Genomic DNA, 256,251 nt, shown 5'->3' with positions numbered 1-256,251 from the left:
TTGAAACACGAGTAAGAGGTTTCTGGGAAAAGGCACGGTGTAAACGTTGCTGCCACCGTAAGTGTCTCCTGGTTTCTCGGAGGCATAATGAATGCTTGAGACAATAACCTGAAACTTTTTTAAAGCAAGCGTTTCCTCGCGAAACTTGAGTTTCTAAAATTTTGGCTACTTATTTTCTTCCTTTGCCTTTGATCACGCTCTTCACTTGACTGCCCTGGGTCAGGTGTAATACTATTCAATCTCGTTACTTAAGGAAGGGATTTGCATCAGTCCTTTTCTTCACCCCTTTAGCAGAGATTACAGGTAGAGATTTGAAAAGTTTTTTCTTACCCCCTGCCTCCAGTTCGCCACTTCTACCTGCGGCACCTGACCCGTCGGGAGGCAGCCAGCTCTGACGCTCACACCGCCCCCCGCGGCGGCACCGTGGGTCGGGCCCGCTGGCACCCGGCCGGCAGCGGACACCGCGGCGGGTCACCCACGGCACCGGCGTGCAAGGGTGGGCTGCGAAGAGGGGGGTGTGTGTTCCCTCCAGTAGTAAAGCTTTTTCGACCTATTTGTTTATTTAGCCAGTAAAAGCCGGACTAATCATTTTAACGCTGACACCTCCCATACCATCCTCCCTAACCGGGCTCTGGTAGGTGCCTACGTTGGGCAGGGTTTCTTCCAACTCTAGCGGCAGCGGAGAAGCTCAGGCTGCCGTGTTTCTCGCTCAAATGTACAGCCTGCCCGCTGTAACGCAGAGCGTTCGGAGGATAGATACGAATTGTTGCATTGTTCATTGATTGCTACTACTGAACCGGCCTAAGTCAACACTGGTGCTAAGTAGCTCGACTCGAAGCGTTTGGCTGGTTCTTTCCCTGTTCCCCTACGAGCCGCATCGCGGCCAGTAACAAAACTTGACCGTAACGATTTGGACAGAAAAGCGTAGGATTTTTTGTGTCTCCCTTGTTTTTGTGCTAGGCTCCGCACAGCTTTTTCAACTTAATGAAAGGGATGTTAGGAAATTACTCTGAAGGGCCGGCATTTCCCGGTTGCTGGTTCCCGGGTTTAGCTTGACGCCCATTTCATGCTTGGGACGACTCGCCCCTGGGACGAGGAAAGACCTCGCCCGTTCTCCACCGCCCGGTGGTGCGGTACCTTCGGAGGCCCTTGGCGCCTGCTGCTCGGAGCCGGGCTGTGCGGGAGCGAGGGGCCAAGGGGGAGGAAAGCGGCTGCGAAAGGGCTTTGGGAGGGGGAGAGGGGGAGGAGGGAGCTTTCCTGCTCGGGCTGCCGTTCCGTGCCCTGTGTTTTGAAAGCGGATCTCGCTCTCACATGGCTCCACCTCGCCATGCTGAGGAGGTGTGAGCGAGAGGGGAGCCGGGGAGCCGCTCCTCGCTCCTTTTCCACGAGACGCCAAGTCCCCGAGCCGCTGTCATGTGATAGCAAGAGAGCAGGAGCTGCGGGGGTCTCCCGACTCGGGCATCATTACAAAACGGCGCCGGAGAGCGCAGCGCCGGCACAGCCCCGCCGGCCGGCGCCCCGCTCGCCTCCTGCCCCCGCGGGTTCCCGGCGCTCGCCTCCGCCGACCGCCGCCAACTTTTAAGGGGACGCCGGACTGAGCGGTGAGAGGGGCGCTTTTACCACCCCCCTACCCCCGCCTCTGCCGAGGTTCGGGGTGATTTCGTGCTCCCGAGCCCTCGGTGCGTGCGGAGCCCTAACTCCGGCAGAGCGTGCCAGGCGGCTGCGGGGAAGCCCGGGAGACTCGGCGGCCTCCGGGAGGAAAGCGGGGGCACCACCGGGGGCCGGGAGCTGCCTCTGTCTGCTCCGCGTCGCCCGCGGCCCCCCGGCCTGGGTGGGAGCTGCCTCTCCGGCAAGGGGCGGGGCGGTGAGGCGAGCGCAGCCCGGGGCGAGGCTGCCCGAGGGGCCGCGGGGAGGTCGCGGTCGCGCGTGGGCCGGGCGGCTGGCGCCCAGGATGTAGAGGCGGCGGCGGGTCAGGGCAGCGCCGACCGCGGCACCCCGGGCCCGCCGTGTGCGGGGCAGAGCGGCGCCCGGCGCGGCGGGATCGTGCGGCCGCGGGAGGGCTGCGGCGGGGCGGCGATGCCCAGGCCAGGGAAGAGCTCGTACAGCGACCAGAAGCCGCCCTACTCCTACATCTCCCTGACGGCCATGGCCATCCAGCACTCGGCCGAGAAGATGCTGCCCCTGAGCGACATCTACAAGTTCATCATGGAGAGGTTCCCCTACTACCGGGAGCACACTCAGCGCTGGCAGAACTCCCTCCGCCACAACCTCTCCTTCAACGACTGCTTCATCAAGATCCCGCGCCGCCCCGACCAGCCGGGCAAGGGCAGCTTCTGGGCGCTGCACCCCGACTGCGGGGACATGTTTGAAAACGGCAGCTTCCTCCGCCGCCGCAAGCGCTTCAAGGTCCTGCGCCCCGAGCACCACCTGCCCGGCGGCGGCGGGCCGGGCGGAGGGGCGGGCGGCGGCGGCCCCGGCAAGCCCCCGGCGCCAACCCCGCATATGGTGCACTACTTCCATCCGCACCCGCCGCCGCCGCCGCCGCCTCCCCCGGGCAAGGTGCCGGGGCTGGCGGGCTCCGAGGCAGCCGTGGCCGCCGCCGCGGCCGCCGCCGCGGTGGGGAGGCTGCCGCCGTTCTCGCCCTACGGGAGCAGCCAGCCCTCGGGCTTCAAGCATCCCTTCGCCATCGAGAACATCATCGGCAGAGATTACAAGGGTGTGCTGCAGGCCGGCGGGCTGCCGCTGGCCTCGGTGATGCACCACCTGGGTTACCCGGTGCCCAGCCAGCTCAGCAGCGTGGTGAGCTCCATGTGGCCGCACGTGGGGGTGATGGACTCCGTGGCCGGCGTGCCCGTTTCCCCCGACTACGGACCCTTCGGGGTGCCCGTGAAGGCGCTCTGCCACCCGCCGTCCCAGACCATGCCCGCCGTCCCGGTGCCCATCAAGCCGGCGCCGGCGATGCCCGCTGCCCCGGCCATCCCCGCTCTGACGGTCGCCGCCTCGCAGATCTGCCCCGCCGCTTCCCCGGCCGCCGCCTCGCTGCTGGAGCAGGCAGCGAGCAGCGCCCCCGAGGGCAAGGGCTCCCTCCACTCCGTCCTGGTGCACTCCTAAAGGGCAGGGGGGCGGGGGGCGGGGGGGGGGGGGAAGACAGGCCCCCAGGCTCCCAGGGGAGAGGATGCGGGGTCCAGGTCATGCGTGCGGCGCTAAAACCCGATCGATCTCGTGACTATAATAACCCTGCTGGTGTCTGTGTTTATATTGTGTACAATCAGATTACTTGAGAGCCAGGTCGCAGGTAAGAGCTTTTATCGTCTTTAAATATCGCTCGTGGCGGAGCGGTGATGTGAAAAGTCGCAGCCGGGGCCAAAGGGGCTGGCTCGGAGGAAGGGGCCGGGAGGGAAGGTCTCCCAGCCACCTCAGCCTGCGGCACTGGGCGGCCGTGCAGCCCGGGCTCCCCGCCGAGCCCCGCTCCCAGGGCCGCCGGACCGGGGGTCCCGCGAAACTCGGGGACCGGTGGGGGAGGGGCTGCAGCCTGCCGGCGTCTGGGGGCAACAGAAGGGTAAACCCCCCACTGAACTCTGCTTTTCCCCCTCCCCCGAGGAACGGGAAGCCTCTGCCCCGCCGTAGATCTTGCTCCGAAAGAGATGGGCAATTGGCTGCCTTAGACGCTGGCGAACTGCGGGGCCTCAGGACGTGTCATGCTCGCTATTTGAAGAGTAAGCTTTAAATAACTCGATTAATTCGTGGGAATTTGAATGACAACGGTACTGACGACGAAGGGCTCCTTTAACTATCGCTTGGCTCCTTCCCCCTCACACTTCTATGGTCCATCCCAGTTTTTCACATCGGAGGGCAATACCTAAAGCAGGGACTAAAGTGTGACCCAGCCTCTCAAGCTGAGTGGGTGTCCGAATTCCTTAGTTTCTCCCTAAAATAAAACCAGCCCGGCGATTCGCAGATCCTGCTTTTCACATCACCTTTCATCGCTCACAGATACCGCTGTTTTGTATGTGTTGTTTGGCGTTTTTTCCACGTGAGTGTGAATACTAAAACCTGCTGGGGGTGGAGAGTAGGGGGGATATGCCAACCGAAAAACGGTTAAAAAAATATTCGGAAAAAGCACTTTACTGAAAACAACCTTCCAACAGACGAGAGGTCTGTGTAAAGCAGAGGGATCACAAGTCAGAGTGCGACGCACTGGCTGATGAGTCCCGGCTGGTTTGTGAGGGATTGCTGCCGTACACTGTCTGCCCTGCTGTACACCGACATCATTAAAGCCCATCTATTCATTTGCTTCTGCTGGTGCTGCTGTTTAAAATACTCGACTTTCACACCGGTTAAGAAACGCGTGCTCGTAGTCTAAGTCCGCACTCCTCAACCCCCCACCCCCACCGCCCAAAGTACCCAAAAGTTTTACTGTCGGCAAAGCAAAGGGAGGAAAGAGAAAGAAAACTCTTACAGGTAAACCGCCTGCCGCAGGGCCACTTTGTCTCGCCGCTGCCCGCAGCTCAAGGGCAAAGCGTCGGCGGTCGGGTGTAAGGAGAGGGCACCGGCTCGGATCCCGGTCCCGCTGAAGGCAACGGGAGTTTTGCCACTGGTTTCAGCGGGTGCTGGATCTCAGCCACTGTCTGGGATGTACCCGCCTCATGCCGGCGCACCGGCCGTGCCCCGACACGCCAGGTCGCAGTCCCAGCCCCTGGAGAAGGGTACCCTGTGTCAGGATGGTCCCTCCCGCTGGACCTGCAGCCAGAAAAACTATTGCTAGGAAAAGCAAATCTTTTTGGCTTCGAGTGCCGGCTGTCCAAAGTTCTCCCCACGCACGGTTCTGGGGTCTGTTCGACCACTTGGAATACAACTGGAACTGTAGAATTTCCAGTTGTTCCTTCTGCTCTGGGGTGGGTGGGGTGTGTTACACCCTAATTTAAAAAATGATAACATTCCTAGCGCTGAAAAACTACTACTAATAATGTTATGCTAATGAGGCATGGCTTGGTATCACGGTTTGGAAATCGGGCTGGAAGGGGAATTGCCTCAAAAGTTTTGCAGCCAGATACACGGAGCAGTAATCAGATACCCGGAAGAAATGATTAAAAAAAAGAAAAAAAAAAAGGTCGATGTTTCTGCTGCTAAAAACTAGTTGCTTGTAAAGAAAGCAGCCCCCCAAATAAATCGCGAATAGCAGTAGCTCTATATAGCTCGATGTAGCTGAATATATTCCACCGTCCCTGATGTGGCTGCTGCCTAGGGCTCCAAAGCGTCGTTGGGAAGCCCAGCTTCCCCCCTCACATCGATCTAAGGGGCAAGAGGAATGGGGAGTGCGGAGCAGGAGGAGAGGTAATCCTCCTGGGAATTATTCAGAGGATTCTGGACAGCTTTAAGATTATGGATAACCTTCTAAATTCCACCGCGGGAAAACTTCATCCCGTGTCAGGAGGCCGTTCGGGGAGGCACGGCGCCCGGCGGAGCAGAGGCCCCGCCGCCATTCGCCGCGGGCAGGCAGCAGGCGGCCGGGCAGCGGGGCAGGTGTCGCGACAGAGCCCGGCTGCCGGGGCAGGGTGCCCGGACCTGCGGGGCAGGTGTCGCGACAGGCGAAGGTGTCTAGGTGCAGCCGAGGTGGGGCTGAGGGTCCGACCCTCACCCAGCGCCTGGGAGGATTCGCCGCGGGACGATGGCGCAGGCAGCGGTGCGCGGGGTGAACAGGCGCTGCTCGCAGCAGGGTGTCCCCATCGGCGGCAGCTGAGGCGGGGGCGGGGTGGGTGTTAGGCCAGGGGTCACTCGCCCGGCGGATTTGGTGTCACTCCCGAGGCAGCTGCCTGCACTTTGTACGACCAAAAGACGGTGCTCTTTTCCGTAGCTCGTACAATGAAAATTATAGAGGGTTAGAACCTGGTGATTTCAGACCGTCAGGGGGAAAGGGAAAAATAACTAATTGAGAAGTATTTTCTTGTTCGTTTTGCGTTTTTTCCCTATGTTTCAGGACTCAGTCTCCAACCATAGCCTTTGCAATGTTACAAAAAATTTTTATCAACAACCAATAATCCCCCATATACAAATCAAACCAAACCAATCCTGATGCTCCTTAGAAAGAGATGATGGCATAAGATTTACAGAAATGAACTAGTACCCTTTCCTCCACACAGAAAAGCAGGTCTAAATGGGTGAAGGGTAAGACTGTCATTTGACAAATGAAATAGGACAAGTCTTGTGCTAACTATGAAATTTTGTTTGTCTGCTGCACCAGTACACCTCATGCAGAAACTGCTTGCCTTCAGATTAAAGCACATACATGTTGAGCACAGACAAGGCAGCTGAGCCTTTACTGTACGGGCGCAGGCAAGATGGTTGTAAACAGAAGAAACAGATGCAAGCAGGACAAGCAACTTAATCTTCCTATCATTAGACTACCAGGGGTAGCGAAGTAAAAGTTAGCATTGGAAGGATGGCGGCCTAAGAAAAGGCATTGATCCCACCCCCCAGTATGCTTCTGATTTATTGTGGCTAGCTAATGCAGTGATTATTATTTCTGCCTATGGGAAGCTATTCTTAACCAAGGTATCGCTTTGTGTATTATGAGTCCATCCATACGACATGCAAGTCAAGAAAGAAAAACAAATGCAATAAGATGTCCAGAATTAATGTGTTTTATGGTCTGAAATGTGATGGCAGTGTTTTAGTGGATATATTCTGATCTCAGTGATACCTGCTGCAACATAACTACCAGTATTACAATTGAAACTTTGGGCTCCATTGATTCAATCCTGCAGTCTCTCCAGCCAGAAATTGATCTGGCATATCTGCTTTGAATTTTGCTGCTGCTTGTTGGATCAGATTTTCCCTTTTATTGTAAGAATTTATTTTAAATCATTATCCATTAAGCCTATATTAAGATACAGTCATCCCCATAAGCACTTGAAATCTCTAATACTTTCAAAAAAGTAAAGTTCCACCTCTGCTTCTGGAATTTTGCTGAACATATGGTGAGATAAACCGGCTTTAGTTAGATAAACCAGGTATAATTTTAGACATCTAGATGCTAAATACCAAAACTTACTGCCTGCAGGCCCCTCTCCTGGACATACTTCTGTATGTTACTCATTTGTTTAAAGAATCAGTGGTCCTCCCTCTTTGCCTGTGGTCACTGGCACTGCCCATGTAGGAAAGCCTAATGGCTGGAGCACTCTTCTCTGAACCTCTGAAGGAAATCTAAGTTCAAGATTTTTTCAGCTCAGAAAGATTCAAATTCATACCCACGTACCAAAACATGTCAACTGTAACATGGCCCACGGAGAAGACTTAAGCTTTTAGGTGAAGTTATGCCATTACATAGCAACAACAAATACTAGCTTCATGAAGTGTCAGATAAGTCACAGGGCCTCGGTGCTCTTCTACAAAGGCAGAGCCCAACAGCCATTGAAGAAAACATAATGGATGAAGAGAGGGAAAGAAGGATAGGCATAAATGGTAAATTTTCACAGCAGAGTACCACATGGACTGGTGCTGTGTGCCCCAGAAGTTCATAATTGTGGTATGTAAAAGGGGAGTTATGGACAGGGAAGTGACAATTGTTGACAAGTATTAAGTCATTCAGACTAATGAAAAAGGATAGCTGATAAACTGGGACTTGTTGAAAGACATCCACACTGAGTTACAGGATAATAAAATGGAAAGTGAAATCCATTGTTGCTATATGTAAACTCATATGCATGGGGAACATAATCCTGATTTTGTATGAATAACAATATGTCCTGAACTTAGGATTCTCATGAAGTTATGGTAGATAGCTCTATGGAAATGTTGGCTTAATAGTCATTAGCTGTGGAAAAAAAAGCAAAATTACTAGGAAAGGAACAGAGAACAAGACAGAAAATATCACGTCCTTGATTAAATCCTAAGTAAACTGGAATGCACCAGGAAGTTCTGCGAGTTCCTCACACCTGAAAACAGATATATAAACCTGGCAGAGTACAGACAGAATCAGATGGGATAATCAAAGCTACATCTTCTGTACAAGTGGCAATTCAATAGTCTAAGACCCTTCAGCATAGAAAGCAAGGATATACAGAGATGTATGACAGAAGCTTACAAAATCATGACAGACCTGGAGAAGGGAACTAAAGTACACTTTCTCTTTCTTTCTCTTAATACCTGAACTGGGAGTCATCAAAAGTGTTCAAAGCAAAGAGAAAGACAGGATACTTCACACAACATATAATTAAATACTGCAATTAATTGTTGCAGGATGTTGCTAGTGTTACAATTTTACATGGGTTTGAAGAACAGGTAGAAAACCCATGTAAGACAAATCCACTGAGAGTCGTTTCTTGTTGCTCACTCTTGCTCAGATTTGCTGTGCTAATAATACATTTCTGAAAGTATCATTACATGCTTTTCCTGTCCTACTCTTTCTAGAACACCTGTTGGTTGTCTATGGTCAGAGACTGGACACTGGGCTAGATGAACGTTTGGGCTGACCTATGACTATTGTTCTTAATTAGAGAGGGGACCAGGGTCTGTGACTTCCATTCCTAGCCAAGTGTCCTAAATCAACGCAATTCTTTAAAGTTATTTCCGTGTATGATGTATGAGAGTAGACACCATGGATGCATGCCGAGATGCAGATGCACACTCTAAAGCCTAAATGCGTATGTTTCAGATGAAAAATTAGATGGTCCAGAAATGTACAAGTTCCTCTTTCCAAGGAGAGTGCCCCACCAACTGGATTAATTTGCTTAATTTCTGGTAAAACCAATTTTAACAATTTGAAAGTTTTGGCATGAGGGATGGAGATCTCTTTTTATATTACACCAGCATAACTGATGGAGTAGACTGAGTATAGGTATGGATTTGAATCCCCTCTAAGATGGAGAAGCAACTCTGAATATCTGTGTCCTGGTACTACAATACCAGCCATGTCTATGCCATGCATGTCTGAAGCATTCATACTGCTCTAGGCATTGGCAGAGGTGTCAGTGTATTACTTCTGTCTGTATTTCCTTCTCTGGTTACAGGACCAATGAAAAGAAACTGCTTTTTAAAGAAGAAAATCATCAAATTCTGACACATAAAAAAACCAACTCTAATGCTGAGCTTCACAGAGCTTTAAAATATAACTTTTAATGCATGTGACATCCACAATATACCACAGAATCTTGTAATACTTCTTTATTCACATGGATGCTTAATCTACACTGGGAGAAGTACTCATTTTCAATGAGATACAAAAATCTGTTTTTAAGGCAAAAGACCTGGGAGAAAGGTGTAAGTCCATACTGCATGGACTGCTTTTACTATATATCACTCATTAAAATAATCATTGGACAACAGACATTACCAATTTGATCAACAACAGGGACCAAGGATGCCTCACTTTATAAGGCAGAGAGTCATCTTAAAGCAGTAATTTGAAAAAGTAAAACCAGCTTGATAGTCTTCACTGCCCATTACTGTCAAAACATAGGTTTTTTGCTGAACATTAAGTGTTACCCAGTCAATAAATTATTAGGCAAAGGGTTATTTTAACGGTAAGGGCTGCTAGTTTTTATTTAGTTTTTCTTCAATCTGACAAAAAAGGCTTTTAACTCTGCATACTACACAACAAACTCCCAGTGTGGATCTGTTCTTTCTTTCATGATGATCTGAATAATGTGAAGCTCAGTCAATGATTAATTCTGGATAAAAATGCAGAAAGAAAGGAGAAAACTGTATTTTCATGTACTGCTTGCACCACTAAACTGCTACTGGAAAAATAATCATTTGCTGGTAAAAGTGTAAGAGAACTTAGTAATGTGATTGTAGTAGCCATTTGTGTTTTATTAACCTATTGTTTTATGTGAAGTGTGTGATTTTGATTTATCCTCTCCTAAGGCTTGAAATTAGTTTCCTTAATCCCCGTGTGGTCTTTTAACTGTGGTTGGTATGAATTTGATCCATAACAGATTAGTACATATGCAAAGTATTGTGATACTTCATATGCTTAATAAACTGTATGGCTGTAACTGGTAAGTGCTTACATCTTGTTTAACTGATTGTTACTGACTGCTTATGAAAACATTTCCTGGTACATGTGAGCTTGGAAGAAAATGCAAAGTAATGTGGTACAGTGCTGGCTGATTATTACAATATGCCATTTTTAAAGCTGAATAGGACTGTCAGAATGAGACCTAAAAAAAGAACCAATTTATTGCTGCTCCTTCAAACATTTGCAACAGAGGTAAAGACAAAACCATGAAAGGATGAATATGATACATCTCCAAAATTAAGTTACACCAGTTACACCAGTGAAACAGATATCAGGTGAACTGAGATCCTTACTGGGCCTCTGGTACCTTTACATTAGATCTGCTTATGAGCTTTTTAAAAAAACTGCAAATGCCCCAATCTGCTCACCAATTCCAACAAACAGGTTGAAAACATGGGCTTACACTGGGAGTCAAAACGCATGTTGCTCCAGATTTTGCATTTTAATATATTCTCTGCTTTGAAAATGCATCTCTGTGTCATCAGCATATTTAACCTGCAGACAGAAATGATGGGAAAATACATGGGAAAACCTCAGCCTATTAAGCTGACTTTATTTTGAAGGACTAGGAATTGTGAAGGAAAGAGTATCAAATATAAGCATATGATGGGGTAGCTACAACTTGCATGTATCAGATGCAAGCTGTGACAGATTAACTTGATGCTTTTCTCTGGCAACTGAGTTTTAGTGAAAATAAAAGTAGTGCAATAGACTGAATATTGAACAGAGCTTCAGTAAGGAGTTTGGTGTCATGATGCCTAGCAAATCATCAGTGTAAGTAGAGGAGGACTAGAACCTCAAACAACAGCTGACTGTACACTGAAATAATGTGAAATTAAGTAACATGACATGTAAATTTATGCATTTTATGTCTTGTAACAAAGGTATCTGAGGAGGCTTGCCAAATACAAGCAACTCAGAGGATTCCCTTTTCTAACAAATGAGTAGAAAACTCATTGAATATGCAGGAATATGAATGAAGGCCAAGAAAGAAATGGAAAGTTCTCATGGATTCCTGTTACCTTTAGCATACATATGGTACTCTTATTGTCACACCCATTTCTTCCCTCCTTGCATAGTACTTTCTAATTTAATACACTGAGTTTTATTGATTTCTGATTGTGTCTTCAGCTCCATGGTACCAAACTGAAAAGCGTCTACCCTACAAACCATGTTCTCCTAGTTTGAGAGTGGATTCCTCCCAAGTTTTCCTGGAGTACGAGATTTTGTAAACAATTCTCTATTAATTGTGAAGAAATACTAGCTAATCAGATGTTATGATGTTATACCCTTTTTTTCAGCTACTGACACTCTACAATTTTTTCAAGGTGAAGAATTTTTATAGGAAGTTAAGCCTACTATCAACTGATTTAGTTTTCCTAATCGTGCCTGAGAAGCATCACAAACACACATTTCTCCCAGCCAGGAATCAGAAAAATGCTGAACTCAACCACATTCCTTGCTGAAAATTATCACCTAGAATAGCTCCCTATTTTGATAGCCATGAAGAAGAGTGGAACCACATTAGCAGCAGTGATTTTTTGCCATTAGAGAGACATCTTGTGACTACCAGCAGTTTGCTGGAAGTCCCAGAAGTGGGGAGTGGGGATTTTTTTGAATTCATGGCAGGAGAAGGCAGGAAGGGATTGGTCACTACTGGCTGCTAAGGGCCTGTCTTTCTAGCATAAAATTTTGGTGTAGAGGGTAGCTGCAAGACCTCTACCAAGGTTTCACTCTCTTCTCCTGGGAGGGATTTGACTCTCTTGAACAACAGGAAAGATTTCACATACCCTTTCAACCTGAACTTTTTCTTTCATCCTGCTGTCAACAATCCTTGCCTTGGAATTTTCATGTGCCTTTTCTTTAATTCAAAACGTTAGACCATCATTTACTGTCACATGATTCAGTCATGGAAAAATAAATTCTGGCACTTTTTCATCAATTAAGAAGGCAATACTAAAGTCAAAAACCCTGCACCAATGCAACCTGAAACTGATCAGTTTCATTGTACAGAAGGGAACATCCTACTTGCCTATGAGATAAATTTTCTTATTGATAAGTGTTACCAAAAATATTACAAGGTCAGTAAATGGAATTTGCTTTAAATAATTTTATTTCTCCTTCACTTATACTATCTTCCAACAATGCTGTCAACGTTGTTGAGAGAAAACCACCAGAATTAAAACATCAAAAATTGCACTGCAAATCTAATGCAAGAATGTTGGAAATTTATGGAGAAGGTTCCCAAGATTGCCAATGCTTGTGAAATGTAACACTTCATTCTCAAAATTTTTGAAGGTAATTTTGAAAGTTCTACATAATACTTACAGATGACATGTCAAAGGAATTAGAATTAAGCATGCATAATCTTATTAATGGAGAAAGATTCACAAGCTGTACAGACATAAATTTTGGGCTCTAAAATATGAAAGAGATGTTCAATGGCTTTTACAATCAGAATTAACCAGGGCACATTGAAGATGACTCACAAAATTAATCTTTGCTGCTGCTGCTGCTGCTGCTGAAGATGTTTTTGCTTTTGCTTTTTTTTTTTTTTTTCATTTAAAAATTCCTTATTAAATATTTAATGGGGATACTGGCATCCAGGTGATAATTCCCCTAGTAGCCACAAAAGGCTAAGAGAGAGGGTAGATTCACTTAGTTTCTATTAAAATCTTTCTGGTGGATTGGTGGATATAATGAAAGGAAAGGATTCAATTACTTTGACCCAATACAGCCAGGACATTCAGAGATTTCTCTGTGGGTTCCCAAACTTTTCAATAGTGTTGCTATGCTTATAGGAGCACTACTTTCTAGCCCACAGGGCCAAATGATGAAAACACTGCAGGATCTCAGTGACAGGCATCGTTGCAGCAAAGGAATAGGTAAAAAAAGACCCCACAAAAATTAAAGCCATAACATTTTCATTTCTTGGGAAACTGTAAGTCAGATGAGAAGTGAGGTACATTTTTTTTCAGTCTATGCACTCAGGAAATCAGGGGGTTCCGTCAAGATCAAGGTTTTTTTCATGCTAGACATTGTACAGAGATAGATGCAGAAGAAAAAAAGTCTTATTTTACAGGCACAGAACAGAAATAAAACTTAACTTTTCTTAGGTAGCTGGTAGCAGAGTCAGTCTGTATCTAAACCTCACAAATACTGGTTCAAGCCTCACTTGCAAGCTCCTCTCTTTCATGGGAAGAGCCTTTCATTTTGATAGTGCCCTTTTAATTAAATTCCCAGAAATGCATAGATGGAAACAACTGAAAGCTTATGAAATAGCACATTATGCTGATAAAACTCTGAGATAGTTGCTGGTACCTGTCCTACTTGGAAGAAAACAGTAAAATCCATTTGCATTCTCATGAAAATAAGTTTTGGGTCCCAGCACTGCCTCAGAGACAGTCTGAATTCAGACAAATTTCCTGTTTCCTTTGAGCGTTATTTGAGCCAAATATTTTTGTTTTCTTACTGAGCTAAGCTAGCTAATCAGGTTTCCTCATCCTTTTGAGCTTTGTGGTTTCTAATTAGCATTATCCCTGTTCCAAGGGCCATGGAGCTTTGGCTCCTTGGGAGAACTGCATCACTGTGTCCTGAGGTCCTGATGCTGGCAGATGGCAGCCTCCGGTTGCAAGTAGGGGTAGATGGACGTATGTCAGCTTTTTGTTGTTTTCCACCTAACCAATTAGGCAACTGCTTTCACTGTAGCATGGACACTACACAGTTCTTGGCTATGCAACTCTATTTATATTCTCTATTTTGCTTACCAAATGTTTCCTGCTCCTGTACCTGGCAGAGACAAAATACAGGAAGATGGGGGATGAAAGCTGCATAGAAGGAGTAAAGGGTGCTAACAGCTTGTTAAATATTCTAGCAGACCCTCATTCCAAGAATTTCCATGAATTGCATTGTCATCAAAATGCTTAAGGGCACCCTAATGACCACAAAGGATTCAGCTGGACCACCCAGAGCTGCAAATGCTGAAAGAAGCCTCAAGGGCCTCTTGCAGGATTAAAGTTGCTCCCCCTTTAACATCTTGAAAATATTCTGTGAGGGTCTTCTCACCATCATCAAGTAATGAAAACCTTTCTTTGTACTTATCCAATCACTTTAGCATCACTGTGCTGCCTGAAAGGTAGACCAGAAGAAAGTATCCACCTGTAAGACTGACTTGACATAAATGTTAATTCATATCAGTAAGACCATTGGAAAACACATTCTAATGGTTTACATAGCCTGGTGAAATTTAATTAATATGCTACCTGCCTATAGAATCAGCACTGATTTGAGTGTCTTGCACCATGAAGAAACATTCAAAAATATCCTGTCTGTCAGGGACTAACAAAGATGCTTTTGATGTCTCTTCCATTAATCTTGCATTAATAAATCTTTCCATTCAACAGAGTATCCAGTTCTAAACCTTTTACAAATGAAAAGGTCAGGATGCATTTCACAACTTAAACTCAACAGGAGAAAGGAGAAATGACCTCACAAGTAATACATATAGCTAGGCAGGGAGTTTGGGAATTGGCAGTTAGAAATTATGTGTACCTGAATACAACTATAAAAGCATGAAATTACAGTACTTTATAGCCATCAAAATATGTAGCTACACAGATCATACATATAAAACCAGTATTCAATTTGCCATCATAATTCAATTGAGTGAAAGATATTCCTTCCAATACTTCTATGAAAACATAGCTATTTGTCTGGCAGCATGTACCTAAGGTAAACAAGAAGCGGTAATACTTATAAAGAGATACATTATTTTCAAGTTATTGTAAATACACCACTGAAATCTTCTCCTACCACTGGAATAGAATTGAATACAATAAAATTGCTGTGAATTGTCCAATTCTGGAATTGAGACTGTGGGGGATATCAGACATATGGTATATTAATACCCTAGTTTTCATGTGGGTTGTTGCATCTGATTGTCCCTAGTTATGATCTGAAAGACTGCTATCTCTGTATCTCTGCATAGTCAATATGCATCATAGGCTGAAAATGCAGAGCAAAAAGAGGACCATATAGCAGGATCATAGACTGTACAAATGGCAAATATTCTTACTGGTATAGGAAGTTTATAAAATCTTACAGCATTTGGCATGCATTTTATGGACAGAAGCACTTGCTTTGGCCTCTTGAGAGACTGTCCAAGCCTAAGATAGTTTTTTCACCATTTTAAGAGCAAGAACATTTAAGTTTTTGAGATGCTGACATGAAAACAAAAATCTTCTTTATGAAGAAGTGAAGCACCTTCTACATCATTAAAAGGAGAAAATTTGCATTGGTCTCAGTCAATTTTTAGAGACTCAGAGCAGATCATTTCACCACATGGGAGAATATTTGAGTGTGAGAAGACTCCTTCACTGAGAGGAACAAGTTTCAAAGTATAAAAAGCCCATTGGTTTGTCTTATATTCTAAACCCTTTTGTCATCCATTGGCAGTGTATCAGATACATCAGAAATGGAACACAATGTGCACAGAGGCTAATAACATATGATCACAGCGTACACTTAGATGACATTGTTTTTTAGCATTTCCTGTTTCCTCCTCCTATATAATGATGTAAATTCCTGTAAGTAGGTGAAACAGGTTAAACTCTCATTAAAAGCCAATCCAGCCACATGCATAATAGTATTCTTCAATTAAAAGAACAACTTAACAAATTAATAAGCAGGACAAAGCTTCCAAAGCCTAGGTACAATCTTTTAGCACATTTGGGTAGATTATGGCATAATGTACAACTCTTTGGCTTCTCTGAGATATCCACAGTGCCTTGCCAAAACCTTCCCTCCCTGCACCTGGACCCTAGCTCATTGTGTTATAAGGAGGGTTATTTTGGCTTGAAGAGATAAGGACTTTCATGACTTCAAACATGGACACTTGATCAAGTTTTTATCTTCTCACATAATCCTGTCTTTGATGTCACCAGACTGAGGCCTCTCAGAATAGAAAGAAAAAGCTGTGAAAAGAGGCCCATTTAATTTATACATTTAAGTGCTGCTGTTCTAATTCGCCAGAGTAGCATTTTCATTGTTTTCTGCTTTGCATCCTAAAGGCAGGCTTACACGAGGCAATTATGAATGGCTCCTCTGAACAAATAATTGAAATTCACTAGTTGTGGGATATGGTTAAACAATGTCAGGATTGGAGGTGTGAGGTCAAATATATTCCCAGTGGCACCACTGAAGTTACAGGCTACCCTTTTCACTTGTCTCGAAGGATGAGTATTTGTAATACACTTGCTTTAACAGCAACTAATCAGGTAAGCTGCATGAGACAAATAGCAAACATGAACATGTTACTTTGCATTTGTCTTCAAAACTCTTTAAACCTTTAGAAGGTAGTATGGAAGCTTTGCAGTGTGAAGACTCATGAGAATTAAATGGGTAAAGAGACACAATATTTGCAAAATTATCTTCTTGCAACAGCAGCAAGGAGACAGCTATAAAAACAGGGATTGACCCTATGCAAACACCTCTAGGTGGAAAAATTCCACCAGGCTAGCGGTGGAGCAACAGTACTGTAATGAATTATCTTCCCTTTAATGTAGCAATGGAAAAAGAAAAAAAAAAGTTGTTGAAACACCTAACTGAGGGCTTGTGAGACATGATTTCTGTGTAGTTTACCTTGCAAAGCCAGTAATTTATTCTTTCACAAAACAACTTACCCCAACTTATACACAAACAAATTATCCACATTATTTTCTCGTCATTTTGCAATGTAAGGATTTTGTGCCAGAGTCCAGCCAAACATTAGACTCCACATTAACAGCAAAATTCTGTGTTTGTGTGTGCGCATGGAGAATGGAGGTGTGCTGCAGAAACACAAACCATGACATAAAACAGCCTGTCGAGGTGAAAGTAAATAGGTCTTTTTGTTTCATAATGAAAGGGATTCACTAAAAGAAAACAGGAGTATCCAAAAGTAATACATACCTTAGCAATTCAGGGATCTTTATGCTCAGTGATCATTGCCATCAATCAACAACAGAGCTCTTCCACTTTCATCAAAACACAATATACAGGATAAACCTTCCATTTTGTCTGTTGTCTTACCACTGCACGAAATATACTTGGTCTGATGCAAAGTACTGCTAATTTAAGCCATTCAAAATTCCTGAACTCTGCCTTCTACACACCCCACAAATCTTTTTCTTTGCCTTTTGAAAGTATGAACTGCCAAAGTTCAAAGTTCCTCTTCATAACCACAAATCTAAAACTTGTTTCTCTTTAAAATGCAACCTGATACACATCATATTTATAATCTCATAAACCTGAGAGACTTCAAAAAAGTACCCATTACTGGAATTGTTATAATCCTGCTCTTACTACCACTTCTCACCATTCCAGTATCAAAAGTGTTTTTATCATGTGTTTAAATACTATGCAGACTAAGGCTCCACACTGACAGTTAATGAGTTTGAAGCAGAAAACCTCATTTTTTCATACAATTTTTTTCTCTCCAGTGCTTGGCATCTATTTTTTATGACCAGCACAAATAAATGTTATCCATAGGCTCTTTCAATTACACATTATTTCCCCTTTTACAGTCCTTTTTATGACTATTAAAGTTTATTTCAAGAGACAAATTCTCTGTTTCTTTTTCTGCTTTCTAGTGTGAGGTTAACATGAGTTATACCCTAATTTATGTTTATTAGTGGGTTATGGTTCTGACTGCATCCCCATGAGAAACATTACTGCCTTCCACAACTACCTTCCCAATGATCATAAAACAAATATTGCACAATGAAGAAAGCTTAAAAAAACCCCAGAAAACTGTCTAAAATTGAGAAATGGTTGCCTAAATGCAACCTAGATTCTGTGCTGTGTCACTAACTGCAGTCTTTTTACCGCTGTGTCCTTTAGATGTAGAAAAGTTTAGACTGGAGCACTGGCCCATCTGTGCCAGTCTATACCACTGATTCCATGTCTTTTGGAACAGAAGTTTAAAAAAAAATGCAGTAGTCAGAATAAATAAAGCTCTAGGCAAGGAAACGTCATAGCTCTGTTATTGTTCCTACTGACATCAAAAGCAGAAGTCCCACTGACTTCACCATGAGTTGGATCAGTCTCCTGTTTTGGTGAAAAACTTTAGATTTGCCAGTTGTACATGCAGAATTGCTGCTATGTTCTGCATTTCTGGCACAGTCTCAATTGCCTAGGGATCAAGCATATTAAAGTAGATTATTCACTCAGAATAAGGAGTAGAGCTACCCCTTCTTAATAAGTATAGGAAAAGATTAGCATCAGAATTATACTAGTTCATTACACTATCCAACGCCCTGTGAAAATAATATGAATAACATATATAGATATACAGTTTATTTAATTGTAATTTATAATATATGTTATTTCACGAAGGAACTTGATCAAACAACAAAACAAAAAATTCTGTCATACTACAATACCTCTACCGCTAGTGGCTAGGGACCACATCAGAGTGACCCAAAGGCTGGTCTCTGTCACACACAGGGTAGCAGCCCAGGGAAAGGGAATGGGGATGGCAGAAGGCTGCTCAGTTCTTGATTTTTTTCCTCTGAGCAGAGCAGCCTAACTGGGAATCACTAGTGCCTCCATAGGACTGCCTCCTTTCCCACTTAATGGGTAAATCTGTCACTTTTTTTCTTGGCCTCAGCAAGGTCTTCTGTTTCTGTTACATGCCCTGGCTGCTAGGAGATGTTGCTATCAATATGATGGAGTTTGGGAATCTTGCCTAGTGAGGAAAGGGGTTTGGGCTTCAGTCTCTGTGCACATAATAAAAAAGGAGCAGTCCTTAAAGATGGCAAGAGCTAGGACTGAGCACTTTGCCATGTGCTTGCATCTGGCTGGTCTAATTCCTAGCCAACAGAATTACAGCCACCCAGGGAATCTCTTACTGCTCTACGTGGCATGGGATATCTAATTAACAGCATGCTCCAGGAAGACAGTAGATTTCACTCGCCTTACACAGGAACTGAACCAGGTCTCATGCACAGAGTTGCTGGAAACCAGGACACACATCATCTCCAGCCACAGAATAAAGTAATGGAGTTGTAACATTCAGTCATCCATGGCTATGTCAGGCATCTCGTTGAAGGGACTTTAAAGTATCCCATTCTGAAGCAAGTATTTTCTGTGGGGATGCTGGACACCTAAATCCAAGACTCTGGGTTCTGCTACCTGGCCCAGGCATACACATTCTTTTATGAAACTATTCCTACTTATGTGTATTTAAATAATACTGAAATACTTATACCTTGTTACACTGAACTCCCTGGTCCTTTTCTTTCAGTGTACACAGAAATCAATAAAGAGATGCTAAAATCACAGCAATGCAGAGAAAATCATAATGCCAGTGAATACTGAGCAAACAGGGATCCTATCTGAGTGAGGGCTGAAAAGTTAGGCTGCAGTTATCCAGTCATATTTATCATTCTCAGTTCGTACTATTTATTTATGAGATGAAAAATCACCTACATCCAGTATCAGTATACCAGTGAAGCATACAGGAATCGTCACTTCCCATAGTTCTGCCAATACAATAAATCTTGCCTCCGCAGCTGTAGCTGTGGAGCCTCCCTTTAGATTCAGTTATCTCTGTTCTTCTATCCCACAGAAAAGGACTTCCAAATGAAAACACTGTAAACATAAGCAGGTCAGTACTAGGTCGCTGAGGGTAATCTAGACTTTTCAGGGTGTTGATTCATGACCTTTTAAAGCTGTTTATTCCAGGATGAAATACAGTACAAATGGTCGTCAATGAAAGGGAATGCAGAGCTTTACTTAGGTGCTGGCTCATGCTTACCTTGCCCAAATATAAGTGGTTACGGTAAATGTCAGCAAGGGAAAATCTGATCCCAGAAGATTATTTCTTCCTATCTTGTAATAGATGTGTATATTTTTTGAACTGTCCATGACTAACATTAGAGAAGGACTTCTTTTATACAAGCTATTTTAAACCCGAGATCTTACATGAATAAGCAAACAGAAAAAAGGTGTGTGCCCTAATTATTTTTGTTTACCTTTTGAAAATACTTCTTAGCACAATGTTTTTCATATTTCCATGAAAGCAGAGTGGTGATGGTGTGATTAGATAGTTAAGTTACTTTGTCATTAAAATTATTCCAGCAATAGGATGAATAATGCCAACTGGATACCTGAGACAGCCTTGATCTCAAGAGCCTGTTATCCACAGACAGAGATCGGAAGAGGAATAATAATAGACAAATTGCATACCTTTTATATAAATAAAACAGTATTTATACAATTATAAACCTAAAATTTATTAAAAATTGCTATAAATCAAATAGCCAAAGGGCGTTTTAGAGGTAATGTGAATGCAGATAAAGTAGAGTTATGGGTTGTGACAAGGAGCTTGAATCATGCATACAGGGAGGTAGACACTTTTATGACTAGGAAAAATTCTTATATCAAAATGTTATCAAGAGTGGAAGCAAATGGGAATAATATAGGAAAAGAGTAAGCAAAGGGAGGTTTGAGATTTGATATACGGCAGAGCCCAGAGGGCTGTGACCAGCGGCGCAGCCCAGCTGGGGGCCCGCAGCCAGCGCTGTGCCCCGGGGCTCAGCACCGGGTCCCGTCCTGCTCAGCCCACCCCCCAGCGCCCTGGGTGAAGGGGCAGAGCGTGCCCGCAGCGAGTTTGCTGGTGGTACAGCGCTGGGAGGGCGGCTGATACCCCGGGGGCTGCGCTGCCGTTCGGCGGGGCCCGGGCAGGCTGGGCAGTGGGGCAGGGGGGGCGTCATGAAGCTCAGCAAAGGCAGGGGTAGGGTCCTGCGCCGGGGGGGAGCGACCCCACGCACCAGCACGGGCTGGGGCTGACCTGCTGGCAGGCAGCTCTGCGGGGAAGGGCCTGGGAGGCCTGGAGGACACCGAGCGGCCCGTGGGCCAGCAGTGTGCCCTGGTGGGCAAGAAGGCCGCTGCCAGCGCGGGCTGCATCAGGAGGAGCGTGGCCAGCGGGTGCGGGGGGTGTCCTGCCCCTCTGCTCTGCCCTGCTGAGGCCGCACCTGGAGTGCTGTGCCCAGCGCTGGGCTCCCCAGTTCAGGAGAGACAGGGAGCGACTGGAGAGGGGCCAGCGGGGGGCTGCCAAGGGGGTGAGGGGGCTGGAGCATCTCCCTCATGAGGGAAGGCCGAGAGAGATGGGCCGGTGCAGCCTGGAGAAGGCTGAGAGGGGATCTTGTCAAGGCATACAAATATCTTGAGGGTGAGTGCCAGGAGGATGGGGCCAGGCTCTTTTCACTGGTGCCCAGCAACAGGACAAGGGGCAATGGGCACAAACTGCAACACAAAGAGTTCCGTCTGAATATGAGAAGAACTTGTTTACCCTTGAGGTCAACAAGAGCCCTGGGACAGGCTGCCCAGAGAGGCTGTGCAGTCTCCTTCTCTGGAGACATTCAAAACTTGCCTGGACATGGCTCTCTGCAACCCGCTCCAGGTGAACCTGCTTCAGCAGGGGGTTGGACAGGATGATGTCCAGAGGCACTTTCCACCATTCTGTGATTCTGTGAGTGGAAAGTAAGCACAGAGAAATTTAAGATGAAATTTTAAACTTTAAGCAGAGGTTAGCAACAATGTTGTGCAGAAACCAAAGAAAGGTAAAGTAGGAGGATGATCTTCTGATAATCAATATGAATGAGAAGAAAGAGAGACAGCTGTAGAAAGAGCGTACGTCGGAAATACCGAGGGAGAGTGACAAGACTTAGATATGACCCAGAAATTAGTTACAAAGTCACCAATACAGCAAAGAAATTGTTGCTCAACCCATGCTGTCCCCACGGGATTCACTGCCTTGACAGTCACAGGAGTACAGTCAAGCCTCCAGCAGACTTAATTAGTATCCAGTTTAAGTAAGACAACATCATAAATGTGATAGAGGGTGGTTTTCAAAAGGGCAGACTCATGAAGTCAGTAGTGGAGACTGCTGAAAGACATAACTTTTAAGTACCTCACATGCTCTTAAACATATGACCCCAAATACCTATGGGAAATCATAACTAAAATGAGGTCTTTCAAATCTTTCAGTCACACAGGCTATTTATTTTGATTTCACACACTTACACATTGATGAGGTACACTTGTGTCTGGTTATACTAGGGATCTGGAGTGAAATGAGGTGGTCTGCAAATGGTCAGGAAAATTGCAATTCTTCACTTTTATGGAAAAAAAATCACAAGAAAGAATGAATGATCTGCAGAATTTCACAGGATTTTGGGCTTCCCCCCTTACCTGACTCACACAGTTGGTTCAAGTTGAACTGAACTCACAATATTTTGGTGTTGAAGAACGCATCACAGAAACCATGAAGAACAGCATAAACAGTTGTGACTGAAGAAGAGTCTCCTGACGTAGGTAAATTTAGGAAAAGTATTTTTCATTAGATAAGTCAAGTCCCTTATCTTAAATACCAGCATCAAAAGGTCATTCTGGTTAAAGAGAATGATGAGATAGTATCCATTCGTTATTTTCATTTTGGTAACAATTTAAGAGTGATTCGACGTTACAGAAAAATGAAGTTGCCGATTTCACTTCCCCTTAGAGTTATAGCCTGGCTCTTTCAACAGGTTTATTAGACTGTATTTTTATATTTGTATTACTGTTGGCTTACACTAATACATGAGATAATTAGATGGAAATTTTTTATTTCAGTGTTTCCAAATGATCCCATATGTTCTCAGCTGGCTCAAATTTCAACAGAATTTTCCCCAAGTATCTCAGATCTGAGGAACTCTTAGTGAATGGCTATCAATGATGAAGCTGGCTTAGTGGTTTTGTCCAGTGTCATCTGAGAGGCTCCAGAAAAAAGAACAGGATGAAATTCAATCCTCTACCCTGGAAATTGCCTTTCCTCACTTAGCAACCACCTCTTCTCGCCCTGAAGATCTGCCTAACTCCTGCCTAACTTCTGCAGCTACTGAGGATGAGGTTTAACAAGCTCAAGATGTTACAGTACAACCCTGATTAATTTATGGGACATGCTACTAGTGCAGTGGATGAAAATAAATACATTTTTAAAAGTATGCTATCATGTGGCAACATGGCCATTTTTTCAGTAACTTTAATCAAGAATCACCTCTACTTCAACATAGACATAAGCCATCATATTTTGCCCTGGTCGCTTTCTTAGAAATGGCAAAATAATTTCCTTTGAAAATCTGAAAGACAAAACGAAGTTTTGCGTGAGCGCTGAAAATGCTATAGCAGCGGTTCTACAGATTTGTACCCTGTATTCCCTAAAGACCAGCACTTCCCTATCTTCACTTAGTTTTGCATTCAGCCACCAACCTTCATGAATGTCGAAGAAATTTCATACTTTTGAGACCTACTATTCTCTGGAAAGGTGGAGGCTTTGCTGAAATTAGCTAAGGTACTAAAAAAAGGGTGGAGGAATTACAGATGGAGAGGCTGACTACATAAATATTTTAGTTATTTTGTTGAGAAAATAAGAGAATAAAACCATAGTATTAATGCAACCTGTACAACGCAGCCAAAGACAGTCTACAGACTACTTAGGACTGAACTATTAGTGTTGACAAGACTTAACTGATTCAGTATAGGGTCAAATACTGGGAATTATGGGCCATTGAGGACTGGCAGGCCCTCTGAAACACAGACTAATAAAACATACTCCCCATATACCAATTCATGGACATACACACAGGAAGAAACATACAACCAACCAACTAAACCTTGATTACAGCAGAAGTTCAGTTTACACTGATGTTTATGAGAGCTTTGGCTAAATAAAATTTGGGTTAAATTATACAGTCTCGTGAGTCTTACAGTAAATCTTAGAGACTATGACAGTCATTCTCCTTATTCAAATTGCCATACAATAGTGGTAATTACATTTGAAAAAGGGTAATAAAGTTGTTGAGATATTTCATCTTGAACATAGGACCCTACTCCTAAGAACAAAAGGTTTTATAACATCCCATGAATAAAAGTGTTTTTTTAAAAAATATTGTAAGATTGATTTTAGCTCTTGTAAAAACTGATAAATATGAATGTGAAGATGAATAAAATATAAGGTCATCAGCAACTAACCCTATTTTAAGAACTTTGATCATGTAATAGGGTTTGCATTTGTTTCTCAGATATGAATGGAGATGGAATTCAAGATAAGATATTAATCATAATTAAATTGACTATGACAGGTCTATGCTGACAAATTCTTAACAACCACAAAGAATGCTTAGCCATAATGAACTGCTTCATTCATTAATTTCCTCATTAAGAAGGCCTCCACTTAATAAGTTCAGCAAAAAGTTGATATAATATTGTATTTGTATTCTCTTTTTTATCGATTTCCACTTTGGTGGTATATTATTTGGAAAATGAAATAAATCATTTAAAACATATAATTGCTTGTATATATTCATATAGTAATTCCCTAAGCGATTATGTGTTTATAAGTTGGCAGTGTGCATATTAATTTGTCATACCTACCAATCTCATGTTCATTTATTTGCTACTAGCCATTGAGAAGCAGATTAAAAAGGACATGCTGCCCCTTCTTTGAAAGTTTTATTAAGGCCAAGAAGGCCAATCAGTATATTCCGATTGAATCCTGCTGGTTGCCAGGACTTGAAAATTACCAATTACAGTTCTAAGTGACTTAATATGTTTGTATGCATGATTATTTATGACTACATGTTAAGTGCCGCATAAAGTAACACATTCTCATTTCAATATTTAAATGTATTAATTGTTCAGTATGTACAGGTTCATATGAACTTGTTGAATACCATTGATATACGGAAATGTGTGTCATAGTGGTAAAACCTGGTGATGGCTTTGTGCAGAACAAACAAAAAACTAACTGTAAATACTTCTTGCTCCATAGTCTTCTCTTCCTTTCTTCTCACCACCAAACCAGACCTTCACAAACACCTCTATCACCACTGTGCAGAGAGGTTAGTGGCTAAGTTTCCATTTTTCCAAAAAAATAGTACCATATATAAACACACTGCACCTAAGCAAGAAAAAAAGCATATTGTTCCTGCCTATCCCAGAAACACGCAGTATCACAGAATTGTTGGGCCAGGAAAGGACTTCTTGATATCATCTTGTGCAACCCTCTGCTCAAGTAGGTTCACCTAAAGCAGGTTGCACAGGACTACGTTCAGCTGGGTTTTGAGTATCTTCACAGAAGAAAACTCCACAAACTCTCAGGGCAACCTCTGCCAGTGTTTCACCACCACCCCAGCATAAAAATGTTTTCTTGTGTTCAGATGAAATGTCATGTTTTTTAATTTGTGCCCATTGCCTCTTGTCCTGTCAGTGAGAACAGTCTGGCTCCCTCTTCTTCATTCCTTCCTCAACAGGTATTTACACGCATGGATAAGATCTCTCTGAGCTTTCTCCTCTCCAGGCTAGACAGTCCTAGATTTCTCAGCATCTTCTCATATGGAAGATGCTCCAGTCCCTCTATCACCTTTGTGGCCCTACACTGGACTTGCTTCGGTATGTCCATATCTTTCCTTTACTGGGGAGCCCAGCACTGCACCCAGCACTCCAGATGTATCTCACCAGTGCTGAGTAGAGAGGAAGGGTCACCTCACCCAATCTGTTGGCAGCACTCTGCCTGTTGCAGCTCTGGAGGCTGTTGGCTCATGTTCAGCTGAGAGTCCACTAGGACCCTCAGGTCCTTTTTGGCAAAGATGCTTTCCAGCTGAGCAGCTCCCAGCATGCACTGATCCATGGGGTTGTTCCTCCCAAAGGGCAAATTTTTGCTTTACCCCTTTTTGCACTTCCTGAGATTGTTCCCATCCTGTTTCTCCACCATGTCAAGGTCCCTCTGGTGTATCTGCTATTCCTCCCAGTTTTGTGTCTGCAAACTTGCTGAGGGTATGCTCTGCCTCAGTGTCCAGGTTATTGGTGACATGCCAAACAGTACTCGCTGCAGTATGGTCTACTGAGGTAAACAGGCCTGGCTGTTCGCTCAGTTTTCAATCCATCTTATGAGGATGCTACAAGAAAGAGAGTCACATGCCTTACTGAAGGTGAGGTAACCAACATTCATTGCTCTCCCCCTGTCCACCAAGGTGTTTACCTCATTGTAGAAGGCTCTCAGGTTTCACTGGAAGTGATAAGGTATCCAAAAGATTTAGTAACCCTCTGCTGCTTTTTGCACTAGCAGCAGCAAAATACCTGATAGCAGGAAAACAGTGGTATTGTGATCCTTGCATGTCCTTTGTTTACAGTTCCTGTGTCTGGGCCTAGGGAAGAAGAACCCAAGATTAAACTTTAAAACTGTGTAATTTAAATGATGCTGTTAAAAGGTAAGATGTCCTACAACAAATCTCCGTAAATCTAAAATCCTAGAGCTAACCCTGTATATTCATAGGAATGCGATTGTAGCATAAGCGAAGAAAATTTATCTCCTGGACCCACTCAAGACCTTCAAGACCAGCTCTCTTGCTGATGAACCATTAACTAGTAAAAAGCCTAACTCACTGCTGGGAAAGAAGCTTTTCTGGGAAATGAAGAGGAAGGTGGTGTACACCCAGGAGCTGTCCGAGAGTGGAAAATGCTACAAAGCAGTGGATATTAAGTAGTTTATGGAGTTAAAAGAAAAATATAGGGAACTGATGTTTGAATATGAAATGCCTTTCTGAGTATTACTTACACTGTGAAGAGTGAAGTAAAGGACCCTCTGCCCCAGCACAGCCTCTGAGGAATGGACCTTAAGGCAGGCAGTGCCACTAATACCTTACAACATTCAAGCACAGGAACACCTGTTAATTCTGTATGAAAGTCCTTATGAGCTGTATTAAGCAACTCTTTACAACTTCCTGTATTTCTTTATCAGAATAGTAGGTGTAGACATGAAACAAATAACAATAACTGTTTGTAAAGTAATGTTTTTCTATTAAAAGTGGAGCAAGCCTCAAAAAAACACCTTTGCAGAAGTTAGTGGATTTGTTGCCCTGAAGATAAATGGCCAGACTTAATTGCTTGTACAAGAACAGATTTGACTGAGATTCCCACTCAAAATCTGTTTAAATTACTTTTCCATACCTGAAAGAAGAGTTTTGCAAACTCATTCTACACCTTCAACACACAACAGCTCACAGCTGCTCCAGATAAACAAGAACATTGTCCTGCAGTTATAAATAAAAACACACTGATTATAAATGTTTCAGGTATTTTCTCTACATTGGGGGCAACTGCCAAAAAGATGTTAGGATAATAAATCTACTGAATAAACATATTCTCTTGGTACTCAGCAGGGACCCGCTTGGGATCATTTATCTCCAGTTCATTATCTTGTCTGCATTATTCAGCAGCCTGGTTCACGCTCAATGGGGTTCAAACAACTTTTAACAGCCAAAGTCTTCTTCAGTTTTGACTTACTCTCTCACTTTGTAATAAAATATTGAAAGTTGCTCAAATTGCTATGGTGAATTAATGTCATTAACGCAATAGCTCAGTGTTCCTTATTTATATGATACTGTGAATGTTCAACTTGGAGTTAGCCAATATACAAGACAAGCTTCCATTTAAGCATCATTACATTCACTTTCATAGGTGAATAACAGTTGTTAATTCAGAAGGTGTGTGATGCATCCTTGAGATATATATATACTTGTGAAATTATTATTCTTGTCTTAAAATAATAAAATAGATAATATTTTTTACGAAGATATATTTTATGTAGAAAGATGAAAAAAATATCATGTTAAAATAAAACTCTGAACAAGTAAAATTTTATTTGCATATTTTTCTAATATATTGAGATGTAAGAGTACTTACAAATCCACAGAATTATGTGTCAGATCATGTATTCCTGAAACACGGTAAGGACACATTTCAGTCTAAGGGTGTCAAAGCATCTGTAATACCGTGTATTGGGTTTGTGTGGCAAGGTTTTGGTAGGGGTGGGGGGTTGCAAGGGTGCCTTCTGTCAGAAGATGCCAGAAGCTTCCCCCATGTCCAACAGAGCCAGTGACAGCTGGCTCCAAGAGGGACCCACTGCTGGTCAAGACTGAGCCCATCAGTGACAGTGGTATCAGAGTTGTGAGAACATATTTAAGAAGGGGGGCAAAACCTGCACAACAGCAGCAAAAAGAGAGGTGTGAGAACCTGTGAAAGAAGCAACTCTGCAGACACCGAGGTCAGTGAAGAAGGAGGGGGAGGAGGGGCTCCAGGTGCCAGAGCAGATCCCCCTGCAGCCCGTGGTGCAGCCCACGGCGAGGCAGGCTGTGCCCCTGCAGCACGTGGAGGTCCATGGTGGAGCAGATCCCCACCTGCAGCCCATGCAGGTCCCCACGCCAGAGCAGGTGGGTGCCCAAAGGAGGCTGTGACCCTGGGGACGGCCCAGGCTGGAGCAGCTCCTGGCAGGGCCTGTGGCCCCATGTGGAGAGGAGCCCGCGCTGGAGCAGGTTTGCTGGCCGGGCTTGTGACCCCACGGGGGACCCACGCTGGAGCAGGCTGGGCCTGAAGGACAGCACCCATGGAAATGACATATGCTGGAGCATTGCATGAAGAACCGCAGCCCATAGGAAGGACCCATTTGTATTGGGTCTGGCTGAGAAGGAGTTAATATTCCCCCCAGCAGCCCTCACAGTGCTGTGCTTTGTGTCGGTATCTGGAAAGGTGTTTTAGCACACCAGTGCTATGGCTACAGCTGTGCAGTGCTTGCATCAGGGCTGTCTCTCCAATGTTGTCACCCTCTACCCAGTAGCCTGGGGTGGGCAAGATCTTGGGAGGGGACAGCCAGGACAGCTGACCCAAAGCGACCAGAGGGATATTCCATACCATATGATGTCTGCTCAGCAATAAAAGCTAAGAGAAAGGAGGAGGAGAGAGGGAGCATTTATTATTATGAAGTTTGTTTTCTGCAGCAACCGCTATGTCTACTGAAGCTCAACTTCCCAGGAAGGGTCTGGACATCACCTGCTGATGGGAAGTAGAGAGTAAATATTTTGTTTTCTTTTGCTTCTGTGTGCAGCTTTTGCTTTTTGCTTTATTGCTTTATATTGCTTTATATTGATCCACAAGTTTTCTTCTGTCTTATTTTCTCCCCTCCCTGTTCTGCTGAGGGGAGGAGTGAGAGTGGCTTGGTGGGCACCTGGTGTTCAGCCAAGGTCGACCCACCACACCCATGTTGGAGAAATTAATGGAGGACTATGTCCCGTGGCAGGAACTCCACACTGGAGCAGGGGAAGAGAGTGAGGAGGAAGGAGCAGCAGAGACAACATGTGATGAACTGATGGCAATCCCCATTCCCTGTCCCCCTCTGCTGCTGGGCAAGGAGGAGATAAAGAAGTTGGGAACGAAGTTGAGCCTGGGAAGAAGGAATGGTTGGGGGAAGGTCTTTTTAAGATTTGGTTTATTTCTCATTACCCTATTCTGACGTTTGGTTGGCAATAAATTGAATCAAAGTCCCCAAGCTGAGTCTGTTCTGCTCATGGCTGTAATTGGTGAGTGATCTCCCTGTACTTACCTCCACCCATGACCCTTTCATCGTATTTTTCTTCCACTTCTTCCAGCTGAGAAGGGGAAGTGAGAGGGTGGGCACATGGTGGCTAGCCCAGGTCAAGGCTTCTTGAACAATTGTAGGCTCATATTGTCAATTTCAGCATTAATTTACATAATGGATATGCTTGCTAAATGAACTCTTGCCATGGGAAGGAGGTAGGGTATTGTCATTATGTTCAGGCTAGAAGATACAGTATGTGTTTTGAATTTATGAAAAAAAGGTTTTCTAGGGAAAAACGGATTTAATGAAAACTGATTTCCAAATAAATCAATTTAGAAGGCATTTCTCAACATGCAATTCCAGGATTTTCAGAGGTTTTTTTGGCTGGAGATGCAACACAATACATTCTTCAGCTAGAATGAAGACAGAGAAAACTCATACTAAAATAATTTTGAAGTAAATACACAACATTCCATGCATTTAGCAGTGCAAAGTTATGGGATGGGGTGTGTGTGTGTGTGTGTGTGAGTGTCCTGGTTTCAGCTGAGATAGACTTAATTTTCTTCTTAGTAGCTGGTGCAGTGCTGTGTTTTAGATTTGGTGTGAGAACAACGTTGATGGCACACTGACATTTTTAGTTGTTGCTGGGTGATGTTTACACTAAGTCAGGGATTTTTCTGTTTCTTGGGCCCTGCCAGCCAGAGGGCTGGAGGGGCACAGGAAATTGGGAGGGGACACAGCCAGGACAAGTGACCCAAAGTAGCCAGAGAGGTATTCCATACCATGTGATGTCATGCAATGGAGCCCGGCTTCCCTGGGGGTGGCTGAGCACCTGCCTGCCCATGGGAAGTGGTGAATGAATTCCTTGCTTTGCTTTGCTTGTTGCACAGCTTTTGCTTTACCTATTAAATTGTTCTTATCTCAACCCTTGAGTTTTACATTCTTTTCCGATCCTTCTCCCCCTCCCTCTGGGTAAGGGGGAGCGAGCAAGTGGCTGCGTGGGGCTTGGTTGCTGGCTGGGGTTAAAACACGACAGTGAGAAAAGTACAAATTGAAGTTTCTTTTTAATCTGTGTATTTGTCACAGATCTTAAGACAGGCAAGATTTGTGTCAGACAATTATCATATCCAGGTGTTCTATCTATTGCCAGAACAAGCTATAATTTGACTCCTGGTGAAATGATTTCGTAGGTAACTAAAAGCAGTAGAGACTACATAAACCCTGGAAGCCAAATAGCCGTATTTAAATAGATGTCACACAGAAGACCGTATACCGATGCAAAATAAACATCCTTTTTCTCTTCTCTCAGATTAAATTATACAGTAACACAGGAAGCTGAAACTCTGGAGAACTGAAGGGGTAATAAATACCTTTATATATCCATGTTGAATTTAGTACAGGCTTACCATTGCATACTAACTTGTAAAGTTTCACTGCTGGGGAAGAATACATTCTGCAGTCTAAAGGCCATGCCAGTGAATGTATTTCAGCACAAATTGGTGCAAAGTTGGTTAGCTGGAGGTTGTAATTGAGTACAAACAAAACAAAAGTTCTTTTGTAAGCAAAGTGATTGCAGAAGCTGCCAAGAATGCATGCAAACACAGAATGGGGACAAAAAATTACACAGAAGAGCTAATAAAAGTAGCTGGGGGCTTAGCAAATTCCAATTATTTAATCCTATCCATTTTTTACAATTAAAGAACCACCAAACTTCTTGCAAGTGCTGGGATAACAGTACTGACAAGCCTGAAAAAAAAAGTTGGACCTTCCACTTCTGTTTCCTTTCTGAAAATACATGGAAATTAAGAAAATAAAATAGTCAAAAGAATTTTGCTTTGAAAAACAAGAAGAGTCATAACATTGATTTTAACTCTGTCTCACATCTATCTGCAGATCAGTTACTGCCATTTGTAAGCTCTGCACTGGTTGTATCCACCTCCCTGGAAGGAGGCTCTCACACCAAAGCTGCAGATAAATTAATAGACTTATAGAGGAGAACTCCACTCATGCTTTTGAACACTTGAATATTTAATAGCGTACCAAAAGGAAAGAGCCCCAACAAGATAAATGAAGAAAAATACTTGAAGAAGAGACACAGAAAGGAGAGGCAAAAGGCAGAAATCCTGGCAGCCTGTAGCTGAGGTGAGGACATGAATTTTGGTACATTAAGTGTAATTGTCTTCTGGCTTACAGCAGAGCTTTGTTAAATTGTGGGCAACAGAAATGTATTTGAAATTAAAAATGTATGTTATTAAAGAGCTAACAAAAATAAGGCCAGGCTTTAAAACTCATTTGGGCTGCAAACTTGAGATTTTCTCTTGTACTTGGTATGCTGGGAAAAAAAGCAGAAGCTAAATAATGTGAATATATGTATAATAGTACTGTTTCTTAGAGTGTACCGCCTCACTGAGATAAATCTGGTATCCAGAAAATATAGAAGACTTCTAATATTGGCCAAAGGGGCTCTCTAAGCTTTTGGCACTTCTACAGGCTATGTGAAGACAATAATATTTTATACTCTTTTCTAATAGTTCCCCTAGAGATGATAAATATACTTCAGTGTGACTGACATACATTTAAGTGAACACCAGCAACTTAAAACATTTTAAAAAATCGTTTTCAAATGTATTGTTTTCTTAAGCTGTGGTAAAACCAGTTTACTGTGTAGACAGAACAATTCAGAGCTGTGGTGCATTGGTTTATATCATTATACCCCTATCAATTAAGCAATCCAGCAAGAAATTGTGATATTACAACAGTGAATCACTCTCAAGAGACTTTACATTCCACTGTGTACTAAGAAATTTCAATGGGATTAGGAAAGACTATGTAAGAGAGTACTAATGGTCATGATAGATAAGGTAAACCAAAAACAGAAGAGAGAAAAACTATGAAACATGACTAGACATGAGAATTCATCATTCATATAGTCAAGAAACCAATCCAGCTGTTCTCATGCTTCACTGATTTGCCTTTATTATGTGGGGTTATTTTTGTTGTTGTTGTTAGAGGCAATATGCCTTCAAAATCAAGGTCTAATTTTTATTTGTTAATTTATATAATTTTGTGGAGTTGCTCATCCTCAGAAACAAATACCACGGCACTAGTGTAGCTGTGCCAGCAGATGAATAATACATGTTCTTTTGTCAAAGGCTGGTAAAGAGGGAGACTATATCAGCTGTAAAGAGACAAATGCAATCACACAAACGGTTATCAGCTTTATGAACTGAGGATTCTTGCCACTACTTGACATTCATTCTCAATTACCAATCTCTTGTTTCTCCTGTTGATTGAACAGCACTACAAAATACCTCAAGTAAATGAGTGGATTTGGTGAACTGATCATGGTGTAAATAGCACATTTCACTCTTCAAAGAAGTTGAGTTAGCCAACAAAGCACTAAATGTTAATTTATATTTGACCATAACCTCAGACATTTGAAAATGCATCTTTCAGATGTTTAGTTTGGAAGAAAGCACTCACTGTTTTGCTGCAATAATGAATAACATTGTAATTAATCTGGAAAGAGGATATTAACTTATGGCTGTCTGCAGTAGCAGATGACTTAAAATGCTAATTGTCCACTTTCACATTTATTGGAGTAATGACTCCAGGTAGACTTGTTTGGAGAATAAGTTACACCATGTATAAAATGTTGTGGAAGAACAACATGTTCTTGGACCTGCATATTTATTTGGAGTAATGGATTTATTTTAGAATCACTGTTATAGCCTATTTATATTAGGCAACTAGTGAAGTTTCTCATGGAATTCACCAATCACTTGATGAACCAGAGCATCAGTAGATCAAACCAGTAAACTGATCTAGAAGAAAAAAATATGTAATTACTTCCTGTCTAAATTCTGATTTGTATCTAACTTGTGTCTAAACCAGAAAGGTGGTTAGAATCTTGCAGGATTGAATGAAAAAAGCTGTGGGACCCTCCTGAACTTAATATAATTTTGGGAGTCATAGAATCATAGAAAGTTTGGGTTGGAAGGGACCTTAAAGATCATCTAGTTCAAATCCCCTGCCATGGATCCTACACGTGGGTCCCTGCACACCTTCCAGTATACAAGGTCACTCAAAAATCATACCCAGTTTTCAGTAGTATTCAATGATCAGTAGAGAGATAGTTATAAAAATTCATTTTCTTTGCTGTTCAATCTTACAGTATTGATGGGCAATACTTTCATTTAAGACACTTACATATCTGCATTTTTGAAAGCAGTGATTTTGTATTCTGTTCTTCTGCTAGCTGGATCCATTCAGATCCCTGAACGATATTCTTATCAACATTCCCATGACCAGTGCTACACAGATTTCTTCTTACACAAAACGGTCCAACAAATCTAGTCTTTTTTTCTTTTGATTCCTGTAAATTTATTCCAGTCACTTACTTCACTTTGTAGTTCACAAGTTTTGTCTACTTTTTTTCACTAGTCTACTACTGGACAGAGGAAAAAAATAAAAAGCTTCACAGTTGTTCTATTAGAAGGTAGTGAATCTGATTCCTAAACAAGCTGTTGCAATACAAAAAAACCATCAGTTCTTTATCAGTTCAGCTGTTGTATTCTTCTTTCATTTCCTTCCCTCACTGTATGACTGTGGGACTATCAGCAGCTACAGATAAGCAAGTCAAATGTTATGATTTAATAGGAAAAGAATATGAGACAACATCATTATGTCACTTAATAAATGTAAATACAGTACTGTATAAAACCCATGGCTCACCTGTATCTTGAACAGATAAACTGGAAAACCAAAATCAAGACAACAAGGATAATCAAAGTTATGGGATGATTTGTCTGAGGAGAAACTAAATAATTTAAGATCCTTCAGGTTTAAAAATGCCCAGCTGAGGCAAAATATGCAACAGGCTTTTAAAATCATGAGTGAATTCAGGTCACTTTTGATACATCAAAATAGCTACACCACAATTCTTTACATTTGGACTCTTTGAAGGATGCCGATATCACAAAACTATTATTTAATGATGTGTGAGATTTATTATATTTCTCCCAGCTCCTCTCTGACCCACTGTAATCTATATCAACTAGGGAGCACTTTTTCTCTCTTAACTTGAACAAGATCTTCTGAGGTATCTACTTAAAGCTAGCTTTAGTGTGTGGCTCAGTGTGTGATTTCCAGAAAGGATTTTAAATTATTCCAATCTGTTGCTGTGGGCAAGCGTGCTATTCTAATGAAAAAGTGTATAGTCCAGTCTGTTTTTACTCCTGTCTTTCCATAAATTGACATTACATACGATACCCAAATTAAAATCTAGAAGCCTAATATTAAACCTCCTGCACCAATACTTGCTGGTTCATTGCTAAAGTCCCAAGCTGGGTCCCAAAGCACCCTGCAGAACTAGAAGCAGGCTGATACACTGAGAATTAGACCTCAGTTTTAAGTGTTCCCACCAACCCCCACCGAAGCACTACCCTCATTATGAATTACCTTGGAATCAACACATAAGGTAACTTCCATAATTTCAGCTGTTGATAAGCCTATTCAGAAACGGCATCTATCTTCTAAACACATGCTGCAGAAAGCTTCAGAGATGGCAGTATGCAGAAAAAACCATCATTATACAGGTGGTTTTGTATCATCAGGGAATGTATTAGACAGATCGTTGCATTATTTGTTTGGCATATGCACAGTAACAGCCCCTCACAGCATTAGTCTTTTCAAATGGATAAATCTGTTTGAAATGGATTAGCCCTCTTACTTCCCCGTGCAAGAATAATGGTACTGATGCAAATGTAAATCAAGTCTTTTCTGTTACACATCACTTTCAAAGCAAATGCTTGCATTACAAAGGATACTGATTTGCTCTGAAGGTGTGAAGTAGTTTAGTGGTACTAAATTCTAGTCAACACTTGCTGCCATCTTCTGGTTTTATAAAAATCCACAAATGTATTTTAAAAGACTTCTAACAAAAATACTTTGTTGGGACAGATACAAAATGAAATACCACACTTTAAAAAATCTACTATCCAATTTCACAGCAATGTTCGTATCTCACAGGTGTAAGTCTACAAAGAGCACACAAAAAGTATTGTATTTTGACAACATAAAAAAAGAAATTAGGGCAAAATATTAATGATGTAATTATGTTTTATAGAGACTATAAATAAAATTTTTTATTATTGGTAAGTTACCGGTGACAGACATGTTTTACTATATAATGTCTGATACATACGTATAATCTTACTGATGCATTATGTGCTGTATTTTTAGGCTGTATAGAAATTTTACATTTATATAAAACCCAGATGCTTCAACAAAAAAAGGGAAGATTAAAATAGGTTTGGGGCTTAAGCAAGCCCTTTTGATACGGTGAACATATTATGATTATGCTTTTGGACACTGAAAGTCAACCTTAATGTAGTACTAGGAGAAGTGGAATGGGAAATCAGGAGAATTCACAAGGCACAGATCAACCGGAGTACAGCAGAGGTATAAAATGGGAGACAAGGCCCTAAATTCTGAGATTCAGAACACCAAAAGTAAGTACTAAAGAATGGCACAAGGGCTTGCAAGCTAGCTCCAAATAAACTAGTTCTTGAATAGGAGTAGAACATGTGCATAAATCTACAAAATGCCACAGAAATTCACAAAATTATGTTATGCAGTTGTCCAAGTCTTTAAAACTCTATGACTTCCCTGCTGTGATGCAAGAAACTCCCTAAAGTAGAAGTGGTTTAAATGCATTTCACTGTGAAGGCTCTGAAACATGGGAGGCAGCCTGCCTTGCCTGCTGCCTAGAGCAAGCTGCCTACCTTTGGCCAACCAACTTAAATGGTAAAACCCCAATGTGCATTTAATGGCCTAGTACTTCAGTTCAATTGCTAATCACCCCTAGCTTATTGCTACACTTCCCCAAGTAACTTATGTCCAGCTTGTGGCTGTGTCTTGAGAAGGAGGACTTCCAACAGGCATTAGGGCACATAGATGAAGACTTAAAGTTGAGTTGAGCAACTTCAGGTACCTATGATAGACTAAACTTTAGTTTTAAGACTTACTCTTCCAGCTACAGAGGCTTGTCCAGTGGAAGTAAAACAGAAGAAAGAAAATTTCACAAGCAGATGACCATTGTTTGAGTTCTAGTCCTCGTAGCACATTATTCTTTCCTCACTGAAAAAACCTACTTGGGTTCAGGGTTCTGTAGATAAATAAGCTCAATTCAGTACAGGAAAAATAAGTAAAGAAATTGCTAGACAGAATTCTACATCATAGTATCAGGCAGAAACCAACAAGCAGTCTAGAAACATCTGTCATGAATCATTAGCCTGTTCTTTGACCAGTTTAAACAGAACTCTTTGAAAACTTAAACCAGAATAAACAGATAATAGAGTTTTCCACTATTTAAAGTCTGAAAGTTCTTGATAAATTCTCTTGCAAGAGAATATTTAGGTCCCTAGTTGACCATGTCATGAAATACTGTCACAATATTAGAAATGAGGGTTAGACATGTAAAATAATAAAAATAATTGTTGTTCAATACGTGGAAAAGTTAAAGAGGTGATTCAAAGATGTACACACATGTTGATGAATCTACTGTGATTATTGATCAACCAAATGAAACAGTACACTTATATTTGTCACAGAATCATCTGCTGCATTCAGGACTACATGGTATTAGAAAGTATTTAAGAATTATCTAAACAGTCACCAATGTTTTATTCATCATTTCATAAGAAAAAAAATATTTCATCATCCTGAGCTTTCACTTTGATACCTAAAATGTTTAATGGCACAAATAAAGAGGAAAGTCATGCTAATGATACTAAATGACTTGCTATAATAACATAGAAAATGCACTGTACATAAAGCAAAGGACAACCTTAAACTGGCTAACACCAGCTTAGGCATTGCTTTGCAGGGGACAAGTAGTTGTGGCTACAGTATCAAGTAGTAACGGACAAAGCTCAAACAATATGCACATGCAAAATTTATGCTTTGAAGATGGGTGTGTGTCTGCTTTTCCATGTTTATTCACTACATTTCCCACATGGCGCTTCTATTTCTCATTGTTGATGACTTCAGTCATCTGAAGGTATTTAGGTAACTCCTAAATAGCTACCTGCCACAAGTTACCAGCTGCTTTTGCGTAAGTTTGCATTATAGTGCTTTTCTCATATAATTAGAAAAGTAATCACGGACTTATATTAGACTACCTGGGCTAGGTTTTTCAAATTAATTGAGCTCTAGTGCCATATGAATTGTAACTACTGTGGCCCATCACTCCCCTAACTGGAGCATGAGTAACCATACAGCCTCTTCGTATGAAAAAGCTCATACAGGGGAACTATTGGATTCAGATTTGCCATTTGAGCCATGGAGTCCAAATATCTTCATTTACAACTGCAGAGTGAGCAACAGTGCAGAAAGCTCAGGAGGTGAGACATAGCAATGGTGGCTCCAGTCTCTCTGGACTGAGCAGAGATGGGCAAGCTGACACCCCATTGCAGCAGGGGTAGTCACAGCCCACATACAAATGTTACTTTAAAGAACTGTTTTGCCAGGGCCTGTCTACAGGGCCTGTCCACAGATTACCATATCAATAGTTTTTTAAAAGGGTACATGTAGTATTAATCTCGAGTACTTCTATAAATTACTTTTAGCATCTACATTGGCTTCCTTACCCTGTGGACAGAGATAAAACATGCAAGAATGTCTTTGGCAACAAGTTCTACCTTCTCTTCTTGGCCTTTTATGTATAGTACCTAAGGATATTAACAATATGGGAAGATCACAGAGTCTTGCTCTACGTACTTTCATACACAGATGATTGCTGTGGTGCTGAGGGTGCTTTCCAAAGGCCAATTCCACCTGAAATGCAACTACCTTTGTGTTGTAAGAATTTGCGTTTGCCCTGTGTACTTAAAAGAGGCACAAAATAACTTAAAAGTATTGATGTTAATTGTAATTTTTTGTTGAATCTATGTTACCATAAAATGCGTGAGCCCATCAACGCCATACTATGCTGAGAAATCCGGGTATACCCACCAGATGGTGCTGTCTCCATGGTTTATCAAAGACGGTTCTCCAACTTTTAACTGCATGTCCTTACTATTAGTAGCTGAATTGCTTATTCACTCTGACTCCGGCAATCTCATGAGAAAAAACACCAAGCCAAGTTCAGTATGCAGAGGTTCCATTATAGTTAAAGCTTCCCACTAGCATTTGAGCTTTAGCACTCTCTTTTTTAAAATTATTCCATATGGAGTCCTGCCTTTTAAGGTCTTTTTTTTGGTTTTAATACATTCCTACCGGCTGACCCATGACACACTAAAATTTTAAAAGTATGGATACTGCAAAACAGTCCCAGCAATGCACACTTCATGAGAAGGAGTAATATTTCTGGTTTGGTGTGCTGTTTTTTGCTGGGATAGAGCTATGTTTTTCATAGCAGCTGATAGGGAGCTACACTTTGTTCTGAGAACAGTGTTGATAATACAGAGATTTTTTGTTACTGCTGAGCAGGGCTTACACAGCACCTGGGCCCTTTTGCTTCCCACCCCACCCCATCAGCAAGCAAGCTAGGGGTGCATGAGTATCAGGGGGACACAGCTGACCCCAACTGACCAAAGGGATATTCCATACCATATGGTGTCATGCTCAGAATACAAAGCTGGGGAAAGAAGAAGGAAGGTGGGGGACATGTTTGGACTGATGGCGTTTTGTCTTCCCAAGTAACTTTTACATGCATGTTAAAGCCCTGATTTCCTGGAGATGGCTGAACAGCTGCCTGCCGATGGGAAGTGGTGAACAAATTCCTTGCTTCTCTGCTTGTGTGTGCAGCTTTTGCTTCACTTACTACACTGTCTTTATCTCAATCCATGAGTTTTCTCACTTTTACTCTTCTGATTCTCCTCCCATTCCATGGTGGGGCTCAGTTGCTGGCTGGGGTTAAACCACAACACATGAGCAACTGACATAGTTGAAAAAATACTTAGCCACACACTGACCCTCAGATATGACACAACACATTTCATTTTCTCCCTTGTTTCCCTTCCTACTTTTTCCCACACAAAAAACCCTCTAGACATATGTTTAGCAGACTAAAAAATCTTATAGGTTAAAACGAGTGTACAAACTGTCACCTGATTACTATTACTCGTAACATTCAGCATTGCATCAGTACAGCTGCAATAGCACAACCATATTAATCTGACAGGCTCAGCAGAACAACAAAAGTGTGAAGGCAGCATAGAAGTGCAGGCTCTCCTGAAGACTAGTGCTTAGTGTTTAATTAAAACACAAATAGTATGTTCAACAATTACACAGCACATATAAATAGAAGGAAGTGTGCAGGATATGGAGCATACTGTGGGTATTTGTCTCTGCAGCACAGTAGGAATGTATGCTGTGGCTGAACAAATGGAGCTGTGCTCCACCTGCAGCGGCTAGGAGTAAAGAAAAAGATGAAGATGGCTTATGAGTTCTGTGAAGTGATTTCTTAAAATTAAGTAAGTTATATCAAGCTGCCATATGTGTCAAAAAGAAGTCTGGGTTATACAAAATGGCAGGTAAAGTACCCTGAGCAGTTCTGTCAATAGCATCTGTATCCTATGACCAATTTCACTAACATTGGTTTCCTTTGTGTAAATGTGCCATCAAATACAGATTACTGGTATTTCTAGCATTCAGAATTGCCCTACCGGGGCCCTGATGCTATTTCTACTTGAAACAGTGGTAACACTTCTGTTTACTTTGCTGATAGGAGTATCACTTACAACGACACTAAATGCTGCTCTTCCAAAAATAGACAGTGAAAACAAATGCTACTGCAAAACCTGGCTGTTTGAGAACCTAACTGTATGTATGTGAGTGTATGCAATGGTCCAGGAGGTGAAACTTTTGAAGTGAGTTGCTAAAGTTGCTGCCTTTTTATTCATGTTTCTTTTTTTCCATTGGAACTCTGAGTAATCCTTTTCCCATATTTTATCTACACTGGAAAAGTAAGTGTCAGGATAGAGCTCCAAAATCCTGTGAGTTATAGTAGAAACACAGTAGGAATAGGGTTGAAATGGGTCTAAGCACTCAAAGGATGAAAGGTTTCAAGTGCTTTAATAGTAAAGCAATTGTCATACTACCTGTGTTCACGCTGAGTGGTCCATTCACTGTTTTCCTTCCTCTGTCAACTCAAAATTTTTATTTTTCTGGTAGTACTTTATCAGATAAAACTTACTATTAACCATGCATTTCTACAGAATATTTGGCTTCAGTGAAATGCTATATGATTGGCCCCAGCAATCAGACTCAGAAACGTAGCAGAGCAATTACTAACGTGGAAAAATTATCTCCCAAATAGTTTAAAATGAAGAGGGGATCCTTTATCTGGGAACCTTTGGAATGGATTAATGGTCTTTCATGATACATATTTTTAAATGGTAAATCATTTAAACCTATTTGTTTGAAAGAATTACTGCTATTATTAAAAAGGTGTCAAAGGTTTTTGTCCATCTGAAATTGTAATCCATAGGTTTTATTGTTTTGGTTTTTTTTATAAATAGCTCTGTGGCTATAGGACCTCTACATATTGTCTCAGTCTCCTTTCAGATCTTTTTCTCTAGGCTTGCTTTCAGTCCAGTGACTTTCTGTAGATTCTTAATTTACAACAAACTCTACACAATTCCCTCAAATGAAAACATCTCTCTTCTCATCATTTTTTAAACCTGTCTGCTATATGTCTGCTCTGAGAAGCACAGGTAAACTACAAAAGTCATGAATACTGCTTGAGCTAGACATTTTTTTCCAAATAGTAGGGTAGGTATGATATTTGTATGAAAATATTTAAATTCAAGCCATTTCAATATAATATAACTTGTCTCAAGTGAAGAAAGGTTTTTAACTTTTTTGACATAGTAGACATTAAGAATCAGAGAAATAAAAGGCATTTTACTCTCAACAAATCTTTTAAAAACACCACAAGATCCCATAATGCAGGATGTAAGCAAACATTTGCAAACTGGCTAGCATATAACACATCTCCAACTGTGTGTTTATCTACTTCTCATGCCACTATCAATACAAAAGACGTACTACATGTGTATAGCTAATAAACCCCCCTGTAACTGCAAGAAATATATGAGGGTTTAATCTTAAAACCCTGGTCCAAAATAAAGCTGTCCCTGGCCTACTGGAAACATATGTGATCTACTTTACTTCTCATTTTGCTCAAAGGGAAGACGCTGCCCTTTTAATAAAATTAAAATTTTCCATCGACAATAATTACTCAGACCAGTCTACCAGTTTTAATTGAAATCAGGGCTTTATTTGTGATGCCTTATGTTGTCTGACAAGCACTTTCATGAGTCAAGAAAAAGACGAGGACATATAATAAAACATGCCTGGTGTCAGATTTAAATTTATCCTGCCAACAGTGCCACATCAGTATTTCTAGATGGTAAGACATATATGTACTACTTTTTATGTGCAAGCATAGTATTTCCAATTCTATTTTTCTTTTGATGTCATGTTGCTTTTAATTGCTTATGAGTGATTTACCAAATTTAAAATTAAATGCAAATTCTGAAATCTGGTGCAAATTATATGAAGTATAAAGAAAGTACATATAATGTGAAGCATGTACTTCATCAGTTCTTGTAAGCAACTAGAAGATCTGCCAATATGCCAAATATATTGGAAAAACCTGTTTTGTCCTGCTATTTTATATTACAATTCCTTTTAGCATATTTTCTGCTAACCATGCATTATGTGCTGTTTTTTTAAATTCATGCAATCTGCTTCAAATATCCCAACAGCATAACAAATAGAGCTTTTAAATAGTTACTGTTTCTCCTGATTTTCATAACTGTTTTCCTTAGATAATTTCAAAACAGGTTCCTATCAGCCCAGATAACCCTTCAAATATTTCTGTTGATTAAAATAAATCATGAAAACACTGCAATAAGCCCATCTGGTAAAAATCAAAGAATTTCAGCTAACAAAGATGGTAGTTCACAAGAAAGGAACTCCGTATTGCCAAGAAATTTCTTGACACTATAGAAGATTACCAGATCTTTATTCCTCCAAAACTATTCAGACCAATGAAAGCTGTAAGAACCTGGCCAATATATCTAACCTCTACAGAAGTAGCCTGTATTCATTAAAAAAAAGAAAAAAAGTCTAATTTTCAAACTCTCACTTCTTGATTCTGAAACAAAAAGCATTATCAATAATGATGATAACAATACTGTTAAATTATCAAACTATGAAAATAAAACCAGAAATATGGAAAGCATCAGTCTAAATGTCAAAGCTTATACTGAATTGTATCAATGAAGTGCACAGTAATTGTCAAAATATGGTATTTTTAAATTCCTGGCACATCTGCATACAGGAAATAAACCTTTATTTTGCATACATTTTAGAATTGCTGTAAATACACAAAAAGCAGAAACTTCGAAGCAAATCTATGTGAAACCCATTTTAAACAACCATTTGCAGACACTACCACAAAGTTCATGCAAAACCTGTAACAACTTCAATATATGCTTAGAAGAAAGTACTGCCCATTATGACAGAAAAAAGTCACACTGTTCTCCATTTATGAAGAACCTCACTGGTTCAATTTATTAATCACAACACCTTTCTGGGTAGTACTTCCAAAACAACATCCCCAAAGACTTTGCAACACAAATCTATGTCTTCTACAGAAAAATGCTTGCCTTGAGACAGCAATCCTGAGTATCTGATAAAATCTACATGTACATGCCCTATGGTGCTTTCTCCTCCTGCATTATCTCTCAATTTCATCCAGTATAATAAAGTACTGCAAAAAGAGAATACAATGCAGCTTGAAAAATCAGGCCTGCTGAGGCTAGCGACTGAACATAATTCAGGTAATGCAAATGTTAGGATGCATGTCATTGTAGTTGAGGACATTTATGATGAGTCATTTAAAGTAATTAAATGTTAATTGTGGTGTAGTCATGTCCCTAGTCCCAGGGAAATTCCAAGAGCAGTGAAGCGCAGTTATTAAAACCAGCAAAATTCTTGATTTTAATGAGGATTTTTTTTCATGGGATGATGAAAAGGAGCTAAAGTTTTGTTATTTAAAATTAAAGTTCTTAATAACTACCATAAAAATTGACACAGTCTCATGCAAAATAGTTGTGTCCTAGGAATTAAATGAGTCTCAGTGGTTTAACTAATGCATCTAGTACAGCTTCTTTGTCACAGTGACATTACAAGACAAGGATTGCAAGTTAGCTGCAATAGGGTAATATGGTCAGAGATAATAATGCTTAAGGAACTTAAGGACTTCTGATGTTACATTTAAAAATAACATTTGAAATAGGAATAATTACATTCATGTATTATTAGTTCAAATATTGTAGTCATAAATCTGATTTAGAAACATACTTTCATGTTGTATGCAACATAACAACATATATCCACCTGTCAAATGTCTGATAGTACAGGAAATGGCTGTAGGTGAAGCAGAAAGCACAAGGTACTTGGATTTCTAAGTATAGGAGATCTGCCAGTGCAAACAAATATTGTTCCTACTCTTGCAGCTGAGATGCCTATCCACCTAAAATCCTCTGCACAGGTATTCTCCTACTTGTATGCGCTTACAGTAAAACAGAGACAAAGCATGGATGTAATATACTTGGGGTTAATTAGCATCCTTGGTGTCACAGATGAAGTCATTAATTTCTCTGGTTTTGCCATACAGCATTTCTTAAATTAAGGCAGGAACTTTCTACTTTGTGTTCTATTTCTATTAACCATTCACATACTGGGCCAGACTTCTCTAGTTACTTAGTCACCAAAAAATACATATTTGATCCTTCTGTTGTGAGCAACTGATAATTCCTGCCAGCAGACATCAGCAAAAGAGAGCATTTCACAACTAGCAAGGTAAAAGCCACAGCTTACACTACTGGGATCTGCTGAATAAAACTTGGAAGATCAGACTCTTGGTGAAAGTGTTCAGAAGCCATAATTTCTTTGATGATGACAGGAAGAATATAATTACTCTGTAGTTTTTTCCTGGCACTGCAAGAACTGGCTCTAAAATTAAGCTAAAATGTTTTATTGATAAGCAGACCTTGGAGATTTTATTGCATACCATGATCAGATGGAAAATTCAGGAGTGATTTTGCCTCTGATTTTCTAACAGTTTATGCAGTTTAGGTGCAGTACGATGGACTTACTAAGATTACTACAGGTTTCAGCAGTTACTACACTGCTGTGTGTATAATTGTAGTACTTTGGGTCTTACACATATTTCACCTTGTCCTGAGGAAAAGATTGTGAAATAGAGAAAACATCATTTCACCATGATTCAGCTGATTCTGAAGGAGACTCAAAACTATGTGGCTCTGAAAGATTTAGAAATAAGGCATGCTGTAATGTGTGATTATACTGAAGTTATGAATGCATTCTAAAATAGTTCATAAATTATGACATCCCCACCAAATGACAGAATTCTGGTTTACGAGACACACTAAACGAGGTTCATAGTCCATCCCATTTTATTCACTGCCCTTTATGCTTCTTTGAGCCACAGCCATTTTGAAAGCACCATCTATGACATGAAAGAAACAAGGATAGGAATTTTCCTATTTATCAACATGAAAATACATGCAATCATGCCAGTATGCCTAAAGTTATATGACTTCATTAGACTAGACCTTGGAAATCAGAAGTTTCTGAGGAGAATAAAAACAAGCAGAAATATCTTTTATGCTTTTTTCTATGAGCAAATTTACTTCCCTGAACTCCAATATGTAACTGAGAAGGCTGCCTGTGACTGTCCTGTAGCAGAGGACAGTCCCTGTATGTAGGACAAGGCCTCAAGGACAAGAGTCCAAGTACTGGTAGCCTGATGAATAGAGACATGTTAGACTTGTAGGGCACAAGCCCTGGGAGCAAAGGAACAAGCTAACAGCAGACCCCTGAGCCGTCACAGTTGAGGAGGCAACCAGACGGACAGAGAAACAAGTAGCCAGATAAGGGAATGGATGGCGCCAATATGTAATTAAGAAAGCCACGTAGAAAGAAACTCGCTAACCTTGGAAGAAAAATTATTGCTAGGTCAAGATAAACTAGTAAGTACCTATTGTTCTAACAGTGTGCCTTAAATATTAACCAATCAGTGTTTTTTACGCTTAAGATTTAACCAATCAGTGTGTAATATGTAGAAGGTAGAAACATATATAATTGTAAGAAAATCACTAATAGATGGACACTTGCTTGCATCAAGCTGCGTCCCGTCTCTTCATTCGCCGCACCTGTACCCTGAAGATGACCTGCCACCCTCACAGACCTATGAGATGTTGAGTCACTTCAGTAGAAATCTGAGCAGTGTTCACACAGAGGCCAGCAGTAAGCTGACCCGGAATCTTCCTTTGGTGCAGAGAAGACTGTGGCATCCCAAGCTCAGCTTGAAGATCCGCTATGTGCAGGGAGCCCAGAAACCCAGCTGCTAACACTCAGTCAGATGTTAAAGAGTTTTGTTATGGTATACCTTAAAAAAGGTATCAGGACCCTTGATTATAAACTTGGGAAAAGCACAGAGATCACGAGTGGATTTCAATGGGAACTGCAGGAACACACAGATTACTACTAGTTCAAGTGCCAAAATCGACATCAGGGTGGCTGTGACTGTGTCAAGTACGTAGATTGAGTTCTCAAATTTCATGGAAATCCCAGGGAGAAATTTTGGTTCATGTGACTGGACAGATGCTCTGCAGATACTCCATTGTTTGGTGTACCCTGTTCCTTGCTTCTCAGCTACTGCTCCAGCTGGGCTTGAAGTCACACTGCACCTGCTTGTGCTAGTGAGCTGTGTGATAAGAAGAGGGATGAAGGAAAAAGAAGGACTGAACCCCATGCCTGCAGATGTTATGTAAGTCACAAGCAGAAATCATGTCCTTATCCGTGGTCACCTACACTAAGCCTAGCAGTCCATCAACAGTAAGTAGTTCTCAGGTGGAGAGCTTCAAGCCTAGCTAACTGCTGTAGAAGATTCACCTATATTTTGTGCAGTACAAAGATGGAAGAGGACTTTTTTTTTTTTTTTGTGGCAAAATGAAAGTTGTATCCTTCTAATCAATACCTATGCTACTTAACATAGGACACTTCTGTTCTCCTGACTTATAAATGCCTTCTGCAGAATACTTGAATATGAATAAGAAGCTTTACCTATAGCCTAAGCAGCTGCAGACTTACAAAAGAAAGTTAATTTGGAAAACTGATGGGTAGAAGAGAATCCTGAGAATGCCTGCTGACAAGGCCTGACTTTGGAAGAGTAAGCAGACAGAAGTAAATGTAAATGGATTTAACAGCTAGCTTTTCCACAACTAAATAGGAAAATGCCCTTTCTTGAACACCCTGTCACAGAGGTGCCGCAAGTACTGCTGAGGGGCCAGCTGTGCTCTGCGGTGGGTCTGTTGGGGCTGGCTGGACTGGCCGTGCCCAGCACAGGGCACCCCGTGTCTCCTCTTGCAGGGGCAGCCCCTCTCTGCCCCTGAACTCACCACACAAACCCAACACTGCAAGCTGCAAAAACCTCAGGGGTTTGCCTACCCATGAAGTATTTTAACTTAATTTCAAACCTAATTGCTGCAGTTCCAGTAGCAAGCTGGATGATAATTATATTCTTCCTGCCATCATCAAAGAAATGCATTTCAGCTGTTTGGCAAAGCAAGCACCCTGTGAGCGCAGGAGGCCTCGGCACTGCCAGTCACTCAGGGCAAATGTGACCCAGATCTTTCAGCTTGATTCAGCAGCTCCTCGAGCCAGAAAACATGACAGCATGAACGCCAAGCTCTTTGGAGAAGTATCTTAAGTTCAACTTGGCTTAGTCACTAAGCTAATAATACCAGTTCTGCCACTTTCAAATAGCTGAGAGGTGTAGTAATTTCTACACTCGCCGAGCCTGGTGAAAACACTTATTCAAAACATCGTTATGTCTACTACGCTTAAAACTCCTCGGACAAGATAACCGCTATCTTAAAAACAAACAAAAGTCCTCTGCCCGTCTGAAAACCTCGTGTTCGCCTCGGAATTCGTACGAGACGGCCCCGGCAACAGTGGGAGGCACGCAAAGAGCCCGCGCCCCTCCCGCCCCGCGTGCGCAGCCGCACCAGGCAGCCACACGGCGCCTGCGCGCAGGGACGCGGCCCATGGCGCATGCGCACAGCGCGGCGTTGGGGGCGCCGCGTTTGGACAGCCGGCGGGAGGAGGGCGGGGCGGAGGCGGCGGGGTGGCCGGGGCCCGCCCCCTCGGGCCGCGCCGCGGGGCGGGGCGCCGCAGCGTGCGTGTGGGGGGCGGGGCGGGGCCGCGGCCAGGCAGGGTCGGAAGACGGAGCCGGGGGCGCGGCGGCGCTGTTACAGCCGCTGTCCCCGCTGCCGGGGCGGCGACGGGGCAGGATGGTGTTTGAGTCGCTGGTCGTGGACGTCCTGAACCGTTTTCTCGGTGACTACGTGGTGAACCTGGACAGCTCCCAGCTGAAGCTGGGCATCTGGGGAGGTACGGGGCTGCCGCGCCGCGGGGGGCCGCGCCGCCCGGCCCAGCCGGTCTGCCTGCCCGCCCGCACGCCGCCCTCAGCACCCCGCGGCGCTTCCCGCCCTGCCGGGCCCGGGGCCGCCCTGCGGCCCGCGCGAAGGGGGCGGCCGGGGCGCTGTCCCTCCGGCCCGGGTCGGGCCGCGCCCGCCGCCGCGCTGGGCTGCCTGCCCGCAGCTCTGCCGCCGCTCCGCCTGCTGGGCAGCCCGGCAGCTTAAAAATAGTCGTGAGGGCGGGAGGGCTGGGGAGGCGGCGTCCGCGGGGGGCGTGGAGCAGCCGGCTGCGGCAGCGGGGGCGGCGGGGCGGGAGGCGTCCGCGGGGCCGGGAGGAGCCGCAAAGCGAGGGACAGATAAAACCCGGCCAGAGTGCTTCAGGTGCGCGAATGCCTGGTGGGGCTTTACGTTTTCTTCTGGAGCTGATGATGCTGTCTTGCCCTGGCTGGGGGCGCCCCTCGGCTGGGCGCTTGCGGGTGTCGGGACCCGCGCGGTCCGTTTGCGGAGGGCTGGGCGGGCCGCGCCGGCGCCTGGCCCGAGGCGGGCGGGCTGGAACCCTCCCCCGAAATCGGGAGCGGGGTCTCGATAGCGTTGAAGTTGCCGGCAGTGTGCGGAGGAAGTTAGCAGCCTCCCTGCAAACAGCAGTGACATGCCGTTTCTTTTTCGTAGCCTGGAATAACTTGTCATTTTTAAAGTTAAAGGACGAGGAATAGAAACGGTCTTAGGCGTTTGCAAAGGCTGTGACCAACTGTGCTAGGCGGGGTAGGTAATGGTCAGTGTCAGTTCTGAAGTGTGCTGTGTGAACGTGCCCTGTTGAGATCTCTTTAGTAACGTATGCACAAGAAGGTGGTGACGAAGGTCTCTTTCCGGTATGTCTGGGCAAAGCGAGGCAGCAGCAGAAGAGTAAGACACGTGCAATTAACAGATAGGTGTGCAGTGACAACTCCTGGTTCAGTTTTGCGTATGCATTCCGGATTTCTGCAGCATCAGCAAAAGAAAAAAAGAGATGCAGGGTTTTCTGATGTGTGCATTCGTGTGTCTGCAAGTGTGGTGCAGTCTCGAGGTATTCCCTACCTATAATTCCATTCTTGGGTACTCACATTTATGAATCAGATTTTGGAAGCTTCTCCTGGAGTTTTTTGTTTTGCATCTTGGACGTTTTTCTTTCGTGATTCTGTTTTCTGAAATGGCGTCCTTATTTGATTCATCTCTGCAGTAGTTTTCCTTCAGTTAGACAAGGCGTTTGTAGGATCCTTGCAAAGTTCACTCTCTTGTGTGAAGCCCTAACACTGCAACAGCACGTGTAAGTGCTGAAGAGAAAGAGTAGTCCTTGATCTGTAGAAGGCTCAATATAGCATATTTATTACAGATTTTATGTGTGCAGCTTATGTGAAAAGATTGATTTTAGCGTGTCTGTCAGCAGAAGTATGTCAAACTAATTGTTTGTTTTGTGTCCTTAACAAGTTCTTCAGTTATCATAGTTTCTTCTTTCTGTTCAGGGAAGCCAAGGAAAATATTTAAAGTAAAATAGGGAAAATTCTGTAAATGTTTTGGCCAATGTTTATACATTACAGAAAGGTAAAAACTTGTTTTTTCCAGCTCTGTAGATTGCTGAGGGTTACTCTTGGCAGCTTACGCTTCTGTGAGGCAAAACTCTTACCAGGTTAGGTGCACATTAGAGCTCTCACTTTTAAAAAAAAAAACCTGAATTTTTTTTTACTTCTGAATGACTGAGTACTCAAGTGAGTTGGTTTTTTTTTTTGATGCTGTATGGAACAAGTTATGACCTGATCGTTTATAGCTAGCCTATTTAAATTAAGACTGGTAACCTATTAGTAGATTGTGGATATATGTGTAAAAACTTTGTGTAGTTTCAGCTTCTGTAAATTTGGGAGCTTTGTTAATGACTTTTAATGAACATGGCTAACATTCTCATTATGCAAAACCGAAATGAGAATTCAGCATGCCATTGAAGGTCTCCAGATTCAATCTGTAGTAAAGTTTTGATGATTTGGCTCCAAACAACATACATGAACACAGTAGTAACTGCAAAAATGTGTTAAAATGTTGTTGCCCTGCCTGCCGCTTAAGAAAATCCACAGATTGAAGGGTAAAAATGCAGATTGTCTCAACACTAAAGAAAAATGCGATGGCTGAAAAACATACTCATGGCTGAAAGTTGCAAGAACTGAATGACCTGAAATACAAAAGGCAGTGCATAAAGGAGAATGTAGGACAATCTGTACACGTGAGAAAGGTAATTTGAACATGTAAGACTACTATTGAAATGGCCAGGGCTTAGGAAAGAATGTAACTGGGAAGGAAATTTTATTCCTTTAAAACTCTGTAGTGTAAAGCAGAACAGAAAGCTACTGTGTTAGGCAGCCATCAAGGAAAGAGATTGGATGGCTAATGCTAGGAAGAATGGTGTTTTAAATCTCTTCCTGTTCCGGTCTTCACTTTAAAAGATATTTCCAATGAGCTGCGTTAACAAATATGTAAGTACTAGGCTTAGATAAACAGGTAAGAGAAGTATTTAGGTAAGTTAGATGTCTTTGAGTGCTGTAGACCTAACAAAGTTGTATTTCAGTACCTGAAGAAATGCCTGAAGCAATGTGAGGTGTTGACAGTTGTTTCTGAGAAGTGCCACTGAGATTTCCAAACAGTATGAGAGACTGAACAGTTTGACCAGAGTCCATGTGGCAACTATTTTCTTTTGAGTGGGTCTAAATAACTTTTAATTCATTGTCTTGGTCAGACCCTCAGTACAGCCCTTTAAAATACTTAATTCTCTGTTGACTCTGCACATTTACTTGTTAGACAGTCTCAAGCATAACTTATTTAACACAAATTAATTGGCTAGCTGGTGTCTCTTACTGGGGCAGCTACATTTGTAGAGATGATACAGGCAGGTAATTGACAAAAGTTTCTCAGCACACAAGCACTTTTAACTTTTTTTTCCATCTAACCTATTTTATAATAGAAGATGACTACTTTTGCATGCCTTGCCTTGTTTAGGTATAGCAGATGCAGCAGCACCCCCACCCCCCCACCCCCCCCCCTTAACATATTAGTAATTTGAATTGACTGAGGGGTGAAGTTTCTGCTGCCTGTCATGACCTATTTCACAATAGATGTCAATAGAAGAGGTATTTGGCAGCATCGGATCCTCAGAGACTTACAGTTTGCCTCTAGAAAACATGCTTAAACAGGAGTAATTAACAGCACAAACACAAGTGGGAAATGACTGGCAAAAGCAGCAGTTTCTATAAAAGTGATCAAAGGTGGTCACAAGCTGGCAGTGCTGTTGCTAAAAACCATAAATTCTGTTAAAATATGTAAGGAGGAGTATTGGATACTGGTCAGATACCAGCTGAGATATTTTCATTCATCTCAGCTGCCTTCCCGGTGCCCACCTCCCTTCCCTCCATACTTATTTACAGAGATGTGATTAATACACAGGTTAAATCTGCAGGATTTTTATGTGGTTTAATTTTCTTCCCCCTCTTTAGCTTCTGTTGACATCCTTAACACAATTTCATTTAGGCCTCTTTGGTGAAATGACTTACTGAGTGTTTTCTTATTTTCTAGCTCTCTTCTTGCAAGCTTTCTTGGTAGTAGATACTGGTTCATGCATTCAAATTCATGAAGTGATTTTGAGTATCTAAACCTAAAACTATAAACCTTTCTAGAATTTTGACAAATGTTTGATTTTGATGAATCATTTACGATGTCCAGAGATCTATAAAACTAAGAATTTGCTTTGTAATATAGCTGAAATAAAACCTAGACTGTGCTATAAGTATTTATAAATGTTCTGGCTTTTATTGTTGTTTTTTGGCTGTTAGCCTGCAAGTTTCAACGTAGATATTTATACAACTCCAGTTACTTGTATATACTATATATAATCATGGTTGCTTAGTTGGGCAATTCTTAACCCATCAGATGGGGTTTTGTCTGGATGCATTGCTGTTGTCAAAACAAAACATCCAATTGCCTGCAGCAGTGGGGGAAAACAACAACCCCAAAACCCCAACAGAACCAAACAACCAATTTTTGATGTATTTTGAAATTCTTGCAATTAAAAGCCATCGGCAGTGCTCCAAGATGGTACAATTCAGTAGCTGTTATGATCTGTAACAGGCCTTTTGTTCCCTGATTTTTCTGCTTCTGTTTGTAAGGTCTTCCCCCACCCCAGTAGAACAGTCAGGATACAGTGCAATTGCACTTGGAGTGCAAGCGAAGCAGCTGAGTGTGATAGAGACTAAATGTTGGCAATGAAAGAGAATGTTGACATGGTCAGCTACTGCATTTCGAATCTTGAGTGTTAAAATTGGTTGCCAGCTGAGGTGTGGTAACTTTGAACATTCCTGCAAGTAAACAGAACTATTTGCGATCTCTCTCTTGCAGTCTCTCTCAAGTGTAGGAAGAAGAAAGGCTGCATAAATATATAAAACATAAGGGCTTAACATTCACTATGGTCAGACTCTCAGTCAAGGTTTTCGTAAGTAAACTGGTATTTTAGTGAATGTGTTCCAGTAATTTTATGCTAAAATTGAGATAATTGAAGTTTTACTGATTTCTAGCTCTTCTAATGATTTTCACTGAAACCTTTAAACTTACTAATTGTAAAATCATAAGTATAGGAAAAATGTTAAAGAATTTTTTACCCCACTTCCCAATATTTCATGTAGAATTGTCAAAGCCTGCTTGTTTGAAACAGTATCAATCCTGTGTTCATTCTCTGCCACTATGATGTGCTCAGATAAAACGAGCTGTAGGCCTCTATTACAAAATACTGTTTGAAAGTGCTTGAGATAATAATCCTTGCTTACTTCGCAGTACTTTTTCAGAAGCATTACGCTTGCCAAATTATTGCAGTTTAAGTTACTGTGCCTAACCTGAAATGTGGCATGAGCCAAAACCTTGATAAATGAGAGGTAATGTCAATAATGGAAGTAAAGAAACTAAACTCAACTTGAGCTGTTCCATGTGTCATGTAGTCTTAGAGTTTGCCTATGAACGTTTTTACCATTAGTGGTGTCTTGGAGAAGCAAAAGCTTTTTTTTTGTGTGTGTCACATAATGGAGCTTTTTCTAATGAGTGTTAAAATGGTCTGTGCAGGGTCAGCTTTATCAGGGAAAAAAATTAGAGTAGAATCGAACCCAATGATATATAAAAAAATATCACCTGGTTATTACCTACGAAGACTATGTAGACTAGTTGTAGTTACAGACCACTTCTGGGAATGCTTTCTTTGAACCTTTTTTTTTTTTTATTTTCCTTTTCTAATGCTCCTGTCAATATGTGTATATTATAAAGCTTAGAATCAGAACGACCAGCTCTCAAAAGGCATCCTTCTGCATGTACTATTTCTCTGGAGAGTCTGGTGGCACATGTCAGATGTGTAGACTTTTACTGGAAACCGATAATAGATCATTATAATGCATAAATTAAATCTTTAAAGACTGTAAGTATTTTGCAAGTACAAGATGGATGGATTAGTTTACCTGATCACTTCTTCCACAGTGGTTCAATAACTTGAGCCAACTGTTTTAATGAATACATTTTTGAGATCAGGGTTCTGTTTCCCAAAATCAGCAGTACTTTGAACAGTAGTCTAATGCCATTAGCACTATCTAGTTGCAAGAATATTTCTTGCAGTTGAAGCTTCTGTCTCCCCATATGTTTGGCCATTTCTAACTTGTGTCCCCAAAAGGAAGACATTACTGGGTCAATCAAATCTTCATTTGCAGTCTCAAGTTGTATTCTTTTCCAGGCCTGTAATCTCCTTCTGGTTTCCTGAATCTCATTTATGTCCCTAATCAGCTATATCAAGTGTCTGTTCTATGTGCATGTATTAACACTACAAGTAATTCAGAGGTAACTGTTGCAGGTGTTCCATCCTTCTAGAATTTGCAGAAGACATTGCTTCAGACGATGTGCATGTTTTTAAGTTATGAGTTTCCTGGCCCCTTCCAGTGTTCCTTTGTGTCTGATGCAAGTGTCTGATGGCAAGTGTGCTGTAAAAATGGATCTTGCAATTCAAATTTTCTGTGTTTACAGGGTACTGAATTTATTGTTTTAAGACATTTTAAAATTAGATTTACTGAAATCTTCCTGTGAACTTCTATAAGCCTATAAATATAACTTGCAAATCTTAAGATCTTTTGAAGGCTAAAAATTCACTCAAAATTTAATGTTGCTGGATTTCCAACAAGCACAGGAAGCAGATGGTTGAGGAAAAAGAAGCAAACTTCTAATTTCAGAGTGGCTCCTTACAAAACGTGACAGTAATTTCCAACACTTTGAGGAATCTTAGGTTCTTTTCCATGGACACGCAAGCTCCATGAGAAAAATCTAAGATATAATTTTGTAGCATGAATGAACAATGTGCTCTTAATCATATTTCATGGATATTTGGGGTGTAGGTTTTGGGTATCTTTCACAGCAGAGAGTTGAAGAACCACAGGTCAGGGACCACTTACTCAGACTTCAGGATGTTTAGTGTGCATCACAATTACTTTGCTCATTGTAGTTTTACTTACTGACTACTTTGCTTTTAGGAGCTGTAGCACTGAAGAATCTTGAAATAAAAGAAAATGCACTGGTAAGTTACTGAAAATAAAAATAAAATGCTAGCAGAAATGATTCTTGAATGATGTTTTGGGTTGTACGTGATTTTTTTGGTTCTTATTTTAAAATACACTATCATTTAAATGAAAATTTGCTGGTTTTTTCTCTGAACTTGTGTGCTAGTCTAATTAATTTGCGATTAAATTTAAAGGTGAATTTGTATGCTGGTCTTATTTAGTGTTTTCTCCTCAAAACCAAAACTCAGCATTACTGAAAGAATATGTTTAGGTCAAAAGCAATACTGAAAGACCTTTGTTTTTTCTATAGCTCATGAAGCTAGAAACTTGCTCTTGGGAATGTATTTAGCCTAGCATGGCTTAACAGTCTAAATCAGTAACCAGATGCTTGCTTATTCCATTATATTGAACGGGTTTTTTTCAGTGGTTGAAAGCTAGATTTGTTGTTAAGGTTATCATTATCTTTTTCCTATATGGGAATATTTCACGAGTTGCTAAAATGAGCTTAAATCTTCTAAAATACTTTCTTTCAGAGTCAGCTGGATGTGCCATTCAAAGTTAAAGCAGGACATATTGGTAAGTTACATTTTATCAGACACCTGTGCAGGAGTTAAACATACTGCTTTTCCTTGCAGGTGGCTCTAGGCATCCTGAGCAAGTAATCTTCCTAGTTTCCTTGATTTGCATACTTTGTACAGTCTGAAGTTTGTCTCCTAAAAAAAACCTGTTTGAAGCTCCTTTTCTTGAGTTCAGATGGTAAAGTTAAAATATACTAGAGCATTGTCTAATCACTTCAATGTGAGTGAGAAGAGAACCTAACACAACAAAGATGAGCACATGAGCAGGACTGGATCTCATCCCCTGTCTTAGCAAGACTCCATGTTATTTTGCCTTCCACTTCCCTTCCTATCCTGCTTCCCTGTTTTTGTTACTATGAAAAGTTTTTTCATTGCAAGTTGATTGTCTTTTAAGTTAGTGGATTCTTAAAGCAAAGTCTAAAGCCATTATGTTTTGCTTAGATCTACCCTGAAAGTATATATATTTTTCCTGTGAATGACTTAATAGTTTATTAAGACTGGCGCTTCTGTGAAGAATGAGATACACTGTAATCTCAGGATCCTCATGTTCACAAGACATACACACTACTTTTAAGACTGTCTTCCATAGAAGAAGAAAAGTGTGTATTTCAAAAATTCTGGTTTTGTGGGTATTTAGCTGACTGATCACATGTGAGCAGCCCATGCTTTTCTTGTTTATGAGGGTGCTGTAGTGGATTTACAAGGAGGGAGAGGTTGATATTAGGAAGAAGGCATATAATTCAAGGGGGTAAGGAGAAGCCCTGTAGACTTAATAGTTCTGCTTGCCTCATGTTCATTTATGTGCTGTGTGAAACAAACAACCCAAAGAACATGTGCCTCAGATGCACTATTTTTTCTGTTCATTGTAACAATTGTTGAGAGATTTTGTGGTTGATGTTGATTGTATTTCTGATGTTTGGGGTTTTTTTCTCCCAGTCAGCTATTTAACTGTATACCTCAACCTTTTTCTTTTGTGTTTGTAGGTCAACTTAACCTACAGATTCCATGGCAAAACCTTTATACTCAACCTGTTGAGGCAGTTCTTGATGGAGTTTATTTGCTTATTGTGCCCACAGCCAGTAAGTTAATGTGGAGAAAAAAGTGAATATAGACTGGTGGTATTTCAGAAGTACCCAGAATGGGTTGATACTGGTTTTGGGAGCTTTATTTTTAGTAAATACTCCTAGCATGTACATAGTTAGATGATTGGAATGGGGTGTCTTTCAGCAGTTTACATTTAGTCACCTAATTTTTTTCTGTTCCATAACTATTAACAAAATGTGAAAATTACTGCTTTTGAAACAGCATCTTCCAAAAATGTGTAAGGTTTTTTGTATCATACCTTTTTATATTGTTTATTTAGGCATAAAATATGATTCTGAAAAAGAAGCCAGGCAGCTCTTGGAAGCAAGACAAAGGGAATTGCAAAGAATAGAGGAAGCAAAGCAGAAAATAGCTGACCAAGGTAGGAGTCAGAAAAGCTAATGAAAGTGATGTTACTTATTTTAATCAAGAAAGATGTTGCAATTGTCACTTTAAGTGTTTTAGATTCCTGTTTTCCTCTTGATACTTAAACCTAATAGTTACAGATTTAGCATCAATATTGCAGAGCAGGCATCCTGAAAATAAGAAGGTTCAAGCACTGACATGATCTGATATAAACAAGGCTTTTGAAATATTGCTTGTTTGGGTCATGCGTTGGGGGATGTTGTTTCCTCTTCTTTCATAAGAAGCAATTTAACTTTGTTTCCAGTAGCAAACAATTTTTATGGTTAGACTTTTTAAAAGATCCTGTTTAATATGTTCTTTGATACATGTTAAGTCTTAACATGTTAAATTCAACTTCTGGTACTTTCAAGAAATATGTATTGGCTACCGTGAGTATCAGTAGGTGCAAGTCATACTTCTGAACATCTTGATCCTTAATGAAGCAGTCAATAAAGTTGAAGTCACCTAGTCTAAGTATAGAAATGTTATAGATTATACTGAAAGGACATGTTTTTATAAGACTAGAGTACAATGTAATAGAAAGTTTAAATATCTATAGTACAATCTTCATTATGTTACTGTTTTCTCAAGTATAGTTTTAAAAATACTTCAATGCAAACAAAATATTAAATTATTTTCCTTTAACTTAGATAAAGTAAAAGAAGAGAAACAAGACACTTTTGTAGAAAAACTAGTCACTCAGGTCATCAAAAATCTTCAGGTGAAAATTTCCAACATCCATATTCGCTATGAAGATGATGTAAGTACTTCTGTATATCTCAGCATAACAGATAGTGCACTGTAACATGAAATTAGGAACCTGTCTGATTTCTTTTCTCCTAGTTGCTTTCCATGTCAAGAGATTACTAGTAAAGTTTTGGAAGTTTCATAGTCTTAAAAAAAAGTAAAATAAAAAAAAATAGTAATGAAAATGGGTAAAAATCTTGTATCAAAGCATGAAGATGTTTATAAGCATATGATTGGGTACAAAGAAGATACAGTTGTCAGATCTTTGCTATATATAAATATAATGTTGGCTGTTTACTTTGGAATCTAAATTTAGAGCGTAAGATAATCATTTTTTGACATTTCCCCCCTACTCTATCAGATCACAAATCGGAATAACCCCTTGTCATTTGGGATTTCTCTTCAGAATCTAAGTTTGCAGGTAATTTTATTTTTCATTTAAAAAGCAAGTTGATGTATATTGATAGGTTAAGTTATCTTTTTGTGTATTACTGTGCTGTCTGGTAACATGCTGTTTAGTGAGTGTACCTGTAAGTATGAGCAATGCACAATGGTAACTACTTGGTTTATCAAATCCAGCATAAATATTGTGGTGGCATGCCATTGAAGATAAAGTGCTACCATTAAAACAGACCTTCGGAGGAAATTTTTGTTCTTCTGCCTGTTGCACTTCATGGTTGACAGATACTAGGCTATGCTGGATTTGGGCTGTTCAGAATCTATGAATATTTTATGGAAACTGCCATGAGCCCTAAGAAAGGAAGTTTGCACTTGACACTGGGGAGGCAGGAGGAGGACAGGGAAGAGGATGACATCTTGTTTAAAACTAGAGCTCACTTCTTTGATCTGCATGCTCCACTTTAAAGTGCTGATAGTATCATCATAGACTGTATACATCTTTTTTTTTCCTGGAAGAATACCTAGTAGTAGCAATATGCAGATTCTGCTAATTTGCTCTGATTCAGTAGTTTTGTAACTGGTAATTTTATAGACATTTTATAGAAAATATGTATAAGTAAATGTTACTTTTTTCAATGAAATAGCTGTCGTATGAATACTTGTTCCTAGCACACTGAACTGAAAGGTTTTTGCTAGCCCATTCCCCTGAACAATTTTGCTTAGTGAACAGAGGCTTTGGTATTTTTACTGATGCGCTCTTGAAATGGTTATTAGCATTGAAAAAGGTATAATAGCATATGCTGTTTCTGTTGGGCTCAAACTAAAATGCTACTTCCAGAATTATGAAAGAATTCTAGTCTTTTGTTTATCTCTTTCCAAAAAGCCTGCCTAGAAATAATACTGGTGTAAAGGAAAACAGTTTGCAATAGTGAAAACGGAATTTTAAAGAATCTTCTGCTTCTTGTGTGCAGCCTGCCAGTCACTGCGCATGCATGTGTTATTGTTGGGGGGAAGTAGCCTTACTGATTTTCTATGTCATGGCTTAATCATATTAAATCAGAAGGTGGCATCCCAGTATTTTCAGTGGGGTCAATTATGATGCTATTCCTCTCTTTTCCTGTTTTGTTTCAATGATGATAAAATGTTGGTGTATTATAGATACTGGAATGATTTTCTTTATTTCTCATTTCAGACCTCAGATAAGAATTGGAATCCATGTTTACATGATGAAACTGCCAAGTTGTTCTACAAGGTACAGTATACACGATATGCTAAAGAAAGAATTGTTAATAAATTAAGCTGAATTAGAGTTCCTGCCACAAAGTGGGGTCAAGAAAACGTGTAACCATATAGGCTTTAAAATAAAAGGATGTGTAGTCCAAAAAGAACATTCTGAATATTATTCACCCAGACTTTGTGAAATCCAAGTTATTAATCTAAAAGCTGTAGATATAAATATATATGTTCTGTTGCATTTTCAGCTTGTACGACTGGATAACCTTTTTGCTTACTGGAATGTGAAATCAGAGATGTTCTACCATCGTGGTTGTGATGAGTCGTTGGTAAGTTGTAGAAGAATGGCTGCAGAAGCATGGCCTTAGAATCTCTGAAGATCTGCACGGTCCAGGCCTGGTATTAGAATAGGCCTGTAATCAGAATTGCACTGAAGTTGCTGTGCTGAAGATAACAAGAAAGGTAGCCTTGAGCTATTCGTGAATCCTGAGACCAAGTAATTATGTCGTGCCAACAGGCCGTGGCTGTAACAAGCTACAGCTGCTGGGAAAGCAGGTGCAGGGCCAAGAAGGATAGGGACCTGTATGGGAATATAGGGAGTAACAAACTACAAGGCTGAAGCACAGCAACACAACTAGCTACATGGATAGAATGCTTACTTTAGTCATGATAATTAGGGGTGTGAGAACCGCGCGCATTTAGAGACTACTAACCAATTATATTTCTGCTTTACGAATATGCATGTGTATCGGTTCTATATAAGTAGTGTTAGAAACTAATAAAGTTGAGCAAGATGCATAACTCGTATTGAGTGTCTTCTTGACTCTGGCGAACCCTTCTTCCAACAGTAAGTAAAGCATGAGATAATGTACCTAGTATTCCAGTTAATAGATTGAAGCGTAGAGCATGCTTCACATTCAGTTCTGCTTCCATTTATGTCACTGTCCTGGAGAAATGTCTTGTTACTAACAGCTTTTTTAGGAAAAAAATAGTAAATGTTAAGATTTGTATGGGATGAAAGTAAAATACTTATTTGATAAACTTTAAAGTCCTTTACCAGTTACAAAATTACACACAATATAAAGTCATCTTACTATTCAGTGATTTTTATTAGCTAAAAATAGAAGCCTTATTCTGTTTAAAACATAGATGAATATTTTTAATTTTATTGTATGTCAGAGGGATTATCTGAAACCTGTACTAAAATGCTAACTTTTTAAATATTAGAATTTTAGAATGAAATTTAAATGTGACTTATGTTTAACTCCATTGTGTATATAGGTTAACTTAAAACACGGAGTTGCCAGCCACAATGTGATTCCAGAAGGTTATGATTTTGGTAAGTGGTATTGTATTTGGATTTGTAATATGCATGTATACTTCTAAATTTTAATGCTTCTCAGAGGCTGCTGCTTTGGCTGTTATTCAAAAATCTTAACGAGTGCAGTTTAGTTCTTCTGTAGCAATAACTTCTCTCTCTTGACAGTGAATACTGTACCATATCTGTAGCCTTAAAAAGACTTTGATTAAAAAAAGTCTTGAGTCATGTATCATTCTAATGGAATGTCATACGTAAATCTTCATTGTTCACATCAATTGATATAGTTCCTTATTTTAAGAAGTTTAGCAATAGTATGTGCATCCTGTAAGTTTTGTGAATCGGACTGATTTGAGTAATAGCTTGATGTTTTTGATGTCAGCTGCCTTGTGTGAAGTGTATCTTTTTTCATTAGAGGTGGAAACAGTAATCACACAATTTGAAAACACCATTTTGATATTTTTTTTTTTAGCATTGCCATATTGCAGGTTTTATTGCTCTGGGTGGTACTTTAGTTTGAAAGTTATATTGGCTCTACTCAGACATGGCGATGGTTTACTTTTCATTGTACAGAAGATACATGAGTTTTATTTCTCATGTGCATTTACTTGGTTGTTTAGTAAATGTTTATAAGGCAGAATGGCCTTTGAAGTGGCTTGTTTTCTAGGAAGCAAGTCCTCAGCTCACTATAGCCAGGTTTACAAAGGGCATTGTTAATTTTATGGATTTTTCTTGCTGCCTTTGCTTGGAAGAGGAAGCTTTTTGTGTCTCTGACTGCCAGAGGACTATTTGATAATTTTTTCTGCTTTCTTATCTTTTTCAGTTGCTAGCTTTAAACTTACTTTCTTGTAAGAGTCAAACATCGTCAGTTGTCTAAGTCTTTACATAGAAGTTAAAAATACTTGTATGCAAAATTGCAGGATTCTGGATTTATACTCTTAAAAAGCAGTACCTTCAGAGATGCAGTGTTTGAAGAATTAAATCATGCTGATATTCTGTGGTAAATGAAAATTTTGGCTTTTTTAGAGCAACTCTTTTTAGATTGAGACATTGATAGAAAGGTAGTAAGCACAAAGTCTGCTTCTGTCATTTGGTCTAAATGCAAACATAATACTTACACATAGGAAGGACAAAAAATGAAATTTAGGAAACTAAATACAGGGAGAAGATGAATAGAAATGCTGCCACATAAAATGTGTAGATAAAAGTAAAATAAGGTTCAGAAGAAATACAGGGCTTAAAATGAAATGAAGGTAAATTGATGTAAGCATGGTTTCATCTTGCAAAAATACCCGTTTCCCCTTTATATGAACCTTTTGGTGAATTTAGAATATTTGGTATGTAGATAGTCTATCAGTATGGCTGTTGAAATCAAAGGAATTTTATATGATAAAATACAATATACACAAATTCTTATTGTTGGATCAACTGCTGAAACAGAAGGAAAAACATGGCATTGAATGCCTGGTATTGCCAAGTTGTGGAACTATTAAAACATTTCTGCTCTGAATATTTTTCTTGTGATGTGCTTTGCTTTATGTAGGATCCATATTATTTTTTCCATGCTTACTTGGGCTTGGATTTAGAAATGTGGAATGTTTGGTTTTCTCCACTGTTGTGAGTATAATTCATCAAACAGTGTAAAACGTCAGTAACATTAAACAAAAAAATTCTTATGGAATAAGAATTATAGTGAAATAAGCGCTATGTTTGAAACTGACTTGTCCTAGCCAAAAAAAAAAAATAATCCTAAAGCAGATAGATTTAAATTAGATATAAGGAAGAAATCCTTTACTGTGAGGGTGGTGGGGCACTGGCACAGGTTGCCCAGAGAAGTTGGATGCCCCATCCGTGGAAGTGCTCAAGGCCAGGTTGGATGGGGATTTGAACAACCTGGTCTAATGGAAGGTGTCCCTGCTTGTGGCAGGGTGGCTGGAACTAGATGATCTTTAAGGTCCCTTCCAACCCAAACGATTCTGTGATTCTTTAAAACACCTGCCATGTAATACTGCATACAGAAAAATTTGTGAAAAGGTTCCAGAAATATTTGTTCCACAAATGCTGCCAGGATAAAACTGGAAATGGAGTAGAGATTAGATTATATTTTAAGCTATGTTGATGAAGTCTTTGTGTTTTGAATTCTAACATTTTAAAATGAACCATCTGGATAACAAGAGCTGATAAAATAAAATATTATGTATAATTTATGACAGTCTTAAATTATTTAATTGCACTTCTTGTATAATTTCCTGTTTTTTAGTATTCCGCCCAATTTCAGCTAGAGCCAAACTCCTTATGAATCCTCGATCTGATGTGGACTTTTCATCACCGAAAATGGACTTAGATGTAAATTTACAGGATATAACTGTTGAATTCAATAAGCCACAGGTATAAACTTTTTTTATAAAGTTATATGTAATGTGGTAAAAGAGTTAGTTTGCAAGAATAATAAGAAAAGCAGACTGAAATTTTATAATAAACTTACAGGATCAATTAACTTCTTCATTTTGTTTTTCTTTATAAATTTCTTTTTGAAGAGGAGCTTGATTCACATTGTTATTGGACAATAATGCTCGGTTTGATTTATTTTTTTTTTTTTTTTTAGTACTTCAGTGTTATGGAGCTTCTTGAGTCTATTGATATGATGACTCGAAATCTGCCATATAGGAAGTACAGACCTGATGTTCCATTGCATAACAATGCAAAGACATGGTAGGCCACCTCAGACTTGGAAAATAATTTGTTAGTTATTAATTTGAAATAATTACTGAAGGATTGTTTCTTACTTAAGGAGGTTAGAACTAACTTTCTTCTGAAACAGTCTTTTTTTATTTTTTTCCCTTAATCTAGGAGTTTTTAATTTTTTAAGCTTAAAACCCCCCATTAGTAGGGACCTCAAACCAGAGGTGAGGACATAATATTTGAAAGCCTGCATTTTGCTGTCTTGAAGACCATTATCAGAAACTTGTCTGATACTATTTTAATATGCTAACTCTGTTTTAGTGAAGGCTACCCCATTATATTAGATACTATTACAGGAACATAGCTATTATAAAAAAATGGGCAAACCTTTTCAATACAGATAGCAGATTTGATTTCTTATGAATGTGTTTTATTATTCACACATATGTATCCATATATTTGTGGGCACTTTCTGTACAAAATTACTTTCTAGTTTTAAGTAGTAGCAACATGTCAACCTTGTATGCAAAAAAATTAAAATCCTTATGTTCCTCTACTGATCAGAAGTGTAATATTAGACAAGGAATCTAATTTTTTCACAACCTGAAGTTGTATTTAGTGGGAGTCTGCATAGCTGTAGTTGTCTTTTCAATATACCAAATGAGATGTAAGCTATACTTAATTTGTCTTTGTTTTTAGGTGGAAGTATGTTATTTATGGCATTCTTGAGGTAAATGTTCAACCTAAGCTCCGAGTGTGGTCATGGGAACATATTCGGTACCATAGGAAACAAGTGAAGAACTATAAAGAGATGTATAAAACAAAGATAACATCAAAAAAACCTAATGAAGAAATCTTAAAGTTGTTGGAGGTTAGCCATTTTCTGTTTGAAGGCTTAAATATTGTTCATTTTGATATTTGCTTAAAAAATGTTTACATGTTCCTAAGTCAGTACTGAGGTTAAAATAATTGATAATGGCCAGACTTGCAACTTCATTAGTATCTTTCTCTGTGAGTATTATTAACAAAGAGACTAGATAATTTTTTTTAATTAGTAACTGCAGTGAAGAACTTACTGGTGTGCTTTTTCTTTTCCACGTTTATTTTAAGTTTTCAGCTTGAGCAAATTAACTTGGGTTGCAATGAAAGAGTTGTTTACTGTGATTCCCTGTAAAACTGAGCTGTGAAATCTAATCAAAAGAAATTGTCAAAAAATAATTTCTCATCTCCTTTCTAGGAATTTGAAAAGGCCTTGGATATTTTTAACATCACTCTAGCAAGGCAACAAGCAGAAGTTGAGGTAAAATTTCATCATTTAAGTGACTTGAACTGTAACATGAGGTTGTGGAGATTTTAGGCAGATGCATTTGAATTATAGTGATTGAATTGTGCATCACACAGTCTTTCTGTTTTCCTGGTATTTCATGTTTGTTCTTATAAGGCATTGTTAGTTTCAGCCTTTAATTAAGCAAATATTAAATAGCTTCATATACTGCTTCTTCAGAATAACTGATCTGGGATAAATTTCTTTCCACTTTGGGTGAGAAAGATCTATTGTGGAAAATATGATCAAAGGATAATGGGGTAATCAAGTTGGAAGCAATTATACCCAAAGCTTCAAGCCTCCTCCCTGCCCCCCAGCAGCCTAGACTATTTTTTCCTTTCTTTCCTGATACCCTGTTATGTAGGTTGAACACCTGTATATGTAGTATGCTGACCTGTTACTATTCACAAGTGTCATTTGGAATACAGCAAAAGCAGAGTAAATATAAGTAGATGATCACAATTAGGCAAGGTAATGTAGCAGTTCCACTTAATTTGTTAACCTTGTTTTTCCTAGGTTAGTGTACTGCTTAGTTTTCAGTGCAGTGTCTGACCATCAGTCCAGGAGACTGAAGTGAAATCTGTATAGATTTTCTGAAATCTGGGGTCTTTCTCCATTAATAATCAATGTGACTAAAAGTAAGCAGAATGAGAAGCTAAGAATCTGAAATACTGTATTGATAATTAACGAACATTAATAATTTTTTATGGCAGTGCTTGAATTTTTTTTTTTTTTTGTGTGGAGTATATTAAGTATGGTACTAATGCAGTCACTGCAGTGACAGATAGGGTGCTTTGAAACCAAAATTCTGAACAGGAATCCATAAATGGGATTTTTCCCTCTAGTTATCTGTATGTGCGCTCACATTTGGATGCTTGTATGATCATTATTCAGACCTCTACATAACCAGAAGACATATTCATGTCCTTCCCTCTCAGTTGTTTGGCTAGGTTGGAGTGCTTTTCATGAGAGTTTTTTTTGTTTTGTTTTGTTTTAGTTCTCATTTAATTTTGGCATGTTTTTGTCTTGTAGCATATAGTTTCTTCTGGGTTTATCTTCTTCCTCCTCCTCCTTTTTGCAAAGTGACAAAGATCCCAGGGAATTTCCTGATTTCCTGTCTAGTCTTACTCTTCTTTTCTCCAGTGTGATCATGCTGCTTACAAAAGTTTATGTCATACTGCATTCCTGACCACTTTCTGGTCCTGAGTTTTAAGATAAATTTCTGTAGTGCTTAGAATTAGGTTGCAAGCAAATGAATTTTAATTTGTTTGGGCTTTAAGCCTTGTATTTGAAGTATTAGAAAAGCATCTTGGAAGATCACCTAGCTAACTCTGAATTTATTTCCAAGTATTGAAAATCAGGTCGCTATGATGCTAAACTGTGTTGTACCTCCATCTATCTGTCACAACTTATCTGTCTTTATTGTTATCAGGTCATATCTCTGAAATTGGTCTCAAAGGACTTCTAAGAGGCAAAATCTGCTGCTAGCTTAGTGTCTTGACAGTTACGCTTAAGTCTCCTAGGAATTTAAAGTAGCACCCTTTAGATGTGGGCTGAGTAAAACCAGATAAAGGATCCTACTGTTTGTTAAGGTGTTTTGTTTTTTTAAAAAATACCTTAGAGTTGCATTTCAGGGGCTTGCTTTTCTTTAGATAGACTTTGAAATCAAGCGCCCCAGCACTCAACATTTGTGAAAACAGTACAATCTGATTTTCTGGGAACTTTGTAGCAAGAACTTTATATTCAAAACCTCAGGCCACTTTTTCATCTTTATCACTAGTGCCCTAAGTACCAAATACAAGCCTCAGTGAACCATGCATCAAGTCTCTGTATCAGACAGCTTGAGAAATTTTGTGCTCTCCTTCTAGAGAAGACTTCATAGATGATTAACTGAAACTGGAGTACAGGATGATGCTCTTGATTCTCACTTCTAGTCAAAGCAGTTTACCTTGCTGAGTAATCTTTCCACAGACTATGACTGTATTCAGTATTAAACTATTGTAAATGAAGGACAGGAGAAGCTCAGCAGGATTTCTTCAGGAAATTTCTTTAGTACCCATACTGCATAAATGTTTTCTTCATCCGTGCAGAAGTGCAGATCACCTCCCTTCTGTCTGTAGCCTTTCTTACCTTGGATTCTGGTGCCAGCTGCTGCCTAAGATGTTGAGAATCACAGCTTTAAGCATCACTTTTTTATCTCCATGGCAGTTGTCCTTCAACAACTCCTTGGTGTCCTAGAAACCTCTGATTTCAGAGGTTTAACAGACTTTTTTTCTAAGGCTCTGTCCATTCTTGCCTTGGACCATTTTCTCTCTAACACATACTTGATGACTTGGTGTCCTTTGTAAGAGGACTTTGGAAGCCTTTGTTCAAACTTTTTGAGGCCTTGTGTCGGTTAGCTTACATTTGCATAATTTCTCCTGGGTGAATTCATAGTATCAGTTCAGAAGCCTTTGTTTTTGTCCTGCCTTTCATTGGCCTGTAGGTGGATAGAAAGTTCTGATTTATAGGCAGCTGTTTTCCCCAGTTGTGTTGCAGAGAGGTCTTGGGTTTTTTGAATGCTGAGAAGGAAGCCCAGTCTCACTTACTTTGGGTATCAAATTCACTGCAGCATCTCTAAATTCAGGACTTATCTGCATTTCTATCTTTTTTCAGATCACAGTAGTCACAAAGAGAAATAATTAGCACTCCTCTGTCTCTCAGATCACGTGATGTTTGTTTGCCGTTCCTTATGCCAGACTTTCAGTGGTCAAGTCTGGATGTACCTTGCATTTTCTGTGGTTATGCAGTACTGGAATCATCACTGGCATCAGGCAGGACATCCCCTAGTCATTGAAATAATGAATGTGGGAAAAGGAAGGGCTTTTGTACAGTTCTAGCTTGTATGTATTAGATCCAGGAGTAGCTTTCTATATTCCTTAGTGTGAATACTCTATTAAAGAGCAATGATTTTTGTATTATTGCTTTGGACATCTATTTTGAAATGAAAAATACAGGGATCACTTAAAATTTGGCCTGTGCTGGCTATTTAATTGCTTACATGTGTATGTTTAATGATTCTTTAGAAGTGCATTGTTGTAATGCAGAGTACTATGTAATATTATGGATTTTTTTTTTTTTTGTGATAAGAGCTATAGAGAAAATCTGCTATGTAAGAAACATTGATTTAAAATCAGCTACCTTTTACTTGGCCCTTTTGTTCATAAAGGTGGTTGGGATTTGGTCTTACGCACTGTGTACTTGAAAAAATTATTAGAAGAAAAACTAAAAAATACCATATTGCCTTTTCAGTGGTTGACTAGTGTTTTGGGTTTGCATTTTTTCTTAAGAAAATGAAGAAAGATGCATGAAGAAAATGACTTCTTGGAGTATTTTTTAAATTTCAGGCAACTAAGGCTGGATTAAAAATCTACAGACCAGGTGTAAAACAAGATGATGAAAATTCTGGCGGCTGGTTCAGTTGGATATGGAGTTGGTCAGGTGAAAAAAAGGATGAACAAAAACAGGAAGTAAAGGGTTCAAGTATGTTCTTTTATTGGTATTTTTTCTATTATTAAGAATGACTTACTAGAAAAATAGGTCCCTATCAATGGAACTTGGGACTTGTTCAATATTTGGGCTATCAAATTATTGACGTTTACATTTTCTCTTAGGCTTTTTTCCCTGAATAAGTTGTTTGTTGCATGTTACAGAGGTACCTTACAATTCCTTCTGTAGGTCTTTCTGAACTGTCTTTAATTTGTGCCTTCTCCTGCCACAGTTCCTGTGTTTATGTACATAGTGTACTGTGTGTAGGGATTTGAAGAAAGTGCTGGAAAACAATAGCAGTTAATGGAATGTAAACAATTTTACTTCCATTCCCTTTATAATTTGTCTCTTTCATGCAGTGTATTAGAGTTTGATTCACTGAAGTACAGGCACCTAATAAAGGCTGTGGAACATGGAAAGTAACTCAAAAGACTGCTTCTATTGTTAGCAAGCTAGGAAATACAGTACATCAGAATAAAAGTATAACTGCTTTTTAAGGCATGCTTTAGGAGACTCGGGACTTTGCTTTAAACCTCAGGGTTTTTGCTTTTAGGAGTTCAGGACAATGTTGCCAGTATCTACTGTATGTTATAGAGCTACCAAGCACTGGAAAGCATATAACAGGTGTTTACATTTTTGATACCTATATTGAGTTTAACTTCTTTCAATGTGACAGGTCTTGAGGAGCTAATGACACGTGAAGAGAAGGCTAAACTTTATGCAGCAATTGGATATAGTGAAACAGCTGTGGATCCAACCCTTCCAAAATCAGTAAGTTGTAACTGACTACGATAATGAACAATCGGTAGCTTTATCTACTAATAAAAACATAAAGATGATAGGAAATGGTTTTTAAAATTGCTTGAAGCTCTGTCTTTGTACTTGAATACTATTCTGATGCTTTGTAATTAAGTTCCTGCATGCTGGCTTTGTGAAAAACAGCATCCTTAGATGTAGTTTCAGGAGCATGGTTATAAAACGTTGGATATTCTGAAAAAGTTCAGAATGAAATTTTGCTCTCAAGGTACAATAAAATCATGTAAGTAGTGTATTGTTGTTTAAGTTACAAAATGCTTCATATATTCTCATACAAAGTTGTAGCTTTTTTAAGAAAGTTCACAAAGTGATTTACTGGAAGTGATAGATGAGGTAGGGTAGGTAAGGAAAGGGGTGATTGAAGGACTGTAATGGGGAAGAACAGCTTTTCTGAACCCTCAGAAATAGCCTGGTACATCAACTTTACGTGAGATAGGATGCATGGTGCAGTGAACTGTCTTGCAACAATACATCAGAGGGCCTTTATCTCAAAATGTGGTGTGGAGACATCAGACGTACGTTTGTAAGCATTACTCTAACCCTGCCTTTCCATATAACTATTTGGGAATGACTTTTACAGCAGCTATGGGTATAAGCTACTTAGCACTGAAAAAACAATATCAAACTGCTATGTGTGGTTTTCATCTCTTTGTATTAACATATTTTATAATACACTGTTGTTTTTCCTGCATATCTAGTATGAAGCCATGAAGTTCTCTGTGAAGTTGTTAAGCATGTCTATATCAATAAGAGAAAACAAGCAAACTCCTGAGCTGGTAGAATTTGCATTAAGTGGCTTGAGTACAGTATTTACTCAACGACCAGGTGCCCAGGCAATAAGGTGAACTTTCTCTATCAAACTGTTCTTTGCTCCTTAAAATGTTGATGATGTTTAATAGTCCCTTTAAGGCTCTGTCATGATTTTGACTTCTGTTCTTTACTGTCATTTTTTGTGCAGTTTGGAAGCATAATCATTCTGCAGCTGATTGACAAAGTCAATGGATACTGTTTCCATTATAAAATTCCATCTTCAGAATTTTTTGTGCCAATACCTATTTTCTCCTTTTTTGTTGTTTCAGTTTATCATTATGTACAAGCAATCCAGTTTCTAACTCGTTTCTTGCTTTGAGAAGCAACTGTTACTCCCTTTGAAACTTAATCTGACCGAATTGATCTCATAACCACTGGTGTGGTTATTTAGGCATTTAACATGACTGAAGAATTCTAGTTTTCTGTTGAGCTTTTAGATTTGCAGAAGAAAGCTGTAACTGGTGATTTTGGCTTGGTTTTACGCTCTCACAGTACATGAGGAAAAGCAGCAATATGAAATCCTTTGTTTTTGTTTTACATGTAATGGCTTAGAAGTTCTGGGGGAGGGCAGCCTTCCTGTTTCAAACCTTGCCCCCTCTAATTTGAGACATATTAGTAGAATCTATGTATGACATTAAGGTACAATTGACCTTGCTGAGTTCTATGCATAATTTTTTCTTAAGTTATGCTTGCAGCCTGTTTGTTACCCTGTGGATCTGAATGGCCCTAATAATGCTGTCGTACTGAGGAAAAGTGAAGAAAGTGTGTGGTGTTTGTTTGTTTTAATTTAAAAAAAAATAATAGTGAAACACTTCCCTTTGAGTGTTGGGAGATAAAGATCTTCAGATGAAAGCTGTTAAGAGGTGCACAGGGTACTGAAAAAAATAAGTCTACACCTCAGAAATGTTTCCTTGGAGTAATGAGGCTAGAAATCTTGTGCTTCTCCTGTGGTGTATCTTTTATTTCTCTGCGGTGGAACCCTTCCCTCTCTGTTCCTCAGTGTAAGCTGTGCCATCTAATTCCTGAGCTCATACTAGAGAATTCTTATTTGCATGTCTCTTCCCTGTCCTGGCATCTATCCTCATGAAAAGTGTATGAAGTGAACAACTGGGACCCCCTTTCTTATTTACTCAAGGGTGGCTAATAAACACCAATGATAATGAAAAGAAATGCAGTTAACGCATGGATATGTGTGATATATCCCTAGGCTAAGCTATTTATGTTTAAGGTAGTGTGAAGATACGTCGTTGTTGTTGGGTTTTTGTTTGGCTTATGATTCTTTGTATTTTGGCTCATTCCTTATATGTTTACCATCTAATTGTACCTACCCAGGTGGGTATTTCATCTGAATATGCTGTTTACCTTTCTTTACAGATTTGAAACAAAAATTGCCTCACTTGAAGTTACAGGCATGTCCCGAGAAAAGTGTACACCCTGTCTCCTCTCTTCTCGAACTGTCTATTCAGACAACAGTACCTCACTCTTAAGTATAATGTTTGAGACTAATCCTTTGGATGAGAAGGCAGATCAGAGGCTTAGAATAGAATCACAGCCATTGGAAATAGTATATGATGCAGTAAGTGAATACTTGGATAAGGTATAAATCTTGAAATATCTTACTTAATAGTAAATTTTCCATGTATTATTTTTGCTTCGTTTGAACAGATGACAATAAATAGCTTAGTGGATTTCTTCAGGCCTCCAAAAGATGTACATTTAGAGCAATTAACATCAGCAACTCTGATGAAGCTTGAAGAGTTTCGTGAAAAAACATCAACGGGTAAGTGCCGCATTCTCTTCCAGCTGCACACTCAGACAAATTTTTAGATTCCAGGAGTATGAAAATACAATCTTTCCGTATTGAGATGCATGGATCTAACTCATAGCTTTCTAATGCAACACCTAAATAAGCTGAATTCTTCAATCTCATTACAGAGCATTTGTTCTAGGTATTGGATAGTTTTGTCTCTATCTTTTTTAACTTCAGCTTCCTTTGTAAAATATGCTCTGCACCCTGAGGTAGTATTTCCATATTTATTTTCTTGTACTTCATGCAGAGTTAAAAACAGCGTGTTACTTTCATCATTAAATATCTAAATGGCCCCAATTGTTTCATAGTCTTTAAAAACTGATAGTGGTCCTCTAATGAAACCCCTACATCCTTGCTGGAGTTGTTACTTTTCAGGACTCTAGCTGCCTTTTTTTAGGTGCTTTCCACTTTATTCCTTGGTAAATGTTGATTTTGATTTGGAATGACTCGGATCCAGTCATATCAACTGTATTTATCTATCTTCCAGTTACTCAGAATAAAAGCCATTTCTCTATTTTTCATTTTATCTTAGCTTTTTATGTCTAGAGATCTTATATTTTGACACATTAATTAAAATGGTCAATACTTTTAAAACTAGGATTTGTGGAATTAACTTGTTCCAGTAAGGATATCTGAGGGTTTTTAGATCAGAGGCATGTCCAACGCAGTGTCCTGTCTCTGACTGTGGATGGGAGAGGATACTAAGGGGAGATTTCACATAGAAATCCTTTTTGGAAGGAAAAATGAATGATTTTTTTTTTTAACATTTAAATTTGGAACCAATTAATATTGTACACTCAAAAAAATGTGAATACGCAGTAGTAATAAGTGAAAGCAGTTAGAGAAGACTCAAGCATAATAGGTAGTTAATAGATTGCTTTTGGTAAGCTAATATCAGGAATGAAATCAGGCATCAGTTATATTTCTATTCATTAGTTCTTTGACTGAACTGTTAAATTAACGAATAATGTCAGATGAACCAGTAAAAGTTAGGTGGATCAACTTGCATGTCTTTTCTATGAGAAACCTCTCCAGCACTACTAAATGTATGGATACCACAGTTCATTCCTGAGATTAATTGGACAAAAATTTGCTTAGATTTGGTATGCTTGGCTCTCTGCTTACTACCACTGAATACTCTGGTTCTGATCATGATGGATTTTTTTTTCCCCCAGAAATATGAGATTATGCTATGTATCTACTATAATTTAAGCATAGCATTACTTTAGAGGTATATCCAATGATTCTTACCATCACAAGAGTGCTGATTTGGCCATAGTAATCTAAAGGCTTGTTCAACTTGCAAATGAGAAGCTTGGTGAAAATTTCTAAAAAAAAAAAAATAAAAATGCCGTGCATTGCTTGTAAAATCTTGGCTGAGACTTAGAGAATTACCAGGGAAAGATTTGATCTGCAGAATATTGTGTTTGCAGGGGACTATGGCAGTCTCAGAGGTAGAATAAAAAAACCCCAAAACATATCAAAATAATTCATTTAGACTTGAAGTCCTTGGGGAAGAATTCTTAACCTTTTCTTTCAAGCAGCAGAAGGTAGCTGGACAACATTGGGAAACTGTGAACTGCAGAAGGGAAGGAACTTGCTACACCAAAATACTTATGATTTTCAGCACCACTAGAAGACAAGACAAAAGCTTAGTTTCCCAGAGTTTACTTTATGGACTCAGCTGTGTTCCCTTCCCAAATGAAGGGGAAATAAAAGTAGTTTCTTGAATTTTTTACATCACTCAAATACAGTTAGGTATTGGGAACTGAAAAAATGTTAATATGTTTATTAATCCAAGTAATTTTATCTTGCAAATCCTGAAGTGTGATTGCCATCCAGTTCTTCATTGACTAATCTAGCTCTCCTGTGGCAGGACAAGCTTTAGTAAATGTTGGAATGGTTTTAATTGCTTTCTTAGCAACGTTGAGCGTGTTGCAGTGTCATGTTTTCATCTTTGTAACTCACTATCTCTACTTCTGTGATCATCAGCTTGTTGGACCTGGTAAATATTAAATGGATTGTGGTAGTATCCTAAGGGAGTGTTCAGTGCTAACCCAAAGCAAGCTATTCTTTCCTCTTCAGATAAGCAAAAAAACCCCAGAATTTGATCTCAAATGTTCTGACAGTCTGACTTTCCCACCTAATTGCATGATTTCTAAACAGCATTTTTGAAAGACCTTATATTTGCTGATCTTCAGCACCTGAAGATGGAGATGCTTGACAGCAGAATTAGTGTAAACTTCAGTATCTCAGTAGTAACAACACAAGCAGTTTGGCCGGTGCAGTTGAATACTCCCCATAAGAACTTCCAGGACAACTTGATTTCTGAATCTACAGAGCACAATGAGTTAACTCAGCAGTTGCCAAGTTGTGGGACGCATTCCAGTTCTTCTCATTTCATTTCTGCTCAGTATGAAACTTGTTTGGATTTGCATGTGTCATGTTGCTGTCTCTACTTGTCTATTAGCATTTTTTCTGTCATCATTTCATCTACTTGGTGCTTCTTTAAAGACTGCCTGTAATGACTGGTTCAGAAATCTGAAGAGCACCTGTAACTGCAATTAAACTTAGTCATCTAGCATTCACAGCTCATTTAAATAATTTAAAGTTAGACTTGAATTTCTTTTTATACCTTCTTTTAATTCCATAACTTCTGTATGGATTACTTTGTTTATATTTATTAAATGTATTATTTTTCAGGTTTGTTGTACGTTATTGAAACCCAGAAAGTTCTTGACCTCAAAATTAACCTCATGGCTTCATACATCATTGTTCCACAAAAGGGATTCTATGACCATACATCAAATTTACTCCTTCTGGATCTTGGTAGTCTTAAGGTATTCATTTACCTAGTGAAGTAACTTACTGAAAATGATGGTTTAGCTTTTATGTGATTTCCAGTTTCTTAATTTGTATTTTGTGGTATGTGTTAAGTACAAGTTCCCCTTGCAGTTTGTATTAGGTATTTATTTTAAATTGCTTTCCAGTCAAGGCAGAAATTACTAAACTCTTCTTAGTAGATTCTTTCACCCCAAAGATTTGTTAGAAATTACTCCTTGCCTGGTACAAAACCACTGTTGATGCTTTAAACTGTTACATGGAAAATGTCTATACATTTTTTACCTTAAAATACAAAACAGTAAACTCTTTACTTATGTGATTTAATGGTCCTCTGATTTTTAGTGTTACTATTCTTTTTATCAGTTAACCTTTTGGTCATTCAGTTAACTTAAAAATGAGAAAATGACACTGTTTCTACATATTCATTGGCAAACTTATTTTTTTCCAGGACAAATGATCTTACGTGAATACGGACAACTTTTTTTTTTTTTTTTTTTTTTTTTTACTTACAGTCTGAGTAGGAATAATTCTGCCACTTACTCTCTGTTTAGATTGCCTTATCTACTCTTGTCATAAGAATTTGTTTCAAAGCCTAAAATACTGGTAAACAAGTAAATTGTCTATGTGTCTGCCACAGACTGACTTTCTGAGCATATGGGTTTCAGTAAAAATCATGGAATAGTTTGGGTTGGAAGGCACCTTTATGATCACCTAATGCATTGCCCCTGCAACGAACATGAACGTCTTCAGTTAGATCAGGCAGCTCAGACCCCTGTCTAATCTGTCCTTGAACATTTCCAGGGATGGGGCATCTGCCACCCCTCTAGGCAACCTGCTCCACTGTTTCACCACTCTCATTGTAAAAAATTTTTTGCTTATCTGGTTTACATCAGCCCTCTTTTAGTTTAAAACCGTTACCCCTTGTCTATCACAGCAGACCTTGGTAAGAAGTCTCGCTCCATCTTTCTTAGAAGCTGCCTTTATACATTGAAAGGCTGCAGTAAGGTTTCTTCAGGCTGAACAACCCCAACTCCCTCAGCCTTTTTTTTATAGGAGAGGTGTTCCATTCTTCTGATCATTTTTGTGACCCTCCTCTGGACCTGTTGCAACAGGTCCATGTCTTTCCTGGTGAGGGCTCTAGAGGTGGGCGGGGCCTCATGAGGGCAGGGTAGATCTCTCTTGACCTGCTGGCAGCGCTTCTTTTGATGCAGCCCAGGATACGGTTGGCTTTCTGGGCTGCGAGTGCACATCACCAGCTCATGTCCCTCCAGTACCCCCAAGTCCCGCTCTGCAGGACTGCTCTCATCCCCCAGCCTGTATTGGTCATAGAATCATGTAATCATTTGGGTTGAAGAAGACCTTTAAGAGCATCAAGTCTGACTGTTAACCTAGCCCTGCCAAGTCCACCACTAAACCATGTCACTAAGTGCCACATCTACGTGCCTCTTAAATACTTCCAGGGATGGTGACTCAATCACTTCCCTGGGCAGCCTGTACCAATGCTTGCCAAACCTTTCAGTGAAAAAAATTTTCCTCATACTGATCTAAACCTCTTCTGGCACCACTTAAGGCCATTTCCTCTTGTCCTGTTGCTTTTACTTGAGGGAGTGTGGGGGGAGACCAACATCCACCTGGCTACAACCTCCTTTCAGGCAGCTGTAGAGAGCAATAAGGTTTCCCCTTGTCTCCTTCCCTCCAGGCTAAACCGCCCCAGTTCCCTCAGCCGCTCCCCATCAGATTTGTGCTCCAGACCCTGCACCAGCTCCATTGCCCTTCTCTGGCCACGCTGCAGCACCTCAGCGTCCCTCTTGCAGCGAGGGGCCCAAACCTGAACACAGCGTTCGAGGTGCGGCCTCACCAGTGCCCAGGACAGGGGGACCATCGCTGCCCTGGTCCTGCTGGCCACACTGTGTCTGGTACCAGCCAGGGTGCTGCTGGCCGCCTTGGCCACCTGGGCACACTGCTGGCTCACGCTCAGCCGGCTGTGGACCAGCACCCCCAGGCCCTTTCCCACCAGGCCCTTTCCAGCCGCTCTGCCCCAGCCTGTAGCTCTGTGTGGGGCTGCTGTGACCCAAGGGCAGGACCCAGCACTGAGCCCTGTTGAACTCCATACAGTTGGCTGCGGCCCATCAGTCCAGCCTGCCCAGGTCCCTCTGCAGAGCCTGCCTGCCCGCCAGCAGATCAGCTCTCCCCCCCAGATTGGTGTAATCTGCAAATTTACTGAGGGTACTCAGATTAAACAGGACTGGCCCCAGCATGGCCCCTGGAGAACACCACTTGTGACGAGCCACCATCTGGATGACGCTTGCCACCACTTGCCACCACTCATGGGGCCTGGCCAGCCAGCCAGTTTTTTTACCCCGTGAAGACTATCCCATGAGAGCTCAGTGGGCACTTTTGTTGGCTACCTCGGTATCTTTGGGTGGATGCCATCCAGCACCATAGACTTGGTGTGTCTAAGCGGTGTAGGAAGTTGCTGCCTATTTCCCCTTGGATTATGGGGGCTGCATTCTTCTCTCTGTCCCTGTATTCCAGCTCGGGGCTGGGTACCCCGAGAACAACGAGTCTTACTATTAAAGATTGAGATGAAGAAATCATTAAGTACCTCGGCCTTTCCCTCATTCCTTGTCACTGTTTCCCTTGTATCTAATAAATGATGCAGATATTCCTTGGCCCTCCTTTTGTTTCTAATGTATTTATAGAAGCATTTTTTATTGTCTTTTATGGCAGTGACCAGGTAAAGTTCTACTTGGGCTTTGGCCCTTCTAATTTTCTCCCTGCATAATCTGATGACATCTTTGTAGTCCTCCAGAGCTGCTTGTCCCTTCTTCCAAAAGTCATAAACTCTCCATTTTTTTTCCTGAGATCCAGCCAAAGCTCCCTCTTCAGCTGGCCTGGTCTTGTTCCCCAAGGGCTTGTTTTTTGGCACACGGGGACAGCCTGCTCCTGCACCTTTACCTTCTTGAAGAATGTCCAGCCTTCCTGGACCACTTGGACCTTCAGGACTGTGTCCGAGGCTCCTAAGCAGGCCCAAGTCGACGCTCCTGAAGTCAAAGGTAGCAGTTCTGCTGAAGCCCCTTCTTCCCTGAGAAGTGAAAACTTTTTATGATTTCGTGATCACTGTGCCTAAGATGGCCTCCAGCCTCCAGAACAGTCCTCTGTTCACGAACAGCAGGTCCAGTGGGGCACCTTCCTTAGTTAACTTCCTGACACAGTTGGTGAGGGAGCCACCTTATACATAGTCCAGGAGCCTCCTAGATTGTTTCCTCTCTGCTGCTGCTGTGTTTTATTTCCAGCAGACATCTGGCAAGCTGAAGTCCCCCATGAGAGGAAGGGCTAGTGACTGTGAGACTTCTGCCAGCTGCTTACAGAGTTTTTTGTCTTCCTCTTCATCCTTGTTGGGTGGTGTATAACAGATCCCCACCATGATACCTGCCTTGTTGGTCTTTGCTCTGATTCTTACCCAGAAACACCCAACCCTGTTGTCACCATCATTAAGCTCTAGACAGTCAAAACGCTGCCTAATGTACTGGGCTACCCACTGCCTCTCCTTCCTTGCCTACCCCTTCTGAAGAGTTTATAGCCATCCATTGCAGCACTTCAGTTGTGCAAGTCATCCTGCCATGTTTCTGTGATGGCAACTATGTTGTAGTTTCCCTGCTGCACAGTGCTTCCAGTGCCTCCTGTTTGTGGCTCATTCTGTGTGCATTGGTGTAGATGCACTTTAGTTGGGCTGTTGATCCTGCTACCTTTTGGGGAGAGAAGTTCTAATTCCTCCAGTTCTGTGTTTGTAAAACATCAATAACCCTTGTCTTTGCAGCTGTGTGGATCTCCATTCCCTGCTTCTCCCGAGATAGTAGGCTGAAGGACCTCACTAGCACATTGTCAAACAATGGCATGCTGCCCTCAGGCTTATCTCTAGTGAGCCTGATTTTAGCCCTTTCCCTATTTAAATCTAGTTTAAGGCTTTTTCAGTGAGCCTGGCTAACTCCTGTGCAAAGATCTTTTACTCCATTTCAGACAGGTGTACCCTGTCTGTTCCCAGCAGGCCTGGTGTTGTGTAAAACAACCTGTGATCAAAAACCCCAAAATTCTCCTGGTATTGATCTGCTGGGTCTTCCCGTTTCTTTCCTTATCATTCCTTGGAACTGGAATAGAGGAGAAGGCTACTTGGGCTCCTGATCCCTTAACCAGTTGTCCCAAGACCCTGAAGACTGTCTTGATTGCTCTTAGACTTCTTGCAACTTCATTGCTGCTTACCTGAAAAGTCAATAATCAGAGGGCTGTTCCAGGGTAGGAAGCTTTCTCTTCATGTATTTAACCCAGGTCCCAGCAAGGCAACAGGCTTCTGCGTGAGTCTCATCTGCGTATTGGGTCTTCTGCCCTAGGAGACTGCCTTCTGACGGGAACAATAACCTGTGCCTTTTTCTTTATGGTAGCAGTTTTGACACAGGGCACAGGCTGACTTAACCTTGGCAACACCTCCATACTAGATAAACAATCATCCTTGTTATTGTTTGGTTATACTTACAGAGCCTCATACCTGTTATGCAAGGGCACTTGAGAAGGTGGAGTAATCACAGAGGAGATGGACCTGCTGTGCTGGGCAGGAACTTGTCACTGTTGCCTCCTATCCCTTAAGTCACTGTGTTCGGCCAGGCAGAGAGAGGATAGGGAATTCTATGTATCATGCATCCTGTTGGACCTGTCTCAGGGAAGGTAGGGTGCAGTTCCAGTAGTCTTACTTCTGTCTTGCACTCCCTGATACTCCTCAAGCTACTCACCTCCTCCCAGAGCTCTGTTGCTCAGCGGAGGGGTTCCTCTGGCTGGGTGCATCTCCCACAGGTGTGCTCGCTGTTGCTATCCTGTACTGGTGGAAGAGCAAGGCACAGCCTGCGGCCTGGCACGTGGGTGGCAACATGTTCCCGCCGGAGTTCTGTCTGAGCAGAAAATGGAGTTAGTGAGAAACATTGTTGTGTAGATCATAAAAATAATTTGGATTTACAACTGGATCTGTTAACTTCAGTGACTAATTATTTTACCAGCTCTTCTGAATACTGGTCATTTGTAGGCACTTTGTAGAGTTCAGTAATCAATCTGTATGTTGGTTGGGTGCTTGAGACAGCCTTCTAGATCTAATGGAGGAAGGGAAATAGAACAGCCCACTCATCTACTCCACCATTAGTAAATTTTATCTCAGAATAAGACATAGAAGAATGTTTCAGAATTGGACTCCAGTAGATATTTCTGAGATTTTTCTTTCTGCGATGGACAAGTAATTTTCATAGTGAATGGAACTCTTGGATTGGTTCCTGTCTAATAGAAATTAGAAAGCAAGATGAAGAAATGTGGCCATACAAAAAGACAGAAGTTAAATGCTCTCAGGATACAATTAATAATTCTGTATTCACTTTGATTGACGTATGCTTAAGTGAAATGTAGGTCATTCGTTGAATGAGTATGTTCAGTACAAAACAAATAGTCTTTTTCCCTCAGTTATGTACTGGATAAGATCAACTCCCAAGGGGGAAAATGGCATATAAAATTAAACTGTATCTCAATGCAGATACATTAGCAGACTTAATTAAGGTTACACAGGCAACATTAATTTAGTAAATTCTGAGTTTTCAATCTGTACGTTATTTTTGTAATGTGATTGTAGTTCAGTAGCACTGGAAAAAGACATGCTGTGTCTTGGATACTAGTATGTAAAGCTGTTTGTTTCATGGTTATCCAAAATATTATCTGAGCCTGACAAGAACCGATATGGATCCAAAATAGTAGATATTTAAGGATGAGGACAGCCATATTTTATTGGAGACGAACAGCACAGAGGGCACATACCCATACTTCTTTGGTATTTCACACTTGTATTCCACAACTGAGACAAAGGGATAGTGACTGATATTAAAGGAAAGACCTTGAACATAGATCACGAACAATCCAAATGCCGTCTTCCCTTTTACTCTGTTTGACTAACACGTAACAGGGTAAGACCACAACTAAATTCAAGAGGATTCAAAAATAAATTCCATGTTTCTGAGATGACTAATGCAGTAATATTCTTACATATATATAAACCCCTTACAGTTATTCTACTGGTTACAAAGAATTTGAGACTTCATACTTGGGGGTGCAAGTCACTTATTAAAGGAAATTCTATACAATATATAGTACAAAATGTCATGGATTTTTAATTCCTTTTTAATTTTGCTTTTTTCATTGAAAAAGAAATGGAGTTTAATACTTTTTTTTCTCTTTTTTTTTTTTTATACGGGCTACTAATTTTAAGTAATTAATTCTCTGCTGTGATGTTTGTAAGACTGTGCCCTTATGAGGACTTAAAAGTTTACTATTTTGTCACGGTAGGATCACGTATTTGTGGAATTAATGCTTTGGGATTTTTGAAATTGATTTATGCTTTTTTTGTGCCTTTTTTTTAAGATGAAAAGCAAAAGTCGTTCTGATTTATCAGAACTCAAAGTAGGACAAAGCACTATTGAAGATATAATGTCAAGAGCTTACGACAGTTTTGATATCCAGCTCAGCAGTATACAGTTACTGTACAGCAAACATGGTAAGTATTCATGAAAGTAATTCTTCTGTATTGAGTAGGAATATTTTAGTGGTTATACGCCTTTATATTTTTAACAGAGAAGCAGTGGAGAATCTTTGGAACATACTTCAAGAGCATGTTCTAAATTGAGTGCTATGAACGTGTTACAGATTTCTAAAACATATCTTCAGGCCTTAGATTCCAATCTTAGTTTTTGCTATAAACAAAGTTCAGATAGATCCTTTATTTTTGAAGAGGTCTCATTTGATTTGTTGCATAATAAATATAAAGGTGTAATTTATTCACAGTATTTTCCTTCAGTGCCTTTTCCTTGTTTCCCTCCAATTCAGAGCAGAATCCATGAATAATGGTAACTTGATCATTTTTTGAGGGTTAAGATGAGAATCCCTTATTGAAGGGAACTTTCACTGGTAGATTGGGAACTCATAATATTGAAAGAGTCAGAACCAGAGAAGTCTAAAGCATTTGACTATTAACCCTTTGGTTCCAGAGGGGAATCCAGAGCCTAAACTTCTAGTACCATGTATTTTAAGAGTTGGGCCCTTAGTCTGTAGCGTAGATGGGGTAGCTCTTTAGATGTGAACGGTAGAAATTAAGTAGCTCAGATCTTCTATGTTCGCATGTATTGATAGAACTGTAAAAGAGATCACATCACTTGAATTTTTAACAATATATGCTAATTAATATCAGATACTTTAATTCAGTGATATGTGTAATGGGAAGTAATCTCTTTCAGTGTTTAAAACAAAGGTTTTATTTGCTCTTATAGATGAGAACTGGCAAGAGGTTCGGAAGCTGAAATGCTCATCTCAACATATCTTGCAGCCCTTAGACGTGAAAGTGGAATTTAGCAGGGCTATGGTTGTTACAGATGCAAGAATGCCTAAGTATGTGGGTTCTTTCCTATCTTGAAATTTTATGGTAAATGACTTTTTTAGGGGAAGAAAAAAAAATCAGGGATCTAATTATACTTCCGTTATTTTACATTGGCCGTGTGTGTGTCTTGGAAGTAAAATACCTTCACTGAGAAAAATAGAGAATAAACTGCAGTAACTGCCATATGTTGAAGAGGTGTTAAAATGTTATGATGTTCTAAAATAAGTATGTATAATATATTTAAAGATTTTTATTAGATATTATTAGCTGTTTTAATTAGGTCTTTCTAGTAGCTGTTCTCATTTTGCAGTTCAAAAATAGTTTTGAACTATTGCAGTTCTCATTGAAAGTACTGATGAGCAAAAAACATGAACTTACAAAGTCTCTTCTATAAACATCACAAATTTATTCTGAAAAGTAATGTGCTATTATACTCCCTTTCACTTAAGTTATTAATAGTGCCATTTTACCTACTAGAGATGACTTCTCAGGGAAACAGCTGCATTGGTTTGCACTTAGGCTTTATTTAACAAAAAACCTTTTGGTTATGGAAATTATACTCAATCAGAAGCAAATGTATTTTACTATTAATGATGAAATTTTGTTGTTAAAAATCACTGAGTCAAAGTGGCAGATATTACCTTTGCGCTTGATTTGGAAAGGGCATCCTCACTAATGCCTGATAAGGACACTACTACCATAAAGTCCAGTTGGTTCTGAAGTACTTGTAAACTAGTGTATTAATGCATTACAGGGTAATTTGGTTTATTATGTCATTAATAAGAATCATATTTTTATGCTACAACAAGCTAGTGTATATGCTTACTTCATTTTTAATACTGTTGGAAATTTAGATTTCAGCTAGGCACTTCAGAAAATTAATGACATAAAAATAGACCTCGGCTATTGCAGAAAATTGTTTAGTACAATCAGAAAAAATCAAGAGGCAGGTTATGAAGTAAAACAATTATGAAGAACTTAGGATTTACTTAGGAAAAACCTTAATACGCATCAGCAGTGCTGTGTATTAACACAGATCAATGATTGCATGGTATAATGGTGCCACCTTCTGGAAGGCTGGGAGGCTGCAGTCTGAATTTTGATGCTTGGGTTTACAAAACATCTTTCTCTTTTCCTCTGTACTTTTTCTTTGGTGGAGAAAGTGAGATAAGGGAAATACAACTCAAAGGAATCTCTTTTTTTATGTTAGAAGTTCCAAGGAGAGAAAATCAGATTTCATTTCTATGGTCATACAATAAATTGTCTTTTTTTAGGTGGGTTTGCAATCAACATCTGTCCAAGTTATGCTAGTATAACATGGGTTAAGGAGTTTCTGCTCTTAATGAGAACACCTGCTGCAGTATTGTACTACTACCTGTCAAACTGTCTTGGCTACCAGCTGTGCTTCTCCTTTTGGCATTGTATGTGTTTAGACTGATTCTGGGAAGATTTTCCCTAATGGATATTACTTCTGTGTTTCAAATTCTCATACAGTCACTTTGCGGCTTGGAGATCAGCTGCTGCTTCTTTATGAGTACCTGCACTGTCTACAGCTCTTAGGAATGCCATGGACAGCAGTTTAGTACTAGATAAGTTGTATGCCACAGTTAGTTGCTGATCATAACTAATTCTTTAACCTGTAGCAAGAGCAAGTAACCATTTAGAATCTTATCATGTTGATACTGTGACTCAACAGCAGCCGAACTTGTTCATTTTTTACCTCCTTTACTCTCCAAATTCTTCCAGTCTCTATTCTGTTGATGGTATTACGATATGCTAGAGTCATCTGCCAGTCTTGAAATGGCAGGTGCAGCAGCCTTTTATCTGATGGTGCAGATCTGACCTTTTCTTTAAGGGCTTGCTGCTTTTCCTTCTCACTTTGAGTTTTAAGAAGTCTGGAAATCATGAAATTTGGTATAGTATATATCCAGTTAGGATTGTATGACAAATTTTTACATTTGGTTATGTATTTTCCAAATCAAATGTTCTATTTTCTGTTGGTGTCTAGATCTTACTACTCAAACTCATCATTACTGTCAGTATCAGTGTCGCTTCAAATGCCAAATCGCTAATCACTGCATAATTTCTCTTTTTTAAAAAGAATTTTCAGTTAATGAATATTTATGGACAAATATTAAAGCTCATGTGATCTCTAGATGAAATTGTACACAAATGATAAAGATTAAATGATAGCTTTTGTCAGCAAAAATCCTCTAAATTTTAGTAATTACTTGAGTATAGGGTATTATGAATCAGTATTGCTCACCTCAGTTACACATACATGAGTGTATTTTCAGTATACATGTAGCTGCTCCTTTATATTCCCATTTTTATAAGTATACTTGCATATAGAGCCAGCATTATATTTTTCCTGCTCTTTTAATTCATATCTGGAACTGTGCTGTGGAATAGCATAGTTTGATTGAGAAAGGTGAGTGGAAAAACATTTGATCTACAGCAAAAACTAGTACCAAAATTGCTTTCTTTAATGTAGTAGGGTTTTATGAGTTAATTCCTTAGTTCAGAGAGCACCTATTATACTAAGTTATCTAAAAAGCAGCTAATTGTGTGGGTGTCTATTTTTTTTTAATTTATTTTTTGACGTTTGTACATTGAATCCAGTTGAATTCCTTGTGATTTTATTGTTCAAACCCAGTAATGAATTCACCAGGACTTTGTGCTGTCTTTGAGGAAGGCACATTTCTATACTGCTGCCTTGAAGAGAATACAGATTTATCTTTCATTTGTTGAAGAGCACTGTATCAAGGGCCTTTCACTGTTAACCTGTATTTTCATCTGCTCGTTTCCTAACCCTTAAGACAGGCTTTCACTGTGGTTGGATCTGAGTACCTGCCTTTCTTTCATTTCTAAGAATTGGGTGTAGTGCTCCTTACAGTTTTTTTCACTTGACATTTGGAAGCACTAATATGATTCTGTAGTTTTCTAGCCTGTGTAAATTGGTTTTTTTATGTTTGCTTTATCCTGTGGTATGTTTCCCCCACTTCTGAAGGAAGTGGCTGGGAGTCTTCTCATCTGGTTTATGAAGGTGTATGAAGCCAGTAATTAGGATACCAATATTAAGAGAATTCTGCCATATAATTGTGTTCATTTAAGAAAAAAAATATCCAATTTAGAGGAATGTACTTATTTGCAGCTTTTGAGAATGGCATCCTTGACATTTCTTTCTCTTTAATATAACCAGTCTGAACTTCAAAAAAGCTTTTGCGCAGGTTTCCTCATCTATTGAAGTACTTAGCTCCTCCATGACTCAGTCTCTACAGGTTGGGAATAATTTTATTCCACTTCCAGATGTTTTCTGAACCTTTAAAGCTTTTAAGAGTATTTTTGTGAGCCTGTGATTACTTGCAGTTATCTGCCTTGCCTCTGCTAAGCGCTTCCCATGTAACGGCATGGGCTATCTGTTGTACAAACATTCATCAAAAATGTCTTAACAATATACATGAATTTTTTGTAGGGAGGTTTAAGTGCAATGGAAGTGAGAATTGCTGTGTCCTAGATAACTGGAGCACTTAAGCAGAAGATGGACAGGTCCTTTCAGATCCAGAAGCTACACATCTACCCTGACCTTCTCTGTTAAAATAAAAGAACAAGAAAGGAAAAAAAAAGTCTAAATTTATCGCTGACAGAACTGGAATTAAGAAAAGTCAAAAGTAGTTGAGATTTAATTACCTGTGAGAACTTAAGGTTGTGAAGAAGTTCATAAACTGTAGAAAACTAGGTGCTTTAATGTGTACAATTTCATGCTTGACTTGTTCAGGTATGAAGAGCTGTTTTTCCAGTTACTTTTGTAGTTAGTTGAAGGTAATTGAAATTTCAGGGGTTTTGTCCTCATACCTTCTCCATTGTATTATATTCTGTTCCTTTTGATGACTGAGCTGTGAGTTAAGCACAGCAAAACTGGAAGGAAATGGCAGGTCCTGTGCCTTACACCCTATGTGTTTAAGCATCTGCTGTTGCCCACTGTCGGGAGATAGCTGACTTTTTGAACAGACCTCTTAATCTGTTCTAACTAGGTGTTGTAATAAAAGCATAAGCCACTTCTCTCCTTACTTCTGTTCTGCTCAGTTCTGTGAGAAACTGTAATAAGTTTTAGGTCTTTAAAAATCAGTGTCTACATTTGAAGTGATTCTACTTGATACTGGCCATAGCCTATTCAAACAGGCTTAAAATATGTCTTACTGCTTTCATTTTTAAAGACTTCTTTTGTTATGTCCTTTATAGCTATGCTATTTATTTCTCTGTTATATATCTAGACTACTGCTAGAGTCAGCTTAAATATATGTAATTTTTAGAACGTATTGTGTATACTTTGCTTGAAGTTTTGGGCTGTAAACATTCTTATGCAAAAAAACCCAACCAAACCAAACCATCTTTTTGTCTGTAAAATACTTTTAAAGGTTCCGTTATGTGATTTATTACAAGTAATTAAATTAAATGTGCCAAACAAGGGGGAACAATTTCTCATCAGGAGGAAAATATACCTTATGTAGCCAAATTAGAAGTGGTTATTAGTATTATTTGCAGTCCTGATCTGCAAGACATTGTATCAAATGGAAGTATAAATTACAGGAAGTATAAATTACATTAATAACTGGCTGTTCACTAGTTAAGTAACTTCTGCGTGCAACAGACATTAAATACGTATCTCTCAAAACACAATGGTTAGATGAGTAGTTTTCTGACTAGGAAGACTTGTGTGTTTTCAGAAGGAAATTATGTAAAGTTTGAATAAAATAGTTTAAAGATAACTGTGTTTACAAAACAGGTTCAAACTTTCTGGACAGCTGCCTTTACTTTCTATCCAAATATCAGACCAGAAGCTGACAAGTATCTTGGAGCTAATTGATAGCATTCCTAAACCAGAAAGTGCTCCTGCTACCAGTTCTCCTCCAAAACTAACTGAGGTAAGGCCTTTAAAAAATACCAGAAAAACCTCTTTTTGCTTTTAGTGTTGCAGTTTTGAACGGAGCACAAGGAAGTGGAGAACAAGCATGTCCTTAGTACTTCTTGAAAAACTTAACTAATTCTCTAAAGCTATAGAAATTTTGCTCGTTATTTAGTTTATTGTGATCTTTGGCTGAAAATTATGGAATAGTTGTTCAGTGGCTGAATTTAAAATGCTTCCTCCCCTTCCCCCGCCCCAGCCCCGCAACCTTCTGCTAGTCTGGGAATTACTTTGTAGTTCATATTAATTGTGGTTAACAAACTTTTGTTGAGGATTTGTTTAATTGTACCTTCAAATTTACATATATATCAGTGCTGCAGAGTTTGGGTTCAGCTGTTTTTTTTTTAGCAAAGGGAAGGTTGACACTTCGGAATTTTTAGAATTTAAATGGTATGTGGATCTTAGATAGGAGTTTAACTTTCAAAAATGAAACAAAAAATATCCGCTAGCTGTGGCTATGTTGGCTAAACAGCATCTGACTGGAAAAAGTGGAAGCTTCATTTCATCTGACTTAACTGCTCATCACAGCTTCTCTTCAGTCAGTTACACAGCATACCTGAGTGGGCAGCAGTTCTGTCTTGCATGTCTTAAGGTTTATGGGTGTGGAGTGCATTCTCCCCCTACTTGCCCACCCCCTTTCCTTAGTTAAAACTGGTGCAGGTCACTATTTTATGCCATTTTGAGGACTGAGGACTGCCACTTTGTTCTTATTACTACTGAAAAGTGGTCTTTACCTGTTGATATGAGCTGTTCTTAACAAAACTAGGAAATGAACTCTTGAGTTGCAAATGTTAAACACCACTCTAGTCTGCATGATCTGGCTATGTTTTATGTATCTTTAAAGCAGTCCTATCATTTGAACATATGTGAAATCTCAAAGTTAAAGACATAATTGGGCTATCCATTTGTCGTTTGCAAATACTTCTAATTATCTGTTATTTAATCTTTTGTGTACTTGATTCTAAAGGAATAATGGTTCTCTCTGTGTTTTTTTTAAAAAGATTATTTAATTATTATCTTTGCGTATTTGTACAAATTATTCTGCCCTGTTTCTGATGGCTGTTGCTTCAGTTTTGGTGGCATTTTCTGTGGTTTATGTTAGCATAATATTAAATAACAGTAAATGCACACAACTAGACATGCATACCTATTGAAAGTATGTATAGAGTGAAGATAGTTTCCCTTCAACATGTAATTCCTGCTATGTCTTTAGTGGTGACATTAAAATTGTAACTAGTTCTGCCCTGACATGCTCTTTCAGTCTTCCTATACTAACGGTGTCCCTGAGCCAAAAGCCACCCTAGTTTCTGTTTTGTGCAACTAATCACAGACTTCCTTCAAGAATAAGTGATGGGATTTTAGTTTTAAATAAATAAAATGTGTACACATATGATTATCCTGTACTTTATAACATTACTTATATTTGAATTTAATTTTAGACTTCAACTATTTCATTTAAAATATTTCAAGTGCTTTTGTGCTTAGTATTACCTGTATACTACTTGTGATGCTCAAGATGAGGTGAGGGAAGACAGCCAGTGTGAATGTATTTGCATTATATGCAGCATCCGTATTAAAGCCTATGGTTAAACTTGTCTGCTTAAGCTTCCATCTACTATAGAGCTGGACAGACTCAAATTGCTGGTATTAAGTTCAGTTAATTTGAATTAATTTGCTGCTTTGTTGGTGGCAGATACACTCCCATGCTTTTATCCTTGTAGCTGACATTGTTCTGAGCTGTGTTGCCATCACATCACTTCTGAACCTAAAAGGATGTGAATCCCTTTTTCAGAGCTCCCCATGTGAACTTTGTTTTGTGGAGGAATTGTTCTTGAGCTGCAAAAATGGAAGACTGTTCAGAGCAGATCCTTCTAGGTTTTTGCACTCTGTACTTTCTTGTGCTTCTGTAGAAGAAGGCTGGCCACTTCAGTGTGGAAGACTTTGCTTCTTGTGATTTGGTACTGTGAAGTAAATTCTCACAGTTTCTTCTCATTGTAGTCTTAGAATGTGAAAGTGTTATGTATGAGACACTTTCACTGTTAAAAGACTCTTAGAGACTTGTATCTACTAGTCATAGACATGGATATATTCAGTAAGGTTGAATTATGTGGCTGGAGGCAGAAAAGAGACTATTGAAATGTGGAGAGTGAGATAAATCGAGCCTTGGAAGCCATGTTCAGAGGTGCATGTTTCTTTGCTGGAATAATGCTTAGATTTCTGAATGATTGTCTGAGGCTGGGCTTTTAAAGTAGCAATATCGGGGTGGGTAGGGAGAACTACTGTTTGCACAAGTCCAGAGCCAAAGACATTCAAGAAGAAAGACATACAGACAATGCACATCTCTCTCCTTCCTTTAGTACTCTGTGCAAGGCACATGTATACTAAATATGCACATGGAACATGAAAGCGATAGTTCTGTACAAACTCAGACCACTGGGACTACTTTCTAAGGCTTGATGGGAAATCTGGCTTTAGTGAATAAACCATTTGGTTACCTCCACTAGGAGAATTTAATTCTGTCATATGTGATACCACATGGAATGAGGATTCTTTTCCTTTTATCTGCTGTAGTGGCAAAGCAGTGACATTTTATGAATTTTCAGTTACGTCTCTGGGTTGTGCATAACCTCATCTCACAAATGAAGACACTGCTAGCATCTGGTTTTCAACAGGGCTCAGTGCCGGGTCCTGCCCTTGGGTCACAGCAGCCCCACACAGCGCTACAGGCTGGGGCAGAGTGGCTGGAAAGGGCCTGGTGGGAAAGGGCCTGGGGGTGCTGGTCCACAGCCGGCTGAGCGTGAGCCAGCAGTGTGCCCAGGTGGCCAAGGCGGCCAGCAGCACCCTGGCTGGTACCAGACACAGTGTGGCCAGCAGGGCCAGGGCAGCGATGGTCCCCCTGTCCTGGGCACTGGTGAGGCCGCACCTCGAACGCTGTGTTCAGGTTTGGGCCCCTCGCTGCAAGAGGGACGCTGAGGTGCTGCAGCGTGGCCAGAGCGGGCAGCGAGGCTGGTGCAGGGTCTGGAGCACAAGTCTGACGGGGAGCGGCTGAGGGAACGGGGGCTGTTCAGTCTGGAGAGGAGGAGACTCAAGGGGGGTACCTTACTGCTCTCTACAGGTACCTGAAAGGAGGCTGTAGCCAGGTGGATGTTCATCTCTTCCCCACCCCACCCCTCAAGTAAAAAGCAATAGGACAAGAGAAGATGGCCACAAATTGTGCCAGGGGAGGCTTAGATTGGAAATCAGGAAAAATTTCCATCACTGAAAGGGTGGTGAAGCATTGGTACAGGCTGCCCAGGGAAGTGGTTGAGTCACGTTTCCTGGAAGTATTTAAAAAATCCGTAGATGTGGTGCTTACAGGCATGGTTTAAGCGTTAGGCTTGGTAGCGTTAGAATAACAATTGGACTTGATGCTGTTAAAAGTCTTCTCCAGCTTATGATTCCAACAATGATTCTGTGATTCTGTGAAATTTAGGAAGAATTCTGTGTGCTCTTATGTCTTCTCTGATGTCTTTTTTCCTTTTCCCCACCTGTCACTAGTATCATGTGATTTTTATAAAGAACAGTTCAACTTTTACTCTTCTGTGAAGTTGCCATACTGCAGCCCTATGAGGGACTAGGTTTTGTCTTCCCTGAGTTTTCATATGATGTGCTTTTTCTGGCCATCTTTTCATCTGTGAAGTTGGATGTTTGAATGGCTGCGCAGTGTTTCCTAATGTATTTTCTCTGTAGCTAAATGAATGTGTAGTACCTGCTGTTTCTACCTGATTTAGGCCTCATGTCTCTCCATGCTTTTAATTTTAGTAATGCAAGTGTTGAAATGCAATGATTTGTATTTAAAATAATACCAGTTTCCTTAAGTCGTAAAACTTCGTGGAGCACATGGGCTTGCAATAGCATGCATGACCAGTGAATTCTTGTAAAAAAATTTGTTATCTCCTGTTTCAGGCTGCAGTATCCCCTGTACTGTCAGCACCACATTTATCACAAGGTGTGTTTCCTGTGTTGGATCTTCATTCGTTTGCTGAGTCAGGTAATACGATCTATTTTGAAGTCTGATTTGATAAACAGATCAAGTCAAGTTTCTGAGTTTGTTGAATTTGGTTCCTTTGGAGTAAGTCACCATTTTTGGCTTTGTTTCAAGTTCCTGCAGGTTGAGTAGTGTTATGTTCTGCACAACTTATTACAATTCACTTCGTACAAAATATTTGTGTCTTTTCTCACAGCAGTAGAATTCTGTATGCTTGTTCTTGCCCTTCCCTTTCTGAAGGCAAAGCAGTAAAATGTTTATTTGGTAGGATGTCTTTGCATATGTTTCTACAAACCTCTATTCAGAACATCTGAAGTAGTATGTATGTCATCTTTTGCTTCAGTATGTACTTAGTCCTCTGATGGTTTTGGATATTTTTTCTACTGTAAAGGATTTCTCCTCTGCTTAGCTGGATTTATTTAAATTAACAAAATACTGAAATAATGACTGCTAGAAACTACTGTGTTGTTATAAATAAATATTATTTCAACTTCTGCAGGATCAAAGAGAAGAATGTCTGTGAAGAAGCTAGTCATGTTTAATATTGCCTTGCTGTTCAGACAGCTTAGCTAGATTGTAACATTCCATCTAGTAGTTAACGTTTGAAAAATAATCAACTATATAGGTGTTATTTCAGTGTCAGTCACCTTTGTCATGCCAAAACATTAAACTGGAGAAATAGAGAGCAGTACCTCTTCTCTCGCAAGTTAATGATATATGTGGTTTGTAAACACTAGCAAAATTATTAGTGAACTTAATTTTTACATGTACTCTATCACTTTAAATTCAGTGTGTCTGCACTATGTATAGAAATACATATTTGTGCATTTTCATCTATTTTTTGTATTAGTTCCTTTAAGTGCCCCAAGGTAGAGAGAATGTGTCTTTCAGTTCTCAAACATTAGGGTGAGGTGAGAGTGAACAGTGGCAACAATGAATTTGAGAGAGTACTAACTAGACTTTAGATTGAATCAAGTCTGGTTTTTAATTTATACTATACATACAGCTGTGTAATCATTTTAATGGATTCATGTTATTTCTCTGTTTTCATCCCCCAGGCTCAAAGGTGCTTTTAAGCCTTAGAAAATACCTCTTTATATCACTTCAGTTTTGTCAGAAGAAAGATACGTTACCTTTAACTTCACTGTTTATGGTTTTTAGGTGATGGAAAAGAGCTGTGTAAGATGGTGCAATTAGTTTGTCTTTGTCATGCTTCTGTAGTAATGTCAGGTGGTTTAAAAGCTTGATAGTCCTTAGGTGTCTCTCCTGAAATGGGAGATCCTTAACAGGGAGAGATCCACAGTAGTGTTGCTGATAGTAAGGCAAAGGCATCTGTACGGTCATCAACGTTCAGTCCAGCAGAAGAGTTGGTTATTAAGCTATGAGTTCACACTGAATGCAAGATGAGCCACAGTTTGTACTGTCTTTTTCACAGCCAATAGTGAGAGAATGCTGATGGACTTAGTTGATGAGAAATGATGTATGATGATGTGGTGGCAGGAGCTGTAGGTGTGATAAAAAGTTGTGGAGGTAGGAGCAGAGGTAATTATAGGAACAGACATTGTTGGTTGCTAGTTATCAGCTAGGTAATCTTTCCATACTTGCACATTTAAGTTCTTATAGATTAAGGCTAAAAATTCTAGGTCCTAGTACTGCAAAAAATATTGGCTGTCTAAAATGTGTATGTAATATTGTTGTGAACTAATCCTTAGAATCAGAAGAAGAATTTTATGATGCTCTAAGCAGTCCTGTGGAAGACGTGCCATTTTTTGAAGCCCCATCTGGTTCCCTCAAGCGAGCTAGCAGTACAAGGCGAAAAAAGCTATCTAAACAAGAATCACTGAAAAATATGACAGAATTCCAGCTGAGGTTTGAAGTAGCTGAGGTAAATTTACTTTATTTTTATTTCTCTGAAGCACATCTGAACTGTAACCTTTCCTTTTATTGTGCTCATGAATCCATGTCTGCAGGAGTATTGATCCCTGTTTCTTGCTGGAACTGTTCTGTACAGTTTTTTTCAAGTCACAGTTGTGCTTCTGCATCCTTGTTGTCACTGAAACGCTCTGATTTATCCACTTTATTTCCCAGCTTAATTTATCACTGTATTTCCTTTACATAAGAATCACTCAAAGAACAAGTTATGTAGTTGTTGTGTCTTAAGACATAGCATTTGACAACTTTTTTCCACGTACTGCTGTGGTCACTGGAAAAACTTCATTAATGTTTCCTCTTGTACCCTGTTTTTCTGCTCCAGATTTTCCCAGACTGTTAGCCTTACACCTAAATCTATAACTTGTTCACTATGAGGTTTTGTGTGTTACTCTTGCTGTTTCAGAACAGGGGGGAGGGAAAGAGTGTTTTACTAAATACATGACACTGTTTCTAACTGCATTGGTTGGTCTAGTAAAAGACATGTCCTCTTACTGCTATTATTACCTTTAGCATTAGACCATATTGACTGTGACAAGTGTTATTGCTGCTACTCACTGTATAACTTTACACATAAATGATACAAATTCAGTTAACTTGACAAATTCTGTTTTAGGGTAGGGGTTACAGAATAGCTTCAGCATATTATATCTAGCTTGCAACGGATCTTCTTATATACTGCACCTTATGGAACAAATATGAACAAATAAAGCTGAAACGTACTGGTTTTTGTGTGACAAGACTTTAAAAAATGACTACTAGTCTAAAGATAGATGCTGTATTTTGCATTATTCTCTAATGGAAACTTACCTTGCAGTCTATAAGAAAAAACCCACAATTGTGAATCTAGTAAGAATCACCTTCTCTCTGTTTGTTGGCTTTATAGTTTAAAATTGCTTGCTGGGTATAGTTTTTGATTTTTGATATTTTAAAGACCATTATGTGAAAAGGAAGAGTACATATCTTTGTTTTGCTTTAGTTGTGAAAGACAGATACAGCTCAGCTAGCTATTTAGTGAACATCTTTGTCATACATAGGTGAAAAAGTAGGAAATCATCTTGCTTGGAATATTCAGCTTGGGAATCTGACTTTTACCAGGAGAGTTCAAAGATTCCATTGAAAGCACTAAACCCTTCATGCTGACTGCAAACCTAGTTTTCACTGGGTTGAACCATTACCAAAACCTTTACAGAGTTGTTCTTAAAAATAAATTAGTTCATGTAAGTGTACTTTGGTATTACATATGTACATGTTTGAAGTTTTTGTTAAAATAGCAGCAAACGGTATTCTAGCAATTTTGCTTGGGGAACTGCTGGTTTTTTTTCCAGGGTATTTGCTGTATAAACTATGAATAGACATTAACTGGTAAAATAAGTTTTTATACAGGATTATATATTTACAAAGAAGATAATTCCCTATGTTTATTTTCTGGTGTGTGTTTGTTTGGGTTTTTTTAGGTCTTAATTAAATTATGCCGTCTTACTGGTAATACTGAGACACCTGTGCTGCAGCTTGATATTGTAGGGTTAGGCACTGAACTTAAATTAAGAACATTTGACATGACTGCAAATGCTTTCCTTCGTGAAGTTTGTCTGCTGTGCCCAGAGTACATGGGTAAGTATTTATAGTCTGATCAAAAAATAAATCACAAATAACATTGTGAATTTGTCTTCAGAAAGCCTTTAGGGCTTTCTTTTGTCAACTGAGGAAGATTTGCTTCCTAAATTAAATATTAGACGGTTTTAGGGGACGAAGTAATTCAAGAGTTCGTTGTCTTACTAATGCTTTGGTAAAAAAATGTTCTAGTGCCGATAATTTTTAGTAGAGAAATCTGTTTTAAGTCTGCAGGAGAGGCTTTCTGATTAAATAGTAATGACAGCTAGTAGCCTAGTTTGTAGTCTGTAGATGACTAAAAGAGTTGTAGAAAACTTGTAAATTTATTTTCTTTAAAAAAAGTAATTATTTTATTCTTCTGGATTTTTTTTTTTAAAAGATGATAATGACAAGCCAGTTTACATAATTACTACTTTGGATAATGTAGAAGATGATCTTCTAACTCTGGAGTACATAAAGGTGAGAAGCACGTTGCTTTTGAATTGTAAGCCAGTCATAATCAGTGCAGTATTATTGAGCAATTGTTGAGTATTTCTCCTTGCCTGTTCATTTCTTAACATGTTGAGTGTCATGTGCAAAAGTGTTTCTGCTCCCTAAACAGATTAACTTGCACATCTGAAGTTGTAGTGGTTTTAAAAATACATTCTTTCTAATGAAATTTGCAAGCTTCTCCTGATCTGTTTGTTTGTTTTGCATGCACATTCTGGTGGAATAGGCTGATATTAATGGACCGGAACTGAAAACTGCCTATCAGAATGTTCTACAGAAAATAAAGGTATGATATCTTTTTTAACATCATTTTCTCATTGTGGGAAGAGAGGCAAATTAGATAAACATAATTTGTTCCTTTAGGTGAACTTTTCATCTCTAGATGTTCATTTGCATACTGAAGCTTTGCTGAATGCTATGAACTATCTGAATAATCTTCTACCTAAACAAGAAACTAAAGTTGCAGAAGAACTTGTCCATGAAAAAGTAGAGGAGAAGAAGGATGTTCTTAAGAAATTAAGTAAGTTTTAGATTTTTTTTTTACTCTTTTAATTCTTCTCTCTGGAATCTATTTTCTATTTTTTAAGCCTATCAATGACTTCTGAAATGAGAAATTTTGTTCAGGGTATATTGTAATAAGAATGTTAGCAATCAGAGCAGTATGCAGTAGCAAGGGTAGACTTGCTGGCTGGAAGTGTATAGGGAGGAATAACTGTATAATTAATGAGGTAAGGTAGAGGCTGCAGCTGTTGACATTTCCTGAGGTCAAAATACAAAGCTTGTTTTTTGAAGATCTGTGTTCAGACTCACTTGGTTATGATAATCTGTGCTGAATAGTAGCTTACTGGCAGTGATTGTTGCTGACGGTGTTCTCCCATATAATGAGAAAAGTGGTTTTGCCTTAAGCGTTGATGAGGAAAGGGTTTTTATAAAAAGCAAGGAAATAAATAACATTTGTGTTGGAAAATTCAGCATGAAGATGAAAACTTTCTGTGGTAAGTGTATTAAATGTGTTCCAGACATTTTTGTGCTTTCCAAATAATAGCATAATTACTCTTTTTCTCCAACTCTTTGGTGAAATGGCTTTGTATGTTACCTTTCTTTCCATCATAAAAATATTTCTCCTGGTTTAAGTTTGCAACCTGCAGGTAGTACTTGTTTAGCAATTGTTGATTGTGCAGATATTGGCTGTAGATGTTAGTACAAAATACACCCTATTGCATTTCATAAGTTTTAGGATAGTTTCGGTTACTAGTGATCCACTGATTTGCTAAATGGCTAAATTCTGTTTGGCACCAATTTTGTAGGAATAATATGTTGGAATTGCTGATTTGAGTTTATTAACTGGCACAGGAATTTGCATTTCGCTTGAAGTGTAATTAAATAAGTTCTTGCATGGTGGAAGGTGGCTTGAGCATTTTCAATCTTTCCTTATAAAAAGCTGTTAAGAGCATTCATTAATAACAATTACTGTGTTTTTAGGAACATATAAGTAGAATAAGAATTCCTGCAGTTTGAGAGAAATCTGATGAGCTTCCTCATGTTTACCAAAGGTACCTGGTACTCTGTAGGTATCTGCTTTAGATGTATAAATTTAGAATTCCTAGCTTTCCTTGGTCTGAAGAAGCATTGCCACTGTTGCATACTGAAAGGAGTGCCGGCTAGCCAGTTATCCAGTGTTGGTCTGAGGGAATTACTCTGCTCTAATAAGGCTAATCTCATTTCTCCATGTGCAGTTTTCTGATATATTGGTCAAGACATACCTTTGCTATGTATTCAAGGCACGGAGTATATGCACACACACACCCCACCACCCTTCCCCCTCCCTCCCTCCCGCCTCAGCTATCTTTTTGGTTTCTTTCCCACCCCACCCCTCTGGCATGAATCGAAACTCTGGATTTCTGTACTATTTGAGGACGTCAGTCTCTTGTGGATAACTTGCTTGCCATGTAGTTTTGTCATTCTCTGACAGATTTTGGCAGGTCTGGTTTGTTGAAAATGCTGTGCAAGACCAAACAGATCACTTCTGTTTTTTGATCTTGTGTCTGGGAGCTGCTTTGAAATGAGTGCTTCTATTAAATGCTCAACATTACGCCAGTGATTGTTTGTTTCTTCCATAGAGGACTTCTCTGAGACCTTTGCAGTTATTGCTTGATGTTAATTGTAAAACAATGAGGGTCCAGCTAGTTATTAAAACAAAAACCAGAACACACACAAAGAGTACAGCAGAGGATAATTCTTAAGATGATTCTAGTTCAAGTATTGTAATATTCGCTTTGCATTACTGATTTTGGTACTGAGTTCTGTCATATGACCGACCTAGTCAACCTGCTGTTACACTGATGAGATCTTTCTGAGGCTGCATGCATTCACTGATGTTAGTTCTTAAAAGCATTTCAAGTTAAACTGCAGTACTGGTTTGGTATCTCTAAACCCCATGTATCACATTTGCAACATTGGTGAGATTTTTTTCAGAATGTTAATTTGTGCTGCCTTTACAAACATACTGCTGTTTGGCAAAAAAAGGTTTGTAGGTTCTGTTTTGGGGGAAGAGATGGAGGAAAATGAAGGAAAATATTTGTATTAGGAATGATGAGAGATAGCTGGGATAAGATGTGGGAAGAGCGTTAATATGTCACACAGCCATTGTCTTTCAGCTGATGATTTTTTATTTTTCCATCAGATTAAGAAGTTTTAGTTCCTTAGCTCTTTCTTTGAAGGTGTTTTGTAGGTCTCAGTTGCATAATGGAACTGAGAAGTAAAAGGTGGAATAATTGCTATGTAAAAAAAAAAAGATTCTTCCATTTAACTGTATTTCTTAAGTTATTTTTTTTCTGTGTGAGATTGTTCTCATTCATGATGGTTGTTTGATTTCAGTTACACAGGAACATGTTTGGACACTAGAAGAAGTACTATTTATGTACCTGTGATAGTTTGTGAACTTAATTCTGTTCTGTGGCTTACTGAGAGCTGGAGGTAGAAGATTCAGCACTTCTTTATCTTCGAACCTTTTTGCTGTGCAGGCAAACATTGAAGTGTTTGGTACCATAGAATTTTTGGAGGCAGAGGGTTGCAGTAGTTTGTTATGTGTTAACATGCGACAATTTAGGCTTTACACAGCTGAAAAGCTTTCATAGGTGATTCTTCTCCCTCCTTCTCCCCTACTCCTGTACAACTGTGCAAACTAAACTTTGAATGAGGGTAGTTATTGGTTAATTTACTGTGGCTTCTCTTTTGTTAGCAACATGAAATAAAATCATATGACTGAAGCTGGTGTATTTATGGAACTAGAGCTTGATTGTGCAGGTTGAGAAGCCTTAACATACTCAAACACAATACTTACAGGTAATATCTCACGTGAAAAGCTAGGCTGAGGAAAAAAGTGGGTTGAATGTTTATTACCTTTAATTTTTCTGCTTTGAGCTTTGTTTATAGATTACCTCTAAGAGTTTACCACTTAGGACTCAAAGTCCCCGCATACAATATATGATATTTCCCTTTGTCGTTTGAAGTGGCATTAATGTTACTTCATATTTAACTTTCAGAAAAAAGTAGAGCAAGTTTTTGTTTGAGTCCCTTATCTGTTGTATTTAACATTACCTGCAGATAGTGTTGTGTGGCATCAGTCACGTCTACTCAAAATGAATAGAGATTATTTCTCTTAATGTGGAGTGAAATACTTACATTTTTATTCAGTTATGGAAAAAGAAAATAATGACTAAATATTTAGATGCCTCTGTTCTGGAAGGCACTATATTTGTCCTTTTGTACCTTTTGTAGGTTGTAAGGTTGCCTATACTCATTTTGAAGGATTCCCATTGTCCCTTCTCTTTAGTGTCTAGTTGTATTAATGGCATTTTCATATTTCAAAATTTAGGTTTAGAAAATACAGGTTGTGGAGATTACATATGGCAGATGACTTTTTAGTAAAACCAAGACCATTAATTGCAGATAACTAACCAACAGACCAGACAGAGTTGTGTATTAATGTAGCTATAATATTACCACTACTTGAGGTAAACTGCTTAGTCCTGAATAACGTATCTCTTAATTTTGAATTGTGCTGTGTAGATGTATATTAATGTATTTCTTGCACTTAATGAAATACTGATGTTGATTACCACGGTTAGTGAAGCACATGAGGACTTGTGTGTAGACAATCCTGTGTATACAATTCCTTCGTGTTGTACTTCTATTATGAGTGCAGTGCATTTTGCCAGTGCAGCCTTGATACAAACTAGACTTTGGGGAAGGGGTGCTACAACATTAAATCTTCTCCTTAGAACATAAGGTTTATTGTTTTGTATTTCCCACAGCATCAAAAAAATCCAAATACGAAGATGTTATCGATCTCAATATCTGTGCTGATTTATCTGGTTTACGTATCTTTATCAGAGAGAAAAAACACAGAATAGCTGAAATTCACATTGAAGGTAGGAACAGAACTTTAATCACAAAGGCACAAAACATAATCAGAACAGTCTCTAGATTCTGTATGCCTTTATTATTTTTAAGGTCTGGATAGCCAAGTGATCATGAAGAAAGCAGCAACAGAAGTGACTGCAAAATTGAAGAACATTATTATTGTGGATTCTGATGAGATGGCATTGTATAAAAAGGTATGCATTTGAATTTCTGAATGGAATAGACTAAATCAAACTTACTTTGTGGGCTCTACTTTTTAACTGGGGGTTTTGGTTTTTTTTTAATAATGTTTTATTTATTTTCTGGGACTGTTATTCTCAATAGGCAGACTGATGTCACCTCCACAACCAGTGATTGTTAGTTTGACATCAACTTTGTGCAATTGTGATGACCTGCTGCTCGTTACGCACCTTACTTTGTTGACTTTAATGAACAGAATTATTCAAGCTGAGATTCCATCTGAATACTTCCAGCTGTTTCAAGGATTTGTTTTATCTATTGTTAGAGCTATTTGAAGTGAAAATGTCTTACAAGTGTGAGGTACTACATCTCATTTTGGAATTAATTTTCTGCAGCACAAGTTTTTACAGTAGAGATGTTCTTTTGTTTTTTCTTCCTAAGGCTCTTTACATCACAGGAAAAGAAGTCTTCAACTTCAGAATGATATCATATGTGAATGCTACAGATGGCATTGCGTATACGAATATGGATGTTGTTGACAATCGTATTTACCTAACTGTTGGGTGTATTCAAGTAGTTTTTGTCAATAAGTTTGTTTCTTCTATTTTGGTAAGTTAAATTTTCCAGATACTGTTTCTTAGCATTCAGATAACGTTGTCAGAACTGTGAAAGGGTAAAGCATCCCATGTGGGGTTGTGACCATTTATGTAACAGCTCTTACATATTGTTGTAAAAACTTCACTGGGATACTGGCGGTCCAGCTATTTTCTTTTCTTCTCCATGTGTTTGTTGAGTGGGCGGCTAAGCAACAATATTTGCTATTATTTTTAGCAGTTTTTCTTTAAAAGACTTGTGGGAGCTTGTAGATACAGAAACTGTTACTTGTTTATTATGCTGAAATACAAGTAATAAGCCATGGTAATTAATGGCTTTTTCATAAATTCTGCTAAGTAAATCTATCTTTTTGCTCACCATATGAGTAAATAAAACATAAATCATACAAGCCGCGTTACAAGGTCACAGCTGTTATCTGATTTGCCAAATACTTAGTATGTATGTTTATATATAATGCATACTTTATCATATTTTTTGGAGGAGATTATCCTATTAAAGGACTAAGAAAAAGTGTGTAGCAAAAATAATACCTTGATGACGGTTTACTATTTAAAAAAGTTAGGATTCTTAGTGTTTTTGAAGTAGTGTTATTCTTAATGACATTCCCAACATCGGTATTCTTTTCCTAGGCTTTTATAAATAACTTCCAAGCCGCCAAGGAAGCTCTTACTGAGGCAACTGTTCAAGCGGCAGAGAAAGCAGCAACAGGTGTAAAAGAGCTAGCGGAGCGTAGTTCGCGTTTGGCACTAGATATCAATATTAAAGCACCTGTTGTGATAGTTCCACAGTCAGCAATGTCTGCGAATGTTCTGGTGGCTGATCTTGGGCTAATCACGGTGAAGAACCAATTCTTTATTGCTAAAACAAAAACACGGTATAATCTCCCGCCTGTTGTTGACTCTATGACAGTGAAATTGAGTGAACTAAAGTTATACAGGTAATGTAGTGTCAAGGTTTTTTTTTAATTCATATAATCCTTTTGGGATACTTCAGTTGGAGAGCTTTAAGAAATTGTTATCAAAATAATTAATGGTTGGTCGTTGATGAATACACTGTTACCTTGAAATAAAACAGTGAATTAATAAAAATTTTGTAAAAGCAATTAAAATACATGGTTTAGGGGAAATAGCAATCTATAAGTCTTTAAATAGATGCAAATGTTTGTTTAGAGAACTTTGTGTAAAATAGTAGACTTAAACATTATTCACTACTTTGGGACAGGTTATACCCATTTGTAGAGGGCTATTTTGACAGGGATTTCAAGCTATATGTAGTGGGAAAGGGATCAAGTCAGCAGTAAAGTGTTCGAAAATGGGCTTTGGTGTAGGGTATTGGGAGGGGGAAAGGAAGGTAATTTCAAACACAGTTGAAGAATACTGAAGAAAGAAGAGATTGCTCTCCAGTAAAGAGCAGGTAAGAGGTCCTAACTTACAAGAAGTTAGTATGTTGCATGCTTGGTATGCACCTGATGTGTCTCTGCCTTTTCAAGAAGAAATGTCTAGTTTGTGAAGGCTTTAATTAGAAATACTAGTAGTATGAGGACTGTTTTAAAGTACTGTTCAAAAAGATGAGGGAAGGATAGTAATGTGCAAGTGAAGTATGTCAAGCTAGGAGTATTTTGTTTCTGTTCACAGATCATGCTATGAGAAGGGTTCATTGCAAACTGAAGTACAGTTGCTGCAGCCACTCAATCTGGAAGTAGCTGTTGAACGAAATTTAGCTGCTGCATGGTATAATGAAGTTCCTGATATTGAAATATCTGGCCGACTCAAGCCTATGAATGTAAGCACTCATTTCTGAAAGTAGCTGTTAAAATTTCTGTCCATAAAACTCTGAGTATTTTGGGGATCCAGTGTAAACATAAGGACTTTGATCACTTGTGGCCCTTAAGGAAATTCTGGGACATTGGCTTTGGACTGAGTAGTGGTAAGATCAACAACTGAGCTGAAAATGAGTAGTTGTGTTGCTAAACCCTTACCACCTTTAGTTTCAAAGAAATGCAATAAATTTTGCTTCCTGTCCTCAACTAGTTTGCTATATGTTGCTAGACACTGCCAATACCTTAGGTATGGTTTGATTTCAAGACATATAGGAAGAGAAGATTTTGTTGTTTTGTAGGGAAAAAGGAAGTGAATCCCTTTTTGTTCTTATCTAAGTTCTGTATTTCATCTGTGATACTGCAGGCAGGTTTTGTACTGTATATTACTATTGCTAGTTAGAAATGGGTATGCTGCTACAGCCTTCCTTTACCTGTCAATACGTTTGAAAGAACGATTGGAAGAAGTTGGGAGTTATTGGTCTGTTCATTAGCAGTGCAATCACTTTTTGAATTCGTGCCCGTGACAAGCCTGAGTATGAGTTAATGCACATGCTCATTTAAAAAAAATATAAATCAAGCTTGTCAGTTGGCTGAGGAAGACCAGTTTTCTGAATTTTGAAATACTAAGTATCTTGTGACTAAATGCAGATAATAATTTTGTGCAACTACAAGCCAAACTGTAAGTTCGTAACTTCTAACATGCAGTTTCTAAGTTGTGGCTTGGTAAAGAAAGTTTGTGGATGAAACCAAAACATGCAAACAACTTCTGATTTCTAGAAATTATTGTAAGGGGTTGTGTGGATTTGAGAAAAACACTTTACTTGGTTCTTTAGTCTCTTAAACAGAGATTCAGATAGGATTAATTTGGATTATCTGTTTATTTGTAAACTTAGATTCTAGTTACCAAAAGTTTCATGAACTAAGTTGTTCTGAGTTTAGTAACAATCTTTTTATTTATTTATTTTTATTTATTATTAAAGCTAATTCTCAGTCAGGAAGATGTTACCACAATACTGAGGACATTAAATGAAAACATAGGTGGAAGCTCTGATGCATCAGTGTCTGTACCAGAACCAAAAGATACGACTAGCCATTGTAGTGATATGCATAGTACTTCACAGCAGTCTGCAGGTAATATTACTAATTTTCTAATATTACATGTGGCCTGGCATTTTTAGTTATTACTGTCAACTTCTAGTTTCTGTTGGAATTGCCTTTATGAAAGGATGCCACATTCAGTTGGTTTAAGCAGTATGCCTCTATTTAACATTGTGGTTTGAGCTATACCCAGCAAGAATAATGATACAAATAAAGAGCAACTGGGCCATTGTAGTCAGTTGTGTAGCATGATGTGCTTTACTGTAAGGCAATAATGCAGTAAGCACCTACAAGTCTGTTGGATTTGGTAACATCACCAGTTTAGAAAGTTGCTATGTTACTCTTTCCTTTGTAGGCTTGTTCTGTTGCTGTTCAGTTCAAGATCTATTTGTCTTGTCATAGTGATGGCGTTCCTAGCAGTTCATGTTCAGTAGGCATCATTGTCTGTAAGCTGTTGAGCACACACTAGAAGAAGCAAGTAAGGTGAAGAACAGAATATTTTGTTGAACTCTTCTATGAAATGTGAAAAAACATCAAAAATGTGGCAAGGTTGAAAATAAACTTGTATTCTTGGTAACATTCTTGCACACGGTACCATACAACGTTAAAGGAATTTGTACATTTATGTCTTTAAGATGGTAAAAATTGCATGTAGAATGTATAAGTTAGTATTTTATTTTCTCAAACATTGTGATTTTGCCAAAAGCAAATACAGAGAGAGAAACATATTCGAAGTGTGGATGGATTTACAAGTGAAGGAAAAGGGAAGGTGGTGTTGTTTTGTAGTCATTAGTGAGGATGTTAGTTTTTGCTTTCGCTTGTTTTTTTCCTTATTTGCAGTCCAGTAATTTTCTTTTTTTCTGGTTTCTGAAAGGTGTAACTGTGGTGACATCAGCTGTGGTAGAATTGCATTCACCTATGAAAATAAAAACAACACTAAAACTGGATTTCAGATTCGACTCTCTGACTTTAGTATTGTATAGTCCGAATTCAAAACAGGTAAATATAATTTGTTTACTCAGAGAAAGAAACAGTTTTAAGGTTGTCTACGAGTTCTGAAAATTCTGAACAGGAATAGCTTAATTTATGAGCAGAGAAAGTGATTTCTGACAAACACTAGAAATAGTAACAGACATGATGGACATGATAAACAGCTATTTTAATTAAATCACATGACAGATATTACAGGAAAGAAATGAACCAGTGGTGGCACATAAGTGGCATCTTCTGTGATCTGACTAAAAACTTGTTGAAAATTTACCTTAGTTCAAAATACAGTTTGGAAAGAAAAAAAATGCAGAGGGATACAAACTATTCTTTAGTTAAACGCAGACCTGTGTGGACACGCACACATATATAAATAAAATTGTGGAGTGAGATAATAAATTTGTATTACAGTATGAATGCATTTTTATTCTTCTTGAGTTAAATTTACAAAACTTGTCAGCAAATTACTGACTGAAAGTTTGGTAATACTTTATTGTAAACTTATAGTCTGTTATTTTAGATTTTGAGCAATTTTCCAGTATCTGGCTAAACACTACATAGTCATAACAGAATTTAATTTCTTATTTGGTGTCTTTGCATATACTATTTATTTTTAGACAGCAAACAAACCAAATTTGTGTATGACACACTTTCTTTTAAATATTGTCTCCTTCACTAATATAAACCTGCTTTAGCAAGCAGGGGTAAACCTTTGTTTTTTTCAGTTTTCTGTCTTGCTGATTTTTGTTGTCTTCTGAATTTCTAGTGGGTTTATTTAATACATTATTATTAGAAATCTCACCTAAAGCTGTGATCACACCCATGTATTATTTCCATTACATGTAAGCAAATGTACAAACGTATTCTCATTTTATTTAAATAGATGACAAATTTGGATCAGAGAGATGAACTTTTGAAGCTTGCAGAGTTCAAGTTAGTTTTGATGTCAGCTGCTGTCAAAATGTTATCAGATGGTTCAATGAATGCATCAGTCAAGCTGGCAAATTGTACATTAGATGATAAAAGACAGTCAATCCAGAAGGCAACACCAAGGTCTGTATTTTGACATAATTTTCTGTTTGTTGGAGTCTGACAAAGAGTTCCAAATGTTTCTATTTTAGTATTCTGTTAAAACTGCAATTGTTTCAGTGTAGATTGTTCTTTACATGTTATTGTAGACTTCTGTGTCTTTCTTGCTGTCTGTTCCACATTTTGAGACACATACAATGTTAGAAACAACCTTTAAACATGAAATGAAACAAACTTTAAATACTAATTTAATATACATGTAGAAACAAATTTCACTTTCAGCTTTAATAAGCCACTTGATAAGTAAAGACTAAGTTGTTTTTTTAATGAAGAGTAACCAATTTCAGTATAGTAAGACTTTTGATACATAAATAAGGAATTGTGATGGTTAGACTTGTTAAAATGTTGAATACCTTCAGTTGCCAGTGTATGAGAGTCCAGTTAGTTTTGAAGTTTTGTAGAATTTATGTTAATGTTTTTATTGGTCATGTTTTAAAACTTTTGGTGTTACTTTAAAAATGCTTTCTTGTTAATGGATTGTAGCTGGAGTGAGAATCTTGAGTGTTTTTTCAGTATCTGTGGCTGGCTTTTTATTGTCTTATTAAATGCCACCTTAATGGTTTTTCAGGATGGTGGAAATGAAGCATGGATTTGAAAAGAAAGTTATGGTAGATATCAGCTATAAGCAGGGGAGAGATGGCACTGTTCTTGATGTGATTGTTCAAGAGATATATCTTTGCGCAAGCATGGAGTTCCTACTTACTGTTGCAGATATATTCCTAAAGGCTAATGCAGAAAGTGCTGCTGCACAGAGAAATTTCAAACAGTCATTACCTTCAAAGGAGCAAGGTACACCCTGGAAATATATAAAAAAATGTATTTAAATAACCATTTAATTTTGGTGTTATAATACTATTAAAAAAATTATCCTTTTATGCTATTTCCTGTGTTTGTGTGTATAGAATGGTGTCTTTTAACCAATGACGTTTCTTTCTTTGGATCATGGAAATCGGTTCATGTCCCTTGGTCTTTACTTCCAAATGAAGCTTTGTCTTACCAGACACAGGAAATACGTAAAAACATATGTCTAAAATAAAATGGGAAAGGACAATTACAGCTGGCAGTCTCTAGGTTTGTTTGGCTCTCTGCAGTCTCAACAAAACTTATAGTGATGATTACTGCTGTCATTTTGATCCTTCCTGAGAATGAGGTAGCATATTATATTATGCTTAAATATGAATTCAGCCTGCCAGATAGTGCTGCCTAGAAATGCTGTCATACCACTTGTCTACTGATGCACATTTTTCCCTACATCAGGAAACAGGCTTTTAGCTTGAGTGTCCGATTTGGCCTTTTTAGTGCAGGATCCCTATACCTGACATCAGAAATCAGTCGATTAGAGCATCAGAGCAGAAAATGGCTGTGTTTCCAGGCCTCAGGTAGTTCACATGAGGTCTGCAGAGCAAGTCCTTTGTGTTTGTTTTCCTGTAAATTTTGCTGAAGATCTTAAATGTGTCTATCTCAGCTAGGCCTGCTGTGATTATTAATTAGATCAAAACCTAAACAAATTAGGGAGTCTTACATAAAAGTGTATTGGTACTGCAAATGGTTACATCAAACACTATTAAATGCTGCATTATTGTCCTACAGAACAATGTGTGTTTTGCTGCACCAGAGAGGAGAAAATGTGTCTGGCATTTTCATAAGACCCTGTCATAGCTGGCTGATGTAGATGCTTAGTGAAGGTGATACATTTGCTAGTGTCAGAGGTAATAGCAGTGATGATACTGTTGTCCTTTTTGTTTTGACAAAGAAGCTTTGTGGAATCTTTTGTGGTATCTAAATGGCCCTGTATTTCCAGTGAAGATCCTAGAAATAAGTCAGTTGCAGGGATCTACAGGTTTTCTGACTCCAGCTGTGCTAGATCTTGCCTCTAAATATTTAAAACTTCTCTTTAAATTACAAGAGATCTAAATGGTGACAATTTAATCTTTGAACTAATTATCTAACTTAATTTTTATTTTTGAAGCACCTGTGCAGCCTGTATCTGCAGTGGAAATGAACATTGTTGTTAAAAATCCAGAGATTGTGTTTGTGGCTGATTTAACAAGAAGTGATGCCCCTGCATTGGTGGTTACAACACAGTGTGAGGTCTTCATTAAAAATAGCCCTGAAAGGTATAGCATGACAGCTGCTGTTAAAGAGATACAAATGAAAGCATGCCCATTTCTTCCAGAAAAAAGGAAAGGGAACATTACTACGGTGAGTCTGCAAACATCCAGTTTGTATTGAAAAGGTGGTCTGTAACTTACGCTATTAGAATGCAAATTATTTCTGAAGCTTTCATCATTAGAATGTATATTATGAACATATGAGTAAAATTTTGTGGCTGCCATTTGTTGATTTCATGCTGTTTTGTCTGTATGCCAAAAGCATCATCTTGATTTGTGGCATTGAGGTTTGCTTTGTATGACAAGCTACTATTGAGAGCTCAGAGAAGTAAACTGTTAATCTCTATGTCCTGTGTAAGTCAAATAGATTTTTATGTGTACACTATTTCAAACACAATGGGGTAAATTTAGAATACTTGCAGTCTGAAACTTTGGATCAAATAGCTACATAAATGCGTGACAAAGGGTCATAGACATAATGGGAAGTATGTATTGTGAAATAGATCACTTATGGTATGCTGTTCATAAATTCCTTCTTGTTAAGGTCCATAGATCCATTATATTGGAACTGGTTGTTTATATTTTGGCAACAGAATCAGACTTGCAAATTACTGGCCAGGTGGGAATGCATTGACTCCTGGAGCTTCTTACAGCTTTTTTACCTCTACAGCAGATTATATTCCTCAGTTAACTCTGCAACAATATTGTTACATCAGTGAAAAAGTTCAGTTTGACAAAATATCCAACTGTTACCTGTGTCCACAGACCACAGATGAATTTTTTCAGCTCTGTGTTAATGCCCGCTTGCTTTATGGAGCTACGTAGGAAAGACTAAATCTGTAAGCAGAAAGGATTGGGACTTCCACTTATCTCCTTATGAGATACTTTCATAGCAGCTCAGTTTACTCCTCTAAAAAGGAGTTGCTTGACTTCTATTTCTGCAGCACGTGAATGTGGCACAGATGTGAAGGAAAAAAACCCAATTTGAGCAGCAGAGGATAAAATAATAGCACGGACAAAAAATTCTGTTAGATCATGTTCACTTGGAAAAGTGTGGTAAAACTGATGCAGAGTTGTCTACACCTTCAGTATCTGATTCCAATATGGGCAGAGATATCGAGAAAGATGGTAAAATTAGTATGTTTTAAAATTACTGTTTTTTGAGGACTTAATATTCTCATAAGAGCAAATTATTCTGTCTGTGCAGTAGAGTCTTAACTACATCTGAGGGTATGTAGTGATAGGACAAGGGGTAATGACTTGAAGGTGAAAGAGGGTAGATTGAGATCAGATATTAGGAAAAATTATTTACCATGAGGGTGGTGAGACAATGCCCCATCCCTGGAAGTGTTCAAGGCCAGGTTGGATGGGGTTTTGAATAATCTGGTCAAGTGGAAGGTGTCCCTGCCCATGGCAGGGGGGTTGTAACTAGGTGATCTTTCTAGTCTTTTCCAACATAAACCATTCTATGATTTTGTCTATAGTGTACTTCAGATTTAGTTTTGGTAGACCTTGGCAAGTGAGAGTATGTATGCAAAGACTGATTGTAAAATAAAGGTGGAACTGAGTGATGGTGATTCAAAAAGTGATATTTTTATTCAGAGAAACCGTAAACTGTTGTTGCTGTGTTGTTTCCTCGAAAGTCACAGGTATGATGATGCAGTGTTATTTTAAAACATCTGTAGACTTTACCTAAAGAATGGAGTTAGAGAAGTGTAATGCCCTTTACTGCAGTTGATATTTGAATCTTTCATGATTGAAAATGGCTGAGGTGATGCTTCTGATACTTTTTTTTCTTTGTTTGAACACATTACAGTGTTCAGATTATTCTTAATTTTGAAGAACTAAATAATGGTAACTTTTTCTTTTGGTACTTTTGATGTGTAGTGTTTGAGAGTACATGATTTTTTGAAGTGTTTTTCTCTAATGTGTTTTTACTCTTTTGTATAGGTTTTACAGCCTTGTGATTTCTTCTTTGAAATGAAACAGTCAGGTACTAATCCACAGACAGCTGATCTAATGATTAAATCTCTAACAATAAAAGTAGGTAGACCTTTATTGTGTTCTCTACTACTTCCTTCTCGGAAAGCTTTGCTTGTGGGATATATTTCTTAAAAAAATTAAAATCAGGAATGACTGAATCGGGGAATTGTTTCTGTTCTTCCTCAGGTCGCCTACCTATTTAGCATGTGAAAACAAAACAAATTAAAATGAACAATTGTGTGTCAATGCTTTTGGTTTTGGAAACTGTGTTTTATATAATGGCCTGATGTACAGAGATACATTTTTCAAGTGTTCAGATGTTGGGCAGTTCAGAAAACTCCCATCTGGAAGAAAGCAGGGGCTGAAAATCTGAATAGGTTGAACTGTAGTTTGTAGACAGGAATGAGTTTTCAAATGTGGAGTCCTGTAGAGAACAGAAAATGGTTGTAGATTAACATATTAATTACAATTTTGTGTCTGAGAGTACCAGTTTCCTCTACTAGCTTCTGATTTCCAATTATTCCAATTTCTTATTTGTAGGTTTCACCAATAATCATAAACACAGTAATTACTATTACATCAGCCCTTTATCAAACTGCAGAAACAACAGAAGAGGAGATTAGTCAAATTCCTCCGGACTTGTGGAATAAGAAGGATATAAAAAACCTAAAAATGTGGTTTCTTGAAGAGTCAAATGAGAATGAAGATACGAATCCAACTGCTGAACTGGTTCCCACAGGAGAGTCACTGAAAATGAGTATAGAATCTGTTTTTTTAACACTTGAAGCTGGGGTTGGGCACCGAACTGTACCAATGCTTTTAGCCAAGTCCTCCTTTCTTGGAGAAGTCAAAAACTGGAGTACTCTAATCAACCTACGGTCTCGTCTTGAGCTAGAGGTGAGGAATCCTACATAAGAAAGAAAAGTTTTCTTAAGATCTTAACTGTTATTATGTATATATACATGTATTATGCATATATATACATAAGTGTGTAAATATTTATACATACATATATAGATACACATATATAAAAACCCATTATGTATATAGACAGTTAAAGAAAAATAATGCATGTGTTTGATGACTAAACTCCTGCAGACAGATGTTGGGGGAGCAGGACAGGAATGAGGTATTTTCATTAAATGAACTTGAATTTAATTAAATAATTATTTAATGAAAATAATTTCATTGAATGAGTTTATCATTAAATGAAATATTATGCGTTAGGTGTGCATGATATACAAGTTCCCATAGACCTGTTGCATTAGTATTAAATTTGGGAGTAGCAACTGGCTAAAACTCTTTGACAATCTTAATTTTAAGATTACAGTAGAATACATTCATGTGTCATTTCTATTAAATACTATGTGGTAGCAGTATTGTACATAAAATATCTGAATGGGCTCATATCTAGAAATCAGTGACATAAAATACAGTGGTTGTTGTAGGTAGATTCATCCTTACTTAACAGTGCTTTAGGCTTCCAGTGCCTATAGTTTAAGCAAAAATTATATTTTAATTGACACACCTTATACCACTTCTTTGGAAGTGGGTCTTTGTAGTCGAGAATTAGCTGCCTCATTTCTTTAATGCATTTGCTTCATCGTATGGTGGGAGCTGAAAGTGCGATCTGGTAATATATCTTTTATATTATCAAAGTAATTATATACTTGTGATTCAATTTTAAGACTCTTAAAATCTGTAGAGCTTTCATTGATTTTACAGGTGTATTTAATTTCCTAACTGACTTCTGCATTTTGATAGGTACACTATTTTAATGAGATGTTTGGTGTGTGGGAACCTTTGCTTGAACCACTAGAAGTTGACAAGACTGATTTATTTGAACCATGGATTCTTGAAATCAAGGTATATTTTTCCAAAGCTGAGCTCATATTTTCCATTTCAATACCTTAGAAAAAACAAACCTCCACACCTTTCATTGCTGAGACTAACAGTTTTGTGTCTTCTTATTAATTTCTGAGACTTTTTTCCCAATTAGTGAATGAAACCAGCCCTTGCATAAATGAAGACCCAGACTCATAGATCTGTGAAATAATACTGTCTTTCAAGTGGAAAGATTTGATTCCAGTTGCACTACATCATCATAACGGCTTTATACCAGTTTCTGTAAAGATTAGGTCATATGCAAACGATGTATTCCGTGAGTTTCAAATGCTAGAATACCACTCATCTTGTTCCACAGTAGTATCTGTAGCAGAAATGTGTTGGAAAACCTGATAGCTGTTACTGACTAGCACAAAGTACACTGTAGAAATAGTGCTCTTACCACTTCTGTTCTTTCATAAGGGCATAATTTAGATTCTGGTCTCAAGGTACCTAAACATTTATCTAAGGAAGGAAAATACTTTTTTGGTTGGTGTTTTTTTCATCTCTCCTTCTGTCTGAACTGTTTTATTGCATTGTTTTCTGACTTTTTTCCCCCCAAAACTTGTTAAATGTTTTTAGCTTGAAAGGTTGCTCAGAATGGAAAACCCACTATTTTCCTAGAACTCTTATTAGGAAATGATGTTCTACAGTAGTGTCCTCAGAAGGGTAAAGATTACAGACTGAGATATTGCAATTAAGAAGTTGCTATAAAAATATTCCTGAAAATTTTCCTGAAAGATAGAGACCTAATGCAGGAGAAAGGTAGAAGATAGTGAGTCAAACCTCTTATCTTCATGCCCAGATTTGAAATACATAGTTTGGAACTATATAATTCCCAGAAATGTTGAAGGCCAGGAAAGTGTATTTAATGTGGCTTTTATTTATTTTCCTTCAAACAAATGAAAATGTACAAAGTATTTAATTTGAAAATACATAAAGACCAAATCTGGGGTTACTGTTTTTAAAACAGGAAATCAGTTATGTATAGTAGTTTTTACAGTGTTATTACCTGTGTTAAAATGAAAATTTTCACACAGCATTTTCTCTGTGTGTTAGTATTTAGTATGTATGTGTATGTATTTTTTGAATAATCATAAATTTAGCTACTGTTTAGAGGAATTTCATTGACTTCTGAAATGTATCTTCTGCCTCTTGCCTTCTTTATTCTTTCACTTTTCTGCTGTTATTTGAGAATAAAAACATGAACAAAGAAGAAAAACCATGACAGGACATAGAAGGGAGAAAAAAAGTGTTGAGGTGAAATTTGGTTCTGCAGGAGGAGTGGTCAGATAAGAATTCTTTAAAAATATACTTTCAGATGAAGAAGAAGGCTAAAAAAGCCTTGGTTGAATCAGATGCAGAAGAAGAAAACTACAAAGTTCCAGAATACAAAACAGTAATAAATGTTTCCTCGAAAGACCAGCTGAACATTACACTGTCCAAGTGTGGACTACAAATGTTGAGTAATTTGGGCACGGTAAGAGAGTTTAACAACTCTGACACTGCATAATTATGTAAATTAATGTTTGCACGGATTGTCTTGATGAAGACTTACTCAGTATATTGGTGTTTTGTATCTATACTTTGCTTTCTAGGCGTTTGCTGAAGCAGCTAGTCAAACTTCAGACATCTTCAAAAAGGACCGAGCACCATTTGTAATTATAAATTCTTTAGGAGTTCCCATGACTGTCTTGCCTAGTGATTCCTTTAGTGTCTTAAATGTTGAATTTGGAGCAAAATTATTTCATTTAGGAGATGGTGAGAATTTAAATATGGAATTTGTCAGAACAAAAAATGAAAGCGACCAGTTCACAGCAATGACAACTCTGAGCAGCAAGAGGTTTTACATTCAGATCTGTAAGTTCCAAAGTTCATGCATCTTCTGTTTTTATAAATATTGCATGATGTGTAATACTGTGGCTTGTACAGGTCAGTAAGTATTGTGGGGCTACATAACATGAAAGGAGTGTTTCTTTAGATTTTAGATGTGTGGCAGTATTTGAAATCCTGCTTTAGTCTTCACAGCTAAAAGTTACATGTATCATGCTCATTAATTTTTGTAGCATACATTTTCTGCTATGATAAATTATTTAGGTAACTAATCTTTATTTCATAATTTTACTGCCATCAAATAATTTTAATGCAGAATTAAGCCACCCAAAATAGTTTAGGGTTTTTTTTTTAGAATGCTGAGGCATGTATACATGTGTGTTCATAGAATAAGTTACTCTTAAGGAGGATGTTTTTAAGAAAAGATTGTTTAAAACAAAGTAAAATACAATTGAAGCTAAAAGTAAAAATTACCTATTTTTAATGGTGTATGTGTTAGCAATTTAAGTTGACTTATTGTAATAATTGACAGTTCTTCAAAACTGAGTTCAAACTTTCTTGACCCTGTGACTTGCTAGTTGATTTGTTTTTGCAGCATGTATGAGCTATACCCTGTTACTAAGTCATTACATGTTGTAAACATTTCTTTTTACGCACTAATTTTATTTGCAGTGGCAAAACCCACTTAAATATTTGAGTGATGGACTCATTTGCTTTTTTTTTTTCTGTGGTGGAAAAAGAATCTTTGCTCTTTAGTAATGCCACAAGTTTGGCATACTAAGTGGTGATTGTACTTTTTCATGTGCTTTATATTTTTCATTAATAGATTGAATGATCCAGAAAACTCTATTGAATGCACACTTCTGTCTTTGAAATGTATCTCTGTGCTCCTTGTGAGCCTTTAATTTCTCATCTTGTAAATTCTAGGTCCACATAATCATTCCAGTGTGGAAAAGATTCCATTGACAAAAGTGGGTCGATGTATTTACAGTGTGAGACACGAGGAATCAGGTGTTGAAAGGCACATTGTCTGCCAAATTGATACTGTTGAAGGAAGCAAGATGATAACTATACGTTCTCCTATTCAGGTTATTTTATTTCCATACATTGTAATTTCATTACTTTAATTATTTTAACGAATGAAAAGAATCCTGTAGTCTTTAAATAAAACTTTAAGTATGTTTTTTAAAGTCTTACCTGAACAATTCACATAACTTTGCTGTTTGGTATTACAAGGTAGTTTAGAAGAGATTGTCAAGAATAAAAAGCTTTTTCAAAGTGATGGACAGGGACTGGAGTGGGGACGGAAATGGACCAGAATTTAAATCAGGATAATTAATCAGTAATGTTTTCTAATACTAGCTCTAATTTAACTCTAGTTGAACTGTTTGCTTTGTGTGAAGTGATCAAACCTCACTTAATCTTACCTTGGCTCCACAAGGTTATCCTTCAATTGGATTACTTCTTTTTTTCATCCTGTGCCATTGATACATGAATTTCATATTTAATACCAAGTAAGCTGAAGAGTGAGCACTTCAAGCCTGTGACTCTTTTGATTGAATAGTATTTTTAATAGACACGATATAGTTTACAACTACAGGGATGTTCCAGATATCAGTGTTCTATAGTCATAATGTCCCTGTTACTTTTCACTTGCTGGTTTTGCACAAGTGGTTTATGACTTGGTTAATAACCAGATTTACTGTTTTATTCTTCCCTAAGTTAGATTTTAAATTTTTTCCTAGAGCAAATAATGCCACTAAATTAACAATGAAATAAAAAAAATGTTTGCAAAGAACAAGGAAACTGTATGCACCCCAAATCATAATGGGCGTTGGTGGTTTAACCTTAAATAAATATTTGACTTCCTTTGTGTTTTTTGCCATATAGATTTTTGACCCCCACACCCTTGTATCTGTTACATTTTTAGGAGAAAGTTCTTTGGAAAGATGTTGTACAGTTCAGATTTATTTGTCTCTGGTTTTCCAGGGCTCTGTGTTTCTCCTTGAAAATAATTTTACATCTAGTGTATTAATTTCATGATTAAAATATAGCATTGAACTACACAACTGAATTATTTAAGGAGATTTTCTGGTATTAGAGACAGTTATTTTGAAATACCTGACCTTGAATGCTAAATGGGTAAGATGAACAATGAAAGAGTTCTCATTTGTTGCTGTATTATGCTCAAAACACTTTATCTTTCCAGTTTTTTCTAATGTATGTTGCTGTATTTTTATTTCACATAGATAAGGAATCATTTTTCAATCCCATTAAATATTTTTGAGGAAGGAAGATGTTTAGGGACTGCTTCACCAGGAAATGAATTCAACATACCATTGTCATCTTACAGGTACTTCTATTGCCTTGCTTTTTTATCGCGGAATATGTTTATACATTGTTGATTAGTGTATCCATAGAATTGCGCTAAAAAAAATGTTTGCTACCTTATACTGTAATTAATACTGTACTGTCATTGTTGGGTAGGATCTTTTCAGAGCATCTAGTCTGAATTAAACAATACTGTTTAATTCCTGAATTGGAAGTCTTTTTTTGAAATCCATTTTACTGAACAATTTAAATTAGCTGTTAATTTAAGAATCCAAGCCCAGTTGCTTTTGAAATGCAGGGATTGTTATCTGCACAGAACAGACTTTTTTTTTTCTCCTTTGTATAGTGGTGTCTAGTGATGTGTTGCAGCTTTTTATAAAAAAAGTCTTTGTTAGTTTCAAGTTTTTAATTCAGAATCACAGAAATCAAATACACTTAAACTCTATCACAGGTGTAGAAAAAGACTTTTCAGTCTTAGAAAGACTTGGCTTCCAGCATAGCTATGCTTTTAGCACCCTTAAGCTAATACCCACTTAAAACTGCAGTGGGTTTGTATGTACAATTTTGCTGAACTGTCACCAACTCTTAGGCTGCTAAGTTGGCTGTGGTTGTTTTTTATGACTTTGTCTTTCTGGTTTTCCCCCAAACCTTTCCCCATTCTTTTTTCAACATGACAGATGTGTATTTCTTTCATTAAATAAATTACATTTTACTGTAGATAAGGTAAGTTCATTAATATTTCTAACTATCTGTATTTTATTTAATAAGGTTTAGTGACATTCTGATTCATTGCACAGATATATGGATGAGTTCCACTTGGCAGTCAGGAAATGTTTACTAACAAAAATCTTCAGTCAAGGAGCAGCTGGTTGGATTAAAGCAGTTGCCTTCCAAAAGTCATGCCTGTAAATAATCCGTAAACTTGAGGCTTTATCTGATAGGAAAGATAGACACTTTCTGCAGACCTGTCATAGCAGTGAATTGTTTATCGAGAGCTTTTGCTTGGAACAGGAATATAGCAGCACTTGTAAGGGAATTCAGTAGCTTCTTCATAAGAATCTCCAACAGTCCCTTGTTTGCAAGGGACGTATGTAGAGGTATGGAACAAAAAGACCCAGGTGGTTTACAATTCTGTGAACTTCTGGGATCCAGACCATGCTTCCTCTTTTAAGTGAGATAAAGGAAGGCAATGAATAAACTCAAAAATATTCCAAGATCCAAGTAATACTAGGTTGTTAGAATTGCACAGTACTCTTTCATAATTGAAAAATTCAGTCTCACTGAGTGTTTAAAAAACATTTTCATTTACAGATCCATACTGAGTTTGCAACCACTACCCAGTGAAAATGGAGTGGATGGGGAATATGATATGTGTGAGGGAATTACATTTGATGAAATTATGAAAAATGTGGACAGTTTATTACAAAGGAAATGCCAGTCAGTGAGGTCAACTAACCACTCACTTATCATCAATATTGTTCCTGTAAAAGACACATTGACATCTTCATTATGTGCAGAAGATCAATGGAGTTTTCCATGTGTTGTTCATTTGTGGCCTTCTGTTCTTCTCCGCAATCTTCTTCCTTACCAGATAACTTACTCCGTAGAGGTAAATCTTTAATGTTTAAATTTTTTGTGATGTTTCCCACCTATGGTATGAAAGCTGACCACCTGGTTGAAATATGCTTATAAATCGGTATTAAAAGAAAGGGCTTCTGTTAAGATTATTTGTGAAGCAGGTTTGCAGCTCTTGTAAGGGCAAGTCTGTATCTACAGAAATGGACCAGCACCAGATGTGAAAAGAAATGGTATTAATCATTAGTAATAAGCCATACTTTAGATGTACGGTGTTAAGCTTTACTTTGCATATATGTTTTGGGCTCTGTGAGAGAGGCACTTTCTGCTGCTCAAGTGCAGCTTGAGTGTAATTAAACAGTTTAGTTTTTCATGTCAGCTATTGACTGCTTCAAATGAGAAGTATATCAGTCTACAGTAACATTTTATGGGCTGTCAGTGTTACTGACTTCTAGCAGTAGCATGCTTTTAACAAATTCTCAAAGCCTCCTTTTTGCTAGGTTTTGGCATGACAGGCATTGTAGTGCCAGACTTCATATTCTTTTTGGATGAAATTAAATTATTCCGTGCACTTTGACTTTTTATAGGCATTCATTCCAGGGCCAGATGAGAGCTGGTCTCAAGTAAAACACCTAAAATGTGTACAGTGTGGACATTGGTTCCTCAGCACAAAATGTTTCATTCTGTGGATCTGCCGTGGTTGTGTCCCACTACTTATTGATGTAGAGTTAGACTAATAGAAATATAGATGGGAGAGAGTGAAACGTTATTTTTTTTTCAGATAGTCTTAGCATTTAATACTTGGGACACAAACAGAATTTAATCATAACATTTTGTCACAAATGCACAATTACTAGAGCTGAAGACCATGGCCTCTACAAAATGTATGGAGATAGCAGGCTGTCTTCTGTTTGTCTCTTACAAATTCAAATTTAGTGCAAGGAATCTATCATTTAAGCATGATTATGTGTGTGAATTTGGTGACAGATCTTTTTTTGGTGTTAAATATTGATAACCATGCATGGTTCTTTTTTCTGTAAAATGTTGTATTAAGGTAGACATTTAAAAATGTTACTTAGTTAAATAGTATAATAAGCATTTTAAAATTTTATCTAAATAACTTAATTTTCAAAGCTAATTAGAAAATAAATTGTTAGGAATGTTGAGTGTGACTCATAAATGTACACTGTTTGGTTTTTCTTGAAAAGGGAAATGGGAAAAAATATGACACTCTACAAGAAGGATGTTCAGCCCAGATTCATAATGCAGTCTTGGATCAAACAAAACTAGATTTACAGTTACTTAACTATCTTGATCAAAATTGGAAAAGTGAGTACCATATAAAAAGCAATCTACCTGACATCAGCTTCACAACGTTTTGCTGCATCACGGAGTTGGATAAGACTGAACTGGATATCGCTGTCCATGTGACCTACAGAACTGGGCAGATGGTTATAGCAATTCACAGTCCGTACTGGTTGGTAAATAAAACTGGTCGAATGTTGCAATATAAAGCTGATGGTATTCACCGCAAGCATCCTCCGGATTACAAAAAGCCTCTCCTTTTTAGTTTCCAGCCCAAAAACTTCCTCCAAAATAACAAGGTATTGTATCTTGTAAAACCTGGCAACTCTGTACTCCCCTATGTTGTTGTATGACAATGTTTTTACACTTTGAAAGTTATCTATACTATGCTATGCTCTGTAAAGGGCATGAAACCTATCTCTGTCTAAAGGCAAGAGTGTAAGGAAGTGCGTTGTCAGATATATTTGAGATGGGACATTCACATTATCAGAGGTATTGTTTAGAAGGATTCTCATCTTTGAAAGAAAGGAAATTCACTGAGCAGTGTTTCCTGAAGGAAAGAATTGCCTTTATTCCATTTAGACTGTATCAAAAGAGGCCCTTATTCCAAATAGGACATAGAAGCTGTGTAAGAAATGTAAAGCTTTGCTACTTGAAAAAAGAATGCTCCTACTTGAAAAAAGAATGCTCCTACTTGAAAAAAGAATACTTGCAGTGGTGATTTGTAGATTGGGTCTGAGTTGGTAGTAGGCTAAGGTTAAGAGGTAGTTTACCATTTGAGTCTACAATGTGAGTGTTTTTATGTTTAGTTTATTACTAATGTTTATTACTCATGGAAGAATGATATAGGAGAGGTCACCCAACTGTGTTGATCTGCCTTTGAGATTTTAATTGTGATGTGTTATGGAAAGCTTTCTTACCTGGTGTCTTCCTCTGGAGTATCTTAGACTTACAATGATCGTAGCTTATAACTAAGGGTGGTACAAAGTATCTTTGTGAGATGATACTGACAATTGTCTTGACTTTGTAATAGAAACACCAGTATTTCAAGAATGCACTTACATTTATGATTATATATATGCGTACTTTATATATAATTTTAAATGTTGTCAGTGTCTGTAAACCAAGAATTAATTCAAGGTATTTCTTCATAGGTGCAACTTATGGTAACTGACAGTGAACTCTCTGATCAGTTTTCCCTGGACACTGTTGGAAGTCATGGTTCTGTGAAATGCAAGAGTCATAAAAAGGAGTATCAAGTGAGTTAAATTTATCTTTCTAAATCTTACTTTCAGAAGATATGAATGAGTTCAAGAAAGGAACAGTGTATTTCTAACAATATCTATTTATTCACAGGTTGGTGTCACCATAAACAACAGCAGTTTTAATATTACTAGAATTGTAACTTTCACTCCATTTTTTATGATCTCAAATAGAAGCAAATACACTTTGGAAGTAGCTGAAGAAGGCAAGGAAAAGTGGATTCCCCTTGTTTTACAACAGGTAAACTTAAAGGAAGCTATTTTGAATTGTTTCTCTCAGGGAAAGAAACCACTGGTTTGAACACTCACTGATGAAAGATACGAGCCATGCTTAAGTGTTCACTGACAGGGTCTGAACATACTGTGCTTCTTCACTAAAGTATTTGTGTCCTGTTACCTTTTCTCACTGTTGCTTTAGGACATACTGTAAAGCTGCTTTATTATACTTGGAATGTTTTCTGCTATCTGCATTATAAATAGAATAAGAAAGACCTGTTCTATTACTATATTATCTCTCTCTGCAGCGGCACTGAAACTTGTGTTCTGTTTTTGCAGTGGTATCTGATAGAGTGGTTTGGCTGACCTGGTATGGGTCATGCCGCTTTCATACAGAAAGAAAATCCCTCATGTGGATTAGTTCAGATAGTTCCAAACTGTTCTTCTGGGACTAGTCTCACTGCTGTTTTTCAGTCCTTAATGTATAATTTCTAGAGAGGGATCACTGGCCCCCAGGCCGATTGGTGTGGAAGAGGCATTTGGGCTTTTCTATGCTGCAGAGGTCTGTTGCAGACTGGATGTGCAGCTTGGCTGTTTGCATCCCACTTGGCTGTGTGTATCCCACAATTATGTTTTGTATGTGTGTTGAGTTTTGAGGCCATCATGACTTCCTTCAGGACACACAGGAAAAGCAACACATGTCTGGGGTAGTGTTGAAGGTCTATGAAAGCTGAAAGTGATCCATACTGCCTTCTGGGAAGAGTGAAATATCCCTCCTTTCCTTTGAGTCTTGGAAAGAACATATCCAAAACAGAGACGGAGTTCAACAAATAGTGTGGTTGGAGGCCTTCTCACTTCTCTTTAGCATTGTAGGTATTCAGATGGTTACCAAAAATGCTTGCAAACTAAAATACCAAAGTTAAAGAGTATTTTAAAATCAGATTAGTAACCAGCTCTTGTTATATATTTGGCACCTTCAACCATATGCTTCTTAAGTGTGCTTTTTATTTTTAATGATTATGGAAGAGAAATACCATTTAAGTATCTTTTTAAATTTATGAAATTAATACTACTTTGCTTGCTTTATGTTGTCATTGTTCCACTGTAACTTTTAAGTGTACACAATGATGATTAGATCTTTAACTGTGTAAGTCAGTTCAGCTTCCCATAATGTTAGTCATTATTTTCAGAGAAGTTTGCTTTTACTCAAGAATAGGCTGTTTTCCATAAGCCTACACATCTGTTACATTTCCTAATATTCTTATGTTCCTCTGAACCTAACTTTTGTTTGACTGTATGTAGGTTTTTTTTCTTTACATGCATGATTCCTCGTCTAGTTCATTGATAAAGCTCTGAAATGACAAAGGTTCATGTATAATAGGATGATCCACTTAATCTCTAACGTTTTACTCTGAGAAAATACAGTTTGATTTTATTCTTGGTGTTCTGTGGTTTATATTTGATAGAGAGTTTTTATTAGAATAAATTGAGTTATTTTACAAACACTTTTGAATTTTTCTTAAATTTCTTGAAATTCAAAGGTAATAGTTATGACAGTTCAGATACATTGCAACATATATTATCTGTGCGTTTCCTATGCTGGCTGTTTTATTGATATGCTTACAGAATTTTCTAGCATATCCCACAAGTGTCATTGTTTCTTAGGTGTTTCATAATTGTATTTTGATCTTAGTCTTCTTTCAGTTATCAAGTATCAAAGGAGGACTTCGTAGATTTTAGGATCACTCCTAATATCCTTTGAAAGATTAGATATGGCAGTTTATGAAATGGAATAGTAGAGGTCAACAGCGGAATCCATATCCCCTCCTAAATTATTCCAAACTTCACTGCCAAAATTGCTTGCCTTTCCACAGTGTGTCAGTATTTTCCCTTTTGACAAACAGTCTCTATAAAAGTCTGTGTTGTGATGTTTGTTTGCCAAGGTTGTTCATATGTAACCTAGTTGCTCAATCCACTATGTTTCTTATTTCTTCTTAATCTAGGTGGTTTCCAAACACTATTAGTCTATATTTGGGCATCCAGGATAGATTTCCAGGAAAAAGTTCCCATCTGATACTGTACTTGAGATACAGAACTCTGTTATCCAGCACTTCTCACTTTATTCTTTTACTTCAGGTTCATCTTCAAAAAACTGACAAGGTTGTTGAAATGTTATTTTGTAGCTCAGCTTGCTCCCCTCTCCCCCATTCTATTTTTGTCATTAAAGCAGAGTCCTTTCTGCTGCTTTTCTTTTTTATCCACTCTTCTTTTAGTGACAGATAGCCTGTGTTCTCAGGGAAAAAAGCAATCCTTGTGCAGAGCCCATCTTCTCTGGGACATGTTCCCTGTCTGGGAAGCAGCCAATATATCAGAATCTTTAAATATTTTTAGAGAAATGCAATGTTCTTCAAAGGTTCTACTGGTTGTTGGATAGTGATTAGTATGAAATGGCTTGCCAAGGACAGTCCTTCAGATAGGTGTAACGCAGGACAGTTGACCAATGTACATCCTTATAGCTAGAAAGAAAGAAAACATCACTGAAGACGGTACATGAGACCACTGCTAAATATAAATAAAATATTCTGTAATGTAATGGAGGCTGTTGTATAAATATAATGTCTGCTGAAGCACTTAACATATTTGAAAACGCCATCATTTTGTGACACATTCTGTGGCTAAAGACCATTACAAAATATTTTTTTTTCGGTTATCGGTATTGATTGTGTAACTTCTTGTTTAACCAGTCATTTTTACTTGTTTTGGTTTTGACTTTAGAATTCTGTTTACTGTTGACTGGTTCTCCTTGAATTCTCTTTGAACTCTCAATTTTCTTGTTGAGACTTGCAATGTTTTGTGCTAGTTTGCAACACAATTTAGATTTCCTTTGGCTGTTGGATACATGTTGGTGTAGGTAACACCTTCAATCTTGCTGTTTAACTATATTTTTTTCCTTTGTCTTCCTGCTTCCTGTGGTGTGAGAAACAATGGGAAAGGGAACTTAGTGGCATGGTAAGTTGGTGAACTAGTCTTTCACCATTGAAGATTTAATTCTAGGATTCAGATACAATTAAGTATAAACATTTTGTTTCTTAACCTGTGTTAGAGAAGGATGCTCCTGAAGTTCTGAGTGTTGCAGGTGAACAGTTTGAAATGCAGGAAGACTGGTGTATCTAGACAGACTTTGGCTCTTGCTGGTTGAAAGCTGTTGTTATAGCTTGTTCCTGTGCCAGGACTCTTCTAATTAGTTAAACTCTTCATTAGTTACAACGAAAACTTTTGTGTTCACTATCTTGTCTTACTTATTTGTGTGCAAACTATTGAAGAGGGATTGTCTGTGGAATTTTTAAACCCAGAATGGCTATGATTTCAGTGGTGGATGTGAATAGCAAAACATCCTTTCTAATTTAGCTGCCTAAAGCTTCAAAATTTTTTTTATAAGTTTTATACCCACATACATATGTGTATTTATATTTTTTATGTATATGTGTGTATATAAGTATTTCAAAAGAGCAGCTAGCATGCTGATGTCCTGTGTACTCAAAATTACTATGGGGTGTATTTATGGTAATATCCTTTTTTGTCATTGGTGTCATTTTAAGATTAATTTGTAATTCCTACTTAATTTGGCAAGAAGTAGGTTAATGGAAGACTAGTTTTGTCAATTTTTTTTTTTTTTTGTAACAAGCTTGGCCATTTTGCTGTTGCAGGCATGCTTAGCTTTATATTCTAGATTTTGTATACATTATCCATTTCACATCTACTTCATGTGAATATGAAGTCTTACAGTTTTCACATTTAGCTCCTTCACTTCTTGGTTTCTTCGCTGTAGTCTGAATTATGTCTGATTTCCTTTCCATTTACTGTGTTCAGGTAAGTAATTACTTCTAGGTCTTTTAGTAGAGTTTCTAATCCAACTTACTACACATTTGGGTAGAATTTTGGTAAATAGTATGCACTTTAGCCCAAAGCTCACCTACTATCTAGTTCATTTTCTCACTTCAAAATATCTGATTATATAATTTTTTTTCCTAGTGTATTCCCTTTTGGCCTGAAAACGATGCCAACAAGCTGCTTGTTAGAGTTGAAAATTCTGATCTTCCCCCAAAGAAGATAAATTTTGATAAGCAAGAAAACTGTCTGCTCCTACATTTGGACAACAAGGTAAATGGCTGCCTTGGGAAATTAGGTAAAACAACATAAATGAGTTTAATTTCCATTTTTAAATCTTCCTGTCTTCTCATACAATCAAGTATTGCAAAACTTCAGCTGGGGAAAGGTTTATATATATGCAAGTGTATTATTCTCATTTTCATGCGCTCTCTTTCCAGTGTGTACACTGTAGGTGTTCTGATAGAAGTAGGTGTTTTGTTTTAACTGCTTCTCTGTGAAACTGATCTACAGAAGATGAAACACTGTTTTGCTAGTGTTTTCTAGCTGAGGCTGGGAAATATTTACATTAGTTCTCAAGTAACGCTAAGTTACATTGAAAAATAACCTCAGCTTCACTAAACTTACTTGTGTTGTGTGCGGTCTCATCTAGGAGTAGTTTTTGAGTGCTTTTAATAGTAAGATGTTTTGGAGGGCATTAATGCATGCGAAGATGATTCCTCTACTACCAGCCTAAATTTTGACAATACAGAACTCTTTCAGATTTTTGATTACTAATTCCAGTACCTGTTATTTAGTAGTTAAATCAGGGAAATATTTTAAAGACATGTTAAAATGGGTTGGTTGGTTGACTATTTGATGGTTTTAGCTTATGAGAGTAAAAGTCTTCCAAAATATTTAAATTAAATTTGCTTTACTAGAAATTCATACCACTTCATAATTTTTACACCTGACAGCTTGGAGGAATTACAGTTGATGTTAACTTGACCGAACATTCTACAGTGATTACTTTTTCTAATTATCATGATGGCGCAGCTCCATTTCTGTTGATCAACCATACTAAAGAGGAAGTTATTGAATATGGACAAAGGTAAGAAGAGTTCTAGTGTAGATGTCTGCATGGAGACATGCAAACTATTTTGTGTGTTGTAAGTACGCCTGTTTCTTAAGAAGCCTGTTTTTTAAGAAATGGATGTCTTAAATTCGTCAGAGCATGCAAAAATCTGTTGTTTTATAAATTGAAGATAATGAATTCTTAACAGAGGATTGTAATATAGTGCTTTGTGCCTGTTTTTACAAGTAAAGAAGCTGTCTTGTGAGTTAAAGAAGCTTTGGCGTCTCTTTTCATATGAACTTTGTGGCCTTGCCCTCTATATTCCTTTGCATTCCTGGTGGGGGCAAACGATGTGCTTGGCTTTTTTGGAGCTCTGCAGGTGCTAGCTGTGCAGAATAGGTAACAAATGAGTTGTAAATGTAATTAGACTTGAGATTTTTAATATGCTATCTTAGTTAGTTGAGAAGTATCTGAAAGAATTGGTTAAAAAGTTCAAATATAAATTATATGCAGTTGGTGAAAATTTGGTTCTGCATGCAGCTGTAATGGTTCTGTTCTCAAGCTGGATTGTCTTTGTAACACTTTGCTACTGTATGCAGATACTGTGCAGTGCTGAGACATGTAAGCAGTATCTACAGCATTCTTGACCTATTTCTTTTTAAAAGCCTAACAGTCTCTACCATTTTATACCATTTTTTACTTTCAGTCAGTCATAGCAGTGTTGTTTACAGACTTTCAATTGAAAAGTGGAAGAGCTGCTAGTCAAATTAAGCTGCAGCGCTATGTTCCTGTCTGAAGAATACAGTCAATTGTTGCCTTGTTTTTTATCTGTAAATATTATTAATTTTTATCTTTTCAGCTGGCTTTTGGGAAACCCTAGTATAAATTTAATAAGTATATATGTAACTTTTGTAATGAACTATGGAGAACAAAATAGAACGTTTCAGTTGTAAGGGACCTACAGTGATCATCTAGTCCAGCTGCCTGACCAATTCAGGGCTTATCAAAAGCTGAAGCACCTTAAGGGTATTGTCCAAATGAGTCTTAAACACTGACAGGCTCGGGGCACTGACCACCTCACTGCTGTTGTAGTGTTTGTCAACCCCCTTGGTAAAGAAGTGCTTCCTCATGTCCTGTTTAAACATATCCCAGCACAGCTTTGAACGTTTCCCACTTGTACTATCACTGAGTCCCAGTGAGAAGAGATCAGCACCTCCCTTTCTGCTTTTCCTCCTGGGGTAGGCATCTTTCAGAGTAGAAGGCAAGTATACCAGTTTGTATGTGAGGGGAAGTGGAGTTTAAAAATCCGTTTTTCTGAAAATATGTGCTGTACGCACATGCTAAACGCTGCACTTTTTTTTTTCTTTTTTTTTGCCCTTCAGCAAATCATTTAGGGGAAACCTTTCCTAATAATCAGATTTTGAACATGCTTTTCTTATCTTGGAATATTAATGTTAGTCAGCACAAATCCTGACTTTTTGTATCAGCTTGTAAGCTCCACTGTCTGGTTTTTTTTTTTCTCTACTTAACATTTCCTTCTTAATCAGAAGTGGGGAAGAAAATAAGTATTTAAAAATTACTGCATATACTTTTTTCCTATGTATTTTGAAGTATAAATACTGTTTTTATTGTTGTGCTGAGAATGGTTTTATGCATGGTTTTTTATGCACAATGTTGTTTTAAGTTTGCGTTTTCATTATTTGAAAAAATAGTTATTAAAGTGTTCTTGTTGAAATACTAGAATGCAGAAGTCATTGACACAAAATAATAACAATTTAATTTAGTAACATATTGTTATAGCTCCCTCAGTGAAATGGAAGACTGTCTTCAGCCAAATAAGGCAGTACTGTATACTTGGGCTGACCCAGCAGGATCTAGAAAATTGAAATGGAAATGTGGAAATAGAACTGCGGAAATTACCCCAAAAGAGGTATGTTTATTATCTGAATGTCCTTTTAATGCTGTCTAACTTATTATCCTGTTCATCAGTGTGTGTATGACGTTCCATGTGTAATGAGTATGATCAGCAATCTCATATATGAGGTTCAATCACGGAACAGTAACAACACTGTGTTTGATGAAGCTTATGCCAGTAAGCATTGTTTTCAGTTCAGAAGCATCTGTGTAGAGAGAGACTGTTGTAAAACTTCATAATGTAAAATCTCATTTTCCTGTACCTTTAAAAAATATCTTCTATTGCTGTTTGTCTTGCTAAGACTTTTGCGTTTGCTTGTGAAATATGATGATGGAAGGAGTTGTTTAAACTTTCCCTCTCTTCATAGGACAAAATGGAAATACTCAGCCTGGATTGTAGAAAAATGGTCTATTTGGTGTCATTTTTTGAAGGTTTGCAGCGTATTGTCCTGATCACTGAAGACGAGAATGTATTTAAATTGACTTATGAAAGTGTAAAAGCAGAACTAGCAGAACAAGAAATTGTTCTGTCTTTGCAAGATGTTGGAATTTCATTGGTTAATAATTATACAAAGCAAGAGGTGTCCTACATTGGAATTACAAGGTAACTTATTTTGTGTGCAACAGTCTAAAATGTTTAACTTCAGGTGTTTTCACTTGGTTTGGGTGCAATGGAAGAGGAAAAAGATCTTGGTAAATCATTTCTGTTTTACTGTTATGACACATAGTGAAAACATTCTTGTATATTAATGCATATTCTTTCTGTCTTTGGACGTACATGTTTTTGCAGCAAGTATGTGTAACTCTGTGTGGTAAACTTCCCTGTCCATGTAGTTTGGGGAGCAATAATAACTGTAAGGAGTAAGATCTGTGGGGTAGTTAATGTCAGTGGATTTTTCTGTCTCCGCTAAAACAAATTACTGAATTCTATGTTGAAAATTTTGATGGAGTAGCGGCTTGTAGTTGTTTTTAGTTTGGATTGAGAAATTGTGGTGGCTTCAAGGCTCTTAATACTTTAGGTTTTCTACTGTAGTGTTTCAGAGGGAAGCAGAAAAATACCTGTGTAATGCTTAAGAGATGTGTGCTATTACATATTCAAACAGGTTTTTTAGAATGCTCAAGGGACAGTTGTATATCATCACCATAATCCACACATTTTATGTATTCCTAGCCATGAGGTTACTTGTGGTAAGTAAAAAAGTGAGGGTTTTTTCTTTTGATTAATCATTTGCACTGCACTGTAAGACAAACAGGGAAAAACTTCACATACATTTATACTTCACATGTTCATATCTGTCATTCACAAAGAAAATACCAATCCTTGCCCTGGCCTGAGAAACTGAACTCTTGATAACTACCTAGACAGTGGAAACACCACATTAAAAGTGGCAGTTAATTATCTAGATTTAAAGTAGTATTGAGATTTCACTGAATCGGTGGTTTTTGGACGCAGTCATCCATAGTCAGTATAGTATTGTTTTCTTGTTAAACCCCGAGTGGATGTCAAAATCCTGAAAGTTCTTTCCGAGGAGAAGAGATTATTCCTTGAGTATGGTGAAGAAAACCCTATTACTTAAAAAGTTCCCATTTGTGAATGTCTTGTTAAAATGGAGAAGGCAGTTTGTATCTAACTTGATTCAGAAACAAGTTTCACCATGCCAGTCCTGGGATCACAGCACATTGAGAAGCGAGAGAAAAAAATCAAGAAGAAAAAAGACTGGGGGGAGGGAAAACTCCCAGCAGTTTCAAGGTAGTACTCTATTTTGTAGCTGGTTTGCCCTTTAGCTCACCAGGGTTTTTTGGTGGTTCTGCCATTTATGTCTCTGAACACAGACACAGATGTAGCTAAAAGAAATTGGATTATGGGACTGTGTCTGGAAAGCTGTGTATTTGTGGACTATAGAGTGACTTGTGGAAAGAAGAAGCACATTCCATTTGTCTGATAAGTGGTTTGTGCCCTATTGTGTGCCTTCAGTTTTACTGTAAGGTTTTTTACAGAAGCAGTGGAATGAAGTGGAATTAAGCAGAAGAGAATCCAATGCCTTTTAAGGATGATTAATTATTTTGTTGTTTTATTAATAACAAAAGTAAGAGACAAAAGAAAAGAACTCATTTTGGAAAACCATTAAAAAAACCCAACAACAACAAAACAAAATAAACCAAAACCCCCACCATAAAGTCTGTAGAGGAAGTGTGTAAATTGAAATCATCATCTATTGATTTAGACAGGAAGAGTGAAGGCACTAGCTATCAAAAATAAGAGACAGTTCAAGAGGCATTTATTTCATCTTGACGTGAAGTTCTCAATTCCTCGTAAATTCAGCTGTGCTAAAATAGATGTAGGAGTATATGCAGAAAACTACATGGAGATTGTAGAGTAATGGATGACAGTACTATTGAAATGAGCTTCCTGATTAAGTATCCTTACCTACCCATCTTTATCAAGGTGGGGAGCTATACAAACTTGCTCATAAATTTTCTTTTTTGCCTTATGTTGGAGAGACTGGCTTCCACTTAGTACCAAGGAGTCAGTGGGTATTTTGGGTAACTTGTTTATTGCAGTAGTGCTTTATGATGTGGTTTCTCATTCCAGGGTTATGACATATTAAAAGCCATACTATGGTAGATAAAACTTGTTTTGAAATAGCTAATCCTTCTCCTTGATACTTTGTTTTGTCTTCAAAGTTCTGATGTGGTTTGGGAGACAAAACCCAAGAAGAAGTCAAGATGGAGACCAATGAGTGTTAAGCAGACTGATAAATTAGAACAAGAATTCAAAGACTACAGCGAGCTAACTCCTTCAGAAAATAAGATTGTTGAGTTGGAATCAAATGTTTTGGTAATAATGATAATTCTCTAGTTCTGTTATGTGTATACACAGGAAAAATAAAAGATAATATATCAATTTTGCTATCTTTTGAAGAAACTTCTAGTGAAAATAGAGATGATTAATTTACCTAATCCATTTGAAAACACTTCTCTAGAAAAATACCTGCAAAAAAATCCATAGATGTTTGAAAACTTACTTTAGACTTTTTGTTATTAGCCTGTAATTTTGAAATTGCAGTGTAACATTTTTGCAGGTCATGGGACTAAATATGCATAAAGCTACAGTGAAGAAGCTTAGCGTTTGGTTCATTTGTTATACTGGGGAGGTAGGCATGGTGTTAGTTTTTTGGGTTGGTTTGTTTGTTTTAGCACAAAATCTTATGTTTTTCTAGTGCCTTATTGTGGGATAATTCAACTGTCATTTAATGAGACACAGATGAAAAATTATTCCGGAAGTTCATCTGCAATGTAGAAGAACATTATGCGCAAAATGCTGCTGTCCTTATCTGTAGATAACTTTTAGATACTCATTAGAATTGTGTTGTAAGTAAATGAACACGGTATAGGTAAACAAGCCAGTTTTACTCAGTTGTAGACAGTGATATTATACTACTGTGACTTTCCTTTAGAAAGCCATGCTAGTAATCCCTTGAGTAACAGAGTAATTTGTATGTATGCTTCTATTGAAATTTATGACAAAATCTGATAGTTTTATGTTGAAAGCTGCAAAACTTTTACTGCTAAGCTATCTTTACAGTGTTAACGAGCAGTGTAAATTTTAAAGTATACTATAAAAAGCAGTCTTTTGAAACATTTAGCATACATACCAGATTTTCTTTAATAATACAACAGGTATGTTTAACTCCTAATGGAATGAACATGAAAATTCAACAACCAAATGAGATTCCTATCAGAAGGAATTATTTGCCAGCTTTAAAAGTAGAATACAGTTCATCTGCACATCAGAAGTCTTTCAGAATTCAGATTTACAGGATACAGGTGAGGCTTGTCTAAAAAGGTAAGTTATTTATTGGAAAAAGTAAATTAGACAGTTGGTTTTATTTTTAAATTGTTTGGATTGGTCATGTTTTGAATTTAATTGTACTCATTGGCTTTTACAAGAGTACTTCTCAGTCTTTGGAAATACTACTTAAATGCTTCTAGAAACGAAAATCCAGACAGCTATATGACTGTTCAGGAAAAGCATTTACCATTCATCTTCCATGCTTTTTCTTGTGGTTTTCTTCACAACCGACAGAAAAATAGGTGCCATTTGTTGTCTTGTATATGTTTAAGTCTTTAAAAAACAATCCTTTGCAAAAATTCTGTGGACAGTTTATTGCCACCAACTTAGAGAAGCTTTTCTGGACTACTTGGATTGAATTATTTTATTTTTAAAATAGAGATGTTTTGAACCACAGTAGCACCTTTTTTCTGCTTTTGAACTGGTGGAATGGTAAAGGTAATGTTCGTAATTCTTGTGTTTGTCCTGAATTTAAAATATTTCACAATTTAAAAGCTAACGTGCTGCACCTTGTCCTGTCCTTACCCCTATTAGATACAAAACCAGATTCCTGGAGCCATATTTCCCTTTGTGTTCTATCCTATTAAACCTCCAAAGTCCATCACCTTGGATTCAGGTTTGTTGTTCTAGTTTAACATAATCCTTACTTCTAAAATGACAAGGTGACTTGTTTATACTGAAGTTAACCGCATCTTTTCCAGATGAAGTCTGTATACGCTTACTGACTACAAATACTAATATTAGATACAGGGAAGCAGTTTTGTCTACAAAGAAGATATACAGAAAACCATTTGAGCAGTTAACAGTTAAAAAAAAACCCCAACATTTCTTTTAGCCGTCAATATCAGACCTTTTAAGCACATCTTTTTGACATGCTAATTCAGTCTTGTGGAGAGCATAAGGTGAAAGTTACATATGGATCAACTTAAAATGGGCTTTTGGCAGTTGAATTCGGACTACAACTAAAACTTAATGCTGACTAATACAGAAGAGTTGCCAGCTGAAAATAAGAGAAGATCAAATTGTTGCTTATATTGATGGTAGTGAATCTGTTGCACCATTTCTGTATTAATTGCATTTGGAGTTCTGGGGCAGTGAGTATTTACTTTTCATCTTCAGTCATCTAGTTTTTCCCTACTGCCCCAAATTAATTGTTTATCTTAGTCATGTTGTTGATTTTTTTTTTTCCTCTTTGCTTTCGTGCAATACATGACCTAGTGATCTATCGGAAATAACCTTAACTAATAAGAAAATAAAAAGCGTGCTGGTCTAAACTCAGAATTGCTATGTGGGGCAGCATTTATAAGATCTGTAGATAAATTATATTTGCCTGTTCTTTGTGTAGCCTGCTGACTTCTCCATTGCTTGGAGCATTACTGAATGTCAGTACACTGTGTGATGAGCTGCAGTCTTCCATTAACTTGTTCACTTGTCACTTGGAAGTCACTTGAAGACCAGAGTGATCTCAGGAGACATTCTTGATTGAGACAAAGAATACTGCCTGTAATTTTGTACAGAAGCTAAAATATGTCAGGTGTTTGTTCTAAATATGACCAATTTCAAGCTACAGTGCATAGATCTGCAGAATTCTTTTTTTTTGTTTACATTTTTTTATCAGCTGTGAGAGAATCTTATTCCATGGCTAGGGAAATCATATAAATCTGAGATTATATAAATATTAATTTTCTTTTAAATGAAAACTGTATGTTTTCATAGATAAATGAAATGGAATTTTGATGTTCCATTTCATCCTTGTTTTCCTATTCCTTTCTGTTCCTGCTCTTTTCCCTGAAATAGTTGTTCTCCGTACACTATGTAATTGTCATATCCACTATGTAATCCTGCTTTACAGGGTTGAAAGAATCTTGAATTTATATGACATTTTTGTATTAATAATATAAAGGTATGTATATCATATAAAAATCTGTACTGATCTTTTTTTATTTTACAACTTCATAGCACCAAAACCATTTACTGATGTCAGTATTGTCATGAGAACTGCAGGACATTCACAAATATCTCATATTAAGTAAGTATTTAGGCATGTTCCCTCTCTTTTGCTATTGGTTATATTTAGTCAAGCTTTAAAATTAAAATTATTATGGGGCAAACATAATGAATGCAACACAGTTTTACACCAGTTCTGAAGGATCAGAGCACTTAGAGATAAGAGCTCAGCCCCCTTTATTATCCACATAATTGCAGAATAAAGCAAGGATTTTTAAGTGTCTTCCTAATGCAGAATTTTAGTCTTTTTTAACTTAGAAAAAGCTCTGTTTAGCAGTGCTGTATACAGTGTTAAATGCTGTAACTTGTTCAAAATAGTTCTGGTTACAGGCAGTATGCAAAACCTTCTTTTCATCAGTAATGGGAAGTCCCTTAAAAAAAAAACCACAAAACAACAGGTATTGACTTAAAGTACCTTTTTTTAGTTAAGTGGTCTAAATACCCTAGATTAAATTCTACATGTTAGAAATGTTTGTAAAACACTTCAGTAATTGTTTTTTTCATATGTAGGTATTTTAAGGTCCTGATTCAAGAGATGGATCTCAGAGTAGATCTTGGCTTCCTATATGCACTGGTTGAATTCTTTACACAGACTGATGTGCCAAGTGACCAGGAGGTAGAAACCTTTTGTTGTTCAACTTAAGTTTGTAATTATTCAACTTGTATTTAAAAAAAGAAAAAACATCTTGGTTTTATGTGTCCTTAGCACTGGTTAGTAGGAGTATCTGGGATTAACAAAAGTTACCATTGCCCCAGGTAAACAGTGAACTCTTGCCTTTGTCCTCATCTTGCATGCTATGCAAAGAAATCTTCAAAACTTTCTGTGAAGAATGAAACTAATGTTGTCCTGGATTCTTTGTTCTTTCTAATGCCTGGGGGATCAGTTAATCAAGAATCCAGGATGGGAGGAAAGTAAAAATAAGTCTTTTCCTTAATGTGTCTCACTTAAAAAAAAACAAACAACACAAACAACCCCCAAAAACCCAAACCCCAAACACCCACACCCACCCCAAAAAAACAACAACCACCAAATAACCTTGGAAAATCTTGGCCAGGAAATTACTGACACTTGCTTTCCTATGAGAGCAAGAGAATGTAAAAAGGAATGGAGAGAGGTTGATTCGAAAGTGTTTTCAGTTATTTCCTGCAAAATTAAAAAGTTGGAAGATGATGTAGTTACATGTTGAAACTTAAGTGGAGAGGAGAGGGCAGTGGGAGGGAACAGAATTACTGTGCAGGGAGACTGAGAAGTGTTTGTACACAAGAACAGTAGAAATAAAATAAAATACAATAATTTGAAGTGAAGTGCAAGGTACTGTGTTTGGGGAAAAAATAATGAAAACTTCAGTTATAACTATAAAGCAACAGAGGAGCCAGTTTCTTAGATTTGCCAAAGAAAACAACAAGAGGTGATGAGCTGTACAGTTACAGTGCAATTCTGATGAATGTTGGGCATGCTGTTCTTAAGAGTATTGAAATTTGAATGTCAATACACAACAAACTGATAATAAATTATTAGCAGAAAGTGTATCTTTTGTGTATATGTCAAAAATGCTGCTATGAAAAATGAACCAGAAATACTTGCATAAAAGATTTGCCTGAATGAGTAGAGCAAAAAGGTCCTTTTTATGGGGCATTAAAAGGTATTGTCTTACTGTGGCAAGTGAAAAAGTATGCTGGAAAGGAAACTTGGCTTTTGTTTCATTTTATCTGCACATCAGAGATTAAAAAAAAGTATTACCACTCAGGGATTATGCTAAAATAAATAGAAAAGATTAAAAAGTTGTTCCAGTGTAAATATAAATTGAGAATCAGAAGGAAGTATGGGAAAACAAAGAGAAGTAATTTATGGACTAACATTTCAAGCAAGATAAGAATCTTGTTAGAATTTTGTAAGTTTATGGCAGAATATATTTACGTAAGACTGTTACGGGTTGCACTTTCATAGATATTTTAATCTAAGTAAATTTGCTACTCTTGCATGGTATAGTTCATTAAATATACCCTCAGTTTCCTACTTTTGTTTAGAATTTTAAAAAGAAGATTCTGATTTTGGTGGGTTTGTAGCTTGTTTTCTAGCCTGTGATTAAATTAAAACTAAATATACTCCCCAGTTACGTGGTTACCTTGAGTTTGCAGTTGTGAGGCTTGAAGATCTAGCTGTTTCTTCCTGGTCCCGTCTGTCTTTCCTGTTGTAACTTGAAGCCTGTGGGTTCTTTGCGAGCTCTAGTGGCACCACAGTTTTGGAAAGACTCACAAAACACACTAATTGCTTATTGACTTAAGACCTTTTATCTCTTGGTGATGATGTAAAATTTTAACTTAAAGAATGGGATCCTCTCTGGTGAGAGGCTGCTTCCTCTAAATGAAGACCTAAGCATGTATTTCTGTATAATCTTTTCTTATTGTATTATAATATATAATTATATATTATATTCTTAATATATAACATACAATATTTTATGTATGATATCATATATAAATTATATTTAATATATTTTATACGATACTATAATGTATTCTTACTATATTATGAGCTTAATTAAACATATTTTTAAATGTTAATATTAATAATGAGCAATCTAATTGTGACTTATGAAATACAAGGACATTTGAAGGGTTCCTTAAACAAAGCAGACATTTAATGAAGATTAATAATGTTACTGTAGAATTGTTTCAGAAACGTTGCTGCATTCTCATATGCGAGAATATGTAGTCTGGGAACTGGTGGTTCCCAGCAGTGTGCTAGGGCATACAGTCTGTTGATGCCAGGTGTACCTGTGAATTCTGTATTATTGTGGTAGTTTGAAGAATTACATTAATTTTCATGCCTGATTGTGTAATGGAAAAAAATACATTGTTGTATTTTTTTTTTTTTCCCCTCCCAGTGGAAAGATGAATGATTTGAGATTAGCATTGAGAGCTGAATTGCTAAATCCAGAGGGTAGAGGAGGCCCTATTCTGTATTTCCAATTTTTGGGGAATTATACTTAATATTTAGTGCCTTGATTGTTTTGCTTGTTTAAGTAGCAAGGTGCTACCTGTGTTTACTGTTCTGAAAGGGCTTCTCACATTATTTTCAGTTACAACTTCATTTTCTTTGACTGTTAAGTCTTGTTTGAGTATAACTTCAGAGTAGTTATTACTGAAAAATCTTAAAATGTTACTTGTACTTGACCAGTTCTTCAAAAACTGTTGTAAAGGATCTCTTGTCTTTTGAAAAAGAGCTAGATGGAGATCTTCTCAGAGTATGTAGAAGTCTAGTTTCTGTGTAACAGAAAATAGTCTTTATTCTAGTTATTTGTATTTAAAAACCTATGTGTTATATTATATTTGAGAAGGGTGTACATATAAATATATATATATATTTAACCTTTGTTTGACCCAGGTAAAAGTTGTCCAAACTTTACTTGAAATTATTTGATATTTGAACTTGCATAAAAAGAGGGGGTGGTAGTGGTTTATTTTTTTAAAACTATCAAATAGGTGTATGTTTCATTGTCATCTTATACGTGTTTTTCTCCTCTTCATACAACAAAAGGCAGCAAATAAACTCTAGTTTAAAGTCCTCTAAAACGTCAACTCTAAGTAAAAAAAAAAAAAAAAAAAAAAAGATCAGGAGGGTAAAAGTCTATATGTTAGTCAATATGTTGCATCTCAGTGACTAATGCATGGTCATTTTATGTAGTCCAGATTTTAAAGTAATATTTTTTTGAAAATGCATTCACAGCTAGAACTTTTCAAAAAGGATGTTGAATCTCTTCAAGAAGAACTGATGAGTGTGTCTACAACAGATACATCACAGATCAGCTTGTATGAATACTTTCATATCTCTCCAATTAAGGTATACCTCTTTGACCATACAGCCTGTGTTTGCTCCAACTGAATAATTTTTGTCTCCTGCAAGACAGTAGGCACTAGAAATGAAGAAACATAGAGGTGATCAAAAATAAAATAAAAATGTGCTGGAAAAGGACTTTAATTGTTACCACTTACTATATGGCGTTACATTAATATTTATTAAATGTTTATGTAAGCTCATTATTTCATTCCTATCCATGATTTTCTTCATATACTTTAATGCTTCTTCTTGCTATTATTTAAGAGATCCTAGCCAAATGCTATTGTTTGTGTGCAGAAAGTGTGTTGTGGATTGGGAAATGAGGTGATTTCTAAAAAATGGATACAACCAGCATTACTGTGCAATGACATTTTCTCCTTCATTGTTATTTACTCATTGAAAAAGTGGTTTTGTTTTTTGACTCCAGTAAAGTCTACTTTTGACTGTTTCGCCATTCCCATAAACATTCAGGTACAGCTGCTAAGTAGTATGTGCATACTTACATGGAGACATCTGTCTGTTTGCCCAAATCAAACTCTAAAGCACTTTTAGCTTACTGGGCTTCATTTTTTGATTACTGTGTGGCTGATGTTAAAGCTGTGATGGTACTTCTTAGGTTCTGTAACAGTTATGTAAGAGAATCTCACCTCCATCCCATGGGAAATAGATTGAAGGTCTGAGTTTCACCTCTTAACGGTATTGGGTAAGATGTTAGAAACAGCCTGCTATTAGAACAGGTAATTCCAGGAAATACTTGGTTGGCTTTATGTAAACAGCTTAGTCTAACTTAGTCCAAATAATACTTAGTTGCTTTTCCGTGTATCTTCACTTACATGTTCATGGGTATGTCTCCTGTTACAAAAAACGACTCAGAACTTGACAAAATTAAAACGCCATTTGTGTGTTAACAAAGTGAACACTTCGTTAAAAAGTAAATAAAAGCTTATTTTTGAATGTATTCTGTCATATTTGATCCGAAAAATTACATGGAGGAGATGGGATGGAATAAATCAGCTTCAGGTTGTAATAAAAGATTAATCTTTAATGCATATAAAGTCTCACATTATTTTCAGTTACAACTTCATTTTCTTTGACTGTTAAGTCTTTTTTGAGTATAACTTTAGTTATTACTGAAAAATCTTAAAAAGTTACTTGTACTTGACCAATTCTTCAAAAACTGTTGTAAAGGATCTCTTGTCTTTTGAAAAAGAGCTAGTAAATTAAGTGACAGTGATTCTGTAAGATGAGGTATGTATTTTGAAATGAGCAATAGTTAAACTCTGTTATACCGTAAATTAATGAATGGCATATGGTGTTGCCTTCAGAGAATCAGAAACAGGTGTAACTTCTTTTACTTTGATTTTTGACAGCTGCTGAGTACTTGTGCACTGTAGAGCCAATTGAGCAATTTTCCTGAATGCTTTTCTGTTTTGAGACTGTCACCTTAATTTCTGTGAAAGAAATACTTAAGTTAATACTGGTCTGCACAGGTGGGGTTTTTCTTGTGTACATATTTCAGTGTTTATTTAGCACCTGTAAAACTTGTGTTAATAATAATTTGGTTTTAGGCTTTTTTTCCTCATTCTTACTTGGACACTGTGCTATGTTACTGTTTTCAATCTCCTTTGATGTTTGGCTATTACTTACCTAAGTTCTAGCTAAAAGATTCTGAAGACCTTATCTGAAAACATGAGTAAGCGATTTAAAGTTCTTGTTTTCTTAAAGGTAGTTGAGGTTGTTTAGTTTGATTGTAAATGTTTGGGGTTTTTTATTGCCCATGGTGTATTTCTGTTCTCTGTTAAGTCAATCTGATTTCAGTCAAGGTTAAAAACGTCTTATCTCAATTTTTAAATCATCTAAAAGATGATAAACATAGAAATATAATACTTCCAATAACCAACTATGTTATTTCCCAATCTCAATTTTATCCTTTAGTTACACTTAAGCTTTTCACTCAGTACGGGTGGAGAAGATAGTAACAAAGAAGAAAGAAAAAATGAATTGATACCACTTCAGTCCTTGAATCTCCTGTTGAAGAGTATAGGAGCCACCCTCACAGATGTTCAAGATGTTGTCTTTAAGTAGGTTAAATACATGATTGCAAAGATTACTTTCAGAGTATTATGTATGCTAGATTTTATCTTGCTCTGCATAATAAGGACTTACTTTTTCTCTCCCCCCCTTTTTTTTTTTTTTTTTTAGGTTGGCATTCTTTGAACTCAGCTATCACTTCTGCACTACACAACAGCTCCAATCATCAGTTGTAAGGCATTATTCAAAACAGGTTAGAATAAGTACATTTAAGTATTTCAGTAAATATGTTTTTAAAGCACTACTATGCAGTTTGGTTCTCTGAAAATATAATTACTTTCAGCCTTGTGTGTTTGTACAAAGGTTAAATACATACAAAATAATCACTCATTAGTTGGATTGCCTTTATTCTGGGGGCAAGTACCTTTCTCAAATTATGGCTAGAAAAAGTGGCATGGATAACAAAACAGCTTGCTGGAATAGATAGTGGAAGCAAACACAGTGCAGCCCCGATAGAGCAGAATTGGCACCAAAATATTAATGCTTATTCTTGGACATTAGTAGTGTATGAATTACGATCCCTTTTTGGCCTTTGTGTACTGTTCAGGTCCTATCATGCAGTGGAGAGAATCCAGCAGATAACACTTTTGCATAAAATAATTTGTCCTGTTCTATTCATCCATCATTAATAATAAGGGATTCTGTGGACATTTTGATTTAGTCCTCTGTCAGTCATTAAAGGAGAAAAAACCTATGCAGGGTTTCCAGTGAGGAACGAGTTACTGTTCTCTGGCCCTTCCTTTTCCCAGGAGGAAGGTTCGAAATGTCCTAGGTGATTCTCAACCTTTTTTCTAAAATCAGATTACACTTCATCTAGATGTAGTTACAGTGTTTTGCAGTGACAGTTAACAACACTTTGTCGCCATATGCAAACATACCAAATTTTGTGCTGTAGTATGAGAAATCTAGGTAATGTGCTTGCTTTGTAAAATCTCAAGAACATTAATGTCAGTTACTTGTGAAATGCTTGTAAGAAGTAACATTTATTTGGCTGACTTAATATGATTTACTTACTGTAAATCCTTTTTAATAAAACTACCTCTGCTTTTCCAAATAATTTTGAGGGGTTTATGTTAAACTCATATTAGTTTCTTTTTCTTTTTTTGTTTTGTTTTTTTTTTTTTTTTTTTTTTTTTTAAACTGGGTATACTACAGTCTTTGCCTTTGTTTTAGGGTAATTTCTGAAATATGTTTGCTAATAACTATTCTTATTTTAGGCTATTAAACAGATGTATGTTCTTATTCTTGGCCTTGATGTCTTGGGTAATCCATTTGGATTCATAAGAGGCTTGTCTGAAGGAGTAGAAGCATTTTTCTATGAACCTTACCAGGTAAAAATCTCTGCTACCTTCTTATGAAATGTAGTACAAGTAGAAAGATACGAATTATATTGAAAATGTGGATATACTAATACCTTTTTTAGTTTTAAATTTTGATTTGGAAGTGAAATGAAAGTGCCAGGAAAAAGTTACTGCAAAGCTCAGTGAGATAAAAAAAAGAGAGTAGTCAATTTAACTTAATTCACGAAAGGCTGTTCCTTACGGTTCTTGTTTTATAATAAATCAGATTTTTTTCCCATTTGCCTTAAAATAAGCAGACTTCAGGGAATTAATTAGTATTCTAAAATAGTCTTTCTCCCACAGGTGCTTTCATGGGCACTTTCACACTTTTATCACTCAGCCTCATGCTTTTGTTCTCTTTGTTATATATAAATTCCAATAAAACCGTTATGATTTTAAAATATTTAATGCATGCTATTTGAAGCTTAATATATATGCATCTTTTTTTTTTTTTTTTAGGGAGCCATCCAGGGTCCTGAAGAATTTATAGAAGGAATGGCACTTGGACTCAAAGCACTAGTAGGGGGAGCTGTTGGTGAGTTCCAGCATTATCATGGTAGTATACTTATAGTAAGCAATACAGGTGAGTATTTGTAAATTGTATTGGCGTTGTATTTTATTTTCCAATAGGTGGGTTAGCTGGTGCTGCATCAAGAATCACTGGTGCTATGGCAAAAGGAGTTGCTGCAATAACTATGGATGAGGATTACCAGCAGAAAAGGAGAGAAGCCATGAATAAACAACCCACGGGTCTGAGAGAGGGTATCACTCGTGGTGGAAAAGGATTAGTTTCTGTAAGGAGAAAAAAAAATAATAAAAATATTAATGAATTTTATGCAGGCAGGAGTAACAAAGGTAGAGGCTGCCATAGTCACCAGAGAGTTGCTACTCTTAATTTTAATTCTGATTTTGAAAACATATTCCCACAATTGAGTAGTGGTTTTAAATGAAAATATACGAGAGTAAAAGAGACAATACGAACTGTGAACAAGGTGCCTCTAACTCTGTTTCCTTGTTGTGAATTTTAGAATTTTCCAACGTATGTACTTTGAGGTTATTCACCAATGAACTAGCAAGAAAAATGTGAAAGATGAAAAATGTAATCTGAAAGCATGTTTGTAATCTCTCATTTCTTTTGCTAGGGTTTTGTGAGTGGCATAACAGGAATAATTACAAAACCAATAAGAGGTGAGTTTCTGATGCATTAACTGTTCGTATGATGGTAAATTCTTGATACTTCATTAAACATAAATCTGAGTTATAAAAATTTTCGTCGATGTTTTATATTCCTACTGACTTTCAGTTTAAATGTTTACATTAACTTTGTGTGGAGGAGACTATATAGTTGCATATCAAATAAGAGTTGTAATTAAATGGTAATTAAGTTTGTTACAGTTGTAAGAAACTCAGTGTTTTATATTGATTTGCTGCATTTAATCCTTTTAGGAGCTCAGAAAGAAGGAGCAGCTGGTTTTTTCAAAGGTGTTGGAAAAGGCTTAGTGGGAGCAGTTGCTAGGCCTACTGGAGGAATCATAGACATGGCAAGCAGCACATTTCAGGGTATTAAAAAGTAAGTAAAATATGAAGAGTGATGTATGGCAGGAAAGAGATAATAGTAGCAGTAGTACGTTGTGTTTTTGTATCACTTCTGCATCATTTATGGTTCTATCAACTTTCTCATTAACACAGATGAGCTGGGAAAAAATCTTACATATATTGGTAATTATGTTATAAGTAGGTGGCTTTTAATAAAATACACAGTTGATAACACTTAAAAACCACAACATCAAATCTCAGATGTTTCTAGCATTACCAAAGAAACTATTTTAAAAGCCTCAGCGATCAAGTCTTCTTCAATTGCTGATTTTTTTTCCTTTTACCCCAAATATACAGGAAAAAAGGACTTAGCAGCTGCATCAAAAGTTACTTTTTATATTATTATGACTGTATGAGATGAGTTCCAAGACTACCAGGTCATGCCAGGATCTGTTCTGATTGTTCAGACTGAGAACTGTTTTGTTCTCAGTCTGCGTATTAATTTCTGTGATAGTCTCATTTTAATAAATGTGGTGTTATAGATTATCTCATTCTGTAATGTGTGCTGAAGTAGGAGAAAATGTATTGAGCTTTGTCTGAATGCATCTTTTTAATGGCTCTGTTCTTCTTAGCAAGCTGGACCAGTTTTGCTACTATAAGATTGCTAGTCTCTCGTTTGCCACTTCTCATTTCTTTAGCAGATGAATGCAAGAAAAATGTTAGAGCAGAAGTTCGGTATGGCGCAGATGTCTTTAATTTTGAACTTTTGAAGTACAGTACCTAGACACCAATGAAGTAATGCAGGCTTGTGCTGCCCTGTGCCATCTCTCTAAAATAGATTTTGGAGTGAAATCTATTACTGTTTCATAGAATGTCAACTCAATGTCTATTCATACGCGGAAGTACAACAGTTGCTGTACTAGTACTTGAATTTAACTTGTATGTGAAATAACTTGGACCCTTTGCTAAATATTATAGCTGGTGGAAGTATTGACATGTGCCTTACATTTGCTGCTTTATTGTCAGAGTTGCAGATTCATCAGAAGATGTGGTAAGCTTGCGCCCACCTCGCTTCTTTGGTGAAGATGGAGTTATTAGACCTTACAGATTAAGAGATGGAACCGGAAGTCAAATGTTGCAGGTGAAGAAAATGAAAGATAATTTGATATAAATTCTAACTCATCATACGTTGACATAACTACTTTAAAGAATTGCCCAGTTCTTAAATTCCCTACTGCCCTTTACCTAATAACTCAGTAGTCAAGAAGTTTCATTTAATTTCTTAGGCTTATGACCACTTTGGTGATTTAGGTTTTGTAATACAAAGGAATACATTATAATCTCTACCAGTATATCTGTAGAGGTTTGTGCAAGATACAGAGTATTTTGAAAGAAGAAAAAAGTTTATATGTGTAATTGAAAAGGTTTGTATTTTATTTTTGATAAACAGTGATGGTAATCACAAATACTTTATTCAGTACTGTTATTAATACACATTTTAAACAGTGACTCTTTAATCTCAACTTCATTTAAACAGCATTTTAAACACAACTAACATAGCTGTATGTATGTCATACTACAGCCATTGAAAGAACGTAAACAGTTTGAGTACTGTTTGCACGAAGAACATGCTGAGCATCAGTGATTCTTTAATAATTCAGGTGCTGTTTAAGCAAATTTCACTCAGATATCAAAGAGGAAATAATTTCAACTTTTGTGCAGCTTACAAAGTTTCTGGTTTTGTTTTTTTATCTCTGTTAGAGGTAAAGCTGCATTTTAGAAATACTCAAACATAAGAAATAAAGTAATAGTGATTGCATGAATGTAAACAGAATTTTTAAAATACACATTGAAGGATTCATAGTGTGCCAGGGAAATGTTGGAGAAGTCATACAGAAATAACCTTTTTGGAGAAGTAGATAAGGATGAAGTAGCCTTTAGAGATTATTTTTGAACTATTTTGAGAATTGCCACAGCTGTTTGCTTCATGTCAGGTTCCAGTCTGGTTGTTTCTGTTTCTTCTGCATTTCAGTAGTGTCTTTTGTGTTGTGGTAGAAGAGGTTTGTCCTATTTGGGGCATTCCAGCTATGTTTACCGTATCATTCACTGGTGATCTAGTTCAGCAGACTGTGAAAGTTCTTTAATAAATCACGTGCCTCTGCCTTTCTTCTAACGAGGCAGCTTTAACCTATGCTCTCCAATTTAAAGCTAGTGTTACAAAGCGTGTTACCTGAACTAGACCATAGTTAGAAGCCACTACTGATAAACAGCATAAATGTATTTCTAATCTTAAACCTCTTTTGGGTGAAAAAATTTATTCCAAAACATCCCCTTTTCTGTTTTAAAGTGTACCACTAAAACAAATGTGAGCAAACGGAACAGAATCAGCTCTTACATGCAGACTTCTCTAATGATTTTGCCTTGCTTTTGCTTCTTAAATTGATACGTGTTTGCCTTTTGGTTTTTTGTTTCTGAGAAACCTTTAAAAAATTCAGCAGTGACACCTAGTTCTAGTTCTCCCCTGTGTGGTTGAGTACAGTACCACCACCTTCCATTATCCAACTTGCAAAAGCATAAAGATTGCCTTGTGTAATGCTTGTCATATTTTGTGATGACAACCATTATTTGAAAGTACCTAAAATTTGGAAAATTGTATGTTTCATGTTAGTCTTCACTACTGATGATTCTAAGGCAGAACTACTCTTGAAGAAATGTTTTGAAAGCTCCAAACAGGGTCATAAATTTCCCTGTAGATAGTCAAATCAGAAGATACTGAATTGCATAATATTTTTTTCCAGACATTTTCTGATGCAGCATGTTTGATGTCTTAGTACACTTGAGGGTAAAATAAAATTAATGTTTCTGTTTCTAGAGATATTTCTATGTTTTGCATGAGACACTGTGTATTACTTTTTCTCAGTATGAAGCAGATTGATAGCATAATATTTTCTTAGGGGGGTAAAAAAGACCGTTCTCCCCTTTTTCTATAATTTCTATGCATACAGGTCTGGTGACTAGCCCCAGTGCAGTCACTGTGTTGAAGCATTTGCAGTGGATCACTGGATTAGATTTGAATAAAACTTCTAGTGATTTAGAGGTTGTACATGCTGATGAAAGGAAATAGGATATAGGTGATCTTGTGTGCTTATATTGTGTCCTAAACTAGGATGTCACTTCAGCATTTCTTTGTTTTCTGGGGTTTTATTTTAAATTAATAAATTTGCCAGACAAACTAACCCTTCTAAACTAATGCTTCTGCTTTCTTCTTCCTTTACCATGCTTTCAGAAAAGACAGGCCTACAGGGAATGGACTAAGACTCACAATAGTAGTGATGATGATGACAGTTAGGATAATATGGACTGTAACAGATATACATGGCCTTTGTCACATTCTTTTGACCTTTAAATATTAAATGTTGCTGCTATAATTCTCACTGAGAAATTGAGATTGTCTGATATTAATTAAATTCTTATTTTTCAAGCCGTGCAAAAAAAAATATAAATGGGGAAATAAAACTGTGTCATCATAAGTGCTAGGCAAAGGAGCAAAGAATATAATAAAAATAGTCTTAAAGATAAAACTTGACATTAGGTGAAAATAGTAATGAATAATATGACAAAATAGTAATACCATGCCTTGGAGTTTATTTCTAGATATGTTTCTATCAAGTGTATTTAACGTTTTTCCATTTTTGTAAGTGTTTGACAGGTTTTATTTATAATTTGCTAGACAGAATGCTTTTAAATGTGTTTAGTAAAACTTTACTGAGTTGTACAGTCATTATTGGTGTTAAAATGCTGTTTATTTGTTTCATATTTCAAAAGTTTCTTGTTTGCTTTTCTTTTTAACAATAAACACATCTAAAGTATATCTAAAATGGATTCATCTGTTCTGTTGCAACATTGTTTCTCGTGTTTCCTGGAACTAGATTATGTAAAAACACTAAATGATCTATAAAAGTATTTATAAGGTAAAGTACACATTTTAAAAGGAACATTTAACATAAACTTTTACTTTTTCATTTATCATTTATTTTACCGTAATTTTTTAAATACTTACTTTGTATATCATTTGGAATCCTTAGATGTGTGAAATAACGGTTTATTTAAGTATTTTTGATTGTGAACGTAAATTATTCGGTTCTTAAATCAGTATTTTTGTTTTCATAGCAAGAAAAAAAAAGTAAAAATCCACCCCAGAACTAAACCCTAAGTAAAATCATGGACAGCTGAAGAAAATACCAGGACTTTTAGAAGGCTCTGTGTAGTAAAACCTGTGTACCATGCAAAAGTATTTAGTTTATTTACCTAGAAATGGGGAAGAAAAACCCACAACACTGAACCACTATAATTCTGTACTGTAAATTCTACAATATAGTTTTACAAGTTACTTCTTTCTTTAAAAATTGTTATAATCTGTATTCAGTGGAATGCTTGCATAGGTTTCGCGTTCTTTTTTGTGGTTTGTTGCTAACTTTAGATTTTTGTGTTGCATTTTAAAGACATCTTGTAATAGACATTTATGTATCAAAAAGTACTGTAGTAAGAATTAATTCTTTTGCCAGCCACTCAAGAATTAGAATTGCTTTAAAGCAGTAAAAGCTTCTGAAATAGTTGCATATTTACCAAAGGTGATGTCATGTCTTTCATGGTCTTTTGTCTTCCAGTTACAAAAACTCTGAGGGAAGAACTATTAAAATCCATAAGAGTGCTTATTGTGGCTCTATGCCTTCAAAAGCTGCTGTACAGTCTGATCTCATGGGCAATGATGAGCCAAGGAATATATGTCTATAGTATCCCATATAAAAGCGAGGACAAACTCAGCTTGAGAGTTTCTTTTAGGTGAAGCTACTGATGCTTAAGATTGCAACAGCTCATGTATTGCCACATACTTTGTAATACTGTCATCTGAAAAGGATGTCTTGCAGAAGTAGATGAAAGACTGTATTACAGTTTATTACTGCCTGAAACATTGTGGGAAGGGTTTTGAGTATTTCAGGTACAAATAGATCTTGAGTATTTCATTGAAGAATGTAGAATTTCTAAAAAAAAAAAAAAGACATTTCATGCCTAAAAGTTGAAGAAATTGTTAGGTATGACTTTGTGAAAAGGTTTCAGCTGCATTTTGTTAAGTTTACTGGGTTTTGGGAACTTTGAATATGTTACTGACATCTTTTGCCTTTTTGGCTTTTTAGTACAGTTTCTTATTCCTACAAAACTTTGTTTTTCTTCTGTAATGACCTGCCCTACAAGACAATGTATGTCAATTTCATAACAAAACATGATTTTTCCTCATTCTAAAACAGATTTAGCAAGAAATGTAATAATTTTGTAATCATTTGTAATGTAAGCATTTTATAATAAAAATGTAATACAGTATTTCTATCAAATTTATCTAATTTTTAAACTATTTTAATTTATAGTTCTGTAAGTCATTACAGAATATGGAAGTAAAATTTAGCATGAATGGTAGTACTTCTTGTTCAGGTATCACTAATTCAGGTTCCACTACAACATAACTAAAAATACTTCTTTCTTTACTCAATAGGTTGAAATATTGTAGAATGCTAATTTAAAAAAAGTTAAAAACTTTGGCAGTATAGTTGGAAAATATGACTTGTATACCTTATTTTGTTTCTTCCGTGGAGTATAGCCCTATTTTTTAAGTTTCTATGTTAATAAAAAATGTAGTAGTTTTGAACAAGTATTCTATTTGTTTTTGTCTTGAGTCTAGCTTCCTCTGAATGTACATTGGGAAAAGAAATTGTAGGATCACAAAAAGTTGAATCTCTTGGGATATTAGGATTTAATTTCTCTTCAAGTCATAAAACAAAAACTTGTGAAAAGTGTAATAGCTAAGTAGCTGAACGAGATGCTCTTTAAGGCACCAAAAATGCAAAAAAAACCCCCCAAAACAACACCACACCAAAAAACCCTCTCAAAACCCAACCAAACCAAAAACCAATTTAGAGATTATTTTATTTAGGGTTGTAAAGTAACGCATCAAAAAAACACAGACCATCATGTCAAATAACTGGGGGTTTTTTTGTTGGTTTTTTTTTTTGTCCCATCCTCTGCACCCTGACCCCCATCATGTAATGTATCGGTTTTTCCTCTGCTTTTTTGTTGGTGAATTAAATTTGAAGTCCAGTACTGTTGCTGAAAAATCCAGGAGTAAGTGCCATCCTTTCAGCTGAGGATGTCAAGTTTTCTGATGTGAGCTGTAGAACAAATTGATGATTCAGCTGTTCTTGAGTGTTTAGTTTTATGTATGATGGTAATTTTGAATTTACATGTTTCCTCCTTGCTGTGCTGAAGAATTGGCTGTGCTCTTTGTCTTTGGCGTTAACTGGTACATCCCATTTGATCAGGGTTCTTTGGTCTTTTTGTTTTCTCAGGAAGCTCTGTAGACTTCAGTCAGTGCAGAGGGACAATATAGACAGTTTCTGGGATCATTTCATAGACTGTTTATACCTTTGTTGTTGGTCATTTACAGAAGCTATAGACTTGCCAGGAATCACTGGTCTTTGCCCTGCCAGTGAATAAAGCTGAAAGATAGGTTAGTGTCATACTTATGTTTGTAAGTCATTATACTTGCACCATGAAATCTCAGAGAAGTTTTCTGTGTTACAGCTCAGTGCCTACCCAAAACCAAAATAAATTCAAAACCTTTTTTCTATTTCTAATTTGCCTTTAAAGTGTAGAAGTTTGTGAGGGCCCTTCTACAGCCTTGTGTAAGGTTGCTGCCCAGCTATGCTTTGGTGGGTGTAAGCTTGTAGAGAAGACTGTCCTTCAAAGCTCTGCTCAATACAGTGTCTTACTGTCTTGGAGGTGTTTAGCCTTCATGATCTTTTTTTGGTCATGAAGTAAGATTCAGATCAGGTGGTAGAATGTCAGAATAGGTTGAAAAAGCCGTTGTTCCTTTGTATTCAAACTTCAGTCTGCCAGGAAGAACACCTGAGGAATGGGAAAAGTGTGTCATACTCTTCCTTTTTCTCCTTCCTTCACCCTGTCCTTGGGCTTGGGTTCAAATCAAAACATAAACATCCATATCATGAACTACTCTAAAACTGAGGTTTCCCTTCATAAAATTATAGGGAGAAATTATTTCCAAAGTTCAAAGTAGCTTCACTTTTATTCTACATCGTCCTGACTTGTACCAGCCATCCATTCATACATGCTATTGAGTTTGCTGCTCCCTTATTTGAGTCACAGCTGTCACTCTTCATCTTCCTTTGGAAAACCTGTTGTGTCTAGGTTAAAGGAAAGAGCAGGATCCTTACCACTTAAATGTGCAACATTTGGGTATTATTACATAGCTATTGCCCATCCCCAAATAGAAGACATGTATATATCACAGGAAGCTGGTTGAGACTTAACACCAGTTGTTTCAGAAGAACATGGAAACTTGTGAGATTCGGTTGCATTTTAGATTTTTTGTGACTGAAGCATAAATGCTTATATATGGTGGAAAAGCAAGTAAAAACTACCAGCGTCCTAGGCAAAGCATACACCAGCTTGTTGTTTTCTGACAGAGAATGCAGAAAAGAAAATTGGAATATTTTTCCATTTCCCTGCTGGTACCTTAATCACTTCAGATGCTACAAATGAAAGAACTTTGGTTGTATTGGCAGGCAACACAAAGAACTTCCAGATGTGGACACCATAATGAAAGTGTAGATCAATATGGCTTCTCCATTCAGCCCATCAAATACATTCTCTTGGTATTCAGATCAAAAATTTACCAAGATAATTTTGCCAGTCAGCATAGGCAAATTATATTTGTGTTGTGAAGTAGAAACTTTGTTCTGAAAGAAAGCAGATGTCCTCAGTTTTACTCTGTTGCATCCTGAGGCCTTAGATTGAAATCTTAACCTTGACCTCAAATTTCTGTTGACTTTAACAAAACCATGTTGATTTCAGAGCTGATGTTCAGCACGGCTGAATGGAATCTTAAATTCAGGCATTTGCACATCATGGACAAAAGCTTTATTTTTGTAGAATGGCATTGCACATTAGGATAGCTGGAATGAGGGAGCAGGCAATAAAGGATTGATGTTAGTTCTTATTAATAAAGGATGAGGAGAGAATTCTACATGGCAGCAAAAGAAATGTTTTACAGTAACTTTTTTAACACTCTTCCCATTTTTTTCCCCACACACATTCAAGCTAGATCTAAGTGGCTTGGGTACTGGTTAGAATTATTAAATCTTTGTGAGGGGAAGATTGGATATGTAGTTACACCAGGTTAACCTCCTGGAAGTAGTGGTTCTGCAGCTGTTGAAGAAGTCACCGTATGAGCTGAAAGATACATTCATATTGGAGTTTCTAGCAACAGCAATAGATTGCCTTCTGAAGTCATACATTTGGGCAGTAATTGGTTCATAGGGAAATACGTTGGCAGTCTAAAATCCCATTGAACACTAAGTTAAAATGTGGGTATAACAAATCTCCTACTCTTCTTTCTTGTTCAGATTAAGTAGTAACAGCCTTTACAGTGTTTCTTTTACATGCTGTTTCAGTTGGGTTGAAGAGCATCAAACATTCAGACTTTTTGTATCATATGTACTAGTAATATTTCTTAGAACTATAATCAGAAGGATCATAGGTTTTTAATTTTGTCTCCACTGCTTACACTCTGCTCTGCTTCATTTCTAACTTTGTCAAAGGCCTCTGTGCTTGCTTCTCAATAAACTAGGAGCATGTAGTGTAACCGGAATCTTTCCAAATGCAGAGATGGCACTTTTAAGACACTGAGCATATCTGCATATCCATCTCTGCACAAATGATCACATCTGCCGTTAGATTATTGCAGTGACATCTAGGAATTTGTACTACAGGTAAGAATGATTAGCAAAGGAGGGGATTTGTGCTTGGAATACTTCACTCCAGCAGCTGTAAAACATGTCTTTTTTTCAATAGATGCATGCCATTCCATCTCTAGTCAATGAACTATAGCATATACTAAAGCAATCAGGTTATTAAACCTTTTTTAATTTGAAATACAGAAGTTGTGTTTTAAGAAAACAAATGCTAATTTTTACAGTGGTGGAACTAATATTGAAACAATGATTGATCAATATTAACTTTCATAGTTTTACATCACCAGACAGTGGTCCAAGTTGCTATCTTTCTCCAAACAATTAATATTTAAATACTTAACAATTCTACAAACATATTTATGCATCTATATTGAGGGATCAATTATATATCCTTTAATGTTTGAATTCTTTAAGACATTTTAGTAGCAGAGGGCAGTAGTGATCTTGCTTTAAGAACTATTAGCAGTAAATTGATGTATACCTCTGTTACATATTTCCTAATGAATAGGTGCAAGCCTAATGCTAAAAGGGATGAAGGTTGTAGATGAAGGGTAGAAAAACCTAAAGGCAGAAAATGTAGAAGTTGTTACTGCTCAGCATTGGCAGAGATACAAATGTTATTTTTGCAAATGGACTGTGTAGCGTTTTCCTGTGCTTTATTTCTCAATTAACATCTGTTCTCTACAAAACTATAGAATGCAGATAACTTGAGTTCATGATCTTTGACTCCTAGCTAACAATGAAGAGTAGTTAGCTCAGCACATACCACGTGCTAACAATATTTGTGGGTTGCACAAATCACTTGTGAATCTCAGTAGAACAAAATACTTTTTGTGCTATTTGGTGGACATTGAAATATTTTTTGTTTAGGATTGCAACCTGTGTGATAATGAAGTATACTTTAGTTCCATAAGAATTTTTGTAATTCTCTATTATCAGTAAAGTGAGTAAGTTACAGTGGGGTGATGTGACTTGTTGAAAATTAACTAGCAAGCTAATGAAGAGACAGAAAGAGATAACCCTGCTCTCTTAAATCCCATTTAATGGGGGTTAATGTTTGGATTGAGAGCCTCACCTCAGTGCTGTGCAAAGTGTAAGAAAGTTAACTTCTTCGATGAAGAAGAAAGACTAAGACATCCTCTCCTAATGAGGTTATATTGCTAAATGCATCTCCCTTATAACTGCTTCTAATAGAAGAGAGATATTGGTCATACTTTGTTATATATGTGTTTGGACAGTAAGAGAAATTGCTGTCATTGTCACAGAATCTTGCAGATGGAATGCAATGACGTGTATTTGTTACCTCTACCGAACCACCCTTGCTCTTTCCACACATTATTTCTGTAAGTTCCTGTCAGCCTTTTCCTTTTCACTGTCTTTCTTGCTAGGCCACCAACACTGAAAGTCCATCAGGATGTAGAACGAGACCAGTAACCTGGTACCTGGGTCAGTTATATCCGTGCTGTCTGTCCATACAGCCACCTCTGTCTTCTAAGCATCCAGTGTGTTGTGTGCTAGAACGCTGTGGAGGCTACCTCGAGAGAGGATTTTTTTGGTTCTTTGGTTATGAAGTAGGAGTTTGGACCTAAATACAAGAGGCAGGAAGAGAGCAAAATCAGAGGCATTGCAATCCCTAGACAAAGCTTGAATAAGGAGTTTCCAAAACCAAAACAATCTAATCTCTGTTTTCCAAACCCTTAATTCCTCATTTCTTAAGCCATTCTTGCAGTATTCATCCTGCCTGTGACTCTAGGTCTTGCAGAACTAAATTCAAGCAGTGACTTACGTAAGTAGGCGTATGATCAATAGTTGTGATTGTGCGGGCCAGCAGAACTGGGAAGAGAGAAATAATGTGAATTTCCTGAGAGCTTTTCCAGAAAGCTGCCTTTTGGGAACTTGTTACTCAAATGTTCTTGCATTCTAGTCACTAAAGAATCAGCAGCTTTGAGGGAAGGCATAATTTAAAAAAATTGTTTGGGCAAGTGGAGTTATCCATGTGGCCAAATTTGAAGTTGTAGGGTAAGCCTAAATAAATGTCTGTATTATTTTACAGTGGTGATGAATACTCATTTAATGGTTTTTCGATTTTAACTGCACTGAGAACTAATCTACAGTGATTTTAAACATTGGCATACATATCTGAAGCAGTATGTTTGTAGTTAAGGGTTTATTGAATCATACTGGTTTATACTAACCTATCTTTGCTTCCAGTTTGTAACACATGGGAAGTATATGCAAGCAGTCATGTTGCTATTCTCGACTAAGATGCAGCAGTCCTAATTTGATCACTAATTTAATCACCCGTTGCTCAGAAAGTCAGGAATCCAGTGGTTGCCAAGTCATGTCTTTAAAAGCCTCTGTTTTTAAAAATTACTCATCTGCTCTCATCAATATTTAAAATTTATTGGCCATAAAAGAATATTCTGTTAAAAATATTCACAGCAATTGTAGGTAAAGATTAAGTAAGTTTGAGGGACACAAAAGAATATGAAGAAATGCTAAACATTACTTCAAGTGCTGCATTTTTAAGTCTGTCTACATGGTGGTGGGTTTTTGTATACAGTTAAGTACAGATTTATTCCCAGAGTTAATTACTGTAATGTATTGGACATCACTTGACATAAATTAGGAAATGAATCCTTATTTCTTTTATTGTCTCAGAACTGCATTAGTTGGCAGAAGTTTGGTGTGTACTAAAAATATGTAGAAAATAGTCCTGAGAAATGTTCTGAGAGATTATATTGTTCCTTGCCAGTTCTGGTTAGCATTGATTTCTGTTTGCATAGCTGCATTAACAGCGACTGAATAATGCTATGTAATTATGAATGTTAGCTGTCACAGACTTGCTAGACATATTCTGGCCTTATGAAAGTAGCCTTTTATTTGTGTGCTATGTGCTTTGTTATAACATACTTTTGCAGGATAAGTTTTAAGCACAGAATTAGTACATGAATTTATACTAGCGTATTCAAAACTATAAAACTTCAATCTCTTTTAGAAAATTGAAAATGGAAGATTTGCAAAACTCAGATATATTGCACATGCTATGGTCAACAGTACAGATCTGTTAATGGTAACAAAAAGGTAAACAGTTTTGACTCAATAATAACTACTTAAAACTACCATCAAAATGTACATGCCTTGATAACTGATCAGTAACTGCACTGTCCTTGTCTATGTAGATAAAATAGTGGGGAAGGCATGCTTACTGTGCTGTTAATAATCTTGTTCAACAGCAGGATTGTTCAGCACAAGAGTGTTTAGTGTCATAGTAATTTATCTAAGGAGAGAAAGGGAATGCTGTTTTTATGATTTCTTTAATGAGAAGGTTTTCTTATAAATCTGGTTAGGCTGAATGTTAATCAATGGAACTGTGGGATTCACTTAAATTAGCATATTGAAGGAAAAAAGGGTAATATAGGAACAAAGTAAGTAGAGTATCAGACATACTAAAAAAGTTTCTACGACTTGTAAAAATACAGCTAGAAGTAGTGTTATGGTTTTGCTATGAAACAGTATTTTAAATAAGTTAGAGGAAGGTTCAAATTCACTTTTGAAAAGTATGCTGTATGGTTATGGATCATTAGATGAGTACTATTTTGTAACCATGACTTCATTAGAGCTTGGATAACTTTGTAACTTATTAGTATTTTACATTAATTTTTAAACTATAAATTTTATTTTCTGGTGCCTAGTGGTGTGTTGTTTGTGACAAAAGGGACATTTGGACAGCTGACATGTGAATGGCAATACACTTACGATGAATTTACCAAAGAACCATTCATTGTCGATGGCAGAAGATTACGCATTGAAGCCAAGGTATGTTAACCTACGTTTCATTTTCTTTTTGTGTTACTGTTTGTAAGATTGAACTTTGAATTCCTGAGCTCTCCTTTGAATTCTTGATCTCTCTTCTAGTGAAGATGCACTCAGAGAAGGGAGTTGGTATGGCAAACTCCTCAGATAACTAGCTTCTGACTGTTCTAAGGAGAATGGGAACATGATGTTTGAAGATGAAATGATTCCTTGAGCCCTGGGCATTTTCTGTTGGTGTGCACTAGTTTGTGGTGTATTCGTAGACTGGAAAATGGTGGTACAACAAAACTCTCAAAGATTGCAGAGTATTTCTATTCTGCACAATGGAAATATGCCAATATGTGGACTTCTACCTTGCTGCAATCCCAAAGATTCAGCTATATCAGAGCAATGATTTGCATGTGCTGTGCTTCAAGGATTTTTTTTTATTTACTTGTAATCAAATCCTTCAAAAATATAATAGTGTATTAATATCTTCATGAAAAATATAATTACATATGCTTATTCCTTCCAATGCAAGTTGTAGAATGTTGCTCTCAGTTGCATTTTTTTCCTTTAAAAAAAAAATTGCCAAACTTTCTTTCCCTAGTAAACTGGCAAAGGATATAAGGAGCAAGATGACCACTGATGACTAAGTGTATTTACAGAGGCAAAGTTCCTTAAAAAAAAAAATATCTTAAATTCTTGTTGAGATGGTAATTGGATTTAATTTAAATCAATAAATTTACCTGCCAGTGGCTTGATTTTTCTGTTTTTAATAAGCTTTATGTGTGTAATTACACATATTGGTTGTCAGGACAGTCTTGACAGTGTACAAAGTCATTCCGTTTTTCACTCAGATTATTTGTTTCTATTGCAGAGAGCATGAAAGGCAGAGCCCTATTGGTTTGGAATCCTCCAAACTGGATTTCTGACTGCAAGTGAACTTTTACAGGATGAAATAATTCTTAGAGTTTCTGCCATTTCAGGCAATGCTGAATAACATATCCATCTTTATCCCCACACAGCAGTCATTTCAGAGTCCATTCACATGTCTGCAGTATGCTCTTTACTGAAATCTATGGTTGAAAACTGTATTTTGCAAATCACTGCTTATGTTCTGTTTCTGAAGTCTCAGTTGCTTTTTTCACTACTTAAGACCACAACTTGCAACTCAGTATGGGTGGAATGTCCACCCAGGTAATAACTTTAAGAAGAATGAAAAATTACAATCTTGGGGAGTACTGGATTTTGTTACCCTACATACTCCATTATCTGCCTTCCATTCCTACACACTTCTATAGTCCAGTCTCCAGGGTCTCTATGGTAAAAAGGGAAGTCTGTTACTGCTGGAGTTCCAGCACACTCCGCTGTGCTTTCATGCAGAAAATGAAGTTTCTCAGGGGTGTGTGCATGCGATGTGAACATACTCAGATTAGCGTAACGGGTATACGTGGCTGGCTGAACCATATAGCTGCCTTAATGGTAAATAATTTCTTAGTCATAAAGTTTGAAGATACTAACTTCAGTTTTGAATTGCTATTCCTTTAGGAACGAGTTAAGTCTGTGTTCCACGCCAAAGAATTTGGAAAAATTATTAATTTTAAAAGTCCAGAGGATGCCAAGGTAACATGAAAATACTATTACAATTATACTGTGTTAAATTTGGCTTAAAGTGAAACGGGTATATCCTTAACCCAAAACTACTATGTATATTTAAAATTCAGTGTTTCCACATAGTCATTACACAGATGGAAATGACAATGGTGCATTCAGTACTGAATTTCAAAAATACTCAATTCCAATACCAAGCTTTTCCTTACATGAATCTTTGGAATTCTAACTGTCAAAAGGGTGATTTAACAGTACTGCTAACAAAAACTAAATGATCAAGAATGTGAATTAAAATAGCATGTTTTAATAGAACAAACAGTATTTGTAAATTACACCTAGTTTTATTCCAGGGGGATGGGAGGGGATGTCATTCCTCTGTTCCTCAAAATACAGTTTTGATTGAAGAATGCAGAAAAGCCCTTATAGAAACACAAAGGGTATATATGACACTATTACTACTATTATACACATACTTTGGATGATCTCTTCATTTTCTTATCACTAGTTTTGACTACAACAGAGGGTAGGAGTGGTTCTGGTCTGCTGCCAGAACTGAGGTAGCTGGATTGTGCGTTTTTTTCATTGTAAATTGAAAACAAAAAAATTTGCCTTGTTTTTATTAGTGTAGCTGATTATTTTCACAACAATAAACTAGTCTTGTATATTTTCACACCAGTGGGGTATGTTACGCTGGGATCATGCTTTGAAACAGTGTGCAGATGTTATATCCTCTCATTAGTTTAAGTTGCTTTTGCATCTTCTCATCAGTTTAAGTTGCTTTTGCCTTTATGAGGGTGGTTCCTATCCACAGCTGAATGATAACATTTTACTCTAACCTCAAAGAGTATTACAAATACTGTCAAGGTATTTGAGGACCCCATGCTGAATTTGACTTTGCTGTAGTCTTTGGAGATACTGAGCTCTTTTTTTTTTTTTTTTTTTTTTTCTTTCTTTCTTTTCTTTTTGGCTGGGGTGGGGCAGGGGCAGCATTGAGGTCCAGTAGTCTGTGTGGAAGGGAATCACATCTATGCCCCAGCTAAATTGGGAACAATTCCAAAAACCAAATTAGTGCATTGTATTATGTGTGCCGTAAGTCTTAAGCGAGGAAAAGAAAGCCGAAAAGTTGTGTGCGCTTTTCACAAAAATGTTGGTTTGCATATTTTCCTAGAAAGTCTGTGGACCTCACAAAACCAACAGGAATGCAAATACAAGGGGAAAGTTCACTATCAGACAGGTTTGGTAAGGAATGTGGTTTTATATTTGAGAAGGAAGACTTCTCTAGGAGGTTCATTCATAGGAAGGTTCATGCAAAAATTGCCATCAGGGCCTTAGGGTCTATCCTACAGAAAGTAAGTCCCTGAGAGTCGCATCCGGGCTGTTCAGCGTATATCTCACTTTTGCAAATGTGACACTTGTGCTTGTATATATAGGAGATGACACTGAGGGACGTGTTTTAGGAACAGTAAAAATGAAACTTGCACCCTTTATAGTAAAAAGGATATGAGGTCATTTCAGTGATGCTGCTTCATGAACATTGTGTCAGTCCAGTGGCCGCTATGGAGTTGGCTGTCTGTGAGAAGTGCCATATTCTGATGTGAATAGTAGTTTCTTGAACAGCCAGTTCTTCTTCCATACCTTCAGCATCCTGATAAGCAGAAGCTCCCTTTACTTAAGGCACTAAGCTAGTGATGGGGAGGAGTGGGTCCTAAAGATCTGTAACATAGATCCTGATCCAGTAACAATTAGATTTGTAATAATCCACTTATCTTCCTTGAAAACATTATGCAGCTTTCTCATGGCAATCCCTTTGTGTAACTCATCTCCTACCCTGGATTTCAATGTCACTGCACCCCTCTCCCTTTTTTTAGACTCTTGGGAAACTAATTTCCCTTTCCTGTTCAGTAAACATGTGAATTTGAAATTCCTGAAAAGAAACAGAATATAGTTAAAGAAAGCTTCTTTCTAAATAACTGTATTATCACATTGCTGCAACCTGTTCTTGTCCTGTCTTTTGTTATACTTGCTTCTCTGTTGTCATCTGTGATTTGTCTAGAGTGGGTGAAATGATGTAATTTGTTTTTTAAAATGTTATTCATTGAAATACAGACCAGAAAACTGAAATGTAAACCTGGCCTGTTTAACTAGTTGTGTTATTCAATGTCAGATGTTGGTACTTAAATGCCTCCATTTTCATGTGAGAAAACCAGGGGTTTGTAATCTACAGTAGACTTTTGGGCACTGTATTAAAACTGAGTAAGGAAGACAGCAGATACTGAGGTGTCTGGCCAACCCAATCTAATTTTCAGCTGCTTTGTATGGTTTTTACCAAGGAAACACTTTTGTTTTTTCCTTTTCCTTCACACAGTGGATCCTTTCTAAACTGGAAGAAGTGAGAGAGAATCAGCCAAAATTGTAATGAGAGGAGGAGCACCAAGATATGAAGAACAATGAACAGCTGCCTTTCAATTCCTCTTTAACAAGCAGAGCTAATTGAGTATCTGCAACAAACGTAAACACAGGAAAGAAGGAAGATTTATGAAATCATTCATTATAGTCACAACAGTCTATGGCTATATTACAGAAATAGATGACATTAAATTAGAAAAAATATTTAGTGATCAAAAAAATTTGCCAAGTTCTGGCTTGTTGTGTTTGGGTTTTTTTAATATAAGAGTGCCAGATTTCATTTTTTATAAATGAAGTGTAAAATTAATTTGTTCTGCCATTACATTTGATACTGAAATTGAACTCTGGAATAATTCTTTCGATGCTATTCAGTGCAAATTTTTCAGTTTTGATTTGATTCTGAAAAGCAATACTTAGTATCTTAGTTTTCATATGACTTGAGGCTGTGTTGAAATTCAAGTTTATCAAAGGAAATGTTAATTTAGTAATCACTAGTCTTACAACTCAAATTCTTTAGTAGTAGGCTACTGACCAGAGATGTCTAATTTAGAAGATCACAGGAGTGGCTGCTGAGTTAACAATATTACTTTTTATAAATGAACGGACCAGGTGATGACAAATTTACAATATCACTTTTAGTGTAAACTTTTTTATATTCTACTCAAGGAAACATTGCAGCACCTCTATCAATATTCACAGAAAATACGAGTTTACAAAAACCTATAATGGGGAGAATTAATATATCTCTGCACTAAAAATATTCATTAAAGCCTATTATTTTAAATAAGTTATTAGTAGTCTTGCAACTCAAGAAGGAGTCTATGGGGTTATAAGTGTACTGTTGCATACCAAAAATCAATGCCTTGGATTACATAGTATTGTGTGCTAAGCAAGTGACCAATAAAGTAAGATTTACATTAAATAATAAATATAATATTTCACAGTTGCTTTTATCAACTTTTCTTACCCAGTGAAACTTTTTTGTTTCACACCCAGACAACAGAACTTTAATAGGGAGAGCTTGAATGTGTGTGATTCTGCTTATTTCATAGATGTGGTAGTCATAGTGTTGTTGAGTGGCAGTTGACACAAACAGTAAGGAAACAGTACAGTGTTACATGAAGGTTTCCATAAATTCCCATATCAAAGTCTTCAGAATATCTGGTACGTATAGTAAGTACCTGCTGCCAAAATATTGTTTCCAAACGATGGTTTGGAATATTTATAGCTACAGGTTATAATTCTGACATTCTGGTGATGCTTGAGATATTAAAATTGTCACATTATTGTAAAATCTAAATTACTTGCATGCTAACCTACAATTGCAGTTCTTTAATTTACTGTAAGTCTTGCCTTTGGTGTTAAGTAACAATTTAGCGGGTTACAAAATACATGTAATCTTGTAATTTTTCCCGTGAATTCTAAACTGAATCAACAGATTATAAGACAATTCCAAACTATGACAATGACTATGTTACTTTACTTGTTTGTACACCAAGCACATACCAAGAGTATTAACTCAGGTTATAATCATGCCAAACTAATACAATACCTTGCCTTTGATAAGTAGTGTTATTAGGTGCACTGAGAACCACTGTGTATCTGTAATTTGTTTTTCATCTACGCTTTTCATCTTAGGCATGATAGTTTAGTGAATAGCTTCATCATGATCTTGATTCTTGATTATGGTGTTGTCTCCTTTTCTCTCTATCCCCAGTATTTACTGAGTATCTGCAGCAACTTTCACTTCTAGTACCTCTTGCAAGTACTTTGTACATTCCCATTTGTGTAGCTTTTCCATTTACCCTCTTCTAAATATTTTCTCTTCAGAGAGCCTCTATTTCAGTTATCTCCAGTTCTTAACTTTCTTACATTTATTTTGCCACCAAACTCCTGATTCTCAAATCTCAGCTGGCTCTTCAATAATATTTGAGCAATTTAACCATTAATGTCAAGTGCAGAATTTATTTTAAAAGTACATATCTGTGGTTAAGTTCATGTTTTGGAAAACTTAATTCCCCCAAAATTGCATTTTTCCTATAGAGTATAAAATATTTTGATCTTTTGTGCTAACTAAAAGCCTTAACACAAGAACTAAACCACTGGAAGTGTTAAAAAGTCAACATGGGACCTTTCCCCCACCTCCCTCATCTCCGCTTGCAGTGACAACATGATTTTCTGTAGTTCTCTTTTTCTAATCATTAAATTGTGTCTTTTTCCTTCTTTTTTTTTTTTCCTTTCCTTACACATCCTTCATAGACTCATGAATGAATTTTGCCTTTTCTTGGCAAACACCAGTTCTCTCTGCTTTAACTATATATTAGCCTGAGGAGAAAGTTGTTCAGACCTATGCCGTTGTGTAGTTTTCTGGATTATTGCAAGCTGTTTGAGATATCCACTGCTATGCCTCATTCCTTATTGCAATGTGCATATTTTTTCAGGAATGCAGAATAGATACATTAATTTATTAAGAATACATATGCAATTAGACAAGGGGATCTCAATAAAAATAAAAATGTAGGCATTTAGGTCTGCCCACTGTGGTGTTTGAAAGTATACCATGGCCTTTACTGAAGTACTGAAGAACAACTCTTCTAGATGACTGTTACCTAAGCTTATTACCTTTGAAAAATGTCATTTGAGTGCTTAGTAGTAGTTTAATGGTTAGAATTACGTCTAAGAAATCAGTGACAAACCAAACATGGAATCAAAGATGCCAGACACATTACTAAAACGTTTGTAAGTCTTAACTGTTTGCACCTCTTTTTGTTCAGCTGCATGGAATGGCTGTTTTTGTTTCCGAACTCTTCCCCCTTCCTTACCTCTTCGCCTTGAATAAAATGAAACTGAATGTTACTGGACTGAAATCTGATTATTACTTGTTTTATTTATATACTGCTTTAATTAACAGGTAATACCATTAACCAGAATTTCATAGGTAGAAATTGAGAAATAAATCAAATCCTGACTCTGAGAACACACGGTCAAGCTTATGTTGCAGCCATCTCAGTGAAAGCAGAATACCGACTTTAGTCTTTACCTTTGGTTTATTATATGGGCAAGTTAATAACTGGATTAACATGTGTAAGCTCCCTTTAAAGTATTTTTTTTTTCTGTTGCCACATTGAAAAAGCATAGATGATGTTTCCAGATAAGAGGTTCTTACAAAATCCATTTTTTTCCAAAAAAAAAAAGTCCGTACACATGCCATTAGCTATTTATTATCTTTCACGCTTCACAAAATACACTCGCGTATCAAACCACTGAAGTCTTTTGTTCCTTTGGAGTGAGTTTTAGCCATCTATCTGCAAATAAGAAATACTACACACTAGTCAACAACAGGTTAATATTACTGTGTAATGGTAGTTTAAACACTTACAGCATAGTCTTGAATTTGAACTACAGACCCTGAGTTTCCTGATTATTCTGCTGATATAAAACAGTTTTAATAAATACATCACATGCCTTAAGTCTTGTGGCCTGTTTGTAAATAGCTCTGTATCTTCCATATGATACTTAAATACATGTTTATATATTTGATTTGTGTATTTTTTCTGATACTCTTATTAGCTTCAAGAATGAGAATATTCCACAAAACTATTCAGAAGATTTCCCCCCACCCCCATTCTTGCACCTTTCACATTTGAATTCCAGAAGAGAACCACTGAAAGGCTGCGTTGCTTGGAATCATGGGGGTGTTGTGCAAGGCAAGGGTGCGCGCTGTTTCTTTAGCTAATCATACCGTTCGGTTCACTCTCCATCTGCAGTGACTGATCTTTACTGAAGACAAGCAAAAACCATGAACAGGCGATACCAATGAAACATTTACCTCCCAGGAACTTAGGAACTTTAGCCACCTATATACTTAAGAGTTAATTAGCAAGGGCTTTTTATTTCCTTGTGTTGATCAATTTATTTGTAAAATCTGCCAAGGAGGGGTCTCAGGTTCTATGCTTGAATGTGTTACTAAAACCAGACCAGGCAAGAAGCTGCCTGTCTTGCTATTGTGTGCAGATTATCATGGAAATTATCTCAATATTGTGGAAGGTTGAGGGGAGCAGGAGGTTCTGATTTTTTTAGAAGAATTGAGACTGTGTATTTCAAAAGAACAAGGTTGTTAAGTGTGGGAACTGTTGGTGAAAAATACTGCTAGTATGATTGTGTATTTGTAAATTGTCTCAGGTACAATGCAAAGTGTTTCAGACTAGATTTGTTTTTCACGTGTATCGGAATACTTGTTTCATTATGCAGATTGGAATTTTACTGAGCATTTCACATTTTCATACAGAGAAACACTGGTGTTTATCGTTTTCTCTTGAAATACAAATTGTCAGCTTGGTTATGCAAATCTTGAATGCTTTAGGCTTTTCTGTCTAAAACTGAACAAATAGGCACCTTTTTTCGTGCCTGTAAGACTGTTACTCAGTCTAGATTTGGTTGTTATTATTCATACGGGTGGATTAATTAGCAGTTTTCTGGCCAGTATATGCAATTACATATATGCATCACCTAGGAGCCTGAGCTTTGTTGTTTAATCTAAAAAATGCAACCATAATCTTGGTCACAATTTTTGCTTTTGTGGCTGCCAAGTGGATCTAAGGGTCTAAAGTTCCACTCACAGCAGATACAGGATTTCTATGAAAAGGCTCTAATTGTTTTCAGGGCAAATCTGGAACAAGAATTACAAGAATATTCTTGTAATATTTACTTCAAGGGAGGAGTAAACTGGCCAAGTCTTTTCCTACAAGGAGTAAAAGAATGTCCACATTAGTTTTTATTAACTTACCATCTCTGTATCACTACATCTAAGGCTGAAACGAATGTGTCTGCTGGAGCAGGCATGATGAGGTAGGACACTAAAAGGAAGAAAAGCTGAATTCTCTTTTTGCTCAATGTCTCCCAGTTTTTGTCTTTGTGGGTTTTAATTCCTTGTTGCATCAAGCAGATCAAGAGCAATGTGCAGACCTGTCTTGATAACTGCCCTTGTGAATGTTTTTACATGTTGGTTTTGAAGTGTGAGAAAAGCACTACTGTACTGGTGGTCCTATGAAATGGTGACTGTGTTATAATCTGCAAGGCTTGTACTCCAGCAAAGCCAGGCTCCCAAATTCATGGTGTCAATGTGCTTTTCATAGACAGCAAATTGACTCAATATATGAAACATCTAAGAAGTTCCTAGGGGTTCAGAACTGGATGAAGCAGTTCACACGCTTGGGCACTTCATATGCTTTTCTCCATCAAATCTGCTGCCCTAGAAGAAGTATTTTTGTTGTCTTTTCATGTGACTGGAAGTTCTTAAGTAATGTAAAACTCTCATATCTACAGATTTTATGACAAGAAATGCTTTTGAATTATTTTTTGAGCAACAGTGTTTAGGACAGCAGGTTTGAGGACTTGTCATGACGTCAGTACTTCTGAGGGGGCTGTAGATGATGTGTCGGGGACATGGATGACACACATTATTCCATGCTTTCTGTCACTGTCCCTTGGCGGCTGTTTGTTCAGCAAGTGGCACTGTGCCCTGGACCTCATCCCAGGGTGTGCTGCACTGTTCCCTCCATGGTCATTACTGCTATTCACTAGATACAAGTATAGGTCAGTATCCTTCTCTCACAGAAAGAAGTTCAAGCAGTTCAGAACAGGTTTCTGCTGCTTGTCCCAACACAAAAGAAAGAACAAATGAATCAGATGTTACAGGCTGTTTCTGCCTTAGCAACCAGAACTGGTTCTGGGCGTACTTTACCTTTTCTGTGCTGCTGGACAAAAGGGAATGGTGCTGTTTAGTATGTGAAACAGTAATCGATTTTTATGGGCAGCGAAAGGTCGGGGTGTGCTTTTCACAGGACTGAACTGCAAGAGCTCTCAACCTGGCTGGATACACAGCAGCACTACACGAGCTGAAAATCAATGTAACTTATTTTGAGCTGCACAGAAATTGCTGTTTTATGCCAGTAGTGAAAACTATTGCTATAATATTTCTTCTTGGAAAACATGAAATGTAATATATTTAAATACAGTAGAACCTCAGCACATCCTTTGGGCTGAATTACTGTTAATAACAGGCTGTTCTACTAAAACACCCTCCTTACCAGCGTTGCTGATAAAGTATCAGTGATTATCAGGAATTTTGCACAGGTAGGAAATGTTTTCAAGATTGCCCTAATGTCTTTATTATTTTGTCTGAGAATTTTTGACCCAGTGAAGGAGAATTGACTAGCTGTTAGTGGTGCTGCCAGCTTTAGTGGAGAAGTTTGTAGCTGGGCAGGGAGTGGAGGAGATGGGAAAATGTCTGGAAATCTTGTAGTAGAGAGGCTTTACTGTTCTCTAATCCATGCAAAACTACCCATAAAGCCCAACAACAGTAAAACGTAAAGTGCAAAAAGCAAGTTACATTAGTGACTTGGAGGAATTTAAGGCCTAGTTTATCACAGGCACCTGTGGCACCGAATGCTGAGAATCTTCGCTAAATGCCTTGCTGTTTGAGGAAGGGTTTTCCTTTTCAGAAAAGAGTAAGTTCCATGGACTGCCCACAAGATCTTAGTCTGTCATTCCTTAACTCTGAAAGATATTTTATTATTGTAAGGCATTTGAACAAAAAGGCAAGGATCACCAATAATTAAGCTTTCATAATGATTTCCTAGAACATTAAAGGGTTTTGCCTATCGAGGCTACTGACAGATGCTTCTAAAAAGTGTAATAGGTTCCAACTGCATTGCTTGGAGCAAGAATATAAATGTCTAGCACCCTAAAGTAATGCTAGCATTTAATTTTTAAGGTATCACTGTTTGAAATTTTATAACCTATGATTGTAAATGCTAAATAATAACAAAAAAGGGGGGGGGGCAGAAAAATACTGGCTGGACAGCAATGTAGTTATATGCATTCTTCTAAATATAGGTAATTCTTACAGCTGTCGAGAGATAATGCACAGACAAAACCAATATGGGACACAGGAACACAATATTTTAAATGTATAGCTTAAAAAGTAAACTTTGAAACTCATTCTTTGAAGTTCTGTTAATCCATACTTCTTCAGTAAATATAAATCCTCCTCCCATTTCTGTAAATGGTATTTAAAAAGACACCTTTTTTTTTTAGTCAAGATAGGTTATGCTGTGAGTAAGCCACTCTTTGTGACTGCAGCCATGTTTTTTTCTTTAAATCAGGTTGGACTTCTTCAGGTTTGATTGCAGGATTGTGTCCTTGATAGCTGTGAAGATGAAATGAGTATTTTCTGTGTCTGTGGCACAAGTGAAGTGGGAACAGATTACTTTCTCATCTGGATTCTGATCCCGATACAGCTTCAGAATGAACTCTTTGGCAGCTTTGACATCTTGTTTGGGTCCTAGTCAAAATCACAATTAGCGGCTTTGAACAGTTAAAAGCTATGTGTCAAGGAAGAAACATATGGACAGTATATTAACAGGCTAATTTCAAATTGAAATGTCAAATTTCCATAAAGGCATACTCCCTTGTTGGCATTTTCTCATTCATGTGTTAGTGGAGTAAAACCTGTTACAACACTGCTTTCTAAAATATGTGGAGTATGCTGTTTTCAATAGAAAACTTTACAGGTCAAAGTAACTTCTTATAAAAACCTACATGACTGAAGTTAGCCAGCATACATATGAATAGTCTGGTAGATTATTGTAGTACGTCAAAGACCATGAAAGAAAGTAATTTTTCTAAAACAGACTAAATGGGATTCTCTGGCCAAGAGAGGGACATGTTTTTGAAGCTATTAAATCATTGTTACTCTTTTCATTATTAATTGTAAGATTCAATGTGGTACATGTCTTGCAGAATATAATACTGTATTAAGTAATGGAATACATCTGTGATTATTTTCATAATTCTTTTATGACTTCTAAGTATCAGTAAATGTTAAAAAAGTTGTTCAGGCTGCTTTTTAACTTTGTGCTTTTATATCAATAACAAGTTATAATAATGAATGCAATACTATATTAGGGGTTTTTACTATATAAAGACTTGGATTAATAGCTGTATTCCCCAAGTTCCCCCCATCTTGTCTCTTGAGACTGGAGATGAAAAGGGTGCTTCTTCTCATAAATAAATAGCTATAGTAACAGAATGGCTGTAAGAAATCTCTTCAGACTCTGTCTACAATGGTCCAGAAAGAAAAAAAGTTCCAGTAAAGCTATGTTTGTGTTTTAAAGGATAGAGAAGCATAGATACCAAATATATTGCATAATTCTACTTTCTGTGTTCAATTTCATGAGGAAAAACTAAATGGTTTAAAAAATTACGAAGCATTGTGAAGGATAGTGTGGAATAAATGCTTACTGGTGTATTCTGGGAAGTACCTAATTAGATGGGAATACATTATTTTCTCTTCTATAATATCTTTTTTACTTAAAAACAGGAAGACTGAAGTATTCAGAAACCAGGGATATGTAATGATAGTTTTAAATAAGGCCTTCCTTTCTTCCATTTGAATCTACAAGAACAAAAATTAATACGAAGTTACACTTTCTAGACAGTAGTCTAGTAGATACATATTATAGATTAGTAGATACAAATCATATCAGCCAGAAATCATAAAGTTGTTTTTGGAAAGCTTTTTAAAATTACTACTTTTATTAAGTGCAATTGCAATGCATGGGTTGATCATTACTCTTCATGTTGTATATCCTTTTATTCGCTGGGTTTTGGATCACTGCTCTGAATTGCATGATGGCATATGAAGTCAAGGTAAGCCTTAATAATAGAAATTATTCGAATTCTTGTATGAGCTAGTGACCAGCCATGAACTGCTGCTCTATAAAAGTCTCTTCTGACCTCACAGTGAAAGCTGAAGCTGGGTGAATCAGGTTAAATATCTGATATTAACATACCACAACATGGCTCAAGGACATGAGCGTATGTACTTATCTATACTAGTAATAAAGTCTGACCGTTTGAAAAGAGATCCAAGGAACACTGCATTCAGAGATTGCTGTTTGGAATTCCTGGGGCTAAGCTTGTGACAGCAGTTTGTTATTTATTTCCTAATGTCCAAAATGAGCATAACAAAATGTTGACGATAGTGAAAGGAAAGAGAAAATTACAGTTATCCAAGTTGTTCATGAGTTGAAAAATGACAAGAAACTTTGAAAAACTCTATCTCAGCTACAATGGATGTTGTGACACCAGCAAGTGAAGCAGGGTATGCTTTTCACAGTTCAAACAGATCTTGAGAAAATGATCTCTAAGGGCTTTTTAAAGTTCAAATGGTATTACGTGTTTCTGAAGGACATTTGAAGGAATTCTTGTACTGCAGGATATAAAGCAACCACTACCAAAAGTAATGCTGTTCCACTAGTATGCTTTTCCCTAATTACCTACTGTTTTCTTTTTTTGCTTCCTTTTCTACAACATCCGGCTACTGCTGATGGCACTGTAGAGCAGACGGGAGAACTCATCTTACATTTTTCTAGCCTTGGAAAGGAGGTAAATTTTAAGTTCTTTACGTTTTAATTTTTTCTTAATTAATGCACAGGTTAATTCTGAAACATCAGAGACTTAAAAACCCAAAGAAACAAAAAACCTAATTACAGGGGACTGACAAGTTTTACTTGCTTAGAGATACTGCTGATACTCAAATTCTCAGACAAATTGACACGGCTTAAGCGATTTAAATCACTTTATGTTTTGTTTTTTAAGGCAGAGGTGACTTTTACAGACAGGCTGTTAATTTAATGCAACATTGGGACTGCTTGATCAACTTAATGTAATTCTAGTATTTGCACATGCTTTTATGAAGACATGAATGCTGTTCGAAAAGCACACATTTTTTTGCGTACCTTATACGCCCTCCCTCTACCTTATTGTCACATTCTGCCAAGACGATCATATTCATTTTATGCAACTAAAAATGATGGAAGTAACACTGTCAAAACAATTGATCCACTTCCTTCTTTCTGACCTTTGGCCACCTACATCCACCATACTGTTAAACAGAAATGCAGGCAACATATTAGTCGTGTTTGTAAGATACTTTAGGCATATCCAAAGGTCTTATAATTAGGTTGCCTACCTGAGATAAGCTTGAACTGTGAAAAGGATATTGTAACGTGCTATGTTCTGTTTAATATTTAAGCTTGATTCACTTGCTGTAGTGCTACAGCTTTCACTGCTCGTTAGCGTGGTGTGGGTTAATCCCGGTGGGCAGCTAAGTACAACACAGCTGCTTGCTCACAACCCCCCCACACACAGTGGGTGGACAAGGGAGAGGCAAGGAAGAGCAAAAGCAAGAAAACTTGGGGGTCAAGATTAAAAAAATACTAATTGTTTGTAAGTGGAAGATGAGATAAAACAAGTGATGCAAAACATCCCATGGGTAGACTGATGCACAGCCAGTTCCTGAGAAAAAGATGGCCGACTTCCCTAAAGCCCCCTATTTTTACTTTTGCCACTAAGCATGGCATTATATGGCATGAAATATGTCTTCGGTTAGTTCAGGTCATCTGCCCAGCTGTGGCCCCCCTCCCAACCTCTTGTGCAGAGAAACAGATGAGGCATTGGCACTGTGCAAATACTGTTCAGCAAAAGCTACAACACTGGTATGTTAATCAGTACTGTTTTGGTTACAAATCTAAAACACAACACTATCAGCTGCTATGAAGAAAATTAGCTTCATCTATATTAGCCAGGTCCAGGACAAGTGCGTAAGCCAACTGAGTCACAATAACAAAATATATGACTCTCTTCTTCTTTTTTTTTTTTTTTTTTTTTTTCTCTGGCCTGGTAGAATTTTTAGCAAAGGCAGATGTGAACATACTAAATTTTGTTTCCCCAACAAAATCCAAAATCTCCCTTGCCCACCACCCCCAAAAGACCCCCATGAAGTCATATCTTGCCACTCAAAAATATAAAAATGCTTACAAATATATTAGTTCTACAGCAGATTCCTATGTGTTTGCAGACAGTTAAGTCCCTCACATTTTATCCAGGTCAAAGTGTTCCTTAGAACATTCCATTTTCCAGGAAAAAACAACCAACCAACAAAAATCACAGTTAGGGTGGTTTGACTGTGTGTTATCACAGTGGATTCTAGTTCTGTGTTGTAACTGCAGGCAGGTGTTCATGATGAAATGGATGGTTTGGTGGAAGAACATCTACAATTATGCTAGCGTGAATTCTGCAATTTTGAAAATTTTTTTTATAAAGCTTTCCTTTAGAAATTCAGTAACCCCGTCTGTTGCAATAGCTTGTCTAGTAGCTGGTAAGGTAATTTTAAGATGTTTCTGAGACTTCTTTTCAACTTTATGAGTACATTTGTTCCTCTCAATTTCAATGAACTTTTTTTTTTTTTAATATTATATGGCAGGAAGAACAGAAGTGTCTACTACCATGAGCCTCCACTTCCCCGCTGCCCCCCCTCCTTCCCTCAGTGTATCCAGCTCCCTTCCCTGGCTTTAGCTAACTGAAAGTTGTAAACTCATCCGATGGCTTCAACACATCTATGAGGGTCCTTTCTTCCAAACAGTTACAGTCAGGAGCCAGAAACTGTTGGCTCTAAATGGGATTAAACTACATTCTGATATGAGCACTCATGTTACTACGAATGCTTTGCCTCTGCATAGCCTCATCCAAGGCTTTTAATTAAATCAATTAATTAATTAATTTAAAGTTCAGAATACATAGTAATCGGGTTGCTTGAATTGAACAGCTTTTTTTGTGTAATCTACATTTCAAAAGAAATATATTGTCACAGCACTCAAGTTACTGTATTAAATTTGGAGCCCTTTTACAGTGGTGTCCTGGTTTCCGTTCCTTTTTCCAGTTCTCCTTCCCATCCCACTGGGGCATGGAGCAGGGAGTGAGCAGGTAGCTGCGTGGTACTTAGTTGCTGGCTGGGGTTAAACCACAACAGGCTGGAAACACATACAACACTCATTGAATGCAAAAGCTTAAAGGACGTTAGAAGCAAAATTGCAGCAACTACTTTAGTAATTGTATACTGAAGCATTTGACAGGCACCCTTACTTAAATACATCTTCTAAATCAGAAAGATACTTGATAATTCCTGTAGTTGGCATTTGGACGCTAAGAATATCTTGCTGAGTTGGCAGAAATGATGGCATAGCAATATGATCAAGGTCAATAAGTTTACTGAAATGTTAAATATACAACAGAAAAAAGATGAATGCACTATTATGAATTAATCACACAGATTCAAGTCCAAAGTACTAACCAGCAATCAAATAAGTGTTCCCAGAAAAGCAGTTGAACAGTTGAGCATGGCCTTAGCGCAATTTCTGCTGGCATGAAACAATAAAACCCTTTAACTGAGACCTGCGTGTACGTTTCAGACAGAATACTATAGTCAAAAGAGATGATACCTGAATGTTCTATAGACAATCAGCCCACATTCAAAGTTATTAATTTTATTTAATCTCTGCTATTACCCAAAATCAACACAATTAAGATCTGAACACAAATATAAGTATCAGTCCTAGTCATAATGTTTACCGACAGTACTCTATCCCCTGCCACTTCATCTGCAATGCTAATATTGCACAAAAATGTGAAAGGTTGCTTGACAGAATTCAGAAAAGTGATGGAAAGCACTGCAAATATGAATGCTTCAAATTTGTATATTTTTCATATAACAGATTATGCCTTTAGTCTCTCATCTGCCCAGGCAGTGATTCTTAACTTTACCCTCCTTAGTTTCACGAGACTCTTGTGCTTTTCATGGCTGGGATTAAATTCTAGGGTGACAATCCTGTGCCTCGATGAATGAACGTGAGCAAGAGCAAGACACAGATACCTGGTATTTCTCCCTGCAATCTGTCTTCCCACCGCTAGGAGGCACCATTAGATCAGCCAAAATCCTAACAAGACGTCATAAAAAGTGTAGTGTCTTCGAAATCATATAGCATGGTGGTAGCACAAAACCTTTCTTCATTTAAACGCTATTTCTTCCTTTTCCTTTGGTGGAAGAGGGAGGGTGTCGATGTATTCTCCTCTTGCTGCACAAACATCACAATGCAAAACACAAAATGCACAAACATTTGGGCTCCAAAATCAAAGATACTCACACAATGTATCACTTATTCAGAAAAGATTTTTTTAAGAATAAGAAAACTCCTTCTTTGCAGCAATATAAAAAATCTTTACTGAGATCTCAATTTTAATTAATAGGAAAATTTAATAAAATTTAAAATAAAACTGATTTTCAGTTGTGGCTGATCTCTTAGAAAACAAAGCTACATTAAGTGGCATCCCTCTTCTCCAATGTAGGCTTATTTAAGAGCAAGGCAGACAAGCATCTGTCAAGAATGGTAACACCTAACACACAGGAACAGGTTGCCTAGGTGTAGCAATTCTAAGTTAAAATTTACCATAAATGCCTAATCTACATGTTCCTTGCTGAAATTTAACCCTGTTACTTCCTTAGCAGAAACAATGTAAATTTCCTGTTCTCATGAAACAATCATTTTCTCACAACTAAATTCTTTGAAAATGGGAGGAAAGACTTATTTTCACTCCTATTTATATCCTAAACTTTTAATGTAACTGAACAGTCTGCCCTGACCGCTTGTTGTCAATGTGTTTTGTAGAGTTTATTTTCATTATTTCCCCCAAGGGAAACTCAGTTATGTACCAGCTGTATTGACCTCAGAACTGGGAGGAATGATGGTTCTAGTATATTCAGAAAGCCTAAAATTGGTTTATTTCATCACTGCAGCTCAAAATTTGTTGTATACCAACAGGCCAACAGAGACATGGGTATAACTACATATATACGTATAAATACAGTCAGAATGAAACTATGTCTTTGTTAAGAGCCAGCAGTGTGCCCAGGTGGCCAAGGCGGCCAGCAGCACCCTGGCTGGTACCAGACACAGTGTGGCCAGCAGGGCCAGGGCAGCGATGGTCCCCCTGTCCTGGGCACTGGTGAGGCCGCACCTCGAACGCTGTGTTCAGGTTTGGGCCCCTCGCTGCAAGAGGGACGCTGAGGTGCTGCAGCGTGGCCAGAGCGGGCAGCGAGGCTGGTGCAGGGTCTGGAGCACAAGTCTGACGGGGAGCGGCTGAGGGAACTGGGGTGGTTTAGCCTGGAGAAAAGGGAGGCTCAGGAGGGACCTTATTGGTCTCCACAGCTACCTGAGGGAAGGCTGCAGTGAGGTGGGCATCAGTCACTTTTCCCACTTATCAGGTGACAAGTGATAGGACAAGAGGAAATGGCCTCAAGCTGTGCTGGTGGATGTTTAGATGGGGTATTAGGAAGAGATTCTTCACCAAAACTGGAGCAGGCTGCCCCCGCGCTTTCTGTGGTTGAGTCACCATCCCTGGAAGTATTTAAAAGATGGGTAGGCATTGCACTTAGGGACACGGTTTAGTGATGGACTTGGCAGTCCTGGGTTAACATTGTACTCAATGGTCTTAAGGGTCTTTTCCAACCTAGATGATATATGATTAACTGCATTAAGTCTGGCTTGTTCTTGTACTACACAGTGTACTTACTACTTAGCAGAGTCTGAGAGCTGGTACTCCCTCTGTCTATTCACAGCATTCTTAAATTTCTGGTTCTTCCCAGAGCTTCTTGATTGCTTCAACCTGTTTTCTTTCCAGCACTGTCACTTTATCCAGTTCCACTTCTTCGATCATCTAAGCACTCTCCTAATTAATTAAATGATTACACTATTGTGAGAAAGGATTGCTGTTGGCATGCAATATACACTCTCCCTTTCTTTATCATACTAATCCCAATGAGACTAAGCATCAGAAAGGAACCTAGGACAAAATAAGCAGTTTCAATCCTTGAATGCATTTAATTTTTCAAGTCAAATGACTGCTACTGAATGTTTTAACGAAGTTCATCTTGCTTGCTGTCATTCAGGTGTGATTCTGCTATTTAAAAGGGGACCATGACAAAGGTCAGAAGATGCTTTAAACCTACTATTTTTAAACTCACTGAATTTTAATACCTATTTATCATAATGGTAGCATTTCTAAAATTCTAGATACTTTAGTACAGATACTTTTGGTTTGTTCATTGGTTTGGCTTGTTTAAGGACAAACCAGAGGCTTACCTAGCATAAACATTCATCAAGCAGGCATCAAATGACTACAAGCCATCTTTTCTTTAGTGCCCTCATTAAAAAACCTCAGTGAGATACAGCCAAGGTACTACTCTATGGAAGGAAGTAATTTTCTTTGCTCTCTGCTGTTAAGAGGTATTGCAAAGATAATATAAGTTTTACTTCTAAGGAATACAAAAGAACCTACTGTTCTGCTGCAAGTGGTGCAGCTGATTCACTCCAGGGAAGGGATGCCATCCAGAGGGACTGTGACAGGCTTGAAGAGTGGGCCCATGCAAACCCCATGAAGTTCAACAAGGCCAAGTGCAAGATCCAGTACCCGGGTCGGGGCAGTCCCTGACACCAGTGCAGACTGGGAGATGAAGGGATTGACAGCAGTCCTGCAGAGAAGGGCTTGGGGGTAATGGTGGATGAAAAATTAGTCAAGACCCAGCAATGCCCACTTGCAGCCCAGAAAGCCAACTGTACCCTGAGCTGCATAAAAGGAAGCGTGGCAGCAGGTTGAAGGAGGGGATTCTGCCCCTTTGCTCTCATCAAGACCCCACCTGGAGTACTGCTGCCAGCTCTGGGCTCCCCAGTACAAGGCAGGCATGGACCTGTTGGAGCAGGTCCTGAGGAGGGCCACAAAAGTGGTCAGTGGCTGGAACACCTCTCCTATTAAGAAAAGCTGAGAGAGTTGGAGTTGCTCAGCCTGGAGGAGAGAAGGCTCTGGAGCGACCTGTTGTGGCCTGTCAATAATTACAACTGGCTTATCAGAAAGACAGAGAAAGACTTTTTAGCTGGGCCGGTAGTGAAAGGACAAGCTGCAGTGATTTTAAACTGAAAGTGGGTAGATTTAGCTTGGACATAAGAGAGTAATTTTTTGTGGTGAGTGTGGTGAGACACTGGAACAGTGTGCCCAGAGAAGCTGTGGATGCCCCATCCCTGGAAGGTTTGAATGTCAAGTTCAATGGTGTTTTGAGCAACCTGACCCAATGAAAGATGTCCCTCCCCATGGCAGGGGAGTTAGTTGAACTAGCTGATCTTTAAAGGTCCCTTCCAACCCAAACCATTCTATGACTGGAAATGTTCTCTTCCGCAACTGTTCAACCGAGTATATACTGGTATGTCTTAATACATTTAGCAGTCTGGAAAAGTATTGTTTTATCATGTGTTTAATATTGAAATAAATCAACTTATTTAGTGTTGGGAATAAATCAGATTTGTTACTGTGAATTTACTTTGCTAACACAATTTCCAGTATATTGCTAGCTATCTAGATTTTTAACTTACATCTTCTTTTAAAATGAAATAAGGTTTCTTCCTGACCTCATTTAAACCTGGGAGAGTCACAAATAGTAAAGCCACATACAGATCTGGTTTGGATCTGGGGCAGTGAATTCTTGGCTATAAACTGGAAAATCTGAATACCGATAGACCTGTTAACCTACTAATTCAAAATGAGATAAAGATCAGTCAGAAAACAGGACTTTTGTAGTTATGGGGTCTTTAAGTTATCATGGGCAACTGCAAAACTATATGACATGGAGCCTAATGTCTCAAGGGCAATTTCTCCTTGCTCAGATCTAATTACTTTTAAATATTGTAAGTCTTCAAAATATTGTGAATATACTACTCTTTCAATTTTCAAATTCAAAAACTTCAATGCAGTCATAATGCCTGGGCAAATTCTCCATTATTGGAATTATTTTTGATTTTACAGGTATTGTTACACAAAACCAAATGCCAAGTCTTCTAATTTTTATTAGAACAGATTTTTTAAAACAGCAGCTAAAATTTAAACATAACTTTTATGATTATCGCTACACTGTAAATTGTTAATCAATATAATACAGTTTAAACATTCCTGTTTCTTAGTGTTTCTTGTAGATTCTTTACAAATATAATGTAATCCATATTGGTTTTTTACTTTAATTTTACACAATATAACTATGTTAGCAAGACAGGTAATATTGTCTATTGAATAAAGTTTTCTGTTCTGTAACTATTACATCAAATGTTCATGTTGATCTAGAATAATGTAGGAAGAGCTTTACCTGCAATTTATACTTTATATAGGCACTGTATATGAGGCAACAGATTAGAGACCCTGTATCCTGTCGCCATATTTTCAACCTTATCTGATGAACGACATGCAGAATAGTCTGGATTATGAGTAAATCTTCCTTCAGTTCACTAAAGTCACAGAAGGTATATCCTTTTCTAGAGAAAAGAAAGAGCACTGACGTGGAAATACCCATCTCAGCATTTTGACTGGGGTTGCCTTGGGCTTTATTCCATGCTAAAACTTTGCATGTGTCTAAGTAGTTGTAGCTGCAAAACCAATTTTGATACCAGGTCCTTGTGAAAAGAAGTACTTTGTAAGTGTCTACATTGCAAACCTCAGTCTCCTAATGCAGCCAAGTGCCATGTGACATCAGGAAAAATCCTTTTTGTGAAAATAAAATTCAGATTAATATTTCATTTCAGAGTTCAACGCCGACAGCTAGTCTCATGCTTGTAATTCAAAGAAAAAAAATATCCTATGATGAAGTGAAAGGTTAGTTAAAGCCAAGTGAATTTACTATTGTTCCATGGGCATGTCTTCCTCATCCTCAGTGAACAGTCATGTTACTAATAAAAAATACTTTGGGTATGAATTATGGGTGGATAATATGACATGAAAGTAAGAGGGAAAATTTCATTTTTAAAATGAGTAATGCATAATCTTATGAGACACTGTGCAACAATCCAGCCAGGATGTGACAGAAAAGGGGATTAAACTTGAAACACACTCTAAAGTGTCCTTAGCAGCAGTAGAAAGTGCTTTCAACTGGGCAGCAGGAGAGTATTTTTCATACTGGGGAATATCAGCATTTTAGCTAAAAGACAGGTGTCATGGGGTTTTGCTTGAGTGTGTGTGTATATGCATGTGAGCATATATATATATATATATATAATCATAAGTAACAACCAGAGCAATCCCATCTATTTCAGCCTCTGACTACTTGAATTTGACTACTTGAATTGACTACTCTGACTACTCTACTACTTGCTATGTTTGAAGTAAATGGTTCTTCTACAAAATTGTGTTGACATGATAAAACATATCAGTGTAAAACAGGAATATGATTGGAAATTGTTTGTTTTGCACCTAGTTTTGAGCAATACTGATTGTCAAACATTAAAACTAGTTATAGCTTAATTGCAGATATTCTGTATTGTATTCATGGTCAACACAAATATAAATTGCAAATGAAGTGAAAATTTGCAAGCCATGGCAAAATAAAGTAAGTCTTTCTATACACAGCTCTTCCAGTATATAATAAAAACCAGTTCTGTTAATCAGGACTTTCTTTTTAAAAAACAGCTGTTGTATCTAACCCACTGAAGGATTTTTGCTGATCATTGCAAATAAGTGGCCTTTAAATCTGTCACAAACTGTGAAATCTAAATAAATTTTCTAACCAGCTATGGCTCTTTAAGCTAGTTTGACATTTGTTAAAATGCTTAAATGTACTTTTTTTTCTTCTGGTTAAACACTACAAAGGGTAACAATGATGTAAGATGCCCTGCAAGGCTCACAGAGCTCTTATTATTTTGCTTTGGAATTTCACCACTTGAATTCTAGAAAAGGGTTATTAAATCCTGTCAGCATTTAGTACTAATACAAGTTTACATTTCAACAAATACCTTTTGGCATTGACAACATCATACCATGAAAGCAGTTTAAATATCATGATTTATAATGGGATTTTGGCAAGAAGTGGACCTCTGTTTCAAGTGGACAGGGTCATATTCTAAAACCTTCCTCTGCAACTTGGAAGAACACAAGAAATTTAGTTTTCAGTTCCCTGAAAGCAAGAGTGGAATTTCACAGAATTCTCATCACTAAGAAGTTAGCCCAAGAGACGTGATACATGAACAGTAGGTACTTTTCAGAAAGAACAGAAAGGGCTCACTAACATTGGAAAAAACCAAAACAGAACAAATCCAGAATCATTACAGATGAAATCAAAGAACAAAGAAGGGAAATGCAAAACAGTACAAGCTTATGTCAACATCAGTCTGCATAAATGTTTTTTAATGAAATACAATCACAAATGAGTTTCAGCATTGATTTTTAATTAAAATGTGTACCACATTATGCTCTTTCTAAACACAGTACAAACAGGAACAGCAAAAGTTACATTAAAAGTGCTATAACATTTTTTATATTCAAAATCCCTATTCAGAAGTTACCTTACTTCGGGCTGATTTTTTTTAAGTAGACCTCTGCTTCTTGATGACATGTTACAGGTAAAGAAAAGAATACAGATGATAAAATAAGGGTGAGTAATTTTGAATCCAATAGAAATAAAAGAATATAATTGCTTCATTAAAAAATCCCAACAAGTCACTCCACAAATCAAAACTAACAAACAAACTTTACAATCCTGGAAAGAAAACTGATCAAGTGTAACAAAGACTGTGACAAAATTGTTTGGCAAACACATTCAAAACCTATACCTAAGCTGTCTAGAATATTAAAAATCTATTGGTGTCTTAAAAAGCTATTATATTATTCTCCACTGGAAGTCAAACAATTTAGCAATTAAAGGGCAACAGATGGTGTATAGCAGGCAACGCTTAAAGGTTCAATTGTTAATCTGATATCATCAAAAAGATAGACTAAAAAGAAACAAAATTCTCAGGAGGGGTCTTGAATATGCCTTTTTCACTTCACACAGTAATACCACTGTGTAAAAGCATCTTTCTCATCTTTTGTGAAGGTGCCAAGAAACATGCACAAATGCCAGCTGAAATAGTATAATATTAAATACAACTTGTAGTAAGAACAAATCTTTGCCAGACAACAAATGGACAACACCACAAGAGACAACTGTCATTTTTTTAGATATATGAATACATTTTATCTCCAGCTGTTACATGCAATGCATAGAACCGATTAGAAAATCTGGACTTTATACATCCAGTGGAAAAAAAATATTTGATGTGATACCTTACAGCTCGGTCCTATTTCTTAGGACACTAAATGTTAAATAGAATCCAAAAATACCTCTATAGGTTATTTTATGAAGCACTTTGTATTTATGAGGCCTGAATTTATATCCATATTTCTTTCTTATCCATAACCTAGTCTGTTTTGGAGCAGTAACTACCAACAGTGTTTCCTAAAGTCCCAGTGGTAAAGACAGGAATTACTCATTTTAAAAGTGCTGTAAGAGCTAATGAACCTCCTATTTTTCTAAGCATTTATATTTATGGTCTTTGCACTTGTCTTTCACACTGCAGGTCCTTCCTGATTTGGCTGGACAAAACAAAATGCAAAATGCTCCAGTAAAAGTCATACCTGGAAACTACAGCAGGTTCTTCACTGCAGAGGATCACAGGAAGGGACACAAGTGGTGTTCAGTATTGGGAGGTTAGAAGAAGAGCCAGTTAAGGGTGTATACCAATTCAGAAAGATCTTGTTAGCTACAGCAGGAGTTTGAGTTTTCATACTATGTGAACAGGAAGTTTGTGTCTTTCAACACATTTTACACCTTTAACCATTTTTACATTTACATTGCCACTGTAATACAGATTGTATCTCACTATAGAAATATGCAGTTACATACTTGCCTCTTTTTCATACTGTTGTTAGGCCCAGAAACTGAACTTGGGCAGAATAACGTAATACATTTTGGAAATCATTGTGTTTTACTAAAACCATGTTTGCATTCATTTTCATCTCATTTTTTTGAAACTGACCCATCAGCTAATTTGACATAATTAATAGGGTGTGTTGGTTTCTAAAGAAAGAGAAGGGGAGAAGAAAACCCACAAAACACTTAAGATTTTATAAATCACTACAATGGGGATAGGAAGCTTCTAACCTCAGGCCTTAGATGATTTAGTAGAAGCTACTGATTATGAAGTAATATTCTAAGTTTTACTGCGAGTTATGTAAATTTCAATTCTGCTGGCTTGTTGTTGCTGTTGTTGAAAATAACTTGATTTGGAACCAAATGCACGTCTAAACACAGACTCAGATGCAGACCCAAACACTTAAGTCGATCTCCTCTCGGTATTAGCAAGGCTACTGAGTTTTGCTGAATTACAGGCACTGCCTACAGCTCCTCTGGTTGACTTACGGCATTTTTCGTATCTCAGCTTCTGTCACTGATGTCAGGTACACACCATGAGATTTCTCAGATTAGCTATGTACAATTACCTATGATTGTTTTATGTACATATTTTGGGGACAGGAGGAACTGAATATGAACAAACCACCCTTAAAAACAAGGAAAAGGAAGTTAACTGAGCTATACATAAAATGTACGCACTGCTGGTATTGCCAGTATCCGCTGATTACCACCACAAAAAGAGACAAAAGTATATGAGGGTTGGTTTCAGTTTTTAAGTGAAAGAACATTTTGAAGAGGAAAATTAAGGAAGTAATTATAAAAATAAATATAAAAATATATAAGGAAGTAGGGAAGAAAAGTAGGTGGAACTAAATGATTCAAGCATTTAGAGTTAGGACATTATATTCAAAAGATAAATATCGCTTATTTTGCAGTCTCATTTTTTAGCTTTAATAATGCATTGTTATTACAACTATGAAAAGGTACTTGGTTGTAGTCTGGATAACAGGATAGCAACAGCAGATTAAGTGGAAGATTAAATTTTTGCCAATTGAAATAATGAATGAATACTGTCCTGGTCATGCACCAACCACTTACCATAAACTTTGATTGTATCCTTCTTACTGAGTCTATTCTGCCTGCCTGGCTGCAGTAAATTTTTTCTCTAAGTTTTCAATCATTATTACTTCCCCCTTCCATGGTAAGCAGGAATAGTAAACAGTATACCAGCTAGCAGTAAGTAAACCAAGACTAAGCAGTGCAACTGTAAAAAAAACAGGCAAAACCACTATCCAGATCACAATTGGCAACACAAAATTTTTGGCAAAGACCTGACTGAAATTAAGACCTCAGAATCAGATTGTATATGAGAGTTAATGGATTGCCTTAAAAAAATGTAACAGAGTCATAAGATGTTTGTTTAATCTTTATAAATTTGTCTTCTGTTAAATTATGTGTGATAAGTGCATTCATGTATATGTAAATGGTCAACATCTTCAAACACAAAAGATTTGTTTCTGCAGTATTCCATACACGGGGACTACAAGTAAGCATGTACACATATAAATACACAGTTACAAATGTAAACACACAAGTACACATACACGTGATTTGTGGTTTCCAAATCTCATTTTCCAACACACCTACCAGTATAACATCCCCAGATATAATCAAGCAGCATTCTTTATTTCCTGCCTGATTTTTCCACTCTATAGTAGATAGAGGTCATTGTTTGGCACATTGCAAAAATATTTGGGTCACAGCTTGATTTAATGATCTCCATTTGAAATAGTGGTTTTAATCCTCCATGATTTTTTGTTTTCTTTCTTTCCTGGCTCCCCTTTGCCATCAGTTACCATCAGGAATGGTTTTAGAGGACTGTGTGCAAGAGTGAGAGATGAATGCATCTTCTTTCCCACATTTACCAACCCAGAGCATGGTTAAAAAAAAAGGTGTGGTGGGGCAGGGGACATTTTCCCTTTTATTAAAGCATTTAGTAGCTAGCATATATTGACAAGGAACAAAAATTTTACACTTTTTTCCCCCTTTATTTTGAAGGAAGAGGAGTCTAGAAAGTTCCAAAATGCCTCTCATCTAACAACATTTTCTAGTGTGTGTTAATCCAAGTGGGTTTTATACGTTAATTTTTTCTTTCCATCTTCACAGAAAATGTATGCAGTGTTAAAATCTTCAGTCTTGCTGGAGACAGAGCAAGACTGAAGACTTGCAAATGCAACATTGCTTTCTGCTAATGGAAATGATCACTGAAATCTTGGTTGTAAGATAAGCAGAAGCCTCACTTTCAGCCCATTAGTAATGCTATCAAGGTCAAAGTTTAAGAGACTAATTTTTCTCAGGGCTTACACAGTGGGTCAGGTTTCTGTTTCTTAAACATAAGAACTGTGCTTGAGGGCAGGGGTATTGCTAGTTTCCTTAAAATGATTTTTCCCATTCCTCGGCAATATTTATCTCACAAACAGAAATACAACTCTCAAGATTGGTGAAGATGATCTGTATAGATGAAGACTGAGATTCACAGCCACCATGTGCAGGAGGGAACCAAAGGTGTTAGTTGTTGGTGAGTCCTTTCTGAAGGTGTCTGTCACTGACTCTCTGTGCCCTAGGTTCCAGGTGCCAGCTTGCCACTTGCCGCTGCTTCTTCTCCATGTAATTACTAGCAATTTTCCTGGAAATTTCTTTTGACCACAAAATAAGAAATTTTGCAAACAATGATCTGCAAGTTGAAGAGGCTGACAAGCTGAATAAAACTTAGAAATACAGTTATCCAAAACAAAACCAAACCAAAAAAAATCACAGTGAGATCTACGAGAGCACATGAGATGTATGAAAGGCACAAGAGCTGATTAAAGCTTACATTTTGTTTAACACGGCAAGGCCACAAGTGACATATTACTTTTGTGTCTCAACACACACTTCGAAAGTGTTGTGGACTATCAGAGCATCCAAAGGACAAAATCAAAGTAGCAACAGATAAAAAGGCATAGTATTTTAATCCAAATATGAGAAAAGATAATAACTGCCTTTAAAAAAACAAATAAACAAACAAAAAAACACCAACAAAGAAGAGGATCACTGCTGTTGCTGTAGTAGAGGAGGAAAAAAATCTTTCTGTCTGATCACAGTGGATGGGACAAAATGGTAATGATAAGCCCTGGAAGACAGTGTGCAAAGCACTCTGAATTACTGGAGATCTTTAATAACAAGTTACATGAATGTTAAGATTTAAATCAATGAAGTTGATGTTGCTGTGGAGGAATACATAGATAAATGAACACCTGAGGCTCTCTCCAAATAGGAAAAAAATTAATTTCTTCTCTTTAGAGACTGCTCTTACTTCCTCCTCTCCCTTCTAAACTGGAATATCACTTTGTAATAGTTTTTCCTAGACCATTTAGATCTTTAAGACCTGATATTTTATGACTGATCAAAACAAGAAGTTACAGTCTGACACTATTTCTTTCACCTGTTATCACTGCAATTTGAGGGGATAAGATTTCCATGTCTTTTTGAATTGTTTTTCTTTTTCAAAATCCACCTTTAGACTGTGACACCCACATTCTTGGAAGTAAGTTAATGGTACACAGGGAAACACATTTAGTGGTAAGCCTAAATATGTACCTCAGAACACCACATACTGTAGCTTGGCTTTGGTACTTAGTAAGCCTCTCATCATCTTCTGAGGAAGTAAAGAAATCTACTCTGCATCCTGGCTATCTGGGTATTTACCTGTGATTATTGATACACTTTCATGCATATATATATATAAAATATATATATATATATATATATATAAAAATATATATATATAACACATATATATGAAATGTATAAAAAATCTGTGATTAGTCACTTTGCACAGTATTTTTACTTGGTACCTGCAATGGAATTGTCTTGCAAACATATTGACAATTTTGGGTAACCTTTCTGACACTACAAAAAGTCATGGAAAAAAAATCTTTTCATTTCTAAGAACAAGAACAACCAAATAATCTCAATTCTTCCATATTTTGCTCAGTGTATCTATTTAACATAAGCATTGGCAATGAGCTGGCAATAGCAATGCTGGTAACATAACAGATTTGATTTCAAAATCTGTTTGGCATAACTACACCAGGTAGTAACTGGAAGCATAATACTCAAACAAGGTCAGGATTAGTTCTCAGGTATGACATATACCGGACTCAGTATTGGGGCCAGTCCTGTTTAATATCTTTATTGACAATCTGGGCAGGGAATTAAGTGCACCCTCAGTAAGTTTGCAGATGATGCTGAGTAGGGACGTGGAGCGTTGACCTGCTGGAGGGCAGGCAGGCTGTGCAGAGGGACCTGGGCAGGCTGGAGCGATGGGCTGAGGCCATTCCTGGGAGGTTCAACAGGGCTCAGTGCCGGGTCCTGCCCTTGGGTCACAGCAGCCCCACACGGCGCTACAGGCTGGGGCAGAGCGGCTGGAAAGGGCCTGGTGGGAAAGGGCCTGGGGGTGCTGGTCCACAGCCGGCTGAGCGTGAGCCAGCAGTGTGCCCAGGTGGCCAAGGCGGCCAGCAGCACCCTGGCTGGTGTCTGAAATGGCATGCCCAGCAGGACTAGGGAAGTGATTCCGCACGTTCAATACTGTGTTGAGGTTTGGGCCCCTCACTACAAGAGAGACACTGAGGTGCTGGAGTGTGTCCAGAGATGTGCAACAAAGCTGGTGCACGGTCTAGAGCACAAATGCTCTATATGAGGAGCGGCTGAGGGAACTGGGGCTGTTTAGCCTGGAGAAAAGGAGGCAGAGGGTAGTCCTTATTGATGCTTATAACTACTGGAAAGGAGCTGTAGGTGTTGGTCTTGTTTCCCAAATAACAAGTATAAGACAAGAGGAAACAGCCTCAGGTTATACTGGTGAAGTATAGATTGGATATTAGGAAAAAGTTCTCCACCAAAAAGGTGTTGAATCATTGGAATAGGCTGCCCAGGGAAGTGACTGAGTCACCATCTCTTGAGGTATTTAAAAGATTGGGGCTTAGGGATGTGATTTAGTGGTGGACCTATTCAGGAAAACTGGTCTACTTACCTGAGATGCCAAAATCTATAGTTTAATTCAATCCCTTATACTAGATGATGATATACAGAATCCATTTCTTAGGTCTGTATCCTGTTTTTACTAGCATTATTTAGAAATAACTTTATCCTGTTTTCCTTCAGGATTTGCTGGTGTAAGTGTGGTTTCCAGAAAACTAGAAACAGGAAGAAATTTTAAAAAGTTAATGCTTCCTGATATTCCTTATCCTTATTGGACCTACTGAATTCCAGCAGTTACACAGATTTCAATGTGCTGTTACAAATCCTAAAAAAAGAGAACAGTCTAGAACAACCATATATACTAAGTAATGCGGTAACATACCACTGTTAAGTCAAGTGACATGATTAATTAATGAGATTACTTTTCTATCTGTGTTTCCCAGCAGTGCTTAAAAAAATCAAACTGAATTTTCATCCCCTTCAAATAATACACAAATATATATCCATAACAGAAATTCTCTCTGCAGCTGTGCAGGTAGTGTGATCACAGAATACTTCTTAAGACACCAGACTCATTAAATTTATTCCAGCCTTATACAACAATAGAAAAGCCTTATGAATTAGTAACAATGTATTTTTAAAAGTTCCACAAAGGAAAAAAAAAAGTTTCCAAATAATGATACTCACTTATATGTGTTCAAATTACGGAGCAATTTGCTGGCTGATTTTGCTGGTTGGTTGGTTGGTTTGTACATGTATTCCACCGTGACTGTAACAGAGTTCTTTCAGGTTTTTAGTGACTCAGGAAAAGCATGAAAAAAGTTCTCTGGAGGTAAAATATGTGTAGGTTCCTGAAAGGAAGCAAGCAAATTCAGGGCAAAAAAGTTTTGATTAGATAACACTCATCTGAAATCAAAACAAAATACAAAAATGCAGCTGGCTAAGAATAGGAAATTCATCCATGCCTTGGTTTCCTTCCTTGGAAGTAATGATATTCACAGATCAAAAAGCCCCCATCTGTGTTCTGTACTGCCCTGTGTGTAATGCAGACCTTTCAAGCGTTAGGAGAGGTGAGACTTTTGTTGACACAGACCACTTTGAGATTTCCTAGGCTGAGGAAGAATCTCAATTAGTGATTTCAAATTAAGGAAAGAAAATAAGTCAAAACACAAGCATGAATATGATACAGTATAATTTTCTGGCAAAGCAACAAATTCTACTATTACTCCAAGAAAACAAATTTTCAAACAGAACTTGCATAAAACGTGGATGTCTAACCTTTACAGTTTGGTGCAAGTTCACTAGATTCCACACCTCCACCCCCCAAAACGCCTTTCTACTTGCTAAGATATCAAAGTTCTGAAGGAGTAAACACTGATACTGCAAGATTAATTTCCTCTTATTTAATTTCTGCAGTTTTACCAGAAAATATCTCAACCTCTTGGAAACAGAGAATTCTTGTATTATAGAGAATGATAATGCATTGTGCAAAGGAAGTTATGCAGTGAAGTATTATGAACAAAAATTCTGGGTATTTACAATAAGCCAAATTTGCAAGAATTGAGCAATTCAGTGTACCTGCATTCTAGCTCCCACTTCTTAACTAGTGCATAGAGGTTCTGCCTCCCATGCAGCTGTAGACAAGATCCAGATGATTTAGACTTTATGATAGAACCAGAAACATCTCAAAAGAAAAAAACATCTTTCTTTCCCAGGACTGTCTCATAAAAAGATAATATGCAGGAAAAGCAAGAATGATTATTTTTTCTTCTCAAACAGCTATAGACAAAGCAGCACCATGGTCTCTGTGCATCTGAACTACCAAGGCTGCCAATAAATTAAGCCCTCCTTGAAAACAAATTGCTTTCCTGGAATGAGGTTCTGTCACTTGGTCTCTATATACAGTCTGACACCCTTGGTGAACTTTACTTCTGACTTCATTACTTCTGATGCAACAAATCCTGGCCTAATTAAAGAAAATTGGTGACATCACATATCAGCAGGTATGAAATCACATATTAAATGAAATAACATATTGTCTCATTATTAAGACACACACGAACCTCAAACTTGGAAATAACAAGAAATACATCATATCCTTGGAGACTCCATGTTAAGAGCATCTGGAGAAAATGGCAGAAAAGGGAGAAAAGAGCATCTGGCCACCTTAAGTTTCTGCAATGTGCTGTGGGAACAAAAGAGGCAAATATAGTACTGTTCCACTGATTCCTTTTGGGACAGAATGCTGCATCTCCATCATCACACAGTACTTAATGATGACGTATAGCATTCACCTATATTTTTTAAAAAAAAAAACAAAACAGCTGGACATTTTTTGACAGGCCGTGTTACAATGAGAAAATTACTGAGAACAAGACTGATATAGCCATTCCAAATAATGCAAGATGGCTCTGAGTTTTCAGTTTCTCTGTCTGAGGGTCTACCATTCAATATATTCAGAGACAAAGGGTCTTGATCAATGTCGGGTTTGTCTTTTAATTTTTTTACTTTTCAGTGAAAACAACACATATTAAATACTCCTGTTAATTCATTACACAAAGAAAAATGGAAGAATTATGTAAGTAAAGGGGCATCCCTAGGAACATTGAGGCCTCAGCTGGCAATAGTATAAATATGCTAGGCGATTCCCCAAAACGTGTTTTAGTTTATGAGATTATCTATAACTTTTCAGTCTTTAGGAGTAACATTTTAGTTATACTGCACTGCATTCTAGGCTGATTCTTCCGAACTCCTCCCATCTTCATTTCTGAAATAATAAATCAACCATCATTGTGAAGAAATGCAGGGCTTCTAATTTCTAAAAAAATTTAAACACAGGAAGTACCAGATATCTAACAACATCTAACAATCTGCTTTACTAGATTTCCAGTCCATATTTGTAGACATAATTAGTTTAGATGCTGTTGCTGTTTGAACTAAAATGAACTCCAGGTCTTTTGATGCTCACCCCTTATAAACGACTGTTTTTAAGGACAGCGTCCTTGGAAGTGCATGCTTTCCCACTGAGCCAAGCTGCTCAGCTGTCTAATTTCCTTGCAAAGTGAATTCCTTGAATATTATCTTATGTGGCATTGTAAGGGTACATCATTTTGTATGGCAGGTGAATGCTGCCAAACATAACATGTCCTGCCCAGAGAGATTACATTATAAAGACACTTCAGACACCTCACAGCACAGGCCATGTGAGCATGGCTTCAGACTGAGGAAAGACTTTGGTCTGAAATGCTTCCTTCTCAACCCTTTCAACTCATGTGCAGCACTGGATGCACTATTCATTCCAGTACCCAGCAGAAAAGCAAGTGAAAACGACTGCAAAATGCAAATGTTACTGTTAATTTTCTATATTCAAGAATATCCCTGTATTCTCAACAGCAATGTGGAGAATCTTATGTTAGACTTTTGTTAATACAATTTCTATCCTCAAGCTCTGAAGATTTTGCATTCTCAGCTTCTGTTTAATTCACTAAATCATTGGTTTAAGTAATGAATAGACCCAATGAACTTTATTTAAGAAATTAATTCCACATTTTCATGAAAGCCATTACCTGTTCATTACTCTCCACTGAGCTTTAAAAAATCCATAGACATGAAAGCTTAGTCTCTTCTTTCCCCTCGACTGCTCAAATATGGGGAAGCAGAGGACTCTGCAGTTTGTTTTTGACATTTGAAAGGCAAAACAAAGGAATGAGATTCACTGTCATTTCCTTGTTAGGTAGTGAGACTCTCTAACTGAAGAGACTTTATGCTATGGCACAATTGATTCCTCTCCCAGCTGTCTTTATCAGCAGTGGCACTTGATAATGGAGAGGAAATACTAGATATTATGAAACACTGTAACTGAGCATCAAAGCTGATGTATTCATTGAAAAATCTCGGCTGTTAAGAACAACATGACAAGACAGAAGATGCATCTTAAATGCCTGTCCAGTTTAAAGCTTTGACAAGAGATGTTGGGAAACCCATTTTCCTCTATCCTGAAGATGATTGTTACTTTAAAAGTGATAACAAATGAACAGGAGAACCAAAGAACTGACTTTTTAGATTACATGTTCTGGTGTACTGCTGTTGTTAATTAATTTCAAATGCTCTATATACATTGGAACAGGAGATGGAGAGTGAATGAGTACTTATTTCTTAACCAAATCAGCCTTGTCACGGGTCTTGCAAATCCTAGGTATGGGCTCTGATTTTGTTATGACTTAGCACTGTGGCAGGAACAGAAGGTCTGTGTTCTGGTTGAAAACTGTTTTCTGTTGAAAACTTTCCCAGTAAACTGTTTAGAAAATATTTCAGAAAGAAAATATGTGATGAGTTTTCATAATTTCTATGCTCTCCTCTGAGTTCACATAGTAAACTTCACCCCTTTAGTTTTAAACATTAATATGAATTAAATATTGCTTGTAATAGAGATAGAGGTCATTATTTACAAATTATTGCTTAAACCCTGGTATTTACAAATACAGGACATATGTCAGCAGAGTAAGTGCCATGGAATTCTAAGCCAAGAATTGTTTTTACATTTTTACATTTATAAGAACAAGAGAAGAACACCATTTGAATCAGTATTTTCAGTGTATATAATTTTAGTTTTAAATCTAAGAATATTCTGTACTTTAAAAATTTGATGTCTACAGTCCAGACCCTTTTCTCATTTTGTTTACCTCTACTGCCTATATACAAAAAAACTATTAGAAATGAAAATGCCTTACAAACTTCTGCTGGAATTCTGCTGGACAAATAGCTGGGTTTCATGGCTCATCTTTTATTACTTACTGGTAACTCAGTTTTGCTTTAAGAATGAGAAGACGTCATGGCAACACTTTCTAACTGAGAGCCATGGTAGTGGTAAAATATAAAAATCTACAACCTTCTAATAAATAAAGTTGTACAAAACCTGCCTGAGATGAGATCTCACACTGTTTCATCCAACAGTAGTTTTCAACTGAGTCTCCCCTTTCCATGACGTGAAACCACCTCCTTTCTCTCCAGCAGAGCAGAAATACTGATAGTCAGGTAATGGGATAGTTGAGAGATGGCCACTTCCCACATCTTTTGTGGAAGTCACAGAACTTCTAGTGGAACAGTACTTACAAATACCACTCTTCCACAGCAAATATTTAGTGGAGCCTTCATATGTTTTTTCCATGTGAAAGCCTAAAAAGCACAGGAATAGTTTTTCAAAGTTGAAGTTATTTAAGCAGAAACAAAAGAGGAAAAAGAGACATTCCTTCCACCTCCTAATCTGGAGGTGACTTGAAGAATGGAGACCTAAAGGTTTAATCCCTTCTCTGATGTGTACCAACGACTTTGGAACGTCACTGTTTTGTATTACTGTGCTGCACCACCACCCAGAGAGGCTTGATTGTTCAGGATGCCTTGCTCATTATGATGTGTTAAAGTTGTCCCTGTAACAAAGGCAGATAAGCATCAAAACAGATGAGTGCTGAAATGCTTAATACAGCAATGCCTAAGTCTGAATTAATGATTTCAGCCCAAATCACAATTCTTTACATTAAGGAAAAGGACACACTCTTTCATGCATAAAAGGCCTACTGCATATAATGGAATTGGAAGAATTACTCCTTTGATGTTTTTTCTTTACTGGCGTTTGCTTCGATGACTTTTCAGCAGATTTTTTTTTCCTGTTGTATGATGGAGTCCTCTAAAGCAGAGAGAAAGTGGCTTTAGTAAAAGGGAGTCCTAGCACCTACCAGACCTCTTTAAGAAAGTCATCAGGTACTTTAGGAAGCATGATACAGTTCATTAATACACTTGGATACACTTTCAGCAAAGCCCTTAAATAAATGCTGTTAGAGACAGTAGAGACAGTAAGTTATCACATACAAAGGATAGGGGAGTAATCTTGTGGATTAGGAAGCAGCTAAAAGACGAAAGTTAAAAAAACCCAGGGGAGTTAGATGATCCATCCTTATGGAGGAGAAGCTTCAGTAGCAGATTTGATCAGGTATCTCTTACTCCATTCCACAAATATTCCATAAAAGACAACACCTTTACTGAGATTACAGAGCCTGAAATTAGGACAGGTAAAGCCACAGCTGACACTGGGCACATGCAGAAGAATTTCACAGTGCTGAATGGCTGGAAAAATAAACTGACAGATCAAACAAACAAAAAAAGTCAAGACGATCATTCATTACTGGAACTACAAACTTCTTGATTCTGGCCTCTGTTTCATACAACTTCCAGGTACTGGTAGGAATAATTGTAAGGGATCGGTGTAATTGCATGCTATTTCTTGTAGACTTTTCAGAAAAGCTCACTAGTGGACCCTAAGGCTCACTTAGTGGGACCGTCTGGACTCTTGGTTTTATTTGGCATAACTGGATTTATGATCTTCAGTGCAATTTGGCTGGCTCTGCTTGACTGACTATTTTTTGTGGAAAACAAATTTCAAATTATTTCCTTCAAAGCTACAAAGTTATAATGGAAACTATTAGCTTATCCTCAGTGTTCTTTGGAAATTTTTTATCTCAGACACAAAATTGTTTTGAAATATTCATATAAGCACAGACTTTTATTTTCTAATGTCCAATCACTTACTCATGACTGTTCAAAGCAGACTTTCATTACAAAAGCATGTCTTCTGCAATGAAAACTACATTGCCAGGTTTTGTTCTGCTTTCCCAGACCACCCAGGAATTTACTGACATGGAAGAAAGCCAGAAACCTTTCAGGAGAAATCCTTCAAAGTTAGTAAGTATAAACAAATTTTAGATGCATACAGTTCTAAAAGAAATTAAAGTGTAATTCTTTCGCAAAAAAATTCAAATCACCCTGCACTTGTTTATATTCCAATTGACAAGTATAATAGAATAGTGGTGTCACATTTCCACAAATTATTGCAGGATTTTCCTCAGTTAAGAATTCTAGTTTGCAAAATTATGCCGCAAAACTAAGCCTCCAAAAGAAGTCTGTACTTCAAATACAAAATGCTTTGTCACTCTAAACAATTCTCTTGTTCACCTCTGAATAAGGAACTTTTCAGGTAAGAAAATGCAGTGAAAACAGGAATATAACCTTCTTGAATTTTTCAGCTTAAAAATTGTCTCAGTTCAGATTTACACTTTTTTCTTCTGAGTTTGTAACTGAAGTGTGAAGTCTAAAGAAGTCCAATTCCAAGCCTTGTATGAAGCACAGATGTAATCTAAAAGCCTATGTATTTAATCAACATCACGAAGGGAACAATGCACAGGTAAGATAGGAGGAATAGAGTAAACCAGGCAAGTTAAAAAACCATACACTTCTAATCAAGGAGATTGCACAGAAACGTCATGTCCATGCTAAGACGTATTTAACAAGAGAACGTAATCTTACTTTCTCATCTTCCCTTTCACTTATTCTTGATTATGTTTTTATGTCACTAGCATTCATTACAAATATTAGGAAAGCAAATGACAATACTTCTGATATGTTTTGTAGAAGCTGAATACAAAATGCTTGTACCTGAAGGAGTCAAATGCTCTTCATCACCATGTGTCCCAGTGCATCAAGGAGCCTGAAAGAGAAGCCGGTGCATACAGTTACAGAATAAAACAGGTTGAAAGGGATTGCTGGATGTCGCCAGCTCTGACCCCTGTTCAAAACAGGAGTAACATGAATTTATATGAGGTTCCTCAGTGCCTTCTTCAGGCAAGTTTTGAGGTTTTCTTCTAGGATAGGAGATTCTAGAGTTTCTCTGGGCACACCATTCCTGTACTTCTTCATTCTTGTGGTGAAGATTTGTCCCATATGCCCAATGAGTATTTACCTCTGTACAGCTTGTAACTTTTGCCTCTTGTCCATTCACTGTACACCTCTCTGAAGAGCCTACCTCCGTCTTCTCTACAAACACCTGCGTCTTTTTTGATAGCTCAAGACTATCCTATGCAAGTAGATCCTCCTTTAGTTTTTCATTAACTCTGCTCTCTCAGTCTCCCCTCCTATGCCACCTGCTCCAGGTACCTTGACTATCTTGGTTGCCCTTCACTGGACTTCTAGTTTTTCCATCTCTAGCTTGTTCCAGGGAACTTAAAACTGGATGCAGTGCTTCAGGTTCAAAGTGCATGTCTGCTTTGCAATGGTTCCCCTGCTGCTGCTGAGCCCAAACTTTCATAAATCAGAAGCTGTACCTGAAGCTGTGGCTGCACTTTAATTTTAAAATGTGTATTATTTTTTTAAATCTGAATTTTAGACATACTCTCAAGTTTTCTACACAACAAAAGCAAAGATACAATAATAATTTGATTTCCAATAGTAAAATTTTAAGAAAACCACAAAGTATCACTAAAATCTCTAAAATTCACATTTTGAATATGACTTCCCACCATAAGTAATCTCACTGAAAACAAAGAATGTATTCATATACAGGGAGTAAGACTATCAGTATGGATGGTTTTGTTCCTACTAGTCTCTTCCTACTATTAATACTATGAATACTGGAAGTAAAGTATTTCTTCTTTCCCTTCATCTAATATCATTGTGATTCTGAGAGGCACAGGAGTAGTGACTTCTGCTAATGGAGACTGTCCAAACAGCAGTCCAAGGAATTGAAAACAGTCTTTGTGAAGACATCAGAGACAACATCTCTACAACCCATACAAATGACAGAGGCAAGAAACTCAGCAACCAGTAAATAAGGAGCAACGCCACTCCAAAGAAATGTTTTTAGAATTATTGAGAGATTTGAAATGGATTTATATCTGAAGAACAAGACACAGGTATATATGTACAGGATTTTCTGCTTCTTCCTTTCTTCTGCTCATTTCCCCACATTATGTAAAAGAGGCATGTTGCAGGAGATATTAAAAGCACAAATGGTAACTGTTTTTAACACTCACCGAAGCTTGACAGGATTGCCAAACCCTGACATATATGTCTGTTTAGATTTAACATCTTCCTCTTGGTTTTTTTTTGTTGTTGATTGCTGATTTGGGTGTGTTTTTTGGCAGCTGGGGGTGTATAGTGGTATAGATAAGGGTGAATGAAAGGAATAATACAGTTGTTAGATGAACTGCCTCAAACAACAAAACTGAGAAGCACAAGAGAGCCAGAAATTTTTTGTATAGTGTCTCAAAACCAGGTTTTCCAGTATCTATAAAATACTTCAGCCTCAACAAATGCCAACCTCGGGATAAAGCCTGTTAAGAAATTTCTTTCAGTGTTAGAAGGCTCAGACATATATTAAATAACTATGAAATATTTCTGGCATTAGGTTCTTAATTTAAGTCATTGTAAACCTGTAATTTTCTTCCTCAGTTCATCACAGGAATACTCTATGATAAGAGGTTCCAAAAGAAAAAGAGCAATTAAATATCTACAGATAGTAGTATATAATTATACACAGATACAAAAGGCACACCAAGACTAACAAAATTTAAGATCTGATTTTCTATTTCTACATATATGCAACCAATTCTGGATATTTTATTGATATTCACCTTAAAAATGACATAAACATAATCAAGTTATTTTTTCCTTTGCATGTTATCTGTTTCTATAGAAACTCCCTCCCTGTTTCTAAACACTTGTGAATAGAAAAGAATCTTCAGCACAGACTTACCATTGTATGGAGCTTAACTCATGAAAAAGTTCTTGGTATCAAAATAAGATACAGGTTGTAAAATACTGTTCCATGCAGAAATAATAAATCAGTTTCCTAAACCAGGAGATCTCTACATAAGGAGGAACAGATAGGAGTATGTGGAAGGTTTATGATTTTGCTTATTTTTAATAAATTATTATTTAAACACTAACAACACACAAAGGTGCACTTCCCAGGGTGGATTCCACAAGTATGAAGCTGTAGAGTCAGAAGCCTCATGAATGTAGTTGTTAAATCTAAACAGACATATATGTCAGGGTTGGCAATCCTGTCAAGCTTCGGTGAGTGTTAAAAACAGTTCCATTTGCACTTATGACTCAAGTCATAAGTGTTTCTGCATTAGGAAAGACTGAAAACAAATGTACCAATTTACGAGCATGAATTACAAACCTACAGTTTACCATGTTGTTAGAAGTCCTTTTTCCTTACATCATTAAAGAATGTTGCAATAGCAACTACAAACACCACAAAAAAATCAAACCTTTTTCCCCAGCAGAGTATTTCTTGGCCTTTAAGAACATCAAGTTCACCACCTATGTACAATTCCCTAGGAAATAATAGGCCTGTCATTCCTGGAATAAGAGAAGCTACTGTTACTCGGCTTCCAGCTCTCTTCTCTGAATCAATTCTGAATTTCTTCGGCTTAGTAACAGACTTCTGATGTGAGCAGCAATGCTGACAAGCCACATTAGGACCAGCCAGTTCTCTCTGACACTTCAACCAGCGTGCTGCATTAATGACCGTGTCATTCTTCTCCAGTGAATTATACTTTGTCTTCCCTGGACTGGGGATTGAAACTGTACACAAATATTAACACTGCTACGCTATGTGTTATGCTATGAATGTGTTCACATTTGCATTTCTGCCAGGCTACCCTGGAATTGAGCACGCCATGTGGAAAGCATTACCACAACGTGGACTCAAACTTTTGTGCCTGGCTTCCCTAGAAGCATTGTTTGCCAGCAGAAGCCAGGGTAACTACTAGCAAGGGAGTCCAGGGTAATTTCCTGAAGACACCTCACCAGACACCTGATTTATTATCTTACTGCAATGTGAACAGTATCTAACCAAGGTACTCTGCTTCTCAACTTTCTCATTCTTGTCCTTCCTTCAAGAAGCTTTGCCACGGAAAGAAAATGTCCTCCCTTTAGCAGACTGCAGTGACATGAATAAAACTGACGGAAGACAAGTGAAAATTAATGAAACAGATAAAAGTAAGGTATGTCACATTAAACAAATGAGAGGCTAACCAGTGTTTTGCCTGTGTCTAGCTCATGAATTGCCATTTCTACTCCTTGTAACATCAACTTGCTCCTAAAGCAGGTGATTGCTAACAATAGAAAGCATCAGGCACCTTATGGCCAAGCAGCTGTCTTATAAAATTCAGAACATTGTCCTTTTTTCTGCTAACACTTAGAAAATAGCAAGTCCAGACACATCTCCACTGTTCCTTTTGGAAGAAAATTTCATGTTTCTGTCCCAAGGGTATGGAGACAAGCCCAAAACCACATCAGACAGGTGAACAGATGAACCGTCCCACCAAGTTTCATCATTGGATATCACTTGAGTAAAGAACAGACTTCTACTCTCACAATTTACATTCTTCTTAATCAACTGAAAATGTGCATTAAATATTGGCAACAATCATATGACATCTCTGAATGTCATTGTCCAATGATATCCTTCACATTTTTTTGAAAGAGTAATTTCTTTCCTTTGCGTTGTGGTTTTGCTTTGTCAAATATTTGTTTATAATTCTCCACAGCTGAGGACGTTTTCATTTGCTTCTTTTTCAGCAGTCTTTTGCAAGTGGAAATAGCGTATTTGCAGCACCCACTTAATAAAGATTATTTTGATGACTTGAGCATCTCCACCCAGAGACGACAAAACTTGTTGAAGAATTTCCCAAACATTTGAAGGTTTTAGCAGAGACCACAGAAAGCCAGGACATGGACCTCACTATTGCATGCCAGCACAACTGATGTTATAATTTCTCTCAAGACATGAAACTAACACTAGCCAGGAGTTATCTTTATCTTCAGTACCACAGACACTGATACTTACCTAATCTGCCCAGGTTTATCAGCAACTCAATTCTATACTCCATCTTGCTCTCTCCTGTGCCCACACATCATCCTGTTCCAATCCCTTCATATTTTTCTTCCGTGAAGTCCCTTGCAAGTTTAGAATGAGCTCTCTCTAAGCCCCCAGAAATCAACTTAATTCTTTTCTTTCAAATTTCTTGAGAAAACCTTTCTTTACCATGATGTATGCCCAAGAAAACTTCACAAAGCTAGGATGTCAGTATGTGTTTAGGGCCACTGTTTCTCATGCTGATCACAACTATCTATTGTCTACGTTACATCTTTTATCTTGCTGATTTTAAACTTACTAGGTGTCACCCACACTTCTAAATTAGCTTTTTTATAAGTCCCAATATGCTGGTTCAAGAACAGCAATGCTGAATGCCAGCACCATTCACTGTTCATGTTATTGTTAAAAACCAACATAATCAACAGTTGAACTTATTGTGCACCATCCAATACCTAACAAGAAACTTAATGGCAGGAAATTGTATTTTTAGACAACATAAATGAATCAATGCTTTATAATTACGCTACCATAAACCCAATAAAATTAGAATATTCAGTGAGAATAATCTGAGAATTTGAATGCAAAACTATGTGTGATACTTCAAGCTACATGCAAGTACTAATAAAATCCCAGAACCCTGTGCTAAAAATGGGGATGCAGTTTTGACACGCGTCTTAATCAATACAGGTAAGAAAGAAATACCTATTCTTGAGCAATACTACATATCAATTAAGACCATTCCTGTGAGATCCTAATTATTCTACCAAGAAATAAGTGTTCTCAACAATGTTGAGAGTCAAAAATAGAGGTAGGTTACTTTAAATTACCCAGATTGTTCAGCATCTAGCCTTACGTTCATTGGGAACCAATGGTGCTCAGTATCAAACTCAAATTTATTCTCTGAGAAATTTTTGATTTTCTCTCTAAAGCTGCTATAAGTACTCCTGAATATGTCCTTATAGAAGTATACTGACTGAACATGACTGTAAAAAAGAGGAACAAAAGGACTCCACAGAGGTTCTTTTTTGTGAGACTGCAGCATGAGACCAAACACACTTTATTCTTACCCCCTCTGCAATGACAAAAACATTATTTGCTTTTATCAACTGTTTAGCAACTAGTTTCTTCTGATGTTCTAAAATACATTATGTAAGCGAGCATTCAAACCAAAGAACAGCAACTGGGGATGATAAGGAGATTCTCTTTTAAACCACAGTCTTCATTGAAAGTAAAACAGTGGTGTTGATATAGACTTCAAGCATTCCATGAAAGCTCTATGCCAACTATATAGTAAAACTAATTTTCTTGAGAAAGAAAATACTGGTCAGAACTTCCAGCAATCCCTGTTTTTTAAAAGAATTCTCATCAGATCTTAACAAGTTAAAAAAACAACAACCCAAACCACTCAGCCTAAACATATTAATTAAATTATCAATATAAACATGCTTTAGCACAGCAGAACTACTCCAGATTTTCTGTAGAGAATACAAGGTAAACAAAGTCCTGAGATCTTTAATCAATGTTTGCCTATTATGATCTGAATTAATTTTCTTCCATATTTTCTTATATAATGTAGGCAAATACCAATGCCTGTAACTACAGTGTTAAAAAAAGTAATTCCATAACCAGTAATGGAAACTGAAGTCATGTATAGCTTGAATGTGGCAAGAATTATGAAGAAAAATACGTTTGTTGAATTGTTTCATTTTGCTGCAATTCATATGAGGATAAAATCAAGGTTGTATAAATACCTCCATTGCAGATGTACTGGGGAAGTTTCATACACTCTTTCAACAGAAATAAAGTTTCATGCTATACCTACCTTTGATGGAAAGAAATGAAATCCCACAACTTAGCATACAGAATAAATTACAGTCTTCTGAAACAATATTTTACTTAAAACGTCTAGTTAAAACCAATTTTTAAATTTTATGCACAGTAAATGACCACATTTAAATAGACATATTTTTCAACATTGGCTCAAAAAGGGTTATCCTCTGCTTTTGCTCTGCCCTGCTGAGGCCGCACCTGGAGTGCTGTGCCCAGCGCTGGGCTCCCCAGTTCAGGAGAGACAGGGAGCGACTGGAGAGGGGCCAGCGGGGGGCTGCCAAGGGGGTGAGGGGGCTGGAGCATCTCCCTCATGAGGGAAGGCTGAGGGAGCTGGGCCTGGGCAGCCTGGAGAAGGCTGAGAAGGGATCTTGTCAAGGCATACAAATATCTTGAGAGTGAGTGCCAAGAGGATGGGGCCAGGCTCTTTTCACTGATGCCCAGTGACAGGACATGGGGCAACAGGCACAAACTGCAACACAAGGGGTTTCATCTGAATATGAGGAAGAACTTGTTTACCTCGAGGGTGACAGAGCCCTGGGACAGGCTGCCCAGAGAGGCTGTGCAGTCTCCTTCTCTGAAGACATTCAAAACCCACCTGCAGGCAACTCTGTGCAACCTGCTCTGGGTGAAGCTGCTTTAGCAGGGGGTTGGACAGGGTGATCTCCAGAGGTCCCTTCCAACCCTGACCATTCTCTCATTCTGCGATTTCTGCTGTTTTGTTTCTTTTTGCAGTTCCATTCTGTTTGAACAACTAATCAAGTTTACACTGACACAAAACCCAAGAAAGTGATAAAACAAACTGATAGTATTTCACTGACAGCAATTTACATTATTTCTCTATGGCATGCAAGCAAACAGTGCATGATGTTTTAGTATAAGCAAATGAAAATTCAACACAATCTGAGAGGTCGAGGGGAAGAGATAGAATGCTATTCTAGGGAGAAACAATTCAAACAGACTTGGAAGTCAGATTATGTAGACAGCTGAGCATGAGTTTCCAGTGCCACACTGAGGTTACAATGGCTAAGGTGACTCTCAGTAGTAAAATAAAATGCACAACAATAGCAGTGGCAGAGAACTTTATTTTTTACATGGATTCCACCACTATAGGAATTCCAGATACATTATGGAATTATAAAACAATGGACAATGCTGGATTAGATGAAATGTCCTTCTCTCCTATTCTTCAGCTGTGGCCAAATGGGATATCTAGGGAAGACTACAAGCACACACTGTATTTCCTCTTCATGTGTATCTTCCATATCCAATCACTTCCAGCTCAGTGAGGCTGTGATCTACGTGTGGTTTCTGTATATGTAATAACTGTCAGGAGAGTTCCTTTCCATGAACTTTACCATGACTGCTTGAGCTCTCGAACCTACATGAGTAGGTTCTCCTGCTGCCTGCAATCCTACAGCAAGGAATTCCAAAGATTAACTAATTTTCTGGGAAGAATCACCTTGTTTTGCTTTTAATTTTCATTTGATGTTCTACAGTTCTTGATGTTGAAGAAACAAAGACTAGCTCAACCTCTTCTAACTCCCTCTATGCTATTACAGATTTTGTAGACCACTATAAGGACCCCTCTCCTATCTCTCTTCCAGTCCTTAGTGATGTGTCTTCATGGTAACTATTTAATAACTTTGTTCATCCTTTTCCAGGCCTACTATATGATTTTAGCAATGGGGAAGCAGAACTGCACACAATAATTAGGGCTTGGGCAAGCCGACGATTATACAGTGGCACAGAGATCTCCATTTGCTTCTTAACTTTCTTAACTCTTTTTTGACTGCTACTGAGTGCTGAATTGACATTTTCCATTGAACAATTATTCAGATCCCAAAATACCACTCTGAGCAGCAACAGAGTTTGTAATTCTGTGTGAAATTTGGATTTCTTTTCCCTATATGGACCACTTAACCACTCTACACCAAATTTCATCTGTCATGTTATTATTTCTCTCATGCAGTTCTTTACTGTTGACCCTCATCTTTACTACCCAAACACTCTATGAGAGTGCTGATAGAAAAGCTGTGACAATGGTGACAGGCATTCTTTTACCATTCAAGGCAACTTGCACCTACGCAAGGGAGACTGCTGCCTACGATACTAGGCTGACAGAAGCAGCCTGCACACCACTGTGGCTGTACTTATTTTAATGAGGAACTCCCAATCAAAGCAGAGAGCAAAGCTTCTCAACTGCCTTACACCCCTCCAAGCAGGCATCATGCCATGCTGAGACTTGGGAAAAAGTCAGCTTAGCCATCCTGCCTCTTGATTTTTAGCCCACACCATGAAAAAAGTTTGGAACTGGTCCTGATTAAAGGACTGGCGACATGCCTAATATGTGCCTTCATGAGAAAACCAAAACTATTAAGGGATCAAAGAGAATAAGCACAAGTGACTCAATCACTTGAAGTGTAGAACAGAAAGTAACAGATGACTTTTCAAGATAACCAGCAAATATGTAACAATATCCACATGCCAAAAGTAGAAGCTTGGCATGGAACAGAGCAAGGCGCCTTTTCCATCCACTCCTATGAGAGTAACCTATCACTGAAATACTTCACCAAAATTTGAAGTTAATTTATTATTACATTTATTCTTATTTTATTTTCAACCGGAGCATAACTTTTAGAAAAATAGCCAAGCTGGAATGCGAGGAAGTCCTATGGTCTGTGTTGTACAGGAAATCAGAGCAGATAATCACAGTACCATCTCTCTAGTCCATTCTGTTATTCTAGAATGCTTCTTTGTGCCAAGCACTTTTGGGGTATATTTGCATAGCATAACAGAAAACTAGCAGTCAACTTTTGGGACACTTTTAAGAAATCTCTTGGAATTCAGCACAATACGTGCTATGTTCCACGTATTTCATTTCATTTGGTCTTTGCAAAAACACAGAGCACAAGCCAACAAAGCAGGGGAATTACAAACACATATCTAGCATCAAAAGGAAAAGGAGACACTCTCGAATTTAACAAAGGAAAACTAGGAATAAAACCTTAACTTGCACAATATTAAGCTTTACTGACTTTTAGAATTTCTACTCTTTCTAGTTCATTCTTTGCCCCCTGTTCTCTTTGGGCTTCCTACACCTCTGTCTTAAGCATCCCCAACACCTTTCTGATCCCTTATCCCAACCATTTCTTTTTTGTACAAGAATACTTCAACATTGCCTGTGGTCACAACGGTTATCCTTGAAAAATGCCTTAGTTCTTCTACTTCTCTTGACTTGGGGGGAAAGAAGAAATACCAAAGTCTTGTCAGTCTATTTTTTCTGCTAATAATTAAATTTTTCTACTACTAAAGTAGAAGGAGGTTTTTACCTATCACAACTTTCTTTTCATGATACCCACAGTGTCTGTAACCCTGTATAATTACCTTCTCCTTGTTCCTGCTCATCAGACAATTGTCCCTTTAAGTAGAAGCAAAAGAAACAAAAAAGCAAGGAGAAAAGCCTAGTATTTTGGTAAGTCTCGACAAGTCTCTTTAAGACAAATAAACTCAATACTATATATTCCTGGCTTTACCACACACTTAATTAACACAGGACACATAACTTTGTTGCTTACAGCTGTGAAGGGGTCTGCAAATACCAAAAGGACCTCTCAGGTATCTGCTGACAAAACTCACTAAAGCTGTAGATCCTGGCGGGACCCCTTTTTCACTACCTACCTTCTAGACTACCTCTTCCCACACTGCTCTGAGGGACTCTACCCTGCTTGTCCATCACTACCCCTGTAGAGTTCAGAGTCACAGAAAAGGTGAGGTTGGAAGAGACCTCTGGAGGTCATCTGGAGTCAAGAAACCTTCACCTTTTTCTGACTGTTGTCTCTTATTCCACTAGCTATCAGCCACCCATCCCATCCGACATTTTCCTAGAGATCAGCTTTAGCTCATGGTAGTGCACATGGTTTGAACACAAAACTGAAGTGCTGAAATACCTGACACTGGTGTACAAATGCAAGTGTTTATGTGAAATTCTGTGAGAGTAGCTGCCATCTAGCACATGTGGCAAAAGGCTTGCAAGATGGCCAGAGTGCTTTCACTGCAATGACGTGGACCAATAAGTAGTGTGAGTGTTTAATAGTTAGTATCCAATAATGATATTAATGCTATTAATGGCTTATGTTACTGGAGCTCCCCTTTCAGAAGAGTTTTGGCAATGCATGTAGTTTTTAGGCATCATTTTGGAAGTGCTGGCTATTAGTCATTAGTTCATGCAATGAATATGTTACACTGTATTCAACTGAATAATCCATACTACTACTTACACTGTCTTTTCAGTTTCCTTGGACACTGACACTTATACTTCTGTTTTAAAAGAGTACTTGCCAATTCCCAAATGTCCACAAGATATTTCAGCTAACATTGTCAGAAACTATCACAAATTACAAAAATTCTTTAAAGTATTAGAAATTTCAGACTTTTGTAGAAATCTAAGACTATTTTTTTTAATGAATAAGAAATAAGAGAAAAAAAAAAAAGAAATGCCAGCAGCACAAACACATATGAAAACACAGCAGGAATGAGAAAGAAAAATACCAGCCATAAAGCATGCAACCACTCTGCTTTTTTACTGTACTGCCTACCAAGCAGTCTCAGCTTCAAACAGAAATTGCCAGGTAAATAAATACTTACCTCCATTTCAGATGAAGATATGTTCTAAGATAGAGAACAATATCTAAAGAGGGATTCAGAGGGACAGGCCTGTAGATTTAAGAAGCCAAATTAACAAATGGAAAAAAGAGCAATTCTAATTCCCAAATAAGAATGAGTTTTCTTCAGGATATATCTTCTAGTATAAGACTTGTTCAAAGGAGCATATTAGGGAGAGGAGATCTGGCCTGAAGTCAGTTCCTTAAAGCCCGTAAATAGTTGCCTATATTACTACAGCTTTTTACAACCTCATCATTTTCCTTATTAATGTGAATTGCTTATATGCAATTTATGCTCTTGCTGCTTTGAAATTTGTTATGCACTGTAGCCTAAGGGCAAATTAGCCAACCTTTCACCTCAGTTTTTAAGTAGTGTATTCTATAAATACCTCAAAAACATGAGATACACTCTTTAATGTCACACGAATTTAGTTAGTGAGTAAATAAATGTATAAAACATAATACACGTCTTCTAAGAAATAGAACTTTTCCACTGTAAAACAGGAATGGAAAAAATTAATTCAGAATTTCTCCTCTTATCTTGCATCCAAATATGATGTATTCTACACTACTGCAGATTTTTTATAAAGGTGATAATAATCAAGTGACAGAAAGTAAGCTCTTTAGTTTAAAAGATACAAATGTTTTTTCAAGCTTCCCTTTCCTGTGATGAGCTGTTGATCTGTGCACCCCCAGCTTCCCTCCTCCTCCCCCCGGTTACCATGTATACTCCTCAGGAAAGCTAAACTCACAGTGAGTGCTACCATCACAATTCAATGGAGTGAACAAGGTTTGCACACAAAAGTCCACCTGGCCTTATTTATGGTATTCTTGTTGCTCTACAGGTGAGTAAATAAATACTGGTTTGAGTGTCAAAGCCATTGAAACCCCTCTTGTGCACAAGCAAGCAGGACCTTAGTAGACTCTACTTGACAGCTTCTGAGCACAAGACCTATTCAGAGTTGTCCAGCCCTTCTAAATAGATAACACCATCAATGCCACTAGACTACAGCAGCCTCCTTGCTGTGTTGGCAGTGTGGTCTCCAGGCAGCTGTAGGCATTTCTCCATGCTTCTAAATTAATCTCCCAGTCAAACATGGAGATATGGAAATGGATTGCAAGAAAAACCAACTGACCGCGTGCAAAGAGACACCCAGTAACAGAGTAGCATACTCTGCTCTGCTTTGTACCTTTCCAGGAAAGAGGATCAGGTACACAGGCTTGCTGACCAGCATCAGTATAATGGTCATTAGAACTGCTTCACACAGTGTAAAAATAACCAGTTAAAATAATGTTAAAATCATTTAAAATTAGTTTAAATTTTGGAAAGAAGTTAAAATAATGGAAAGAACAATATGCATCATGTTTCAAGACATTGGGTGAGGAGTGTAAAAAAATGGCACCATTGTGTTTGCTAGGAAATAGTTTAACACTAAAAGCACTTCTTCATTGTGGCAAATTCATTCCAAGGAATAATTTTGTCAGCAGATCATAAATCCACAAAACATGTCACAGGCTTTAGCACTAATGAAAGAGCAGGCTTAGAGGAGTTTTCTAGCCACTTTCTGAAGTGGCTTCTTCATTTTTAACATGAGAGCAGATGCTGATTTAAATGATTTTGGCTGGGTTGCTACTAATTGGTCTTTTCAGCTGCCATTAATTTATTTGTCTTCTTGTTCATTAAGAGATTTAATTGCAGCAACAAAAGATATTTGCCAATTTTCTTTTAGAAAAATACCGATAAGCTTTCAATTCAAAAAAATCCTCTTATTTTCCACTGCAAGGAGTTAGTTCCATATTATAGTAAATATTTCTATAAAATAGTATGTCTTTCTTCTAAGAGTTAGGAATTTTCAACTGTATGCATTCACTCATTTATATCTTAATAAAACAAAGTATTCAAGGAAGACCACAAAAGAAAACTTCATGAACTGGAAAAAGTTGTTAGCAAAAACAGTCACATAGCCCTTCACACAGAGAACATGTCTTTTATACAGCTGGTTGTGTGCAGATACCAAAAACCTCCAGATGCAACACACATTTTCACACAACCTTCCTCTCAGGACTGATTCAACCTCAGGCTCCTCATGACAAGTCAAAAAATGCAGACTTTTCTGTTGTTTTAAATGTTATTTTCTTAGAGCTTTTGACAAACTGTCATTAAAAAATGACAATTTATTGTTGCTGTCTGATTGAGAGTAGTTTTTTTTCTTCATTCTGCTCACCAACGGTTCTGAGAGATGAACTATGGCTAATTTTGTTGTGACAACTACAGATGTGAACTTGCCAGACTGAACATGGGCAGCAGAGCCAGAGGCATATGTTTCCATCCTGATTCTGATGCAGAAGCATCAAGTTCTGGTGGAGAAGCTGGGTGAGAAAATATTTTTCAGCCACAGCAGCTTTTGTACAGTGAAATTGTTTTAGCCTCTATAGCAAAATTTTGCCACTTTTTATCTCTCTGACTCACAGCACAGAGAATAACTGTACTCTGCTCCATCTTCTGCACCATTAGCAGACTTGTTTACCAAGCTTCCCTTAGTTTCAGTTGCCAATAATTAATGCTTTCAGAGCCACAAAGGCAGCAATGGAATTATTCAGTTGTTACAAAGGAATGAGTATGGGGAACAGAAGGGCTATTTGGTCTGCAGAACATTAAAGTCTGCTCTGAAAAGCCAACAAAAATCTTAACCACTTGCACATATCCTTCTAGTATTTGCCCTTACAAGCAATCCTTCACTTAAAAGTACAAATCTAAGTCTGGAGTCTTCACTTAAGAGTTCTACAACACTGTTTTTCCCAGGACCACCACCTTTCCTTTTCCTTATCAGATCACTTCTTATCTATATGTATTATTTATATCAGCACACTTTGTAATATAGTAAAGTAAGAGGAGAACTAGGTGCAATGAATTCACTGCTGGCTAAAAAGCTTCCACCCAGTCATTCCTAATACAGGAAAATCAAGCCCAGTTACTTACATGCTGCGTGCTTGTGTATTTTGTGTGTTATGTTAAATGCTGCATACAGATAGTAATAGTAAAGCTAGAATGTTTTAGACGAAATATCATGTCAAGAGAAAAAGCCTCAATCAATTCCAGAAGATACAGACAAAACATTTTTTTGAAAGAGTCTAACACAGATTCAACTCTTGAGAAGTACCTGATTCTGGTATATCTGCTGGCGTACCTCTGGCCAAACTTTCATATTTATGAAAATATAGGCCCTATTATTGGTCAGAAAACATTTAACTTCACTCACCATGAACCCAGTATCCACCAGTATTTACTTATCTTAAAAACAACAGAATTTAAAGTACAGGTACACTTCCAATATTTTAAGAGAAAATATTTTCCTTTTAAAGAAGGAATATGCACCTACCTGAAAGATCATGAGACCTAAGAAATAAAAAATCACCACCATCACAAATGCAACTCAGTTTAGAGATCAAATAAGCCAATTCAGCCCAAACTTTAATTTAAATTGGATTAAAAATCCAATAGAGACACAAAGTCTGTCTCCCATCCTTCACTTCTCTGCCAGAAACCTTAAATGTATACGCATTTTAAGACATACTTTTCGTTCCTTTCTGCTCTTCTGCTTGTGATATTTCTTCAGTTACAGGTGGTTTTGACACATTTTTTCCTAAAACACCCAAAAGGCAGTTATAATCCATCAAAAAATTTGAAAAGTTTTCATTTCTAGTAAGGTAAACCATCTTCCCTAGAGCAAAAAACCAAAAGCAAAATGAAAACACATAGAACTTCAACATAAAATTTTACTGACAAAAAGGAAAAAAACCCAAAAAACCCCCAATTAGTACAAAACAAAGCATAAAAACTTCCACCTTGAACTAAATAACAAGAAGACAACACAAAACATGGAACGAATTCATAAATAAGTTAGAAGGAAAATGGCTAGATTTCTGGTAGCTCTGAGAATTTAGAAGGTAAATTCTAGAACGTTTATAACTAACAGATAATTATTTTGAAGAACAAATGAATACAGCAGTCTTGCTAGAAAACAGGGGAGTGAGTAGTTGGAACTTGCAAGAAAAAAAGCAAAACTGTGTCAATATTACTTTTTCATCTAGGTCTGTCTAGAAACTATTTAGGAAGGAAGATTGCCAGCAGCCATGATGTCAAAAGTACTAAAGAAAAAGATAAACAAAAAAGAACTCTAAACCTAGCCAGTTACATTTATTTAAATTGAATGGAGCAATGCAAATGATGACACAAACAACCTCTCTAGTATTGTCAGGGACAGGCAACTCAGGAGGACTATAAGGATGTCACGAGGTTATGCAGGGTGAATATCAGAAAGCCGAAAGCCCAGGTAGAACTCAGGCTGGACACTGCTATAAAAGATAAGAACAAATGTTTTTACAAATACATTAGAAACAAAAGGAAGACCAAGGAAAATCTAAATCCTTTATTGGATGCGGGGGAGAACACTGCCACAAAGGATGAGGAAAAGGCTGAGGTACTTAATGCTTTCTTTGTCTCAGTCTTTAATAGCAAGACCAGCTTCCCTCTGGTTACTCAACCCCCTGAGCTGGAAGACAGGGATGAGGAGGAGCAGAATTCAGTCCTGACAGTCCAGGAGGAAACAGTTAGTGACCTGCTGCTCCACTTGGATGTGCATAAGTCTATGGCGCTGGATGGGATTCACCTGAGGGTACTGACGGAGTTGACAAAGAACTCACAGAGCTCTCAGAGGTACAATCTTCACTGGGCAAAAAATCTGGCTGTATGGCCAGGCCCAAAGAGTGGTGGTGAATGCAGCATCATCCAGCTGGTGGCTGGTCACAAGTGGTGTTTCCTAGGGCTCTGTGTTGGGGCCAGTCCTGTTTAATATCTTTATTGACAATCTGGGCAGGGAATTGAGTGCACCCTCAGTAAGTTTGCAGGTGATGCTGAGTAGGGACGGGGAGTGTCGACTTGCTGGAGGGCAGGCAGGCTGTGCAGAGGGACCTGGGCAGGCTGGAGCGATGGGCCGAGGCCATTCCTGTGAGGTTCAACAGGGCTCAGTGCCGGGTCCTGCCCTTGGGTCACAGCAGCCCCACACAGCGCTACAGGCTGGGGCAGAGCGGCTGGAAAGGGCCTGGTGGGAAAGGGCCTGGGGGTGCTGGTCCACAGCCGGCTGAGCGTGAGCCAGCAGTGTGCCCAGGTGGCCAAGGCGGCCAGCAGCACCCTGGCTGGTACCAGACACAGTGTGGCCAGCAGGGCCAGGGCAGCGATGGTCCCCCTGTCCTGGGCACTGGTGAGGCCGCACCTCGAACGCTGTGTTCAGGTTTGGGCCCCTCGCTGCAAGAGGGACGCTGAGGTGCTGCAGCGTGGCCAGAGCGGGCAGCGAGGCTGGTGCAGGGTCTGGAGCACAAGTCTGACGGGGAGCGGCTGAGGGAACTGGGGCTGTTCAGTCTGGAGATAAGGAGACTTGGGAGATCTTACCACTCTCTACAACTACCTGAGAGGAGGCTGTAGAGAGGTGGGTGTTAGATGGTCTCTTTTTCCCAGATGACAAGTGATAGGACAAGGCAAACTGCCTCAAGCTGTGCCAGGGGAGGTTTAGATTGGATATCAGGAAAAACTTTCATCACTGAAAGGGTGTTGAAGCATTGGAACAGGCTGCCCAGGGAGGTGCTGCAATCATCATCTCTGCAGGTGTTTAAAAAATGTGTAGATGTGGTGCTTAGGGACATGGTTTAATGGTAGACTTGGCAACCATGGGTTAGTGATTGGTTCTGATGATCCTAAAGGTCTTTCCGAGCCTAAATGATTCTATGACATTCTATGATATTCAAATAAATTAAGTAGATCCCAGTATTCACCCTTATCAACAAGATGGTATGGTAGAGAAACTCAGAAGTTTTTAAAGCAAAAGGAAATCATCTGTATACTTACAGGCCTGTACAGCACTCTCATAGGTCTCTTAATAATAATTAGCAAGTAGCATTATCGTTTGTAAGCACAATGTTTAGGAGTGCCTAGACCCAGACTGTGTGTGCTGGTTCATAATTAAACATGTTTGTTATCAAGAAGGATGCAGTATGTTTTGGAATGTTTTGAATTAGTGTCTCTATAAAATAAACTGCTAAAAATACATCCAGAGTGTCTATAAATTCTACCCTTTATTATCTGCATTAATGCTACCTCAAAGAAAATAATTTACTGAAGTATGTCATCTTTAAACTTAAATTTGATTGTAATGGGAAAGTACTTTTAAAAGCATAAAGTAAGAGTAGTCCGATGGTATTAATCTTAAAACAAAGCACCTGCTATGAGCAATGGTTACTCTGCTAAAGTTTAAAAAAAATTAAGAAAGAACTGTTATCTCATTTTTCACATCTTCAAATGTAAACATGCAATGAAATCAACAAATAATCACTCTTTGCTGTGTCTTTGATTTGTCCCAGCTACATGGCTTCCTTCATTAATTCCAAAATCTCATCTTGCTGTACTTGTCTTTTTGCACTCCCCTTTTCTGACATGTGAATTACCTGTCCTGTAAAATTCACTTAGCATTGTAGTACTTCTTTTGTTCAGAAAAATATTAGTTCTGCCAACACACACTCATGCCAGGGCAGCTTTGTAAGACGGAAGAACACTAGATTACTACTTACTGAAAGTAAGAAATGTTTCGGAAATGCAACGTGATGACCTTTCTCTGAAATTCATTTTTCACAGTATTCTGGTATTCTGTTTTTCTCCTTAAGAAAAAAGTAATTGTTCATACTGCTACAAAGATCTGTTGTTAATTGCAAACATATGCACTGTCATCTTTACCAGGCTATTTTAAAAACCAACCCAACTCACGGTAACAGGACAGAATTTCTATTCTATGATCCTCATGCTGAACAGCCATATAAAAGGTCTTCCCAGTGGGCTAAGTGCATACTTTTACCCTTTTTTTAAAAATGCAAATAAGTTGAAATTTCTAATGTTGCCTTCAGTGAAGAAGGAAAACAGTGAATTTCCTGTGATACAGGATACATGTTAGTCTGGAAGATGAGGGAAAAGTTTCAGTGAACTAGTATTTTAAAACCTCTATTGCATCTCCAGTTCAGATTGGTTTAAACAACTTGTTTCTTCTGTATATTTGAAATACAGCAAAAACTAATGTAATTGTGCAAGCTGTGACTGACTGGCACAATCAAGCAACCAAGAAATATTTTTAAAACTGCTTTTAAAAACTGACATATATTCACAAATGGAATGCTGTTTTCCCTTCCTCCAATGTCATGTGATTTCTTCCTCATCCTGTTTGAAGTTTTCACAAAATCACAGAATGGTCAGGGTTGGAGGGGACCTCTGGAGATCATCTAGGCCAGGGGTCCTCAAACTACAGCCCGTGGGCCAGATACGTCCCCCCAGGGTCCTCAATCCAGCCCCCGGTATTTAAGACCCCCCCATCCCCTCCCCGCCGGGTGTTGGGGGGGAAACCAAGCAGCCACAGATGGCTGCCTGCCGCTGCATCCGCGCGCCGGCCCCCTGGTTAAAAAGTTTGAGGACCCCTGTTCTAGGCCAACCCCCTGCTAAAGCAGCTTCACTCAGAGCAGGCTGCACAGAATCATGTCCAGGCAGGTTTTGAATGTCTCCAGAGAAGGAGACTGTACAGCCTCTCTGGGCAGCCTGTCCCAGGGCTCTTGTTGACCTCAAGGTAAACAAGTTCTTCCTCATATTCAGATGAAACTCCTTGTGTTGCAGTTTGTGCCTGTTGCCCCTTGTCCTTTCACTGGGCATCAGTGAAAAGAGCCTGGCCCCATCCTCCTGGCACTCACCCTCAAGATATTTGTATGCCTTGACAAGATCCCTTCTCAGCCTTCTCCAGGCTACCCAGGCCCAGCTCCCTCAGCCTTCCCTCATGAGGGAGATGCTCCAGCCCCCTCACCCCCTTGGCAGCCCCCCGCTGGCCCCTCTCCAGTCGCTCCCTGTCTCTCCTGAACTGGGGAGCCCAGCGCTGGGCACAGCACTCCAGGTGCGGCCTCAGCAGGGCAGAGCAGAGGGGCAGGACACCCCCCGCACCCGCTGGCCACGCTCCTCCTGATGCAGCCCGCGCTGGCAGCGGCCTTCTTGCCCACCAGGGCACACTGCTGGCCCACGGGCCACTCGGTGTCCTCCAGGCCTCCCAGGCCCTTCCCCGCAGAGCTGCCTGCCAGCAGGTCAGCCCCAGCCCGTGCTGGTGCGTGGGGTCGCTCCCCCCCGGCGCAGGACCCTACCCCTGCCTTTGCTGAGCTTCATGACGCCCCCCCTGCCCCACTGCCCAGCCTGCCCGGGCCCCGCCGAACGGCAGCGCAGCCCCCGGGGTATCAGCCGCCCTCCCAGCGCTGTACCACCAGCAAACTCGCTGCGGGCACGCTCTGCCCCTTCACCCAGGGCGCTGGTGGGCTGAGCAGGACGGGACCCGGTGCTGAGCCCCGGGGCACAGCGCTGGCTGCGGGCCCCCAGCTGGGCTGCGCCGCTGGTCACAGCCCTCTGGGCTCTGCCATCAGCCAGGTCTCAGCCCACCTCCCTGCCCACGCGCCCAGCCCACCCGGCCTGCGCTCACCTGGGGCGGCTGTGGGAGACAGGGGCAAGAGCCTTGCTGAGGGCAGGGCAGACAACACCCACTGCTCTCCCCTCATCCACCCGGCCAGGCGTTCCAGCACAGAAGGCTATCAGGTTGGTCAGGCGTGATTTCCCCTTGGTCAATCCATGTTGATTACACCCAATTAATCTTTTCCATGCTTTGAGGTGACCTCCAGCATGAGCAGTTCCATCACCTTGCCAGGGATGGAGGAGAGGCTGACTGGCCTGTAGTTTCCCTGAGTCCTCCTTCTTGCCCTTTTCAAAGACTGGAGTGACACTGGCTTTTCTCCAGTCCTCAGGAACGTCTTTGGTCCTCCATGACCTTTCAAATATGGATAGTAACTTAGCAATAACATCTTCCAGCTCCCTCAGCACTCAGGGGTGCATCCCATCGAGGCCCATGGGTTTGTGGGTGTCAGGTTTGCTTAAATGATCTCTAGCCTGATCCTCCTTGACCAAGGGAAAGTCTCCTGTTCTCCAGACTTCCTCTCTTGCCTCCAGGGTCTGGGTTTCCTGAGAGCTGGCCTTAGCAGTAAACTCTGAAGCAAAGAAGGTATTCAATGATTTCTCCTTCTCTATGCCCTTTGTCACCAGGGACCTGGTGTGACTACGTCACTCATTCAGCAGCAGGCCGTATTTTCCCTACCCATCCTTTTGCTGCTGATATATTGAAGAAGCCCTTCTTGATGTCCTTGACATCCCTCACCATATTTAATTCCAAATGGACCTTAGCCTTCCTCGTTGCATCCCTGCATACAAGGTGCACATCCTTGTATGTGTATTTAAAAATATTGTCAACTGCCAGGATTTGCAAATGCAATACTTTTTGTCAGTCTCCTCTTTCCCAGTCCCCCAGGCAGAGGAGAAAGTGGCAAGAGTATGTTCATTACACAAATGAGGATTTCTTACAGAGAAGAAGTCTGAAAAGGCTTCACAGTGTTCCTATATCCCTCCCAAGTGGCCTGTCCCTTTTTCCACATCCTGTAAACTTCCTTTTTCTGTTTGAGTTTTGTCAGAATCTTCTTGCTCATACATGCAGGCCTCCTGCCACTCTGCTTGATTTCTTACTCATTGGGATGCACCAGTCTTGAGCTTTCTTACACTTTAACTTGATTAAGAAAAAATTCAGACAGCAAAAAGAGCTTTCGCTACTTCCCATCTATCAACTGATTTTTTATTTCTCTATGCCTCACATGTACATTTAATTTACTTATCCTAATATTCACATTAACCCAACCGCAATATCTCAAAGAAGCCAAGACAGGCTGCCATCAACTTCCATCTTATTATGATATGGAAAGAAGAAGTGTTCATAAAAGTAATTGATTCAAGCCCTCACACAAAAAGACTAATCTCAGAGACTGTAAATCATGTTGTACAATGAACGGCTACTTAACAAACACTCAGTTTACTGATTTCCACTTTATGACACTGAAAAGCAACATAGAGATAATAAATATTACTTCCTCCACCCTGCCCCCCACCCCCTGCCTCCTGCCTCCACCCCCCCACCTAGTTCACCTCTAGCATCAAATTTTAGAGTGGTTGTGACAGAAAAAAGACGGGGAAAAAATAAACAATCCATTAAAAAACTGTAGAGTTTAGACAGTACTATAATAATTCTTTGAATTATCAGGCTCCTAAACATCTGCAGGACTGATGCTTAAAATATACCCAAAACATGCTACAATACCTTCCAAATTCAAATTAAGGATGAGATGAAGTATCCCAAAGAACATACGACCTGCAATTAGGATAAAAATTGTCTGTTCAGTTAAAGATCCAGCGCAACTATATAGGTAAGTACTTCATCCAAGCTACTTCAAACCAATATAAAACAAAAACCCGCTCTCATCTCCATGCAGCATCTATAGAAAGTTAGGCCATTTGCTTAAATACTTGCAGTTGAAAACAGCAATAAAAAACCTCTTTAAACACCTTCTATGAAACTTGCTTTTATTTGCAAACATTCTGTTGATATATGAGTTACAGATTTTCATACACGTCACATTACAGGGAAGAGACACTTGGTGCAGAACAATCTGTTCTCCACCACAAAAACATTACATGAAGATATACAGCAGCCAAAGAATTCCAGGGCCCACAGAGGAGACAACCTGACCTGGTCAAAGCACAGACTGCATACAAGAAAAACAAACAAACAAACAAACCATACTAAAAGGGCCAGAAGGAAACACATTTTTCAGGGAAAAGAAGGCATGCCATGGAGAAGATGGACATACTGAAATGCATAGGAGCACGATGGACAATTCCTGCATGGTGGAATTCACTGGACACAGCTTTGCAATACAATTATGACAGCAGAATCACAACCCTTCTGTTTTTCACTGTTGTCAACATGTTGTTTCATTACAGGCTTCAGATCTTTTAATGAAAGGCAATTACAAGATTTATAGTACTTTGCATTGTATCCATTGCCTAAATGAAAGATTAAAACGCAGTTTCTCCTACAAAGTGACTGGAGCAATGCGTGGTTATTTTCACGTTGTCTCTCAAGAGTTTCTCCCTGTGTAAACAAAAATAACTTTACTTTCTAAATGCCACTGAAGCTGAGCCTGCCAAACAATTTTCTTATCACTTAGCAGTTTGTTAACTTTCATAAAGAAGCACAAGACCAAATTCTGCCTCTCTCCAACAACTGAAAAATAGCATTATAATCTTCTGAATCTGAAGAAATTGGCAACACAGCAATCAATCAAGAGCACAATCTAACCAGAATAGTGTGTTACGGGAATGTATCCAGCTCAGCTCAGAGCCCAGAATGAGACGAAGTTTGCTGTTTATTAAGTCTTTGTATTTTGTTCCTAATGGGAAGAAAAACCAAAAACAAAATCAAAACTCAGTTAAGAGGCAGTGCAAATAAATTCCTTCAAAGAGGTTCCAATTAACATTTTTCATCAAAATACACACATCCAAATTATGATGAAGTATATTCACAGTCACATTTGCTGTTTCTTTAACTGCTGCCTTACTAAGGATTTAAAGGTGTTTTACAAATAACTCACAAACCCTCAGCATATTTTTGTTATGTGGGAAAGAATTACCCTAATACCTCAGCTCTCTGAAGTTCAAAATTTGTTTTTGCTGACACCACCTGCTCTTTTATGATACAAGAATTTTAATTTCCCCATCCTTTATTTTAAAATTTTTTTCCTATCTCTCTTCTCTATAACCCTAAGGAGAATAAGTAACACAAGCCAACTTAAACAATAAAGAATGTGACCGTAATTTTGTTTTAATGTTTGATGTTTGATCATATAAAATTATACTTTTTGAATTAAAAGTAGTCTATCAACTATATTTTCTTCATATATTACTTTTGTTAATAAACCTATAAATTCTACAAATTATTTCTGGCTCAGTACTTCTTACACAGTCTTCCCTATCTTGACACTAAAATTTAATCAACTGGAAATCCCTTTTAATTTAAGCAAATATCACCCAATAATTTCCTTACATATTCTTCATGATAATTGAGTAACTGATGCAATGAATGGATGCAAAGGATGCAACTGATTTAACTGAAGCAGATTTTTTTTTTTATAGTTCTATAATTACAAGCACTGACTGAAACAAAAATGTAATTGTAGACCATATGTTGAAAATAAAAATGGTTGGAGAATACATTCAAGTTATTTAAGTACATAAAAGTTGCTACCAAATCCATAAAAGGGCTGTAGGTGGTATGTTTTAAGGCATACCAACATTAAGCAGGTCTGATGTTTTCCTATACAGACCCATAATTCCTCGTTCTGGAGCTCTATTGACAAACCAGGCTCTTCCTGTCATGCACGGTCTAACTCTACAACTTAGATTAAAATTCTTTTCCTTTTTATACTTATTACCAGCTTGCAACTTTGAAAATTCTCCCTTCCTAGCCAGCTCTATCCCATGCCCACTCACCCTGCCCCTCTTTCCACTAGGAACTCCCCGTCATTCTGTAGAATCAGACAGTGGGGAACCAAATTCCCCACAAGACATATATGGATTTTTAAGGTTCTGCCTGTAGAAGGTTATTACTCAAATAATTTATGTAAAAACTGAAATTTCATGGACTGAAACTAGGATTTTCTTTGTACTGGCTTACCTCATTCTCTTTGGATGTGTACCGTATCTTAAAGAGTATTCATGGCTCTGATCATCACTTGCATGGCAGTGAATATGTTTTGGAAAGCCAGTTTTGTGAAGCTTTTTCAGACTTCTCTGTAACCTGATCCGTGAAATCCTCATTTGTGTAATGAACATACTCTTGCCACTTTCTCCTCTGCCTGGGGGACGGGGAAAGAGGAGACAGACAGAAAGTATTGCATTTGCAAATCCTGGCAGTTGACAATATTTTTAAATACACATACAAGGATGTGCAACTTATCTATGCGTATGTGAGTCACCATTAACTGTAGTCTCTCTTCTGAATTCTCCGTTCTCCATAATCTACATTGTTTTAGTCAAAATACTTTCATTGCTGGGTTTGGGAGGCTTTTTTTTTTTTGGTAAAAGATATCTATAAGTATCTTACAATGCGTCCTACAATGTTTAATCTAAGCATCTTGCAGGCTGAAGTCAGATTACCAAACAAGCAAGGCACTTGAGTACAAAAGAAAGAAAATCTGGTTTTGTAAGGATCAAAATCCTCCATATCGAGAACTTTGTACAAAGCTTATGTACCATTTACACCTTAACAATAGAGCCTGCACTAATCCTGAACATGGGGAAGAACTTCATCATTAGGCCACATTATTTAGTTTCACATTACTACTGATTGTTATATAGATACTGATTGAAAACGTGTTAACTGAAATTATGAAAAATACATTCATTGCTCTCAGCTACTCTGGGAATTATTGATTCTGTTTAAAAAACCCCTTACATATATGTCATATATGTAATATATGAACTTACATCATTGGTGTAATATTTTGCATATACATACTGTTTCAAGCCCATTTACAGCCCATAACAACGTATTTCCTGACATTTTTCAGGACATACACCTTGTTCTTCTGTTATTTCCTATTAGCCTTACAACAGAAAAATGTCTGCACTGCTCATATCAAGCAGCCACTCAAGCAGTGTCCCACCTCCAGCCAAGTTTGTAAGTGGCGGCCAAGAGAAGAGTAAAAAGAGGGCCAGAATATATGACACTTCCTCCACAAAACCCTCCCTGCATCTTAAAAGTTAAAACTTAGCTTAGAAGTTCATTAGCTGAATGCTACCTGTTTGGCAGTCCCACTGTAACTCTTGAGTATTTGGGCAGATGTCTCCTTAAAACCATGGGAAAATACATTTTAGTAAGGAGTTTCAGAGCTCTATCACCCATGATAGATCATTTGTTCTGAGCCTGGATCCTCCATCTTCATTCCTGTTTCTTGTATTCAATAAACCTTCTCCCCTGCCTTCTCCATGTATGCTCAATTTTATACACCTCTGTCATACTGTATTGGGTTTGTTTGTATGACAGAGGTTTGGTAGCAGGGGGTGCTGCAGGGGTGGCTTCTGCAAAAAGATGCTAGAAGCTTCCCCATGTCAGACAGAGCCAGTTTCACCAGCTCCAAGAGGATCCCCACTGCTGGTGAAAGCTAAGCCAGTGAGCAATATTTGTAGCGCCTCTGTGATAACGTATTTAAGAAAGGGTAAGAAAAACTGTGCAACAGCTATGTGAGAGGAGTAAGAATATGTGAAAGAAACAGCCCTGCAGACACCAAGGACAGTGAAGAAGAAGAAGAGGAGGTCCTTGAGGCACCTCTGCTCTCTACTTTGGAGAAGAGATTCCCCTGCAGCCCACAGAGAAGACCATGGTAGAGCAGTTTGTCCCCCTGCAGCCCATAGAGGACCCCATGCCACAGCAGGTGGACATGCCGAGCCCATGTAGGACCAGGCCCCTGGGAGGACCTGTGGCTCACAGGGTCCTACGCTGGAGCAGTCTGTTCTTGAAGGACTGCACATCGTGGAAGGGACCCATGCTGGACCAGTTTTTGAAGAACTTTGGCCTGTATAAAGGACCAATGTTGGAGAAGCTTGTGAAGGACTGTCCTGTGAAAGTGACCCCAGGCTGCAGCAGGTGAAGACTGTGAGGATGGAGGAGCAGGAGAGACTAAGTGTTATGATCTGACCATAACCCCCATTCCCTATGCCCCTGTGCTGCTCGAGGGGAGGAAGTTGAGTCAGGAGTCAAGCTGAGCCTTGAAAGAAGATAGGGCTGGGCGGAAGATGTTTAAAGTTTTCTCTTCTTCTCACTGCCCTTCTGCTATTAATTGACAATAAATTAATTTCCCTAAGCCAAGTCTGTTTGGCCCATGACAGTAATGGGCGAGTGATCTCCCTGTCCCTATCCTGACCCATGAAGTTCTTCATCGTATTTTCTGCTCTGTCCTGTTGAGAAGGGGGAGTGAGAGAGCATCTTTGTGGGCACCTGGAGATCAGCTAAGGCCAACCCACCACACATACTCACCTTCAGCTGTACTTTTTCTAGGTTGAAAAGTTCTAATCAGGTCAGTTCATTCTCAGATGGAAGATACTCCATAGCTTGATCACTCCTTTGACCCTTGTTGAAGCTTCCTCAGTTCTGTTTACCTCTGAGATACACCTGGAGTACCAAGACTTCAAATACTAAGGTGCTGCCAAAACTTAGATTTATGAAGTGGCACCATTGTGTTATCTTTACTGCAAGTAATCAAAAGAGAGAAAGTGCATGTGCCATATAGTTGTTCTCCATCTGCACTACTTTATGCTGGTCTACAATTAGCTTTACCTGCCATTTCACTGCCTACGCTCATGATATCCTTCTGCAGCTTTCAGTCACCCTTACAAACCTGATTAATACTGAGCAGAATTTTTTTTCTTGTAATTACTCAACCCCTTTCTCACCATAGCTTTCATTTTCCTCTATTTCCTGTTACTCAACTGATGCTGATGTATGATGTGACTGAACAAATCCATTCCTACCCCACAGAGCTTTTATATGAAAGGGTCATGGACGGCCTTTTCTTGTACTTTGCCAACAGAATGATGGTCCAGGAGCAAAAAAAACCCTGTTGTACTTTCTTATTAAAACCTTCACTGTAATTTTTCAGAAGTTCTAACAATTAACCCATCCTGGCTGAGCTATAGTATTTGCTTCACCTCTCCACTGAGAATCCACTGCTGGTTAACGGTATTCCCATTAGCAAACTTTCAGTGATTTACTCTTTAGTACCACTAGGTGTCGAAATATATCAGCACAAAGAGGAGAGTTCCTCTGAACGTTTCATCTTCAAATACAAGAAACTAGGAAAACACAGCAAATGCCCAACTCATCATACTCTATCTCAGTACCATAGTATCACTTTAATGAAAGACCATGCAACTGCAGGGCTCCAAACATTAACAGTAATAGCCAGCAAAACCCATGTAACCTAGAAAAGCGTGGTATGTTATGTGTTACTCATATATCATAGCCATTTTCCTGAAATATTTACGACTGTCATCAATCCTTACTCTATGACCTTCTTCTGTATTTTGCATCATCCATTGTGGACTTCCTTTCAAAGCTGTAGCTGCCCCTTATTTAAGCCCATGTTGTTCAACAGTCCTTCTCTAGGAGACTGACAGCACAGCTCTGCTCTCCAGGTAACAGGACCATAGCACTCATCAGAACATGATTTTTTAATCACATTTTTTTATCAAACAGTAAGAAATACTTAATATTTTTGTCTGTAAAAAGAAGATTAATATAGCTGTTCTTTCAACAAATATTCAGGATTTCTTTAATTATGGCATTGTATTGGTTTTCTTGAGAGATGGAACATAGAGATAAGCTGGAATACATACGAAACAAATATCTGGAGGAATCTATTTTAGTAAGATGCAGATGTTACATTATATACCACAGCCCTCAGAAAGGCAGTCCTGGCATTCTTCAGATTTAAGAAGTCAATGTAAATACAATTCAAATACAAATGAGCTGCAAAACAAAACCACCCCCCACCACCCCCCTTTTTTTTTACTGCCAGTGAAACCCTTGTATTTGAGAGGAAAACACTCTGATTAATCCAGGTTGAGTTGCTGTGCTACATTTTTATGTGTCAGAATAAACAGTCCTATTACATTACAGCAGTGCCCTCTATTAATGTTTGGGTTCAAGTAAAAAACATTGTGCAACAGTTAACTTCACTGTCAGGGATACACTGCAGTGCTATGAAATTAAGTTTAAAAAATCCAATTTTGGCTTTTAAAGAAAAATGCTGTTTTCCAAGTCCCACAAACACCAAAGACAGATGGAGCCAGGTTTGAAGAGATCATCACCTATAATTAAAGCTAGAGTTGTTCCTGCATGTATCCAATTTAATTTTAAAAGAAATACAAGGTTAACATTTTATTATTATCTGATTTGATCTCTTCTATACCAACCTACAGCACATGAGAATTGCCTATTCAAGTGATTAATAAAGTGGTATGAAATACACAGGTAATAAACAAAGCCATCCTGCTTTACCACTTGACCTCTCATAATCCTGAAAACGAGCTGATTCAAAAGCTTTGTGCTGCTCCCTACCTTGCCCTTCAGTAGAGGGCACACTCTTCCTTCTGTATTCTTCCTTCCAGCAGCTTTTCATGTGCCTAGCTGTGCCTCTTGTCACAAACCCAGAATACAGGGTCTCTGTGCAAATCCAACAACATGTGCTTTTTTTTTTCCCTTCCCATAAGCTATCTAAAAAAAAATCTTCAGTGCTCATAAGCTTAAAATGAAACAAGGCTTTTGAATCGCATCTCGACAGAACATAATTTTAAAGCATGTTAAAAAGTAGCAGGCTGTTCAAAAAGAGTTTGAATAGAGAGGTTGTGCCAATATGCATGAGAAATTAAGCTAAAGGTAACTGCATTTCAGGATAGAACTGCATACACGATCAGATTTGCATTGAGTATATTTTAATTCAAATTGTTGGAAAACAAATGGAGATACACAAATTTTAACTTGTGTTTTAAGACTTCAGATGGTGGGGCTTAAGAAAATGGAGTACACTTTTTACATTAGGATAATGAAAGTGGTAACAGGGTAGTAAAGAGCAGGTAGTACAGGAAGGGTAGATAATAGAACAGTAAAATATTGATATATTATATACCTTGGAGGTATGGAATCACGTTTTGATATTGTCCATTCTAGAAGCATTAGAGAATGGGGAACTTTACAACATGGCTATATACCTCCAAGGTGTTAGAATTCTAGAATTCTGTTATTACAAGCAAGTTTATAAAGGTTATTTGTGTAAAAAAACCAAACCCACAAAACCCCAATGTGTATTTTTCTCCTCAGTGACATCTTTTTTAAGCACTTACTCAGAATAAATTTAGTGCTTTTATCTTCAGGAAATGACCTGTTGAATCATTACTGCCAAAATACAGGATACATGCTCTACTGACCTATACTAGGCCAAGAGGCAAAATATTCTGAAAGGTTAAGATGTGAATAAATTAGTGAATGTCACATATTTACCTTCTTCCAGTCACTTCAAGCCTTCTTTTTTTTTCTCTCTGCTTCCAACTACCAATTGCCACGTAGGTAGGTGTTACCTAACCAAATCCACTTTCTCAATTAAAACAAATATTACATTTTTTCCGGAAAATTCAAGGAATACAACATTGTATGTATTTTGGCCATGGTCTCTTTTGTCCTTAACTCTTCTTTTGCCTGTCAGCTTTATTTTCCAAGTCTAGTACCTCAATTCTTTACGGAAGAAACAAAAAGTTACTAAAAATACCCAACCAAACAAAAAAACTTCAAAACCCCCCAAAACCAGAACTCTATGCCCTCATTCTCCTAAACACTTTGTGTGTGCAACTTAATTACTCAATGAGCAGACGGTGAATACAGTGAATACAGCCACAGCAAAACTAGATGGCTGTAACTGCTAAGGACAGAGCAAAGGTAACTCATTAGTTTTGCTAACCCTGCCACCATTAAGAGAAACAGAACAACAGCTTTAGCAGAGGTGATGGACTACTGTAAATCCTGGATCCACACTTGAGAAGTTCAAATGCCTGAGATCGGGGTTGCTCTTCATTGTTATCAGCTCTCAAACAGCAATGATATCTTCATCTACAGTAGAGACCAGCCCATGTGCTTGCTCCCTTCCACTTGCCATACCTGAAGAGATGGAGGTCAGTTAGTAAACAAATATATTTCACCTGTTGCTGCATGACAACAGGTTTCACTCTTGTCCCAGCAGCTGTGTCTCACTCAACACTGTCGTGCTGGTAAGGGACCAGTCACTGGATATCTTCAGGAGCAAGCCCCCTGGTCCCAGCAGAAGCAAGAGAAGTCTGTATTAGCTTCCCAATTGTCCCTGTTGTCAAGCATGATAAAATCAAAATGCTACAAGTAAAACAGAAGGTAAGGTACTGGGGTCATGAAACTAATGTTCAGTGCCATCTTTAGACCATAATCTAGTATTAAACCTCTTCTCCAGTTATAAGTGGCCACTGGGAAAGGCTCACTAACAGCATCATGTTTTATAGCTATAGCTGATTTACCAGCTCTGCAAAACTCAGTAGCCTCAAGCCTCTGCTCTCAAGCCTCTACAACAGGCCACATTTCTGACTCTCTTTAACAGAAAAACAGCTATTTCTGTTAACACAAATAGCTATTTCATGGGCAGAAATAATTATAAGAATAAAGATAGCAATATTTAGTAATTAAATTAGGAGATCTGCTGCTTGTACTGAAAACTAAACAATATTCAAACAAGTTCTGTAATATTTTGTACTGCGGTAGTTAGGCTTGCTCAGCTAGCAGAAGGAAACATCTTTCTATAACTGTAGGATTAACAGTTTGATATACCCAACTAAATTGTGCTAGTGCACAAATGTGGATGTAGCAAAAATGGCTTTAAGTAAATAAACCTGACTTACTGAATATTTGTGAGGTCAGAGCAACAAAGACATTTTTAAAACAATGGAGGCAGAAAAATTATACAGAATGAAACTCTTTGTTTCAAGGAGCAGACCTGAAGCAGAAGAAAGGAAATTTCTTATGTTATCAGAAAGGAAAATATTTAGAGTCATTTGGCAACCTTGAAGGACTACTCTGCCCCTTCCGTTAACTACTTTAATGGAGGGACCATATTAAATGCTGAAATTAGCTTCACAATGTAATGCACATAGTTACATGAAAACAAAGCCACAACCATTTCCACTACTACTAGGCAGGGACAGACAGTGTTTTTAATGACTTGGGGGAAAGCCAGAGCAGATTTCATCTCTACAACTCATATACAGTTAGTTCTTGTTTTCTAATAGGAATGTAACCCAAAAATAAAATGTGTTTTCACTTCTCTTGCTCATTTACCAATAAGCATCCCGATATCCATGCCAGGCAATATTTTGAAGTATTACCTGTCACCTTTTACTAACCAACAATACAAAAAACCCCACCATAAATGTATAAAGAAATAAATCTGGCAGGGGAGGTGGGGGAAAACCATCGAAAAAAACAACTCCCAAAAACCCATCAGCTATTTCAGATACTCCATTCATATTCTGTAGGATTCAGAACCATCTTCCACATCTGTTACCCGGGAAACAGCTCTCATTCACTATCAAATCCTGTGTCTTAAAAGCACATTCTAGTGACTTTTCCTCTGCTGATGACATGGAAGATGATTAACTTTGAAAATTGCAAAACTCTTAATGTAACAGAGAGATTGGCTCCAAACATATTAATAATCACCATCAAAAGCTCTGTGGAGAAAAATCAATATACTTTTTCAAAAGTTATTTATAAATCCATATGGACTAGCGCTATGCATATAGTTGAATGTCTGCTTCTGCACTGGCACCACTTCTTTGACAGCTATGTAACTCACTATTTCGATGTTATTTCTGCTACCAGGTATAAAGGTGGAGGCAATAATATATCTGCAAATAAGCCATTCAATTACAGGATTCTTAAAAACCAAAAGAAAACTTAAATACATACATTTTTAGTGAGGAACAATTACATAAAGCAAAAATTCTACTGGTCATTCTGGTCTTCTGTGCTATAAAAGTGCAGGATCAAGTCAGTCCTCATTCCATTATTCTAACTTAGGCCAAACACCTTGAAGGAAAGCATGAGAGCAAAATCAGCATTGGAAGCAGAACTTACAACCTCTGGTCAAATACTCCAACATCCATCCGCATGGAATACGAGGCTCTGTAAAACAGTTCACATGCTTAACATGTAAAAGCTACCACCCACCTCCACCCCCAACCCCCAAGTGTATGCTACTGTTGAAAATATCTAAAGTGCTTTTCAAATTATTTTATTAAAAAAAAACCAACACCACAAAAACCTGAAACAAACAAAAAACAGAAAAGGAGATCACAATGTGCAGGTGCACGTGTGCGTGTGTGTGTGTGTGTATCCTATAAAACTTATTATAGCACACAGACAGGCTTTAAATAGGAAAGAAAAGAACTTTTACAGAACAACTTCCCTTCATGATTCTGTGATTCTTCCTCTCTTGTGCTCAGGACCCCAGAACTGGACCCAGCACTACAGGTGTGGCTCCCCCAATACTGAGCAGAAGGGAAGGATCAGCTCCCTCTGCCTGCAGGCAGCGCTCCTAGTGCAGCCAGAATACAACCAGCCCTTGTTACTGCAGTGATGCACTGCTGGCTCACGTTCAACTTGGTGTTTGCCAGGACTCCCAGGTCCTTTGAGGAGCTGCTTTCTAGCCAGCCAGCCCACAGTAACTGGTGCCTGGGGTTGTTCCTCCCCAGGTGCAGGACTTTGCACTTGCCTTTGTTTAATTGCATAAGGTTCCTGACTGCCCATTTTTCCAGCCTGTTGGGGATCTGGATGGCAGCAGGACCCTCTGGTTTATCAGCCACTTCTCCCAGTTCGATGTCATCAGCAACCTCACCAAGGGTAGGCTGTCCTATCATCCAGATTGCTAATGAAGATGTTACACATGACTGGACCCACTGCTGACCCCTGGAGTACAGTTACTGGTCTCCCAACTAGACTTTGTGCCACTGATCATCACCCTCTGGGTCTGGCCATTCAGGCAGTTTTCAATCCATCTCACGGTCCACCCAGTCCATTCTTCATCAGCTTCTCTGTGAGGTTCTTAAGGCACGCAGTGTCAAAAACCATCACAGAACGTTATCACATTGGTCAAGCATGACTTCACTTTGGTTGATTTTCTTGTCCTCAATGTGCAAGTGTTTCCAGATTAGCTGCTCCATCAGCTCCCTGGGGATCAAGGGGAGGATGACCATCCTGTAGTTGTCTGGGTCCTCGCTCTTCTTGAAGATGGGGGTGACACCTGTTTTCCTCCAGTCTTCAGGGACTTCTCCCGGTCACTGAGACTGACCAAGGATTATTGAGAGTGGCCTCACAATGACATCAGCCAGCCTCCTCAGTACTCATGGGTCCCCTGCTAGGGCCCACGGATTATATATGGGCAGTTTGCTTAATTATTTTTTAATATCCTCTTCTTCCACTAACGGTATGTCTTCCTTGCTCTGCACTTTCTGACTGGTCTCCAAGTCCTTAGATTTTTCTGAAGTCTTTACTAGTAAAGACTGAAGCAAAGGCATTCAGTACCTCAGCCCATGCGCTGCATCACCAGGGCCCCTGCCTCATTCAGTAGTGGGCTCACACTGACCCTAGTCTTTCTTCTGCTGCTTATGGACTTGTAGAAACCCTTACTGTTGCCTTTGACACTCATCGTTAGACCCAACTCCACTTGGGCTTTAGCTTTTCTAACCTCATCCCTGCATTCTCAGACAGCACTTCTATGTAATTCCCCAGTCACCTGTCCCTTCTTCCACCTTCTATATAGTCTCCTTTTACATTTGAGTTTTGCCAGGAGCTCCTTGTCCAACAGTGCAGGCCTTCTAGCTTGTTAGTTGACTTTCTGCTTATTGGGATGGACAACCCTCGAGCTTTAAGGAGGAGACCCTTGAATATTAACCAGTTTTCTCGCATCCTTCTTCCCTTCAGGGCCTTATTTCATGTCACTGTTTCAAGCAGATCCCTGAAGAGGCCAAAGTCTGCTCTCCTAATGTCCAGGGTTGTGAGCTTAAGTTTTGTCCTGCTCCCTCTAGCCAGGATCCTGAGCTCTGCTCCATAGTCACTGCAGGCAGGGCTGCCTTCCACCTACACATCGCCAACATGTCCTTCCTTGTTTGTGAGTACAGGGTCCAGGACAGCACCTTGCTTCATTGCTTCAGGAAGCTGCCAGCAATCTTGTCCAGGAACCTGCTAGATTGCTTATGCCATGCCATGTTGTCCCTCCGGCTGATATCAGGATGTCTGAGGTCCCCACTGAGAGCAAGGGCATGCAAACTTGAGGCTATTTCTAGCTGTGAAGCTGTCATTTAATCATGCTCTCCTTGGATAATGTTTTCATATCAGTAAAATCATTCACTTCCAATAAATCAAACTTAAGGTGTACATTTACATAAGGAAATACTACACAAAGCACAGAACTCATTTACACAGAATGAAAGATAAAAGAAAGATATCACCCTTTTCAGTGATAGACAACTGAAAGAAAGGCTCTAGAAAATTTATGTAGCTGTGAAAAAAGTTAGGTATCCAACAAATGCAAAGCTGAGTCTGAAACTAACAGCTGAAACCCTCCAGTGAGACAAATGTATAAAGCTTCTTATCCTGCAAGGACACAACCGAAAATCTTTCAGCTCAGTTCTTTCTCCTGCACCATTGGTTAGTAGTAACTCATTAAAGTCAGCTAAACTAATCCTCTGAAAAACACCATCACACCAAAACTGTAAGAGCACAATTTACCTTAGTCCTAACAGATTTATATAGGAATGAAGATTTCTGAGCACTCCCCGCAGCTAAGCTCCTTTCCCTTTCAAGTAAAATAGAATCGTTGGTCTCTTTCCTTACTCTTAATGCTGAATTCAGGAACTCCATTAAGATCCAAATTCACTGGTTTAGCTAGTTCTCAAGTTTTAAACTTATGCCACAACTAATACTGCATTTAGAAATTACACCAGCAGATGGGGGAAAAATACTGTTTCATTAATCAGAGTGCGTGAGACGTTATCCCTTTAAAGAAGTACAATAGTCCCACATTACTCCTAATTGATTGACAGTGAGTATTCCCCAAATATAGGAAATACTTTTCCTACAGAAGAGAGGCAACCCACTTCAATTTCAAGTTGGCTATTTAAGGCCACCTCAGTAGGCATACAAGCCATGTCCATTAGTCTGCATAATAACCCAGCTTTTGGCAACTTCACGTATGAAACAGAAGGATGAGGCAAATTTACACTGATTTGCACCAAAAAGACACCACAGCTGAGGCAAAATTTGCCTACAAAATACAACTGTCAGTCAGCCTACCTTGCCACTTACTGTGAGACAGCTGAGAAGAAGGAATGACTGATCTAACATTTTTGAGTCCCTGCCTGCATTGCAGTGTCCTGTTTCAGAGCAACACCTTACTCTAAAATTTCACCATTTTACTTCAAATACCTTTTCCATATTAATCCATGAAACAGTGAATGCTGCAGTTAGTGAGCAGTAAAATGTCATTACTAGGCACCAGTATCAAGAGACTGCAGCCTAGCTCAACGTTGTAAAACAGGAAATAAACTACATATATGCACACATTTATACAAAGCTCTTCCACCAGGAGCAGCAGTAACTGTTTCAAATTACTTTCATATGCTCTGATTGCTGACTTTAAACTGACTGCACCACACACACAAACCAAAGACAGGCTTTACATAACACTTCCTCAACGCTTATTGCCAAATGCTTTTACTGCTGCGGCTACAATTCCCAAGTACATTGCAAGTGACTGACTTCAGTAAAGGCAACCTTACAACATTAGTGTACTGAGCCTGGGGACATGCTAATTTAAAAATATCACATGGCGGGGGGTGGGTGGGGGTGGGTGTTTGGAAGTCTTCAGTCATGAGAAAATGATAACTAAGTTGCTGTTACGTCCTTAAATGTGTATACTCTATGATCAGATTTGGAATTGGATTAGAATTCCCAGTAAACATGTTAGTGGAAGCCAGTACCCACGTGCATTTCAAGCTGTGATGGACCACAAAACATACTTAGGCGTGAGATGTTCTTTTATAACAAACCTGAAGATGTGTGTGTCCCTTTACAACAACCCAACTTCATAAAAGACCACATGCCGCCTTTGACATACATGGGTGGGCTCCTACTCACTTCAAAGGAAATTTAGTCTATCTAGTGATACACAGGATATAGACTTAAATGTTTATAAATATTCTAAGGAGTGGTAGTCTGAAACCTCATCTTTGACTGAGAACACTGTACTAAACAGGGCAATATGAGAGTTTATAGTTTGCCTGACCCTCACCTCTGACTATTCCTGCAGATAACAGTAAATAAATGACAGGAAGTTTCCACTTCAAGAATGCTATAACTACTGTGACTACAGTACCACAAACATGCAAAATGGTGCAAATGATTATTAGAAAGGTAATACAAATATGTTACTGCCATCTATTTATTTTTTTATAATTAACAATTACTGTTGAATAAGAAGGTTCATTTATATCATATAAAATGGCTAATACTGCAGTTAATTAACTTATCATCTCATCACCAAATTCAAAAGCAATGGAATGGCAAAACCCTGAAAAGTTCTTTTGGTTCTGAAGTTCAGGTGGCAGAGATCTGAAAACAAGTGTGATACAACACTCCAAAGAGATTTCATTCAATGCTGAGAAACAAGCTTTGGTTTTGTATAACATTGAAATGAAATCAAGAAGCTGAAAAAAACTGCTACCAACAAGGCTCTACAATACAGTGGCATGATTTGAAAGAGAAACATAGATCTGTCTAAATGTAAAGTAAAAAGAAAAAAACTAAATAGCATACAAAATACCCCCTTTTTTCTCCATCCTCCCCCCTATCCTTTCCCAGTCTCACCTATCTCTCATATGTTCCCTCCTGATGCCCTTCTAGTCTCCTCCACACCCCTCTTTTTCCTCTGTTTAGCTAGCACTTTTGGAAATAGAGCCTTCACAAAAATCCAGGCAGGCAACAAATAAATAAATAGTGAAGACCCAACGGATATTTCATTCTTATATTCTTTCTACTCTTCACCTTTTTTCTTCGCTGAGACTGTATTTTTTCGATCTGTACATTTCTAGCTACATTACTGTGCAATCCTTCAGGCAAATACATATTACAAACTACTACCAATCCCAAGAAATAGAACTGCAATGTAAAAAAGACACCAAATAAAACCACTATAATTAAAACACACTGAAAACTCAGGTATACCAAGGTAGCTGATGAAGGATGAACTCTACCCTATCTAGATCACAATATACCTGAACGTGTGACAGGACAGCCTTGCTATTGCTCTGTTTTATGACAGGCCCAATACGCAGTAGATCATTCTCCTCGATCAATACTGATGTTCCACTATGACAGCATCATGCAAAATTAGATTCTCACCAGCTCATTCCCCAGGAGAAAACACTGATAATCAATGTCTTGATATACCTTGATGCAGGCTCAAAAATCCTGTTTGAAACAGTGTTCTATGGAATAAAGACAAAGGGGCATCTTAGAATCACAGAATCATCGAATCACAGAATCATTTAAGTTGGAAAACCCCTTTAGGATCATCAAGTCCAAACATCAACCCAGGACTGCCAAGTCCACCACCAAATCATGTCTTGAAGCACCACATTCATGCAATTTTTTAAACATTTCCAAACAAAAGGTACACTCCTCTTTTCTTTTGGCCAGATTTCCCTATTTCCATGGATTTCTCAATCGCACAATAGACAGCTTTCAGCTTGGAAATGCATTCTCTTACTTTAAGGTTCTTGGTTTTTTTTAATTTATTTTAAAAGTCCTCTTTTTTGTACTAAATAAAAGGAAACAGTGAAAAAAAACTTCCTAATGGAAAATCTTTTGCTGCTGCAGGATGTCCTGGATGATGCCAGTAACAGTTTATATTCTTGGGGTGTGTGTAATAGGAAGTACCGTAACAGGCAGGAATAAAAATAAAACAGAAGAAAAAGTGTGTTTAAAACTGACAAAATCCACCAGACAAGAACTCTAAATACATGTTCTTGCCTTGCTAGATTATACTTTTAGTTGTTAGTGGAAGGAATGGGTCCAGTGCAAACAAAAGTGCCAAAACAAACAAGTGACTCATCTACAATAAACAAATAAATGCCAACAAAAGCCACCCTTTGAGCTGCATCTCTTTCACACTCTGTACAGGGTTAGCCCTGATAACCCTATGAAAACAACTACTTCTTATATTCAGTGGTAGGACAAGCTTCTTCACAAATATTCATTCCAACACTTCGAAGCTGATGGTAAATTAATCATAAAATCCCTACAATCCTGAATACCCTGACTCTCCGTAACAGCAGAAAAAAAACCCTAAAAACTGACACTGTTTGTTGTAGTTCCTGAAATCCACACCTGACTTCTAAAGGCAGAAGCCTCCAAAACCAATACAACCAATGCATGGCTTTGCTCAGGAAAACAGAGCTCCTTTACTGCATTGCCACAACAGACATGTCAAAACTGGTGGTCGGTGCTCAAGGAGTCACTGCCGCAGCGTATGGAAAGGCAAGGGTGGAGGGGACAGCTCCAGTGTTGCTAATTCATATGCTTGTACCCATTAAGGACAGTGAATACATGTGACTTCTTACATTAAAAACTTAGGCTGTCACAGCAGCTACTTAGCAACTTCTAAACGTTCTTAAAGCCTTTAGACCTAACAAGACACACAAATTATTAAAGCTGGCAAATGCATGACTGTTGTTCACAACACCACTTTTCAATTTGCTTAGCCTATGCGATGCTTCCCTCGCTATCCTCCCCCGCCCCCCCCCAAAAAAAAAAGCTGTAATCTCAACACTTCGTTCTCATTTCTGCAAGTTCAGTAACAGCAACACCCATCTTCTGCATTTTATAGAAATATGGCAAATAAAGCTGATCAGCAAAACTTTGCCACTTGGCACGGCAAGCCTCCACTAGCAGATATACGAGAACCAGGGAGGGCACAGGCTCCACTGTGTCTAGCATACCAGTGTGCGAGTAGCTCCCTACCCCTAGGACATTTGGAAGCTACCACCACGGAAATGTTACGTACATCTCCTTCCTTCCCCATCCACATCATACACCAATTTTCAACATGTGTTCAATCTTTCATCTCCTTGTTTCTTACTTCCCCTACTCTGCCAGACTATTTTAAAACTAAAGACAGAAAAAAGCCTAGAAGGAATTGAGTATTATGAGGAAACACAAACTTGCACTGAAGAATTGTAAGAACCATGATAATAAACTCTCTTCAGCTACAAGGAAAAGATGGCAAGGTCACATCAGTAATTTTTTTAACATTTCAGGACAGAAAGCTGTTCTTTACATAGCTACAGATGCCATTGGTACAGAGGCAAAACAGGAGTGGCAGCATACAACAACCATTTTCAATCTCAACTGCTGACAACAATTATGCTGTTGTAAAGGGTGCTTACAAATAAAAACAAAACAAACCACCACACACTAGGACGCCTAGCTAGAATCTTAAAGAAACTTTACGTAGTAGCAGCTAAGCACTTCGTAACCATAAGTAGTGCTGTATTTGTCAAAAAACCCAAACCCTTTACATCCTTCCAGCAGTGCTGGGAGCAGATCTTTCCAAAATCAAAGCAAAATGCAATTAAGACACTGACATGTCATGTTCACTGCTTACATTCTCTGCATTAATTCAATCAGCTGTGAAGACAGGAGCAATTTTGGAAACCAGATTTGAAATCAGAAGCCACAATGCACTTCTGCCTATGTAAGGGAAGTAAAAACTTGACGCACAGCAGGCATGTATGTGTATTCTCTTAGAATAAAAGTTAAGCTGGCTCTGACTGCAAGAAATATTTCATCCAGAGATCTCCGCTTTGGTACATGCACCACTAGTGAAATACATCAGTGACATGAGATGAACATGACATTAGTGACATGAATACTTCAGTGACATGAGAACGGTGACCGGAGTTCAACATCAGCCTTTTGCATGTATATTTGGCACAAACCCCAGAGAAGGTGTGAGTATCTGCACAAGACCTGTGATACGTGGGACCAAAACGACCCCCAAACTACTTCTGAGACAAAAAGCAGAAGTGGGAGATCAGCGGCACTCAGCATTCACACACTCTGAACTTTATCAAAATACTGATTTGTGGCCTAGTCTAAACACTAATCTATCAACACTTTCTCAGAACTACACTAAAGTTTTGTGAGGTCATCCTACAAAATATATAGCTTGATATAGTAGGCACTTGATTAAAGTAGAAGTTTCCCACCAAAATTTAACAGTTTAACTACCAGGATCGCTTTCTATTTTTTTTTTCCCTGCGGAGGATGAACACTAACTGCTTCTGAACAATTCGAGCAATTTAGCACCTGAAGTTCTCTTGACTTTATATGAGACTGAGACACTTGCCTGAGATCACTTAAAAAAAAATAAAATCTACACCATGAATTACTTGTGACTTACCTCTAAATCACAAGTAGTCTCCCACCCTGTATAAGCCAGTATTATATTGCTCAAATAGATACACTGCAATGTTGTTTTTCTAAAATATATTCTGATATTATCCCCAATTAGTCAGACCTTACATTATCACTTTGCACTGCAGAATACAAAGAGGCTAATTTGCTGTTGCCATAGTTATGCTTTATTTCACTTCCAAAAAGAGATGACACAGACTCCATCTCCTGTCACAGCCCATGCAGGGAGCACAGGACGCTGTTATGGGTGGTTACACACAACTATGAGAAAAGATACAAATTCCTGTTTCAGGAGGAGATTACTTAAGTATTTACAAAAGCCAAAGAACTTTATTCGATTGTTTATCAAATTGCTGATAAACAACAAATTTCCCATCCAAAATGTTCATCTGAAACTAACTTTAAAATACAATCAAAACTGTTCTCAATACATTTCATCTAACTTTGCCACCTTATATACACAGATATAATACAGGAAAATACTATTGGCTGTGTGATAACTTTCTGAAAGGTCATTTCACAGTCATCTTACATCATTTTTTGAGCTCCCATAGCTTTGAATCATTAAATTAGATTGCAACTGAGAAAGATTTACTGACATGATCCTTGAATGGCAAATGCAAACACCACCTGGATTTCAGTCTTAACCACCAATTTTATCATCTGTGCACCACCAAGGACAAAATCCCATTCCAGACATCCTCTCCTCTCACTTCACAGCCTAGGCCAAAATATCTCCATATCCTTCAGAGTCTCTGTTGTTGAGGAAGTAGAAAGCATGCAGCAACTCCTTAATTCTACAACACCATCATACACCTTGAACTAGGCATCTCCTGTGTGGTACTTGATAATAGTGTATGTTAAGAGTGTGTGTCTGACAAAGCTGTAAACTAACAAGAGTAGGAAAACACGGCAAATTTGCCAAAGAATATGGGAAGTTTTAGAGAAGTTAACTATACTCAAGTTTCATCTCCAGTCACCAAAGATGCTAAGTAAATTATTAATAATTTGTGATGGAGATTATCTAATAGGATTTTTAAAAAAGTTTTAGAGGTTTAAGTAGAATATTTATAAAATAAGTTTATAAAATAAACTTTGCTTAAAAAAAAAAACCAAAAACTGTTTTTTGCCTAGGCTGTGCGAGAATTCAACTAACTGAAACAGAATAAATGATAGAAAGTCACTCTGATATGCTGATGGACTGGATCTAAGTTTCTGACAATTCAAGCAAGAGTTTTCCCTTAACCCTAATGTTGTATTTTGAGCTAAGAAATCCTCTTGGTGACGGAACTTTAATTTTATAGGCTTATATCTGGTATTTCAATTCTATTTTTCCAACCCTGTGCTTCCCCAGGACCCAACATATCACAGTATCCCATAAGATGAAACACTGCAACTCCACCTATATAACCAAAGGTTAAATATGCATCATTGCCTTCCATGTTCCAGAGCACAAGAACTATTTAAAGAACTACAGCAACATATTACATTCAGGGGAGAAGTTTAATATGAAAAGGGCAACTGTGACAGAGTAAGATGTTTCCTAATCATACAGTTTTGAAGAATGTGAAAGCAGAACAGGAAAACAAGCTAACAGGAAGTACTCTAATGGTAGAAAATTATGCTGAATATTATCCTAACTTTAAAATCACACAATAGAACAGTAACATTTTTGTTCTTTAAATGGAAAAGACAGATTAAAATACAGAGACTGTTGCCATGCTTATGAAGGTTCCTTAGAGAGCAATGTAGTTGGAAACCATCTGCTGCATTTTGGACTAAAAACCTCCTAAAGTAAACAATGCCTTTTTTTTTTTTTTTTTTTTAACATCTCCCTCCCCATTGTAATCTCCCATTTTACTGTTCACGTAAAATTTCCCAGTTGTCTAAGAAATTTTCAATACATTTAATTTCTAAACATGAAGGGCAAAACGTATCGACAATGAAGGAACATCTCATCAACTCTAGGCTGCCCTATTGGTGACTGCTTGGAGGCTGGCTAGTACTTCTACATAGGTACCTCAAAGGGACTTAAAGTGGCTGACTTTTCTTTGGCCCTTTCCCCTCTAGCTCAAGGAAGAAAAGACAGTACTGAGAAAGCACCACTCATTACTTGTGCCAACAGGGCAGGAACTTACACAAGCAGAGAGCTGACAATCTGTAAAAAAAATTTCAGTAGGAATTGTGTATGTCTGCCACTCTCCTTTGTCAGTTTTATGCTACAGTATAGTGAAGTTCCCTGGTACATGGCTCAAACTCTTATCCCATTAGTTTTCCTGAGTGCACAAAGTTTTCAAAGTGAGACTGAGGGATCTACCTTCCTTATTATATGAAAGGCTTAAAAGCATTGTTCATGGCATTTGGGCGGTAGTTGCTAATTCTGGCTCAAGTGTGTGCGACAACTGTGGATACATTTCTACCAGTGAAATAAAGTTTTCTAGAGAGGAGAAGGCATGTTTGTATTTGTATGATACAGTTCTTAAGACTCTTATTTTATTTTAAAACTCAGCAGCTGGCAGTTCCCTTGCTACAATTAATCTCCTCATGAAGGCGTTTGTAACTTTTTAAGAACAGAATATTGCCATATATTTGTGATAAAGTCATTTACTGAGCATTACTGGGTTACTTTTCACAAGTACGTTTGCCACTGGTGACTGCAAGAAAAGGTGGAATGTCAAGAAAAGGGGAAAGTGTCTCTCACTGTTACGTTCACCAGCATTGAATGGGATGGCACAGACCTTATGCCTGCTGACACTTACCTGAAATAAGCTCTGCCTGCTAAACATGACTTACACCTTTGAGACATCTACAGTTTGGAAGATAGTGGAAAACCTGATGCACTAGATAGGTTGCTGTGCTGCAATTCAGAGGTACCTCAACAGGTAGGAGAATAAGCCTAACGGGAATCTCATGCAGTTAAAAAAAGGGAAATGCAAAGTTCTGCACTTGGGAAGGAACCGTTCCTCCCTGGGCTGACCATCGGGAAAAAAAGCACAACAGAAAAGACTCTGGAGGTCCTGGAGGAGACATCAAGTTGAACATAAGTCAACAGCCCCCTGAACTGCATTAGGAGGAGTGCAGCCAGCAGATGAAGGGAGGTGATTCTTCCACTCTAATCAGCACTGGTGAGACACAGAGTGCAGGGTCCAGGTCTGGGCTCACCATTATAACAGGTACAGACATACTAGAGTGAGTCCAGTGAAGGGCCTCTAAGATAAGCATCTCTCCTATAAGGAGAGGCTGAGGCAGCTGCGACTGTTTCCCATAGTGAAGTCTCATGAGGGGGTCTCATCAGTGCACATAAATATCTGAAGCTGAGAGTAAAGAAGATGGAGCTAGGCTCTTCTAGTGGTACCCAATGACAGGACAGGAGACAACGTAGATAGACTGGAATTTAAGAAATCCTGTGTAAACATAGAAAAAACTTTTTTTTGATGTGCAGATGACTGAACATCCAACTGGTCTGTACAGGGAGGCCATCTCTATCTTTGGAGGATGTTCAAAACCCAACTAAGCACAGTCCCGAGTAGCCTTCTCTAGATGACCCTGCTTTGAGCACAGGTGGGGACAATAAAATCTTCAGAGGTCTTTTCCAGTCTCAGTGACTCTGTGATTCTATGACTGGGTGGATGAAAACACAGCCCAAAATAACACAGTAGTATGGTAGGGAGAATATGGAAGTTGACTGAAACCCTGTCCCCAGAGGCAGGGGCACCTTGCATAAAACTTGCGTTGAACCAAAATAATACTGAGCTTGAAAAGGCTATTTGGTCACAAAGAAGAAAAGATAAGAACTTGAATGCCAGTAATCCTGCACATCCCTGGGAGATGGACAGAATGAGATCTTAGTCAGAGAAGGAGTGGTGACTAAATGGCAACAGAGTCCAAAAAGGATGAGTGGGATCAAAGCACAGCTGCTGTGGATCCACCCAAATTTAATGTAGATTTTTGGACAACAGATTGCAGATCTTCTATTATTCTCCTACAGATTTTTTTTATTAGCAGTATTATTTAGATATTGCTGGTCAAAAAAAGCTAGAAGTACTGACTTTATCTCAGAAAAGATAGAAGGCAGGCATTTTGGAGTCTGCCAGTAAGATTATGGATTGCCAGAAACAAACTTTGTGGCTAGCCAACAAACAAACAAATAAAACAACAAACTCAAAACCAACACGCCAAACCCCCACATACTTTATCTTAACTGCCAATTATAAAGACTATCCTTATCCTCCACTTCCTTTGTTCTCCCTGAATCAGCAGCTCTACAGCTTTCTTCTTTAAATACTATTGGGAAAGAGGAGGTGAATGGGATAAATCCATACTTGTACCACATTAATATAGATATAAGCAAGCTCTGAAGGTTACCTTACATAGCTTCAAGCTTTAACATCACAGGATGACAGCCATTGTTTACAACTGTGAGCTTTGTATGCCATGACAATCTCCCATTGCAAGAACAAGCTGATGAATGTGGTCTTTGCATTGAGTTATAGAAAGCTTTAGAAACCAGCAATAATAAATCCTGGCAAAATCTGCTTACAAAATGAACATTTTTTCCTGATTTTTAACAAACAGCAATAAAAGTTTCTAGTTTTTTATTTTCCCACCAGGAAGTTAAAAGTTTTGCTTGTTGTTTACAAGGGTCAAGAAATATAGGTCAATTATTCCCAAGTTATTTTTACATAGCCAAGAAAAGTAGATTATGGTACTCTTTTGCTATTTGATCTGTAGCAGTCCCTTAATCTATTCATAGGTGTTTTAAAGAATCCCATTTCTTCAGTAGGCAAGTTCTTGCTGCTACAGGTAACAGAACCTGAATATACCAGGATAGCAGAGGCTCCACACAGCAAGTGCACACACCGGAACAGAGTTGACTTAGTACCCCGTATTTAGAAGTAGCAGAGTCATTTTTGAATGCCACCAAGCCTCAACTAATAACCTTACCAGTCAGATGCTACACAGGCATGACTTCCAGAGCTGAGGTTGCTTCCACTCAAGAAACCTAGTAACCTCCTTACTGCAGTTCAAGTTTTGGCATCAGAACACACAAAAGCAGACCATGCCTATTTGTGGTTTCAATGCTATACACAAGCAAGCTGTCCAACCAATTCTTGCAATTGTAGGACACTGCTGAAGTTAATCACTTTGGATCTAAATATACAGCTTTAAAGTGAGAAACTACCAAGAACAGCACCCATTGTTTGAGGGGGGTGTGTGTATGCATACGCATGCACACAACACACTATTGTACATATACAAGTGCTTTCTTTTATCATGCCTTTGTTTCTGTGAGGTTACCTAGGAGAACTGTCTGAACCCAGACCTACGCCTTACTAAAATTATATGGCATAGCAAGGGAAAGAAAAGGTCAATTAATTTAGGCTGGTGAAAACTCTATCTTTCCGAGTTTTGCTGTTTCCAGTGAGCTGTTAAAAAAATAAAATTTCACTCTAAGTAACATGATTCTCCAACCTCCCATCTCTACCTCCAAAATCTCTGGTTTGAGACCAAATACTTTCCCAGCCGCAGAGGACCATATCACTGCACTTAATGAACCAGGTCCCAATACAGTACTGCGGCAGATCAGATCCAGAGAAAGTATCACTCATTGGTACTAAGTAAGGCCATGGAATCCCTGTGAGACCCTGTGGGCATGCAGGTATCAAAACCAGAGCTTTTGCAGTGGATCTGACATTATCTACCATCATTTGCTATGGCATTTCCTCAACAATGACTCTGGATCCTCTAAGGAGCTAGAGCCACATGCTAGTGCATGCCTGTCCAACCATCTGCAATCACTTACGACCATAATTTCCCTCACCATTTCACAGACCAATTTAGATCTGCATCCCAACAGGTACTGTCATAATGGCAAGTCTGATCATGAAATTGAAGTGTCGAATTATAGAGAGCTTGTACACTCCTGATCCTTCCTTCAGGCTGAAGTGTCCCTTATATTTACACTGTTCTCCGCAGCTTCTAACACCAAACACACAGTTATCCAATGTGTTTTAGGGTCAAATTTTTAAGTTCAGACTTAGGCTTTGAACCTACAACCATTGCCAAACCTCAAAGAAGCCAGGATCTTGCAGGGCTTAACTGAGAAGTAGAATGAGAGTTTAATGTGAAAAATCAAAGCAGTGGCCAAAAACCAGCTGAACTGGTACTGAACCTTTCTTAAACTTAAATTTTAACAGCTCAAAGCCCTCACAGAACTCTTGTATTCATTATGCAAATACCAAGATTAATACTGAGATAGAGGGTGTTGTGCAAACTCACACCTTAGCCAAGAAATACAGATATATTATGAAAGGGAACTCTTTATCAGGGGCACTCAGGAGGCTGAAATACTTCTTAAAAGTTTCTAAGTATCAGAAGTAACTATCAAAAATTTCTTAAGTGGATTTAAGAAGGTGACTGTATCCAGTAACATGACATTACATTAATATAAATCTATTTGAAATATAATAATATGCATCCATGTAAACTGGCAAAAAAACTCAATGGGATTTGGGGTCATAAGCTTAATCAAAACTGCAGTAACCTGAAAACAAAACAGTTGTTATTAACATTTGAACTCAAAGGGCAAAAGCCCCCTAACTCCTCCCCCCCAAAAAGAGTATAATAATATTCTTATAGTAAGAATTATCTTTTATACCCTGGCCTGCAGAGAATATAAACATATGCCAACCTATTAACCTGGTTGGTATTCCTGTGGCTGCTGTATTAAACTGAGCACAGCTGGATGGACCTTATCAAAGAGACAAAAAGAGAATAAACCAGTGTTCTTGAAATGCAGAGTCTTAATCCTCCTAAGGAAATTACTACCACTCAGATCTAGAGGTTATGTTTTGCAGTCAAGACAAATATAGCCTCCAGATCCATACAGTCCATTATAGTTACATATAACAAGACTATAGCTAACCTTTTCAATATACATTATGTAGAACCCTTAAGAAACAACTATAAAACCCTACTCCACTCTCAGAAGTAACACATAAATAGCCAAACAACTTAAAGAGACAAGATGAATTTGGTAGAGATTACTTCTGCAGTTATTTGCCAGGGAAGCAGAAATAGTTTAATGGGTGGCCCACCAAAAAGGTGCAGCCAGTTCAAAAAGGCAGTCAAGTAAAATTGTTTTGTGAAAAATCATACTAATACTGAAGTCTAAGTCAGGGGGTTTGTGTAGCTTCTAAGTAAACTGAGTTACAATTATTTCATCTAATCAAAGAAGCCTTCACAGATTTTCTGAGAATACTTCTACTGTTATCAAAGGTCTTTTTGACACTGAAAAACAATTCTTGAATGAAACAGTTGTAATACATGAGCATGAAAAAGTATCTCCACACATCTTTCTGAATCGCACATGTGAACACAGATAACTCCTAGATGGTTTTACAAAGGAAAAAGTGATAAAATATGTACTTTATTCCAGCATACAGCCCCACAATTACTCCTAGGAACGGTAAATTATTAGGTAAAACAGATACTAGTTAGGGATTGCACTCTTATGTCCAAAGCATACTCAGCACAGTGAAAGCCATTCAGCCGCTTTAACGGATACTAGTAAGTACCTACACAAATCATGCAGTTAGGATAAAATTTGCTTACTGATCTCCTTGAGACTGGCCCCAATGAAAACCATCCAATGATCAAAACCACAGCCTGATTACAGTAAACGTTACTAGCAGAAAGATACTGAGCTCCAAAATAGCTCTTTTTTTGAGCTCCAAAAAAGCTCACAGTGGCTCTTCCATAAAGTAATAATTAAAACAATAGACTCACACAACAGTATACTTGGTCATACACACAGCATTTTCCCCAGAAGGTAGTAAGAGATATACAGCGTCCTAATCTGTTTCACAGCAGCAAAATATTAGACCTCTGCAACTAGACTACTACATGTTCTTTATGCATGTATATATGCTTTACGTATGCTAACAGTATCAATACACAATCTCCCTACCTCATCTGGTTTCACAGGTCATAATTCAAAAACTGTATCACCATTCCCTTGCCATTATCATCACACTTCCGTCAATTCTCTATACACTAGAAATACTACTTTGTATTTCATGAGTGTACTTCTACATCAGATACAAGATCAAAACTACGAAATTTTACATACATGATTTGGAATAAGAGTGCAAGTACTAAGCAGGTTCCCCTGTTTAGTTTGCATTTCACAGAGCACCAGCTGTTTCTCCACATAGCCAAATAAAAAAACTTGAACAACATGCAGTCCCCAAAAGATCCCTTATCTTTCCCAGCATTTAAGCTGGGATTTTCAAGCATCTACATGTTGAAAACAATTAGCTGATGAGAACTGCAGGATTTGAAGTGTGAGGGATTACCAAATTAAATATTGTTGAAGAGTGCATTGATGAAAAACAAGAATATAATCAAGACACAATAGTGTAAATCAACTTCAAAATCGAAACTAAAGTTTTCTGTTTTTACAGAGGTGAGAACATCTCATGAAAAGAAATATCTGCTGCATTAAGTTTAAAAGTACTGAATAGCATACTTTGTACCAAGTACTGTAACAGACTATTTTATGTTAAAATGAAAAAACATTTTGCAAGGAACTGCTGCTCTTTAAAAACATACCCATTAATGATTCAGTTTATTTAAAAAAAAACACCACATACCTTGAAGTAAAAAAAGCTCTTACATCACCCGAACATCTACATTCCCTTAAGTTTCATTAAGCCTACTGGCATTATACTGAAGACATGCTCCTAAATCTGTTAGGACTGGCTTTACCTCACGTATTGGGAGTTTCAGCATGTAAAAAATTTCAAAACAAGAAGAGATCTCTCTGTCTCATGCAGTAACGGGATGGTAAAGCAGCTCTACCCTAAATGAACAGCCACCTTGAGATTTCACAGGTCCCCAGTTCTTTTGCATGGGAAATTGTGACCAATTTAATCTTGGGAACAGACTGCCAGTCAGCTCCGACTGCTCAGGTCAGCTCATAATTCTAAGCAACGTGTTTGCTCCCTTTCTTCTTTCTCTTGGCAAAAACTGGATTTTTCGAGTATTTTTACAGCAACCTGCCGATACAGTTGTGCTGGGAGATGACTGTATTCATGCAGATTGCAAGAACTCGTGAGTAAAGAGAGTTACATGGGGAAGAACTTAAAAGGCTTGACACTACAAAAGATACCAAAGCGAAATAAAAGCTTAATAACCAGTGAAAACTTCCAGTGAAATAACTTTGCTTTCAGCTACTCAGTTTTCACACTGCTTTATGACTAGGAGGGAAAACAAAACAAAACGAAACAAAAAAGAAAAAAAAAGGAAAACCTACAGCACACTAATACACATGCAGAGTAAAGGTCTGGCAACTCAGCACTGTAAGACTGGCAGGAACGCCTCCAAAACATAGGTTTGCAAGCTCCTTGTCTTGACATTCATTGCGCTAGCATTTAAGAATTTCAGCTGGAAAATAGGACCCCATATATCTGTCAAGTAAGAGATACCAGCTTCTACTCAGAGGTTACATAGCACGGTGTCACAGAAGGTGCTACCTCCGAAGAAACAGAGGCTTACACATGGCTTTCTGATTGTAAAGTAACAATAAGCCAAAGTTAAACACAAAAGCTTCCTGCCTGGGCAATGAATGCCAAGTTTTTATATAAAACACATTTTCATTTCAAACATTAAGCTACGAATTGTGAAATGGCTATGTCCTAAGGGCTAGAATGAATTGTTTGGCCTTTCCTACCAAAGAAAACATATCAGGTTGGGAACTTACTTGCTTTTTCAATTACATGATTTTGGATTACCTCCTGGCACTATTACCTTGGAAATATTTAGATCCAAAAAGTATTTACTTGTAACATAAAAAAAGGTTTATTTTGTGACTCATTTTTATTTACTTAAAGTGTTTTGCTTTTTAGTTAGTGTTCCATGCAATTCCCAACCAGCGGCTAACTACAGATATTTCCAAAATGCTCTGCATAAAGTTCTAATGCTTTTTCAGGAGAAGATGGGCACAAGTACAAGCGCTAGGAAAAGTAATCACATTTAAAAGAAACTAACTACAGAGACCTGGGACTAACATGGAACCACAAAAGATTACAGGTATGTAATACCTCTAGAACTCGTTCTTCCTTTTTATTTAAGCATTATTTTACAAGAATTTTTTCTTCCATGGAATATCTTCAGTTTGGAGATATCAAATGAAAGTATATCCAATAAACTATTTCAGCTCTAGCTCAACATTAAGAGAGAAGAAGGTGTCATCATTAAATTAATAGTTTCATAGTAGAAATGGTTATTTCAGTACTGAGGAGCATTAATTACTACTGAGGAACCCAACAGAACTTAAATGATGAAATACTTCAATGTATTCCTGAACTTTAACGAAGTTTTATTAACTTATATTTAGCATTCATTACAAGCACACTGAATTTTCTTTTAGAAAGATGGAATACTGTTTCAAAACATAATCCTCTAAGTTTCCTAACGTAAACATATTGAAATTCCATAATGATGAAAGAAAATAATCATAAAACAACAGTGGTATCACTGTCCACAAAAGCTGTTGCAAAGATCTACTTACCTGTGCTACTGCTGTAGAAAACATCCTATAATCCTAATCACATGGAGACAATAGTTTTCAAGAGAGAATCCCATATTACATGCCAAAAGTTCTGCCTGCAGAAAGAGCGTCAGTGCCTGAAAGCCTAGAAATAAGTGAATATCCAATATGATAGACAGCATCATCTCCCACATTATAATTCAACACCATTTTTGCCTGCGGTGAAATGAAACACACAGAATGTGTTTTCACACAGAAGGAACTGATTCCTACCAAAGCCACAGAACTTCATTCCTATTACAATTTTTTCCATACCCATGGGCTTGGGCTGATAAAATTGCAGGTTGAACAGAATTAGCATAAATATATTTGAAATAAATTAAATTAATTTAAAATACATGTACAGTCACTACTACTACAAGCAGAAGATCCTACATTCAGACAGCAAAACTTACTCTCTTCAGCCATAAGGGAAAAAAAAAAAAAAAAGTAGCAATTTATTTTCAGGCACAGATTATTTTCCCATTTACAGCTCAGAACTCTTACCTAGAGAAAGTTAAACATCCTGTGTTATTTCATAGGATGAGTCTATTAGAAGGGTATGAATATTAGAAGAAATGTACAAAACAGAAACTATTCAATGAAATGGAAAAGGACATCTTTCTAAAAGGACATTTGAGAAAGCAGAAGGAAAATCTCAGCTAATGAAGTAAGTTGGCCTTTAAGTTTTGTTTAAGAACATGTATACTTAATGTGTACTACCTGATTTAAAGAGATCTCAAATTTAAATTTCCCAAAACAAAATTAAAAGAAACAAGATAATGAAACACATCATCAATTTCAATAAATTGATAATGTATTTTATAAATTATTATAAATAATAATAAAATACAATATCAATAAAATACATTACCTTTTTCCTTACCTTTCAGATGAACCCCCCTAACTTTAACATATATGAAACATAAAGATTGCTGTGGTAAGCACAGACTGGGAAAAACTACATAATTATATCTTTATTTTTTAACATTTTTTCACATTACTTTTGGTAATACTTGTATGTTTTAACTTGAAAATGATCCCTCTCTGTACTCTGTTTTCAACCCATGTATCAGTGAAAAATTTGCAAATAGAAGTGATAGAAAAATATTTTCCATGTTTCCTATGCTGCAGTTATCACTGTGGGTTAACTATGCAACAGTAGAAACTGGAACATCTAAGAAATTGCGGTATCGTTCTATGATTCTGCTGTAAATAAACTCAAATTTTACAGTTTTTTCCGTAACAGGCTACCAAATGTTGGCACATTCCTTTTTCAACAATACCTTACAGTACTTTTAGCATGGATATTGCAAACTGTTTTCCATAGAAAGTAATGGAAGACTTCTAAGACACTGTATTTCAGAAAAATGCAGATTCCTGAGAGCATTTAAGAAGGAACCAAAGAAATCCAGTCAACAGCAAAACATCAACAATGTATCTCAGAAGTGGAAAAGGGCAAAAGCAGAAACCCACGCTGTTAGGGTACTGAAAAGTTAGCTTACTCTTTAAAGAAATACTGCAAATAAAGTTACTTCTATAAAATCATACAAGAGATGTGAGGCAAAACATAGTAAAACACAGCAATTACAAAAAAGCATTTACACAAAATTTAAAATATATAACCAAAAAGTTTGTAAGCTACTGCTAAGTTTCAGCAATTAAATATGATAAATAATGGAAATTTCAGTGATAAAAGTTATCAGTATGACCTAATTTTTCATACTTTTTTTCATTTGCTAAGCAAATAAATGAAATATTTCTTCAGAGCCCTTTAATTCACAGGCTACAGGCTAAACTAATTTACTGATCAAAAACATGAATGTACTTGGGTGAAATTGTTTAGTAGTTATCTGTCATCACTGCTGCTCAGAGAGAAATTCAATCAAGAGTCAGGCTGTGATTTTAAGTTGTAGTTCCTCAGTACTTCAAAATCACAGACTGAAATGCATAACCTCCCCCATTCATTTATGTTAGCTTAGTGCCATGTACTAAGAACCACAGTACGTGGTGTTCATGCATAACAGGGGAGCTGTGGAATCCTAAACTCTAATTTTAAGCTACAGCAGCCCTTAGAGATCCAGGTTTCACAGCAAAAAGATACACTACTCAATTTACTTCTTTCCACTAGTATTAGGCAAAGTAACTCATACAAAGAACAACAAAGCAAATACAGTAACAGAAAGTAATCTGAAGGCAATCCTAACAAGAATTACTTAGCAGTTTCCAGAAGATTTAATAACATTATCATAAAAATGTACTTGTTCAGTCTTTCATTCCTTCTCTTTCAAAATGGTAAAGATGATTACATTATACCAGTCACTAATCCTCCTTTTAAGTAAAAACAAAACAAAACAAAACAACAGAAAATTCTAATTTTGCCTTGCCTGTTACACTATTATTTCCTTTGGAAACAAAGATGTGATGAAATGAAAAAAAAAAAAATCTTCCTTTATGATAGCAGCCACAAAAAGAAAACCAATTGCATTTTCTCCCTTATTCTGTATTGTTGCTTTCTTCAAGGAACACGAAGAATGAATATTAGCCATCTTGGAGAATGACAGCACACCAAAAAGCCAAAAGGCTCGACAGTAAGATGTCTCTTTATAGAAGAACTGCAGGGAAGCCACTTTAGTCCTTTCAGTGCGTTACCTTTTTGGGACTTTACAGATAGCAAACATTCTCAACAGATCGTGTCCTCATCTCTTCGCTGCTGATTTCTCCCCTCCCAAAGTACTGCTTCAGGGGTTTTGTATACCAAGTAATACAAAACCAACAACAAAGCTGTATGATCCTTTCCCTCCTCAAAACATTGTGCTTGTTTTATCCTACAACAACTGCTACTAGTTGTCTAGTAACTGCTATCCCTTTCAACATCTAAAAAAAATAATTGTTTTTATGTTTTGGTAATGATGGCATCAACTAGAAACACAATATTAAATTATCTCAAGCATAATAGGGTTGGAAGATAACTGGCATTTTCAATTAATACCCAGTGAAGACAAAAAAAATGTTTTTGGCACAAAGCACTGGCATTTAATGATCATTTTGCTGAACTTCCAAAGAAAGGAATGTTACCTTAATATAATCCTTAAAATACTTAAAATTTCGTAATGATAATATCATGAGAAAGATGTAAACTGTTCTATTTGAAGAGCTGAAAAGCTGTTTTAATTAAGAAGTACACAAGGGGAATTCATGAATTGTTGTTTGATAGCTTCAACGTACCTGTCTCAGAAATAAAATCCGGTTCAACTAAAATTACTGTCTTGGCACACATACTGATGGGAAAAATCTGAGCAAAGGTTTCAGTTAGTTGCTATAAATGCTTGCTTTTGCCACCTGGCATGTTCATTTAGGGACCAGTCTACCTTCAGCCCTGCAAAATCAGGTTCTCAATATTAAACACATTTTGTTTTTCTAATTTATAAAAGGATGCTACCTTGCTCCAACTATCTGTAATGTGATTTAGAAATAATTAAGAATGAAGATGTATTTTTACAGTGATGGAGATGTTCTTACATATGCTTACATTATCTCTGGACTTCCTGATGCCAGTCAACCATGCACATTCCAAACAGTTTGTAAGTATTCTAGAACTGCCCATCATGATGAAGCTTGCAGGCACCGAAATTTATTTGTATCAAGTATTTGCTCAGATTAGCTTCTAAAGAAATGGATTACCTCATTTAGTCTTAGAAACCTTAGTACACAATCAGATTCTAAAGGCATAACCAGGACTTGTTCATTGCATCAGTTTTCTCTAGAGTAAATTGGGAATCCTGAGTAGCAAACTACCAAAGCAAAATGAACAAGAATTAAGTACATTCACGTCAAAATATTATTCCTCAGACTAAGACAGCCTCCTCTTTTTGTACCTACTCAAGTCAGATTAGTTTTACACTATTTCTTCTTGGTAATAATTTTGAAATAGATGGGAAAGAAAAAAAAAAATTACCAGGTTGCCAAGCAGAGGGATTCCATGTTTTTTTTATAAAATCTGTTCACAGAAGCCAACCCAAGGTTGTATAGTAAAGGTATAGTAAAAATGTCTGACAAAGGCAAGCAGACAGCTTGGAGGAAGAAAGCTGTAGAAAAACAAGCAATCACTATCAGATATGCCCTCATGATTTAGGATATAAGGACTCTTCTAGCACACATAACCCAGGAAACAAAACCAAGAGCCATTACTGCGAATTAACAGTGCTGAGGCACAGCAGCAGTTTTTCCATGTCTATTTGCAGTGCAGTATGCAGCTGCACAGGCTGAGATGCCTTGATCATGCCCTCCAGTACTCACATGGGTTCAGGTACAGTCATGCTCACTGATTAACTCAGCTCTGTCTCAGCTCTTATGGTTTTCATCAGTCTTCCATTCACCACAGATAAATCTGGTTATCAACAGTAAATAAAAACAATGCATAAAACCCGCATTTAAAATGGAAGAGTAAAAGGCTTCTAGTAATTACAACCCAGTGAGAGCTACAGCAGAAAACTGACAAACCAACACTCAAAGCCATTAGTGTGCTGAGAAAAAAAAAGTCCTATTCACTCTAGGTGCTCAGTCTTGCCTCTTCAAGCCAATACTAAACCCTAAAATGTTTATTTCAGATTACATTATGCAGCCTGCTGGTTTGGATTAACACGAACAGATCTACTAAGGACTTTGGTAAGATGTACTCTACCATCACTGGACTTATATGGATGTATTTTCTTTCTCCACATCTTTCTGACTTGTGCCAATTCATCTCCATTTCATCACAGACAGGTTTCTTACTTCTATGCCGCTACTCAGAAATTATAAATTGTATTTTACCACATCCATGAATATCAGCCTGCCCAGTGCCATTGAAAAAATTAATGGTGCTGACACATCTAGAACTTTCCTATTCTTAGAGAGATTAATTTGTGCTTCCTGTAGAAATGTAAGGAAACAAAAGGTCCCAAGATATGCCTTGCTGCTACAACAAACGCCAGAAAGCGCTTCATCTGTGTGGAAGTTTCTGGTTCAATACAGCGCTTCTGTCCACACACCCGACTAAGTGAAAATGTAAAACTGGGCTGTTTCATACTAGATTGTAGCTGAATACATTTAGAAACTCATTCTTTTTTGGCATAACTGGGAACACAGATCCCACAGAAGGATTGTCACACATTTCAGACCACTATCCAGCATGGTCTGAAATTAGAAAGAAAGAAAAAAAGTGGTTCATAGACAACCCACATGTGATAACGACCAATGTAAACTTTTCCAGGTGCTTAAATGAAAATAAAGGCTTATGACAGCATGTCTATCAAAAGCGTAATCTTACTTCACTGAAATCTATCATAATCTTGTTTGGCTTGAGATCTCCCTACTTCCAATCAGGAGTCAATGTATTGCCAGTCTATCATCTTTACATCATTTCTTAAAACTGCTGTGCATTATGGCCTCCAAATGCACCTCTCCACACTATGCAAGCCCTAGAAAGAGCAGCTGTTCTGTCTGATGGCTTATCACAGAGAACTGATTCTGCCTGCCCAACATAACCCTCTCCACACCTGGCTATTATAATGATGCAGGCTGGAAGAAAATCTGCTTGAGATGGCCTCACTGGGCCTTCAGCAGGATCACCTGAGCTTACCTCCACAGTTCACAGTTTGATGCTTGTGTGTGTTCATAAGTGGCATTATGTTCCCCGTGCTTAGAGATTTTACACTGAAGTTTTATTCACAATCATCATTTAAGTATTTATTAATAAATTATTATATCTTCTATTAAGCTACCAGGAAAAGAATACATTAGTCCTCTTAGCCATTATATTTATTTTGGTTTGGTTTTGTTAAAAAAATACCTGCTTCTCTCAGCAACAAATTCTTTTTCTTTAAGAGTTTTTAATGGGGTCTTTCTTTAGGAACCTATAATGCCTGCAATGTGATCCACTCAGCAAAAGGTCTCAGTACTATGGAGTAATCCAAGCTCCATTCAAAGTCTGCAACCACTGTCAAGAGGGAAACCCTAATGCATTGTGCGTGCATTGGGAGGTGGGGGAAGACATTAAAACGAAAAAAAATAAAGAGCCAAAAGCAAAAAAGAAAAGCAACTAGAGACAGATATTCAAAGGTAAGAATGAAAATTGATGTTTAAGACGAAAAACAGCTAGCCATTTCCCCATGTATTTCTCAAGAAGAACCAAGATTTCAAAATATATTGTACTCCCCTTTATGAGCACACCACTCCTATGCATTGGTATAGGCACACTGAAGAAAAAGAAATCACTTGCTTCAACCTAGCAAACAGATGGCTGAAGACAGATATAATGGTTCTGTAACACCAAAAGAGGCATGGGGATGAATGAATAAGCATGACAGTCTGCTGTCTCCTTCAAAACAAATATTAAGAGGTTTTAAATAAGAGGAATAGGTCAACTGAAAACCAATGATATGGTTTTTGATGCAGAACACTGGTAAGCTGACCATCTCCTGCCAGCCACAAAATGCTGTGGATGGCAGAAGGATGCTGGGTAAATGCATGGAAGAGAAATCCACTGAAAGCTGCTGAAAACTCAAACCCCCATGCGGCTCAAGAAGCTCAGAAGCCGTTGGAAGCTGAGAGTACAGGCTACAGAAAGAAGTCATGTTTCTGCCATTCTTGCATCATTTCTTAAGATCTCTTTTTTTGAGGACAAAAAATGCTGGATGGATAGCAATCCAGCCTAACCACCTCTTTTCCTATCATGTAAAAGACTACAGGAACTGCTAAATTTGCCAGACAAGAAGATTTACTTTCACTTTACATTGAACAGAACTACACACTTCAAATTACACTTTCTGAAATATATTTGCAATATCTGGACATACATGGTTACATCCATATTCAAGAAAGTATCTTAATACCATAAACAAGTTATGCTTCTTACATATAGTGATTATGTCCCACCTAGTTCAGAACAAAGTTTTTAGTTTCTCTACTGCAACCGCTAGTTTCAGAAAAGGCTTGGTATTCCCTCAAGACCCATGAGTACTGCCACAAATGAGTGCTTTTGAAAAGTCCCTTCTTTGAAAGCATACTGCTTCTTCAACAGATTTGCCGTCTTTTTGTGATTAATACTATTAATTATGATTAATAGTATTGCCCCACCTGAGTTTTTCCATGATGGTTTTGCAGTAAAGCAAGCAAATAAAAGTACCTTTTAAAGGAGAAGCTGACTATGGTGCAACACAAACCAGCAGATGAATACAGACTGCAGTCAAACTTAATTTTGGCCTTTCAAGTTATTAACATTACAATTGCTTAAAATTTTAAACTTGGACTCAAACATTGGAAGTAATGGACAAATCTGCCACTCAAAATAAACCAATAGCCTCATTTGCTTCATGGCTAATAGGGACATGGGATTTCATTCTAATTTCTCCATCAAATCTAAGTCTTACATTAGCCAAAAACTTTCCTTTGAGATAGCTATGAAAAATGCTTTCATCTAAGTAACTCAAGGGTTGGAGAAATCTAGAACCAAGCCTCTCTGAGCTGGTCATCCATGGGGTTTCCCCACCATGACTCAACAGTGTTGGCCAAGCTGTTCACAGGAATGCAGCCATTACCTAAGGACACCACCCTCAGTTAAAAATTCCATCTCATCTTTGATAGTAAGGTATACAAATCCAGTTTCCAGATGCAGCAGCACCTTATGATTTGCCTACTAGGTTCTATCATTTACTTTCTTGTATCTTTTACTAAAATCACACCAAGAATCTGCTATTTCTTGTTCAGAAACCTATAAAATTATCCTTGACCACAAACTATAAGTATTATTTGTGTATTATGCTTTATGTTCAAACAGCCAACCTGTCCAAGAAAAGAATTATTTCAATTGTGTACGACACAATAATCTGCTGTGCACTGCTGCATATAGCTGGAGAAGATGTGTTGTACAATCATTAGTAAGAAAAAATACTAACAGAGTGATAACGTCAGTGTTTTGGTTTCTAGCAGGTTTTTTGTTAGTTCTGTTTTTCCAATCAAACTGAATCGTTCTTATGCTCCTATTTTCCTGATAAAAACACTGAATGAATATAAAGACACCTGCAGTGTTTTCAGTGAAACCTAAGCAACATTGCAAAGCATGGGACATCCCAAAAGCAGAGGAGAATGTGAGAACAGTAAACATTCTAACATTTAAATCGCATAAAGGTGGAGCATTATCCTGAAGAAAAGCAAATTGCAATAGAAAGTACTTCACAGTCTTTCAAGCCATCAGCAGCACACAAGAAACACTGCAGTAGAGTACTTTTTAAAAGGCAATACTTGTTTCTTACGAATTTACACTGCAAAATCCAAAGTCCAACCGGTATCAGTTTAGACTTGCACCAGTCCTCCACAGTTCTCTATACAAGGGGCAAAGGCAACGGCAAGCCAGACAGACAGCACTGAGGGGGAGTCAATATTTTGGGGTTTCAGTTTCTAAAAAAATCAGTTTTGTCTTAAAATGATTTTGCAATTCCACATTTGGAACAGTCCATTTAAACCCAGTTCCTGATCCACAGTTTTGTTCAGTCTTCCTAAACACTTAGGAAGGAAACACTTCCTAAACACTTCCTAAACACCAGTTTGAAGCCTGGTTGGTTATTTAGTGATGTACCTTACGCAAGCTGCCAAGTCTCGACCCATCCGCAGCAGAGATGTGGCAGAGCCTCCGGCCCGGCAGCGTCAGCACCAGCACACGGTACCGCCAGCCCACCGGCTCACTGCACCCTTACAGCCAAGAGCAGCTGCTGCTGCACTGGGAGCTTTGACACCCAAGAGCTTCTGCACCGAGCTGCTGGTGCCCAAACAGCCGCCACAGAAACAACTCTCCTAGACTGAGGCTGCTTCACCTTAGTTCACCATTTCGTACCGGATGGTTTCAGGTTCTGTGTTGTCTTCCAGCTGCTGCTGTGGGCTGAAGCTCCCCCCCCGGCCCCGCCAGCACCAGACCAGCAGGACGCTGTCGTAGCGGTGTGTTCGGTATCTGCGCGGAGCAGCGACAGGTAGAAAGGCTTAAAGCTGTCACCTTCACCTGCTGGCCGACACCGCCGCCAAGCTGAGCTACCACCGGTGAAGGAGCACTCGTTGCGAGCGTCAGGTGGCTGGTGTAGGGCCCGACGCCCCTGAAGGGGCGCCCCGAGGAGACGCCCGGTGGGCAGGACCAGGCAGGCCGGGGCGCCCCGCCACGGGAGGCCCCCGCCCGGTGCCGGAGCCGCCGTGCCGCCCGGCCACGGGGCCGGCCACGCGTCACGGTAAGGCGTGCAAGCACCGTCTCCTGAGCTTGCGGTTACCTGTCACTCACCCTGCCTTAACGGCGTCACCGCACCTGCCACCACGGCCGCCTCACAGTGCCTGCGCACGTCTGGGTAGCACTTGGTTTCCCTCGAAAGAAAAGCACCCGGGCAGCGACCCCGCTCGCAGAGGGCTGCGAGAGCCTGCCAGCCCAACCCCGCCGCACGGAAGGGCCGGCTGAGCCTTCCGAGGAACCGCTGCCAGCATGGGCAGGGCCGCTTCAAGCCAGCAGACCCCCGCCGGGACGAGGTGCCTCCCCGCTGCGGGGCGGGCGCCGGGCCGAGGCGGGCGGCGGCAGCCACCACTCACCCGACAGCGGCAGCTCCCGGCGGGCGTCCCGCCCGGCCCGGCGCAGCTGCCGCTCCATCTCCGCGATGATGCGCTGCGACTCCTTCTCCTCAGCGCAGAGGCGGCGGCAGCCGTCCTTGGCCACCGGTGCCCCCGGCTTCCGACGCCGGAGAGGAGCGAAGGGGAGCCGTCCGCAGCAGCACCACGCCGCGGCGAGGGGCTGCCTCCTCCCCCCCGCCGCCGGCCGGGACGAGCAGGTGCCGCCTCCTCCCGCCGGTTAACGACGGCAGGCGCGGCCGGGCCGCGGCCCCAGCGGGGCGGGAACGATCCCCCTCCCGCAACGCCGGAAGCTTTGCGCGGGCGGAGGGGGACAGCCTGCAGGCAACGGCGCTCCGTAGGCCTTGGGCGGGGCGGGGGGGGGAGCAAGGGAGCCGGTTACTTAGAACCAAAGCAAAATGCCCTCATACACACACAAAAGGCCCATAATAATAAAAACAAAACAAAACAAAAAAACCCAAACTGAAACCAACAGAAACCCCACAACCACCAAAAAGCAAAACTTCATGCACCCGCTGGCGAAAGCCAGGAGGCCGGGGGGGAAGGGGAGGCTGGCGGCCACCGCGGGGCTTCGGCTGCCTGCGGGGCGCGCCGCCTTGTGCGGCGGGCGGGGGGCTGCCGGGGGGCGGGGGGCTGCCGGGGGGCGGGGGGCTGCCGGAAGGGCAGCGGGCGGGCGGGCAGCGCACCTGCGCCCTGCTCTTGCCCGCCCCCGAGGCCGCCGGAGGGCAGAGGGGCGACCTGAGTAGTTGGTATTGTAAAACCCCGTACCAGGGGCTTGCTTTCCCCCTCTAACGTCTTTGCCTTTCAACACCGATGGGAGCTGTGAAAGGCCGGGAACGCGCCTGCCTGTGGTGTCAGCTGGTCGTCATTTTGCAGGTTTTTTGGAATTAGCGGTATTTCACTTCTTGGTTACATAGCTGGATCTAGCATTTAACTTACTGGGTTTGTGTTTTGTAAGGAATGCGATCTTGGAAGATCGTTCACGTCTAAGCCATGCATGTAGTAGGAAGACGAACACCTCAGAGCAGCAGGGAGGCATTAACACAAGGCTGTTTCAGGTGCCCTGTCGATGTCCTGGGAGCCTACCCTGTCTCATGGTAAGGCAGTGGTCGCTTTGCTTCTGCCTACAGGTAGTTCAAGGTCTGCAGCAGTACGGGTACGTAGCATTTAGCAGTGTTATTACAAAAGGCATGTTTGCTACTCCTTGATATAGAAAAGACTTACTATGGAACAATTACTACCATCTCCTTTGAGGACATGGAACTTCAAGCAGACTGCTTGATTACAGTAGTGCTGAAGATCTACATAGTCACTTGTGCTGTAATGATGGGTATAACTCTATGCTGAGGGTGGTCGAGGTGAGAACTCCTTCAAGCTAGAGAACCCATGGCTTCAGGACTCTTTCCAGTTCAGCCCCTTCCTCTCTCCCTCTGCAGATTCATCTCCATAGCTGTTTTTTCAGGACACGCCTGCTAATGTAACACTAGCTCATACTCCATGTCCCAGCGTCTGAGACTCATTTACAAGTTTGCAAACAGTGGAGAATATGGTATTTATGACCTCCTAACGACTGAAGGTCTCTGCAAAATCAGCACTTGATTTTACAATCTCTTTTCAAGGATACTTCAGGTGTACAAAACCTTTTTTTCTGGTTGTTGGTTTTTTGTGGGGTTTTTTTTTTTTGGGGGGGGGGGGATGGGGAGCAGAAGAGATAGATCCTCAGGTTTATAGTACCACTGTGGTTGCACTAAAAATTAAACTATTGATTCTTTTTCTCAGCTTTGCTTTCTCTGTGATTGTGTTCAAAGTTTCCTTGGAGTTTGATACTTTACTTTGTCATCCTCCATCCTATTCTAAAGAAAACAAACTTTGAAATGGTACTTGAACTTTTGAATATGCAGAGTTTTGAATGCATTTAATAACAAGCAACAGGCTTTTGTCTCAAAGTTTATGAAATGATGATAGGAGAAACCATTAGAAAATGGGAAGATGAGGAAATATTTGTTTAAACAAACATTAATTGGTCGGTTTGTTGGTTTCTTCCCTGTAGGCAGTTGCATGTATTTATACTATTAATGTAAAATATTTTTTAAAATCAAAGTTTAATATTTCTAGATCTGTGGAAAACAGTTGTCTCCACCTTTACCAATTAAATATATAAGACTAATGGATTATAAAGCAGATGCTTCATCATTTGAAAGCTAAATATTTTTGTACTTTTTAGTGATAGTAATTTTTTAGAATACTTTCCTGACCTAAGATAGAATGCAGACAGTTTTTAAAGAAGTCAGATCCTCTGAGTCTGCTGATCCTGGAGTTCCATACAAATGTGGCTGTTCTTTGAATAATGTTATTCATTGTTAGTGCAAGTAAATATTTGCCTTGTCTGATAGTATTTGACGACCAGTACATACAGTTTGAGATAAGTGTTAGAATCAGGGTTTTTTTGTTGAACTATAGAAAGGTGTACACAGCAGTAAAATTCCCACTACGCTAATAAATTTGGAAATTCACATCATATTTCTGTTCCCACATTAGGGTTGGCTTTCCGAGGAAAAAAATTCAAAGCCATAATTTGTTCTTTTGTATATGTATATATGTATAAATACTGTATGTCTTTTACCTTTATAAGCATTATTCAAAAGCAAAAATAAGCATCTACAGAAGAGTTTTCAGAATTGTATTATATGAGGTTTTCCTCCATGGTTCCACAGAAGCACATCAGCATCAATAAAAATTCCTTTTTCAATGGAGTAGAGACCCAATTCCCTCATCAGTGATTCTTCAACAACAACAAAAAAGCATTATGATGCAACAGCCAAAGGAAGGGAGAGGAAAAGGGAAGCTACACAGATTCCCATCTCTTACGTCTAGCAGGGTTAGGCTTCTAGAGGACGGGGGTTTTGTGCCATAATACAGTCAAGTTCTAAACAATTACTCAGTGACCATGGAGTTCCCTACCTGTAAATTAATTAACAGGCTGAAGAACTCTTCCCAACATATTACACTGTTTCACCTATTTCTTCACCTAAGAACAAATTAGTATAATGTAGGAAATCCTTTGGGCAATTTATTCCTGAAACTAACATTTATGTAATATGCTTAAGCTTTCTTTCAATCACTGGTGCTATTTTTTTCAGCCTACTTGTTTTCTTGCATAAGCATGTAGCTAAGTTATGGAATTGTGCAGATTACAAGACTAGCAAAATTTTCTTCTGAGTTCCTGAAGGCTTTGTTTATCCCAAAGTGCTGCTACATCTCTCTTGGTGCAGCTGAGGGGGAACACAGCCACTCAGAGTACCTGACAGCCACTTTTGTCCATAGCAGCATCTAGGCTTTATTAAAAGTTGCACTCCAAGAGTCTGTGCAGAACACTGAGGTTTAGCAGTATTTTCTAGACCAGTTATTAACATCCTTTAACTCAGTCCTTTGGCTGATACACCGGTAACTAAACAGGCCTGCCCCCACAGATGCAGACATGCTAATAACTTCGAGAAGGCTGCCAAAAACTAACATGTATATAAAAGGTTGGTGTCAGAACAGTTTTTCTTGAGAGCTGGTTACAATATAAATAAACATCAGTGCTGAAAATTCTGCCCTCGGCTAAAAAACAAATTGTATGTTTTGCTGAAGGTAGGTTTGAGACTTTTAAAAATCTGGTGATGTAATAATGCTTAGAACTCAAACATCTGATTGTCTGACATGCCCATATTGCTCTAAAAGTAGCTGAAAAAGCTGTGCTTGTATGCAGTGGGGAAAAGTTTCAAATCACTCCTGTTTTTTTAAGTTGGGTGGCAGTTGTGTTTGAACTCATGGAGGATGGTCAGAAGTAATTTTCAGTGATATCTTGTAACAAAATCATGAAACAGCTATTGTACATGGTTATTCCTCAAGAGCAAAGACTGTCAAAATCATACACTGCTCTGTTCTGCTGACAAAGTTGTTGTTGTTATACTTTCTTAAGAGTGCACATCATCTTCAGATCAGCAGGGTACCAGCTAAAAAGACCAAGAAACAGTGCTCAGTGACAACCAGGAGGAGAGTGGGTATTGTGATTCTGGGTAGAGGTCGGAACCTGGAGAACAGCTACAGTAGAAGGACCTTTTTGGTGTTTCATAACCTTGTATTTTGTTACGTGCTTTACATGGAAGTAGTTGGCTGAATAGAAAAAGGTAATGAGTAGAAGTGAGCCAGATCATGCTTTAGAAAAAACATGAGCAAAAATGTATCACTGTAGATTCAATGAGGGAATTAACTTCAGTTTTGCTGGTTTTAAAAGTGGGTTTTTTTGATGGCTCAGAGTGGCTTTTGGGGTATTGATATGGAGAGAGAACTTCAAGGCAGAATATTTGATACCAATAATGTTTCAGTTTTACTCCTACAGTATGTATACACTTTTTCTTAACTTTCTAGCGAAGAATATATTATCTACTATGAGCCAGAGCAGTGGTAGTTGGAAATCCTGCTGTCATTTACTCAAGACATAATGAAAGATTGGGAAACCTGCTTTTTTCTGGGCCTTTGTAGAGCATCGTCAATTTAAGCCATGAAAAATGGATACAGGATTTTTATTTGGTAGTGGTTTATATCCACATTTTTTAGGAGTAAACAGCTATGTAGGATGCAGAGATTCAGAGAAACAGACCCCAAATGTTATGCATATTTCAAAATTGGGAGATTATAATAAACTCAGTTTTGCACTAACAATTATGTGTGGTTTTCTCTTTAAGGTGGGTGGTTTAGTTTCTGTTTGTTTTGTTATTTTACACAGTGATAAAGTTTCACTGCAACTGACTTTTTTCCTTTGCTGCTCTGTGTACTTTGTGTGTGTCATTGCTCAGTAATCACAGTAGCTTGCACTCCTTAAAAGGAACAGACTCAGAGAAACTTTGGTACTGGCCCAAACGAGTGTGACAGGTTCAATGACCCCAAATACTGGTGCAGTATAAAATATCCCAGATTCATCCACCTTCCAAGTACACATTATTTAATACACCCTTACCCTTCAACAGAAATGCCTGGATTAAAGTAGCACTTAGAAAGTGAACAGTTAATTGGATAAGAATCTCAAACCAGTCTAGTTCTCAAAAGGCAAAACTGGGCCTTGCAGTAGGAATACTTCGAAAACAAACGACAGCAGCAGCTCAGGTTTCTTTCTAACAGATGTCTGAGACTTATCATAGCCAAAATTTGCTAATTCAGTTGCATGATGAGTTAACCTCATCTTTGCAGTGTAAAGTTACCCACTATCTGAACACTGCAAACAAACAAAAAATTATGGGAGTAAGATAAAACTGCTGGTGTTCCTTATCTCATGAGAGAAATAAAAAAAAATTTAAAGAAGGTGAGCAAATGAGGAAGCAAAGGAATTTTCAGATTATTGTATGTGTAAGTGGAGACTTAAGACTCTTCTCTTAAATCATAAAGTTTTGACCACATAGGATAATTTTCCTGAGTAATTCCACATGTGCCTCTGTTGTTAAGATTTACTAATGTTTAGTATTACAAGGGCTGATGGTGTGCAGGAATAAAGGAGCT

The 256,251-nt window shown here is 38.2% G+C and overlaps 2 protein-coding genes and 1 pseudogene across 7 annotated transcripts; 2 read left to right on the top strand and 1 right to left on the bottom strand.

The window, feature by feature from the left end:
- Positions 1-2,076: 2,076 nt before the first annotated feature.
- FOXB2 (forkhead box B2) lies at positions 2,077-3,111 on the top strand. 2 transcript variants are annotated; one of them, XM_037374536.1, is made up of 2 exons: positions 2,077-2,434; positions 2,546-3,111. In XM_037374536.1, the coding sequence occupies exons 1-2, from the start codon at positions 2,077-2,079 to the stop codon at positions 3,109-3,111; spliced, it is 924 nt and encodes a 307-aa protein (XP_037230433.1). The 2 variants fall into 2 exon arrangements, with proteins under 2 accessions (XP_037230433.1, XP_037230432.1); XM_037374535.1 differs by having other exon boundaries at positions 2,077-3,111.
- A 44,652-nt stretch (positions 3,112-47,763) lies between these two features.
- Positions 47,764-160,352, top strand: VPS13A (vacuolar protein sorting 13 homolog A). 5 transcript variants are annotated; one of them, XM_037372930.1, is made up of 73 exons: positions 47,764-47,948; positions 54,541-54,584; positions 55,101-55,143; positions 56,129-56,224; positions 56,509-56,610; positions 57,284-57,393; positions 57,742-57,801; positions 58,972-59,031; positions 59,261-59,341; positions 60,294-60,351; positions 62,591-62,718; positions 62,936-63,042; positions 63,712-63,883; positions 64,250-64,312; positions 67,723-67,858; positions 68,541-68,635; positions 69,379-69,521; positions 70,865-71,066; positions 71,156-71,270; positions 74,004-74,140; positions 80,589-80,721; positions 81,491-81,608; positions 86,384-86,522; positions 90,509-90,593; positions 92,303-92,475; positions 93,977-94,133; positions 94,513-94,592; positions 94,849-94,908; positions 94,986-95,142; positions 98,939-99,055; positions 99,138-99,241; positions 99,669-99,836; positions 100,472-100,779; positions 101,477-101,624; positions 102,642-102,792; positions 103,634-103,758; positions 104,630-104,799; positions 105,404-105,624; positions 106,805-107,037; positions 108,897-108,989; positions 109,470-109,826; positions 110,694-110,795; positions 112,135-112,293; positions 112,412-112,673; positions 113,574-113,734; positions 114,896-114,999; positions 116,289-116,586; positions 117,761-118,156; positions 119,012-119,116; positions 119,214-119,360; positions 122,306-122,344; positions 123,368-123,496; positions 124,180-124,313; positions 126,078-126,207; positions 126,560-126,795; positions 128,877-129,030; positions 129,873-130,019; positions 130,579-130,660; positions 132,004-132,073; positions 132,562-132,667; positions 135,782-135,895; positions 137,828-137,973; positions 138,095-138,176; positions 139,201-139,314; positions 139,783-139,858; positions 139,954-140,117; positions 140,466-140,511; positions 140,770-140,893; positions 141,886-142,000; positions 152,680-152,765; positions 153,377-153,500; positions 155,028-155,102; positions 157,456-160,352. In XM_037372930.1, the coding sequence occupies exons 1-73, from the start codon at positions 47,849-47,851 to the stop codon at positions 157,504-157,506; spliced, it is 9,627 nt and encodes a 3,208-aa protein (XP_037228827.1). In that variant the 5' UTR covers positions 47,764-47,848; the 3' UTR covers positions 157,507-160,352. The 5 variants fall into 5 exon arrangements, with proteins under 5 accessions (XP_037228827.1, XP_037228828.1, XP_037228831.1 ...); XM_037372931.1 differs by lacking the exon at positions 122,306-122,344; XM_037372934.1 differs by lacking the exons at positions 152,680-152,765; positions 153,377-153,500; positions 155,028-155,102; positions 157,456-160,352 and adding an exon at positions 145,030-146,238.
- A 4,301-nt stretch (positions 160,353-164,653) lies between these two features.
- On the bottom strand, positions 164,654-251,712 carry LOC119140968 (annotated as a pseudogene).
- Between the last annotated feature and the right edge of the window lie 4,539 nt (positions 251,713-256,251).

Source organism: Falco rusticolus, chromosome Z (genome assembly GCF_015220075.1).
Source record: "Falco rusticolus isolate bFalRus1 chromosome Z, bFalRus1.pri, whole genome shotgun sequence".
Taxonomy (NCBI): Eukaryota; Metazoa; Chordata; class Aves; order Falconiformes; family Falconidae; genus Falco; species Falco rusticolus.
This window is presented reverse-complemented; position numbering and strand designations above follow the sequence as displayed.

Excerpts from the sequence above, each read along its gene's own strand:
- FOXB2 (XM_037374535.1), top strand. The coding sequence starts at position 2,077 with ATGCCCAGGCCAGGGAAGAGCTCGTACAGCGACCAGAAGCCGCCCTAC.
- VPS13A (XM_037372930.1), top strand. The coding sequence starts at position 47,849 with ATGGTGTTTGAGTCGCTGGTCGTGGACGTCCTGAACCGTTTTCTCGGT. Across the intron at positions 57,394-57,741 it reads ATATTCGCTATGAAGATGAT|ATCACAAATCGGAATAACCC; the intron begins GTAAGTACTTCT and ends CTACTCTATCAG. Across the intron at positions 118,157-119,011 it reads ACTTCCTCCAAAATAACAAG|GTGCAACTTATGGTAACTGA; the intron begins GTATTGTATCTT and ends ATTTCTTCATAG.